Source organism: Globicephala melas, chromosome 14 (genome assembly GCF_963455315.2).
Source record: "Globicephala melas chromosome 14, mGloMel1.2, whole genome shotgun sequence".
Lineage (NCBI taxonomy): Eukaryota > Metazoa > Chordata > Mammalia > Artiodactyla > Delphinidae > Globicephala > Globicephala melas.
The window spans coordinates 7,486,866-7,775,223 of record NC_083327.1 but is presented as its reverse complement, the minus strand read 5'-3'; the positions used below and the strand labels follow the sequence as shown (position 1 = coordinate 7,775,223).

At 43.2% G+C, this 288,358-nt stretch overlaps 3 protein-coding genes across 7 annotated transcripts; 1 reads left to right on the top strand and 2 right to left on the bottom strand.

The window, feature by feature from the left end:
* The first annotated feature begins 47,634 nt into the window (after window positions 1-47,634).
* On the top strand, window positions 47,635-135,037 carry B3GAT2 (beta-1,3-glucuronyltransferase 2). Of its 2 annotated transcripts, XM_030859226.2 has the most exons (4): window positions 47,635-48,367; window positions 89,857-90,001; window positions 126,364-126,512; window positions 126,593-135,037. In XM_030859226.2, exons 1-4 carry the CDS (start codon window positions 47,771-47,773, stop codon window positions 126,677-126,679), a joined length of 978 nt encoding a protein of 325 aa, XP_030715086.1. In that variant the 5' UTR covers window positions 47,635-47,770; the 3' UTR covers window positions 126,680-135,037. The 2 variants fall into 2 exon arrangements, with proteins under 2 accessions (XP_030715086.1, XP_060139985.1); XM_060284002.1 differs by having other exon boundaries at window positions 47,770-48,367; window positions 126,364-135,037.
* Window positions 127,102-276,625, bottom strand: SMAP1 (small ArfGAP 1). 4 transcript variants are annotated; one of them, XM_030859221.2, is made up of 11 exons: window positions 276,298-276,623; window positions 227,941-228,074; window positions 210,286-210,371; window positions 199,095-199,170; window positions 191,240-191,320; window positions 186,787-186,867; window positions 151,465-151,555; window positions 137,568-137,695; window positions 131,711-131,882; window positions 130,504-130,811; window positions 127,102-128,086 (listed from the first exon to the last, which is right to left on the bottom strand). In XM_030859221.2, exons 1-11 carry the CDS (start codon window positions 276,413-276,415, stop codon window positions 127,943-127,945), a joined length of 1,419 nt encoding a protein of 472 aa, XP_030715081.1. In that variant the 5' UTR covers window positions 276,416-276,623; the 3' UTR covers window positions 127,102-127,942. The 4 variants fall into 4 exon arrangements, with proteins under 4 accessions (XP_030715081.1, XP_060139983.1, XP_030715082.1 ...); XM_060284000.1 differs by lacking the exon at window positions 276,298-276,623 and adding an exon at window positions 252,000-252,098; XM_030859222.3 differs by lacking the exon at window positions 191,240-191,320.
* LOC115854754 (large ribosomal subunit protein uL30-like) lies at window positions 271,323-272,499 on the bottom strand. The gene has a single exon (XM_030859228.2). The coding sequence runs from the start codon at window positions 272,488-272,490 to the stop codon at window positions 271,747-271,749; it is 744 nt and encodes a 247-aa protein (XP_030715088.1). The 5' UTR covers window positions 272,491-272,499; the 3' UTR covers window positions 271,323-271,746.
* Window positions 276,626-288,358: the final 11,733 nt, after the last annotated feature.

Sequence of the window (288,358 nt, the reverse complement as noted above, 5' to 3'; positions counted from 1 at the left end):
CTGTAGTTTTGTAGTATAGTCTGAAGTCTAGGAGGGTTATGCTTATGGCTTAATATTTAAAGAAGGTGTATAAATGTCAATCCCACCACCAGGCCATTAGTTTCATTCAGCTGAACACAGGTACTGTGTTACTCTCATTCATTTTTCTTTTCTTTCTTTCTTTTCTCCTGGCAATGCTTCAAGTTTAATCTTTCCCAAATTGGGTTAACTATTTTCCTTCAAAAATTGCTCTTTATCTTACAGCATCTTAACTCACACCAAGCCTTTCCGTGCAGGGTCCCTAGAACTGCCTTACACACCATTCCCAGCTCCTCCTCCTTCACCTTTTACATGCAGCACTGTCTCAGCTGTTCCCAGTTACAATGGATTCTGCCCCCCAGATCTTTCTCATCTGCTCCCGCCTTTGCATCCCGACTGCCATGGCCTTAGTGAAGGCCCTTACTGTCCATCCCCTGGACCACTGAAGCAACTTCCTAGTTGCTTTTCCTGCCTCAGTTTTCTCTTCAAATGGCAGACAATTTCCTTTGCAGGAAACAGATCTGATAATGCCACTTTCCTGAAAACCCTCTGATGGTTCCGTGCTGCTCATGGGACAGTGTCCAGACTCTGCACCCAGCGCCCAAGGGCCATCAGAGCTGCCCAGACTGCAGCTTGGGCCTCCTTCCTCCCCAACCCCCATATGCTCAGTGCCCTAGTGACCCCGAAGTGTTGACCACCCCCAGATGTGCCTTCTCGTACCATCTCTGCCTCAGATGTTCAGACCCCTCTCCACTGGCCAAACTCCCAACATTGATTGCACGTCCCAGCAGAGATGTCACAGCCTGAAGCTTTCCCTGCTTCTCCACCTCTTAAACAGTCGTCCCCAGAGAGACAGCAACTTGTCTTGTTAGAAGCAACTTGGGAAACTTGTTAGAAATGCAAATTCTCAGAATCCACCACAGACCTTCTGAAGCAGCACCTCTGGCCACGGGGCAAAATGATCTGTAGCTTAACAAGGTGATACAGATACATGTCCAAGTTTGAGAATCTGTCTAAAGCACTGCGTTCATGCCACGGGCTCACCTCACGCTGCATTATAATTACCTGTGGTTCTTCCTGCCCACTGCTCGGCAAGGAGGGCCTCGCATGCAGGGAAGCTCAACCTTATTTCCTCAGCGTCTGGAACACACAAGTCTATCAACCACTTCTGCAAATCAAATAAGAAATAAGCCATATTCTTGGCTTTTTACAGTCCTATCCATAACATCATTTTTTAAAAGACCACTATAATTTTTCTTCCTGCCACTGTTCAGCCTTCCCTCAATTGCCAGGTTCTCCATAGGTGTCAACTCTGGAGAGGTTGGTTGGGCAACAGCTCTTGTCCCCAGAGAACAGACTGTGAAATCCGTTTTATCAAGCCAGCCAGGCAGCCCCAGCACCAACTCCTTTTCCTTGGTGATGGAGCCAGGGAGCAAGCTTTTAGGAACCTGGCCTTTGTCCAAGGGCCTGAGGACCTGATAGTCATTCATCTGAACTTGGCCCAGGCTGGTTTTAAAGGACAATTGTCATGAGGAAACCTTACTGAAGGCTGGAATATTTCATGTCCTCAGTAAGGATAATCTCGTGAAAGACTGACATAGGAGAAAAACGAGACAGCTAAGCTGAATGTGTTTGGGTTTTGTTTCTCTGTTGAGACACATACCTCACACCATAATGCTATTTTAATATAACTCTGAAGTGTGTTTATACGAAATGAGAAAAACACTGAAAACTGTAGCGGCACCATGGTGTCTGTATCACCTGACCCAGAGTATTAAATACTAACAGATAAGAAAGGGCAGGGATTGTAACGTCTGTTCCCTAGAGGAGCATCTGGACTTGGGTAGGCACTTGATAAATATCTGTTGATTACTGATTTTTTTTTCCCTTGGTCCTAATAATTCCATTTTTAGTTAAGGAAGAGAACCCACATGTCATAAATAATGCAGTTTTCACATTCTTTTCATGTAAAGAGAATAAATGACCGGACCCCTTTTGAACTACAAAATGCAAATTCGTTTTGTGTTTTGTTTAGAATTCCTCAGCCTCTTCCAGCCATCACTCTGGAGATGCAGGATCCTCCATCTTTAATGATCTGCTGACCGAAGCCAGGGGCATAGATGCTAGTGGGCAACTTCCCAGCACGCTGGTTGTTAATAGTAACAGCAGATACACTGCTTCCTGGCTGGGAAATCAATAGTTCTTTGTTGATTAGTAACTGATTTCTCCACTGATCAAAACGCACAGATCAGTGCACTGCCCCACCTCCCCTTCCTTCCATGGAGCCAAACTGCAGCAGGGGTCCCTGCCATCCTACTCAGGTTTCATCCGGAGGATGACCGAGACCCTCCACAAGGATCAGGAGGGTCGGACCACACCCGGAATCCCGCTTCCAAATTTTAGAGCCAGGTATGTGTGCACTGCCCCCCACTTCCTGTCCACTAGATGGCGCCGCAGACCCGTGTTTGTAACAGTTCGCTGAGCTGGAAGAGTGAAAAATACGGTCAGGTGAAACGATGTGGAAGGCTTAAAACTTATGAAAGTCAATCCTTTCAACATTCTGGCCTTGCATGTGTCTTGGCAGGCCCTTAAATAAAAGGTCCATCCAAATGAATGGAAGTATACAACATGCCCATTTATTTATTACACCGGCAGCCTGGGCTTCCCGTGTCTTCAGAACGTACCTCCTGGCACCTCTGTGTATAAAATAAAGCAGCTGTTTACGCAGTGCATAACAATGAATGCGCTCCCTAAAGAGTATAATTTATGACACCGAATATGGAAGAGAAAGTCTGTGATCCCCTGAGATGCTGCTCAGTAAAACCAACGGGTTGTCAGACCTCACACTCATTAGCTGCACTTAGTATCCTAACACCCAGGAGAAAATTGGTAGGAACTTAGTCAGAGGTGAGCCTCTGTGTTTCCAGTCACCACCTTCCCCTTAGGACTGAAGATCAAATTCATGTTAGAATCCCGGTTATTCAAGGAAATCTTGGCATTTCTTTGGACTAGGAAAGAACTTCCCCTCTGGTTATTGGTACCCACATTTTGCTGGGGAACTAGGGAAGGTTAGCTGGTAAATGCGGCTTATTTGGAGAGCAATCTGAGTCCTCTTCTGTAAAAAGGCAAACTGTGTCGCTCTTTCGCATGCTTTCCCTTTGCAGCCCTGAGGCCCCCTCTCTGCAGTAACATAATCAAGCAGACTTGGCTGGGACGCAGCTACCAGCTTCCTGTCCACTGGACAGAATGGGGTTAACCTCGTTTGCAATTGACCACCCCCTTCTCACCGATTTTGAACTGTTTGGTGAACTCGCTTTGGGAAGGAGTATCAACAATTCAACATTAGCGGGCTGGCGTGTCACCCTGACAGATGGGAACAGCGGCAGGGCCATCGATTCCAGGGCAGGAGAGAAATCCCCTCTGCACCCCATCTGCGACCGTGGAATCAGTGGGAAGAGACGGTTCCAGCACAGTCGGGAAAGCCTGTCCCAATCCAGATGGCCGCCAAACAGGCACACGTGCCGGGATGTGGGCAGCCCAACGTGCACATTGACGCACCTGAGGGGAGATCTGAGGGCCGCCAGGGGCGTCCCCAAAAGCCCTGAGCCTGGACCACCCTCTGCCTCTGATCAGCTTCTCGTTGGCACCTGAGCAGTGACCAAGGGGGTAAAGGGGCGTGTGAGAGAGAGAGGAGAGATGGGAAAATTGTAGCGCTAAGTGGGAGACCCTGTCTGTTGTGGGCTTGTCATCCTCTCCCTGGTTTGTCCCTGCTTGGGGAGGCGAGGGACCAGCAGTGCCATCGGCCTGGCACGCCTCACCAGTGGCTGAAGGCCTCGGTCCAAAGATGGGCAGCGCAAATGTTGGGTGGCGAATATGGTTGAAATGAACCTGTCCCCGTGTTTGCTTTATGTTTCAGCCGTCTTTGAATTCACACAAATGAACAACTCCATAAAGGCTTTGATCATACCACCTAAGGTTTCTCTTCTTCATCCTCCAAAATAGTGTCTTTGAAAGTGATTAGAAACAGATAAGGGTGTGAATATATTTCTGTAAAGAAAAAAAAAAAAAAAGCTGTTGTTTGACCAAAGCGTTGTCCGTTTCTGGGCACCTGGAAACACTTTGGTTGGCTTCTCTAGGTGTCTTTGCTGGGTCCCTCTGAGTCCTCCCACCCCCTGCCCCGGTGCCTGGACTCCAGAAGCACATCTGTTTCCGTTCCTGCTGGTCTGTCCCGCAGCACCCTGTCAGTGGGCAGCATTGACAGGATGGTCCCACCTTGATTCCACACGTCTCTCAGGGCCCCCTCTCCAGTCTACCCCTCCCCCCGGCTCTCCCTGCTGATTTGGGAACCCCCTGCCCCCCTGCCCCCCGCAGCATAACTCCACTACCTGATGTCCTTTGTCTCAGTGAATGGTCCCTGGAGACTTTACAGGTGGCGCTCATGAAATTGCTAAAGATGTTAAAAACAAGTGCATCCATGTCTTGGAAGTGAGAACAAGAGGGTATAATGAGCGTTTAGCCGTTTCATTTCCTCTCAGCTAGAAACATTGCTTAGTCTCCCAAATGACATGACCAATCTTACTGATGATTTGCTCTGACAATAGACTTACTAAACAGTCTTCTGCTCAATCCTAATAACCCGTGTTTGCATCAAGTTTTTAAATTTGCAAAAACTCCTTGGTGTTAATCATTTAATTGTCGCAAAACCCTTTGATAACACATTGCTTCTTAAAATCACGAACACTGGGGTTCAGTGGAATTAGTGATTTAGCTAGAGTTTTGTGGCTGACCAATGGCAGGGCCAGGTCATTTGAGTCTAAATCCCGTTTTCTTTTTCCTGCCTCTGTCTTAATAATGGAATTCACTGGCTCACTATTGCCAAGTTAATTACCTGACTGTGTTGGAATAACATTGGAAATAAATTACAAAAATGTTGCAAAAATATTGTTTAACTCGCAAATCTATGGAGGTTCAACAGTGATAAAGTGGGGTCGTAGCAGAGTGGAAACAGCATGAGATTTAGGGTCTGACAAGCCTGCTCCAGTTCTCCCTACTACGTGCAAAGTGTTCAACATCCCTGGACCTGTTTCTTCATATGTAAAATGGAGATGATAATTCCTATTGAATACACTTATGAGGATTAGAACGTTTAACAAATTCCAAAGAACGCCTGTTAGATTTATTGGCATCTAATAAACGTCAGCTTTTATCAACAATTACGATTCATTCTGATTAACTTCAACATCATTATCATTGAACAAGAGAGGGATTTAATACATTTCCAGGATAATCTTGCGCTTGGGATGATGATTTTAGTAACTGTAGAGAACAGTAGAAAATTGGCCTTTCATCTTAATGGGTGGTAAAGATTGGCTGATAAGTTCTTACTAAAGAGGTAATGTTTTTCCATTCTCTGGATACTGAAGACTATTTTATTGTCTGTAAAAATAAGTTTGGCCATAGAAACAATTACTTCCAGAACTACGGAAACTCTGTCTGGAAGACACTGGGCAATGTGTTTTGTTAACCAGCTGCCAGGATACACCAAAGTCTGCGTCTGCTTTTCCCCTTGTCCCTGTCATTGTCAGTTACTTTGTATTATATCAGGATTTGGAAAACAGTTAATCAGGTTGGATTGCTAGGCAGCCTTGAGTCTGCCTTTGGTTTAATCACAAACACATGCTGCTGCATTCATCAGTTTTCCCTTTATGTAAGCTTCTTCATTATCGTGACACTTTACCATTGTCCATGGCAAATGTGTTTGCTGATTTCCATGTCAGAGAAAAGAAATGCGATACAAACAGAAGAATCCATGTGAAAGGGCAGCAAAAACAAAGGTGTGGAGTGCATTTAAAGATGTAACTTAGCAGAAAATCCAACTAGTCCAAATCCACGAAGTCTGTGTAAGAAGATGTGAGCTGTCAAGAGACGGTAACAGCAATGCTTGCATTCCAGCAGAGTAGAAGTATAATGAAAACATAAGGAAGCATTTCAAAAACGGGCTGAAAGCATTGATCGAAAAGCACCGCAACCACTGCATGGAGAAAAATAGATATCGTGCACTTAAGATATGTTAAGAAGGTAGATCTCATGTTGTGTTCTTACCACAAAAAAGGGGGAGACAAAAAAATTGGGGGAGGTGATGCCTATTTTTATTACCTTAATTATCGCCTGTGTGATGGTAATATGAGGTATACATATGTCCAAACTCACGAAATTATACACATGAATTATGTACAGCTTTTATATACCAATTACACCTCAATTAAGCTGGAGGAGAGGACGATATTTATTGAGAACACAAAAGAAGAGGATTGCATGGAGGCCCTGAAAGTAAGAAGACCACGGCAATATTCTTTTTTTAAGACCCATGGCCTCACTTTTTAAATTAAGGGCTATTTTATTTTTTTGTAAGTGACTTTAATGACAGCATCTTTGAGAGCATCTGTGTATGAACCAGGGAGACTCACCCTCGCTGACAGTTGCTGGACCACGGCCACCGCAGCTGGAAAAGGGAGAATGTGAAGGTTGCAATCCCATTGTTGGTGTGGCGTCTGCCCCTGGTGTTCCTGATGCTTTTCTGGGGCTCACCTTCTGTTTACAATGGGGAGTTTAGACTCTGAAAGTCCTTCCCAATCCGCCGTTCACAAATGTCTGCAGTGTCGGAGCACTGTCTATGAACTCATTGGTTATCTCTCAGGACGCCCATTCATGCTTCTGAAATAGGTCAGGGAGGCACAGTTTTCTCCATGCAGCCCATGGAGGAATCATCGCCAGAAGCCACCGCCCATCAGTTTGTGCTGGTGAACCCTGGCCCCCAGGGCCTGCTCACCGTAGGGGAGAGAGGAGGTGCTGCCGAAGCTCAAACAGGTTTGGAAGACCCTTTGGAAAAAAATTGAGAGACACACACACCTGTCTCGTTAAGGTCAAACGGTACACATAAAGGAGTGTGGGCTCACACATGTCTGTGTGTGTGCGTGTGATGTTACCAAAACACGTTGACCCCACCTTGATCTGTCACCACAGTCACAAGAAGTGACTTCCGGGGCTCTTGGAAGTATCCAAAATTCAAACCCATCTTTAAAGGTAAAATGTGACGTTCAAAGGGAAATGTATGCAGCAGGTGCTACGTGTCCATATATGGTTAATTTAAATAAATAGGAGACAGTTACAGATTCTCTCCTGCTCTCACTGCCGTATTTTGAGACGTCCCATTTTTAGATAGAAGAGAAGTAGACAGCTAGCGTTTGTGGCCACTGGTGCATGTTCACTGGGTCCTCGGAACTAGAGAGGTAGGCCTCATCACCACCGCTAATAACCAAGGAACCTGGGCTTCCCTGGTGGCGCAGTGGTTGAGAGTCCGCCTGCCGATGCAGGGGACACGGGTTCGTGCCCCGGTCCGGGAAGATCCCACGTGCCGCGGAGCGGCTGGGCCCGTGAGCCATAGCCGCTGAGCCTGCGCGTCCGGAGCCTGTGCTCCGCAACGGGACGGGCCACAACAGTGAGAGGCCCGCGTACCGTAAAAAATAAAAATAAAATAACCAAGGAACCTGAGGCCTAGGCTGATACGGCGGCTTCGTGGTGAGTGGTGAAGCCAGAATAACTACCACTCCTTTGCCCTTGAAAACCAGTGTTCTTTGGACCACACTGCCACAGTTCTGAAGGGGACAAAGTTCATTTTGGAGGTATAAGGGTATTTTTAGTCATATATATTTATATATACACATATCTATTCTTTTTCAGCTTCTTTTCCCATATAGTTTATCACAAAATATTGAGTATAGATCCCTGTGCTACACAGCAGGTCCTTGTTGTTAATCTATTTTATATATAGTAGTGTGTATATGTTAATCCCAAACTCCTAATTTATCCCTCCCCCCGCTTTCCCCTTTGGTAACCATAAGTTTGTTTTCTATGTCTGTGGGTTTATTTCTGTTATATATATAAGTTCATTTGTAGCATTATTTTTTAGATTCTACATATAAGTGATATATGATATTTGTCTTTCTCTATCTGGCTTACTTCACTTAGTATGGTAATCCCTAGGTCCATCCACATTGCTAAAAGTGGCATTATTTCATTCTGTTTTATGACTGAGTAATATTCCATGGGGTGTGTGTGTGTGTGTATGTGTGTGTGTGTGTGTGTGTGTGTATAAATATATGTAATAAATATTGTAAATAGTGCTGCAATGAACATTGGGGTGCATGTATCTTTTCGCATTATGATTTCCTCCAGATATAGGCCTGTGAGTGGGATTGCTGGGTCATATGGTAGTTCTATTTGTAGTTTTTTAAGGAACCTCCATACTGTTCTCCATAGTGGCTGTATCAATTTACATTCCCACCAACAGTGCAAGAGGGTTCCCTTTTCTCCACACCCTCTCCAGCATTTACTGTTTGTAGACTTTCTGATGATGGCCATTCTGACCGGTGTGAGGTGATACCTCATTGTGGTTTCAATTTGCATTTCTCTAATAATTAGCAACGTTGAGCATCTTCTCACGTGCCTTTTGGCCATCTGTATGTCTTCTTTGGATGGAGGTATAGGTTCTGATACTATATACTTTTGAAATGACTTAAATTCCTTTATAATCATACCTTATATTTCAGAGATGTCATTTTATGGGGACTTTGGTGTATATAGAGCTCAATGGCATTTCTTTTCACAGCCGTACTTTCTTGGTTTCCATTTATCTTATGTGGCTTATACAGTGTTATTTATATCCTTTCATCTGAATTAGCTAACAGGAAAACCCAAAACAATTCTTAGTGATCTAAGTGATGTCTGTCATAAAAAACGCAAGCTGTCAAAAACCATGCCCTAATCTGAGCAGATCCCACTAACTTCACTACTTCTCTACCTTCTGAGTTGCCACAATACATTCATCCTATTAGGTTTTCCCCAGTGGGTGAAGAAAAAAGGAGAACTTTTTTTTTTTTTTTGCCATTATCAACGTTTCATTACGTAAAAGGAAAATGTCAAACAGATTGGGTAGGGTAGTCTCTTTTATAAAAGGAAGTAGGGCACACAGTTTATCAGGCAGAACAGAGAACTTTAACAAAGGTGGGGGATTTGCAGAACAAAGAATGCATTCTGATTAAACACAGGCTCTTCACCAGCTCACCTCAAGTCTGTCATTAACCCCCATGAAAGCCTTTCAAATGACACACCTAGAAATGAGTGAAAAGAAACATTCTCGAAAGATGACATCCATTTTTTAAATCAAGGCAAATGTTTAGATTAATTAATTTAAATATTAAATTGTGCCTGGCATCAATCAACATTTTTGTTTGTTTGTTTGTTTGTTTTTCCAGTGTTTACTTACTTGATTTAATGTCTATGCACGACGTGGACATTGTAACACCTTTTGGAGGGAAGCTGTGAAAAAAAAATGTGGCATGGTTGGAAATGATTTGCTGCAAACACAGACATACTCAGAGGTAGTTAGCTATAGAATTTACAGAATGTTAAGGCATACTTTCCTGCATATTTTCTTCTTCATTAAACATTCTTTTCAGAGACCTGACCTTGGGTGTAGTAAACCTATATTTTCCATAATGGCAGGAAACAATAGTACCCCTAGAGTAAGTGTACCATTTATCTTGGAAAATACATAAATCCCGTGTATTTATTATCATTAGGAATGTTATGTTTGGATAACGAACATTTTAGGGAAACGAAGGTTATAGCTGAGGTGATAAGACTTAAGGAGACACACAGCACATACAGGCAAACTCACTTTAGAAAGAAGTCTGCCCACCTATCCAGAGAAAACTCTAATTCGAAAAGATACGTGCACCCCAATGTTCATACTAGTACTATTTACAACAGCCAAAACCTGGAAGCAACCTAAATGTCCATCGACAGATGAATGGATAAAGAAGATGTGGTACACACACACACGCACACACACACACACACACACACACACACACACAGAGGAATATTACTCAGCCATAAAAAAGAATGAAATAATGCCATTTGCAGCAACATGGATAGACCTAGAGATTGTCATACTAAGTGAAGTAAGTCAGACAGAGAAAGACAAATATCATGTGATATCACTTATATGTGGAATCTAAAATATGATACAAATGAACTTATTTACAAAACAGAATTAGACCAACAGACATAGAAAACAAACTTATGATTACCAAAGGGAAATGGTGGGATAAATTAGGAGCTTGGGATTAACATATTCATGCTACAATATATAAAATAGATAAACAACAAGGACCTACTATATAGCACAGGGAACTATACTCAATATCTTGTAATAACCTATATGGGAAAAGAATATGAAAAAGAATATATATGTATAACTGAATCACGTTGCTGTACACCTGAAACTAACACAACATTGTGAACCAACTCTACTTCAATAAAAATTTTTTTAAAAAGAGAAAGAAAGCAATTATGACCAGACCGTCAACCTCAATTAAGAGGAAATAAGTTTATGTTTTAAGTATGAATGATGTAGTAAAAAGTTATGAGACATTCAAAAATAAATAAGAAATAAAGAGGTCTGCCCAACACATATGCACGTCTCTGCTTTGGGAAACTTTGCTTGACGTTATAGACTTTGGTCTCCACGTATAGCGTTTGGTTCTCAGGGATGACCTTCCGTGCTGTATTATATTATTCTTAGCTTTCTGCATACTAGGATGTTTTGCCGTCTTAAAGAACGCCTGTGGCTGGGGAGAGTCCACGTCCTGTCTCCCGGCCCATCATCCCAATATTCCTCTGCCTCCAGAATGCCAGGCCAGGTACCAGGCAACCAGACACACCCCAATAACCGAAAGCCACCTAAAGTATTCAGCCTAGCCAGTCCTAAACTGTTTTTCCTGCCCCGCCTTGCCTTTCCCGAGCAAACCCCAATACATGGCTCCCAGGCCTAAATGCCCGCCCCCCATCATCCGTCTCCTGACCACCCCGGTGTATCTGCCACGCGGCTGCACATGTGAGCCTCCTGCCTCTAGGACCTGAGCATATAATCACCTTGGTTTTCCTGAATTCTCTTCCGTCTCCTCCTGTGGCTGCACCGACTGACCATCTCATTAAAAATCACAAGACAACTGCTGATAGAGGATGTACGTAAATTTCCCTAAGTGACCGTATTTATATAGTTGGAGATGCCGTTCTTCTCTCTGTCACAATGGTTGCCGTCCCTCAGGATGCTGACCCCCCAGGTCTCCCTCATGTGCCCACACCCACGAGATCTCACACTCACACAACAGACACATCACCTGCCTTTTTCTCTCTCTCTCCCTCATTCCTTCTAATTCCCTGCCTTCTGAACCCTAGAAAGTACTGAAGACGACTAGAGGAACCAAACATTCAAGTTTGCTAAATCGAGTCTCATGTAAGGTAGCGCAAAGTGTGTCCCAAGGCAGCTTCCACTCCACCCTACAGAATGTCCTCCCAACTCAGTCCCTTCCCTCTTTCTTTGCAGTGTGTAGGGATGTGGGGATTCATTCAGAGGGTCAGGTACCTAACCACCAGACAGAGATGACTTCTTACCTGCATCCAGTGATTGAGTTGAAATGTCCTTCTTTATTGGAGACTAACTGTCCTCGTCAGGATCTAATTATCCTGTATATTGGCAAACAAGTGTCCTTTTTTTTTAATCCTCTTTTGGACAACTTTAATGTATTGTTTCTACTAAAAATACATGATTTGCTTAATTTAAAAATTCCCAAGCAGTATTCTACTGAGTTTTCACAGACAAATTGAGTATGGGAGAGCCATCCCAAGGTTTTCATTCCACTTTAGGAAGGCGTGATCTCATCCCCAGTGGTACTGCCAACAGCCCCAAAGGTGTGAACAATAAGATCTCAGTCAAAATGATTAATTAATCAGGTAAAGTGACCTCAACAAGAAGTCTTTAATTAAATATCTGTGTTTCTTTGTGAGGGTGTGGTGAGGGGGGCTTGGTTTGCTATCAGTCACTGTGAGGAAAAAGAAATGAATGGCTGACAACCAAACAGAGAGATGAAATTTAAGGGTTTTTTTAGGTCACCTTACAACGTGTCCTGGGGTCACACAAATTCAGCCTCATCTCTTAAAATGTAAACATCTCCGATTATGGCCCAATTCAAATGGGTGTTCACAGTGACACCCCTGGCCATTGTGAGAGCCTTAGTCACCTAAGAAAAAATCAATTATGTTCAGTACTTTCCGCTGACTAGGGTCAAAGAGCAGCACGGTAACTTCAAGAAGCTTCTTAGCAATAGTTGAACCATAACCATCTTCTGATTCATTCTGACTTGACCATGGGGTGCACTTGACCAGAATTACCTCTTTATCAAATAAGGATCAAAGTCTTATCATAGGTTTATTCCCTCTTGAAAATATTTTCATACGGTTCTCAAATGTCAATTCTATTATATGCGCGCTTTCTGAAGTTTGTTTATGTGTAGCCTACCTTGTAGCAGAAAAGACCTGATTGCTTATAAAATTCGAGTAATACAACCAAGTAAAATGCATTCAAAATAGGTGTGAAAACACGAGGCATAGATATAATAAAAGCAGGAAAGTTAAACTGGGACCAGGAGTGAGGTAGACACAAAAATTTGGGCTATAAAGCCCTTCACATTTGTGAGTATAAATTATAATTTTGTCTTTAAGCCTTTAGCAGCCAAGCTTTTGCTCTAGAATTCTTCAATTTCACAGAAAACCAAATAGAGCTATTGTGTTCAAGGTAGTAAGCACCCATTAACCTTAGTTAAAAACCAGCCTCTGAGATTCCAACAGGAAAATTAAACAGGCCAACAACTTTCTAATAAACTTTGTAGATCATAAAATGCCAGAAGCATACTGTGAGGGGCTGGGGGCGAGGAGTGGGAGTGGGGCAGTTTTACAGAAGCGACTCGTGTCTCCAGAATTCAGGCTGTGTCTGTCCATAAAGACACGAGTCTTAGCAAATCAGACAGCAAAGGAGAGAGGCACCAGAACCTGACTTTGCTCACTAGGCACCCATCACCCTTCCCCTGTCACTGCGAAATACTCTCATTGAGAAATTGTATCTTGTCTGTTTTTCATGCAATCTAAAAAGAGCCTCAAGGGGAAAAACCTAACCAGTGGAAACTTAACTAGTACAAAGTAAAAAATAATAATAAGGCCCATGTATGGCAATCAGCTTCGTTAATTTTTCCTTAGAATACCATGACTATTGAGATAGGAATAGTCATTCCAAAATTAATGAGTCCCATTCATATTACTTGGAATATCATAAATGTTGAGGTTTCCTCCCTGATAAGAAGAGTCAGGCTCTGGAGGCCAGGGCGGCGCCCTGGTGTGGCTACCAGAAGGCGCTTCCTAGGAGAAAGACAGGTGGATCCTGGCAGACAGTCTGAAGCCCCGTTCTGACCCTAAATGGGGCAAGGCAGGGAGGCAGTGGCAAAGCCTGGAGTCAACCAAGCCAGAGACAGAGGGGAGGGGAGGGGCGGATGAAGTCCTGGCAGGTGGGAGAGTGCTGTCCACACAGCAGTCTCTCTGCTCCTCAAGGCCACTGCTATTGACCAAACGGGAGCACTTAGAAGGAGCAAACAAGTGTGAGTGTCAAGAGGCTCCACGTGCCATCTCTCACCACACACACACACACACACACACACACACGTCCATCCAGACAGAGTGGGCTCACAGATGATAATGTTTCCAAACCAAACGTGGGTCCACTTGCCCACAAACACAGTAGAGCCAATCTGCTGACACCGGGTCGTGGTGAAGGAAAGTGCAGTGCTTACTGCAGATGCCAAGCAAGGAGTCCAGGTAGCTCGTGCTCAAAACGGCCTGAATTCCCCAATGGCTTTCAGGAAAGGGTTTTAAAAACAGGGTGAGGGGGGCTTCCCTGGTGGCGCAGTGGTTGAGAGTATGCCTGCCGCTGCAGGGGACACGGGTTCGTACCCCGGGCTGGGAAGATCCCACATACCATGGAGCGGCTGGGCCCATAAGCCATGGTCGCTGAGCCGGCATATCCACAGCCTGTGCTCCACAACGGGAGAGGCCACAACAGTGAGAGGCCCGCATACTGCAAAAAAATAAAATAAAAATAAAAAAATGAAAAACAGAGTGAGGGAGGGGGTGTGGGGTGTGTGATCAGCTCGTGGACATTCTTCTGATTGGCTGGTGGGGAGGTCATTGGGAGTCAGCATCCTCAACCTTCTGGTTCCAACCAGTCTGGGGTCTACGTGCTTGTGGGCAGCATGCAGTTTACTTCTCCCCCTGGTTGGGGCTTCAACATCTTCAAAACATCTCAAGGACAAGGCTCAGAATATTATCTACAGTGCTGGAGGAGAAACTAAAGGTCCTTGACTTTGTTTAATGGCTAAACTATTATTATTTTGTCTTACTTGACTGTCTTCCCTCCTTTCTGCATTTTCTCACTTCTCTGATTAAATTTACCCTTTGGAACTCAGGAAAGACCTAGGAGGCTAAAGTTTTCTACAGACAAGAGGCGGGCGGAGGACATGGGGGTGGGTCTGTCCCAGGAAGGCCCCACAGGATCCTGCTCGGTTACCATAATAGCTATCATCTCATGAAAGTTTGGTGTTACACACTTTTCCGTCAACGTCATGGCGCACAAACCTCGGTTTATAATGCAGTCAACATTTTCGACCACCTTCCAGGTGCAGAGCCGTGGCCCCAGTGCTCTGGGGCCAGGGGTGACAAAAATGCACAAACATGGTACTTCCTCTCCCTGCCCAGAACTCACTGAAGGCCTGGAGCTGGGAGGAGGCTGTGGGGAAATGACAAACACATAGAAAGTGCTGGGCAGGACAGGCTGGCGCACACTGTCACCAAAGGGCAGCCAGGAGGAGAGGTCGCCACACAGAGGAAGCAGAAAAGACCCTTCAGTTGTCCATATGGGATCCAGGCATTGAACTTGGGTTAGGACTCCAACAGGTGGGCATTTCAAGGCAGCAGAAGCAACCTCAACAAGGCAGGAAAGTGAATGAAAAGTACGTGGAGAGAACAGGGACTTAATGTGTCCTGGTGGTCATTACACAGTCATGTGGTTGTTGGTTTGTTTTTCTGTGGTTTTTTTGTGGGGTTTTTTGCGGTACACGGGCCTCTCACTGTTGTGGCCTCTCTCGTTGTGGAGCACAGGCTCAGGACGCGCAGGCTCAGCGGCCATGGCCCACGGGCCCAGCCACTCCACGGCATGTGGGATCTTCCCGGACCAGGGCACGAACCCGTGTCCCCTGCATCGGCAGGCAGGCTCTCAACCACTGCCCCACCAGGGAAGCCCGTGATTGCTGTTTTAATTTTATTTGTAAAAGACTTATTCAATTGTCTTGCAACTTACCCCAAAAGATCAATAACACCTTATGTAATTAATTCTAATTCTTATGCTAAGGCCAGGAAAGACTCAGTGTTTCACATATAAATTTTCATGGTTCTTGAGAACACTAACTTGCTTATTTTGCAGCATTCTGCTTCTGTAAATTTCTAGATACGCTGAGGAATGTCCATGAGAAACAATCACAAAGATGTCAAATTAATCCCTCTTACAGAAAAACCACAGCTTCCCAATTTAGGTGTGGCCAAATTGGCAACTGCCGTCCCTGTTATGGTCAATTTTGCATTTAATAGTTACAGTGGCTACCTCTCATGAAATAATCAATTTACATACAGAGGAGTGAACTGGTTTTGCAGCCCAGAAGTAGTGCCGTAAGCAAATGAAGCAGAATGAAACTTGATTAAAACAAAACTGATATGGTAGGTGACATAGTTAATAAAACTCATGGCTCTTCGTAGATAAGGAATTCCTAATAGAGGTGCATCAAATAAAATGTTAATTGTGCCACCAGAGAATTATACAATATCTCATCTTTAGTGGAAAAGATAGGAAGACTACATAATTGCCTCATTGAAAAATTAACTCGTCTTATCTTCTTATAAAAAGTAATGCCAAGAAACTTAATAAATTCTGAGCCTACCTTTTCAGAAAAAAAGTGTATTTTATTTTTAAGTGGTGCGATACACAGCATTTTAAGTAGATGAAATAAGTATCACAGAACCATTTGAGATTCATATTTCCAAACGGCAGAACAATTAGGAAATGAATTCACTATTTAACATACTTTTCCAGTGCGATGAATCAAAACCATTCCACTGTAGGGATCAAAAAAATTGACTTGCAAAGTTCAATTACTCTCCTGGGCTTCCCTTCTAGGTCAACGTAAGTTAAGGTGAAAGCTTAGATAGCAGAGAGTGGTTGTTGGGATTTGATTCCTGAATTTCATGCTCTTATTTTCCAGTTAATTTGGTACTTAGAAATATTTTTCCTGGAGGTCCATTTTAGTTCATTTATATCTTAGTTTTCCCCCAAAATTATTCGCAGTGATTTAGAAAGATACATAAAATGTTGCAAGATAAAAGTTGAGGAGGATGAAGCAAAAGTAAAATAAGGAGAGGAAAGCAGTGTGAAAACAAATTCATATTTTATGGTAAGACAAGAAATATTTAAACATCAAAATTCCTTCTCTGCCCTTTGGGCTCCTCTCTCCCCACACTGTGTATCGTGTATCTCCATTAAGCATCGGCAGGAATACCTGCTCAGCCATAAAGAACAGCATCAAAAAGACAACTCCTTAAAAGATAACATTCCTTCTTGTTTTTTTGTTTTTTGCGGCACGCGGGCCTCTCACTGTTGTGGCCTCTCCCGTTGTGGAGCACAGGCTCTGGACGCGCAGGCTCAGCGGTCATGGCTCACGGGCCCAGCCGCTCCGCGGCATGTGGGATCCTCCCGGACCGGGGCACGAACTCGTGTCCTCTGCATCGTCAGGCGGACTCTCAACCACTGCGCCACCGGGGAAGCCCAACATTCCTTCTTGATCTTGTAAGGGACCACAGTGATGCTTAGATCTGGATTGTGTAAACTGTCAATAATATGTCATTTAATTTACAGCCCTCTGTCTCAAAAAACTTGTATAACTGCCTTGACTTCTAACGGGTGGAACAGTTCTCAGAGCTTTCTGAGAGGCTATTCCCAGGTTATAATCCTGAATTTGGCTCAAATAAAATTTTCCGTTTCTTTCTTAGATCGACTGATAAGTTTGTCATCAACAGCAGTGTGAAGCCAAAGTGAGGGAGTGTGTATGATGCAGGCATGAGATTCTGGCCACAGATTTGCCTCTAGGGTTTCTAAGTCGTTACTATAGAGAGTGGACCACGTGTCAGAGTCCTGTGGCCAATCATGCTTTCCAGAAACGTACTCAGCAGCGTTTCCCATCCCCTCTGCTTCTCTGGAACCTTGTTCCCAGTCAAGAGGTGAGCTCTATCCCCCTCCCCTTGAGCCTGGGGAATGACTCTGTAGCTGCCCCAGCACGTGGAAGACAACAGAAGTGATGCCACATGGCGTCCGTGACTAGACCGTTAAAGATGATACAGCCCCTCCCAGCTCTCTCTCGCTTTCTCTCTCCGGGGATGCTCTCACACTTGGGACCCAGCCACCACGTGTCAGGAATCCCAGGCCACAGGGAGAAGCCACATACAAGGGTTCCAGCCATCATCAGAAGGATGAGCTCACAGACGATTCCAACCCCCAGCTGAGACCCCAGACACGGTGAGCAGAGACAAGACACCCTACTGTTTGCCCTGGTGGGATTCCTGGCCCACAGACTTCCTGAGCATAATAAATGATCACTTTACACCACTCAGTTTGAGGGTAATTTATGATGTGGCCATAGCCACTGCCATGGTCCTTTAGAGGAAAACAACTCTGGAGAAGCTCAACCATTCCCAGCTCTGAGACCAGAGTCAAATTTCCGTTCTGGGTCTTCACTGAGAGAGCATCGGGAGGCGAGGAACGAGGTTCTCAGTGATATTCGGACGGCAAACATGGGCATGGTTTCCTGGGTCTCACCTCATAATAATTCTCTGATTATTAGGCTGATTGCATCAGAGTAAAGGGCGGTGCTACAAAAGCAACTACAGGAAGGCAGCATCAATGCGGTTCACATCTATAGCTCTCTTGTGGCTTGACCTGCTGTAGAGATAGGTCACGACGGGGAAAGTGTGCACTCAGACATGACTCAAAGACGCTAGTAGCAGAGGGGCGCAGGGCTTAGCACAGAGGGTTGGAGAAGCTGGAGGCCAGGGGGGGTCGGATACAAGTGGAATAGCAAGGAACCTTTATTTCCTACTCTTCGTTACTGTTTGAAAATTTTACCCTAGTCATGTCCTTACTTTTAAAAAATTTTAAGTTAATGAGGCTTTGGGTCTCATATGAGAAATTTATAGTCTTCTAAATTTGTCTCTCTTTTTTTTTTTTTACTTGTTTTAACAAGCCTCCCTAATATATTTTGCCCTTGTCATGTTCTCTCCCAAATACAGATATTTGGGGATGTATATCTTCTTATTTTTATGCGTTTGTCCTACTCACAGGCAACTCACCAGTGTAGTTGACCTATATTGCTTCTATAGTGCTACATTAATTACCACTAGCCCTTCGTTACTGAATTTTGAGAGCTGGCATCTGTGTGATGACCAAGGCATAATCAGGGCATTGTGGATTCTGACTGAATTCCCTGGTGTTCTAATTAGTCAGAATCTCAATCTCTGATGCAGCTTCCCAAACCAGCACTTCCAGTGACATGACGTTGAGTTCAATTTTAAATGGCACTTAGAGTGTTTATTTGTTTTAACTAGCTGGCAGTGGCTAGTTGCAGAGATCTAAAGATTAATAACAGGGTCTCTCCCCGCAAGACTCTGTCCTCGTGTATATTTTATAATGTGTGCACTCATGTGACTGAGATAGAAGCGTGTCTGGATGAGATCCACCCCGCCCAGGCAGTGCCTCAGAGGTGGCCAGCTTCCTTTATGGGATGTGTGAACTCCACATCCATCTGGCCATCCACCGTAAACATCCTTTCTCTCAGGAGAACTGTTGATTCATGGAAAGCTTGAAGTTATATCCCTTGAGAAGTTACCTGAAATGCAGTATCTCTATGTTGTGGTTAAGTTCAGAGACGGAACTGGGGTGGGTTTGACATCTTTGGGAGATTGGGACGGGCTGGGATGGGTTGCCGACCGTGTGACCTGCCGCTCCAAACGCTGCCACGCTGAGTGTCACACCGTGACCCGGACTGGTCTTGGTAACTATGTCAGTAAAGGATTTAACCTTGTCCAGGGAGATGTTTGGCCTTTGCCCTTGGACCCTGGAGGTGATCTCTAAACCCTTGGAATATCCTGCCTGATGAAATTGTATTTGTTTACCCAGAGGCTTTGAGTCACATCCACAATGTGATGCAAGGGGTGAGGGGCTTTCAGTCAGTGGTATCAGCTTGACCTCCCAAGGGGCTGGAGGTTGAAGTCAGCCTTGTGGGTGACCACCCAGGTTTACACAATTGAGCCCCTGTAACGATTCTGGACACAAAGGCTTGGGTGAGCTTCCCTGGTTGGCAATTCTCCTGTGTGTGTCCTGCATCAATGCCAGGAAAGTGATGCTGTCCACCAGGAGAGGATAATGGGAAGCCCTGAATTTGGAACTTTCCAGACACTGCCGCATGGGCTTCTCCTCTGGCTGATTTTAACCTGTGTCCTTTAGATCTAATAGACCAGGACCGTAAGTCTAACAGCTTTTTGGTGAGTTCTGTGAGTCATTATTGTGAAGTATTGGCTCTAAGGGTGGCCTTGAATGCCCCCGACATTTGCAACTGGTGTGGCAACAGCAGGGAATCCTATATGCCTCCTGAACTGTATCACTGGCCCTGGGCAAACAACAAGGATTATCCAGGATCGCAGGGAAAATAAAGTAGGAGTGCACGTGTGAGCTGAAGAGTAGTTCCTCAGCCAGAGCTGCTGGGAATCCTGAGGCTGGGTGCGAGGGTTAAACAACCAGGCCAAACAGAAGGCATCAGACACAGCCCATCATGGGGAGGGTGTTGGGATAGGACCCACATATCTACTGGGAGAAAAATGCCCAAGTTGGAGACTTGGTCTAATCTGAAAGGGTCTTCAGGTGCTGTACCCTTCAGTAGGAAGCCGCAGGGCTGGAAAAACCCAGACTCACATGTCTCCCAGAATCCTAATACCTTCCCTAGACGTGCCAAGGTCCAGGGGTTAGACATGCCTTTCCTTAATACCCTAGTCTTCTGAGAAGGTTTGGGGAGGCCCAGTCTAGATACTAATTAGTTAAGAAAACCACCCAGCTTAGGCGGAACTGAGTTAGTTATTCAGATTTAACACTTGCTCAAGTCAATTTCTCATGAGGGAACCACATACCAAGACCATCTATTATGGCTCTGCTGTTGAAGGAAGTGACCAGCGTGGAATCAGGCCACCATGAGAATGAGGCCCAGAGGCAAGAACACTGTTGTAACCCCTGAGCTGGCCCCTCACCATATCTGCCCAGGTCCGGAATCAGTTGGTCATCGAGGTCAGAGCAGAGTCTGTGCGTGGAAGTGTGACCTCTCCTCTGCCCATGTGACCTTGCATTCTGGCTCACGACATCATGGACACAATTTGTCCAAACCTCAGTGACTTTAGGTACCAGAGACCAGGGGTTCTAAGATACACAATCGAGATGACTTTTAGGAACCACCACAGTCCCCTAAGGACAAAACCCGTGCATCTAGGGATTTACACCTGCGGGTCTCCTGAGGCTCCTTGCAGGCATTTGGGGAAGCTGCTGAGTGTGGTTGGAAGTCCACAGAGCAAGGCCTCCTGCATCTGTGGTCCCTGGACCAGCAGCCTCAGCATCACTCAGGAACTAGTTAGACACGCATACTCCCAGGCTCCCCCCAGACCTGCTGAATCAGGGACTCTGGAGGTGGAGGCAAGCCACCCGCATTTTAGCAAGCCCTCCAGCTGGCTGGTTCTGATGCACACTCAAATCTGAGCACCATTGCCAGGGAGAGAATGGGAGGGTCACTGCCAGAGCTGGGGGAGAGGGATGGTGTGCGGCTTCACCTCTGTTGCCCCGTCTGTATTGAGCCCACTGACCATTGAAGTCTACTTCAAAAGTGAAGGAAAGTGTAACAGAGTAGGAGGAAGGGAAAATTTTAAATAAGACAATAAAAAGAGGGGGTAAATTTAACAGAGAATAAACAAGGAATCAAGGGCAAAGAGAAGGAAGGAAAACAGAAAAGGAGCAAACATTTTAAAAAGGAAGTAAAAGAAAGATGCAGGGAATTCCCTGGCGGTCCAGTGGTTAGGACTCATCACTTTCACTGCCAAGGACCCTTGTTTGATCCCTGGTCAGGAAACTAGGATCCCACAAGCCCCGCAGCATGGCCCCCCAATAAAAGAAAAAAAAAAAAGACGTTGCAGGAAGCATGACCTGGAGAGATACAGTCAAGTTAAACGAAGCACCAGAGCTAGAGCTTCAGATCACGTTCAGGATTCAGGCAGGGCTGTACCCAGCCGCTCCGCCACTCCCCAGTTAAATGACCGCTCAAGGCCTCAGTTTCCTTATCTGTAAAATGGGTAGTGTTGCTGTGAGGATTCGGTGGCATAAGACATGTTTAAAGTGCTTAGCACGGTGACTGATACGTAATAACTACCTAATCAATACTGGTTCTTTTTGTTAGAAATCAAAAGCTATCACTAAAACAATGGCACCCCTAAACCGTGGTAAACTCTGCGGTATAGAAAGGTATATTTGTAAGGAAACAAGTAAAAAGCAGCAGGGAGAGAGGAAAGGGAAAGACAAGGAGAAAAGAGAGGAAACAATTAGTCCCAGTTGAGACACACGCCTGAGACCCTCACGAAGCGCTGGGTGGGGCTGGCATCTTGGCCTCCACCTCCTGCTGCCAGGCTGGGTCCAGGCTCTTTTCTGAGCGCCTCAGGGGAGCTGGTCACACCCTTCAACTGCATGTTGCCTCCTGGCTTGTTCTGGAAGGGGAACCTCGTCTACACCTGCTCCGGCCTGGGCCACAGCTTTTGGTCCAGCCCACCCTGGGTGAGCGGTTCTGATCTGATTGGTCTGAGACCCAAACCTCGCAGGACCCTGCACCACAGAGGCACCCTTAGGCTCTGCGCTCCCCTCCCTCCTGATTCACTGCCTGTCCCCAGAGGGAACCCAGGTGGCCGGGCAGCCAGGCTGGGCAGGGAAGCCCTCTCCTTACTCTCTCTTGGGTGTGCGGCTGTGGGGGAAGGGACCAGGTTTTCCTTGGAATACAGCCGGCTTGTCTCCTTTCTCCCTGCCTGCCCGTCAGCTGTGCCTATGCTGAAGGTCCCCAGGTTTACATGCATGGGGTGAGGGTCCCTTTTCAAAACTCCCAACCCGGCTGTATATTAGAGCTCAGCTCTGGAGTATCAGTGGTTGCCCAAGTATCAGTACTCGAGTGTTTTCATTCTGCTGTTCTTGTGTGTATTGTTCCCTTGGGAATCACTAAGGTAGGTGGGAGTCAAGCTGCTTGGGGTCGTTTGTCTATTCCTTTGGCTGCACTGCACAGCATGTGGGATCTTAATTCCCCGACCAGGGATGGAACCCATGGCCCCTGCAGTGGAAGCGCAGAGCCCTGACCACTGGACTGCCAGGGAAGTCCCGGGGTCCCTTGTCTTAACACAGACAGAACTTCACCCTTAAGCCTAACGACAGAGACTGGCCCCTTTTAAGGGGGAGGCGGGAGGGGGAGCCCTGTCAAGGAAGGTCCCATCCCCTTCAGTAAACAGGTCTGCAACAGTCCAGGAACTTTGGTCATTCGTGTGAGCGCTTAGACTTGAGGCTTTAATTGTTAATACTTACAGGGTGCAACTACGTAGTGGCTGAGTTCATTATTTCAGTGTTTCCAAATATTCGTTCATTCGACAGACGTGTATGGGCCACCTACAAAAACACATGGTAGGCATACTGACTGCCATCACAGTGCTGGGCTGTGAGGACAAGAAACCTGTCCCAGAGGGGCCTTTTCAAAGCTATTTGGGGCGGGTATAGCGTGGTGCACAGAGTCCTTGGGCAGGGGTGGTGGAGAGGGGAGGTTAACACGAGAAGAACACAAGAATTGAATTCCAGATTTTAGGAAGTATCTGGAAGTTCCGACCCACGGGCCAGAGCTGAGGACCTGATTTCCTTTCATCCAGCTCCAGGCAGGCTGGCAGCAGTCCTGTTTTGTGCCTGCACTGAGGGTACAGAAGGAAGCAGTGCCGTACAACCTGGACACCTGGCTCTGTGTGGACCCCAGGGATCCGTGTAGGTCCAGACTGTGACTCCATCCTCTCCCCCAGGTCTGTCCCTGTGCCCTTTCCACCTCCCCTTGTCTCTAGCCCAGCACCCGATAGCAACACGATGCAAGCCATCGATGTTTGTTTGTCTGTTGGTTCGTTTTTTATTGCAGTAGAGTTGATTTACAATGTTGTGTTAGTTTCAATGTTGTGAGTTCAGTGAACTCAACTCTCAATGAGTAGAGTTGATTTACAATGTTGTGTTAGGTGTACCGCAAAGCGATTCACTTGTGTGTGTGTATATATATATATATATATATATATATATATATGCTTTTTCAGATTCTTTTCCCATATAGGTTGTTACAAAATATTGAGTAGAGTTCCCTGTGCTATACAGTAGGCCCTTGATATTTACCTATTTTATATATAGTAGTATGTATCTATTGATCCCAGATTCTCAATGTATCCCCTCACCCCCTTTCCCCTTTGTAACCCTAAGTGTGTTTTCCATGTCTGTTGGTCTACTTCTGTTTTGTAAATAAGTTCATTTGTATCATTTTTTTAGATTCCACCTATAAGAGATATCACATGATATCTGTCTTTCTTTGTCTGACTTACTTCACTTAGCATGATCATCTCTAGGATTGGATGTATTTTAAATTTTCTAGTAGATTAAAATTTTTTAATTAAAATTTTTTCATTAAAAATTTCAGTAGATTAAAAAAGTAGAAAGGAAAAAGTAAAATTAATTTTAATAATACATTTTATTTACCCCAGTCCATCCAAAATATTATCACTTCAACTCATCATGAAGATTATAATTAATGAGATACTTTACATTCTGTTTTTTGCACTAAGACTTCGAATCCCTGTGTGCATTTTCCACTGACAGCAGGTCTCAGTTCAAAGGAGCCACATTTCAGGTGCTCGACGGCCATATGTGCTGGCCTGTGGCCACCTGCTGGACTGCACAACCTCGGCCCCGGCTCTCTCCAATTTTCTCCTTTCTTCCACCCCCAACTGTCTTGCTGCCATTTCTGCTTCTCTTGTATAACTTACAAGCATCTGTCCATAGTGTTAAACTTTCACAGAGACATCGTTCTTATTGCTTGCGTCAGAAACATGGGATTGCTCATTGCCATCACCATTTATACAGTGTGTTTTCAGACGTGTGCAAGTTTCACCTTCACAAGAGCCCCCAGAGCAGGCAGAGCTGGCTGGGCTTGCTTGTTCCTGTCTTGGTCCGTTTGAGCTGCTTAACAAAATTCTGTAAACTGGGTGGCTTACCAGCCACAGACACTTGTTTCTCCCAGTCGTGGAGGCTAGACATCTAAGGTCAAGTGCAGCACGGTCAGGATGTGGGGAGAGCCGTCTTCGGGGTTGTAAACACTTGGCTTCTCATTGTGTCCTCACGTGTTGTAGCGAACTCTTAACTCTTCATCCCCTGGTAAGGGCGTTAATCCCATCATAAGGGCTCTACCCCTATCACCTCATCCAAATCTAATCACGTCCCCAAAGCCTCTCCTCCAAATATCATCATGTTAGGGATTCGCTTCAACATACGACTTTGGAGGGGGACACAAACATTCAGTCCAATAGCATCCCTCCTGGTCAGTTTCTCTAAAAGTAGCAATAATAACACTAACTAACACACAGCACTTACCGGGCGCAAGCACTGTTTGAAGAACTCCATTATATCAGCAAACAACATGTTAAATGAATTTTTTTTATAGGTACCTCTTCTTTTATTTATTTATTTATTTTTGGCTGTGTTGGGTTTTCATTTCTGTGCGAGGGCTTTCTCTAGTTGTGGCAAGCGGGGGCCACTCTTCATCGCAGTGAGCGGGCCTCTCACTATCGCGGCCTCTCTCGTTGCGGAGCACAGGCTCCAGACGCGCAGGCTCCGTAGTTTTGGCTCACGGGCCCAGTTGCTCCACGGCATGTGGGATCCTCCCACACCAGGGCTCGAACCCGTGTCCCCTGCATTAGCAGGCAGACTCTCAACTACTGCGCCACCAGGGAAGCCCCGTTAAATGAATTTTTAAATTTATATTACTGGAGACTTTTTCCCTGACAGTCAAATGTCCTTGTTAAAAAGGAGAAAAAGAACTCCTTTTTAAAATCCAAGCTTGTATGCCACATTACATGAGTTACAGACAGTGTGTAAACACCCCTTCTCCTGTTGGCAGCAACAAAGAGAAAAGAGAGTATCAGTAAATCCTTAGGCCCCAAAGAGATTACCTTCTCTAAATATTGACCAGCATTTTTATAGTGTTGTACCAATAGCAACAGAATCCCACACATAGTTGAAGCTAATCCTCATGAAAACCTCCAGGTACTTCTTCTTGCTGTGAGTGACAAAATGGAAGAGGCCAAAACTGGGACCCTGATCCGTCGGACCTCAAACCCAGGTCTCTTTCTCCCACCAATGTGGGCTTTTGTGTAACAATGACCACTTGATTACTCATCTTTTTAAATGTGTGTAATCAGTCCTACCTAACTGTTGCTGACACTGCATATTCAGAGGCCAAAAGTGCACCCTCCATTATGACTATCATCCTCATTATTATAGCAGCAGCCGCGCTCACTAAACCGTTACTATGTTACTGTTCTAAGGGTTTGACACCTACCAACTCAATCACCAAGACTTTAAATCCTCAAATAACTTACATCTACAGATTTCCTATTATCCATTCAACTCTTATACATCTGTGGAGAACAGCTATAGAGGAAAGAGTGTTGGCTGTGGAATAAAAAAAAAAAAGAAATGGATTCAGTCTCTTACACTTACTGGCTGGATGACCTTTGAAAAGTTTCTCACTCTCTGTACTGACTTTGCAGGGTTGTTGTGTTGAAGTATGTTTAGTGCATTGAACAGAACCTGGTTTGTGACGGTCCCTACAGAGCATCCCTTAGTTTTAGAAGCAGTAGCGGGAGGCACGTGTTGGTGTCATATTCATCAGACAGGTAACATAGTGGTTGGGTATCCAGGATATGGACTTGCGTCTTCCTGTTCTGAGGCAGCTTTTTATCCCAGGTGCCAGGTGCCACCCTCTTGACAAGGTTGGCCTGGGTCTCCGGTAACTTCTAAGCACTGTAGCCACGAAAGCTGGCAGATAGCGTCCTCACACTCAGGTCTCTGTGCTTTATTACTGCCATACTGCCATTACTAAATAATCAAGTGCTACAGAGTGACAGCACCTTGACTGTGACAGCCCTGACACCTAGCTGCTCGGAGATTATATTAGAACGTGGACTTCATCTGGAACTTGAGGGCTTTTGTTTTTGCTTAGTTGAAGGGAGATCCTAAGCAATTATACCCTAGTTTGTAAATAATGATTGCACTGGCTTAATTGCATTCTATTTGAATAGAATTCCAAACACTTTTCTTGAAAAATCATGGACTCAACTTTGCAGCCCTGACGCTATTTCTGCTTCAGAATCAAGAGCTCTTAATGAGCTTCTTTTCTGACTAAATCTGGGTGGGTAAATTCTTAGACTGAGGCTATAAACTCCTGACAGGCAGAGGAATGAGGGCACAAGCTCCCTGTTCATTTTGTTTAAAGGTTTCATATTTCACTTAGAACCCTGAATACATGTGCAAACCAAATCATACTTAATTTGGCACTTAAGAAACAGAAACTAATAAATGTAGGCATTTCAGTTGTCCAACTGCAGACTCATAAATTAATTCTTGTGAAAATAGAACGAACTAATTCAAGCCAATGAGCCACCATATTTAGAAGAAATTACACTTAAAACACTGACAGTGTTCTATTATTTTAATTCTTATATTTTGGAGGCGGTATGCTCATATAACATGTTTTTAACCTACAAGAACAAGACTTACTTTGAGACAGACAGGAGATACTTTCTTATTTAAGAAGATACTGCAAATCCTCTTTCACCTTGTGCAATGTACTAAATGTTTGTGTCCCCCTGAAATTCATATGATGAAATCTAACCTCACAATGTGATGGTATTAAGAGGTGGGGTCTTTGGGAGGTAATTAGGTCATAAGAGTAGAGATCTCAAGAATGAGATTAGTTTAAACCTTAAAAGATCTCATCACAAGAAAAAAGTTGTAACTCTGTATGGTGATAAATGTCAACTAAACTTATTGTCGTGATCATTTCACAATATATACAAATATTGAATCATTATGTTATATATATGAAACTAATTTAATGTATATGTCAATTATACCTCAACTAAAAATAAGGGATTAGTACCCTTATAAAAGGGACCCCAGAGAGCTCTCCCACTCTCTTTCTGCCCTGTAAGGATACAATGAGAAATCAGAGGTCAGCAACCCAGAAGAGGGCTCTCACCAAACACCAAATCTTCTGGCACCTTGATCTTGGACTTCCCCGCCTCCAGAACTGTGACAAATAAATGTCTGTTGTTTAAGCCACCCAGTCCCTGCTACTTTGGTGTAGTAGCCTGAAGGGTGGCAGGATATGTCACCCCAAAATATACCACTTTGGCATAAGGATTATTTTGAGTTAAAGGCACTTGAAAGACAGCAGGTACAAGAAGGACCCTCTGTTCCTCCCACTTTCTTCCTAAAAGCAGGAGATAAAGCTCCCATGTGAAAGCTGTATTCCCTATACCAGGAGGCAGGAGACATTCTTATCACCAGAGATGAAGAGCTGAGGTCAGGGAAATTCTGTACAAACAGACCTTATTAAAATAACTCGTATCTTCATTTAGCCTCCCTATATATTTTAGTTGCTTTTCCACAATGCCTCTCTGTTCAACCTAGTATAAAAGCACAGGTTTTGCCACTTCTTTGAGATCATCATTTCCTTATGAGGGCTGCCATGTCACATACAACTTAAATATTAAGTAAGCTGGTCTGTTTTTCTCCTGTTAATCAGTCTTATGTCTATTTAATTCTCAGAGTCAGCCAGAGTCATTGCCTTAGGCTTTTCCTTCCTCACAGTTTCTGGACAATAAGGATGTGACCTTAAGAGGCTGGCATGCCCACTCCTGCTCTCTCCAGAGCTGGTGGAGGGGATCCTGGGAGAACTGACAAAGGCCAGCAGAAGGTAAAAATTCTTAACAAAATCAGCTCTCCTGAATCTCTAGCACTGGTCAAGAGGAAGGTAAAATTTTCTTCTTGTCCCTTCCTTTCCAAGTTCAAGTTGGCAGGAGAAAAACATTTGTAAAAAAAATTGGTTCTCCCTATCAATCTACCAATGGTGTTTTTCACAGAACTAGAACAAAAAATTTCACAATTTGTATGGAAACACAAAAGACCCCGAATAGCCAAAGCAATCTTGAAAAAGAAAAACGGAGCTGGAGGAATCAGGCTCCCAGACTTCAGACTATACTACAAAGCTACAGTAATAAAGACAGTATGGTACTGGCACAAAAACAGAAATTTAGATCAATGGAACAGGATAGAAAGCCCAGAGATAAACCCACGCAGATATGGTCGGTCACCTTATCTTTGATAAAGGAGGCAAGAATATACACTGCAGAAAAGACAACCTCTTCAATAAATGGTGCTGAGAAAACTGGACAGCTGCATATAAAACAATGAAATTAGAACACTCCCTAACACCATACACAAAAATAAACTCAAAATGGATAAGGCCAGACACTATCAAACTCTTAGAGGAAAACATAGGCAGAACACTCTATGACATAAATCACAGCAAGATCCTTTTTGACCCACCTCCTAGAGAAATGGAAATAAAAACAAAAATAAATAAATGGGACCTAATGAAACTTCAAAGGTTTTGCACAGCAAAGGAAACCATAAACAAGAGGAAAAGACAACCCTCAGAATGGGAGAAAATATTTGCCAATGAAGCAACTGACAAAGGATTAATCTCCAAAACATACAAGCAGCTTGTGCAGCTCAATATCCAAAAAACAAAAAACCTAATCCAAAAATGGGCAGAAGACCTAAATAGACATTTCTCCAAAGAAGATATACAGATTGCCAACAAACACATGAAAGGATGCACAATATCATTAATCATTAGAGAAATGCAAATCAAAACTACAATGAGGTATCACCTCACACCTCAGAATGGCCATCATCAAAAAATCTAGAAACAATAAATGCTGGAGAGTGTGTGGAGAAAAGGGAACCCTCTTCAACTGTTGGTGGGAATGTAAATTGATACAGCCACTATGGAGAACAGTATGGAGGTTCCTTAAAAAACTAAACATAGAACTACCATATGACCCAGCAATCCCACTCCTGGGCATATACCCTGAGAAAACCATAATTTGAAAAGAGTCATGTACCACAATGTTCATTGCAGCTCTATTTACAATAACCAGGACAAGGAAGCAACCTAAGTGTCCATCGACAGATGAATGGATAAAGAAGATGTGGCACATATACACAATGGAATATTACTCAACCATAAAAAGAAACAAAACTGAGTTATTTGCAGTGAGGTGGATGGATCTAGAGTCTGTCATAGAGAGTGAAGTAAGTCAGAAAGAGAAAAACAAATACCGTATGTTAACATATGTATATGGAATCTAAAAAAAGAATAAAGGTTCTGAAGAACTTAGGGGCAGGACAGCAATAAAGAAACAGATGTAGAGAATGGACTTGCAGACACGGGGAGAGGGAATGATAAGCTGGGATGAAGTGAGAGAGTAGCATGGACTTATATACACTACCAAATGTAAAACAGATAGTTGGTGGGAAGCAGCCACATAGCACAGGGAGATCAGCTCCGTGCTTTGTGACGACCTAGTGGGGTGGGATAGGGAGTGTGGGAGGAAGGCTCAAGAGGGAGGGGATATGGGGATATATGTATATGTATAGCTAATTCACTTTGTTGTACAGCAGAAAACTAACACAACATTGTAAAGAAATTATACTCCTATAAATATGCTAATAATAATAATAATAATAATTGGTTCTTTGTGTTGCAACTCTTGTGAGTTTGTTTTGGGTGCCCACCAATGATTGATCCTTTCCCTCCCAGGGATAGCCGTGCTTTCCTCTGTGTCTCGTTTTGTGTACCGAGAGCTTGGCTGACCTTCCACCTGCGGGGACGTGGGTGGAGGGGGGTGGGGGTGGGTTGGACCCGTGTCTACAGGCAGCCAGTCATCAGATTGGAGGCCCCCAGAATGGGGCGGGGCAGAATGTGGCTGCACCCCATTGGCGGCTATCATCCTACCAACATTTAAGAGTTTTCCGGGAGCCTTGCTTCAGTCTTTCTTTCCGCTGCCAGTGGGAGTAGCTCTGGATCTTGGGAGGCCTACAACTTTTGCATCCTCTTTGGGGACGGCTCTTGGGACCACAGTTAAGACATTAAAAGGCTTATTGGTTTTAAGCCATAAAAAGGCTTATTGGCTTAGAGTCTATTGAAATAGATATATCTTTCAAGATTTGGACTTTTATATCTAAAATGATTTTTTAGAGATCTGACATTCTAAACAAGTGTCCTATTGTTACCAATGGGAAGATCTGACTGAAAAGGAAAAAACGATAAGGCAATGATGAGGATCAACTCTTACAGAAATTAGTAAATTTTATGTTTCTCTGTTTATACCTAACTCATAGCTAAGGCTTAAAATGAAAACTACAAGATCTGTGTTTGTTGAAATTGAGTTGTTTGTCATGAGGTGGATGGACCTAGAGAGTGTCATACAGAGTGAAGTAAGTCAGAAAGAGAAAAACAAATACCGTATGCCAGCACATATATATGGAATCTAAAAAAAAAAAGGTTCTGATGAACCTAGGGGCAGGACAGGAATAAAGACGCAGATGTAGAGAATGGACTTGAGGACACGGGAAGGAGGAAGGGTAAGCTGGGACGAAGTAAGAGCGTGGCATGGACATATATACACTACCAAATGTAAAATAGATAGCTAGTGGGAAGCAGCCACATAGCACCTAGAGGGGTGGGATAGGGAGGGCGGGACGGAGACGCAAGGGGGAGGAGATATGGGGATATATGTATACATATAGCTGATTCACTTTGTTATACAGCATAAACTAACACACCATTGTAGAGCAATTATACTCCAATAAAGATGTTAACAAAAGAAATCAAGATCTGTGTTTGTGTCTCTATGTATGCATGTTGTGTATATGTCATCTTTTTCTTACCTCCAGATGATATTGCCAAGAAAAGTAACTTAAGATGATGAATAGCTTTGTTTAATGTCTCATGAAATTCTGATGATCAATTCAAACATACTTGTTAAAAACAAGTGAAATAAATGGATGTAAGTGGGATAAAATTTATAAGTAAACTTTCTCAATAATGATTATGTTTTATAAAATATGTCTGCTTAAAAGTAGTTTCCTAACCTTTTTTGGTTTCTTGAAACCTTAAAGTTATACTAACTTAAGTTAAATAATGGATATTCATTGAATATCTAGGTCCTTTCCAAATAACATAAAACACTGAAACACTAACTGCTAAACATAAGTTTATCTATTTTTGACATCTTAAGTTTTACAGAGACAAAGGATATTTGAGTTTACTAATACTCATGTTACTTTTTGTCATGTGGGAAAATTGCAGTATGAAAAAGAATGTACTTATAAATCATGAATTGGTATATTCATAAAATGTGTTAATTTGCTACAGAATGCTTGTATATGACAGGCAATCAATATATGTAAATGAAACTACTAGAAACCCGAAAGGTGAAGGGAAACAATTCCATATGCAAAGTTTGAAAGGAAAGTAGGATGTATTTTTAATTTAAAAAAAGAAAAAATATATATGAGATATGAAGTATATGCTTTTATTATGGGAAAAGGAGACAAATTTTATCCTAAAATAAAATGTCTGGTTGTTCTAGTCATGAGCAATGAGAAATGGAAAAGAGAAGGACAAAACCTAAATGGATATAGGAAGTTGCAGAAGGTTTGTGGGGAAAAAACTTTTTTCTGTTGCAAGGTCCAAGATGACTAAGATGAAATGGATTTATTTATAAGAGCTTTCTAAATGAGCTCAATAATATACTGATGAAAAGCTAGTATCAATTTTCTCTCAGTTAAAATGACAAAGTTTCAGCTCCACTTGGTCGGGGATCAAGATGGTGGGGCAGGAAGACCTGAACTCACCTCATCCCATGGGCACAACAAAACTGCAAGTACATACAGAGCAACTGTCTGTGAGAGTGACCTGCACGCTAGCAGAAAGGATACGAGATGCGTAAGAGGAGTGGAGATGTGGTTTGTTGGGTCAGCAACCCACAGAGGGAGATAAAATCACAAGCATAGGGGTCTGCCCTGAGAGCGAGGGGTCTGAGTCCCACATCAGCCCCCCCAGCCTGGGACTCCTGACGTGGAGAATGAGCCGCAGAAAGCCAAGCTTTGAAAACAGGTAGGCTTATCTTGGGGGAGCAGGACGGCTGTAGGAAACAGAGACTTTGCTTTTAAAGGACACTTGCAAAATCTCACTCACTCCAAATCCCAGCACAGAGGCAGTAGTTTGACAGAAGCCTGGGTCACACCCACTTGCTGATCTTGGAGAACCCCCTGGAGAGGCAGGAGGCAAGTGGAACTCCCCCAGGGGAGTGAGATTCTGCCAGCAGCCACTGTGGGATCTCATTCTATCGCGATAACACCAGCGCTGGCTAGAGCCATTTTATTTATTTATTTGCATTTTTAATTGAAGTATAGTTGATTTACAATATCGTGTTACTTTCAGGTATATATAGCACAGTGATTCAGCTATATATATATATATATATATATATATACACATATATATGTTGAAACTAATGTGTTAGTTTCAGGTGTACAGCACCGTTTTATATATATATATATACACACACAGATAGAATATATTCTTTATACATATATATATCTACAGATAGAATATATTCTTTATATATATATATATATATATATATATATATGTTGAAACTAATGTGTTAGTTTCAGGTGTACAGCACCGTGATTTGGTTTTCTCTCCCTCTCTCTCTCTCTCTCTATATATATATATATATACAGATAGAATATATTCTTCATACATATATGTATATATATATATAAAGAATCTGAAAAGGAATATATATATATACATATATATATTCCTTTTCAGATTCTTTATATATATATATATAAAGATTATTACAAAATATTGAGTAGAGTTACCTGTGCTATACAGTAGGTCCTCGTTGCTTACATATTTTATATATAGTACTGTTTATATATTAATCCCAACCTCCTAATTTATCCCTCCCCCCTCTTTCCCCTTTGGTAAACATAAGTTTCTTTTTTTTTTTAACATCTTTATTAGAGTATAATTGCTTTACAATGGTGTGTCAGTTTGTGCTTTATAACAAAGTGAATCAGTTATACATATACATATGTCCCCCATATCTCTTCCCTCTTGCATCTCCCTCCCTCCCACACTCCCTATCCCACCCCTCTAGGTGGTCACAAACCACGTAGCTGATCTCCCTGTGCTGTGCGGCTGCTTCCCACTAGCTATCTATTTTACATTTGGTAGTGTATATAAGTCCATGCCACTCTCTCACTTTGTCCCAGCTTACCCTTCCCCCTCCCCATATCCTCAAGTCCATTCTCTAGCAGGTCTGCATCTTTATTCCCCTCTTGCCCTTAGGTTCTTCTGACCATTTTCTTTTCTTTTCTTTTCTTTTTTTTAGATTCCATATATATGTGTTAGCATACCGTATTAATATTTCTCTTTCTGACTTACTTCACTCTTTATGACAGTCTCTAGGTCCATCCACCTCACTACAAATAACTCAGTTTCATTCCACTTTAAGGCTGAGGAATATTTCATTGTATATATGTGCCACATCTCTATCCATTCATCCAATGATGGACACTTAGGTGGCTTCCATATCCTGGCTATTGTAAATAGAGCTGCAATGAACATTTTGGTACATTACTCTTTTTGAATTATGGTTTTCTCAGGGCTTATGCCCACTAGTGGGATTGCTGGGTCATATGGTAGTTCTATGTTTAGTTTTTTAAGGAACCTCCATACTGTTCTCCATAGTGGCTGTACCAATTTACATTCCCACCAACAGAGCAAGAGGGTTCCCTTTTCTCCACACCCTCTCCAGCATTTATTCTTTGTAGATTTTTTGATGATGGCCATTCTGACTGGTGTGAGGTGATATCTCATTGTAGTTTTGATTTGTATTTCTCTAATGATTAATGATGTTGAGCATTCTTTCATGTGTTTGTTGGCAATCTGTATACCTTCTTTGGAGAAATGTCTATTTAGGTCTTCTGCCCATTTTTGGATTGGGTTGTTTGTTTTATTGATATTGAGCTGCATGAGTTGCTTGTATGTTTTGGAGATTGTATGTTTTGTCAGTTGCTTCATTTGCAAATATTTTCTCCCATTCTGACAGTTGTCTTTTTGTCTTGTTTATGGTTTCCTTTGCTGTGCAAAAGGTTTTAAGCTTCATTAGGTCCCATTTATTTATTATTGTTTTTATTTCCATTTCTCTAGGAGGTGGGTCAAAAAGGATCTTGCTGTGATATATGTCATAGACTGTTCTGCCTAAGTTTTCCTCTAAGAGTTTGATAGTGTCTGGCCTTACATTTAGGTCTTTAATCAATTTTGAGTTTATTTTTGTGTATGGTGTTAGGGAGTGTTGTTATTTCATTCTTTTACATGCAGCTGTCCAGTTTTCTCAGCACCATTTATTGAAGAGGCTGTCTTTTCTCCACTGTATATTCTTGCCTCCTTTATCAAAGATAAGGCGACCATATGTTCATGGGTTTATCTCTGGGCTTTCTATCCTGTTCCATTGATCTATATTTCTGTTTTTGTGCCAGTACCATACTGTCTTGATTACTGTAGCTTTGTAGTATAGTCTGAAGTCTGGGAGAATGATTCCTCCAGCTCCGTTTTTCTTTTTCAAGATTGCTTTGGCTATTCGGGGTCTTTTGTATTTCCATACAAATTGTGAAATTTTTTGTTCTACTTCTGTGAAAAATGTCATTGGTAGTTTAATAGGGATTGCATTGAATCTGTAGATTGCTTTGGGTAGTAGAGTCATTTACACATTGTTGATTCTTCCAATCCAAGAACATGATATATATCTCCATCTATTTGTATCATCTTTAATTTCTTTCATCAGTGTCTTATAATTTTCTGCATACAGGTCTTTTTTCTCTTTAGGTAGGTTTATTCCTAGATATTTTATTCTTTTTGTTGCAATGGTAAATGGGAGTGTTTTCTTAATTTACTTTCAGAGTTTTCATCATTAGTGTATAGGAATGCAAGAGATTTCTGTACATTAATTTTGTATCCTGATGCTTTACCAAATTCATTGATTAGCTCTTGTAGTTTTCTGGTAGCATCTTTAGGATTCTCTATGTATAGTATCATGTCATTTGCGAACTGTGACAGCTTTACTTCTTCTTTTCCGATTTGGATTCCTTTTATTTCTTTTTCTTCTCCGATTGCTGTGGCTAAAACTTCCAAAACTATGTTGAATAATAGTGGTGAGAGTGGGCAACCTTATCTTATTCCTGATCTTAGTGGAAATGGTTTCAGTTTTTCACCATTGAGGGTGATGTTGGCTGTGGGTTTGTCATATATGGCCTTTATTATGTTGAGGTAAGTTCCCTCTATGCCTACTTTCTGGAGCGTTTTTATCATAAATGGGTGTTGAATTTTGTCAAAAGTTTTCTCTGCATCTATTGAGATGATCATATGGTTTTTCTCCTTCAATTTGTTAATATGGTGTATCACGTTGATTGATTTGCATATATTGAAGAATCCTTGCATTCCTGGAATAAACCCCACTTGATCATAATGTATGATCCTTTTAATGTGCTGTTGGATTCTGTTTGCTAGTATTTTGTTGAGGATTTTTGCATCTATGTTCATCAGTGATATTGGCCCGTAGTTTTCTTTCTTTGTGACATCTTTGTCTGGTTTTGGTATCAGAGTGATGGTGGCCTCGTAGAATGAGTTTGGGAGTGTTCCCCCCCTCTGCTATATTTTGGAAGAGTTTGAGAAGGATAGGTATTAGCTCTTCTCTAAATGTTTAATAGAATTCACCTGTGAAGCCATCTGGTCCTGGGCTTTTGTTTGTTGGAAGATTTTTAATCACAGTTTCAATTTCAGTGCTTGTGATTGGTCTGTTCATATTTTCTATTTCTTCCTGATTCAGTCTTGCCAGGTTGTGTATTTCTAAGAATGTGTCCATTTCTTCCATGTTGTCCATTTTATTGGCATAGAGTTGCTTGTAGTAATCTGTCATGATCTTTTGTATTTCTGCAGTTTCAGTTGTTACTTCTCCTTTTTTCATTTCTAATTCTATTGATTTGAATCTTCTCCCTTTTTTTCTTGATAAGTCTGGCTAATGGTTTATCAATTTTGTTTATCTTCTCCAAGAACCAGCTTTTAGTTTTATTAATCTTTGCTATTGTTTCCTTCATTTCTTTTTCATTTATTTCTGATCTGATCTTTATGATTTCTTTCCTTCTGCAATCTTTCCAACAGATTGGCCTGTTCCTATTTTCTATTTCTTTCTGATTCAATCTTGGGAGCTAGTACCTTTCTAAGAATTTGTCCATTTCTTCTAGCTTGTTCATTTTATTGGCATATAGTTGCTTGTAGTAGTCTCTTATGGTCCTTTGTATTTCTGTAGTATCAGTTATAACTTCTCATTTTTCATTTATAAAGGTTTATCAATTTTGTTTAACTTTTCAAAGAATCAGCTTTTAGTTTCATTGATCTTTTCTGTTATTTTCTTAGTCTCTATATCATTTATTTCTGCTCTGATCATTATGATTTCTTTCCTTCTACTAACTTTGGGCTTTGTTTGTCCTTCTTTCTCTAGTTCTTTTAGGTGTAATGTTAGTTTGTTTACTTGAGATTTTTTTGTGTTTCCTGAGGTAGCTTGTATCACTGTAAACTTCCCTTAGAACTGCTTTCTTGCATCCCATAGGTTTTGGATCGTTGTATTTTCATTTTAATTTGTCTCTAGGTATTTTTTACTTCCTCTTTGATTTCTTCAGTGAACGATTGGTTGTTTAGTAGCATATTGTTTAGGCTCCACTTGTCTATGTTTTTTGCAGTTTTTTTCTTATAGTTAATTTCTAGTCTCACAGCATTGTGATCGTAAAAGATAGTTGATATGATTTCAATTTTCTTAAATTTACTGAGGCTTGCTTTGTGGCCCAGCATGTGATCTATCCTGGAGAATGTTCCATGTGCACTTCCAAAGAATGTGTATTCTGCTGCTCTTGAATGGAACACTCTATAAATGTCAATTAAGTCCATCTGGTCGAATGTGTCATATAAGGCCTGTATTTCCTTATTGATTTATAAGGCCTGTATTTCCTTATTGATTTTCTGTCTGGATGATCTGCCCAGTGAGGTAAGTGGTGTGTTAAAGTGTCCCACTATTATTGTGTTACTGTCAATTTCTCCTTTTATGTCTGTTAACATTTGCCTTTTCTATTGAGGTGCTCCTGTGTTGGATGCATATATATTTACAATTGTTATATCTTCTTCTTGGTTTGCTCCCTTGATCATTATGTAGTGGTTTTGTCTCTTCTAACAGTCTTTATTTTAAAGTCTATTTTGTCTGATATGGGTATTGCTACTCCAGCTTTCTTTCGATTTCCATTTGCATGGAATACCTTTTTCCATCCCCTCACTTTCAGTCTGTGTGTGTCTCTACATCTGAAGTGAGCCTCTTGTAGACAGCATGTATACTTGTCTTGCTTTTGTATCCATTCAGCCAGTCTGTGTCTTTTGGGTAGAACATTTAGTCCATTTACTTTTAAGGTAATTATCAATAGGTGTGCTCTTAATGCCATTTTATTCATTGTTTTGGTTTTATTTTTGCAGGTCTTCCCACGCCCCCTCTTCTTCTTCTTTTGTTCTCTCCTCTTGTGATTTGATGACTGTCTTTAATATTATGTTTTGATTCCTTTTTCTTTTTTGTCTGTATATCTGATTATAGATTTTTTGTTTGCAGTTACCATGAGGCTTTTGTGTCACAATCTGTATATATAGTTGATTGTTTTAAGTTGCTGATCTCCTCATTTCAAATGTATTTTTAAAACCCTGCATTTGTACTCTCCTCCCTCATTATTACTGTTTTGATATCATATTTTACATATCATTGTTTTATGTATCCCTTAACTGCTTAATGTGGATACAGTTGCTTTTACAACTTTTGTCTTTTAACCTCCCTACTATCTTTGTGTGTGGATGATTTCTTACCTTTACTGTATGTTTGTCTTTACCAGTGAGCTTTTACATTTTTCAATTTTCTTGTCTCTAGTTTTGGCCTTTTCTTTTTCCTAGAGAAGTTCCTTTAACATTTGTTGTAAAGCTGGTTTGGTGGTGCTGGACTGTTTGAACTTTTCCTTGTCTGGAAATCTTTTGATTTCTCCATCAAATCTGAGGAGAGAGCCTTGCTAGGTAGAGCATTCTTGGCTGTAATTTTTTCCCTTTCATCACTTTAAATATATCATGCCTCTCCCTTCTGTCCTGCAGCATTTCTGCTAAAAAGTCAGCTGATATCCTTATGGGAGTTTCCTTGTGTGTTATTTGTTGCTTTTCCCTTGCTGCTTTTAATAGTCTATCTTTAATTTTTGTCATTTTGATTACAATGTGTCTTGTTGTGTTCCTCTGCAGGTTAATCCTGTGTGGAACTATCTGTGCTTCCTGGACTTGGGTGACTGTTTCCATTCCCAGGTTAGTGAAGTTTTCAGCTATTATCCCTTCAAATATTTTCTCAGGCCCTTTCTCTCTCTCTTCTCCTTCTGGGACCCCTATAACATGAATATTAGTGTACTTGATGGTGTCCCATTTCTTTTCATTCTGTTTCCTGTTCAGCAGCAGTGATTTCCACTAGTCTGTCTTCCAGCTCACTGATCCATTGGGTTATATATATATATATATATATATATATATATATATATATATATATACACATATATATGTGTGTGTGTATATATATGTATATATACACATATATACACACATTGGAGTATAATTGCTTTACAGTGTTGTGTTAGTTTCTGTTGTACAACAAAGTGAATCAGCTGTATGTATACATATATCTCCATATCTCCTCCCTCTTGCATCTCCCTCCCACCCTCCCTATCCCACCCCTCTAGGTGGTCACAAAGCTTCGAGCTGATCTCCCTGTGTTATGCAGCAGCTTCCTAGTAGCCATCCATTTTACATTTGGTAGTGTATATATGTCCATGCCACTCTCTCACTTCATCCCAGCTTCCCCTTCCCCCACTGTGTCCTCAAGTCCGTTCTCTACATCTGAGTCTTTATTCCTGCACTGCCACTAGGTTCATCAGTACCGTTTTTTAGATTGCATATATGTGCGTTAGCATACAGTATTTGTTTTTCTCTTTCTGACTTCATTCTGTATGACAGACTCTAGGTCCATCCACCTCATTACAAATAACTCAATTTCATTCCTTTTTATGGCTGAGTAATATTCCATTGTATATATGTGCCACATCTTCTTTATCCATTCATCTGTCAGTGGACAGTTAGGTTGCTTCCATATCCTGGCTATTGTAAATAGAGCTGCAATGAATATTGTGGTACATTTCTCTTTTTGAATTATGGTTTTCTCAGGGTAGTGGGATTGCTGGGTCATATGGTAGTTCTATTTTTAGTTTTCTAAGGAACCTGGTGCATTCTGACTCATTAAATTTACTGTTGATTCCTTCTGTATAGTTTTCATTTCAGTTATTGTATTCTTTATCTCTGTTTTGTTGTTCTTTATATTTTCTAATTCTTTGTTTAAAACTTCTAATTTCTTGCTCTGTGCAACCATTCTCTCCCAAGTTTTTTGATCATTTTTATGATCATTACTCTGAAATCTTTCTTGGGTAGGTTGCCTATCTTCACTTCATTTAGTTCTTTTTCTGGGGTTTTATCTTGTTCCTCATCTAGAACATATTCCTTAGCCACCTAATTTTGTCTAAATAACTATTTGTATGTTTATGTATGTGGGAGATTAGATTACGTTTGTCAACCTTGGGGAAGTTGCCCTCTGTAGGAGACATCCTACTCATCCCAGCAGTGCACTCCCCTCTCATCACCTGAGCTATATGCTCTAGGGGTTCCTCCTAAGAGGGCTGAATGGGTTCTTCTGTGTGGTGGGCTGACTATGTGGGTGACCTAGCAGGCTAGGTTGGCCCCTAGCCCAGTTGGTTGCCAGGCTCTGCCTTGTATAGATGCTGCTGCTTCGTGGGTCCTGGTCACGAACCTGCTGGCTGCAGAACCCTCGGAGCCCCTGGACTAGTGCGGGTTCACTGGTGGGCAGAGACAGGGTCCCAAAGACTCTGGAGCTGTTGCCCAACCACTGGTGGGTGAAGCCAGATACTGGGATTAGTGCTGGACTCCTGGCAGGCAGAGCTGGTTCCTGGAGTCTGACTTCAGGGCTCACAGATCCCAGAGCTCATTTCAGATCTTTGGGTGGAGGTGTGGGGGTTCCTAACACAGTTGAGTATGGGGTGTTGGGTGTCCCAAAGCATGCATTGACCTGCTATGGGGCAAGGCCAGAGCCCAGCTGGTCCCAGTGTAGGGTCTGGCCTGCTGTGGGAAGGCTGGCTCTGCAGACTGTGGAACTGTAATTTTCTTGTGTCGGTGTCTGCCTGTTTTGGGGTGAAGCTGGTCTAGAGATTTGTGCAGGTTTCCTGGTGGGAGAGGCTGGTGTCTGCCCACTGGTGGGTAGAGCTGGGTCCTGGCCCTCTGGGAAGCAGGGCCAAGTCTAGGGGCTGTGGGTTCAGGAAGTATTTAGGCATCTGAAGAGTGGGGCTGTGTCCCTGCCCAGATAGTTGTTTGGCCTGAGGCATCCCAGCACTGGAGCTTACAGGCTGTTAGGTGGGGTTAAGCCCTGGCAATAATGAGCCAAGATGACGGCTGCCAGCAGTAGTGTTCATGCAGTAGAATGTTCCCCAGTATGGCTCCCACCAGGGTCTGTGTCCCCAGGGTGAACTACAGCCACCCCCTGCCTCTCCAGGAGATTCTCCAAGACTAGCAGGTAGATCTCCAAGACTAGCAGGAGATTCTCCAAGACTAGCAGGTAGATCTGGCCCAGGCTCCTGTTGAATTACTGCTTTTGCCCTGGGTCTTGGTGCGTGTGAGATGTGTGTGGCACTTAAGAGTGAAGTCTAGGGGCTTCCCTGGTGGTGCAGTGGTTGAGAGTCTGCCTGCCGATGCAGGGGACGCGGGTTCGTGCCCTGGTACGGGAGGATCCCACATGCCGCGGAGCGGCTGGGCCCGTGAGCCATGGCTGCTGAGCCTGCGTGTCCGGAGCCTGTGCTCTGCAACGGGAGAGGCCACAGCAGTGAGAGGCCCGCATACAGAAAAAAAAAAAAAAAAAGAGTGAAGTCTATTTCCCCCAGGCCGGTGGGGCTTCCAAAACTAAGTTCTGCTGGCGGCTCCTCTTCCTGGCTCTGGACCCCTGGGCTGGGGAGCCCGACGGGAGGCTCACAATTCTCACTCCTGTGGGAGAAGCTCTGCAATATAATTATTCTCCAGTTTGTGGGTCACCCACCTGGGGGTATGGGACTTGATTATATTGTGAGTCCGCCCCCTCCTACCTGCCTCGTTGTGTTTCCTTCTTTCTGTATTTAGTTGTAGAAGATCTTTTCTGGTAGGTTCCATCCAGTCTCTTTCACTGATGGTTGTTCTACAGACAGTTGTGATTTTGCTGTGCTCCTGAGAGGAGGTGAGCTCAGGGTCTTTCTACTCCGCCGTCTCTGCCACTCTCCTGAGACTCCTTCTTAAAAGTTACAGCAAAGCAGACGTTAAAAGGGCCTATATGATAAATCACTATTCTTGTTGTACTTATGTAAATAATCAAGCCAATTTTCTTGAGAGTAGACTTGTTTTACAAACAAATTCATCTTCCTTCGATTATCTTTGGTAAAAATGGGGGTGACTGTCTGGGGAAAATTCTGCATCAGTGAAAGCTGTGACACACCCGCGTGGCTTTTGAACCGTGCCATGTTCACTGACTGGGCTTCTTCTCCTCTTCGTAATCTCGTTCCTGCCATTTTGTGCATTTCGTCAATAATTAATATTTCCAATTTTTCTCCCACCCTCTTGACCTAACGTCACTGAAAACTAAAGCTGCCCTTTTTCTGAATCCCAGCAAGCTGAAGTTGGACGACTTGATACAAAAAAGAAGAAACCAAGGAAATCACAACAGATCATGTATAGACAACCTTCATGCTGGCTGTAGGCCCCTCAGAAATTTTACCATGATACGTATCACCTGATGCCATCACCAGAGATAGTCAAATTACCAAAATATAAATAAATATAGATATAGATATAGATATAGAGATATAGATATTAGATTGCCACTACCTATCCTCAGTCTACCATCTAAAGATGCTTCAAGCCCAACCTCTAAAAATCTCGACTGACTGCCCTCTGGACTCAAAAATTCAGTTTATAGTTTGTTCTAATCATTAACCTTTTTCTTTTATTTCCATAGACATGCCCCTTATTAAATGACTGTTACTCGTACTATATTAAGGCCTAATTTAGATATCCCCACCTCACAATTTCCACCTACACCATTGCCTCCCGAAATAGGACATAACTGTTTAACTGACTAACCTAGTCTCTGGACCAAGAGACTGATTCCATGAGATATGGGATACTCTACCCACCCAGCTTCTGGGTCCAGCAGTCCCATCTTGGTAAACAAACAGTAGTACATAATCACTTATGTAGTTTAACCTTTAATTATGGAAAATTTGAAACATGTATAAATAGGTCCAATAATATTGGAACCGCCATGTGTAATATCCTGGCTTCAACAATTATCAACTCATGGCCAATCCTGTTTCATTGTATTTTGCATGTATAAATGACTTTACAGTGTTTAACATATTTTCACCTGCATTATTTCTTTTGATTCTCATGACAACTGTGAAAGGTAGATTACGTAGTTTTACGGAAAAATCCTATTTCTAACAAATTACCATTTTAACGTAAATGCCAATACTTAAGATAGCGAGGGGAAAAGATATAAAGGATGCTAATATGCCTTACGCATGTTTTATTGTTCTTTTGTGCATCCTAATTCATTAATAAAGAGAAAAGGAGGAACACTGGCATGTTTTATCTTCCGCTATTATTCAAACTAAATGAAATTACTTTTCAATAAAATTATTAGGATAAACTGCCAATTTCTAATTTTTGAGAAAACCACTTTTACTGAATAAACTTGATCCCAACCCATCCTACAAAAATAGTTTTACTGACAAACTACTGCTAATGTCACATTTTGTACATAACAGCTGCAAATGTCTACAATTTTAAGGAAGCATTAAAATTTAGAACAGTTCTAGGCCAAAGTTGATATTTGAAAAGGATCCAGATGCATGAAAATAAATTAACCAAATGAGCCATTTAATCTGTGGGTTGGATGTCATTTTTCTGACAGTGATCAATGAAATTGTCATGTATCCCTGGAATTTGGGACTATTCGAATTATTTATTTTGACATCATTCTTTCACATAATTGTATCTGATATTTTATCAGAAAATATTTATGTTCACACACAGGTGGGTATTGATGATCAATACCGTCCCCATTACATTAGTATTCCCACATGAGTTAGTTGATTCTTCTTACAACCTGATTTGCATTCCCATAACATTATACAAATATTTACAAATACCTAATTGTGTATAGCTTTTTTTCTTGATCTCCTTCTCACTTGACTAAGAATGTCAAGGAAGTTCCAAAATGCTCACGTGAAGGTTGATTTAGTCACACTAGCAGAACCCCAGGCTCAAATGTCACATGGGATCAGTTCTATACAGAGCACTAAACGGGCTGCAATCTTTTTGCTGCCGAAGTAACAGTTGCATATTACTCACCAAGGCAAAATGCAAACGTTTAGTGATTATGTTGTTTGTTAACTCCCCAGATGAGGTATTTTTTTTTAACCTCTGTTTATTTGAGAACAGCAGCTGAATGCTGAAACACAGTAGCCGATGCCAGCAATCCAAGGCTTCACTAGTACAGAAGAAGCAATGCTCACTTTGTTACACAAATAATTAGAGAGATTAGATGAAAATAAACACCAAGAGGATATACAGAAGCTCTGAAGTTAGGTAATCATTTTAATTACTCTAGTGACTTTCAACAACCTTCATTATCAGCTGCAGATCACGTTTAAATTGTTTCATGTAAGAAGATTGTAAACAGATATGGAAATGGACTACAGCTACCCGTGATTATGCTTCAGAAAAATGACACTTTCTTCATGCTTCCATGTAAAGAAGCTGTTTCCATTCTAGCACCTGATAATTCTCTCAAGATTTTTAAAGCATGATACATTTTTGCACTCGAAAGTGTTTTACCCTGGTTTGGGGCTTCAGATGGACATTCTTAATAATTTTTATAGCTTTATATCTTTGCTCAGATTTGATCATGAAAGATATGGGTCCACATTTCTGAGTCACTGAATGTAGAACAATGTGGCATATTCAGTTGTTTGAAACAAATGTCACTTGGAATCATGTCACCCTTATTGTGTGACAAGGGGTACCTTGTATTTGGGGAAAGTTGATTTCCTCTTTCTTCCGGTCCCTACCCCACCTCCGGAAGACTCTACCACACACCCCAACACCTTCTCCACAGGTGCGGGTCCTATTTCGAGGCATTGTCACGAGGATCACACAGATCCCCTGGGGTGAGACGTTCCTTTGAGGAAGTGTTAACCTGTGTTTAAATACCATCAGCTCCTCTGCAAAACACTTTACCTAACGTATCCTATTTAATCCTTACAAGATTTCGATGGAGTATGTTTTATCAAGTCCATTTTCCAGATGAGGAAACAGGCTTTGAAAAGCTCATTGACTTTCTAAAGTTGCCCAAGCAGCCCAGCTGGGGATCAAACCCCGTTCCACCTGACTCCAAGAAACGTGATGCTCCCAGCAGATGACTGGATGAGATGAACCTGGGTGCAAATGCTGACTAAGGGTAATAGAAAAGATGCACGGACCTCCTGGATGTGCGTGTGCTGGTGAAGTGTTGTGTTGTATGACGCCTGTGAATCCTGGGCAGCAGTCAAAATCCCAAAATAAATTCCAAAATTTGATTGATTTTGCTAAGTGTCTCACCCCTGAACAGTCCTGGTTGCTGGAAAAGAGGCAATTAGGGTATATGTTTTATGGTACACAGGGAATAACCAAGAGGTTCCTACTAACGAAGGTTAGTGACGCTTTTAAGAACAATTCTGTACCCACTCCGACTTCACTACAGGTAACACACAAGGTGTTTCTCTTCAACTACATTAAAAAAAATTCCAGCAGACCGAAAGAGACTTCAGTAACCTTTGCAGGGTGGGCAGGTGTGTGTGCTCTTTCCAGTATTTGAGAAAAGCCTCCACTGAATCCCCTCCCCCACCCTCGTCCGTCCGCCTCCCCCAGGATGCTGACCTTGAAAGCCCGGGGCCTGACCGGGACGCGTTTTCCCGAGGTTGTGCTATTTTCACAGGCCCGTTAAGCTATCCGCGAACATGGGAAGGGGTCCGATGGACTCATTGTGTCCTATGTCTTGGAGGCAGTGATCCGCCGATGTGAAGTATGAGCTGTAGGTGATACTGGGAAGTGGGAGAGAAGGTTAGCCCTTGCGAGGATGGCGGGCGGGGTTAGATCTATAAATTTCACTCTCAGGCTTCAGACTCTGGGCGGGAAGTTGGGGAAATTCACGGACGCGCCAGGGCCTGAGGACGGGTGGGAGCAACCACAGCATCCCGGGCCGGGCAGAACCAGATTCCGGGTCCTGAGAAAACCAGGAGCGGCAGAACCGCCGGATAGAGGGGCCTCCGCCCCAGGGCGCTCCCCGCGCGCACACTCGGAGCGCGATCGCAGGGATTTACTTGTGAACGAGCCTGAGGAAGACAGACAGCCAGGGGAAGACAGGCTCAGAAATTATTTATCATAGTCTGGGGGGACAGGCTTTCCTGCTGCTCTGCGTGCGAGCACCTCCCCGGGACGTGACTACGAAGCAAGGTCCTTCTTCTTTCATCCCCGTCCATCACAGACAGCCAGGGACTTAGCCAGTGGGTACGCTAGATAGAAAAAATCCAGACCAAGCGCCTACGTTTACTCGTGCCTTCCAGGCACTGTCATGGTTCCCACACGTCGCCGTGCGCTCCGTTTGGTTTCGAGCGCACCATGCTTACATCTGGGGGGGGCCGGCCCGCCCGGCGGGGCTGTGTCGGGAGAGGCTTCTGCAGGCCGCGCAGAGAAGCCACTGGCTAGACTCGGGGCATCCGCGTCCCGTTTCCTCTGGGCCAACGCCACCAGCCTCGGAGCTTCCTCATCCAGAAAACGAGGTGATTCCACTCCCCAGGCCTTCTCGAAAGGATCGTTGGGCGGGTCGAAAGGAATAATTCTGACGGCAGCCAACTGTGAGGAAATCGGAATCCAAATTAAGAAAGGAAAATAAGTTCCACGTCCTCGGCTGGAGTTTTAGGAATTTCCCCGCAATGATCTAACTGCAGTCAGGCGGCAAACGTTCGGATTGATTCTTTCTTCCGGGCTATCTCACAAGCCAAACACCCGTGTAGGGACCCCTCCGTCTCCCGGGGCTTCTGTTGAGCTCTGCCTTTGGGTGAAAGCGCTTTTTGTCGGCGCTGTGCCGTCCACTCCCAGCACACGAACCCCGCGGCCAGGCGCCAGAGAAGGCATCCTTCGCCCTCTCCCGTCTCCCCTCTCCTCTCACTCTCCACCCGAGGTCTCCCGAGTTTTCCGCACGTGCCTGGGTTTTCCTGGCTGGTCTCCAAAGACCCTGTAGCGTTTCAGACAGCTAAGAGCGCGTGGAGACGGGCGAGCGAGCATCCAGCCCCTGCCCGAGGCCGTGGCGCCCGGGGTGGGGGGGACCATCCTCTCGCTCCCCGCCGGCGGTGCAGCAGCAGCCTCCGGAGCCGGCTGGCCGGGCCCCCTCCCCGCCTCCCCCTCGCGGCCCCTCTCCGCCAGTAGCAGCGCTGCTGTCTCCCCACAGGAGCACTGGGAGGACGCTGGAGTCCGCAGCGCCCCCGCCCCTCGCTTTTTCTTTCTTTCCTGGCTTTGGGATCTTGCTGCCGGAGCCGGGAGCGGTTCTCCGAAGAGCAGAGCGGAGCGAGGCATCGGAGTGCAGGCTTCCGCTGCGGCGCGCGAGCAGAGCTGGGCGCACGGCATCCCCGGCGTCGCCCTCGGTCCTCGCCGCCGGGGCTGGGATGTGACGAAGGAGAGCCCTCGGCGCCTGCCCCCCGCCCTCGAAGGTGCCCCCGGCAGCGCATCGGGGGCCCGCGGCTGGAGTCCCTTTTCCCGCAGCGCCGCGGGACGGCTCCCAGGTCCCACTCTCCGGAAAGAGCGCGGTGGGATCGCCGCCTTCCCGGCGCTCGGCGTAACTCCGGGGCCGGCAGCGCGCGGCTGGACCGCGTCCCGCTTCCCGCCGACTCCCCGGAGTAGGGGCATCGCCGCCCGCCCTGCAGCCCGAGCTCCTCGGCACCTGCGCGGATCCCCCAGGCCCGGCTCCAACACCCCCGCAGCGCCCCGCTACCCACCCCGTGGAGAGCGCGCGGACCGCGGCTTCCTGAGCGCGGGCGCCGCCGCCGTCCAAACTGCGCACTGGGGTCCCCCGGCTCGCCCCGGTCCGGGGCGTCCGAGAGGCCGGGGGAGAGCGCACCATGAAGTCAGTGCTCTTCAGCCGCTTCTTCATCCTCCTGCCCTGGATGCTGATCGTCATCATCATGCTCGACGTGGACACGCGTAGGCCCGCGCCCCCGCTCACCCCGCGCCCCTACTTCTCGCCCTACGCCGGGGGCCGCGGGGGCGCCCGCCTCCCGCTCCGCCGGGGCGGCCCGGGGCGCGGCCGGGAGCAGCGCAACGAGTCGCGGCCGCCGCCGCCGCTGCCGCCCGAGCCGCCGCTGCCCACCATCTATGCCATCACGCCCACCTACAGCCGCCCGGTGCAGAAGGCCGAGCTGACACGCCTGGCTAACACGTTCCGCCAGGTGGCGCAGCTGCACTGGATCCTGGTGGAGGACGCGGCTGCGCGCAGCGAGCTGGTGAGCCGCTTCCTGGCGCGCGCTGGGCTGCCCAGCACGCACCTGCACGTGCCCACGCCGCGGCGCTACAAGCGGCCCGGGCTGCCGCGCGCCACCGAGCAGCGCAACGCCGGCTTGGCCTGGTTGCGCCAGAGGCACGGGCACCAGCGCGCGCAGCCCGGCGTGCTCTTCTTCGCCGACGACGACAACACCTACAGTCTCGAGCTCTTCCAGGAGGTAGCGGCCGGCGCGCCCCGCCGGGGGGGTGGGGCAGGCGGGCGGGAGGGGCCCCCGCGTGCCGGTTCTGACGCCGCTGCGCTGGGCAGTGCTCACCTACCCGGGCGCGCACTCGGGACTCCGGGCGCAGAGCTCCGCAGCCCCCCGCTGGCCCCGGGGGTGGAGGGGGTGGGAGGATCACTGTGACTCGGGGAGGGAGTCTGGCGGGGCCTTTGCTGCTCCCCCGCCCCAACACACACACACCGGCCCCACGATTGGGCCGAGGCGGTGGCGCAGGTGTGAGGCGCGGGGATGATTTCTAGGAGCTGGGCTCTGTCCGACCTGAGGATGGAGCTCCGTGGGGCCGGGCTGCGGGAGAGACCGGGGAGGGACCCAGCGCACTGGGGGCGGGCTCGGTGGTCTCCGAGGCCCTTCTGCGCACACAGGTGTGATTCTAAGTCTAGAACCATATCGGGAGGACGGTGGAGAAGGAAACTAAAAATCAGCCCAGAGACACATTTCTCTCGTACAGTCCGCTGGCACGGAAATGGTTACTAGAGAAAACCCTGACTTATAAGGGGTCCTCCTTCCATCTCTTCCCGCACCCCGCAAAGGCCCTTTCAGACTCTAAAGATGACCCCCTTTAAGAGGAAGCCCTCTGGTAACTGAGTCGAGACTGCCCTGCCCTGTGGTTCTGTCTTTCTGCAGTCCGAGGTATTAGCTGGACTGCCCGTTTCCTTTTCCTTACCCTTCTCTAGGACCCTCTTTGGACACTCTGGCACCGGACCATTTCATCCTGGTGCCCGCCATGAGGTCCTCGGCGCAGCCCGGCCTGCTGCTGCTGCGATGGCACAGTTTCCCTTGGAGGCTACAGGTGCACAAAGCCATCAGGCACCCGGTTAGAACAGGTGTTAGTTCTTGAGGCTGGTATATTGCCGCCTGAGTGTGTGCGCATGTGCGGGCGTTCTGCAAATGAGGCTGGATTGCGTAGTTTTTCACTTTTCTTGTTCCTCTTCCACAAATATAGCGGAAAAAAAATCTTGGGCTTTTTGATATATCGTGGGACTGTTGCCTTCCTCTCCCCCAAATTCCTGACATCCTGCCTCCGAGACGCCATCATCCCTCCTCTTCCGCCAAGTAAACTGGACAATCTGTACGGCTAGAAATCACAAACGTCCCATGCTTTCATCCAGATATCTCAGTTTGGCTTTCATAACCTCAGGACGGAGCTATTCTGTACCTCTCCAGCTTAATTTTTCTGCCTGTGTGGCTTTAAAAATCCATTTCTTAAGGGCAATTGCTACCTTCATTTCTTTTTTTTTTCTTTCCTTTTTTTTTGCGGTACGCGGGCCTTTCACTGTTGTGGCCTCTCCCGTTGCGGAGCACAGGCTCCGGACGCGCAGCCCCAGCGGCCATGGCTCACGGGCCCAGCCGCTCCGCGGCATGTGGGATCTTCCCGGACCGGGGCACGAACCCGTGTCCCCTGCATCGACAGGCGGACTCCCAACCACTGCGCCGCCAGGGAAGCCCGCTGCCTTCATTTCTATTCATCCTCTCCTGCTTCATGAATAAAAGGACCAGTCATTGCTCCCATCTTTTCTTTTCATGCTTTCGCGATGAAGGGCTTTCTTCACATGTTCCCTCCCCCCCGAAGAAATCAATAAGCTTGTCATCTATAGTATGGTCTTCATTATAACCAAGATTAGAGATATCATCTGATGTTTTAAGTTGGGTTCTTATTGTGATCCTGTTTGCGTACTCTTGCCCCCAAAAGACGTGGTTTGTATTCTGAAGCAAAGACCCTTACATTTCAGTACACCATCATTTTAAACCCCAAAGTCTTTTTTTAAAATAATATTTATTTATTGCTTATCATATTCTAGTAGGATCTTAGGTTTAGTTTTTTTTTTTAAACATCTTTATTGGAGTATAATTGCTTTACAGAGTGTGTTAGTTTCTGCTTTATAACAAAGTGAATCAGCTATACATATACATTATATCCCCATATCTCTTCCCTCCTGCGTCTCCCTCCCTCCCACCCTCATTATCCCCACCCCCCCTAGGTGGTCACAAAGCACCTAGCAGATCTCCCTGTGCTATGTGGCTGCTTCCCACTAGCTATCGTAAACCCCAAAGTCTTTTTTTTAATTTTTTTTTATTTTTAAACATCTTTATTGGAGTATAATTGCTTTACAATGGTATGTTAGTTTCAGCTTCACAACAAAATGAATCGGTTATATATATACATATGTTCCCATATCTCTTCCCGCTTGCGTCTCCCTCCCTCCCACCCTCCCTATCCCACCCCTCCAGGCGGTCACAAAGCACCGAGCTGATCTCCCTGTGCTATGCGGCTGCTTCCCACTAGCTATCTACCTTACATTTGGTAGTGTATATATGTCCATGCCTCTTTATCGCTTTGTCACCCAAAGTCTTTTTTCCTTCTTCTACAACTTGGAAGTTGCCCTACCTGTGAAAATGTGTGGTCTTATGTAAGCAAAATACTGAACATTATTATTAATTAACCTTTTAAGGGGATGGGCTATGAAGAGCCGTGAGTTTCAGTTTCTTCCAGCTTCTAGCCAGTTGGTGTGAGGTATTGGATTGAACTGGCACAGAGTTAGCACAGACGGGCAGAGAAACGGCTCAGAACACAGTCTTCCTTTGATGCTTCCCAAACTGAAAGGAAGGCTTGGTGGTGGTGGATATGAAGCAGCAGAAGAATGCAGTAGGGTTTTTTTTTATTGGTCCACGGGGGAGAAAAGAGAGAGAGAAGATAAAAGAAAGAGGCGAGGGTAAGGAGAAAAAAATAGCTTTGCCTGAGAGGAAACTATATAGGAAAGAAATGCAAAACTTTCAAGACACTAACGTTTTGTACAGTTGGAAGTAATGAAATATTCAAAATCAACTTAAGAGCATGTGCAACTGTTAATTAAGGAGCGGTGCCACATATACGAAATAAACAAGAGAAGGGATTTTTTAAAAAGCATAACATGCATGATACACTTAGAATTTAAGTTCTGTAGCTCCTGGAGGTTCCTCCCAGACAGGCATTTTGGGACTAATCCCCTTCTCACCCACCATCCCTCCCCCAGCACAGTGTTTTTGGACAAAGCAGGCATCTCTGTGTTCACCAGGCATCTATGTTGAGACATGAGGTCTTCTTTTACAGCACATTCTTTTCACGGCAAGCAGGATTGCACTCTCTAAAAAGTCAGATTAGTGGAGTTTATGCATCCTTAGTCTTGTGCATTAATGAGCTGGCCTACTCTCCACCAGTTCTGGGAATAATGATTCCATGCGGATTGCAGTCTAGACAGTGCTCTCTTGGAGAAAAGGTAGGACCAGTTAAAACATCTAAAAACTACAGCTCCTTGGGTGGGAGGGCAGGTGCTGATCAGGGATGCTGTAGGGCCAGGAGTACATCTAAGCCCTTTCTGTGGTGCACACACAAATTCATTTTTAAGTAATTCACAGTACCTTAGGAAAGAGTGTCCTGAGTTAACCTTCATCTTTTATTCACGGTGCCCCTCATTTCCACGGTTGATGTTAACACAGATAAGATAAAAGGAGGAAAATGAACCAGGTACAAATGAGCTCACTAAGCATTGGCTGCAAATGAAGGCAAGTAAAAGCTGAAAGGTCTCCAAATTAAATGAAAGGTGCAATAGGCTCCCTGTGTCCAATTATTCCTCCCTGGTAACTGGAATGGAGCCTTCTTCTCCCATCCAGCTAGCTAATTCTCAGGCTCCCCTTTCAACTGAGCTGTGCCACCAGGAAAGAAATATTTGCATCGAACAATCCTATGCTTAATAGCCAAATCATTTGCAAATGAAGCTGTGTGAATTGTAGCCGCAGAAGCTGGGCTGTCCATTGGAGAAGGAGGTGCCTGGAGTTTTCCACGTTGCCAGTAACTCAGCATGGCCTCTTCCTGTGGCCTTGATGGGGTTTGGCACCGTGGCTCCCGGGTAACCCTGCTGCCCGCCGCCTGCACACCCCATCGACATAGCTCTCCGGAAGCGCTGATTCGCAAAGGATGTACACGGCTTTCGTAAAAATGGCAGCCACAGACCTACGGGACTGTAGCTGGTCACGTTTTCAATAACGCTATTGATCAGGTTTGTGTCCTTTGCTGGAAAACCTTCCAAGCTCTCTCGAGTTCAAAGCAGCCGCCTTTCAGGTGAAGTTACTTTCACCTTGGGAAACCCGTTGAGTTGAGAGGTTAAAAAAGGGCACTTTCCAAGCAAGAAAATGAAACTTTTACAACTTTAAATTGAGCGAGGTGAGGCTGAAAGACAAGCTGACTCTGAAAACACCTTAGGGGCTCAGGAAAGGGCTCAGTTAATGAGACCGGCTTTGGAAGACGTTTCTGGCAAGCAGTGAACTAGAGAGGCCCTTTGTTGGATGCTGTGTTGGGTGCAGTGAAGCGGTTTGTGTGCCGGGAGTGGTGAGGGCGAGTTTGTCCTGCTCTTTTCTGATCATTTATACATATGTTCCTCCCTTTACATGCAGCTCACTGGAGCCCCTAATCCAAAGGATGTTCAGATTTACAGTGTTCGGCACTTTCCCCCTAAATAGTAGATTCTGGATGTATTTCCTGAAAGGAGACAGGAGATCTCCCTTTCCTTTTTCCCCTGACGCAGTTACTTGGTGTGGGATGTTTATCTTTTCAAAGTGAAGAAACCTCAAAGATTCTCTTAGGGGGTAGCATCCAACGACGATTTTACCTGAAATGCTCCCCTTGTGTTTTCTTTCTTCCCACCTAAAAGCATGTTAATAGCCACACCATAAGTCTGATCAAATGTGAGAATTGTGTAAACTGGATTTATAAAACTACGGGCAGCTTTCTTAGGCTATCAGTGTTAAATCTGTACGTTTTCTTTACTCCCGCTGGGTGGACAGTACTTGAGCTGTGGTTCCTTTTGGACAGGGTTCTCCTTGGACACCAGCAGTTTTCATTTGGATTTTGATATTTTAATGGGCCAGAAATAACTCTGGGTTTAAAAGGCCTTCTCTCTTCTGCCTCTTCCTATTGTCTTTTTCCCATTCTTCGTCCTCCAACCTACTTTTCACCGATTATTCTGTCTCATGAATAGACATGAAGGCACGTCCGGGCTGTTGTCGGCTACAATGAATGTATGTCTTTTAAGCATTTAGACTTTGTCTGAAGCTTCCTGGAAACTAGTGGGCGACTCCATTTTCTTCCATCTACCCCACTTGCCTCTGGATTGCAGGCTTGTAAATTTTCTTGTGTGAACAGTAGTGGAATAGTAATTGCTTTTAAGGCATGCTACGGAAGCAGAATAGAAGAACTGAAGTCGACGGCCTTATTTATTAACTATTCCAGGTGCTACTCAAGTAGTGGGGGTTTTTTGGTACAGAATTCAATAATCTTCAGAGATATCTATTCAGACCTCTTGGACTCTGATGAAATATTTGCTTGGTCTGCATAAATTAAGATAACATTATTTATCTTTGATTTGCAGTGCTGTTGAAGCATGCCATTTAAGTTTTGCGTAGTTATCAAATTCTCCCCTGAAACACAAATAAAATCGTCATACCAATCCCTAGGTAGGTAGGTAGGCCGCTAAGTAGGCAGGTTTAGATTTCCAGTTCATAGAAATAAACTAAGATAATCCATTGTTCGTACCAGGTCATTTTTGGGGACAACTTTAAATAAATGTGTGAGATACCCTTTACCATGGATACAAGCAAAATGAGCACTTACTGTGGGCCACGAACCATATTTAGGGTTTTACGTGTATTAGTTCATTTGATCCTCACATCAGCCCCTGAGGTAGGCTCTAGTATGGCCCCCATTCTCCACCGTCCTAATGCTAATGTTTAGGCATGAACACAGTTCTCTGGTGAGTGCAGGGACTTTTAAAAATACAGCCTGGATCTAATATAGTCGTTACCCGGATCGCTGAAATCAGCGTCCCCCGTTTACAGAAGAGCTGAAGTAGCAGGAAGTGGCTTACAAGGTCATGGAGCTGTTCCGAGACAGGATGGGGGGCCCAGTGCCCCGGTTCTGGAGCCTGCCCTCTGACGCCCTGCAACCCATCCCACTAACGTGTATAGTCAGGTGGGCGCGTGTCGTCGTGACGAGTAAAGCGTCCGATCACCGGAGTCCTCTGATACCATTCTAGCTTCTGCCGTACTAGAACTCGGTCTGTCTTCTTTTCTAAGCATTTATATTAATTAACTTGTTTGTATTGAGATCTAGTTGATTTACAATGTTGTGTTCATCTCAGGTGTGCAGCAAAGTGATGCAGTTTTAGATATGGGTCTGTCTTCTGGGCTGTTGTCAACTTCTCATGTTCTCTCTTGACCTTTTCTTCCTGATGTCATTGGATCTTATGGAAATTTTGCCTCCTCCCTGTCTCACCAAGAGACCGTTTGATTTTTAGATTATTTTTTCAAGTCAGGTGAAAACTGCCAAGTTAGTGCGTAACCTGTAGTCTTATATGTTCTTGAACTGTATATTCCTGGGAACAGGTAAGAATTAATTTCTGCAAGAAGATGACACATTAATTTTTTTTTCCTCAGTTGATATGTGTACATCAGCAACGGTATCTGCTGGGCGTGTACCCTGTCAGGGCAGACAGATTGAAGGGAAGAATAATTTTCAGGATAGAATGATGATGGGGGGTGATGCTGGATTGTTCCAGGTGGGCTCAGTGGTTTACCATCAGGACAGAGGAGCGGGGCTGGGGACCTCAGCCAGTCTGAGCTGCAGCTGGTGTGGGTGACACACCCCTGCCAGTTGCTTCCTCCCATGGGCGCTGGGGCAGCCCCCCGCCCACCCCTGGAGCACAAGATGAGCTTGTAGGAACCTTTGAGGTGGTCATTATACTGACCACTGCTGGCCCGCACTCACAGATTCACCAGACGACTCCCTTGTGGGTAGGAGGTTTGTTAATGGTCTGATTCTTCTGGTACTAGAAATTTCCCTGGATTAAAAACAAAATTAGTAAATCCTGAGCTGAGTCTTTTTGCATCCTAGGAAAACCTTGAGGATGGCTGTTCTTTACCAAAAGTCAGATTATTTGGTCTTTTTCCCCAAATAACTAAAAACTCAGTTGTTTTTGCCCCCCCCATCTCCTCCATCAGTGGAAAGAGAACTTTAGACAGTATGTGAGTTACGTGCAGGATCTAAGACCGTCGTTCCTGCCGCCCAAATGGTAGGCATTTGTCAATTGTCTCTTCATCTCTGTAATGAAAGCTGCATGTGCTAAATGCTGAATGTTCGCCATTAACTGGGTTTTCCCTGATCTAAGTGTATTCTAGCAGTAATAGGGTATCACTGTGCCAGATTCCTTGTGCCTACTTGGGCTTAATTAAACATGACCATGTTCAGAAGATATTTGAACGTAATGAATTGGTATCCTCCTCCACTTAACAGATGTTAATTGAGCACCTACTATGTGCCGGGCACTGTGTTAGTTACTGCAAGGCGGAACACCGCTGTGAACGCAGAGCGTCCCCGCCCTCTCAGATTGAGCATCTGGACCACATCTGCACACTAAGATCAGTGCCTGTTGAGAGAAATGCAGGTGCCTGGGTGGGTAAAGCAGAGGCCCTGATGGAGCTGTGAGTTGTAGGAGGGAGTGACATGTGAGCTGACACCTAAAGGAGGAGGGCTGGGTGGGGCATGGGGCAGGGAGGAAAGAGCCCTCCAGGCAGAGAAAGCCATGCTCGCCAACAGTCTGTGAATTTGGAAAGTGTGGACACAGCAGTGTGAGGGACATGCCTTTACTTTTTTACATCTGCTTTTCAGATGCCCCATCAGGCAAAGCTTTGACCTTTACGTTCTTAATTAGAACTTGGATTAGGTGGGTAGTAAATTAATAGAAAAAATGTAGATATATATATTTGTCCATCTAGTTGTACCAAGGAATTGTTAATGTAGACAGTTGTGATTCATTGTGGCAGCTAATGTCACTTTATGTAACGGAGTGCAGCATGTGTGTTGCAGTTCACTGTCTCTCCTGCTAGAATATAAACTCTGTGAGGGTAGGAATTTTCTTCTGTTCACTGCTGTGTCTCTAGTGTCTGGCATTTAGTAAATGCTCACTCAAAACTGAGTGGATTGTAGGAAGCTTTGGAGCTGAGGGACTCTGTTCCCTCCCGAAGGAGGCTGTTCCTGGAAAGGGGCCCCCGCACAGGGACTGTCAGTCAGATCATAGCCTTGAAGTCTGTGTGTGGGGCTAGGGTTACACTGAGCCCTTTAAGTAGTAACTGGAAGAAAAATTGGCCCCTGCTCTGACTCTGAGAGCTTTCAGTGCTGAGGAGAGGGGGAGAGAGACCCGTGAACATTAGTGTGTAGCCAGGCGTCCCTGTGGATGCCTTGAGGGCGAGGGGAGGGGTGTGGAGCCCGCGGGGGGTGTGCCCACTTCCCACGTATGAGGCTGGAGGCTGGTGGGGGGCTCGAGTGGGAGCTTGGGGGTTAAACAGCCCCACGTTCAAGTCCAGCTTCACCGCCCAGAGGTCGTGGGACATAGGCGAGGGTTGCCTGCCCTACTACGATGGCCCCCAGTACTGAACAGAGGTGCCTTATAAACATTGTTTTAACATCTTTATTGGGGTATAATTGCTTTACAATGGTGTGTTAGTTTCTGCTTTATAACAAAGTGAATCAGTTATACATGTGTTCCCATATCCCCTCCCTCTTGTGTCTCCCTCCCTCCCACCCTCCCTATCCCACCCCTCTAGGTGGTCACAAAGCACCGAGCTGATCTCCCTGTGCTATGTGGCTGCTTCCCACTAGCTATCTGTTTTACGTTTGGTAGTGTATATATGTCCATGCCTCTCTCACACTTTGTCCCAGCTTACCCTTCCCCCTCCCCATATCCTCCAGTCCATTCTCTAGTAGGTCTGTGTCTCCATTCCCGTCTTACCCCTAGGTTCTTCATGACCTTTTTTTCCCCTTAGATTCCATATATATGTGTTAGCATACGGTATTTGTCTTTCTCCTTCTGACTTACTTCACTCTGTATGACAGACTCTAGGTCCAACCACCTCACTACAAATAACTCAACTTCGTTTCTTTTTATGGCTGAGTAATATTCCATTGTATATATGTGCCACATCTTCTTTATCCATTCATCCAATGATGGGCACTTAGGGTGCTTCCATAAACGTTCTTTTCCCCTGCTTCCCTGCGGTGGCTGCCCAGGTGACGGGTCTCCCGCAGAGCTGCGCTGTCCCACTTGGGTAACTGCCTCTGAGTCCTCTGCTCCTGAAATCTGGACGGAGTTTCTGGAGGCCTGGAGGGGAGGAGGGTCTGAAGTGCTTGATTTTCCCAAGTTAGTCTATATCCGGGGGAACTGGGAAATTGGGGATCTGAATTACACCGCTGGGTTAGGGCGGTGATTAGTGAGACAGGAGTTAAAGAGGGCTTGTCGATAAAGGGTCCTGGAGGAGGTGAGATGGGAGAGAGTAGAAAGCAGCTTAAGGAGGTTTTAGGCTGGGAGGATGTAGAAGGATGTCCTCCTGCGGGTCAGGAGGTGTGGGGCTGGCTGGGGAGTGTGTGCAAGGTCGCAGGTTGGCGTGCCTGGGTCTCAGAGCAGGGCATACACGCAACTTCCTGCAGCTCCTGGGCGTGCGTGTTAGTTACGGTTGGGGCCCCAGCCTCTGGCGTGGACCTAGGGTGTTTTACATGATAGGTTTTTTCTGCCATGAATGGACGAATCAAAGAGGCAACATGTTACAAAGGAGGGCGCAGCTTAATAGGAATGAAATGAATCCACTTTTCAGGCACATGATTAGAAGCAATAGCTTGATTTTTTAAGGGTCGTCTGCTGGGTGGGAAGGTTAGCTGTATCGGGCTCCCCAGCACCTGTTGACAGAGGAAGCAGGGAGGATCGACTGGGCAGGCTTTCCCTGTGCCCAGGCCCCTCCAGCCTTGGCTGGAACACTGAGGGGCATCCGCCGCCTGGCACTTACGGGGAGGTTCACCCCGAGCTGCTTTCTGGTTTTTCAAATGTTGCTTAAATTTTCATAAATAAAAACATTTTATAGCCCATTTCCTGCCATCCTGGGGAAGACGTAGCCGTTGGAGTGGGGGCTGCGTGCGTGCGTGTGGCCCCATCTGTCCGTCCGCAGGTCCCTGGGCACCTTCTGGGCTGTATGGGTGCCGATGGCTCTCTCCTCTCCCTGTTCTTTCTTCACAGAGTCTGCGCCATGCAGGTTAGTCTCTGACCAGAAGTGTGATCACACCCAGGGGTCTTTGATATTTTCTGTTCATATAACTCCTAAAAGAATTCGGTAAAATTACATGCCCTCTAGGGTATTTTCAAATTGATGTCTACATTTTAAAAATCATTTAAAATAGCTGCAAAGCACGTGATTTCCAGTGTATTATAGTGAATCACTCTGTTGTACATCTGAAACTAATATAATATTGCAAATCAACTATACTTCAATAAAAAAAGGTCTCTGTAGGTTTGGGTTAACAATATAATTAGGAGGTGTAAACAAGTCATCAAAACAACATAAATGTTACAGAGTTGTAGAATTAAGTATAAAAGCTGCATTTCTTGGAACTTGATTTCTTACTGAAATAGATGAAGCATGTTGTTGCTGTTGATACATACTTTGTATCGTTGTTGAGTGTTACTTATTACTAGAAGGAGGTGGGGTTTAGCAGAAGTTTGGTTGCCATTGGGTCACCCTTGTTTGGATGAAGAAGTAAATAAGGTGGAAAGCATTTTCTTCTAGCAGAGTTCTTCACGTTTTGGAACCCTCAAGTTCTAAGCCGAAAGTCATGTGTTGATCTCTTAGCAAAAATGATTTTAATAATCTGTGGATGACATTCATTCAATTTTGTTGAAAAAAATCATGTCGAAACCTCCTGTCTTCTAAAAGGACTTATTACCCATTCATTAGAGAGGTTAGTTTTCTTGATAAGACAGCAGTATTTCTAACTGCCTTTGGTCCTGGGGCACATTTAATATGGTCCAGGATGGATATGAAGCTGGAGCAGGCCAACTGGGACAAGGATGGATGAAAGGCAGGACCTGCCCCTCCATCCAAGGAGCAGATTTAGGGGAGCGTATGCAGGGTGGCCCAGGGGTTGAGAACGTGTCCCCTTAAAGGTATCTGCGCTCACATGGTCCAGGAGAGTCTTCGTAGATGCCCGAGGCCCAGGCACCCCCAGCCTGAAAACTGCTGTTTTGGTAGAAGGAGCATTAAGTTAGGAACTGGAAACTGTGGGCTCCAGGCCCGGCCGAGCCAAAGCCCTCGTGACCGCAGGGGTGTTGACCCTTTGCTGTGTGCTAGGCCCCATGTTAGGCGCTGAGATGTTTAATTCTCCTCATGTGTCTAAGGCGGGAACCAGGGTGTCCTTTTTACAAATGAAGAGAAGCCCTACTATTCAGCTTCCCCACGGGCCTGGGGGTGACGTGTACAGTTGTAGGGACTCCGTGAGGGGATACATGTGTCACGTGGGTCAGAAGGGCAGCTTCCCCACCCACCTGGACATCCACTGTGCCGGGGGTCTGGCCCCAGGAGCTGGGGAGAGGCTGCAGAAGACACGATGCCCCAGCGCCCCCTGCTGCCGTGCCTGCACAGCCCCAGCAGTCGGCCGAAGGGTCCACGTGTGGACACGTTATCATCTAGATAAACTCCACGTTGCAAGACTAAAATGCGTGTCCTTCTTAAAGGTCAAGTGACAGTTTGGGGATATTTTTGTAACTTTGAAAAGTTCCTCCACTGCATCTGTTCACGCTGGCGAAAGTGCTCGAGGCGTCCTTGGGAAGTGTCTCTGCCAGGGGAGCTGCAGCCTCGCTTTGCAGAGAAGCTCGGGCTCCCACTTTGCGGAGAGCTGGGGCTTGGGGCTCTTGCTAATTGCCTTTGATCCCTGCTGGGCATACTCAAAAGACAGGTTTTATGCTCTTTACCTGTTCTGGTCTTGCCTTTGCCCTCTGTTTAGGGATTTTAAAAAGATTTAAAAACAGAAACATAATAAGAACCTGCTGTATGACACAGGGAACTCTACTCAACACTCTGACATGGCCTGTATGGAAACAGAATCTAAAAAAGAGTGGATATATGTACATGTATAACTGGTTCACTTTGCTGTACACCTGAAACTAGCACAACACTGTACATCAACAATACTCCAAGAAAAATTCATTTTAAATAATTTTTTTAAAACCCCCAAAGCGTTAATATAAAGTCGTGTTGACAGTGCTTGTGGTGTCTGTGGGTGATGATTTGTGGTTTAACGGCACTCCAGAGTTTCCTCTGAAAACCAGTTGATGGTCCTGTAGATTAAAATATAGGCATTCATTTGGTTGCTCTTGGAAATCCGGTGACATTTAAAAGCAAACGCCTATTCTCTGTTTCTTGTTATGTCTCTCTTCCCTCCTTGGCAAGGGCCGTGGGGCAGAAACAAAAGTTGAGTATGCGTTTTAGAATTTTTATTATGATAAAATATGTGTAACGTGAAGTTTACCATTTTAACCATTTTTAAGTGTGCAGATCCGTGGCGTTTGAGTACATCCCCTCTGTTGTGCAGTCATCACCTCTGTCCATCTCCAGAACTTTTTCGTCATCCAAACTGAAACTCTGTACCCTTTAAACAATAACTCCCCAATGGCCCTCCCTTCCAGCCCCTCATAACCTATAATCTACTTTCTGTCTCTATGAATTGGGCTATCCCAGGTACCTCCTATGCGGTAGAATCATGCAATATCTGTCCCTTGGGGTCTGGCTTATTTTACTTTATGTAATGTCTTCAAAGTTGATCCACATCGTAGCACGTATCAAAATTCCATTCCTTTTTAAGGTTGAAAACTATTCCGTTGTATGTACGGACGATATTTTGTTTATCCATTCAACCACCAACGGATGCCGGGTTGTTTCCACCTTTCGGTTGTTGGGAATGCATCTTTGAACGTTGGTATACAAATATGTGTTTGAGTGTCTGCTTTCAGTGCTTTTATGTGTACATATTCAGAAGTGGAAAATATGGTAATTCTGCGTCTAAATTTTTGAGGAACTGCCATACTGTTTTTCCAACTGTTGTTTATTTTTTGTAATAGACAACCTAAGGGATGTGAGGTGATATCTCATGGTTTTGATTTATATTTCCCTAGTGATTAGTGATGCTGACCATTTTTTTCTTGCGCTTGTACTATTTGTATATCTTTTCTGAAGAAATGTCTATGCGTGTCCTTTGCCCATTTTGGAATTAGGTTTGTTTGTTTTTGTTGAGCTTTAGGAGTTCTTTATATATTCTGGATATTAGTCCTATATCAGATATGTGATTTGCAAATATGTTCTCCCATTCTGAGAGGTGCTTTTTTATTCTGTTGATAGTGTCCTGAAGTTTTAAATTTTGATGGAGTTCAGCTTATCTATTTTTTTCTTTTGTTGCCTGTGCTTTTGGTATCATGACCAAAAAAATTGTTGCCAAATTCAATGTCATGAAGCCTTCCCCCTGTGTTTTCTTCTAATAGGTTGCAAAATTTTAGCTCTTTTGATTAGGTAATTAATGTTGATTCATTTGGAGTTAATTTTTGTACAAAATATTACATGGTATCTTTTGCATGTGGATATCTAGTTTTTCCCAGCCCCATTTGTTGAAAGGACTGTCCTTTCCCCATTGAATGGTATTGGCACCCTTGCTAAAAGTCATTTGACCGTATATATGTGACCGTTTATTTCTAAGCCCTTTATTCTACTCCACTAGTCGATATGTCTGTCTTTATGCCAGTTCCATACTGTTTCGGTTACTGTTGATTTCAAGTAAGTTTTAAAATCAGGAAGTATGGGTCCTTCAGCTTTCTTTTTCAAGATTTTTTGGACTATTTGGGGTCTCCTACGATTCCATTTGATTGTAGGATGGATTCTTCTATTTCTGCAAAAACCACCGGAGTTTAGAGGGGGATTGCATTAAATGTGCACATTGCTTTGGGTAGTATTGGTATCTTGACAATATTAAGTCTGTGAGTCCATGAACATGAGACATCATTCCAGTTATTTATGCCTTCTCTAATTTCTTGCAGCAGTGTTTTATAGTTTTCAGTGTACAAATATTTTGCTTCCTTGGTTAGGATTCTTCTTCTTTTTTTTTTTTTTTACATCTTTATTGGAGTATCATTGCTTTACAATGGTGTGTTAGTTTCTGCTTTATAACAAAGTGAATCAGTTATACATATACATATGTTCCCATATCTCTTCCCTCTTGCAAATCCCTCCCTCCCACCCTCCCTATCCCACCCCTCTAGGTGGTCACAAACCACCTAGCTGATCTCCCTGTGCTATGCGGCTGCTTCCCACTAGCTATCTGTTTTACGTTTGGAAGTGTATATATGTCCATGCCTCTCTCTCACTTTGTCACAGCTTACCCTTCCCCCTCCCCATATCCTCAAGTCCATACTCCAGTAGTTCTGTGTCTTTATTCCTGTCTTACCCCTAGGCTCTTCATGACATTTTTTTTTCTTAAATTCCATATATATGTGTTAGCATACGGTATTTGTCTTTCTCTTTCTGACTTACTTCACTCTGTGTTACAGACTCTAGGTCCATCCACCTCATTACAGATACCTCAATTTCGTTTCTTTTTATGGCTGAGTAATATTCCGTTGTAGATATGTGCCACATTTTCTTTATCCATTCATCTGATGATGGTCACTTAGGTTGTTCCCATCTCCGGGCTATTGTAAATAGAGCTGCAGTGAACATTTTGGTACATGACTCTTTTTGAATTATGGTTTTCTCAGGGTATATGTCCAGTAGTGGGATTGCTGTGTCATATGGTAGTTCTATTTGTAGTTTTTTAAGGAACCTCCATACTGTTCTCCATAGTGGCTGTACCAATTCACATTCCCACCAGCAGTGCAAGAATGTTCCCTTCTCTCCACACCCTCTCCAGCATTTATTGTTTCTAGATTTTTAGATAATGGCCATTCTGACTGGTATGAGGTGATATCTCGTAGTTTTGATTTGCATTTCTCTAATGATTAATGATGTTGAGCATTCTTTCACGTGTTTGCCGGCAGTCTGTATATCTTCTTTGGAGAAATGTCTATTTAGGTCTTCTGCCCATTTTTGGATTGGGTTGTTTGTTTTTTTGTTATTGAGCTGCATGAGTTGCTTATAAATTTTGGAGATTAATCCTTTGTCAGTTGCTTCATTTGCAAATATTTTCTCCCATTCTGAGGGTTGTCTTTTGGTCTTGTTTATAGTTTCCTTTACTGTGCAAAAGCTTTGAAGTTTCATTAGGTCCCATTTGTTTCTTTTTATTTTAGTTTCCATTTCTCTAGGAGGTGGGTCAAAAAGGATCTTGCTGTGATTTATGTCATAGACTGTTCTGCCTGTGTTTTCCTCTAAGAGTTTGATAGTGTCTGGCCTTACATTTAGGTCTTTAATCCATTTTGAGCTTATTTTTGTGTATGGTGTTAGGGAGTGATCTAATCTCATACTTTTACATGTAGCTGTCCAGTTTTCCCAGCACCACATATTGAAGTACTGTCCTTTCTCCACTGTACATTCCTGCCTCCTTTATCAAAGATAAGGTGACCATATGTGCGTGGGTTTATCTCTGGGCTTTCTATCCTGTTCCATTGATCTATATTTCTGTTTTTGTGCCAGTACCATACTGTCTTGATTACTGTAGCTTTGTAGTATAGTCTGAAGTCAGGGAGCCTGATTCCTCCAACTCCGTTTTTCGTTCTCAAGATTCCTTTGGCTACTCGGGGTCTTTTGTGTTTCCATACAAATTGTGAAATTTTTTGTTCTAGTTCTGTGAAAAATGCCATTGGTAGTTTAATAGGGATTGCATTGAATCTGTAGATTGCTTTGGGTAGTAGAGTCATTTTCACAATGTTGATTCTTCCAATCCAAGAACATGGTATATCTCTCCATCTTTTTTTTTTTTTTTTTTTTTTTTGCGGTACACAGGCCTCTCACTGTTGTGGCCTCTCCCATTGCAGAGCACAGGCTCCGGACGAGCAGTCTCAGTGGCCATGGCTCACGGGCCCAGCCGCTCCGCGGCATGTGGGCTCCTCCCAGACCGGGGCACGAACCCACATCCCCTGCATCGGCAGGCGGACTCTCAACCACTGCGCCACCAGGGAAGCCCTCTCTCCATCTATTTGTATCATCTTTAATTTCTTTCATCAGTGTCTTATAATTTTCTGCATACAGGTCTTTTGTCTCCTTAGGTAGGTTTATTCCTAGATATTTTATTCTTTTTGTTTCCATGGTAAATGGGAGTGTTTTCTTGATTTCACTTTCAGATTTTTCATCATTAGTGTATACAAATGCCAGAGATTTCTGTGCATTAATTTTGTATCCTGCTACTTTACCAAATTCATTGATTAACTCTAGTAGATTTCTGGTAGCATCTTTAGGATTCTCTATGTATAGTATTATGTCATCTGCAAACAGTGACAGCTTTACTTCTTCTTTTCCGATTTGGATTCCTTTTATTTCCTTTTCTTCTCTGATTGCTGGGGCTAAAACTTCCAAAACTATGTTGAATAAGAGTAGTGAGAGTGGGCAACCTTGTCTTGTTCCTGATCTTAGTGGAAATGGTTTCAGTTTTTCACCATTAAGGACAATGTTGGCTGTGGGTTTGTCATATATGGCCTTTATTATGTTGAGGAAAGTTCCCTTTATGCCTACTTTCTGCAGGGTTTTTATCATAAATGGGTATTGAATTTTGTCAAAAGCTTTCTCTGCATCTATTGAGATGATCATATGGTTTTTCTCCTTCAATTTGTTAATATGGTGTATCACGTTGATTGATTTGCATATATTGAAGAATCCTTGCATTCCTGGAATAAACCCCACTTGATCATGGTGTATGATCCTTTTAATGTGCTGTTGGATTCTGTTTGCTAGTATTTTGTTGAGGATTTTTGCGTCTATGTTCATCAGTGATATTGGCCTGTAGTTTTCTTTCTTTGTAACATCCTTGTCTGGTTTTGGTGTCAGGGTGATAGTGGCCTCGGAGAATGAGTTTGCGAGTGTTCCTCCCTGTGCTGTATTTTGGAAGAGTTTGAGAAGGGTAGGTGTTAGCTCTCCTCTAAATGGTTGATAGAATTCACCTGTGAAGCCATCTGGTCCTGGGCTTTTGTTTGTTGGAAGATTTTTAATCACAGTTTCAATTTCAGTCCTTGTGATTGGTCTGTTCATATTTTCTATTTCTTCCTGGTTCAGGCTTGGCAGGTTGTGCATTTCTAAGAATGTGTTCATTTTTTCCAGGTTGTCCATTTTATTGGCATAGAGTTGCTTGTAGTAATCTCTGATGATCTTTTGTATTTCTGCAGTTTCAGTTGTTACTTCTCGTTTTTCATTTCTAATTCTATTGATTTGAGTCTTCTCTCTTTTTTTCTTGAGGAGTCTGGCTAATGGTTTATCAATTTTGTTTATCTTCTCAAAGAACCAGCTTTTAGTTTTATTGATCTTTGCTATCATTTCCTTCATTTCTTTTTCATTTATTTCTGATCTGATTTTTATGATTTCTTTCCTTCTGCTAACTTTGGGATTTTTTAGTTCTTCTTTCTCTAATTGCTTTAGGTGCAAGGTTAGGTTGTTTATTCGAGATGTTTCCTGTTTCTTAAGTTAGGATTGTATTGCTATAAAATTCCCTCTTAGAACTGCTTTTACTGCATCCCATAGGTTTTGGGTCATCATGTCTACATTGTCATTTGTGTCTAGTTATTTTTTAATTTCCTCTTTGATTTCTTCAGTGATCACTTCGTTATTAAGTAGTGTATTGTTTAGCTTCCGTGTGTTTGTATTTTTTACAGATCTTTTCCTATAATTGATATCTAGTCTCATAGCATTGTGGTCAGAAAAGATACTTGATACAATTTCAATTTTCTTAAATTTACGAAGGCTTGATTTGTGACCCAAGATATGATCTATCCTGGAGCATGTTGCATGAGCACTTGAGAAAAATGTGTATTCTGTTGTTTTTGGATGGAATGTCCTATAAATATCAATTAAGTCCATCTTGTTTGATGTATCCTTTAGAGCTTGTGTTTCCTTATTTATTTTCATTTTGGATGATCTGTCCATTGGCGAAAGTGGGGTGTTAAAGTCCCCTACTATGAATGTGTTACTGTCGATTTCCCCTTTTATGGCTGTTAGTATTTGCTTTATGTATCGAGGTGCTCCTATGTCGGGTGCATAAATATTTACAATTGTTATATCTTCTTCTTGGATCGATCCCTTGATCATTATGTAGTGTCCTTCTTTGTCTCTTCTAATAGTCTTTATTTTAAAGTCTATTTTGTTTGATATGAGAATTGCTACTCCAGATTTCTTTTGGCTTCCATTTGCATGGAATATCTTTTTCCATCCTCTTACTTTCACTCTGTATGTGTCTCTAGGTCTGAAGTGGGTCTCTTATAGACAGCATATATAAGGGTCTTGTTTTTGTATCTATTCAGCCAATCTGTGTCTTTTGGTGGGAGCATTTAGTCCATTTACATTTAAGGTAATTATCGATATGTATGTTCCTGTTCCCATTTTCTTAATTGTTTTGGGTTCGTTATTGTAGGTCTTTCCCTTCTCTTGTGTTTCTTGCCTAGAGAAGTTCCTTTAGCATTTGTTGTAAAGCTGGTTTGGTGGTGCTGAACTCTCTCAGCTTTTGCTTGTCTCTAAAGGTTTTAATTTCTCCATCAAATCTGAATGAGATCCTTGCTGGGTAGAGTAATCTTGGTTGCAGGTTTTTCTCCTTCATCACTTTAAATATGTCCTGCCACTCCCTTCTGGTTTAAAGAGTTTCTGCTGAAAGATCAGCTGTTAACCTTATGGGGATTCCCTTGTGTGTTATTTGTTGTTTTTCTCTTGCTGCTTTTAATATGTTTTCTTTGTATTTAATTTTTGACAGTTTGATTAATATGTGTCTTGGTGTATTTGTCCTTGGATTTACCCTATATAGAACTCTCTGTGCTTCCTGGACTTGATTAACTATTTCCTTTCCCATATTAGGGAAGTTTTCAACTATAATCTCTTCAAATATTTTCTCAGTCCCTTTCTTTTTCTCTTCTTCTTCCGGAACCCCTGTAATTCGAATGTTGGTGTGTTTAATGTTGTCCCAGAGGTCTCTGAGACCCTCCTCAGTTCTTTTCATTCTTTTTTCTTTATTCTGCTCTGCAGTAGTTATTTCCACTATTTTATCTCCCAGGTCACTTATCCGTTCTTCTGCCTCAGTTATTCTGCTATTGATCCCATCTAGAGTATTTTTAATTTCATTTGTTGTGTTGTTCATTGTTGCTTGTTTCATCTTTAGTTCTTCTAGGTCCTTGTTAAATGTTTCTTGCATTTTGTCTATTCTATTTCCAAGATTTTGGATCATCTTTACTGTCATTATTCTGAATTCTTTTTCAGGTAGACTGCCTATTTCTTCTTCATTTGTTAGGTCTGGTGGGTTTTTATCTTGCTCCTTCATCTGCTGTGTGTTTTTCTGTCTTCTCATTTTGCTTATCTTACTGTGTTTGGGGTCTCCTTTTTGCAGGCTGCGGGTTCGTAGTTCCTGTTGTTTTTGGTGTCTGTCCCCAGTGGCTAAAGTTGGTTCAGTGCATTGTGTAGGCTTCCTGGTGGAGGGGACTAGTGCCTGTGTTCTGGTGGGTGGGGCTGGATCTTGTCTTTCTGGTTGGCAGGTCCACTTCTGGTGGTGTGTTTTGGGGTGTCTGTGGCCTTATTATGATTTTAGGCAGCCTCTCTGCTAATGGGTGGGGTTGTGTTCCTGTCTTGCTAGTTGTTTGGCATAGGATGTCCAGCACTGTAGCTTGCTGGTCGTTGAGTGAAGCTGGGTGCTGGCGTTGAGATGGAGATCTCTGGGAGATTTTCGCCATTTGATATTACATGGAGCTGGGAGGTCTCTTGTTGACCAGTGTCCTGAAGTTGGCTCTCCCACCTCAGAAGCACAGCACTGACTCCTGGCTGCAGCACCAAGAGCCTTTCATCCACACAGCTCAGAATAAAAGGGAGAAAAAGTAGAAAGAGAGAGAAAGAATGAAAGAAAGGAGTGAGTGAGTGAGGGAGGGAGGAAGGAAGGAAGGAGGGAAAGAAAGAAAGAAGATAAAATAAAGTAAGATAAAATAAAATAGTTATTAAAATAAAAAATAATTTTTAAGAAAAAAAAATTTTTTAAAGGAAAAAAACAGACGGATAGAACCCTAGGACAAATGGTGGAAGCAAAGCTATACAGACAAAATCTCACACAGAAGCATACACATACACACTCACAGAAAGAGGAAAAGGGGAAAAAATCATAGATCTTGCTCCCAAAGTCCCCCTCCTCAATTTGGGATGATTCATTGTCTATTCAGGTATTCCACAGCTGCAGGTACATCAAGTTGATTGTGGAGCTTTAATCCGCTGCTCCTGAGGCTGCTGGGAGAGATTTCCCTTTCTCTTCTTTGTTCTCACAGCTCCCGGGGTTCAACTTTGGATTTGACCCCGCTTCTGCGTGTAGGTCGCCGGAGGGCGTCTGTTCTTCGCTCAGACAGGGCGGGGTTAAAGGAGCCACCGATTCAGGGGGCTCTGGCTCACTCAGGCCAGGGGAGGGAGGGGCACGGGGTGCGGGGCGGGCCTGCTGCAGCAGAGGCTGGCGGGACGTTGCACCAGCCTGAGGCGCGCCGTGCATTCTCCCGGGGGAGTTGTCCCTGGATCCCGGGACCCTGGCAGTGGCGGGCTCCAGAGGCTCCCGGGAGGAGAGGTGTGGAGAGTGACCTGTGCTCGCACACAGGCTTCTTGGTGGCGGCAGCAGCAGCCTTAGCGTCTCTTGCCCGTCTCTGGGTTCCGCGCTGTTAGCCGCGGCTCACGCCCATCTCTGGAGCTCCTTTAAGCAGCGCTCTTAATCCCCTCTCCTCGCGCACCAGGAAACAAAGAGGGAAGAAAAAGTCTCTTGCCTCTTTGGCAGGTCCAGACTTTCACGCGGACTCCCTCCTGGCTAGCCGTGGTGTACTAACCCCCTGCAGGCTGTGCTCACGCCACCAACCCCAGTCCTCTCCCTGCGCTCCGACAGAAGCCCGAGCCTCAGCTCCCAGTCCTGCCCGCCCCGGCGGGTGAGCAGACAAGCCTCTCGGGCTGTGAGTACTGGTCAGCCCTGATCCTCTGTGCGGGAATCTCCCCGCTTTGCCCTCCGCACCCCTGTTGCTGTGCTCTTCTCCGTGGCTCCGAAGCTCCCCCCTCTGCCACCCGCAGTCTCCGCCTGCGAAGGGACTCCTAGTGTGTGGGAATCTTTCCTCCTTCACGGCTCCCTCCCACTGGTGCAGGTCCCGTCCCTATTCTTTTGTCTCTGTTTATTCTTTTTTCTTTTGCCCTACCCAGGTACGTGGGGAGTTTCTTGCCTTTTGGGAGGTCTGAGGTCTTCTGCCAGCGTTCAGTAGGTGTTCTGTAGGAGTTGTTCCACGTGTAGATGTATTTCTGGTGTATCTGTGGGGAGGAAGGTGATCTCCGTGTCTTACTCTTCCGCCATCTTCCCCTTGTCTCAGGATTATTCTTAATTATTTTGCTCTTTTTGATGTTACCTTTTAGGGGTTTTAATAAGTTAGTTTTGGTCTCTGTCCTATATCTGAAAAATATTATCATATGCTACTAATAGAACTAGAAAATCCAGGACTGAGGGAAACTTAAGGTGCACAGAGCAACATAAGTAGATCTTAAAATTATGGTACAGCATAGAAAAAATGGTTAAAAAAATCTATTCCACATGCTATTTTTTAATGTATATTTAAAATACAGCACACAAAGTATTACTCATTTCATGAGGACACACAAAAATAAAATAATTCAAGATTTTCTGAGTTGTGTTCTGTGGAACAGTGGTATCTGGTGAGACATTTCTAGGCATGATTTTAAACGACGTGATTCTTGTTCATATTCATATTCAGGGGTGACCTGAAACACGCATCAGAGATTAAACTTGTAAATCCTGAAACACAGAAGGAAGGGCTCCCTTTAGTCCAGGCCTGGATTTGTGGAATTTACTTGGTTCAGTTTTTCCTAGAAAATAGGTGTCTTTTGTTTTTTAAACATGTAGGAAAAGGGTTTCCCTGGTGACAGGTCCCAGTGTCTAAGCCAAGGTTGGTGAATCTCTGCCCCTGAGCAACGTGTGATGATGATGATGGTGACGGTGACAGCAGACACCAGTACAGCACGTATCTATGTACCAGAGTCATGAGAGCTTTACACTTTTAACTCATTTACTCTTACAAACAGCCCTATGAGATGTTGCTAAAATGTAATCATACCCACTTATATATATGGAAACAGACACAAAGAGCCCTACTCACGTGTCTGCTACCACACAGCTAATTAGTGGTGAAACTGAGATTTGAATGCTGAGGGCAGGGGGTCACAGCTCGAGCTTTTCACTTTGCTTTTTCTCTGTTGCCTGTCTCTAATTCACTTATTTTTTGTTTGTTTCGTTTTACCCTTTTATTTCCTCCCTTCATTTTTATTGTTTGGGGTTTTTTTGGTTTGTTTTTTTTTGCGGTACGCGGGCCTGTCACTGCTGTCACCTCTCCCGTTGCAGAGCACAGGCTCCGGACGTGCAGGCTCAGCAGCCATGGCTCACGGGCCCAGCCGCTCCGCGGCATGTGGGATCCTCCTGGACCGGGGCACGAACCTGTGTCCCCTGCATTGGCAGGCGGACTCTCAACCACTGCGCCACCAGGGAAGCCCACTTCCTTTATTTTTGATTTAATTTTTTTTCTTTTAAAAAATTTATTGAAATGAAAAGTTAGATCTTTAATTTTTCTATCTTCTTTTCTAATATAGGCATAAAACTATACAGTTCACTCCAAACACTGCATCCCACAAATTTTGACTCTGTGCTTTCATATTGTTCATTTCAAATATTTTCTAGTTTCTACTGATTTATTTTTCATACCTTTCTATAATTTTATTAAGTCATGCAAAGTATGTTACTTAATTTCTGAATACTTGGTTTTTTATTGTCTTTGGTTCTGGTTGCTAGTTCAATGCTTTGTGGTCTGAAAACATAGTCTAGTTTCACTCAATTGAAATTTATTGAGATTTGCTTTATATTCCAGCATATGGCTGTCTGGGGGGCCTGTTCCATGTGTGCCTCAGAAGAATGTGTATTCTGCTGTTGTTGAGCGTAGGGTTTTATAGATGTCAGTTCGTTGAATGCTGTTTAAATTCTCTGTATCCCTACTGATGTTTAGGGAGCTTTCTCTGTCAAGCACAAAGTGAACTGTGTTCAAATTTCTCACTATGATAGTGAATTTTTCTTTCTCCTTTTCAACTTACTTATTTTCTTCTGCATGTATTTTGAAGCTACGTTGTTTGGTGCACACACCTTTAGATTTGTTATTTTTTTCTTGATGAATTGATGCTTTCATCATTATGAAATGACCCTCATTATCTCTGGTAATCTCTTTGTCTTGAAAGCTACTTTATCTGATACTAATATAACCACGATAGCTTTCATATGCATGCTGTCTGCATGGTATTCCTTTTTCCATCCTTTAATTTCATCCTATCTCTGTTCTTTTAAAGTGTGTCTGTTGTAAATAGCATAATGTTGGTTCTTGCTTCTTTATCCATTTTGCTTTTCTGTTACTCTTCTCCCAAGTTAAAGACCTGACACACGTGCTACAAGTAATGAAGCCCGCGCTCCACAACAAGAGAAGCCCATGCTCTGCAACAAGAGAAGCCACCGCAATGAGAAGCCCGTGCACCGCAACGAAGAGTAGCCCCCCGCTCACCGCAACTAGAGAAAGCCCACTCGCAGCAACGAAGACCCTACGCAGCCAAAAATAAATAAATAAAATAAATAAATTTATTTTAAAAAGACCTAGCATGGGGCTTCCCTGGTGGCACAGTGGTTGAGAGTCCGCCTGCCGATGCAGGGGACACGGGTTCATGCCCCGGTCCTGGAAGATCCCACATGCCGCGGAGCGGCTGGGCCCGTGAGCCATGGCCGCTGAGCCTGCGCGTCCGGAGCCTGTGCTCCATAACGGGAGAGGCCACAACAGTGAGAGGCCCGCGTACCGCAAAAAAAAAAAAAAGACCTAGCAGTCCGTAAACGAAGCCTTATTTAAATAACCCCTGCTGTGACGCTTGTGTGAGTAAAGGGCCTCTGTATTTTGTTGTAAGCTGGACTTTCTAAATTAGGTTTCCTTTCAAGACTCACCTATATCTTTACTTTTAACCAAAGTAAAGATTGGTCATGTTAACCAATGACCTTTTACTGAGGCTACAAAGAGTTTAACTTACCGTTCTCGGGAATGTCCTATAGAATTCTTCCTTTTCGGTATTTTCTGGGAGTGCTTAATAACTTCTATAACCTTAGAGGCTTCGCTCCCTGTTCCTCTTTTATTCATTTATCACATGTTCTGAATATGTTTTCTACCAGGAGAACCTGAAAATTTTTTTCTCTTCCTTAGTTTTCAGGTACAGGCAGAGTTGATCTTACTTCCCAGTTCTAAGCTGCTCTCAGCATCGTCCCACTCACGTTTCCTCCCTTGTTCTATTTGTTTCCTTTTACCCTTATTTCAGGCATCTATTCTAATCCACATGCTGAGGATTGTTACATTTGTATGTGTCCTGTTGAAAACTATAGTGCTGTGTGTGCCGTATTTCAGATGTGTATAAGTGGCATTATGGACTATATTTTTTTCTTTTTTTCCCTGCTGTACCATGTTTTAAAAGATGTATTTTTATTGCAGTATGCATCTCTAATCCTCGGCTTCTGTGAAGCTTTTTTTTTTAATTGGAATTCTCATAAATGCTCTGTTTACTTGGGAAATTAGAGTTTGTCATGAGGTACTCTGCTGTATTGATCGTCATAGCACTCTAGTGCTTTATTAATTGGTGAAAAACTCCAGACCTGCTGCTAAGAGGCTAATTTAGTCAAAGACGCTACCAAGTGAAAAGTTCCCACTTTCTTGTGAACTCGGTGAACATTGCAGAGATGACCTGTACCTCCAGCCCTGGGACTAGCTCCCTGGGGCAGATGCCCCTGACACCTTGGCCTCCTCCAGTCCCGTTCACATCTCTGTTGGGAGCCTTAGGTCTGTCTTCATAAAAGCATACCATACTTTTCTCTGGTTCAACAGTTAAAGCTTTTATAACGCTGGACCAAAATAACAGCCCCAAATAGCTACATCTAGGGAGCTATTGTCAGGGAATGTCACTTTGGGCACGAGTGTGAAGAATCCTATATATTTTTTGAGACTTCTGGTCCAAGAACATGGGGAGTGTAAGAAACAGGAAACTTTTGGCTACAAGTTACAAACCCCAACTGAAACGACAAAAAGTTGGCTTAAACAATGAGCACGTACATAGTCTCCTTTTATTAGCAGAATAATTAATCGCTGGCCACCGCAGCAGCAAACCCGGACCTCTGAGAAGCTTGATACAGTAGAAGCTTATTGATGGTCCTGCAAAGTTCGCTGGGGGTTGGCGACTCTCCTGGGTCAAGTTGGTGATGCAGACACCCCAGTGCTTCCATCTGGTCACTGCACCGTCTGTAATACGGTGATCACCTGGTAAGAGAGGAGGGCTGGTGGATTGCACCAGTGGTTTGTAAGGACCAGAGTCAGTCACATGGCTCCATCCTAACTGCAAGGGATGCGAAGACATGGAGTCTTCCTGGGAGGCCAGGAGGAGGATCTGTAGTGAACAAGGAGCCACGTTCCCATATCAGGAAGCCCAGATGGAGAGCAGGGTTCAGGCCTGGCTGACCTAGTCCCATCTGTCTGCGTGTTGCCACCCTCAGAATGTCAGCTTTGTGTTTCCACTCTTTTCCTCCCAGTTACAAAATGGCTGCTGCAGTTCCAGCCATCATATCCAGACATGGCTACGTGCTGAGTTCCTTAGGAGTGGGGAAACCTTTCCCAGAAGCAGCCCAGCGCATTTCCTCTGACGACCAGAGCTGCCAACATTCAGCGTCATCACTGACAAGTCAGGATTTACCTCTGACCTTGAGAGAGGGCCACCCTCTCCTCGGTCATGTTTTGGGGAGGGGGTGGAGAAGGCTGGTCACCACTGAGCTAAACTGAAGCTCATCCAGTAAGGAAGAGGCGGGAGGCAGTGTCGAGCAGGCAGCCAGCAGTGTCCGCGGCAGGCAGTCTCTGCCTTCTTTCACATCATTTCCTACCCTTAGCGAGGGTTGTGATTTTCTGCATTTGGTTCTCGCACTGTGCTCAGTGAGTTTATGCCTAGCGTTTCCTACTTGTTCTTGCTACAATAATGCTATTTTCCACGGTATTTGCTGGTGTATAGGGAAGCTATCAGTTATCAGTCACCTCTGTTCAATTTTCTTGTATCTCTGTAAGTTTCCTTATATCCTTTTTGGAGTAACATTAGATGTTAATTAAATACTGGGAAAGAAACCCAGAGGTGTAAGGATCTTAAATGCAGCAGGGGACAGTGCTGAAGAGTAAGAAGCAGAGAATATTTTATTATACTCCACTTGTATGAGAAGACAGTTGTTTTTGTCGCCGCTGCTGTTTTTTCCGGGTTCCCTCCTGTATCTGTATTTCCCACCTTTGGCGGCGTCGAGATCCACAGAACTTTTGCTCTGCTGTGAAAATAGCCTCCTGGGTTCCCATACTCTTTATATGTCACGCCTTATTTAGTCTCCAAAGACAGTTTACATCTCATTGCCTGAGGGAAAAGTGGGATTGTCTTTTTCAGAACTTGCTCTAAGACACTGCTGTGTGTGACAGGGAGGTGTGATCTCTTTAATGTCCCAGAATATTATACCTGGTGCTGAAGCTGAATGATGAATAAACAACATCTTTTAAGAATATCTGAGTGTTTTAGGGACCTCCTTTCCCCACTGTTCTCTCTGGGAAGAATGGGAGATGGGTATAGTTAGTTTTCATACGGAGAAATTCAGAAACAGAAATGAGAGAATTTTAATTTCCTCACCTACTCATAGTACTGAGCAAACCAGAGCAGAGGCCTTTAGGGTCAGTACTCGTTTAGGGAAATGTATTGAACGCGGTCAAGGCCACAGCCTTAGGGAACTCTGCCACCTCCCATGCAGTGATTGATGGGAAGGGGTTGGGAAATCCAGTATATGCCCCCAGTGTCCCCGCCCTACACATACAGGCACAGACACACACAGCACTATAATTCTGAGACCGTAGTCGTTTCTTTAAAGCTTTTAAGTCAGAAGTATTCATTTATAACTTTTGTCGAAGTGTGGATTAGCTTCTTTGTATCTGAGTCTGTCTGTTACATGGAAGGTTGGTGGAGTAAGAGACCAGCCACCAGATGTGGGCTGGAGCTCCAGATGCCCGAACTGAGTCCTGTACAAGCTCCTTTATGGGCTGGACACACGGCCGCAGAGGGGAGTGAGGCGCTGTCTGCCATTAAATAACTCAGGACTCTTGAAACGTGGTGGGCAACGTGTGAGCCGAAGGAGCGGATTTTAAAGGGGGAAACTACTGAGAGTATTGAACTAATGGTAGCATGCTGATTTGTGGAAGTTTTCTGCAAACCTAACTAGACATTTGATTTTTTTCCCCCTTTTTTCAGTTATTATTGCCTTTTAAAAAAATGTTTATACAATTTTTAAAGGTTACACTCCATCTACAGTTATTCTAAAATATTGGCTATATTCCCCGTGTTGTATCCTTGTAGCCCATCTTACACCCAAGAGTTTGTACCTCCTCCCCCGCCCCCGTGTTTTCTCTTCCCTCTTTCCCTCTCCCCACTGGTAACCACTAGTTTGGTCTCTATACCTGTGAGTCTGCTTCTTTTTTGTTACACTCACTAGTTGGTTGTATTTCTTAGATTCCACGTATAAGTGATATCATGCAGTATTTGTCTTTCTCCGTCTGACTTATTTCACTTAGTGCAATGCCCTCCAGGTCCATCCGTGTTCCTGCAAATGGCAAAATTTTATTCTTTTTTTCTGGCTGAGTAGTATTCCGTTGTGTATATGTACCTCATCTTTATCCATTCATGTGCTGATGGCCACTGAGGATGCCGCCACCTCTTATACGTTTGATTTGATGTAAAGTTTTCCTTTTTGGTATCCAAATAAGTATTATCAGGGTTGCTGGCAATGAATTACGTTTATATTTTCAATAAACATCAAATCTTACTAAAGTGTATAGATCTATACAAGGAATAGTGGAATAAATGAAGCTTATTTCGATTTTTTTAGAAAGAACATATCTTAACCTTGTTGGCAGGAGAGGGGATGGGCGCATGTGGGTGGGGGGAACCTCCAAAGTAGAGGCCTTTTCTCACGTCCTGTCCGGCATCGTCACGATAGCATCATACCCTCAGGCGGGAATTCTTTTCTGCAACAGTGCCTACTCTCCTAGAAGCCTTGAGGAAAGTAGAAATTTAAATAGTCCTGGATTGGGCTGTGATAAGTCCACACTGACCAAAAAAATTGCATTTGACTGTTTGGTCTCCCTCACGGTCATCCGTTTGCTCATAAATATATTCAGGCCATACCTTTTCAGCAAGGACACCACAGAGATGCCGTTGTCATCCTCCTGCATCCAGTGACGTTGTAGGTCACCTCATGGATGGTGATGCCAGGCTTGGCCACTTGGTCGAGGGAGCGACCACCAAATCTCTCCATGGTAAAGGCACATTTTTCTTCTGTAATTGATGAGTAACCCATAGATTGATCTTCTGAGCCAGTGTGAGTATCTTCTTTCCCAACAACTTTTACCCAACAGTTCAAGCATCCGGGGATGATTCTTGCTTGCCGTACTTTGGGGACATCCAGTGGTGCTTTTCTCTTTGTGTCCTTCCTTCTGCACTTGTTAGCTGGCATTCTTCTTAAAGGACAGTTTCTCACACAGCCCACCCCCAACCTATAACCATAGATTTTAGGGTCCTTTTTACCCCTCAGGTTTTTTTTATCTGGCCGCACTGCGTGGCTTGCAGGATCTGAGCTCCCCGGCCGGGGATCGAACCTGTGCCCAGCAGTGAAAGCGCCGAGTCTTCACCACTGGACCTCCAGGGAATTCCCCTCCCCCTCAATGTGTTTTAATCTATCAATGTCATTCTTTCTGACGCTCAAATTGTTTACAGCTTGGCCAGCCATCTGGCCGACAGGCTTCTGTCTTTATTGTCTGTCTTTGAGCACTTCTTTGCTTCTTTGGTGCAAAACATTTTAAACTCATCCTTTCCCCACGCCGGACCTGGAATCGGCCACTTCTCCAAGGAGCCCTGCTTCCCTTTAGTGGAGGGTGGTATTTACAGACCAAGATTTCGGTGTTCGCTGTGTTTATTGCAACTGGGCTGTTAATATTTCTGAGCCCTGTAGTCATGAGTTTGTATTAAAACCTCCTAGCTACTTTGGAGCTTCCCTGGTGGCGCAGTGGTTGAGAGTCCGCCTGCCGATGCAGGGGACACGGGTTCGTGTCCCGGTCCGGGAAGATCCCACATGCTGCGGAGCGGCTGGGCCCCGTGAGCCATGGCCGCTGAGCCTGCGCGTCCGGAGCCTGTGCTCCGCAACGGGAGAGGCCACAACAGTGAGAGGCCCGCGTAACGCAAAAAAAAAAAAAAAAAAACCTCCTAGCTACTTTGTTTTTATTTTAAATCAGCTTCACTGTGGTGTAATTTACCGAGAATAAAATGTATTCATTTTAACTGTAGAGTTTGGCCCATGTTAGCCCCTCGCACGCTTGCATGCATCCCCTGACTTAGCTGTTTGCAGGCAGTTGTCACCACGTGTGGCTCTAATCTGCGTTCCGCTGGAGATGACTCTGCCTATTCTGGAGTTTTGTAGAAGAGAAAGAATACAATATGCAGCCTTTTCTCGGATTCCTTTCACTCAACATTGTGTTTTTGAGATCCATTCACGTTGTTATGCATATCAATAGTTCATTGCCTTTTATTGCTGACTAGTAATGCATTGTTTGGCTATATCACAGTTTATTTATCTCTTTACAAGCTGATGTGCATTTGGGCTTTTTCCAGCTCGTGGCTGTGATGAATTAAACTGTCATGAACATTTAGGTAAAGGTCTTTGTGTGGCCTGTGCTTTCATCTCTCTTGGGTGAATACTTAGAAATGCAATGACTGAGTCATGTGATCAGTATATTTGTTAAGCTTATAAGAAACTGCCCAGTTGTTTTCCAAAGCGGTTGTACCATTTTATACTTCCACCGGGAATGTGATTCCACATCTGCATTCACACTTGGTGTCGGCAGTCTTTTAATTGTTGCCATTGTAGGGGGTGTGTGATGGTATGTTATTGCGGCTTTGATTTCTGTAATGACTGAGGATAGAGAACATCTTTTCATGTGCTAAATGATCATTCATTTTTCTTTCATTAAATGTCTGTTCAAATCTTCGGCCAGTTTTTAAATTGTCCATAGAGGTTATGCCTTAGGCTTTTTTATTGAGCTGTAAGAGTCCTGTGTGTTCTCAGTACAAGCCTTCGGTCACGTATTGGGATATTTTCTCCCACTTGGTGACTTAGTTTAAAACTTTTTAAACAGTATCTTTTGGAGAGTAGAAAATTTTAATTTTGATTAAGTCCAATTTGTGAATTGTTTAGGGTTCATATTTTCAGGACATGTCTAAGGAATCTTTGCCTACCCTGAGACCACAAAGAGTTTCTTTTTATTTTAAATGTATTTGACTGAAGTATAGTTGATTTACAATGTTGTGTTAATTACTGCTGTACAGCAAAATGACTCAGTTATACATATATATATACTTTCTATTTTATATTCTTTTCCATTTTATGGTTTATCACAGGACATTGAATATAGTTCCCTGTGCTGTACAGTAGGACCTTGTTGTTTATCCAGTCTGTATATTATAGTTTGCATCTGATAATCCCAAACGTCCGGTCCATCCTTCCCCCACCCCTCCACAAAGAGTTTCTTTTATATTTTCTTCTACAAGTTCTATAACTTAAGCTTTTGTGTTGATGTCCATGATTCCATTTTGAGTTAATTTCTATGACTATTGTGAGATACAGGGAAGGAGGTTATTTCCCTTCCCCCGCCCCCCCCGACCATAGATGTCCTTTTGTTCCAGCACAATGTGTTAAAGACTATCCTTTCCCCCACTGAGTTTTCTTGGCATCTTAATAAAAAAAAAGAAATCAGCCAGGCATCGGTGGGAAGAATTATTTTTGAACTGTCGAATCTCTTCTGTTTACCGAAGTGTCTGTCTTTACATTGACACCACAGTGTCTTGATTACTGTAGCTGTACGATAGGCAGAGCCTGGCCAGCTCCTCCCAGACGTTCTGTACCAGGATTCACAGTCATGTGCCTTCAAGCAAGTGACATAATTGAGTGAAGCTGGCCAGGTGTGAGCAGTATTGCTTTTCTTGTATTAAAACTTAAAGGACTAAAACTTCAGCCTGATTTATTTTCATTTACTAAGGTTTTTAATTACGTCCCTTTCCCGTATATTTCTCATGGTTGTTATTATTTCTAACGGCATCTTCTGTACACATGCTTTGCATATTAAGTATACAGGAACAGGGCTTCCCTGGTGGCGCAGGGGTTGAGAGTCCGCCTGCCGATGCAGGGGACACGGGTTCGTGCCCTGGTCCGGGAAGATCCCACATGCCGCGGAGCGGCTGGGCGCGTGAGCCATGGCCGCTGAGCCTGCGCGTCCGGAGCCTGTGCTCCGCAACGGGAGAGGCCACAACAGTGAGAGGCCCATGTACCGCAAAAAAAAAAAATGTATATATACAGGAACAGTCCTTGCTCCCATCCATATAACAGTGCTCTAGACCTGTGTACTTGAATGCCGGGCCCATTCGGTCTGTTTTCCAGTTGCCCACTTTGGAGAGAGGACCATCCCCCATGACAGCACAGACTGGTAGACTCGGCTTTGGGGCTGCAATAGGGATGGGGGGGGGGGCTGGCACTGCCGGAAGGGACATAGCCCTTGATGCCATTGTCCCCATAAAGGAATCCAGCCCAGTGTACCACATCTTCAAAGAGGCCGGACATCTTTGGGTTTTAACACATCTCTGTTTAAAATGCAAAAACTTTTGCAGGCCAAACCAACCTTTCCTCTAGGGCCACGTATGGCCAAATGCTCCAGCTGTGACCTCTGGTCTGCACAGTAAATAAGGGCAGAGAAAGTGAGTGAAAACTTGACCCCAGGCTAGAGATTAAGTCTGCATCATACCTGACGGGGCTGGACAGAGAAGGAATAGTCACCTTAGGTGCTTTGAAAAGGGATTTTTTTAAATAATAAACTCTTGTTGTTGTTGTTTTGCATTGGGTCTTTGTTGCTGCGCGTGGGCTCTCTCTAGTTGCGGAGAGCGGGGGCTACTCTTCCTTGCGGTGCGCGGGCTTCTCACTGCGGTGGCTTCTCTTTTTGCAGAGCACAGGCTCTAAGTGTGCGGGCTTCAGTAGTTGCAGCACACAGGCTCAGTAGTTGCGGCGTGTGGGCCCTAGAGCGCCTGGGCTTCAGTAGTTGTGGCGTGCAGGCTCAGTAGTTGTGGCACACGGGCTTAGTTGCTCCACGGCACGTGGGATCTTCCCAGACCAGGGCTCGAACCCGTGTCCCCTGCATTGGCAGGCAGTTTCTTAACCACTGCGCCACCACGGAAGCCCCTCTATTTTTAATACAGTTTTAAATTTACAGAAGAACTGAGAAAATACTAGTTAGTTCCCGTACACCTCACACCCAGTTTCCACTGTTAACATTATACATTGATATTTATATGTTACATGCGTTATAATGAATGAATCAGTATTAGCTAAAGTCAGCTCTTTATTCACATGTCCTTAGTGTTGACTACCTGGTGTCCTTTTTTCTGTTCCGGGATCCTATTCTGGGCACCACGTTACGTTCAGTCGTCATGTCTCTATAGGCTCCTGTCTGGCTGTGACAGTTTCTCCGATTTTCCTTATTTTTGATGACCTTGGCAATCTGGAAGAGTCCTGGTCAGGTATATCGTAGCATGCCACGCTGTTGGAGTTTTTCTGAGGTTTTGCTCATGATTAGAATGTGGTTATGGGTTTAGGGGAAGAAAAGTGCCATTTTCATAGTATCAGGTCCAGGGTACGTACTGTCAGCCTTAGTTTACAGCTCACGTTGTTCCAGCTCTGGCCGCTGGCAGCTCTTTCAGTCGGCTGTGTTCTTCTCGCAGACCCTCGTCAATGTGGGTTTGTGTGAGGTCTTTGTTTATTTCACAAACCGCTCCTTACTTTCTGGCACTACAGGATGACTTAAGCTCATATTGTTCATTTTCCGTTTCTGTCGTAGCATCGGCCATTTCTCTAAGGAGCTCTGGTTCCTTTTATGAGAAAGAACCTAAAGCAACCATACCTCAATAAAAATTAATTTTAAGAAAAGGAAAGAACGAAAGGAAGGAAGGAAGGAAGGAAAGGGAAGGGAAGGGAAGGGGGGAAGGGAAGGAGGGAAGGGGAGAAGGGAAGGGAAGGAGGGAAGGGAAGAAAGGAAGGGAAGGAGGGAAGGGAAGGAGGGAAGGGGGAAGGGAAAGAGGGAAGGGGAGAAGGGAAGGGAAGGGGAGGGGAGGAGGGAAGGGGAGGGGAGGAGGGGAGGGGAGGGAAGAACCACACAGGTTAGAAAAGACCACAGAGGGAGAGTGCCATTTTCAGCACAGCACATCAAGGGTGCGTACTGTCGACATGACTTAAAACCGTGGGTCGTAACTTTGAGGCTCCTCCGCTGTAAAGTTTCTTCCATACTCTTGTCTCTAGAATGAAATGACTATGCAGCCCATACCCAAGGAGTGGGGAGTTAGCTCTACCTCCTTGGGTGGTATTTGGAATTCTTCTTGCATGGGAAGTTTGTGTATTCCCCATTGGCTTATTTATTCAAGCATTTGTGTATATACTTCAATCGTATTGGTGTTCGGTGTTTATTTTCTGCTTTAGTTTGTAATCTAATTTTGCTGCTTAAATTGTTCCAGCTTTGGCCATTTGGTAGGCTCCCGTGGGCCTCTTTGTATGCCCCCGTCAGTGTGTGTTTTTTGGTGTGTGTTTTTGAGTGCTTCCTTACTTTCTGGCTCTAAAGCTACCCCGGGATCATCTTGTATATTTTCTGCCCCACCTCTGGAGTCAACTGCTTCTCTGAGTACCTCTGGTTCCCTTTATTAGAGCCCAGTGTTAGGAACCGAGATCTGGGGCCGGGTGGGCTCGTTGCTGCTGGAGTGTCACCGCTTCGAGGCCCCCTCAGCTGACAGAGCAAGGGAATAGGTGTGTGTACTGACCAACGTGTGTATGCACACATACCTATGTGTATAACCGTCTCTATATCAAGCTAAACATGAGTTCATACTGATGTCTCCGACACTCATCCGTAACCACATGGGTCGTGCTAGCCTTCTCTATTGCTTATCTGTAAGTTCTCACTCCAGTGGTGAGAAACCTGGCTCCCAGAAGCCACTGTCCAGAATGGATCTGTTTTCATTAGCTCGCTCCTGTCCAGGGCCTGGAGCACTTGAGTTGCTTTCTTCCTGCAAAGTCTTTGTTCTTCCTCTCCGCAGTGGTCAGTGCTCCCCATGCTTTAGACTTAGCTCAGGGAAGCCTCAGCAGGTCCCAGATCAGGTCAGAGTCTCTGCAACACGCCTCAGGGTACCATCTGCTCCCTTTACAGCCCTTACCAGCATCGAATTTAAGTAGCTCGTCTTGCAGTTGGTTGCGTTACTGCTTTTTCTTTTCCGGAACGTTGGCTTCGTAGGCAAGGACCTTGTGTGAGTTGCTCAGGGGCTAGCACTGGACACACGTTAGGTATGTGACCAGTATTTAGTGAAAAGATACAAGAGGTATGGAAGAAACATGAGGCGTGGTCTTCTGGGTCTTCTACCCGATGACACAGGAGAAGGGTTGAGAATATAACATTAGGGACGTTTCTGCTTCTCGAATTCTTAGCTCCTTTAAGTAATTAGCTTCTGCCCCTCAGAAGTTCATGCTCTGGAAATGGTTGTGTATGGAAATCAAAAAAAAAAAAAATCCAGGGCCATGTACAGTTACATGAAGGACACTGTGTTGAGTGAATAGCCCTGAGCCAAGTAACAATTAGTTGAGGGAAATGGATGCTGAATCAGATGCAAGAGACAAAGCAGGCATGATGCTAATTTGCAGCCTTGTTTCACAGAAAATGTACGGGTGTGTTGGATCATATAAACGCAGCTAGCTTCTGTGTTGGAAAATGCCAGATGTTTATGCACAATAATATTGGAAAAGACCCTGGGCTCAGGTCCTCACTCTGTGCTCTTTCCTTTCTGTCTTTAGCTCACTGGATCCTGCCCCATTTAGGGTGACTTTTGTTGTTTTGGGTTTGGGGTGTTTTTCTGCCACTGAAATTATTAGTTTGAAAAGGAGGATACCAAACGTAAACTCCTTTATTGTAATGCTGCTTCTTGAAGTTGCCTATGGCATTTTATATTTCATAAGATCAAGGATTTTGTTCATTTCCCTTTGGAAAAAATAAAACAAGATTTCACCTACTGGCAGGTCTTAAAGGAAGCTAAAGGGCATTTGTTTAACTTTTTCTGTTTTACTCTAAGGACATTCTGATGATCACATACGTGTGATCTTCTGAAGCGTCCCAGTCCTGGAACACTGGCCGCTAGCCATCTCCCAGAGAGGGGCCAAAGCCATGCAGCTTAAAGCTGCAGGAAAAAACGTTGGCTAAAGAAACAGGAGCGGGTTGTTGGTAAGAGTCACCAGACCCAGGAGTGCACGGCAGTTCCCTGCCGCCCTGCTTTCCTGGAGAAGGTGCAGAAGAACCGGCACCACCTGCCCTGGGGGAGTTCAAAAGGCATGTGGCCTGGAGGAGCATGCAAATGTCCCACATGCATCTCGTGGTCCTTTTAGCCATTGGATCTGCCCGTGATTTGGGCTTGGGCTATCCACTTCACTGGGGGTCACGGCGGGAGGAGTAAGTGACAGAGTATGACTCTAGCGTGGAATAAATAGGAAGAGAATGCCTTTGGGGGCCGGAACTGGGCATAATATTGTCCTATCAATACGTGAACTGCTTCCTCTTCATCTTAACATCCAGTGCTTTACTCCTCAGTTTCAGACTGGAGCTCACACCGGGCACCGGAAGACGTGCCTGTGACGTAACTGCTATTTTGTGCTAAGCAAGTAACAGAGCTTCTAAATATGGAGACTATTTTAGTTATGGGAAAGTGCTTTTACTTTTAATAGGAACAGTCATTGTTACATTTCCCCCCCTCAGCAAAGGAGGAGGCTGCTTAGGAATCCTTAAAGAGCATAGGTGGAGAGAAAAGGACACACAACAAAGGATGGATCCCAGGGGTGCCGAGCAGAAGTTCTGTAAATAGCTGTGCTATTTTCCTTTGAAATGCCGGCGCACTCTGTGCAGTGTAGTGGTCGTGTGCTGAGGGGCTGTGTGTCTAACCCTGGAATGAAGGATTCCACACTGAATCTCGGAGCCGTGCACACACGTCAAGGGCATCTGGATGTTTCTGAAGTTGTAAACTATAGTCGTCCCTAGGTATCCACGGAATTGGTTCCAGGACCCGCTGTGGGTACCAAAATCCAAGTCCCATCGGATTTTGGTACCTGCCCGAGTCCCATCCCGGGCCCTCTGTATCCGCAGGTTCGGCATCTGCAGATCCAACAACCGCGGATAGTGTAAAGGATGTGGAACCTGCGGATGTGACGGGCTGCCTGTATTTAAATGACAGACTTTTAAAAATGTCGCATGCTTGGAAACGTAGTCCTGCCACATCACCTGCATTCAAATAGTCCTTGCATTTCCTCTAGCACCCGACCCTCTGAAAAAATAAAACATGGACAAATGTTCGCTCTGAGCTGCTCTCAGAAATGTGGAGCATGCTAAATAAAACCTACGTGTTCTAGCATGAAACTGGCACAGAAGTGTGAAGGTTCCTTCTTTGATTCGTCTCATTACCCGGAACCCTAGGCCATTCTGTAGTCTGTGGGGAAAATCCTACGTGTCTTTCACAGCCCTACTTAAGTGAAAAGCCAGGCGCCCAACACGTCTGGCCGTGTTCGCTTGTCCCGGTAGGAGCGCTCCCACAGTTCCGTGTGTTCTCCTCTGTAAGGGAATTTCTCTTTTCCTGTTTCCCCTTTCCTTCTGTTCTTTTCCTGTCTGTCCTCCTCTTGCCTGTGAGGTGCCCCTTCACAACACAGCATCCTGATTGCTTGCTACATACGGCTCAGGTCTCAGGTACCACATGGTGCTTACACACTTATCAAGAATGTTTTGGCACCTGCTGTATGCAGGTGCAACCTATGCATTCCCAGGAGGATACCCAGGTCTGAGACGAGGTCCGCTTACCGGCTTTTCAGATTTGAAAATTTAGTGCTCCAGGAAAAAGCAGTTTAGGAGCTAAAAAATCATAGGCATTTTAAGGAAATATCAAAAAAAGGACACAGCACTATTTTCAGTACCTTGTTAGATACAAGGCCATTCTGTCACTGTAAGAAAAACACGTACTAGATTTAACTTGATTTCTCAGTATGTTTGGCATATTTGAGATATCAAATTAAAAAAATGGAAATTTTTCATTTTCTGCAGTGTGTGAGGGAACAGGGGTGGAGTGAGTTGAGGAGAGGGCCGTATTTTTGGGAAATTTTTAATAAAATTTCTGGCTTTTTTCCCACCTATGGCAAAGATCTAGGACACAAAAGCATTAAATGTTAATACTGATTCAAAATTAAATCTCCAAAACCTTGCTGAGAGAAATGAAAGGTCTAAATTACTGGAGAGAGAGAGACCATGTTCATGGATTCGAAGACTCCGTATTGCTACGTTGTCGGTTCTCAGTGAATTGATATATAGATTTGACGCAGTCCTGATCAAAATTTGTCAGAATTTACAGACTGACTCTGAAACTCGTATGGAAATAGTCAGAACAACTCTGCTGAAGAAGAACAGAGACGGGGAACCCACACCACCTGGTCACGGCGGTTGTCATAAAACCACAGTACATCAAGACAGTGTGGTAGTAGCATTAGATCGCCAAGCGGACCAATGGGTCAGGGAGAACGTCCAGAAGGAAACTCACACGTAGGTGGCCACTGACTTTTGACAAGAGTACAAAGGCTGTTCTGTAGTTCTGCGACAATTAGATACAGTTCGAACAATTGGATATCCACATGCAAAAAAAGAAAAAGGAGAAGAATTTCAGTCCCTCACATCACATACACAAAATTAACTCAAAATAGATCATAATTAAATATAAGACCTAAATCCATGATAACTTGTAGAAAGGAGGAGAAAACTGCGGGTTAGGCAACACTATCTCAGCTATGACACCAACAGCATTCTTCATGAAGGACAAATGCATGCACTGGACTTCGTCAACATTAAAACTGTCTGTCCTTCCAAAGATGAGCCATCTCTCCCAAGAGGGAGGAGATAGAGATATACATAGAGCTGATTCACTTCGTTGTACAGCAGAAATCAACACAACATTGTAAAGTAACTATACCCCAATTAAGAAAAGAAAGAAAAGAAGAGATGAGCCACAGACAAGGAGAAATTATTTATGTCACATATCTAAGAAAAGGACTTGTATGCAGACTATATAAATACCTCTCAAAACACAATAGGAAAGAAATAAGCAATTTTAAAAGTAGGCAAAAGATTGGAACAAATACTTCACCAAAGAAGCAATGCCATATGGCTTATAAGCACATGAAAAGATACTCAACATAATCAGTCATTAGAAAAATGCAAATTAAAACCACAGGGACATACTACTAATACCTATTAGAATGACTAAAATGGAACACCAAACACACCAAGTCTCGTTGAGGATGTGGAATGATTGGAACTGCTGGCGGGATTGTAAAACGGCGCAACCACTTTGGAAAGTAATTTGGCATTTTCTTAAAAAGTTAAATGTACACGTACCGTGTGATCTAGGCGTTCCACTCTTAGGTATTTATCCAAATATAATGAAGTCTGCAGAGACTCATACACCGATGTTCATAAGAGCTTCATCTGTAATATCCAGAGGCTTGAAAACACCCAAAAGTCCATCAACAGGTAAATTTAAAAAAACAAAACAAAACTGTGGCACACCCATACATCCACACGGTAGAATACTGCTCAGCAAGGTGAAGGATTGAGCTGTTGATACACATCGTAGCCTGGCTGAATCTCCATATCATTATTCTAAGTGAAAAGCCCAATTAAAAAAAAACAGTATATACCATATGCTTCCATTCATATAAAATTCTGTGGAGATCAGCGGTTGCCTGGGGTTAGGGGTTGTGGAGAGCGTAAAGAGGGATGGCTTTAAAAAACAGCACGAGGGGGCTTCCCTGGTGGCGCAGTGGTTGAGAGTCCGCCTGCCTATGCAGGGGACACGGGTTCGTGCCCCGGTCCGGGAAGATCCCACATGCTGCGGAGTGGCTGGGCCCGTGAGCCATGGCCGCTGAGCCTGCGTGTCCGGAGCCTGTGCTCCACAACGGGAGAGGCCACAGTGGTGAGAGGCCCGCGTACCACAAAAAAACAAACAAACAAACAAAAACAGTACAAGGAAACTTGGGGGTGATGGATATGTTTATTATCTTCATTTTGGCCATGTGTTCATGGCCACTTACATAGGCCAAAGTGTATCAAATTTTACTCTTCAAAACATGCATTTTATCCTTTCAGGGGTCCCTAAGCCTGCCCACATGCTTGGGGATTTACTGGGACCCCTAGCACCCAGCATGTATTGTGCTTGTGGATAAGACGTGTCACCTGGACGCAGTAGGATCTGTAGGCACATCAGTGAGGGAAAGACATGAGGAAGGTCTGGAGGAATCCGTGTGCCACTTCCTGTGTCCTCTGCCCCCCATGAGGGACCGCAGAGCACACCTTCCCTCCAGCAGCAAAGCTGTAACTATGGAGGTACAGTGGTTATGCCCACTGAAACCCATTTCAGGTTCAGGGTTTTGACTGGGGGCTGGTCACATAGGCACCTCTGCCCACCAGTATCTCAGATGCCCAAAAAGAAAACGTGTTCAGTGGCGCAGGCGGGCAAAACAACCTTATCAGCGTAGGAATGCTTCAAAAGCCAGATTCCCAGGTGCCAGCCAAGGGCCAGCTTATAAGCAGGCTTTTCTGAAAGTCATAGTCTCAGGACTGTTAATTCTTTGCTGTAGTCAGTTATACCTCAGTAGCACTCTTTTTTTTCTTTCAGTAGCACTTTATTTAAAAAAAATTAAGTTAGTATGAACTAGCACAAGGCAGTGGTGATTAATTTACTGAAAAAGTGATAGACTATAAAAAAGTCACTTCAGGTTTGTGGAAGACCAATAGAATGGGATCTTCGTTACCTGGATTGCTTCATGCTCTAGAATCTGCTCTTTGGAGTGAAGTGGGATATTAATAAATAAGTAAAGTTGGGATATTTGCTAAATGGGAGCTTCGAGTTATATTTTCATTAATACAGTAGCATAACTTTTAATTTGAATTGTACTTGAAAATCTTTGCCAAGAATATAATTTTTCTTCCTTTCATTAAATAATTCCTTGATTGATAATCTCTATTTTAATCACTGGTTAACGGACCATGACCCAGTTCTATAGCAAATAAAAGGTCAAGCATTGGTGTTGAAATTATAACGATCCCAACAACGGGTCCGCCTGGTGCAGCGGTGTGGCACACCCAGCTGGGAGAGTAGGCCAGCCTGTGCTCTGATGGCCAAGCCAGGGGCCCCGGCATGGGTGTGTCCACCTGAGAAAGGGGCAGCTCTTTCTAGTTTGCAGAAAGGCGCCACATGGGCTGACTTGGCCCCAGCACGTGTCCCAGAAGGAGGTGGTGGTGACAGTGATGGTTTTCCCCCAAAGTGCTACCTGCCAGAGGCCAGCTTTGTTATCAACATGTCTTTGTTTGTTTTTGCTTTTTTATTTTCTAATTTGTATTGGAGTATAGTTGCTTTACAGTGTTGTGTATCAACATGTCTTTCCCCTTAAAGAAATCCAGGAGATAACTTCCAGTTGAGGGCTGTCTTTAAGAGCCTGTACCTGGAGAGGACCAGAGATTCCAGCAGCCCGTGCGGGCCTTTCCTCTCTAATTTGGCCTGATCGCCTTTGAAAGGCAGGCGAATTTAGGGGACAATTTTCTTTCTGTCTGGAGGGTGCCTGGTGTCTGTTCTGTATCTGGATCCCGTTATGAATGTCCCCAGACAAGATCTCTCTGTGTCTGTAACAGTAAAACAGAAATCAGAGACAGGCAACCCCTGTGGCTCCTCTGAGAGGAGTTGCTGCTGTTGCTGTGTAATAAGGCTGCCTAAGGGGCAGTCGGGAACTTGCACTTGCGGGGGGACCAAGCGTAGTTGAAGATCCAGCTTTGAGACAAATAGACAGTATTTGATGGTCACAGCTTCCGATGAGCGATGTTCAGACATGGACCCACTTGATTTCTCAGCCCTGAGCCCCTGGCTGAGTCCGTGACAGCACAGGGCAGTGGCACCAGGCAGCCACACGGCAGGGAACCGGGGAACAGTCTGCCCGCAGGAGGGTTCTGGTTCCGCTCGGAAACCTTCACCGTTCGGAGATCTCCACTCGCCCCGTTTCTTCTGTGGCTCACAGGTTCCTTCCCCCAAGGAAGCTTCAACGGCATCTCTTTCCCCTTTTGTAGATGCGGACGACGCGCAAGGTCTCCGTGTGGCCAGTGGGCCTGGTTGGCGGGCGGCGTTATGAACGTCCGTTGGTGGAAAACGGGAAGGTCGTCGGCTGGTACACCGGCTGGAGAGCAGACAGGCCCTTTGCCATCGATATGGCAGGTGAGCGCGTAGATCGCGGGGTTTGTTCCCGCCGGGTTGTTCCCGCCCCCACCCCCCACCCCCGTGTGTAACTGTACCGAAGGCAGGACGCTTTGAAAGACCGCTTTGCTTAAACCCTACGTTGTGTTATGTTCAGCAGATGAATGTTGAAACCTTCAGAGCAGGCTGGTTGGGTGATTCAAGGGGTGATTGATTCGGGGAGTGATTAGGAAACACTCATGCCATTCCATTTGTCACCTGTCCACGCAGCCATCCCTTCATCCAGGTGCTGGGCTGGGCGGCGGGGAGATGGGCAGTGAGAGACAGACCTGGCCCCGGCCTCACAGGGGTCTACAGCCTGTACCTGTCCATGCCTCACTCTGCAAGTCCGACTGGTTGTAATATATCCCATGCGTACTGATAAATTTAACAGTGATATGGTATAGGCAAGCTAACCATTTTGATGCTTGTTGATTGAGACATTGAGTCCTTATTGATACATTTAAGAGTGAAAATATAAAACTGGATTACTGGTTTTTCAAACAGGTACTAATGTTGAGTATAACTGTCTTTCAAAGTTTTTACTCTCTGACCAACCAACTAAATTGAATAAAACCTACTGTAGACCACAAATTCTAAAATGCTGCTTTATCATAAAGTGACTCATTCTCTGGGGGTTATATAACATGATGCCTGTGATAACTGTGGAACGATGCAGTTTGAAACATGAGGCTTTGGAGGCAAAAGAGAAAAAAAATCGCTAAAATCACTGATGTCTGTAACCTAGAATATGAAGGCAGAGAAGCTTCAAAATTGATCTCATCCATCTCAGCGCCGAAACAGAGCTCTGTCTGTCTGTCTGTCAGCCTGTGCTTGGCCGATCTTTTTGTGTGCTATTTCCCAGCTGTAGTCAGAATCACTGCTCAGAATTGTGATGCGATGGAGGCTGTGTTCTGACTGGCTTCATGAATTTTATTCTGAAAATACTATAAATTTGAGGGAGCGAGGTTATGAAGAGCGCTAGGAATAAAAGCTGCTGTGGAAAAGCGCTGGGGATGGCCGGCCTGCTGCCCTGCTTCATGGGAGAAGACAAACTAGGGTATTTTAACTCAACGTTTAACAGCGTTTCCTGAGGGCCAGCTTTGTGGGATTGTGTGTCATGGTCTCTGACCCAAGGGTGGTCCAGACCTCTGACCCTCCCCTGACCCCTCCCCCCTCCCAGGCCCCCTCCCTGCGTCCCGACCCCTCTGTCCCTCTTCCAACCCAAGCCTTATTCCTCGGTCCCCAGTTCTTGCAGCCGCGGAGCTGAGCTGGCATCTCAACCAAAGAATCTTCCTGAAGGCAGACAGACAGGCAGGTCAGCTGTATTTGGAAGGTGACGAGGATTATCAAAAGGGGCGTCGCCTCAATCAAGTCTGAAACGATAAGGCCGACCATAACATGTCTTGAAAATCAAGTTTTCTGCTGCTCAGAAGTGTTAAATTTGAGCAGAAATCTTGAGGAACATTAGGCAAAATCTCGCGCTTCTCTGGGACTTAGTTTCCTCATATAGAATGAGGCAGTAGCGTGAATGACCACTGAGGTCTTTGCTAACGAGTTCTCCCTTTCCCTGGCTTCCTATCTTGGGAAGCTCAAAGAAGAGTCCAGGTCCCTGGATTCTAAGTGAGGGTGTGGCTGCTGACGCAGCCGGCTGGCAGATGTTTGGTCCTTCTGGTCCCCAGGAGTTCAAGTCTCCCACATGGGTTCTCTGCCCATCACCCTTCAAGCTAACTTCAAGGTGAGGGTGACATAGATACGTCTTCCTGGATTTTGCTGTAAGAACTTTATGTAGATGATCAAGTATCCAGTAAACCCATCGAGTATTTTGCATTGTTCCCCCCAGAATTTGGATCCAAATAGATATATCTAAAATTCAAGAAGGGCACATGGGTTTTGTGAATTAGGCCTGACTGGTGACAAGATATTTCACACTCTGTCACTGCCAGAATCTCTGGGAAACTTCTCCATGACGTGACTGGTGTTTGGATTTTTAAAAGCACTTTAAGAGATTTTCAAAGCATAATATAAGACCTATTGTAAAATATGAATGATTTGCTTGTTTTTATTAATTATCCTTATTTTAAAATCGGAATAAAATTTCTGTCTCAAAGAAAACAACTTTTGAAACACTAAATTAGTTTCTTCACTTGTGAATTTGCTTTGCAAATTAGTTTTCAGTGAATTATTGATATTTTTGGAAACCTTTAAGTGAGAGGGATTTGGTTGATGAGATAAAGCTCTGACTTTGAGCCGTTTGTTCTCATTCTAAAACTTGCAATTTTATAGCTTTGTTTAGATTCCATATGATTCATTTACTCTTAGTGGGAAGAGAGAACAGGGCTTTTGGATGTTCATGTACAAATGGTACTTCCCACCTCATTTTCAAGAGACACACACAGACACACAAACACTCACAATCTCTAGAGAGTAGAAAGCTGGAAGCCCGCTTCCCTGCTGTACCCAGGAAAGCCTGAGGATCACGGCTTTAAAAGTCGTTCTGATGGATGAGTGAGGGACTGCGTTGGAGCCTGCGTCTCGCTTGGACTGCCACAAACTGATTAAAAAACATGAAACTGACAGCCTTATGGGGACCTAGCTCTGCCCTCCAGTGGGCAAGCACCAGCCTGGAGGCCCACACGGAATGTGCAGCCAACCATGTGAGAATGCTACCCTGCCCTCCAGCAGGCCTGCACCCCTGCGAGAGGAACGGCCTCACAGCCAGCCAGGCCAGGGCCCAGGCCCGCTACCATCACACCCACAGTCGCCATCCCGGCCACAGCAGAAGGATGCGTGCAGCCCACAGAGGGGGCACCCCTAAAGCATGTAGCTCTGGAGATGAGAGGGGAAGGGGCTGCTGGGCTTCATAGGACATCTTCTGCACGAGGCCACATCCCCAAGATTGGGAAATGTAACTGACCCACCTCACACATAGAGCAAACAAAATTGGGCCAAATGAGGAGACAGAGGAATATGTTCCAAATGAAGGAATATGTTCCAAATGAAGGAACAAGATTTGGAATATGTTCCAAATCTCAGAAAAAGAACTAAACAAAGTGGAGATAAGCAATTTACCTGATAAAAAGTTCAAGGTGATAATTATAAACATGCTGACCAAACTTAGGAGAAGAATGAATGAACATGGTGAGAATTTCAACAATGAGCTAGAAAATATAAGTAAGAATGAAACAGAATTTAAGAATACATAACTGACATAAAAAATACACTAGGAGGAATCCAACAGTAGATTAGATGATATAGAGGAACAGGTCAGTGATCTGGAAGACAGAGTAGTGGAAATCAACCGAGCTGAATAGAGAAAAGGAAAAAGAATTTTAAAAATTAGGATAGGGCTTCCCTGGTGGTGCAGTGGTTGAGAGTCCGCCTGCCGATGCAGGGGACACGGGTTCGTGCCCCGGTCCGGGAAGACCCCACATGCCGCGGAGCGGCTGTGCCCGTGAGCCATGGCCACTGAGCCTGCACGTCCGGAGCCTGTGCTCCGCAATGGGAGAGGCCACAACAGTGAGAGGCCCGCGTACCACAAAAAAAAACCCCACAAAAAACAAACAAACAAACAAACAAAATTAGGATAGTTTAAGAGATCTCTGGAACAACATCAAGTGTACTAACATTTTCATTATAGGGGTCCCAGAAGGAGAAGAGAGAGAGAAAGGGGCAGATAACTTATTTGGACAAAAAGATAGCTGAAAACTTTCCTAACCTGGGGAAGGAAACAGATATCCAAGTCCAGGAATCACAGAGAGTCCCAAAAGAGGTGAACCCAATGAGGTCCACACCAAGACACCTTATAATTAAAATGGCAATTATTAAAGAGAGAATCTTAAAAGCAGCAAAAGCAACTAGTTACATGCAAGGGAATAAGACAATCAGCTGTCTTTTTAGAAGAAACTTTGATGGCCAGTAGGGAGTAGCAGTACATATGCAAAGTGATGAAAGGAAAAAACCTCCAGCCAGGAATACTCTACCTGGCAAGGTTATCATTCAGATTTGAAAAGATGGAGTTTTAAAGGTAGGCAAAAGCTAAAGGAGTTCAGCACTACTAACTAGATTTACAGGATATGTTAAAGGGACTTCTTTAAACAGAAAAGAAAAGACCACAGCTAGAAATATGAAAATTATGGAAGGAAAAATCTCCCTGGTAAAAGCAAACATGGTAAATGTAGTAGGTCAGCCACTTATAAAGCTAGTAGGAAGGTCAAAAGACAAAAGTATAGAATCATCTGTATCTGCCAAAGTAGTTAAGAAATACACAAACAAAAAGATGTGAAATAATTACACTAAATGTAAATGGACTACATGCTCCAATCAAAGGACACAGAGGAGCCAAATGGGTAAAAAACAAGACCCATATATATGCTACCTACAAGAAATTCACTTCAGATCTAGAGACACATGAAGACTGAATGTGAGGGGACGGAAAAGGTATTTCATGTAAATGGAAATGAAAAGCAGGGATAGCAATGCTTACATCAGATGGAAGACTTTAAAACAAAGAAGTAACAAGAGACAAAGAAGAATATTATAGATATTGATAAAGGGATCAATCCAACAAGAATTGATGAATCCAACAACAATTGTAAATATGTATGCACCCATTATAAGTACCTAAATACATGAAGCAGATATTAACAAACATGAAGGGAGAAAAATGATAGTAATGTTAGTAGAAACTTTAATGCCCTATTTACATCAGTGGGCAGATCATCTAGACAGAAAATCAATAATGAAAAATGGCTTTAAATGACACATTAAAGCAGATAGAATTAATAGATATATAGAGAACATTTCATTCAAGAACAGCAAAATACACATTTTTTTCAAGTGCACATGGAACATTCTCCAGGATAGATAACATGACAGCTACAAAACAAGTCTCAGTAAATGTAATAAAATTGAAATCATATCAAGCATCTTTTCTGACCACACACTATGAGACTAGAAATCAAGTACAGGAAAAAAATGCAAGAAACACAAACATGTGGAAACTAAACAACATGCTACTAAGCAACCAATGGGTCTTGAAGAAATCACAGAGGAAATCAAAAAATACCTGGAGACAAATGAAAATGGAAACATAAAGTACCAAAATCTATGGGACACAACAAAAGCAGTTCTAAGAGGGAAGATTATAGGGATACAGTCCACCTCAGGAAACAAGAAAAAGCCCACATAAACAATCTAACATTTCACCTAAAGGAACTAGAAAAAGAACAAACAAAACCAAAAGTTAGTTGAAGAAATCATAAAGATCAGGGTAGAAATAAATGAAAAAGAGACTAGGAAAAAAATATAGAGAAGATCAATGAAACTAAGAATGGTATTTTGAAAAGATAAAAAAATTGATAAAGCTTTAGCCAGACCCATCAAGAAAAAAAGAGGCGGCCCAAATAAATAAAATCATAACTGAAAAAGGAGACCTTACAATGAGCACCACAGAAATACAAAGGGTTATAAAACATTACTACAAAAAATTATGTGCCAATAAAATGGACAACCTAGAAGAAACGGATAAATTCCTAAAAATGTACAATCTCTCAAGACTGAATCAGGAGGACATAGAAAATATAGCGGACAAATTCCCACTAATAAACTTGAATTAGTAAGTTAAAAACTCCCAACAAGCAAAAGTCCATGACCAAACAGCTTCATAGGTGAATTCTACCAAAAATTTAAAGAGGAGTTAATACCTATTCTTCTCACACTATTCAAAAATTATAAGAGGAAGGAATGCTTCCAAACTTGTTCTGTGAGACCAGCATCATTCTGATACCAGATAAAGACACCACCGACACGAGAAAGAGAGGAAGGAAGGAAGGAAGGAAGGAAAGAAGGGAGGGAGGGAGGAAGGAAGGAAGGGGAAAGAAATTTACAGGCCGATATTACTGGTGGACATAGATGCAGAAATATCAACAAAATATCAGCAAACTGAATTCAACAATATATTAAAATGATCACACTCCATGATCAAATGGGATTTTTCCCAGTGATGCAAGGATGGTTCAATAGCCACAAATCAATCAATGTGATACACCACATTAACAAACTGAAGAATAAAAATCACATCATCTCAATAGATGCAGAAAAAGCTTTTGACAAAATTCAACATTCACTTATGATAAAAACTCTCAGCAAAGTTGGTAATGAGGGAATGTACCTCGATATAATAAAGGCCACATACAACAAAAGCACAGCCATAATACTCAACGGTGAAAAGCTTAAAGCATTTCCTCTAAGATCAGGAGTAAGACAACAATGGCCATACTCATCAACATAGTATTGGAAGTCCTAGCCACAGCAGTTAGACAAGAAAAAGAAATAAAGGGAATCCAAACTGGAAAGGGAGAAGTAAAACTGTCACTGTTTGCAGATGACATGATACTATATATAGAAAATCCTAAAGATGCCATCAAAAATGAAATCTTGCCTTTGTGACAACATGTATGGATATAGAGGTTATAAGCCTGAGTAAAATAAGCTAGAGATAGTCATACCGTATGACCTCACTTATATGTGGAATCTAAACAAAACAGAACGAAATGAAAACATCCTAATAGATACAAAGAACATACAGGTAGTTGCCAGAAGGGAGGAGGTGGGAGGTGGGCAAAACAGGTGAAGGGGATTAAGAGGTTCTCTAGTTATAAAATGAATAAGCCATGGGGATATAATATACAGCATAAGGACTATTGTCAGTAATATTGTAATTACTTTGAGGACAGATGATTATTAGGTTTATCGTGGTGATCATTTCACAGGTTATGCAGATATCAAATCATTACGTAGTATGCCTGAAACTAACATAAGACTATCCATCAACTATAGTTCAATAAAAAAAGAAAATATTTCTTAAACAAAAAGATAAATAAAATCATACATATTCCTTTAAAAAAAAAAAGAAAGAAACGTGAACTTAAAGAGCCCACGCATAGCATTTCCACAGCTGTCTTGCTCTGAGGGGTTGAACATACGTTCAGCAGAAGCCCCTCGGGGTCTGTCCTGTTTGTATTTCTGTGAAGCCACAGCCTAGCCTCCACCAGAATCCTATTTGCATATCGGGCATCGGAACTGGAATGTTTCATGTCGTTTGTGGAGCTTGACTCCGTGTCTGTCTTTATTTTGCCACACTGAACACCACAGATGTGAGTTTTGCTCTGAGATGAGAAAACCTGGTCCTGAAGTTTTCTTGTACGCACAGTGGTAGTGGCAGAAGTCATGATTATCCCTCTTGCATGGGGACATAATTTTTAAAATTCTAATGATTCCTACTGAAGCAAGAACTAAGATACTCACCCACAGGATAGAAAGTCCGCATCGGAGGCAGCCCTTGCCCTGGCTGTGGCGTGCAGTTGGCTTCAGCAGTTGGTCAGTGGCCACCCCACTCTGCCAAGCCAGTGAGCCCTGGGACTGTCTACACTGGCCTGTGCCTCAGACTTTAATTCCAGCACCCCAGGCATCTGGCCACTGGCTAGTTCTCAGTGCCTGAAAGCAAGACAGTGCACACAAAGTTTTGTTTTTGTTTTTTTTGTTTTTTTTTTTTTTGCGGTACGCGGGCCTCTCACTGTTGAGGCCTCTCCCGTTGAGGAGCACAGGCTCCGGACGCGCAGGTTCAGCGGCCATGGCTCACGGGTTCAACCGCTCCACGGCATGTGGGATCTTCCCGGACCGGGGCACGAACCCGCGTCCCCTGCATCGGCAGGTGGACTCTCAACCACTGCGCCACCAGGGAAGCCCCACACAAAGTTTTTAGTTTTAGTTTTTAGGGAGTTGCTTTCAAGTGAAAGAGTCACTTTGGCTGCTTCCAGTGAGGTGTCAATAAGGACCATTGCTCAAAAGCTTAATCCTCAGCCTCACTTGGAGGTGTAGATTTGATAAAATTCGGAACTTACAGCTGAGATACTTATTTTGAGTTTTCAACATTTGCATGCGCCGTATTCTTAGCTCTGGGGCCGTGGCAGGCAGGGCACTGTGCTCCCTACGTGAAGGACGTACTGTTTCCAGTTGAGTCCCTGGCACACTGCAGGGACTTTATTCTGGTAAAAATCCAACCGGGTGTGCTACAGTTCAACTCTGGCCCTAACCACCCAGAGGTAGCCTAGACCCCACAAGTTAGAGGGTGTGGTCCCCTTCCTTCAGACACCAGCTCCGCTTCGGGTGTCCCCAGGCCATCTGCACTTCCGATGAATGGGCTATAAATGTGATGTTTTCCTCTCAGGTTTGATCATTTAATAGAGGGACTCACAGAACTCAGGATAGCCTTCAACTTGTTATTTTAAAAGATACAAATTAGCATCAGCTGGTGCAGCAACACACAGGGTGAGGTCTGGGAGAGAAGGAAGAGCTTCTGTGCCTTTTCCTCCTGGAATCAGGATGCATCACCCTCCCAGCACATTCGTGTGTTCAGAACCCAGGAAGCTCCACCAGATTCTCGTGTTCAGAGTTTTTATGGGGGTTTCGTCCCGTAGGCGTGATTGAGCCACGTGCTTGGATTCAGTCCCTCCCCAGAGATTGGGATGGTGCAGGCCTCCAACCCTTTAACCACGCAGCTGGTCCTTCGGGTACCCAGCCCCATCCTGAAGCCATGGAGGGTCCACCTCGAGCCACCTCATTAGCATAGCAGAGTCACCCCTGTCACTCAGGAAGTTTTAAGGGTTTTACAAGCTCCTTGCCAAGAACCTGGCACGAAAACCACACACATTTTTTTATTACCAGGCTCAGTAAAGGATCACTTTGATGTCATAAAGAAGAGTGCCCCCATCTCCACATTACTAGCACTCTCACCCTCAAAAGCAAAGGGTGAGTTAAGGGGTGTCCTGGGGTCACTTCGTCATGGCTGATGAGACATGACTATACAGCGATAAAACTATTTCTCACGTGCAGCTTACAGAACGGAGCAAGGGTCTTGGTGTCCTGTGGTTGGCGTGTTGCAGCCCTGGGGATGGAGTGGCTCCCACGAGGGGTGGGGGGGAGGGGGGGAGGGATGCACTCCCACGGGGAGACCGGGGGTGGCCTCAGAGTGCGTCCTGGGAGCAGCCACGGAGTGGGGCCGCAGGGGGAGGAGCCCCGGAAGGGGGCGGGGCCCAACAGGAAGGAGTGGGGGGAGGGGTGACCACAGTCCCTGGAGAAGAGGTGGAGAGTCGTGAATTCGGCTGTCAGGCGTCTCGTGTCTCGGATGTGGACAAGCTGGTGAGAGGGGAGAGTGCCGGACGGCTGGGAGACTGTTCCCTGGAAGGGGGGACATGGGAGGACAAAGGCCCGGCAGCAAGGGGAGTGAAAGTTCAGCAGGGTCGTCCGAGGAACGTCAGGTTTCCAACAGAGCAGAGAGGGTGGGCAGTTTGATCCGTGAGAGGCCGGAGGGGTGCCGTTTTTGAGGCAAAAGAGGTAAGTGTTGAAAGTCCCAAAGGAGAGGAAACAAGGAGGACTCGGGACTTTAGATGGACGCGTTCACCTGGGCAGATCCTCCCCTTCCTCCACGTGAGGGGCCAAGTTGGATGAGGAAACAAGACCCAGGAAGGTGAAGGACTGTGCGCTGGGGGCCGGACGTCTGCAGGGTCCACGGAGCAGAGGTGACAAGACACTGAGTTCCCCGGAGGCTGCTGGGCAGAGGGCCGTCAGGGGTGCAGGGCCTGCTCCACCCAGCGCGCGCCCAGCAGAGGGAACGGGGCGACAGTGCATGACCGGCTCCCCACGAGGCACAAGATGAGGTGCAGGTGGATGCTTTGGGTTTACATCTAAGGGGCGCCTTCCACGCGGGCCAGGGCGGGGCAGCGGGGTGGGAGTGGAGGACCGCGAGCCCATGGCTCTAAAGAGAGGGAGCTGGGGTTGGGCTGTGAGGCCCGACTGGGGGGGGGGCGGTGGAGACCTCTGCCCTCATCTCTGTGGCCTTGGGGAGTCTGGAATGTTCTGAGTAGGGCCTGGACCGTGGCAGAGGGGGGCCTGGAGGCCGCTGGGATCCAGGGGCAGGATGTTGAGGCCGAGGTGAGGGAGCGGAAGGCCAAGGCAGCTCTTATGGGACAGCTGTCGGGGACTTAGAAATTGTAACGAGCCATTTCAGATTCTGCTCACAAGTCAGCAGAAATTGAGGTCTTTTTAACACTTGAGTGGTATGGGGACAGCAGATATAGTCCCTTTAAGTTGGGGTCGATTTAATTGGTGTGATCTGTTGTGTTACCTTTGAGTTGTAACTTAGGAGCAGAAGATATGGTCATCTTGGGTAATTAGAATATTCTGTTGACCAGAAGAGTAGTTGTTTTGAAATAGAAAACTGCATATTAGGGGGGAAAAAGGTCACATCCCTGGACTAAAGTTTGTGGGTGTGCTGTCCTGCAGGCCTGCAGATGCAGGGGAGACCCAGCCCTGCCCGGGCTTCCTGGGGCCACACTGCTCCCCACTGCCCCCCACCTCCCAGGTCCCTCTTTCAGCGGAGGCTTTGCCGGCACCCAGATGAAGATGGCCCCCTAGCCAGTCATTCACTCCTGGAAACTTCTGCTCTTCTGCCCCACAGTGCTTTCCGCACCGGGGGTACCTCTGTAACTGTGCCTCTTGACCACAACCTCTGCAGGGGCAGAAGCCTCCGTGTCCCGGCCTCTGCTCCGTCCTCAGTTTGGGGTCCTGTGTGCCCTGCCCCAGCCTGCAGTGGGCGAGGAACTGCCCTGCACCAGGGTCTCTGCCCCACCACCAGCTTAGCAGGCAGACCCTTTATTTTAAAAAGTGATTATAAGTGATGACTGTTCCCCTGATGAGGGCCGAGGAATGACAGGAGGACCACTGAAGCTCTCTCGGGGGGCTTGGTGGAGGGAATCGTCGTGCAGGGCCTTCTTTCTCTTGGCACTTGTTGACAAGGACATTAGCCCGGGTTAATTTACTTGGTATAGATGATGCAATAATAAACGTTGGCCCAGCCCAGATCAGGTGATGATCAAAGCCAAATGAGCTTAGCCAAAACTGACAAAGTTCGACCTTGCTCTGTGAATATAAGCACGAAATATATAAGCAAGAAAATGGGGAGAGTGACCTTCTTGCCACTTGGGAGCCATTTGTAATTTGTGTGCGGTTTTTAGCGCGTCACTCAATGTTCTCAGTAGAGTGACTTGGTGGGTCCCATGGTACCTTTCAGTGCAGGATCTGGAGACCGAGGCGGGACTCTGCCCCTAGGTCAGTGCAGTGTGGCTCTCCCTGCAGCGCCTGGTCCTGACAGCAGGCAGAACCACAGGAATGGTGGCGGAGGTTACGGCAGCCGGAAGCCTGGCGCCCTTTTCTTATCCATCCCCAGAGGGAGATGTGTATCCTGGAGACTTGCAGGCATTCGCTGACTGCGGCGGCTTGTTCAGTGCTGTCCACAGGCAGCATGACCGTGCCGGGTAGAGGTGGGCGTGCGGGGTAAGGGGCATCTGTGTGCCCGTAATCAGGGTCCTTTCCTGGGGTAGCTGCGGACGGGGCAGCCGTGCTGGGGCTGGACGAGGGTGAGGGGTTGCAGGGGGGAAGGATGCCGGCGCCCCATCTCACTTCAAACAGAGCACATTGTAACTTCCTTCAAAATCTCAGCGGAATAAGACCTAGTTCCTGTAGGACTTTTGAAAACCACAAGGTTTCCCTGATGGCAGCGTAGTCGGCGGACTCGGTAATTACTGTTTACTGAGGCTTCACCCGGCGGCAGGCGTCCTCAGGCGCTCTCGGTGCTTTGCTTATCGAACCCTCACTCCACGCGGCTCGCGTCATTATCCTTGTTTAAATATAAGGAAATGGAGGCCCAGACAGGCCGAGTAACTTTTCCGAGGCCGCTCAGTGATTAAACGGTAGAACCGGGGTTCAGACTCAGGTCCGGAGATGGCCCTGCCACCCGGCTTTGAATCCCATCCCACCCACTTACAGCCAAGGGACTGGACCCTCGATCTGAGCAGCTGTCCTCTGCCTCCTCAGGTCAGAGTCCGTGGGGTTCTTCACAGAATGAGACAGCACACACGGAGCACAGGCTACAACACTGTAGACACCCGCCGACCGGGATGTCTGGTGGCCAAGAAGCAGGATGCGCTTAGCGCCGTGGGTGTGGGACCGCTCCGCTCATGGTGGGGTCGCATCTGTGCGGGCGGGGCGCTGACTCTGACTCCGGAGCCCCCCTTGGGCACAGCAGGCTGTACTTCTTGGTTTCCTCACCTGTGGATTAGGGATCAGACCGGCTGCCCTGAGGGCTGTGGTGAGGCAGAAAGGAGAAGAGATACCTGCGAAGTTCCTGCTGTTCCGTGAAGGTTTGAATCTGCACTCGCGCGTCTGTTTCAGATCCGCCTGGAAGGTTAATACTGAAGACCATGCGGACTCCTTGCTCAGGGCTCTTCGTGAGCTTTTCTCCCCTGGCTGGTGGACCTGCCTTCGTTTTCATTCCGCGAATTGGCTCAGCGTGCAGGACGGCATGTGGAGATAAACACTGGCCCTAACTTTAGAGAAAATATCCCCCAGAGAGAGAAAAACAAGCCTAGAAAGATCATTTAAGAATTTAGGGGCTTCCCTGGTGGCGCTGTGGTTGAGAGTTCGCCTGCCGATGCAGGGGACACGGGTTCGTGCCCCGGTCCGGGAGGATCCCACATGCCATGGAGCGGCTGGGCCCGTGAGCCATGGCCGCTGAGCCTGCGCGTCCGGAGCCTGTGCTCCGCAACGGGAGAGGCCACAACGGTGAGAGGCCCGCGTACCGCAAAAAAAAAAAAAAAAAAAAAAAAAAAAAGAATTTAGAAACAGATAGGTACTCATTTTTGTAATTCCCCAGCTGAAAAACTAAACAAACAAAAAGCAGTTGAGCTTTCAAAAGAAAATGCCATTTGTAGCATGTATGATAGATTTGCAAGGTGTTGGGTGTGGCCTCTGTCCCCCCCCCCCCCCCCCCCCCCCCCGCTGCGAAGAGGGAGCGTTGTTCTCTGCGATGGCTCCAGGGGAAGGTTTACAAGATGATTCTCACGTTTTCTAATCAGGTCACAGCGGGGGCGCGGGAATGTCCTTTCTACCACTGTGACCTTCCTGAGAGCATCCGTAGATGTGATTTTCACATGGAATCTGTTAGAGGCAGTCTGTTGGTGCAAATGATGAGAATTAAGGACTGTTGCTCTGCCCTGCTAACCTGGGGCTGCTTCTGAGACTGGCTTCAGAGGGTAAAGTCAGCTAGGTTCTCCCTCCACCCCAGACCCTCTGCCCTCAGCCCACCTTATCTCAAATCCACCGAGCTTCGCCCTAAGCTGGTACCACCCTGCAGCCCGGAATACAGATCGTCTCTGTCTTCTCACGTTTGCCTGGCTAGCTTCTTGTCACCCCTCAAGACCCGTTCGTGGCGTCAGCATCACTTTCTCTGGGAAGTTTTTCCTGATTTTCCCTCCAGCGTAGAGGTGCATCCCGCATGCTCCCCCAGCCCTGCACTTAGGCGCTCCTCCTCAGGGTGGCGCTCGCGTGGGACTCCTGCTGCACCGCCCCCTCCGCCAGAGGAGGGGGCACGGGTCTCCCCCTGCCTCTCCAGGCCTGGCATCGTCCCTGACGTTGTAGCTGGAATAATGTCTGCTGAATTCATGTTTACTTGTCTTCCTTTTCTAGTTTAAGGATTATCAAAATTCCAAGTTTTACAAGCTTCTTGTTCCTCTGAGACCACATTGCCCTTATCTCTTGTGATTTTCTTTTTAAGGGGAGGATAATTAGCTATATTCCAGACAGCTCCCTAAACAGGGTCTCCTTCAGTGGTTCTCAGCCTGGCTACACCTCAGAATGACCCAGGGAGCTTTGAAAAAATACCGAAACCTGGGCTCCATTGCTGATCCATTAAACCATCACCACTGGATGTAGGCCTGGTGTTGGGGAGTGTGTATATTTATTTTAAGTCTTGAGGGGATTATAAAGTGCAGCCAGAGACCAGAACGGCTGGTGTAGGTGGTCAGAAGCTGCATGTTCCCTCCTCTGGTTCATTCTAGTCCATTCTGTAGGCTGGATCCCTTCCATGCTAATCTCGGATGGCCTCAGCCTGCAGCAGCTTGAAGCAGGGTTTCGGTTCCCGGCCAGAGATTGAGGTCAGGCCACGGCAGTGAGAGCACCGAATCCCAGCCACTAGACCAGTGGCCAGGGACAAGGCCCTGGCCCTACGGCTTTGCAGAAGAGAATTCCCACAAAGATGGAAACTGGTGAAACAGGTAAAGTGTTTATTAGGAGGAAAAAGAATACAGTACGTGTGGGTAGACACACGGGCGGACTCAGAGAGAGAGTCACACCCTCATGGCAGTTTGAATCACTTTTGTGGGGCATTTCTTCTGGGTTTCCTTTGGCCAATCATCTTGCTTTGCCTGGTTCTGAATCTGTATTTGGTTTATCTCAGGGTCCTCCCATGTGTGCATGAGCATCTTTTAGCCAAGACGGATTCTAGCGAAGAGGCCTATGGGTAGGTTGACATCATTTACTGTGGGGTGGCACCGCCTCCCTTTTGACCTTCGAGGAGCCTTTCTGCACGTGTGTAGCTGGGCAGATCTCCTGACTTCAAGAATGAGGAATGTGTGGTCTTTTATCTCTTACCTGGGCAGGGCCCAGCCTCTCCTATTACTCTCCTGTTATCTTCATCGTGGAGTATCGGTCCACAGGGGACAAACTCCAGCTTCTCAGCCTGGGGCCCATCTATCTCCTGCCTCAGTGCCACCCCTTGAGTCGGTCTGGGGGTTTGAGCTAGGATAGCACCATGCTATGAAAGGTTTGAGAATGCTTAATAAAATGATTTCCATAGAAGACACTTCCGTTGGTCAAGCAAGTTTAGACGTGAGCACAGAGAGTAGTTTTTAAAATCATAACAACTGAGAAGCATCACTAACAATATAAAGACTGCCTGTATTTACTGGGAATGCAAGTTTAATCTATTTTTTAACTGTGGTAAAATATACATAAAACTTACCATTTTAACCATGTTTAAGTATACAGAGGCATCAAGTACATTCACACTGTTGTGACGTGTTCACCACTGTCTATCTCTAGAACTTCTTCTCACAAACCAAAACTCTGTACCTATTTGTCGACTGAAAAAAAAGCACACCCTAAAAGTTGAGAGTTATATTTTATTTGAGGACATTACTGAGGACCATAGCCCAGGAATTGGCCTCTCAGATGGCTCTGAGGGACTGTCCCAAAGAGGTAAAGGAGGAGCCAGGAGATATAGGCATTTTTGCTGGAAAACAAAAAAGTAGTCGAACATCAAAAGATTACTGCTAATCACAAAAAACACAATGCAAGTTAATGGATTTTGTGCTTTTCTATGTATGGGAAGATGCAAGAGTCTGGGCTCCCTGAAATTATTCCCTTTAATATTTATGCATCTTAACTATCTAGGGCCAGTATCCTGTCTTTCTCCACCCTGAATTTCGTCAGGGTATGTGTCAGGGCAACCGTAGTGGCTGATGGCTTCATGGCTGCAACATTTGTTGTTTACTGATTTGGCAGGTGACGTGTTTTTTTTTTTTGTCCACACACTAAACAGTAACTTCCCACTCACTCCTCCAAGTCCCTGGTAAGCACTGTTCTACCTTCTTATCACTGTGAATTGGACAATTCTATGTTCCTCATATGAGTGGACTTATACAATGTTTGTCCTTTGTTGAGCCGATAGAACTACCTTCCCCTCTACAGAGCCTTCGATGTTAGTATGCCTCAGTTCTTTGCCACCAACCTACTAGGAAATCATTCGTGCATATTTTTAGTATTCAGTTAATTAAACCCCCTGAATTTATCTTTTATTCTGTGGATCAAGTTTTCCATCCTTGTTCAGCATCCTGATTGTTTCCTCGGAAGATTTAGTTTTCTATGATGGTTTATTGTTTCCAGAGTAGAGATTTAAATGAATTGCTTATAGATTAAATAAAGAACACTTCTTAGAAATAAAGAATTTTTCCCCCCACAAAAACAATGGCTGCTAAAAGGCTTTTGAGAAGCCTTTGGATGGTAATAAAGACAAAACAAAACAAAACAACAGTTTACCCTGAAGCAATCATACAGCTTCAGGCAGTATTCCGGAGCAGATTAACAGACCTATTTAACGGCCAGGCCACGCTTTTTCATTCCTATTCTGTGTTAGAGGAAAATCACCCTAAAGTATAATTGGAAGTAAGTGTGGAAAGCTATAGTTCTGTCTGCCCCTTAGGAAGCAGGAGATTAGGAAGGAATCATTATCATGGTCATTACAGAGCACAGCCTGACATGTAAGCATTCACTCTTAGAACCATGAAAATCTGTAGCTGAACATTTGCATGAAACAGTGGCAATTTAGAAATGATAGTAAATAGATAAAGGACACATTCCTATTAGACAGCCCTTTTTTTTGCTTTCTGTATCTGATTTAAGTCTAGTGAAAATGATTCTTGAAGCACTACTGTTAACATATTTGTTTTTTTCAGTTGAATTGTTAGCAGATGCTAAGACTGGAAGGAATAAGATTATGCAAAAATGTACTTAAGTATCATTTTCCATTTTTTAATAGAGATATGATTGACATATGACATTATATTATTGTCAGGTGTACAACATAATGATTTGTATTTATATATATTACAAAGTGACCACCAGAATGAGTCTAGTTAACTTCCATCACCACACATAGCTACAAATTTATTTTCTTCTTGTGATGAGAACTTTTAAGATTAAGGTGGTACTCTCTTAGCAACTTTCAAATATATAATAGAGTATTATTACCTATAGTCATCATGCTGTACGTTACCTCATCAGGGCTTATTTTGTAACTGGAAGTTTATACTTTTTTTTTTTTTTTGGTACGTGGGCCTCTCACTGTTGTGGCCTCTCCCGTTGCGGAGCACAGGCTCCGGACGCGCAGGCTCAGTGGCCATGGATCATGGGCCCAGCTGCATGTGGGATCTTCCTGGACCGGGGCACGAACCCGTGTCCCCTGCATCGGCAGGCGGACTCTCAACCACTGCGCCACCAGGGAAGCCTGGAAGTTTATACCTTTTGACCACCTTTACCCATTTAGCCACCTTCCATCCCCAACTTCTGAACCACAAATGTGTTCTCTGTTTCTATGCGTTTGATTTTGGGTTTTTTGTTTCTTGGGTTTTTTTTAGAATTCACATATATAAGAATCCTGAGATTATATAGTATTTGTCTTTCCCAGACTTGTTACACTAAGCGTAATGCCCTCAATGTCCATCCATGTTGTCGCAAAGAGCAAGTTTCCTTCTTTGTAGGGGTTGAATGATATTCCATTATGTGTATATACATACACCACATCTTACATCTTAACTGTTGTAAATAGTGCTGCTGTGAACATTGGGCTGCATGAATCTTTGTGAATTAATGTTTGCATTTTATCGTGATAAACACCCAGAAGCGGAATTGCTAGATTATATGTTAGTTCTATTTTTAAATTTTTGAGGAACCTTCATACCATTTTCCATACTGGCTGCACCAATTTACATTCCCAGCAGCAGTGCACAAGGGTTCCCTTTTCTCCACATTCTCATCAATACTTGTTATTTCTTGTCTTTTTGATAATAGACATTGTAACAGGTGTGAGGTGGTATCTCATTGTGGTTTCAATTTGCATTTCCCTGATGATTAGTGATATTGAACACCTATTCATGTACCTGTTGGCCATCTGTATGTATTCTTGGGAAAAATATCTATTCAGATCCTCTGCTCGTTTTAAAAATCAGATTGCTTTTTGCTTTCAGTTCTTTATATATTTTGGATATTAACCCTTTATAGGATATATGATTTGCCTTTTCATTTTGCTGATGGTTTCTTTTGCTGTGCAGAAGTTTATTAGTTTGATGTAGTCCCACTTGTTTATTTTTTCTTTTGTTGCCTTTGCTTTTGGTGTCAGATCTAAAATATCATTGCCAAGACTGATGTCAAGGAGCTTACCACGTATGTTTATGATCACTAGGAGTTTTATGGTTTCAGGCCTTATGTTCGAATCTTTAATCAATTTTGAGTTAATTTTTGTGTATGATGTAAGAGAATGTCCAGTTTCATTCTTTTGCCTGTGGCTGTCCATTTTGCTGGCACAATTTATTGAAGAGACTGTCCTCTTCTCATTGTATATTCTTGGCTCCTTTGTCGTAAATTAATTGACCATATATGTGTGGATTTATTTCGGCGCTCTCTGATCTTTTTCATTGATCTGTGTGTCTGTTTTTATGCCAATACCATACTGTTTTGATTACTATATCTTTGTAATATAGTTTGAAATCAGGGAGTGTAATGCCTCCTGCTTTGTTCTTCTTTCTCAAGATTGTTTTGGCTGTTTAGGGTCATGTGGTTTTATACAAATTTTAGGATTGTTGTTCTGTTTCTGAGAAAAATGACTTCGTAATTTTGATAGGGATTGTATTGACTCTATAGATTGCTTTGGGTAGAATGGAAATTTTAACAACGTTAACTCTTCTAATTCATAAGCATGAAATATCTTTCCATTTGTGTTGTTTTCAGTTTCTTTCATCAATGTCTTATAGTTTTCAGGGTATATTTTACCTTCTTGGTTAAGTTTCTTTTTTTTTTTTAATTGATGTATAGCCGACTTACAATGTTGTGTTAGTTTCGGGTGTACAGCAAAGTGATTATTATACATACATATATATCTATTATATTTTTTTAGATTCTTTTCCTTTATAGGCTATTAAAAAATATTGAGTATAGTTCCCTGTGCTATACAGTAGGTCCTTGTTGGTTGTCTATTTTGTATATAGTAGTGTGTATATGTTAATCCCAAACTCCTAATTTATCCCTCCCCACCCCCCACTTTCTTTGTTAAGTTTCTTCCTCGGTATTTTATTCTCTTTGATGCAATTGTAAATGGGATTGTTTTCTTAATTTCTACTTCTGATAGTTTGTCATTAGTATATAGAAATGCAACAGATTTCTGTGGATTGATTTTGTATCCTGCAATTTATTGAATTTTTTTATTCTAACAATTTTTTGGTGGTGTCTTTAGGGTTTTCTATCTGTAATACCATGTCATCTGCAAATAGTGACAGTTTTACTTCTTCCTTTACAATTTGCATGCCTTTTATTTCTTTTTCTTGCCTGATTGCTCTGGCTAGGACTTCCAATGCTATATTGAATAAAAGTGGCAGCCTTGTCTTGTTCCTGATCTTAGAGGAAAACTTTCAACTTTTCACCATTGAGTATGATATTAGTTGTGGGCTTGTCATATATAGCCTTTATTATGTTGATGTACATTCTGTCTATATATACTTTGTTGAGACTTTTTATCATAAATGGATGTTGAATTTTGTTAAAAAGCCTTTTCGGCATCTACTGTGATGATCACATGATTTTTGTCTTTCATTTTGTTAATGTGGTGGATCACACTGATTGATTTTCAGATACTGAACCATCCTTGCATCCTCAGAATAAATCCCACTAGATCATGGTGTATAATTCATTTAATGTATTGTTGAATTCAATTTGCTAATATTTTGTTGAGGATTTTTGCATCTATGTTCATCAGGGATATTGGCCTATAATTTTCATTTCTTATGGTATCCTTGTCTGGTTATGGTATCAGGGTAATATTGGCCTCAGAAAATAAGTTTGGAAGTGGTCCCTCTTCTATTGTTTTTGGAAGAGCTTGAGAAGGATTGGTATTAATTCTTTGGAAATGTTTTCTAGAAGTCACCAGTGAAACTCTCTGGTCCTGGACTTTTGTTTGTTGGGAGGTGTTTGATTACTGATTCAATCTTCTACTAGAAATTGGTCTGTTCATGTTTTCTATTTCTTCATGATTCAGTTGTAGTAGATTGTATGTTTTTAGGAATTTATCCATTTCTTCTAGGTTGTCCAATTTGTTGGTGTATATATTCACAGTAGTCTCTTATGATCCTTTGTATTTCTGTGTTATCAGTTGTAATATCTCCTCTTTCATTTCTGATTTTATTTGAGTCCTTTCTCTTTTTTTCCTTGGTGAGTCTAGCTATAAAGGTTTGTCAATTATGTTTATCTTTTCAAAAAACCAGGTCTTCGTTTCATTTTTTTTACGTCTCTGCTTCATTGATTTTTGCTTTGATCTTTGTTATTTCCTTCCATCTACTAATTTTTGGCTTTATCTGTACTTTTTCTATTCTCTTGAAGTATAAAGTTAGATTGTTTGAGATCTTTTTAATTTCTTGGTGTAGGTAATTATATCTATGAACTTCCCTCTTAGGACTTCTTCTGCTATATCTCATAAATTTTGGTATGTTGTATTTCCATTTTCATTTGTCTCAAGGTATTTTTTGATTCCTCAGCAGTTGTTCATTTTTAACCTTCATGCCCTATGTAACTGTAGCAGCTTCTTCCATGCTTATCCACATCAAAGGATTATAATGGGACTGGGGGTTTGTAAAAAGAAAGGCAGTGCCCTCATTGGTATTGGCAGAGTAAGGATCTTTGAAGAGCCTGTTCTATATAAAAGCAATGAGAATACTGCAAGAATTGTCAAAATCAACTTTTTCAGGACCATGGAAACTAACCCAAGGTGTACATCAATCTGGAGAGTGTTTATTCAAGAAAAATGGCTATTACCTTTGTAAAACAGTGAGTATTGCATTGTTTCAACTTTCCTTATTCCCAACCATTCTTCCCAGTTCCATGGTAGCCTTGACAATGAAGAGCCCCACAGTCATGGCGACAATCAACAGCTACCGACCCTAGCATTCACTGGGAGGAAAGAAAAAGGTTGGAACTCATTCACAGCTCTGCTCTAAGAAAATTACCATTATTTGACATAACAGTTCTCTAGAAAATTCCTTTCACAAAGCTTGTCTTTTTCTGACCTCACTCAGAGCTCACCCAGGGCAAACAGCCTTTTCTCTGGGGACATTTTTTCAAAGTCAAAAAACAAACACAAAAATCCCAAAAAACAAAACCAAAAAACCAAAATAAACAAAAAACAGAAATAAAAAAAATATTGTTTACCATCACAGCTCCATGAGGCAGTGATTATAGTTGTGGCAAACATTAAGCTGAGCAAAATATTTAAAAGAAAAAGTTGGGGGGATATTTTATTCCATAAGCGGCTTTGAAAAGCTCTGACATATTATTGGAATTCTAGAAGGCCATGTGTATGCTTAGGTCTGTGTGCATGTCCAGAGCTGTGCATGTGCTTAAGAAAAATGTTTCAAGGCCCTGAGTTCTCTCCAGCTGATCAAGCCTCTGTGCAAGTAGGAAGTGGTGAAGGTTAAGGCAGAGTTGTAAACTGCCTGGCTGAGTGTTGAACACAGGCCCAACAGGCACACAGAGCCCCTTGGCCAAGACTGAGAGCCTCTTTGGTTCCAGGAATTTAAAGAAACATATGTCCAATATTTAACTGACCTGTAAGCTGACTGAGCAGAGATTTCAGTGGCTACACATAGCAAATAACACAGACTTTACAGAGTTAGTTCAAGAAAGTCACAAACAGTAACAGTAACAACAAGCAACAACAACATAGAGCAACACCTGTAGTAGAGGGGTGAGAATATCTGATGTCCAGAGTTGCCACATTCTATTATGTAAAATGTTCAATTTTCAACAAGAAGTTACAAGACATGCCAAGAAACAAGCATGGCCAATACACAAGTAATAGAAGGTGTCTCTGAGAAAGTCCAGACATTGGACTTACTAGACAAAGACTTTAAAGCAGCTGTTTTAGATATATCCAATCAACCAAAGGAAACCATGTCTAAATAACTAAAGGAAAATATGAGAATGCTGTCTCATCAAATAGGGGGTATAATGAAGTAAAAATTAAATTAATTAAATTTAAAAAATTAAAAAGAACACCAAGTAGAAATGCCAGAGTTGAAAAGTTCAATAACAGAGATGAAAAATTCCCTAGGAGGGTCAGAGAAGATTTGAGCAGACCAAAGAATCAGTGTATTCTAAAGATAGGTCAATTGGGATGATTGAAGAAGAGAAAAGAATGAAGAAAAATGAACACAGCCTCAGAGACCTATGGGTCAAGGGTACAAATATATGCATGCTACAAGTCTGAGAGAAAGAGAAGGAAAGGACTAGAAAGAACATGTGAAGAAAAAATGGTCTTCCCAAATTTGTATGAAAAGCATTAATATACACATCCAAGAACCTTAATGGACTCTAAGTAAGATAAACTCAAAGAGTGCATCATACATCATAATCAAACTATCGAAAGACAATGCTGAAGAGAATCCTGACAGCAGCAAAAGTGAAGTGACCTATCATGTGTAAAGGATCTTCAATAAAGATTAACAGCTGATTTCTCATGGGAACCATGGAAGCCAGAAGGCAGGTTTGACATATTCAAAATACTGGAGGGAGAATTCTATATCTAGCAAAATTATCCCTCAAAATTGAAGGAGAAATTAAGATATTCCCAACATACAAATGCCATGAAAATTCACTGCTAGCAAAGATGACCTACAAGGAATACTAAAGGGAGTCTTTTAGGCCAAAATGAAAGGACATTAGACAGTAACTCTAATCCACATGAACAAATAAAAGAACCAGTAAAAGTTACTCTATCTATAAATTCAAAAGACAGTATAATTTTTACCTGTAACTTTTTTTTCTTTCTCTGATTTAAAAGGAAACTGCATAAAATGATAATTAGAAATCTGGGTTGAGAGACACACAATGTTTATGGATGTAATTTGTATGACAACAGCACAAAGGAGGAGGGGTAGATATGGTAGATAGCAAAATTGTATACTAGGAAATACCTATTTAATGCAGCAGAAGATGGTAATGGAGAAATAGAGGAATGAAAATATATTAGACACATAGAAAACAAATCGTCAACTGGAAGATGTAAATCTTAATTTATCAGTAATTACATTACACGTGAATGGATTAACCAATCCAATCAAAAAGCAGATGGACAGATGTGTAGAAAAATATGATCCAGCTATATCCTATATACAAGGCAAACATTTTAGATTAAAAGACACAAGTAGGTTGAAAGCAAAGGAATGGAAGAAGACATTTAAACAGAAACCAAAAAGAAAAAAAAAAAACAGTTGGAGTGGCTATATGAATACCAGAAAAGATAGACTTTAAGACAAAAGTTGTTACCAAACACTAAAAAGGTTGTTTTATAATGATAAAAGTGTCAATAGGGACTCCCCTGGTGGTTCAGTGGTTAAGAATCTGCCTGCCAATGCAGGGGACACAGGTTTGACCCCTGGTCCAGGAAGATCCCACATCCCGCAGAGCAACTAAGCCTGTGCACCACAACTACTGAGCCTACACTCTAGAGCCTGAGACCCACAACTACTGAGCCCATGTGCCACAACTACTAAAGCCCCCATACGTAGAGCCCTTGCTCCACAATAAGAGAAGCCACCGCAATGAGAAGCCTGTGCGCCGCAACGAAGAGTAGCCCCCACTTGCCGCAACTAGACAAAGCCCACATGCAGCAACAAAGATCCAACACAGCCTTTAAAAAAAAAAAAGGGTCAATCTATCAAGAAGATAAAACAATTATAAATGTGCACACATTTTAAAACAGAGACCCAAAATACATAAAGCTAAAACAACAGAACTGAAGGGAGAAATAGACATTCAAAGATAATAGTTGTAAACATCAACATTCCACTTTCAGTAACAGAACAACTAGATAGAAGGTCAACTGGGATAGAAGACTTGAAAAGCACTATAAACTTACTAGACCTAAGACATCTATAGAACACTTCACCCAACAACAGCAGATTACACATTCTTTTCAAATGCACAATTGAACATTCTCTAGGAGAGACCATAAAATAAGTATTATGTTAAGCCATAAAACAAGTCTTAATAAATTTAAAATAATTGAAAGTGTTCAAAGTATGTTCTTGGGCCACACTGGAGTGAAGTCAGAAATCAATACCAGAAAGGAGTCTGTGGAATTCCCAAGTATGTGGAAATTAAACAGCATACTCCTAAATACCAAGAAATCACAAGGGAAATTGGAAAATACTTTGAGATGAATGAAAATGTAAACAAACATACTAAAACCTATGGAGTGCTTACAGGAAAATTTATAGCTCCAAATGCCTCTATTAAAAAGAAGAAAGATCTCAAACAAATTACCTAATCATTTACCATAAGAAACTAGAGACAGAAGAGCAAACTAAACCCCAAATAAGCAGCAGGAAGGAAATAAAATTAGAGAAAAAATAACTGATATAGAGAATAGAAGAACAAGTGAGCATATCAACGAAACCAAAAGTTTGTTCCTTAAAAGCATCAACAAAATTAACAAATCTTTAGTTAGACTGCCCAAGAAATAGAAGAGAAGCCTCATATTAATACAAGATTCAGGGATGAAAACAGGAACAGACTTTTGTTTTTTATTATGAGAAAACCATGAAAAATTGTATGCAAACAAATTAGATAACCTTGAAGACATGGACAAGTTCATCAAAAGGCTATTAAAGCTGACTCAAAATGAAATAGAAAATCTGAATAAGCCTATAAGAAATACACTGAATTGGTAATCAAAACTTCACACAGAGAAAAGCCCAGTTCTAGATGGCTTCACTGGTAAATTCTACCAAACATTTAAAGAGGATTTAAGAAAATTCCTTTACAAACACTTCCAAAAAGATAGAAGGGCAGGAACACATTTGAAGTCATTCTATGAGGCCAGTGTTACCCTGATTCAAAAACCAGGCAGCACAAAGGAAAAAACCTATAGACTAATATCCCTTATGAATATGGATGCAAAATTCCTAAACAAAGTACTAGTAAAGTTAATCCAGCAACATATAAAAAAGAATTGTACACCATGACCAGATGGAATTTATCCCTGGAGTGTAAGGTTAGTTCACATACAAAAGTCAATAAATTTAATATGTCAGTAGAATAAAGCACAAAAGCCACATAAATCAATAGATGCAGAAAAATCATCTGACAAAATTCAACATTCTTTCATTATCATAACACTAGAAGAGGGCTTCCCTGGTGGCGCAGTGGTTGAGAGTCCGCCTGCCGATGCAGGGGACATGGGTTCGTGCCCCAGTCCGGGAAGATCCCACATGCCACGGAGCGGCTGGGCCCGTGAGCCATGGGCACTGAGCCTGCGCGTCCGGAGCCTGTGCTCCGCAACGGGAGAGGCCACAACAGTGAGAGGTCCGCGTACCGCAAAAACAAACAAACAAACAAAAAAACACTAAAAGATCAATACTGGGGAATGGAAAGGAACTTTCTCAACTTGATAAACAGCATCTACGAGAAACCCACAGCTAACATCATACTTAAGAGTTGAAAACTTAAAGTTTTTTCCCCTCAAATGAAGAATAGGACAAGGATGACCCCTCTTGACACTTGTATATTCTCCATTTTACTATAAATTACAGGGAAATTAAGTGAAAAAAATTAATACAAGGCATCTGAGTTAGAAAGGAAGATCATTTACACAGTAAAATGGTCTCTTACATGGTAAATCCTCAGAAATACACACATGTGCATGCATACACACACACACAACCAATAGTGCTATAAATGAATTTATCAAGTTTGCAGGATGCAAGATCAATATATGTACATCAGTTTTATTTCTGTACATCAGCAATGAACAATCTGAAAATGAAATTTAAAAACAATTTCATTCACAACAGTGTCATAAATAATAAAATAGTAATAAATTTAATAGAGAAAGTATTAGACTTGTACACTGGAAACTGTAAAACATTACTGAGAGAAATTAATGAAGAACAAAATAAGCGGAGAGACACATTACGTTCATGGATTAGAAGACTTAACGTTATGGGGAAGATTTATTAATATTACCAAAATGGCAATGTTCCCCAAATTTATCTACAGATTCAATGCAATTCCTATCAAAATTCTGGCTGCCCTATTTGCAGCCAAATTTACATGGTGATCTTAAAATTCATATGGGAAAGCAAGGGATTCAATGGCCAAAATGATCTTGAAAAAGAACAAAGTTGGAAGACTTACACTTCCTGATTTGAAAACTTACTATAAAGCTGAAGTAACAGACAGTGTGGTACTGCATAAAGATAAGCATATGAATCAATGGAATAGAATTGATTGTCCAGAAAGAAACCCTTCATTTATGGTCAAGGGTTTTTGCCATGGGTGCCAAGACCATTCAGTAGAGAAAGAATAGTCTTTACCAAAAATGGTGCCCAGAGTTATACCGAAAGCCACTTAATTCATATCCTTTAAAAAAGGCATTTTTCAATAGATGAATTATATCTCAATAAAGGAGGGTGGGGAAGATTCTCACACACACACATGCCCACATGGCACTCCAAAAGGCAGTGTATGCTTTGCTGGGAAGAGAGATGACAGGAGAGTCGACCACAGAAAAAATTAGAGAAGAGAGGAGAGGAGGTGTTGGACACATACCTTTCTCCAACAAGTTCCCCAAGACTATTGTGTGTATACATTTTAATTGGGAACTTGGAATCTTTTCTTCTTCTTGTTTAAAGTGGAGAGAGAGAGAGACTTTTGAAAGTACTTGATACTTACTGGCAACAGCAGAAGTGTGTCAGCCGCCCAGTGTTCTAGTACAACTAGTCAGAGTGACTGTTCAAGTAAAAAAGCCATTAGTATCTTTCTTGTGACCAGACAATAAAGGAATTGTTGCCAAAAACTACCTTTTGGGAAACGGAAATAGTTTTTATCTGTAAGAACCTTGCTGAAATTAGATTATGTGTAGTTAGAAAAGAGAGCATGTGCTAGTGAGACAAGTATATGCAGGGGAGACTAAGTTGATACACAGTAGAAGGAAATGATAAGCACCACTGATGCTGTTAACGTGGCTGAATGGGGAAGAAGAGGTTTACTGGACTTTGCTTTTTCCTTTCCAATTTGTTTGCCTTTTCTTTCTTTCTTTACTTTTTATGCCTTATTGCAAAGGCTAGGACCTCCAGTACATTGTTGAATAAAGGTTGAGAGCAGACATCCTGCTTCATTCAATCTTCAGTGGTTTAATTAACACCCAATATTTCACCATTAAGTATACTGTTGGCAGTAGGTTTTTTGTAGATGCACTTTATCAAGTTGAGGAAGTTCACTTCTATTCTTAGTTTGCTGAGAGGCTTTTCTTTTTTTTTATTTTTAATTAATTAATTAATTTATTTATTTTTGGCTGTGTTGGGTCTTCAGTTCTGCCCACGGGCTTTCTCTAGTTGCGGCGAGTGGGGGCTACTCTTTGTTGTGGTGCGCAGGCTTCTCATTGCGATGGCTTCTCTTGTGGAGCACGGGCTCTAGGCGCCTGGGCTTCAGTAGTTGTGGCGCACAGGCTCAGTAGTTGTGGCTCGCGGGCTCTAGAGCGCAGGCTCAGTAGTTGTGGCGCGTGGGCTTAGTTGCTCTGCGGCATGTGGGATCTTCCGGGACCAGGGATCAAACCCGTGTCCCCTGCATTGGCAGGCGGATTCTTTAACACTGCACCACCAGAGAAGACCTGAGAGGCTTTCCTAAAATCATGTTTAGATGTTAGATTTTGTCAAGTGCATTTTCTTCACCTATTGAGATAATCAGGTGTGGGGTTTTTTCTTTCTTTTTTAAAAGCCTCTTAATTTGGTGAATTACATTGATTGATTCTGAAAGGTTAAGCCAACACTGCAGTCACGAAATGAGCCTCACTTGGTCATGATTTGTTGTCTTTTTAATTTTTGGATTCAATTTGTTAGAACTTTAAGAATTTTTCTGTTCATGCGGGTTGCTGGTCTGTAGTTTTCTTGTAATGTTTCTGTTTGCTTTTGGCATCAGGGCACTACTGGCCTCAGAGAATTTGAAAGGTATTCCTACCTTTTCTGTACTCTGGAAAAGTTAGATTCTTTCTTACTTAAACATTTGTTAGAAATCACCAATGAAGCTCTCTAGGCCTGGAAGGTCTTTTTTTACCTTTGTTTTTTGTTTGTTTTGGTGGGAAGATTTTAACTATAAACTTAATTTCTTTCATTGATCCAGGGCTATTCAGATTATCTAATTTTCATGAGCGAGCTTGATGGCCTGTATCTTTAAGGAATTTGTCCATTTTTCTCTAAGGTATGAAATTTATTTCCATCAAGTTGTTCATAATATGCTTTTATTATCATTTTAATGTTTGTAGAATCTGTATTGATACTCCTCTTTCATTCCTGGTAATCTGTGTTTTCTCTTTTCCTGATAAGTAAAAGTAGATATCAATCAGTTTTATTCACTTCCCCCCCCCCCACAAAGGACACAGTTCTGATTTCACTGATTTCTCTATTGTTTTCTACTTCTATTTCAGGTTGTATTTATCAGTACCTTTTTTCTATTCACTTTCGGCTTGTATTTACTCTTCTTTTTCTAGTGTACAAAGGTGAGTGATTAGTTCATTGAGCTGAGACCTTTCTTCTTACCTAATAGAAGTGTTTAGTGCTTGATGTCAGCATCATGGCAGCATGAGATGCTCCCTTTGTCTCTCCCTTCAATCTACAAGGTTTCCTCTGACCAACGTGCCAGGATGCCAGCGATCTCCACACATCTGTACATCTAAAGGTGGGTGGCCTGGAGCAGACGGCCAAGGCAGAGCCTGTGATCCTGACCCTGGGGGCGTGGCAGGTGAGCCTGCAGCCCCAGAGAACCCGGTAGCAGCAGGGGAGGCTGTGCATACGAATCCAGATTCCTGGTGCAGCAGGGCCCTTGGCCACAGGAAACCAGGCAGCAGTGGCAGCAGGACCTGTGACCCTGACCCCCGCCATGGAGGCACGTGTGACTCCCCCACCTGCAGCAGGAGCAGCCCAACAACCCCTTATGTGGCAGAGGCACCCACAGCCCCAGCTGCCCCACCACCCGCTATCTCCCCTCACGGCTGTAGAGCCCCTGACCCCAGCAACTCTGGACAAAGTGCAGGCACCCACCATCCCAGGGCCCCAAGCTGTGATGCCAGTGACAGCAGTGATACTGGCAACAGCAAGGCGCCAGCAACCCCAGAGACAGAGGCAGCAACAGCAAGGGCACCAGGTGACACCTCTGGCAGGGGCTGTGGAGGGGGTAAAGTGCTGACTCTCAAATATAGCCAGAGGCAGCCTAAGTAAGAGAAACCAAAAATTTGTGCTGTAGCGCCGTTTACTGAAAAACAAAAGAAAAGCCTCTAATTTCTATCCTGTTGAATTGTTAGAATCAAGTTTTTTAAAGCTGTACCTAAAGAAAGGTGTTTGCTACTTTAAATGCACCAGCAAAGGAACAAGTCGTCAAGTACCGTAAAAGAACTGTGGTAACTCAGCATCACAAAAAGAAAACGACAAATCTCCAGAAACCAAATTTAAAGTCACGGAATACTGCCATCTAACTGATAGAGAATTCAAAACAGCTGTCATGAGCTGTCATGTCAGTGAGTGGCAAGAAAACTCAGAAAGGCAGTTTACTGAGCTCAGGAATAAAATGAACGAACAGAAGGAATAATTTACCAAAGAGATTGAAACTTAAAAAAGAACAAAACAAAAATTCTGGAGCTGAAGAACCCAATAAAGGAGATGAAGAGAACACATTAGAAGGCAATGGAAACAGAGCAGATCAGATGGAAGAGAGAATTAACAAGCTCGCAGACAGAAAAATAGAAATGATACAGGTGGAAGAGGACAGACAACTAAATCTAAAAAGAAGAAGAAATTCTACCAAAATTTTGAAGAATATTTAATACCTATGCTTCTCAAATTCTTCCCAAAAAACTTGAAGAGGAAGGAATGCTTCATAACTTAATAATAATGAAGCCAACATTACCCTGATACCAAACCAGACAAGGAAACACACAAAAAAGAAAATTACAGGCCTGTATCTCTGATGAACATAGATGCAAAAATCCTCAACAAAATATTAGCAAACTGAATACAATACATTAAAAGGATCATACATCATGATCAAGTGGGATTTATTCCAGGGATGCAAGGATGGTTCAACATCTGCAAATCAATCAACGTGATACACCACATTAACAAAATGAAAAATAAAATATGATCACCTCAATAGATGCAGAAAAAGCATTTGACAAAATTCAACACCCATTCATGGAAAAAACTCAATAAAATGGGTACAGAAGGAACATATATCAACATAATAAAGGCTATACATTACAAACCCACAGCTAACATCACATTCAACCATGAAAAACTGAAAGCTATCACTCTAAGATCAAGACAAGATAAGGATGCCCACTCTCACCACTCTTATTAGTATTGGAAGTCCTGGCCAGAGCAGTCAAGAGAAATATACAAAAGGCATGCAAATTGGAAAGGAAGAAGTAAAACGGTCACTATTTACAGATGACATATTATACATAAAAACCCTAAGGTCTCCACCAAAAAACAGTAATAAATGAATACAGTAAAGCTGCAGGGTACAAAATTAGTGTACAGAAATCTGTTGTGTTTCCATACACTAACAGTGAATTATCAGGAAGAGAAATTAAGAAATGCCATTTATAATTTTAACAAAAAGAATAAAATACCTAGGAATAAATTTAACCAAGGAGGTGAAAGACCTGTATACTGAAAACTATAAGACATTGATGAAAGAAATCGAAGAAGATGCAAAGAAGTGGAGTTAATCCATGCTCATGGATTGGAAAAATTAACATTGTTAAAATGTCCATATCACCTAGTGCAGTCTATTCAATGCAATCCCTATCAAAATCCCAATGACATTTTTCACAGAAATAGAACTAAAAATTCTAAAATTTATATGGATATACAAAAGACCCCGAATAGCCAAAAAAAAAAAAAAAATAGTGATTAAAAAAAAGAATGGAGCTGGAGGTATCACACTCCCTGATTTCAAATTATTATACTACAAAGCTATAGTAATCCAAACAACATAGTATTGGCAGAAAAACAGACACACAGATAAATGGCACAGAAATGAGACCCCAGAAATAACCCCACATGTATAAGGACAGTTAATATATGACAAAGGAGCAAAGAACATGCAATGGAGAAAGGATAGTCTCTTCAATAAATGGTGTTGGGAAAACTAGACAGTCACATGCAAAAGAATGAAACTAGACCATTATCTTACATCATACACAAAATTAACCCAAAATGGATTAAAGACTTGAATGTAAGATCTGAAACTACAAAACTTTTAGGTGAAACCATAGGCAGTATATTTTTTCATCAACCTCAGCAATATCTTACTGGATGTGTGTCCTCAGGCAAGGGAAACAAAAGCACAAATAAACAATAGGGACTACATCAAACTAGAAAGCTTCTGCACAGTGAAGGAAACTATCAACAAAACCAAAAGACTACCCACCAAATGGGAGATGCTATTTGTAAATCATACATCTGATAAGGCACTAATATCCAAAATATATAAAGAACTCATACAACTCAAGAACAAAAAACCAAACATCCTGAATACTTTTCCAGAGTAGACATACAGATGGCCAACAGGCACATGAAAAGATGTTCAACGTCACTAATTATTAGGGAAATGCAAATCAAATCCACAGTGAGATATCACCTCACGTCCATTAGAATGGCTACCATCAAAAGGGCAAGAAAAACAAGTGATGGAGAGGATGTGGAGAAAGGGGAACCCTCCTCCACTATTGGTGGGAATGTAAATTGGTGCAGCCACTATGGAAAATGGTATGGAGATTCCTAAAAAAATTTTAAGAATAATTAATTTTCTAGCTATTCTACTTCTGAACATTTATCCAAGGAATATGAAAACCCTAATTTGAAAAGGTACGTGCACCCTTATGTTCATTGCAGCATTACTTACAATAGGCAAGATACAGGAGTAGCCTAAGTGCCCCTCAGTGGAGGAATGGATAAAGAAGATGTGGTGTGTATATACAGTGGACTCAGACGTAAGAAAAACAAACAAAAAAAGACGAAATCCTGCCATTTGTGAAAACATGGGATGGACCTTGAGGGCTATTACGCTAGGTGAAATAAGTCAGAGAAAGACAAATATGGTATGACTTCATTCATGTGTGGGATCTAAAAACAAACAAATGAACCAAACCAAACCAAACCAACACACAGATATATAGAACAGAGTAGTGGTTACCAGAGGGGAAAGTAGGTAGAGGGAAGGCCAAATGGGTAGAGAGGGTCAGCTTTTGGTGATGAGCACACTGTAATGTTGTACACATGAAATTTATATAATTTTTTTAGTGATTCAGTTATATATTTATATATTCTTCTCTACATTCTCTTCCATTATAGGTTATTACAAGCTACCGAGTATAGTTCCCTGTGCTGTACAGCAGTTCCTTGTTTATCTATTTTATATCTACTGCATGTGTGTATATCTTAATCCCAAACTCCTAATTTATCCCTCCCCTCCCCTCCCCTTCGGTAACCGTAAGTTTGTTTTCTATGTCTGTGAGTCTATTTCTGTTTTGTAAGTAAGTTCATTTGTATCATTTTTTAGATTCCACATACAAGTGGTATCATATGGTTATTTGTCCTTGTCTGACTTACTTCACTCAATATGATAATCTCCAAGTCCATCCATGTTGCTGCAAATGGCATTATTTCATTCTTTTTTATGGCTGGGTAGTATCCCATTGTGTATGTATACCACATCTTCTTATCCATTCATCTGTTGATGGGCACTTGGGTTGCGTCCATGTCTGGGCTATTGTAAATGGTGCTGCTGTGAACATTGAGAGGCGTGTATCTTTTCAAATTATAGTTTTTTCCAGATATATGCCCAGGAGTGGGATTGCTGAGTTTTCATTATGGGATTGTAATTTCCTGCTTCTTTGCACATCTGGTCATTTTTGTATCTCAGGCATTAAAAATTTTATGTTGCTAGGTTCTAGGGAAAAAAATGTGTCTAGTTCCTTATATTTCATTGTATATGTATATATGAAATGTGTAACATACATTTATTCTACATATATACACACACATATACATGTGGGTGTGTATATAATTATATGTTTGCATGTTATGTATTTGTTTATTTACTTTTAGCTTTTTTCTGGGCTATAATTAAGTTACTTAGAAACATTTTGATCCTTTCCTGGCTTACTTTTAAGTGTTGGGCAAACCAGCTAAGCCTTCATTTTCGGGCTAGTTTGGCCTCACAGTGGACCAGTGGCCGTGCGAGCACTCTTCCGAGCATCCCAGCTGTCGCCCGTTGTGCCCTGGCCATGGGGCACGTGGCCTGTCCCAGCCCTGAGTGGCCTCTAGGGATTGATCCATTCACCTGTTTCCTTCCAGTGGCTCCTTTCTTGAACTCAGGGAGTCTCACCAGCATCTACTGACCAGACTCAGTGGGACTTGAGGCAAGCCCTCTGCAGACAGTCGCATCCTCTGCTCTCAGGGTGACGCCCCCTGAATTCCAGCTGTCTTAGCCTCCCTGAGTTCTCCATTCTGTTTCCTCAGCTCAAGGAGATGGCAGAGCTGTGTGTGTTCCCCTCCCAGGGGTGTAGCCTTCAGGCGGGAAGCTGGGGCAACTGTAGGGCTCACATTTGTCTCTTCTTTTCAGAGATCTCTGTCCTGTGTGCCTTTTCCCCAGTGCTAGAAACTATTTTTTCAAATGTTTTGTCTGGTTTTTAGCTATTTAAGACAGTAGGAAAAACCCCGTCCTTGTTGCTTTGGCCATCTTGTCCATAAGTAAGTGGAAATGGCCTGATGGACTTGGAGCTGCATCTGTTCATTGGTAAACATACACTGAGCAGGGCGGTCCTTCTGACTGGGAGGGACTGGGTCCCCACCACCCACCCTGTCCACTTGAAGAAGCCAGGAAATCCTGCTTTCACTGTGAATAACCAGTGTTCATTTGCACTTCTTTACACAACTGACCAGGAGAGAGACTCCTACTTCCACGATTGTTATAAAGCTCCTAGTATCCCAAAGGCTTCTGAGAACACCTTTAAAACTAAATTAACTTCACTGACAAAAGGGAAGGGTACATACGATACTTGAGGCGTAAGTGCTTGGAAATGAAGAAAACTCAAGGTACCTATCTTGGGTTGGAAGCAATGGTTTAGGAGCGAAAAACTCCTTGTCTGACTTTCAGAGGGAGGATTCTAACTCCCAGGTTCACAGCAGGTCAGACGGTTCCCCAGAAGGCAGCCCAGGGCTTGGCCTAGTTCTCGAGTGGTTCCCGGTGCTGCTATGACCTGCTTCCCTTGAAGAGCTCACTGAGCAGGGCCTGGTGAAGACAGTGGAGGGGGGGGAGGGGGAGGTGTCTGAATGCCGCCCCCCTTTTGTATTAAATAGAAAACCACTTTGCCGCGGTGGTGAGCCAGCTGCCCTCCAATTCTCTCCCCGGGCTGCCAGCCTGCACCCCATTCTCCAGTGGGACCAGGAAAGGGCCTTGCAGCAGAGCAGGGAGTAGTTTCACAGCTGGCTGTCAGCTCTGCCTGTCTATACGGTAGACTTTGCCATATAACTGCTTTAGGAGCTAGCAGGATATTCCTGAGCTACAGAAAGCAAGAAGACACTCTTAATCTGAATCCTTCAGTGGTCACGACGATGAATGTGTTAGCCTGAGGGAAAATGGGGAAAGTCAGATCCAAGTGGCTTCATATAATTTTCACAATGACTTCTGCGCAACTCGGATCCTGTTTTTTTTTTTATGAGAATGGGGAAATAAAATCAGTACCTTGAGGCCATGTGAGAAATATACCAGGAGCTTCAGTATGGTTAAAAAGGGCAGACTCTGAGCTAGGAAAAAAAAAGGATGAAGCTTACTTAAAGCACATGAAAACAACCCCAGAAATCTTTTCATCCTAAGATCTGAGTTGACCTAGTAGAAGTCACTTTTTTGTGTTAATTTGAACCTTTGACTTCCTGTTGGGGCCCGGGGCTGTTGAAGCCACATCCGAGGAAGGCTTCAGACTTGTTAGCCAAGTGGGGTGAAGCGCAGGTGGCCTGGAACTTTCCTGAGCCTCTTGCCGTCAACACTGTTCTCCAGCCATAGGCGGTGGCTAATCCACCTCCCCTCATGATAGTATTTACAATGGTATCGGCATTTATCTATCTTAGGGTCCTCTGAACAGAGCTTTGCAGTTAGTGAAGGCTTTCTGTTCACTAATTCCACATCAGACGTGAGGGGAGGGGGTGTCACGCCACCCTTGCGGGTGAGGAAACGGGGGAGTTTCAGAATCGAGAGAGGCTGAGTGACTTGGCCGGTTCTCAGCTGCAAGGACCCATGAGAAAACGGAGGTGCTAACTCCGAATTCTGCCGGGACGTGCTGCCCCGCCAGGATTGGTGGAGATCCCGGGCCAGGCCTCGGGACAACGCTCGCAGCACCTGTCTCCGTGTTCGGGCTCGCTCAGCACCTGCGGTACCCACCTGTGTCTGTAGGCAGCTTCGCGGTGCGTTCTCCCACGGGGGCGGCGGGGGCGGGAGCGCGGGTCTGCAGTCCCGCATCTGGAGAGCTTAAGAGGATGCTGGCTGTGCTCTGCTCACAGCTCCCCCGCGACTGACTGGAATCATTTGATACTAACTTTGCTAACTATGCGTTTGCATAAAGCGGCATAAATCAGCTCAGTTAATGTAGGGAAGGGCAAAAAGCTGCTAAGAAAACGTTCCTGGAGACTGATCCTCCTAACTCTGGAAGGGCGCCTGGCTTTACAGTGTCAGCTTAGTCGTGAAGAGCAGAGGTCGGGGTGCAGACTTTCACAACAATTAGGACGGCTGTGACAGCTGCTTCCAGAGATGGCTTGTGGAGCGCTTAATGGCTAAGCCTGTAACACAGTTTGTTAAACTACAGACTAAAGAGTAATGATTTTTCGTAACACCAAACCATTTAAGGAAATTGACACTCATCTGTTTCCTTGAAAAATGAACTACAAAAACCAAATTTGCCAAATGGCCTGATATCATCTCCTGTACTGATTTCCAGCCCCCCACGCCCCGCTCTTCAGATTGAATCAAATTGGAAATTTATACCAAATGACTATAGAGTATTCATTTCCCAGCTAACTGACCGGACTTGTATTCCTCCGTCTTCTAACCTCAGGGTCCATCAGAGCAGTGCTGGCTTTGGTAGGAACACATGGAGATGTCAGAGGACAGGCAGGAAAGCGGGGCGGCCTCCTCCCCGGGGACAGGCAGGGCGAGACTGTGTGCATTTCAGGTGTACTGAGTTCTAGTTACTCCCAGAGGCCAAACGTGCGGGGGCTGTGATGGCCTCTGCGCCGTGCACCCTTTGTCATCAACGGGCTACGTAGTGTCCAGAAGCCACCCCTCCACACACAGCCTCGATCAGGGCGGCAGACGTGCTCTATTGTAAAGGCGGGCTGTCCTTCTGAGACTGTGATGATGCAGGTAACACTCCTGCTCAACTCTGTGAACCAAGACTTGGCCCACGGTAGATACTGAAAAAAATGGGTTTTGATGTGACCAAGATTATATAGAAAAAAACAGAAGTACACCAGTATTTTACTTTAAAGACTTTTTTTTTTTTTTTAACTTTCACAAAGGATTTGCTGTAAGCCTTCAAGTCATCTTGTCCAACCCCAAAGCTGTATTTAAGCGTCGTGGGTCCCAGCCTGGGATGCAGGAATCTGACTTTCTAAAGCAGATCACGACCGTCGAAGAACTGGAACCGAAAGCAAGTAACTGCACCAAGGTATTCATTGCACTCGTGCCTCTTGACTTTGCTGTGTGTCCCTTGAGAGCGTGGCTACCCATCAGGTCTCCTCCCCGCAGGTCCTCGTGTGGCACACTCGGACAGAGAAGGTGAACCTAGCCAACGAGCCCAAGTACCACCTGGACACGGTGACGATCGAGGTGTGACAGAGCCGCAGCTGGTGCTCTGGCGGGCGTGCGGGGTAGGGCTGCGGGCACCCGGGGGCCGTTTCCTCTGCTCTCCTCCCGACGGGCACCTGCTTACAAGGTGGCTGTGTCCGGAAGCTGAGCACGGGTAGAGACAGCCGCTCTTGTCTCCGTTTGTTCTGCATGCTCCCTTACAAGCAACCCGGAGGGTCTCTGTACAGCACAGCTAATGGCACGCAGGCTAGTACCATTCCCAGAATCTTCTTACATACTTTTTTTTTCCCATTTGGCCTTATAATTAATTGGTAGAACTGAACAAAACAAACAGATGACAAGTGTTCTGTCAACAGCACATTCCCAATTTGTGACTCTGCAACGTGAAGTAACTTTTGTAAGACTGGCGGCAGTATACATCATAGGAAATAAAACCCACAAAAAAGGTCTATGGATTCATCTGTTTAATACAGGGATATGACATCTGTCAGTACTAGGCACCATAAAATGTAAACACAATTACTGTCATAAACCTGGATACGCCTTCAAGGGTTGAAGTGGCTTGTTTAGTTACCCTGTTTGCATCTAGTGCAGCGAAAGGTCTCGTGTTTGTTAGCGCTACGTGTACATAGGAAGAGATCCCAATTACAAGGGAGGCAGGTAAAATCTGACTTCTTCAAACATTCGTTAAACAACTAACTTCGTAGTAACATCCAGGTTTATCTTCCTTTCTCTAACCACGTTCCCGGTTAAGCACATCATAGCAACAGCACAGTGACGTGAATGATGACATAAAAGAATCTGGATACACTAGAAAACAGTGCTCAGTGATACATTGACATTCTATTTATATGATTAAACAAACATTTGATCATACAGTACCTTCCTACGGGATTACTGGCTAATCTGGGGGTGGGGTCATACTGTTAGAGGTATTACTAACAAACATGATAGCTACTTCCCTTATATGCAAACATGAGAGCTACAATTTCCTCGAGAGGGAAACTGATCATGCACGTTGACCGAGCAGCTTCCCAGATACGGTGTCTATGAAATCCTGGGAAATGTGAGCAAAAGCTGCCCTCGACATGAAATGGTTTCTCAGCCTGCTTTTCACCACAGCAAATTTAATCCATCAGTACAGACCAACACGGTCAATCAATCAGATAATGCTTAATATGAACAAATGGGGAGAAAAGAAAAAAATATTATGTACACGAATGAACAGGGGAACCCGGCTGCATCTCCGCAGGAATGTCAGGGGGGAGCGCGGTGGGCCGTGCTGCAGGGTCACTTCCACAGCTGCGTGCTGAGCGTCTGACCTGACGAGGCCCCCGACCACCCCGCTGCCCCCGCCGTGGTGCTGGGGGGCTGGCTGAAGCCTGCCGCGGGGCTTGCGCCGCCCAGGCTCAGGCCAGCCATCTGCTGGTTCACCTGTGAACACACAAAAGGCATCCTTCACTTTGCAGGCCTGGTTTCTTCAGCCACTGCTAGACATTTCTAATGGCCAGCCTATTTTAGTAGAAGTGGGCCTTTACTCGAAGTTGATTTACTCAGAGAGACACGGACACTTAATAGCAACTCTAAGTATTTTTCATCCATGTGAACAGCTGTCCGAGCCCTGGAGTAAAAGCAGCCGACCACACGATGCTTTCTCCACAGAAAGCAAATAGCTACCGTGTTCCCTTCTTGGTTGCTATTTCCTTCTGCTTTTCAACCCTGTCTATAAAGTGGTCTCAAGTCATTTTATATTTATTCATTTTCTGGACTCAATTTCTTGTCCCCCAAAGATTAACCACAACTGGAAAAAGTACCAAAGCAATCGCTGAATTCATATCTGGATGTGCCATGAGTCTGCTATTCGAACTTTCAACTATACTAGCAATACTTTCAACCATATACTTTCTAGGATATGCCTTCAACTATAGCTTAACTACTAAGGACTAAGGAAATGTCTGAAAGTAAACTACTCCAAAATTATGAACTGTATATGATGGCAATTGTTCTGTCTTTATTCAAGTCTTAAATAGCTCTGTATACTTTATAAATATTTAAAAAGGTCATAAAACATATTTTTCTTTTGCTATAGCCAACCATATAAACGCCTATTGTATGACAAAAGGTGTAAGATTACATGTACTTTCCTTCCAGACTGGAGTCCTAAAGGTGTAAGATTACATGTACTTTTCTTCCAGACTGGAGTCGTGTGTACATAAGCCTCCTAACCCTCCCCTGTGGTGCTCTCACTTCTAAGACTGATGGCAAGTGAAGGAAAGGCAAGATTTACTACTAAGTAGAGTGGATTCAAAATCTATGCTCAGGGCTTCCCTGGTGGCGCAGTGGTTGAGAGTCCGCCTGCCGATGCAGGGGACGTGGGTTCGTGCCCCGGTCCAGGAAGATCCCACATGCCACGGAGCGGCTGGGCCCGTGAGCCATGGCCGCTGAGCCTGCGCGTCCGGAGCCTGTGCTCCGCAACGGGAGAGGCCCCAACAGTGAGAGGCCCTCGTACCGCAAAAAAGAAAAAAAAAAAGATTAAAAAAAAAAAAATCTATGCTCAGGGTTGGATTGTATTAATAAAGTTCAACCGTCTGCAGTTCTTAGTTCTTCAAAAACCCTAATACTAACCACATCACTGATGAGGGAGGCACAGTGTCTGGAGGGGCAGGTCGCTTCTTCCTAGGTACTGAAGGATGTTTAGTACCTGTCATGGCCAGCAGACCCCACCAAGAGAGAGCTGAAGAAGAGCACCCCCTTCGGCGGGCCTGGAAGTAAGGTGGGGTAAGTCCTTACTGGTTCAGCAGGCACCCTAACCTGGGCTGGGTCTGCTTCAGCATTCCGGCTGCACAAAAGCTATTACTGACATTTGACACTTAACGATTTTTGAGATTCCCAGAGTGCACAGACCAATGTCATATAGATATTCCTTTAAATAGTGACAGTAAAAAATAACTTGGAACATTCATGGGATATATAGTGATTTTGCTAATAATGTCGGTTAGAAATTGCTATATACTATTCCCTGAATGCTGACGAGAACAGAAGTCAAGGGCATCAAAATACCAGAGGAACATCAAATAAGGAAGTGTACAAGGAAGAAGAGTGGGACCACGAACCTAGGTCTGAGGCCTCTGTCTGTGAAGCCAGAGGAAAGTCAGAATGGATTTGAAAGAGGTAATACTAAAATGTCATCGCCTGGCTCTAAACTAACTTAGGCAGAAATAGGATTTTGTAATATGAGGGGATGTAAGACACAAATATGGACTGGTTCATATCTTACGGGAATTCTTGAACTAGTGTATATTTTTTTTAAACATAAATGTGACTATAAGTAAGAAGAAAATACAACTTTAGAAACGTATTTGAACAAAAAGATTTTTTATAAATCCACGCACAGCCTAGATCTCTCAAAAACAGTGCTCTGAGAATATGAGGCTGGGTTGTTTTCTAATTTGTGAAAGTTACCAAGAGCCCCCAAAATTATTAGTGAAAATAGGTTGGTCTAGGTGGTCTATACAAACAACCCACCAGGGGGCTGGGTTTAAAGCTTGGTGCTAATTTCAAAAGATGCCCAAGATAATTTCTAGCTGTTAGAAACAAATGAGGGACATTCACCATTACAGCTGTGTTATAATCGGAAATGAAAAAATGCTTAACATTCTCTACAGAATATTCTAAATATAGGAACAATGACAGCTCATTTGTCTATTTGATTAAACAGTTTTTACCTTTTATAACATTATCCCTACTCAATTCTTTCTGCCAGATTGTTAGATTTAAAAACAAATAAAACCATTTAGAAAACAAGATCTGGTTTCTCTGATTTTGGAGAAATTGGAGAGAAAGGACCCTACCTGGGAGAGGTTCCATGGGGGCTGCTGAGCTGGCGGCAGGCCAAACTTACTCTGGGCTGCACCCACGTGTCCCACCATCCCTCCTGGGGGGCCGACCACACTCTGCGGAAGTGGCATCACCCCAGTCTGTGCGTTTCCCATGAAGCCGTTGGGCAGGGGCATGCCCACCATCACGCCCGCGCTCGGCCCCATCACGCTTCCCGCAAGGCCAGGAGCTGCAGGCACAGGCCCGCCCATGGACGGGAAGCCTTGAAATGCAGCCGGTGCTTGTGAGGGAAACGGTATATTTGTGGGTCCCATAAACACACCTGCAGCAGAAGAACCGAGCAGAGAAAACAAACGAAGAGAACAGGGTTACCGCATAGCGCTGCACTCGCCTCTGTCAGCACAGAAACAGGAGCCCGTCTTGCTGAACTACCCACGGCAAAGGCTTTCCTTCTGGTCTGGCTCCTGTTGCTCAGAGCAGCTCACACCTGCACCCTCAGGGCTGGTTACTTCCAGGAAGCAGACAAATCAGTTAGGAGCCTGAGCAAATTTAACTAGGGTAAATAAATCCTGTGCAACAGCTACATAAAACATCCATTGTGAAGACCAAACTATATAGCATGAGACTGTGTTTCTGCTGATTTGCACCACTGGTCTCTCACTACCAAGTAAACAAGTCAGAGTGGACTGTCGCTGGCTTTAATGGAAGCAGCTGAGACGTCATATAATTTCAGCTCTTATGTGAAATGCAGCCCATTATTTTAGAGGAAATGACAGATTAAAACTGTGTAAACATAAATCTTTACCGTGCTAGTATTTCCTTTTGATATATTAAAAAAAAAACCTCAAAGCTTTTTTTGATTTCATGTGATATTTCAGACTTACTGTTTACGTGCAGAAAGAATACCATACTGTACAGAGTTATAAACTTCAGGCAAATCAAATTTAAATAATTCTTCAAAGATAATCCCTGTCCTATAAGGCTTGTGAAACATTAAGTGACGTGCGACCAGCTTGTTAATCCTAAATGAATAAAGTTTTGTGCATTCTAATCCTAATGCTTCTTTCATTTCAGTTTTGTAGTTGTGTAAACCGCAACAACAAAAGCACTCACTACACAGAAAAAACAAGGAAGAAATGTAATTGACATTACATAAGCACAAAGAATACACTTCTAGTGATGTCACTGCAATTCACGGAAAGCAGATTTCAAATGCATTACCAGGAGCACTCTGCTGCTGGGTGGTCCCCGTGCCATACAGAGACAAGATGGAGTCTTTGGAGAGCTGTTTCTTGGCCACCTCTTCTGACTTAGTAGTTTGCTCAGTGAATAGATCCAGATCCCCAGATGTCACTGCAGACAGAGCGGCAACTGCTGGTACAGAGGACGTCCCCTGAGACAGATACCAAAACAAGCTGTCGAATTCTGCATAATAAAACACAGCTCATCCATTCCTTGAAATCCAAATGAAGTTATGAAATTAGAAACTAAACAACTGTAGAAGGTAACATGGTGACACTAAAGGGAATCGCTGACAAAGCCCATGCAAAACCTACATGCAGGATAGAGGAACATTTCCTATTTTGAATCTGTTAATGTAAAAGGAGTAGATAGAACCTCTCTGATGCTGAGTTCTGCCCACCACATCCTGACCACAGTGGCTTCAACAACAGGCATGTGGTGCCGCTTAAGGACCAGCATTCCTGGGAGATGTTCGCACATCTCCTGATTGTTCGCACAATCACTGCTGCCAAGAACTGGCATCCCTTGGAGTGAAGAACATTTCTACAACTACAGCAGACTGCAGGAGGGTCCTGCAATGGCTGATTTTGTCTTCTTTGGGGGGGAAAAAAAGTTTTGATTTTCAAAAGCAACATCATGATATTTTTATGAACCGAATCTAATCCGTTTTTACCGCAACATTAGAATGCTTCCAGTCTACCCAGATATGAGGTCCAGCAAAACTGCGACCACTGCACTCTCCCCTACACCTTGCATTCCGCTTGTAGACAGGGGTAAGAACACGAATACAAATGAGCATGTGGATATTGTAATACAAAACAAAAAATTTCACTTCATCTCCTGTATCTTGCACACAGATAGTATTACACAGTCACAACTGACACCTCACTTTAATGATCTCTGCGGTCACTAAATATTCAATCCCATTTGCGTATAGGGAATTGACTTAGATATGAAGAGTTTCAGAGAAGTCTATGAAGACTAGTAAAAACTGGATAAGAGTCTTCTCAAACTATAGAACGAGGTGAGCAGCAGGTAGAGTTCAATCATAGTGTACATGATTTGGCTTGAATTTTTAAAAAATCAAACATTTAATGCCTTGGCTAAAAAACCTTTCAATAAATTAGCCTCCAAGCATTATGCTCACAAACGAACTTAAGCAGAACAATATTTTGAATCTATTATGACATCAAGCAAGAATTTTAAGACAGGAAAAAAAGCCACATAATTTTGCAAAAGATCTGAAATGTGTAAGAAACCGGACATGATGGAATTCAAATACAACAGTAGGCTTGAATCAAATATATCTGACGTAGCAATGAAGCAGAAGGCAGAGGCCGAGAGCGTGGGCCCTGCAGCCAGCCTGCAGGCTCGCCCCAGTGCCCTCGGACCTGCCACTCCGCCTTCCCTCTGGGCCCAGGGAGGAGCTGCCTTACCGCCACGCCCCACGGCCACAAGGAGTGCTTGGCAGACACCAGCATTGGCTGTTAGTGTTGCTAGGTGACAAAGCAGCCACACCTCACTAAATGATCCTCCAGCACGTTTAGTTTCTGTTCAGTCTAAAAACCTGCTCAAAACCCTGGGGTCTGTTCCCTGAGGAGGACACAGACGTGTGAGAAAACCTGAAGTGCTTGGGAAAGCTACTATTATTCCACCTCAGGCTAGAGCAGCCCCGTGCTCCAGACGCGTGTGTTTCTTCCGATGAACGCCTGCCTCCACAGGGACACAGTCTAAGCACAGCCACGCCAGGCAGCATGGCTAGCAGGTGCTCGAACGGCCATTTACGGGGCGGGTGATGGGGGCGCCCCACGTGCCGGCAGGACCACTCCAAGGTAAAAGGAGAGCCACTGCTGCCGGTACGCGCGCACTTTCCGGAGGCCGCAGGATCCCCAGGCAAAGGCTCTCTGGCCGTCTGGGATCCGGGGCCAAACCGACGACAGGCCACAGCACCTGTGTGAGTCTAGATGCTGTGGGGATGTGGATATTATGGACAGAACAGGAAAGGGAGGGCTTCTACGTGTCACCCTGGGGGACACTGGAACGACACCCCTCAACCCCCAGTACACGCGTCCTCGCGGGTCAGCTGAGCGTTCCCAGCCCCTCAGGGAAGACTGCACAGCCAGACAGGAAAGCAGACGGTCACATCAATCCAGCTCACATTCACGTGAGGGGAAATCTCCAACCAGAATTTGCACCACACTCAGAAAATCAGGACTGAAAGAAGCAGGGGTCAGAGTAATTCCTAGTGGGGTCCAATTCAATTTCACAGCATAGAAAGTCACCAAATTAGTAAACTGTGTACAGTGTGTGTGTAAAATGTGTGCTTTAACCCACCTTCTCTCTCCCTCCCCCAATTTTCAAAGACATTATTTTGACAAAATGTCTGGATTAGAGTCTTTACATGTAGTTTGGAGGGAAGATAATTCTGTTCACCAAATTATTTTAGAGGGCTCCATAAAACTGACACCATTTTGGTCCAAAAACATTCAGAAAAAGAATGAGGTGTGATTTTGAAGACCTGCCCTGTCTCCTCTCAGGTACAGAGGCCCAGCACGAAGGCCAGGGCGGCCCTGGGGGCACGAGGAGGAGCTGCACGCACACTGAGGGGGGCTGAGGTCCGCACTGTCCGGCTCGCTGCTCTCCCTGCACAGAACCCACGGGGCCTCGGCTGGCCTGGGGTCTAACGCGCAAGCAGCTGCAGAGCGGTTCCCGCCCCGCAGTGGAGTCTAAGGAAGGCGGGCCGGCCGAACGGCCCGCTAGAACGCTAGACCAAAAGAAGCTGCTTTGCATGCTCGGACTGTCAAGTATCCCAAATACTTCTTTCCACACCCAAAATGTTAGCGTGAGACTTCTTCTTTTACTACCACACGCATACCCACGGCTGCACACATTCACAAGGTAATTAATGTTAACCGAAACGATAATAGCAATACTTAGTTCCTCTTTTTACGTGTTGGGGGAAGGAGGAGAAGAGGCAAAGCCATAAAATAAAGCTATCTTCTCTGAAAATAAACAGCGATGCTGCAGATGAAGCTCCACTTAAACTAATGATTCCTCAGAAATCTATCTGCTCAATTCCAGCGTTAATTATACAACGACTATCATAATGACAATAAATATATATAATAAAAATACATGTAATTCGTCTTCCTAATAAGACATTGGTTCTTTCTTATTAAAACTTTCCATCCAAACAATTCCCATTTGGCTCAGGTTTTCTAGAGACAGAGAAATATTTGACCTCAAAAATTATACTTTACTACAAAAAACTAGTTGCTTATTTGTAAATTTAAAACAGAATCTCGGGCTTCCCTGGTAGCGCAGTGGTTGGGAGTCCGCCTGCCGATGCAAGGGACACGGGTTCGTGCCCCGGTCCGGGAGGATCCCACGTGCCACGGAGCGGCTGGGCCTGTGCGCCATGGCCGCTGAGCCTGCGCGTCCGGAGTGTGTTCTCCACCGTGGGAGAGGCCACAACGGTGAGAGGCCCCCGTACCGCAAAAAAAACCCACAAACAAACAAAAAAAAACCCAAAACAGAATCTTAAGTTGTGGGCTTAAGAGTAACCTATGTCCCTGAAAGTTATATATTAATATCTCACCTTAAAGACAAATACTGCACGGTATCACTTATATGTGAAATCTTAAAAAAAGGCAAACCCATAGAAACAGAGCAGAATGGTGTTTGCCAAGGGCTGGGAGGCAGGTACACATTTTCAGTTATAAGATGTAAGATCTGAGGATCTAATGCATAACATGGTAGCTATAGTTGATTATACTGTATTGTATAAATGCAATTCAATGAGAGTAGATTTTAAGCATTCTCACACACAAAAAAGGTAAATTTGTGAGATAATATATGTTAATTAACTTGGTGGTAGGAATCTTCACAACGAATATATATATCAACACATTACGTTATACATTTTAAACATATAATTTTATTTTTCAATTATACCTCAATAAAGCTGAAAAAATATTTGAAATATTTAACAACAAAAAAAAGATGTGACCGACAAGGGATTAATCTCCAAAATATACAAACAGCTCATGCAGCTCAATATCAAAAAAACCAAACAACCCAATCCAAAAATGGGCAGAAGACCTAAATAGACATTTCTCCAAAGACATACAGATGGCTAAAAAGCACATGAAAAGATGCTCAACATCTCTAATTATTAGAGAAATGCAAATCAAAACTACAATGAGGTACCACCTCACACTGGTCAAAATGGCCATCATCATAAAAATCTACAAACAATAAATGCTGGAAAGGGTGTGGAGATAAGGGAACCCTCTTGCACTGTTGGTGGGAATGTAAATTGGTGCAGCCACTATGGAGAACAGTATGGAGGTTCCCTAAAAAACTAAAAATAGAACTACCATACGACCCAGCAATCCCACTACTGGGCATATACCCAGAGAAAACCGTAATTCAAAAAGACACATGTACCCCAATGTTCATAGCAGCACTTTTTACAATAGCCAGGACATGGAAGCAACCTAAACGTCCATCAACAGAGGTATGAATAAAGAAGATGTGGTACGTATATACAATGGAATATTACTCAGCCATAAAAAGAATGAAACAATGCCATTTGCAGCAACATGGATGGACCTAGGGATTATCATACTGAGTGAAGTCAGAGAAAGACAAATATGATATGATATCACTTGTATGTGGAATCTAAAATACGACACAGGGACTTCCCTGGCATTCCAGTGGTTAAGACTCCTCGCTTCCACTGCAGGGGGCGGGGGGCACGGGTTTGATCCCTGTAAGGTCCCACACATGCTGCGTGGTGTGGCAATCAATCAATCAATAAAATACGACACAAATGAACTTACTTACAAAACAGAAATAGACTCACAGACATAGAAAACAAAGTTATGGTTACCAAAGGGGAAAGGGGGGGAGGGATAAATCCGTTTGGGATTAACATATACACACTACTATATATAAAACAGTTAACCAACAAGGACCTACTATATAGTACAGGAAACTATACTCAATATTTTGTAATAACCTATAGGGGAAATGAATCTGAAAAAGAACATATATGTATAACAGAATCACTTTGCTGTACACCTGAACCTAACACAGCACTGTAAATCAACAAGACTTCAATTAAAAAAAAAAAGAATAAAGGCAAAAAAGAAATTCCATGTAAAGTTAAGAAGGCAAGTCAAAATTTCTTTACCACTGATACTTTTTAAAAATCTTTATCGTTAATATTACGTTCTAAATAATTTTTTAAAAAATCATTAAAATAAAAAAAGGCAGATTTTAAGGCTAAGAAATAACGTGTCTTCATAAAAAAGCATATGGGTACTGAGTTTGCTAGAATTTCTTGTTCTCAGTTTCCCTGCACCTGGAAGGAAACACTGTCCTGGGCTGGCCCGACAGAGCACAAGAAAAGAACTACGGGCTTCTAGTCCATGTTCACACGCCAAACAGTTCAAAACCCTCTGAAGTAAGTAACCTTGTGGATCGCAGGCAAGGCTGAAACAGTCCGAGTTTTCCCACTTTCTCATTTTAAACACTGTTTGCCTAGAGCAAGAGTTAGCAAACTTTAGACAGTGACTCTTAGGCTTTGTGGGTCATAGAATATCTGCAGCAACTACTCAACTTGCTTTTGCAGTGTGAAAGCGGCCACAGACAGCATGTAAGTAAACGGAGTGGCCGTCTCCAATCACACTTTATTTGCAAAAACAAGCTGCAGGCTTAGTTAGCCAACTCCTGGCCTGAAGATCTAGAGGCTTTCAAGTAAGAAACAATTCAAAATTGAAACTTTCCAAAAAGAAAATACACAGTGTAAAACCATACTCTTAACACATACCTGAGCTGGTGGCAGGACAGTTGCAGGTAAGGGATTAGAAATCATCGGTCCAAAGATGTCCAGATCATCGTTCAAGGCCTGTCCCGTGGCTGTGTTCCCATTAGTCACTGGCACCTCGGCAAGGCCGTCTGAAAAGAACGTAGATTCTTGTCTTAAAAGATTCTAGAATCTCTTAAATTACTTGAAACATGGCTTTATTCTAAAAATATATGGTTAAAAGTTCAAAAAGTTAACAACAAAATGTATGCCCTCCTTCTACCCCAGGATCTCTCCTCTCTCCCAAAGAAACCATTTCCAGTTTTGTTTGTTCTCAAAGAAATATTCTTTACCCACCAGTTTCTAAGTATATATGCAAACCCCTTTTTAACAAATGGTATTATACTATTGACATTATTCTGTGTCCTGATGCTTCCTTACATGTAAGGTACTGTTCTGAGTACTTTACATATATTAACTCATTTAATCCCATAACCTTATGAAACTGGCACTACTTTTTTTTTTTTTTTTTTGCAGTACACGGGCCTCTCCCGTTGCGGACACGCAGGCTCAGCGGCCATGGCTCACGGACCCAGCCGCTCCGCGGCATGTGGGATCTTCCCGGACCGGGGCACAAACCCGTGTCCCCTGCATCGGCAGGCGGACTCTCAGCCACTGCGCCACCAAGGAAGCCCTGGCACTACTTTCGTGGTCACTGGCTAAGCTGGGATACGATACCATGTTCCTACGAAGGCTACCTCTCCATAAATATGCATGTGTGTGTGTGCGCACACACGTGTGTGTGTGTGTGTGTGTGTGAGTGTTTCCAATATTACTTCATATCACGTTTACCTACCTTGGAAATAAATTTTAATGGTTTAAAATGTCTGGAATGTTAAATTTTAAAGTTACATAAGGAAAAAAACTGGACAGAAAGAAAACAAACATACACTATACACTGATTCCGTAGGAAGTATCCACAAAACACTGAAACAGACCCTTTCTGTACTCAAGCGCGGCCACCCTCAGTGTTGGGTGCACTGAGCCGCCGGGCAGCACCGACACCCCTGACGTCAGTCCAGAACTCACAAGTGTCGGGTGGGGGGCCGGGTGGGGGGCGGTGCAGAGAGCTTGCAAGCACGGGGTTTCAGGGAGCAGGACAGCTCACACGGCTCAGTTTTCCGTGGTCACGACCCAAGGAGCAGTTCAGAACATCACAATTCCAATCTCCGAGGACTTACATCCTAATCGAGCTCCCACTTTACAGCTTACAACCTCACTTGATCCCTCTGCTGAACCACACACTCCTCGAAGGCAAATGAGGCATCTTCTAAGACGCCTTCGACAAGGAGGGGGATGGACGTCTTGCACAGAGTAGATCCTTGGATACTGAACAGATTTAATGCAAGATCTACCTCGTACTAGGTATTTCTAACACAACCCACAGAAACTCACAGATTTCTTCTTTTTTTGAGGTGTAACTATAGAAATTAGTATCTTTTATTTCCCTGTTTAAGCTTCAGTGAAACAAATTATCATTAATTGCAATGAATAAATGGTCACAATAAAATATTCTTTACTACTTAATTTATAAAAGTGTGTGTGAAACCCATGAAAGGTTAGTTTGGAAGAAACCAACTGCAAATATTTTTCAATAATTTTCCATGATATCACATTATCAGAGCCATAAAAAAAATACACTCAGCACATATGTTTATGCGTTACACATGTTATATCTCTATAAGCACTACGGACAATTTAAAGGTGAAGCAATAAAACAATGTGTAGATTATTACTAATTTATAATATACAGAATTTTAAGCTAACACACAACCATGACATAAAAGAATTCAAATATGACTCATACATGAAAGTAATTTTTTCCGTTTCTAACTCATTCAAAGCGGCAACATTCATTCTGAAGTTAGACTTCTTTCAGGTGCTATTTTATGTTTTCCAGCCCATTCCACATTCCATTTACCTGATGTGTAGTACCTCAGGTAATATGAACCAGAAATAAAATATTTTAGAAGGACAGGGTATTCTAGATTAAAAACACAACTAAAGGAACATCTCTGTGCTATCCACAACTCAGTAAAGAAACTCAAATAACACTGCCATGTGAGTCAGTGGTGCTTGAACCCCTAAGCTACAGAGCTGAGGACAGGGGAGCAACCTCATCAAACAGACATGTTCATTCTATCACATGAACATGGAAGCACTTTATTAGCAGAAAATATGACTGTATTTCATGCAACTTAAACTCGCAAACAGAAGCACATGTCCTCCAAAATAAACGACAACCAAGAGGAACAAAAGTAAAAATGAGCATAAGTAACTATTTCCAGTTTTTCAGTTAAAACTTTTTGCTGTTTCAAGTAATAGCAAACACTAACAATTAGGATAAATTTATATTAAAAAAAACTTTAAACATGAGAAAATGCTATCATTAACTTATTATTATTACCACTATTATTATTTTTGGTGAATTGGGGAAAAAGGTATCAATCTATTTTTTGCCCCAGGACATGTCAATTGGCTTGTACAACATCAGTGAGCTCAGGATGCGCTGGGTGAGAACCAAGAGGCTCAGCGACTACAGGCAAATAATGTGTTTGCATTACTTTAGAAACTGAACATGTTTCAGAAATTTTAAGTCTGTTCAAAGTAGTACAGTCTTTTAAGTCTGTTCGAAGTCCTCCAGTCTTCTCCCCACACAGTCCCCTAATATGACGGATTGAAACTCCCATCAATTCTCCTTGTTACTAAAAAAGCTAAGCATTCACAGAATTGTCGAAGAACAAATCCTTAACTTACATGAAAACATCTCGCCCTTGCAAAATCAGTACACAAATTCCCAACGAGTTTTCCCACTGGATTTCAGTGTCTGCTAAGTTGACTTACTACATTTGGCTTGCTAAAACACATTCTCTACCAAGGACTGTTTCAATTTGTTTCAAAACTTGTATTTTTTATTTTCAGAATTTAAAAAGGACAGGGGAAGGCTAGTAATCATTACCATCACTATAAACATCACCTGCATCCTGGACTTTCTAAAAGAACGTTTCCATGTTATCATTTCTGTCTCCATGGAGGATGAGAAGTCATCTCCTTCCATCACCCCCAGTTACAGAAACCGGGGCACAGAGAGATTCAAGACTCAATGTCGCTTCCCTAGTGAAGCAGCAAAACTTGTACTAGAACGAAGTCTTCTGAGCCCTGGACCAGTGTGTGCTCCTTTCTTTAAGCCACATTACACAAAAGTCATGTAGTTACAGCTGTAGATAAAGAAATCACTTAAAAGTCTGAACATTAAAAACCAACCCTTACATAGTTAATAATTATTAGTACAAAGTTAGAGAAGCAGCGGCATCAACAGTTCAGAACCCACTCCGCGCCAGCCTGTCTCCACACACACACACACCACCGCCCCCATCCTCCGGCCAGGCCCGGCATCCTCAGGGTACAGTGAGGGGCCCGGCCGGTGCGGCCATGGAGGGGCACCTGGGCCGCACGGGCAGCCCCGTCACAACCACTGCAGCTCAACGCGGCCTCTCCATCAAGGGTTCACCAGCGGCACAGTCCTCGCTGATCAAACAGAAGCTCAGAGGCCACAAAAGCCATAGAATACCAAGATGTTAAAAGCAGTTTTTCAGATAAACATTTAAAAATTTAGAAAGAGTAAGTCTTATTCAAATTAAATGGTTTAAACAGTGTAAATGTTTACATTAGCACTGTAATGTAAGAAAAATAATTAAATCCACATGGGCTACATTTTGAGTGTACAGACACATGGGCACATGTGCACACACCCCCAGACCAGTGGAAACCTCCCCCTCCAGGGGTTGGGGAGCCCAGGGCCAGGCCACGCAGCGCCTCCAGGACGGGAGTGGCCGTCTGTACAGATAGCACATCAGGACCTGCACGCACAGCACCTCCCCGTGCGCACAGGCTCCTTGCTCGGCTGCAGGGACGGGGGGAGCAGGCCCCTTCATCAACATGCAGAAACAGTAGCCGGTGGACAGCAAACAGAATGGGAGCGCCAGAGTACAAGAACAGCCTGAGGCAAATGGCAGAAACTTAGCTGGAACACCACCAGAAAGAAGGATAATGAAGCACAAAGGACCCCTCAAAGAGGAAATGAGCAAACAAGAAATGAGGACAGTGCAGTGAAACAGGGAAGGAAGTTCCATTTTAAAGGCAAGGCATCAAGCCTACAATTAGCTGCCTGTGGGCAACTATTTTCTTTCTAGTTACCTTAAGATTTCAGACTAATGTTTGATCTGAAAACGAGTTGGTAGACGACTGTTTTATACTGCACACATACCAGAAATTCACAAGAAAAGCTTAAACGTTTTGAGCCAAAGAAAGAAAGTTGTTAAAAATCAGTGCTACATCTCACACGAACAGAAGGCCTGCCCAGCGTGCAGTTACTGGCCTACTTCACATCATCACACTGGTAGATGCTTAGAAAGAAGGTAGCATTTCAAATATCACAACGTCATGAAGGCCATTTCTATCATCTAGAAACCTTCCATGTAGCTGTCGATTCTATTAATCGTGGCTATACCAGAACTCCCCTGACAGCAAAAATCCAAATGAGTAAAGGTAAACAAAGTACTTAAAACAATATTTAGTGTCTTCTTCTTGGCCCATTCCAAATGCTTTTGAATGATACCATGTATAAACTAAAAGGAAATAAGAATAGAACAGTTTGGATTTTTAATAACCCACTATTAATACTAACATTTTTAAGTTCTGTTGCCAGGTACTCTGATCAAGCTCTATATAAAGTGTCTCAGTTTAATGCCCCCATCACCTCCAGAGATTCTGACACAATAAGACGAGGATTTCAACAGAAATATGGTGGTACAGCTGGAAAACTCAACTGCTATATCCTTTTGAGCAGCCTTTCCTGGTTCCCCCAAACAGAAGCAGTGCCCCTACCGCGTCCAAGGTTAAAACAGTTCCCGGGGCAGCTGCCCCACCTCCCGAGAAGAGGGCACAGAGGGTGGGGCTGGCCTCACCGCCCAGTCGGGGGCGCCGTCCTGGGCCCCAGCTCCCCGCTGAGCGCACGAGGCCCCGCCCCCGGCCCTGTGACCCCCGCGGCCCCGCCCCCGGGCCCCCCCAGCCTGCGCCCCACCCCCCCGCTGGCCAGGCAGCCTCCCAACTCCTCCCCCCAAATCCAGGGGCTGCAAAGCAGCAGCCTTCCCAGGTGCCTTTATATAAGTAATGTCATCTTTGGTTTTTGTCGGCGTGTGAACACACTGAGTGTGACGGGCACTCCCCACATGCTCACACTTGCACCACACTGACTGCCTAGGCCCTGTCCCCCCATCCTCTGTCAGAAAGAGGGTGCAGCTCTCTCCTCAATCAGCGTTGGCACCGAGCAAAAGCTCCACAAATACTGGTGAATTGAAATGCTTTCCAAACACAGATCACCAGAGGGTTTCTCGGGGACAGCAGAGCCGTGGGGAAAAACGACAGTCAGGGGGCGGGTGATCCTGCTTCTGTTGGGAGAAGAAGGGAAATAATGACACTCATTCTGAAAAGAACCAGTGGTCTGGTTACAAACCCCTCTTGGTCTCTGCCCTCTGCACTCCCCCACATCTGGCCCTCGCTGAGCCTTCCTCCCGGGAAGCCTCATCCTCTGAGTCCACGTTCTCCTGGAAGACCCTGCAGCCACTGCTGCCGGTACCCCTGCCGTCCCCCTTCCTGGTCTCACGGCCTCAGCGCCACACGACCCGCCACCTCGGTACCGCGACTGCATCCCAGCTGGAATCCCTACTCCAGGCCACCATGGCAGTGAGGCTGCAGTTCTCTCTCAATCAGAACCCTGTCCTCCAGCATCACTCTGTCCACAGCTGGGAGCATCGCTGCAGCCACAGCCACAGCCACACACACACACACACACACACACCACACACACATAACACACCATACACACATACCACACACACCACACACACATAACACACCACACACATACCACACACACACGCCACACCACACACACCATACACACATACCACACACACCACACACACATACCACACCACACACATACCACACACACACACACACCACACACATACCACACACACACACGACGGCCCAGGCCTGGGTCGGCCTCCTCCCTACTCCCCTCTCCACAGCTCTGCTCCAAGCGCCATCACAGCCCTGACCCGTCGGTCATGCGAAGCTGTCTGCTCAACAAGAAGCAGACGGGCTTTAAATCACAAGATACTCTACAAAGGGGAGGCGTGAGGAGCTCGTGTATCTGGGGGCTCGCTCGCCCTTCCCGGAGCCCACTCACGCTAAAGATGACCCCCAGGACACATGAGAGTTTGCCTGACGTCAGTTTGCACAGCATGAAAAATTCATCTGCTCCTCCTCTGACTAGCAGCAGCAAGAAAAGTAACCTCTGAGTGGAGGAAAATAAAATGCAAATTGTGAATCTTGGCACTGTGCCAGGTTTCACGCTGAATTTTCACAAACATCTCTCTTCCACAATCCCACTCTTCCCTGAGCAACAGTCCTCTGTCTTCTCATCTCCAGACTGCACGTGGATGCATCCCCACTTGTACTACTAGACACAAACGGAGCTGTGCTCTCCCGTATTTACCAGAGTCCCGTGAACTTGGCTGGTGCTCAGTAAATATTAATGAATTCATCCTTTACTTGAATGTCAGAGGCATTAGCTGGTCATAATCTATTTGCACAAATGATAAAAAATCTCAAAGAGCAGCATGAGATTTTGTGTATTACTAATCTAGCGTAAGGCAGAGAGGAACATGGTAAGTAGTGGAAGTTATGTTTTTCATTATTGTTCTTGACTGACCGTGAACACTCAGCCTTGAGCACACCCTGGCTGCAATGAAAGGTGCCGAGTCTAATTCTTCACCTGTAACTAGTGAGGCGTCATCCTGAGAAGGAGCGAATCTGAAGTGGAAACAGCACCGATCAAAGAAAGAAGCCTGCTTCCATGAGATGCAGTGATGCTCTCCTTAACGGCAAAACTCCTTCTTCTTAAAACTTTGTATGTTTTCATGTTACTCAAAGAGCCCTTTTCATTTTCTACTCAAGAAACCATTTAAAGCCTTTTCCTTAATAAAAATGTTACTTGGAATTCCTTTATATTAAAACACACACTTGCCTTATGAAATGAAATAAACTCCCACATGTGTTACCTTGTAAACTCAAGTCACAGACATTCATTTGAAGCATATTAAAATTTTCAAGCTTCAAACTGTTTTCAAAAGCTTAAAAAAAGATGGCTGAGAGTCAAGTGGAATTATTTATTTTTAATTTTTAGTTAACTTTTCTTACTGCTAAGTAGATGGCCTTTAGGCTTATCTACTGAAATGACTGAGTGGCCTTAACATTTGCTGTGAACCTCCTGCTCTGTTTACCCCTTCCTTTCCAAGCCCCTCCTGCCACAGGTCCCCGCAAGCTGGGGGACTTTGGGGCAGGGGGTGCCCTGTGGACGGGTACGACAGCGCTGAGAGGGGTCTGCAGTGCCGCCACCTCTCAGGGGACACACACACGGACCGAGAGTGTCTGAAGGTTTCGGAAGTAAACGTCGTAGAACTGATTGCTCTTTAAAAATTATATAAATATACAGCTTTCATATGTATATAAGATATATATCTCAAACACTTCTGTACCACTTTACAGCCTCAAGAGACAAGAACTCTGCAAGTATGAAGCCAGACTGTATAGGACAGGTCAGCTCTCTCTGCAGCCACCGCTCTCCCCGGCACCTCCCGCAGGAGCCCCGGGCACCCCCGCCCCCGACAAGTCCCCACAGAGACACGTGCTCCCCACTCTGTGCACAGTACTGTGCTGCCTATGTCACACTATCCATCGTTTACGCTCTGGCCAACAACCACGGACAGGCTCTTGCGTTCACTTCCTGGTGAAGACGCCAGAGCCCAGGGTACTGCCTCTAACTCCAGGGCTCCCCCGTGCCACGATGCTGCCAGCTGTCCCCTGGACAAATGGGCCTAACGTCTGTCTTATGTGACACAGTGTCAGCTGGCAGTCTCGGAATTTAATTTCCTATCAGAGCTCAACACAGTGTTAACAGTTAAGAACACGGGTCAGACTCTGTAATCTACCTATGGTGTGACTTTGGGCAACTTACTTAACCTCTCTGCGCCTCAGTTTCTTCATTTGTAAAATGAAAACAACGGTAGTTCACCGATTTCAGGGCTGTTGCAAAGATCCAACGAATAAATGTCTGTAAACACTCAAAACAGTGGCTGGCACTTGGCAGGCGCTATCTCAGTGTTTCTTAAAGTAACAAGATGACAATTTAATTACTACTTGAGTCAAACATCTTGCTGCGGTTCATCTACGAGCCGAGACTGGACTGTGAAGTCAGGGAGAACCGGGTTTGAACCCAGTTCTGTCGTCCAGAAGCCGCGCCTTGGAAGCCAACTTCTGTCAGCTTCAGTGTCCTTGTCTATTTAAAAAAAAAAAAAAAAAAAGTGGGGGGAAGAAGGAAAAGGGGCAAAGATGTGTGTGTGTACAGTATGCTCCCCGCTGAAGGGCCGTCGCAGGCTGACACGCACCTGGGCCAGGGGCTGCGCAGAGGCTTCCTGCCTGCAGAGCCGTCTCCACCGCAGAGGCCTCGCCCGCCCTGGAGAGAGGCCACGGGATGCAATTCTGGCCCGGCGGGTCCCTGAGAACTCTACTGGGGGACCTTCTGGGAGAAGTTTTCCCTCCTGAGAAAAGCAACTGCTGCACCGAAGTTTGGACGTGGTCCTGAGGCCGGGGGGCTGGGGCCTGAGCTTAGGGCCAGGGCTCCGAGGGGGACGGGACAGTGGGCAGGAAAGAGGAGCCCGGCTCCCGACCTCAACGCCCCCCGCGCCGCCCCCCAAACTGCTCGCCCGCTACGATTGTCAGACGCCACCCATCTCAGCCACGCTCAGACGCTCAGCCACCTGCAGTCACGAGGCGCCTCATCCACAGCCGTGTTCGTTCCTTCAACACCTGAGCGTCGCCTGCCTGCTTCCTGTGGCCAGCACGGTCCCCGGAGGCCCGTGAAGATGCCCTCCTGCTCTCGGCCCAGGTCTGGCTGGGCTGCGCCCTCGTCCCCGGGTTGCCGTGCTGGTTCTCCCACTGGCCCGCCTGTCGCCCTCGGCTGCCTCCCAGCCCGGACTCGGGGCCACGCGGGGAGCTGCCAGCAGCCGGGTCTCCCCCAGCGACACGGGCCCCCACCTGCCTGCTCTCCCTCCACAGGTGTGATCACACAGAACTACCACCAATTCCCGAGACCTCCTTTTTGAAAGGGTAATAACAGTCTATAATCGTTTGCGGACCATACTCTTGGCAGCAGAAAAAAATAAACATTTTTATTGGGTTTTAAGCCATAGCTGAAAAGCGTAACAGACTACAAAATTACTTCGGGCACTCACGCTAGATAGAGCGGCCCTTTTCCTCCCTCCCTGGAAAACAGGGGTGGCACACAACTACCCCAAGCCCCGGATCCGCCGAGTGTACAGCTCCGGGCCGCAGGCGGGTCCAGGGCTGGGCCGCGGCTGGCATTCTCTCAGTCCGCCCAGTCACTAGCTTGCTTCACTTGACAGCGTATGGCCTTTGAGAAACAGAAATCTCCCTGCAGGAGTTTTCTGCTTTAAAGGTAACTAGAGTGTTTTCTGTGGGTGTTTCATCCTTTAGTTTGTTTTCTGTCCAGAAAATCTTATAAAAACAAAAAAATTTAAGGAAAAAAAGTAATATATTCACCTCTCATTATATAAAACTGGAATACATATTACTAGATAATTAAGCTGGTTATTTACTAAAAACCACGTTTAACTAGCACTGTCAACCCACCTGAACTTGGCTACTGTGATAAGCTAATGCTTTTATTTCCTGAAACAGAGGCATGAAGCGAAGACTTTAAAACTTGCCCAAAGCTGTACTGTATGTTCCTTTGAGCTTTTCAATTAAGAAAAAACTGAGGAAGCCTCTATCTAAATACATCTCTATAGTTCAGTATGATTTTCATCACCAAGCTCACAGTCGATTCTCTGTGAGCTCTTTCGAGGTCCCCGAGTCACACACACACACACCCCGCCCCGTGCCCAATGGGCCTGCAGTCAAAGCCTCCTGAGCAGGGAGCAGGCGGCAGCGGTGCGCACACAGAACAGACACCCGCGGAGGGCTCCCCACCTCTGGGGAGACTGAGCTGAAGCCTGCAGTTTACGATGCTGCTCAAGCCTTCCACTGAGAGCCGGTGCTCACCCCTGAAGACTCTAATCTCAGATGGGATCTTCTAGAAAAAGAAAGAAAGAAAAAAGCCTGGGGGATTATCCTAACCAACTGCTAAGCAGTCTGTCAGTTTTCATCATGTGAGGACAGACAGGAGCATACAGTGTAGGGGCGTGGCGAGCACAGGCCCTGGAAGCCAGTTTCAATTCTCTTCTCACACAGCGGGGGACACATTCTAGGCAAGCAGGTCTGTGTCTGGAGCATCCAGGGCTTGTTCATTCTGGGCCTCAGTCGAGAGGGGCCCTAAGATCTTGGTTATTTCCAAGATCAAAGGGCAGGTAATAACCAAGTCGATGACCCCACTTCTGATACCAGACAGTAAAGCACTGAATAAATAGTATTTCTACAAGCTTCCAACGTGAGTTAACACCCAAAGGCGAAGTCACCCTTGCAGGTACGATCGAGCACATCCTCAAGTCCAGCAGAGCTCAGCCTCAGTCACCACCCACACACTCGTGTACGCTTCGTGCCCATCACAGGGCACAGCTGAGTAAGGCCTGCAAAGCTAAAAACCTTTGGCCCTTTTCAGAAAAGAATTTGCTGACCCTTGCTGCTAGAAAGTATACAGACAGCATTTTATATTTGACCTTGGGATGGGGAGTAGATCTGGAAAAGTGAGCCGAAGAAAACAGGTTAAAAAAAAGACTTGCCAAAAGGCCGTTTAAAGGGAAGTTCGAATTTCTAAAACATGATCTTGACTCTCACACTATAGGAGTCCACTGAACGTGATCCTGAGCGCACAGTAACCCTGGGATCCTGGCCCGCCATGGCTGTGTAACTGAACTAACCCTGTGGGAATTTTCTCTGTATTTTCTGCAAATGTTTTCAGTTTACGCCTGTTCTGGTCTCATTCACATGGGGATATGCCATCTTTTCTGCACGACCATAAATCAGACTGCCAGGCACCTGCCCCTCCTCCCCACTGTGTCTCACTTTACAGGGGAAAACCACAGCGCCAAGCTCACCTTGGGCAGCAGAAAAACAGTCTGCTGCTCAAGGGCGACAGCAACTATCGATCCAGTTTGGGAGTGCTGTTCTCTGAAAGTCTGGAAGTGCCTTTCAGGTTACTGAGAAGCAGCAGGAGGGAAGCGCTGCAATGTGCTCTGGGTAGGGCTCTCGGTCTCCTGCTGCTGACACTCCCTCAGCAAGACCCCCAATCCCTCTTTCTGACCCTAGCGCCCACCCTGCCACCTCTGGAGCTGTTCCAGCTCATGATCCAGAATCGCCCATCGCCCACAAAGCCCTCTCTACGCCCTTAATCTGCCGCTCCTTCCTGCCCTAAGCGGACCTCGGTTCTCCCCTAAGGACACGGGTTCCTGACGCTCTCCCCCATCTAAAAAGACAGCAGCCTTCCCGATCACAGGCCCGTGAGTGAGAGAAGCGGAACCGCTGCCAGCGCGGCTGACTCTCCCAGACACTGACACCAGAAGAGGGGTGCTGCCGTCCCCAAACCCTAAAACCCAGGGACTCTGAGACTGGGTGGTGGAAGGCAGGGACACGCGGACAGGAGCTCGACAAACGGAGATACCGTGTGACAGTGAACGGCTGGAAGGCAGAGACGCCCGCGCTGACCCAAGCACTGAGAGCGAGAGGAACAAGCGTTTGCCGAGGTCAGGGGTCGAGCTCCAGGCTCGCAACTACGCAGCAGCACCGCGCCAAGGGCTGGGCACCTGAGACCAGTTCCGCCACCTGTCCCCCGGGCCCCAGCCCGTGCGGCTCCTGGGGACCGCCTAGCAGGCCCGCCTGTCCCACAGGGTCACTCCCCAAGGGAAACACCCTACAACTTCCACCCAGCAGCAAACCCCACTGGCGCTCTCTCTCAAAGCAGGCCCAGAACTGGCTACTTCTCGCAGCTCCCGTGGCCACCACCCCCTTCCACCTGTCTCACCAGCCTGCAGCCTCGCCTTGCTACACTATTCTCAACAGGGTAGCCGTAAGGGCTCCTAAAAAACCCAAGTCGGATGAGGTACTTCTTTGCTTGAATCCTCCAATGCATTTCCAGGACACTCAGAGTAGCAGCCTTAGTCAGGTCCCAGGGTCACTCGCCAGCAGCCACGCCAGGGCCCTCCTCCTGGCCCTGCCCGCTCCCGGCGGGGATGCCCAGGGCCACTGCACCCGCCCTGGCCTCACCGCACACGGCCAGGGAGCCCCAGCCTCCTCAGGTCTTCCCTCCGACGGTAATCTCAGGGGGCCCCCAACACCCACCCCCTGAACCCTGCTTAAAATCACACCACTGCTTTCGTTCTCTCTTAGCTACAGCACTTAGCAAACATGACCATGACGTATCTTACTTAACTATCTCTTCACTGTTTCCCCAGACAGGGGTCAGGTACTTTCATCTGTCTTCCCTCACAGCTCTCTCCCCAGTGCCTACGACAGCGCCCAGACACACGGCAGACACTTCAGGAGGAGGTGCGAGGTCAGTGAGCGAGTCTGTAGGGTAAGGGCCAGGCCTGGCTCAGCTCTTATGTTTCTAAGTTATGGACCGATAACCAGGCACTCACGGCCGGGAAGGAAATGCTGCCGCCGAGACAAAGGCGCGTGGAGTCCTAGTAGGATCTTTCCGTACTGCGGCAGTAAGTCTTTTTTCTCATTTATAGCAAAGGAAATAAAATACAGAAATTATGAGAACTAGTATTCAACACAATTATATTTAGAGCCCCTGGACTAAGCCCTATTTTTATATTTCTGATAGACCACTTATTTTCACCACCACAGAAGATGTTTATCTGTAGGGGGTATATCTGCATGATACACCAGTTTCCTAAGTACGACAAAAACGTTCAGTTGTAATTCTTAAGACAGAAAACAATTTTCTCAATAGAACAAAGATCAATTTTTAGAAAAGCAGTGTATGAAGGTCGACTCTACCTTCCAACTATCTTTCACTGTTTTCCTGTTATTAATCTTTCCCTAAACTAAAAGAAATTTCTAAATTAATTACTGCTGAAGGCTCAGATATTACTAAAAATAACCATTTATCAAGCTATTTTAAAAGGAAGAGGAGAAAAATGTAAAAAGAGCTGACAGTATTTGTAGATAAGGACAGTACAAGCACTCCTTGAATGGAAGTCTGTTTACTCACCAGGCAACATCTATCTGTCGGCCATAAGAATAAATATGACATTAAAATGAGCACAGACATTCTTATTGTCATCAGACACATAAAGTGAATCTAGCCACTAGATCTAGGTATAAAGCATGTTGCTTCAGCTAACCAAAATTAAAGTGTCCTTTAAAATAGCACATGTTATAATAAGGCTACACCATAATTATTTTGCTAAGGGACCTCCCCTCCAACAAAACTAAATGAAGAGAAGGCGGGGTGGGGTGGGGGGAGAAAACATTTCAAATGCTGAGACGTCACAGTCCACCAAGCCTTTGAAGAGTACTTTGTTATCCTCTCTCCCCAAGGAACTCATTACTTGTATTTCCATGAAGGCACTGCTGACAGACACCAACTCCCTTATTAAAGATTTCCCTTTTGGTGGGAACTCAAAAAACTAATCATACCATTTTCAAATTCAATTAACAGGTATCTTTTGGCACACTGATGATAAAGCTATTATATTCGTTTCAAGTAAATGTTTCAATTGTTTTGTAACTCTAATTAATGATGACTTGTATTTTTTTTACTACTTACCGAGTCCTAACAGATCAACAGTGGGCTCTGCAGCTTTTTTAGGGCTGGTACTTTTTTTAGGCTCCAATTGCTGATCTTCTTTCTTCTGCAGCTTTAAAGTAAATAATCAGATTTATTATTTTTTTTCAAATAAACTGAACAAGACTTTTAAGCCCCAATTGGGCATAGTTTTGATAAAGTTAGTGTAATGTAGCCTATGAAGAAGCATAGTGTGATAAAGCTTACAGCATTCATTACCATAAACTTAAACACAATCATTGAACTTGAACTGATAAACCGGACACGAGGACCCCAAAACAGTGAATGTAGAAATTTAATCTTAATGCTTGTTCCTAAGCATTTAACTCCTTCACGTGAACATTCCACACTATTATAGTATTATAATAGTGTATTATACTTGCTCGCTGCTGCTGCCGGGCAGGCCCCGGGTCCTTGCGAGCAGAGCAGAGGCCACCGGCACTAATGGAACCTGATCTGATGTGCAGGCAGACCTCGTTTTACCGCTCTTCCCTTTACTGTGCTTCACAGATATCACGCTGCTTACAAACTGAAACTCTGTGGCGACCTGCGTGGAGCATTCTTCCAACAGCATTTGCTCACTTTGTGTTTCTGTGTCACATTTTGGCAATTCTCACAATATTTCAAACTTTTCGTATTTGCTACGGTGCTCTGTGATCAGTGATCTTTGATGTTACTCAGTAATTGTTATGGGGGAGCCACGAACCACACCCATATAAGACTGCAAACTTAATCAATAAACATTGTGTGTGTTCTGACTGCTCTACCCACCAGTGGTTCTCCATCTTCCTCCCTCTCCTTGGACCTCCCTAGTCCCTGAGACACAATACAGAAATTAGGCCAATTAGTAACCCTACAGGGGTCTCCAAGTGTTCAAGAAAAGGAACAGTCGCATGTCTCTCACTTTAAATCAAAAGCTAGAAATGATTAAGCTTAGCGAGGAAGCCACGTTAAAAGCCCAGACTGGCCACAAGTAGGCTTTCTGCACCAAACAGCCAAGTTGTGAATGCGGAACAAAAGTTCTTGAAGGAAGTTAAAATCCAATAGTCTTAGTGCTGATGTGGAGAAAGTTTCAATGGTCTGGAGAGAAGATCAAACCAGCCACAACATTCCCTTAAGCCAAAGCCTAATCCAGAGCAAGGCTCTAACTCCCTTTAACTCCCTAAAGGCTGAGAGAAATGAGGAAGCTGCAGAAGCAAAGTCTGAAGCCAGCAGAGGCTGGTCCATGAGGCTGAAGGAAAGGAGCCGTCTCCATAACAACGAAGTGCAAGGGGAAGCAGCACGTGCTGATGCAGAAGCTGCAGCAAGTTATCCAGAAGATCCGGCTGAGATAATTCGTGAGGGTGAACAGATTTTCAAGGTAGACGAAACAGCCTTCTATTGGAAGAAGATGCCATCTAGGACTTTCATAGCTGGAGAGGAGAAGTCACTGCCAGGCTGTGAAGCTTCAAAGGGCAGGCTGACTCTCCTGTTAGGAGCTAATGCAGCTGGCGACTTTAGGGGGAAGCCAATGCTCATCTACCGTTCCAAAAGTCCTAGGGCCCTTAAGAATCATCCTCAATCTGTGCTGCCTGTGCTCTCTAAATGGGACAGAAAGCCTGCATGACAGCACATCTGTTTACAACATGGTTTACTGAATGTTTTAAGCCATGTACTGCTCAGAAAACAAGGTTCCTTTCAAAATGTGACTGCTCGTTGACAATGCACCTGGTCACCCCAGAGCTTGGGTGGAGACGGACAACGAGATTCATGTTGTTTTCACGCCTGGTAATATAACGTCTATTCTGCCGCCCGCGGATCAAGGAGTCACTTTGACTTTCAAGTTTTATTCTTTAAGAAATACATTTTTTAAGGAGACAGCTGCTACAGACAGTGATTCCTCTGATGGATCTGAGCAAAGTCATTTGAAAACCGGGAAAGGATTCATCATTCTAGATGCCATTAAGAACATTCGTGATTCATGGGAAGAGGTCCAAACATCAACATTAACAGGAGTTTTGAAGAAGTTGATTCCAACCCTCATGGATGACTTGGAGGGGGGTTTAAGACTTCATGGAGGAAGGAACTGCAGATGTGGTGAAAACAGCATGAGAACTAAAATTAGAAGTGGAGCCTGAAGATGCATGGTGTTGGACAAAAGGTTCACTCAGTTTTTTCTGTAAGATGTCTCTAGTAGCACTTAGTTGTCTTTAACTTCATTCGAAACAATTTTGTTAGCTTGTATGTGACAGCTGTCATATCAGCGTGCTTTTAAAACAAAGACATCAAAGATGTCAAATTCTAAATTATGCTTTATTATTTCAAGAGAGGTAAAAATGCAAATGAAACACAATAAAAGATTTGTGCAGTGTATGGAGAAGGTGCTGTGACTGATCCAACGTGTCAAAACTGGTTTGCGAAGTTTCGTGCTGGAGATTGCTCGCTAGACGATGCTCCACGGTCGGGTAGACCAGTTGAAGTTGATAGCGATCAAATTGAGACATTAATTGAGAACAATCAACGTTATACCACGCAGGAGATAGCTGACATACTCAAAATATCCAAATCAAGCGCTGAAAATCATCTGCACCAGCTTGGTAATGTTCATCACTTTGACGTTTGGGTTCCATGTAAGTTAAGTGAAAAAAACCTTCGTGACTGTATTTCCGCATGCCATTCCCTACTGAAACGTAATGAAAATGTTCCGATTTTAAAACAAACTGTGACCGGAGATGAAAAGTGGACACTGCACGACAATGTGGAACGGAAGAGATCGTGGGGCAAGGGAAATGAACCACCACCAACCACATCAAAGGTCAGTCTTCATCCAAAGACGGTGATGCTGTGTATATGGTGGGATTGTAAAGGAGTCCTCTATTACGAGCTCCTTCCGGAAAACCAAACGATTAATTCCAACAAGTACTGCTCCCAATTAGACCAACTGAAAGCAGCACTCGACAAAAAGCACCCAGATTTAGTCAACAGAAAATGCAGTTTTCCATCATGATAACGCAGGACCGCATGTTGCTCTGATGACCAGGCAAAAGCTGTTCCAGCCTGGCTGGGAAGCTCTGATTCCACCGCGGTAGTCACCAGACATTGCACCTCTGGACTTCCAGTTATTTCGGTCTTTACAGAATTCTCTTAATGGAAAAAATTTCAATTCCCTGGAAGACTGTAAAAGGCACCTGGAACAGTCCTTTGCTCAAAAAGATAAAAAGTTTTGGGAAGATGGAATTAGGAAGTTGCCTGAAAAATGGCAGAAGGTAGTGGGAAAAAGAGGTGACTATACTGTTCAATAAAGTCTTGGTGAAAATGAAAAATGTGCCCTTTATTTTTACTTAAAAACCGAAGGCACTTTTTGGCCAACCCAATAACTAAATTGCTGCAGCCTCAGGATAAAACTCTCACAGATGAGGAGTTGCTTCTTACGGAGAAGCAAAGAAAAGTGTTTCTTGGGATGGAATCTACTCCTGGTGAGGATGCTGTGAAGATTGCTGGATGACAACAAAGGATTTAGAATATGACATGAACTTAGTTGATAAAGCAGCACAAGGGTCTGAGAGGAACAACTCCAATTTTGAAAAAATTCTACCGTGGGTAAAATGCTATCGAACAGCATCATATGCAACAGAGAAACCGTTCCTGAAAGGAAGCGTCAATCCACACGGCAAACATCATCACTGCCTCACTTTAAGAAACTGCTGCAGCCGCCCCACCTTCGGCAGCCAGCACCCTGATCTGCCAGCAGCCACCAGCACAGAGGCAGGACCCTCCACCTGCAAAAAGACTACGGCCTGCTGAAGGCCCAGATGATGGTTAGCTTTCTTTCGGCAATACAGTATTTTTAAATTGAGGTATGGCTGAGTAATATTCCACTGAATATGTAGCCCACCTCTCTTATGCCAAGAAAATAAAACATTCATTCATTTGCTCATTTATTTCTCAAACCACTCCCACAAGATCATTTCCTCAACTACCTAAAGAACTCATAGCTCAGCTGTTACATGAGTTCATTTTTTGTTAGCTGTACAAATGCATAAATTTCTAAGAACATATATATATATCTCCCCTTACTTGTTTCTGGTCACTTACTGTCTCCTGCTCAGAATCAGCTTTTTAACTAATTAGCCTACCAATCATTATAGATATCAATTCTTTTTTTGGGGGGGGCAGTATGCGGGGCTCTCACTGTTGTGGCCTCTCCCATTGCGGAGCACAGGCTCCGGACATGCAGGCTCAGCGGCCATGGCTCACAGGCCCAGCCACTCTGCGGCATGTGGGATCTTCCCGGACCGGGGCACGAACCCCTGTCCCCTGCATCAGCAGGTGGACTCTCAACCACTGTGCCACTAGGGAAGCCCTAGATATCAATTCTCTAGTAACCTTCTCAAATACACAATTATCAGCCTGTTACTATATAATTCTCAGAAGTTTAACATAATTCATTTTGCATTCTCTTACCTCCAACAGAGGTAAGACTTACCTTGCTTTTTAGCAAAATAATTTCAAAGAAAGCACAGTTTGTAGTAACAAAGTAAGCAATCTTTTCAACTGAATACTTAAACTGCTAGACCTTCCTTCCTTCCTTTTAATTCAGACACGAGTGACCCTTACAGCTGGCATCTCATAGGCTGTCCCACAAATCAAAATGGCAAAATAGTTGATCACTTTAAAAACTGTTTTGTAACCCTTCAACCTCAAATCCTGCTGAGGCAGCATCGTGAACACATCGGTGTGTGGCGGAGATCATTTTAGAGATCGTTCTGTAACTGCACAGTAATCCAAGTACTGCCTTATATGCATTGGTGAGAACTACAAAGACTGAATTCAGATGATACTCTTCTTTGCCCGTCAATGTGAACATAAGAAAGTAACCTCATTGTTTGTATTTTAAAACATATTAAAAAATTGAAGGACATGTACCACGGCACTAAACTACATAGGTAAGGCATCTTCCTGAAATTCTAGTCAGAATAATGCTTATAATAATACCTTTTAGAGTTAAATATCCATAAAAAGATTTTAATTTTCTATTCAATTTCTTTGAGTGACTTTCCAATAACTGAAATTTAATTCTCAGCCATATTTATAATTATTTTCATAGATCTTTGTGTAACATGACAGGAATAGCCTTCCTAGCCTTAGTTGAGTAATAATATCTAAAAATATAGAGCCAGGAAATTCAAAAAAATCTGTGTTTATATATTACCATTATGGAGGTTCAAAAAAACTCTAAAATAAAATCCTCTAAATCCGCCTGTGACAGTCTTTAAACACCCTGGATTTATCAAGAAAAGAGATGCGCCCTGAGTTCATCCTGGAAACCTTGTCTAATGGCTACTCTGAAGTCTACTTAGTTTCTACAGCTAAACATAGTTGTCACTCCCTATCTTTATGTATGTAAGAATATACACATATGGAACCAGGTTAATGTCAGAGAAGAACTACAAGTAGATTCCCACAATGTATTCCAGTTAAACACATTGTGTAATAAACAAACAGGTGTGTAACAGGTTATGCCTTCCTGAGCAAGCTCTTTTGAAATGAACACACCTGATTTCTACCAGACTTGCTTGTAACACAAGCAGTCCTATTTATCACATATTTTCAGGATATAAAAACAGTAAACCTCAAGCAAAAATATTAATACACAAACTATTAATTTGACCCTCTGCTCTATAGTGTACCAATTCCATTGTACTTTGCAAAGAATAAAGATAAAATTGAGATATTTGAAATACAGCTATCATATAAAGCCAAATTTTAGAAGACTTAAGAATGAAAATGCTATTGTCTTGTTAGGTTTTGGGGCAGACACAGAACACGGTGTCAGAACAGTAAGTCAAGACCTTGAGAGGCACATTTTCCCTCATGTAACTGTCACCCTTTTGATATTCAAGCAGTATGTACAGAATCATTCCACTTCAAATTCTCCTGCTACTGAAAACATCACATATGGAATTTGCCTTTTAATAAGTGAAGAATGCAGCCAGCTGTCAATGGGTAAAATTAGGCAATTTATAATTTATTAAACAAACTTTCCTAACAAGCAAGAACCCAGGTCTGCTTAGATAAAGCAATTTTATAAAGATGTAATTTCCTTAGATTCATACCGAGCAAATGTCTCATTCAAATTATTAAAACCTGTATTAGCAGAAACTTCACTGGCCAATCCTTTCGTAACTCATAAAACTACATCACAGAATGTAACTGAATCAAAAACACTTAGTTTCCAACTCCTACATTAACCAGCATTTCCTAAGCCTTTAAACAACAGAAATAACAGCTGAGCCTCTAGAATGTGATTCACTATTCTTCAGTTGACCAATTAACGTAAATAATAGTGTTAATATGTAAGACAACTTTTTAAAGTCTAGACGTAATTATTACAATTTTTCTTTAAAAACTGACTACATCATAAATTATGCCTTAACTAGTTTGTCTATAATCAGTTTCCTTTAACATTCATAGACTCATACAACTAGATGAGACAAACAATATTGTTTAATTCTCTCATTTTAAAGTTAAGGATATTAAAGTGATACAAAGGCAGGGAGGTCTGCAGGGAAGACAGGAAGGAGTCTAAAAGGTAGGAGCTAGTAAAGGCACCCTGGGAAGAAAACCGAGTGTGGAAAAGACGGCGGACCCACCTGCCTAATCTGGAGGTCTAGTGTCAGGAATAAAAGGTAAAGCTGAAAAAGTAAGCTGAGCCACGTTACACAAGGACCCAAACGGCCCACCAGAGCTAGGAATTGGACGAATTTTCAAGGCAGGTCGCAAAAACAAAGCTACTCCTCGCGGGGCAGTGCGCAGGAACAGCCCTGAGAAAGGAGATGACTACTGCCACTGCGGGGCAGGGTGTGCGGCCACGACACGAGCAGAGCAACGCCCAGGAAAATGAACACGAACCCGCCGCCCCATCACAGCCTGAAACCTGAAACATTCTCTAACAGCTACTCAACAACACACAGTTCCCAGAATACTACCTCGTCCGGGTGCCTTCTGAAATACTAATGGTGGGATTTCACCTTTACTACAGATTTTAGTAAAACTTTATGAATGACGAGTTACTCAAAGGTGTTGGGTTGTACATCATCATATATTCTACTCTAAAGTAGAAACAGAAGTCAGACTGTGTCATCCATGTTGTTCACCCATTGAAGCCGTTCAATGGCATATCAATAATTAATACAAATCACTGTCTTACGTTCCTAATATTTTTAAAAATTCCTTTACTGTAGATTTAAGAGGTTTGGGGAAAGAGCTGAGCTAAATACAGGTGTTCAAGTTGCTATCTTTTTTTTTGGCAGCACCACACAGCACGCGGGATCTTAGCTCCCCGTCCAGTGATCGAACCCGCGGCCCCTGCAGTGGAAGCATGGACGGCCAGGGAAGTCCCACATTCCTACTATATTTTGATAGTTATAATTACCATGTTTGTATGCGTGTGCTTTCACAACCAAATTATATACAACCTGAGAATTAATCTTGCACGCAACTCTTGGTTATTCCCCAAATCTTCCTGTTTTACTTATTTAGAATCTTGTTAAGGTTTCCCTTTTTCTTTTTAACCATTCTTTATAATATACATATGGATCTTTTCTCCATTAAACCTCTCATTACACTGGTTTTGAATTTAATATTCTTTCTTAAGTCGTATTTTTAGAGTTCGATTTCGAACTGTAATCTACATTTGATTTCCCCAGCCACATGGACATCTTTCAGTAAATGGCTCTCATGGTCTAGGGACACTACAACCCCAAACAGTATGTCCCTGGGCTGGAGAAGCAGCAAAGATTTATATAAATTTGAGAACACAAAGGAGCCTCAGATGACATTTACTCAACTCATTACATGGCGCGTGAAGCACCACTGGGACATGTCACATACAGGGCCACTCTGGGTAAGAAAATCCCCCGGCGTTATGGAATCACTGGACATGATGACACAGCACACTGTATATTCAGACAATCTGAAGATGAGAAAGTTTCCTCCTCAGGCAGCCTGTAACATCTACCCGCTTACCTAGTCTCTGGACACCGCCATGCAGCAGAGAAATGAGGAGTGAACAGATGGGGCACCAACTCCCAGCAGCCACAGCAGACCACGCGCTCACACCAGGCCCTCCGCCATCTAAAAGTCCCTGACGTTTTCTTCTGTGCTATCATATTCAGGGCAGTTGAGGTGCCGGTGCCTTTACTTCAGAATCTTACTGTTACCCAATTTGTCAGTATTTTGTATCTAAGAGTTTCCGAGGGACTAAATTCTATCGTGCAATGGCTTAACTAACCTTTGTTGCCTGGTCATCTGAAAATGCAAACAATATGACAATGATACGCTGAGTGAATAAAAACGCAGAAGAGAGCGAAGTCCAGGATTGAGCCCTGCGGAACGCAGCAAGCTCCCTCGACACTGACTTCACTTCTGCTCCCTGCACTTCTCCGGGCACAGCTGTCCATCCGGCATTCAGTCCACCCACAGCCTGCTCACCAGGCCCAGCTGCCTACCTCTGGACCAGAAGGAGATCTGGGAACCTAAGCTTAGTCTGACAGGAACTGTTCTTAGGGAAACCATGCAGGGACTAATGAATGTTGCTAACACTTTGAAAAAAAGACTAAGTCATTAGAAAGAAAATTCCATTTGAGTTCTGCATAGAATTCATGCCAAGACAATGATACAAGCATTCATGACCCACTTACATTTTCCTTCTGAAGATCTGGACATTTGCCTCTCTCTAAACTCCTGGGTCCTGACTTAGGGACAGCTTCTCAAAGAGTGGCCTACATGCTTCACACATCGGGCCTGCAAAGTTTCTCACCGCTCAGCACAAACATCGAGTGCCTACATGGGCAAGCTCCCTTAAAAGAATACTGTGCAGAATTTTTGTGAGGGTTAAAATAATATACAGAGTCCTTCTCACAGCGGCTGGCACATAACCGGTGCTTCCAAACCGGCAGCTGCTCGTGGTTGTGAGGGTGCCTTTCATAAATACGCGCCAGAAGTGTAAGCACTAGAGACACAAGGATGAGTTAGGACGTGGTTGCTAAGCTTAAGAGGCGTATATTCTGGTCAAGCAAACGGACACAAACATAATTCCAGTTCCGTGTGGAGCGGCGCAGTAATGGAGTAAAAGCTCAGAGGAGCAGCAGGCCGGGGCTCCGCACGCGTCTGAGAGGTGTCCTCTGAGACACATGGCCCTAGGGTGGCAAGGCGGCCGGACGCCCCAGTCTGCTCGGGACAACCCCACTCAGTGCTTGTGATTCCAACTTCCGGTTTCACTCTTAGGAGGACCCAGTTGCGAATACCCACCCCAATTTCTTACCCTTGTCTACACAGTAGTCTGGAGGTTTGCAGAGAAGGAAAAAGAAGGCAGTTTTTTTATAATTCACCACTTACTTGTTAGCAAAAGTATGAAAGAAAGAAAACAATTAAATGGGGCACCGCTGAGAGGGGGCCACTGCCTGCCCGTCACACACGCACATTCCCAGGACCTGGTGCTAAAGCGTTCGGCCGGCCTGCTTCTGGGTCGGGCTCTCCCTCACTGCGACCTGCTGAATGTCAGCCCTCGACACCAGGGTTTGGAAAGAAAGAAAGGAAGGGAGGGAGGGAGGGAGGGTGGGAGGGAGAGAGGGAGGGAGGGATGGAGAGAGGGAGAGAGGGAGAGAGGGAGGGTGGGAGGGAGGGAGGAAAGGAAAAACAGCCCAATTTTAAACCCAGTCTGTATGGGAAGCTTCAACAGGTCACTTGAGACCTCTGATAAGGGTCACTTCACAGGCATAGGCTGCACAGCCCCCAGAGCCCACAGAGGTTTAATACTCTGCAATTACATCTGGAAATTCTTCATTTTATCTTTGAACTTGACCTTGTAAATGCAAAGGGCCAAGGGAAGGTAAGCTGACGCTCCAGAGAAGCTGCGTGTGTCCCCTCGGTTGGTGCCTCGCTGCCCGCTTCATCCAGTGGACCAGGGCCCACGATGCTCCGTGAGCACAGACCCCGGTGCGGGACGAGGGCAAGAGGTACACTGCGAGGTGGGGCTGACGCCCTAGCGGGCCACGCCTTCTCTTCCCAACACACAAGGCAGCAGGGGCATGATCCTAAGGCCCAGGAAAGACCCAGAACACCTTCCTCGCCTAGTACTCAGCAGACCACTTACAGGGAAGACATGACAGCACGGGACTAAAAATAACTGTGTGCATGTGCAGCTGGGGCAGTTACGACCAGTAAGATACAAAGAGGCCACAAAGCAACCGCCATTTCTGAGGAGCTGGGAGCAAGAGCAGGTTCTGCGCGTGAGCCCTGCACACAGCGCCACCAGGGGTGGGCAGACCGCCTGAGCCCCCGCTCCTGCCCGCCCCTACCCTCGCCCCATTTAAGGGACCCGCTCGCCACCCCTCAGGGCACGAGCCAGGGCACCTGCTTCCTGGTTCTGCTCCCTGGGCTCCCAGTAAAGCCTTGCCTGAATCGCTCGTCTGGCTTCTTATCAATTTCTATTGATTAAAGAGTCCAAGGACCCACAATCCCTGGCCTAGGGAACCAGTGCCCACCGTTCCCGCCTAAGAGCAAAATTCATGGGCATGTACACGCTAAGAAACACAAATTGTGTAATTTAGATGATTCCACATCTATGTGCTCTTGTGTTTGCAATGAAGACTTTCACTGTAGAATATAAAAATGAGTAATAAAATTCATGTTAATGATGTTAATTTTTCTACCATTAAAAGCAAATCAACTTTGAGAGACAAGTGGAGAGACTGCAGAAGAACAAAAAGGCTTTATAGGGACTCCCTGGCGGTCCAGTGGTTAAGACTTCACCTTCCAATGCAGGGAATGCAGGTTCGATCCCTGGTCAGGGAGCTAAGATCCTACATGCCTCGTGGCCAAAAAACCAAAACATAAAACAGAGCAATATTGCAACAAATTCAATAAAGACTTTAAAAATGGTCCACATCAAAAAAAAAAAAAAAGAGCTTTATATTTTAGTACCTTTAATGGTACTTTTTTCTTGTTTTTGAACAAGGGGCCTCTAATTTTCAGTTTGCAGTGGCCCTGCAAATTATGTAGCTGGCCTTGTCCCTGGGCCTCAATTTTTGGTTAGTAAAAAAGGAATAATTGTCATATTGACCTTATGACTACTAAAACAATAACTAAGATAAATATACCCAGGCTAGTTTTTGGTCTAGCATGTGAGCAGCTGGAAAGTCATCACTCCATCCTAACAACAAGTAAAAAACTGAAAAATCAACTCTTCTTAGATCCATTAGAGAAGTAATGTCACGGGCAAACCACAGCCGCTCCCCAAGCCTTGCCCCAAACTGGAGAAGACAGGAGAATACAGAGAATTATAACTCACTAGAGCAGAAACCAACACCAGGGTAGTGCTGGGGCCCAGGACAGGCTACCCGAAAATACGCCTCAGTGACATATTGATTATTCTAAATCAAAGCTGCCTGAGGAAAAAAAAAAGATATTAATTGGGAAAAAAAATGATAGTTTCTTAAAAGATATTAAGAAAAAGCCCGAAACACTCTGACCCTCCTCTGTCCGCCTTAAGCGGGAAATAAATCTCCCACGTGGAGGCATCCTCCCTACACCAGGAGGAAAGAAAGGACTGTTATCACCATTTAGGCAATTCACGGCTAAGACAGCTGCATAAACAAACTTTGTTACTTGGGGAAGGGAAATAGCCAACTTCAGCACACCGTCCCCGCCCACCCAGGCCATCCTGTCCCACCTATGGTGGGGAAGGGCAGAGGCACTTGTAGAGCTCACAGCCCAGGGACACAGTCTCAGCAAAAGACAAGACCTAATCACAGGACTCCCGAACGCTGCCCCGCCCTCACACCCCACTGCCACGTTACTACAGGCTTATTTACTGGAGTTCCTTTGCCAGTACATTATGTTCAGCCTCAACAGAAAATTTCAAGGTGTACAGAAAGGCAAAAAACACAGTTTGAAGAGACAGAATGAGCATCAGAACCAGATTCCGATATAGCAGGGATGTGGGAATTATCAGACTGAATTGAAAAGAACTATGTTTAATATGCTAAGGGCTCTAATGGAAAAAGTAGACGGAATGCAAGAACAGACGGGTAACGTAAATAGACAAATGGAAATTTCAAGAAAGAATAAAACAATGGTACACATCAAAAACATGCAACAGAAATGAAGAATGCCTGTGATGGGCTCATCAGCAGACTGAACGTGGCTGAAGAACGGAAGAACATTAGAGGATGAATAAGTGAGGGTAATAAGATAAGTATTACAACAGTGCTTTGTAAACTGTAAAAATAAAAAAATATAAACGTTTGAGTTTTTTTTTTTCTTTGCGGTACGCAGGCCTCTCACTGTTGTGGCCTCTCCCGTTGCGGAGCACAGGCTCCAGACTCGCAGGCTCAGCGGCCATGGCTTGCGGGCCCCGCCGCTCCGCGGGGCATGTGGGATCTTCCCGGACCGGGGCACGAACCCGTGTCCCCTGCATCGGCAGGCGGACTCTCAACCACTGCGCCACCAGGGAAGCCCAACATTTGAGATTTTAATGTTACTATTATAACCTGACTCTTCCTACTCTCTTTCTTTACTAATATCTCGGAAGCTGGTAGTTTTACGTTTCATCGCACCGTAAGGTACTAGGAGAGAACACAGTGTTACCAAACACACTTGAGTGGTACCACGTGAACGTCAGCCTGCTTTATCAGATACCTTACACTATTTCAAGATTTCCTTCATAGCCAGGTTGGGAACTCTCTAGAAATTACAGCAATTTATGACTAAATCACAAGAAGCCTAGAGGTTTTCATCCTTTCATTGTCTGCCTTAAGGTGATGCATTAAGTCTACAGCGGAAACTGAAATTGAGCGTCAGAAACCACTCACTCAATTCTCAAACACAGAGGGTGTCTGTCTATTTAAAGTTCTTGGTTTTGATAAAGTAAAATATCTGTTAATAAAGTGAAAACACTGTTAGCAAAGAACAGAACTGATACTTTATAGTTACTTTATTTCAGAATGTTATTTATATATTATTAGGAGATAACATTATTTCATACTTCGTATGTCTAACTCATGTTACAAGTATTCTAGTAATTGGGTAAGAAATCCATCCAAAGATATAATTTAATGTTAGCACAACCAACACAACCCCAATTAACAACTGCCATTTATGCAGTAAACCCATGTTCTAATTTTTTTACTTTTATTAGTTAATGGCAGAATCTAAGAATCACCTTGATGTGTAAGGGTTTGGAGACTGTGCTCATTCAGACAAGGCACAGTGAGCTGAAATGCTGTCTTGCCACTACAGTCACTAAAAGCACTCTCGCCTCTCTACTACAAACTCCACTCCGATTGCCTCTCCCCTTCTGCTGCAACCCCCCGCCCATTACCGTCCAATCCAAGCTGGCCTATTTTCCTTCTCTCCTGATATCCTCTATCCTTGGCGCTTGCCTGTGGCTGCTTCAGAATATATGATGCTGTCTTTCAACACTTCACTTCCAGCTTTATATCTTCTTAAACCAGGGCAAAGGTAGGTAACCACAAGCTCCTGTCTCATGGTCTGCCGGAGAAATGTGGGCCCTCAGCTTAGGGAGGCTACGCGGGGAAGGATGTGAGAAAAAACTTTCATGGCTACCAAACAGAGTGTACAAGTTATCAGGTGTTTTACCAACAACCAATGAACAGACTACTGTGTATGAAAAACTACTGCTCCAGTTCCAAAGTCAGAGACAAAAACAAAAGCTGCAAAGTATTTCCTGCAGGTCTAGGTAATGGATAGAGAAGGCCGCCTGCATCGCTGGATGTGCACACTCACTGTGAGTTCCAGGTGCACTGTTCCCGATTAAAGACAGCTGCTCCCAACACCTTACACCTGGCAGAGCTTCTGGTCGGGAGCCGTGGGGCTTCACCCCGGCACCACTTACAGATGGTCTCATCGCACTCAGCTCGCAGCTGCTTATGCCCTTACCAGCTCTAACACAAATATCTCGTCTCTACAGAACTCCTGTGTGGGTGTGGGCACCGCTGGGCCTTCCCAAGGGCTAGTGCATACATTTCCATGCAGCCTACCAGCTACTGCACCAGAATCTCCAGAGCAGCAAAACACCTTTTTAAATGACAACGCCCATATATCAGATATTCTAAGATGTATCATTAAAAGACATAAATTAGCTTAGCTATCAGCACCATATTAACCAATCCTCTTAGAACTGCAAAGACTTATTGATAATTCATTTGCTAGGAACTTTTTGCGATAACAGCTACAGATACTACTTTTTAAAAATACCTTCTACAGTTTGGCTAAGTACTTTCCAGTATTATAAAGGTGGTTTTATCTTTTTTCCCTATTTAAAAAAAAACTTCCCTACGGTGGGTTATTAAAAGTATCAGTTGGAGAGAAAAGCACCCTGAACACTAAGCTGTTTATATACCCCCTGCAGGCTCAGTGGTTGTGTTACGTGTTTAACCACATGTGTCGCCTCTGTTCGTTCAACACTCACCCTGTCTAGTAAAGTGACCTGACAGTGAGCCGTCTGCATTACAGGCAAAGTCAACAGCCAGGAACTAAACTCTTCTCTGGTCTGAAGTTGCAATGACCCTTCCCTCAGTTCTCTCTACTCCCCTAAACTGTGTCAGCTTCACGTGCAACCTTCCCACCAGCACATCATAAAGAGGATCATTTCTGCCACCATCACTTTCCACAAAGAACGCTGACTCCACTGAGAGTCATTTTCGATAATTAAGCCAACACATACATGCTTGGCAGTGTCCAAGGCACTGACATTCTACAGTTTGCATTTTGGGGATGGGGGGAGGAGGTGCAGAGGGGAGAAACAGACAATAAAACAAACGACCTCAAATAAAACAGCAGACGGTGTTAAGTGCCATAGGGTAAGGTAAAAAAGGGCATCATAATCAAGAATGACTCAGGACTACTTTGAATTAGGCGTTCAGGGTAGCCCTCTGACTAAGGTGTTGTTTAAAGTAAAATCTGAATGACAGGAAGGCAGTGCCCATGTAAAGATCAGAAAAGCAACTAAATACACTTGACTAGACTGTAAGCTCTAAAGGGCAGGGATTTTTGTCTGATTTGTTCACTGTCGCCCCCAAGACCGCACCCCCGTGTCCATCACAGTGCAGGCACCCCTTATGCATCTGCTGAATGATTTGGGTGCATCTCTGGAATTGGGCAGGTGAGTGGCCCATCCAAAAATATTTATCAACTGTGATTTCTAATTACCATTTTAAACTTAAATTTTAACCATAAACACTGAGGTCTTTCTGACCCTAAAGTCCATATTCTTTTCAGGTACCATACTGCCATTATTTAGCAGAGATGGAATGCTGAATCACTCCAGGAACACTCGCATTAGAAGCTGTGGGCCTCAGATAGAAACAGCTCGCTACTCCCTGATGGGTTTTAACAGTTGTTTAAGTTAATCTACAGCAGACGTTCACAGGAAGACAGTAACTCCCTATCAGTGGCCTCCTTTTTAGAAAGACCTGCTCAACCACTGTGGGACCCTGGGTAAATCTCACTCTCTGAATCTTACGTTTCTCCTAGTGTGATGACTGCATGACGACTATGTCGGGTTTCTGTGAGAATTAATTAGCACACATAAGATGCTGCACGACGCAAAGCACTTAGTAGATGCTCAGTTAATCCCTTGACTACCCTCCTTTCTTTCTCCGCTTTTGGTTGTAACAGTAACACACTGAGGGGCAGTAGTTAAGAGCAAATACTCTGAAGGCAGGACGTTCAGACTCAAATCTCATCCTGGCTACTCAATAGCTGTGTGACCGTGAATAAATTACCAAAGCTGCCTCTCTCAGGTGCTCAGCAGTAAAGGAGGATAAGAATGGTGTCAAGCTCATGGAGCTGCTCTGAGGACTGTGAACTAACACACACTGAGGGCTCAGAACAAGGCTGGCAGAGTTAAGCCCTCAGGAAGCACGGACTCTTGATTGCCTGCAATGACCCATCAAACCTAACTGCTGACCCTTCCACCTTGGCTGCAACATTCTTAAGCACAGGCTTTAACTTAGTAAGTCTACCCTTCATCAGAGCACTTATTGAGGAAATATTTCTCTTATTTCCTATTTAAGGACACTTTTCATTTACTGTGAGGGACTGCAACGAATACATACTTACTGACCAGAGTTTTCCTTTCTTTCATTAAACAGGAAATGAACGCTTTGCACATAAATTGGATTTCTTCCCTTTTTATTGCCTCACTTGCAATAAAGCTTTAAATGATTGCAAAATCATTTGAGAAATTCCATGAAGAAAAGAAGATTGTTTCCAATCTACTCTAAGCCTGTAATAGAACCTGAAATATGATTTTCTGCCACCATCTATACACTCTTTATCATCCCAGTTACTTTAATAATGAGTAAGTATTAAAAAGCTACTACAACTTCGGCGGGTTCCTTTTTCCTTTAGGCTCAAGGGCATTTAACAAAATAAGGTTGCTGTCATCTTGCTATTGCTCCTGCCCCTCTGAAAGAAAGACAGACGGTTAGGAAGCCGGGAAGGACACAAGAGGACTGAGGGAAGTAGGTCTAAACAGACTCCACCTCAGCACCCTACCCCCACCGCCAAGACCAACCCCTGGATGCCAAGTCCTAAAAGGAATCCCTATTATAAAATTCCTCTATTGTTTTGTTTGCAAATACATTTGCACGTGGCAAAAGGGATAACGTGAAAACCACAGCAATGGGCTTTCATTGTAAGCAAGATTTGCAGGTACCCTCCCCATTTTTAATGTACTAGCATATTTAAAAATAGGATTTAGCGACGGGGGTAGTGAAAACAAGTGAGAAATGGGACGCAGGGAAGCACCGGCTGCCGGGCTCTTGAGGAGCCAGGTCACAGTGCAGCCGGGTCACCGCTGGCCGTCCAGTTGAGGGAGACACATCTTTTCAACTAAGAGCACAGTAAACTCAAACCCACAATCTGTTCTTGATTGGCTACCACTATTAGCAACTTTTTTCTATAAAATGACAGGTGCAGGGAGTAAACAACTTAAATCTGAGAAACTATGTTATATCTGGAGTGACACTGAGCATCCTCAGGGCCTGTACTGTAATAAAACATCCTTTTCCATTCAAAGGCACCAGGGCTCCCTAGTAAAATGGACACAGGTCCGGGGCAGGCAACGTAGAAGTTGAGCTTAAAACAATTACCATACCAAGTATCAAGGACATTGTCATACGACTACAGTTGTATCACAGATACAGGAGCCAATATGAAGAGGTTTTCCATCAAAGGATAATAACTGCAATGGATGGTTGCAAACATACTACACCTGTTTAAATCCATGAATATACAGTGAGACCCCCCCAAACCCTAACTGGACCCAACAAGAGGATGCTAACGAATCAACTTATTATTTTGAAAACTGGTCGATTAGGGAAAGAATCAAGCTGCCTCTCCTATATGAACTGCCATGTAACCCAAACTAGTAGAAATATTTCAACTACTAAAAAAGAAATAACAGAATTAGGAAATCACCATTTTGCAGGGCCTGACGACTTGCTAGAAACCGTACTGACAGAAAGAGAAAAACAAATACCATATGCTAACAATGCTAACACATATATATGGAATCTAAGAAACAAAAATGGTTCTGAAGAACCTAGGGGCAGGACAGGAATAAAGACGCAGACGCAGAGAATGGACTTGAGGGCACGGGGAGGGGGAAGGGTAAGCTGGGACGAAGTGAGAGAGTGGCATGGACTTATACACACTGCCAAACGTAAAATAGATAGCTAGCGGGAAGCAGCTGCATAGCACAGGGAGATCAGCTCCCGGCTCTGTGACCACCTACAGGGGTGGGATAGGGAGGGTGGGAGGGAGGGAGACGCAAGAGGGAGGAGATATGGGGATATATGTATAACTGATTCACTTTGTTACACAGCAGAAACTAACACACTACTGTAAAGCAATTATACTCCAATAAAGATGTTAAAAAAAAAAAAACAGGTACTGAGGTGAATGGGCTAATAGACAGAATAAGAAACACCAGACGTTATGTGCCTCTGACGGAGAAATAATAACACCACAGTCTACGTAAAATGAAACAATAAATCAAATGGAAATCCGAAGGACAAAGGGACAACAGGGAGGCCGATCAACAAAACTCAGACTGTGGGAGGGAGAAGACCCCCTCCCTCAACAAGTGAGTTATAGGAAAACAGAGGTGAGGGAGGGGCTGCTAGGCTAAGAGGCTTAAATGACAAGCCAACCCGATCTGTAGCTTGCCGCAAACTAACAAACTGGGGGAAAACTCATGACTCATGTAAGATAACCGGAACTATGAATCCTTTATAGGGTATTTGATGAGGAATAATGAATCGCTGTATTTTTTGTTTTAGTATACATGGATAATGGCCTTTTATTCTTTTTAAGAGACCCTGTCTTTTAGAGATATATAATGAAATATTTATGGATGAAATGACAATTTCTGGGACTTATTTCAAAATAGTAAGGGTAGAAATGAGGTACCACTTCACACTGGTCAGAATAGCCATCATTACAAAGTCTACAAACAATAAATGCTGGAGAGGGTGTGGAGAAAAGGGAACCCTCCTACACTGTTGGTGGGAAAGTAAACTGGTGCAGCCACTATGGAGAACAGTATGGAGGTTCCTCAAGAAACTAAAAATAGAGTTACAATATGATCCAGCAATCCCACTACTGGGCATATATCCAGACAAAACTATAATTCAAAAAGATACATGCACCCCTATGTTCATAGTAGCACTATTCACAATAGCCAAGACATGGAAGCAACCTAAACGTCCATTGACAGATGAATGGATAAAGGAGATGTGGTACATATATACAATGGAATATGACTCAGCCATTAAAAAAATGAAATAATGCCATTATAGCAACAAGGATGGACTTAGGGATTATCATATTAAGTAAGTCAGACAGAGAAAGACGAATATTATGTGATATCACTTACAGGTGGAATCTAAAATATGACACAAATAGAACAGACTCACAGACTAGAGAACAGACCTGTGGTTGCCAAGGGGAGGGGGGGTGGGGGAGGGGTGGAGTGGGAGTTTGGGGTGAGCAGATGCAAACTATTACACACAGGATGGCTAAACAACAAGGTCCTACTGTACAGCACAGGGAACTACATTCAATACCCCGAGATAAACTATAATGGAAAAGAATATGAAAAAGAATGTGTGTGTGTGTATATATATATATGTGCAACTGAGTCACTTTGCTGTACAGCGGAAACTAACACAACAATGTGAATCAACTCTACTTCAATAAAAAAAAAAAATTCCCCAAAATAATAAGGGTAGAAAGAGTAAAGGTATAGCTGACACAAGATTAGGTAGGTATGATTTGATAACTGTTGAAGCTGAGTAACAGGTGTGTATACATTTGACATTTTCCAAGTAAAGTTTCATAAGATGAAACTTTAAATATCTGGAATAAATTTACACTTACAGATAATGTACACTTTGAGAAACAAATCCCAAAGATTTATGATCTTGTAATAACGGCAATTTTATGCTTCAATGCCTATATAATTTATGCCTAAATTATAACAATTTACCCCGGCAATTTGTTTTTTCAGATTTTATAATGTAATTACAAACACTTTTGCTTCAAAGACAATTCTCAACATCCCTGGGTCTTCCAAAATGGGTTTCAAGGGAACACTTTACTCCCTTATGGATCTTACTGGCTTCTACTTGGTTTTCAGGGAACTCAAAGTAGCCAGGCAGCAAAAAATAAATATTCAATTCATGTGACCTCTCTTTACAAATCAACAAAGAGATGGAGTCAAAGAGGTTTTAAACTTCGTGAACAGCTAATCAACTATACTCCAATATAAAATAAAAATTAAAAAAAAACACTTTGTGAACAACTTTGAGAAATTAGAAATACAACCGTTACAAAGGGAATAATAAAAAAGAACAAAGAAGAAACAACGAACGCTCTCAGTAAGTCAAGCACCTAGACTGTTTGTCATTTAAAAGGTCATGAGCCACTGCAGTCACTGACCTTCAACCCCCTGAAAGGAGTTCAAGGTGGAGATCAGGAGTGAGGCCCTCTGTGCTCTGGGAAAAACGGCAGAACAGACCTTCATATAGTTAGATATTTTCTGGAGAAGATTGTATGAGCCCGATTCCTGCATCTGCTGGTATCTAGAAAAGCACTAACATCATCACTGGTGACGTCTGCTCCTCAGGACCAGCAGCCAGCCTCTGCCTCAGTGTGTGCTTGACTGCACGTGCCCCCTTCACTGACATCATATAGAATACCGCCCTTCCCCCCAGCTCCTGCGAGCGGTTCCTCAGAGCTACCCGAGAGGCTGTCTCCAGGGCTATAGTCCGCATTTTGCCCCAAATAATTCACAGCTCTCAGGTTGTGCGTTTTCTTCAGTCGACAATAACACCGTTAAGGACTAACATTGCTATTGTAGAGCTTGTCCTTAACATACAAACTCAGGCTGTTTCTCCAAGGCAAGATGCACTAACAGGCCCCCAAGCAAGCCATGGACCACCTGGCCAGAGAATCATAAACCAGACACCCTGACCCTCAAAACTGTGATTAAGCAAAATCACAAGATGACGGTCAATCCCAGCCTCTTTGTTCTTCCGCTTTAAAAACACCCCCAACTCAAAGTCCAAGCGGGAGCGGCCCTGAGGCTGGTCTCCCACGCCCTTGCTTGGCGCCTGCATGGACGCTTACTTTGTTGTGAGTGTGGCTTTCTGCACCTCAGGCCCCTGCTGATGGCTCTAGGGATCAGAAGATGAGCAGAAACCAAGTAGATTTTTCCCCAGATGTTTTCAAATCAGTGATGAAGAAAGGAGTGCTTCCCCTTCTATCAGTTCCACACATTTAAAGTTTACAACGCCACAGAAACAAGAACCTACGGTGTAGTAAGAAAAACAGGGACCCTGGACTAGTCTCCTCCACTCAGCAGTCACAGAAGTTTGGCTTCGGCAGGATGGGCGGTTGAGAAGCAGAGTAAACGCCACCTACCGCCTCTTCCCGCTGCCTTTCACCTCCATTAGAATCTGTGTGTTAACACACAACATGCGGGGCCACCGGATCTGCTGAGTCACAATAACTTGGGGTGGAAGGAGTCTCACAGTGTTGCAACTACTGCTTCGGAGGTCCTGTCACTAACACCCAGTTATTGGCTGGGGGGAGAGATGGAATTGGGAGGATCTGTTATACTCAATGCAATGTCTGTAAATCACCAATGTATCTGAAAGAGACATCTGCTAAAATTCCTTGAAAAATAAGTAAATGCATATTCATCATTAAAATCAAATGACTAGATCATTAAAGTCTTTACCAATGCTGTAAGTTTAAAGTCTACCTTTCAGGAGATAAAAATAGAGCTGGCATCATAATGTCTTTTTAGGCATTTGGCTAACGTAAAGGTGGTGGTGGGAATTACCAAACAGCACACCAATATATTGTATTGGTAAAGAACCTTACATGCACGTGAAACGATTCTGTATACATTCTAATATGAAGGCAGGAATTCTGGTTTTGTTTATTACTGTATCCCTGGTACTGTGTATACAGTGATTGCTTAATAAATATTTGTTGAATGACTCTGAGACAACAACCCGTTAGAGTCTGACAAGGCTATTCATTAAAAAGCCGAGTAAAATGCATTACAGCTAAACAGTCTGTCAATCGTTCTTCCTCAGGAAGCAGATGGCGACAACCTCCAGCCAGCAGTCTACGTCAGGCCCTCGCTGGACTGCCTGGACTACAGGTTACGGCCTCTCCTCCCATCAATACATCTCCTGCAACCAGGCACCATCCTACTAAACCATCGTTCAAATCAATGTACTTCCCTACTCAAAACCAGCGATCTAGCGTTTATCAGGAAACTTAGGTTCTCTCAGTATCATCTCTGCTGTCTTATCCCCCAGCACTGTGCTCCACTCTAACTAAACTGAACTAGGCATTACTGCCAAACTACGCTTCCCAACGTCAGCCACCTGCTCACGCCATCCCTCTGCCTACTGTGCTGTGCTCCTTCCTGACAGTCTTTCAAAGCTCACGCCAAGTGTAAGCACCTCCATGAAGACTTTCTTAATAACCCCGCGTGTTCTCTTTCACTTCTCTGAGCCTCCACCCTCTGTACCTCCCCAGCTGCCCTGTAACAGCCTTTGCTAAAGTGATTTTTCCTGTCATCCCCTTTCAATCACTTGGTCTTTCCGAATTTTAAGATTCTTGAGGGTAAGCTCTGTCTTCATTTTTAAGTTGCTTCCAACACTTTAGCTGCCTTGTACACTGCAGGCACCCTAACAGTAGCTACAATCAATCCATATATTTCCTCCCAGAAATCTTTCACCATACCTCTCCCCTGGATACAGAACGTCAGTAGCATTTAATCTACTAAAAGGCAACCAAACTGTCAGATCAACTCCCTCTTATGGTTACTTGTATCAGCCTTGCACTTACACCACACAGAATACCACAGGAGCTGGCACAGCAGCACCCACTGGTCCTAGAGCACACTTCACACAGTCGAGAGAGGAGGGCTGAGTCTGGGTGGGGGTGAAGAGGTCAGTCGGGGACTCAGGGAACTGCATTCAGGTGAACCGTGGCCACAGATGTAAGATACATGCACACGGGAGCTGTGCAGCCCGTGAAGCTCAAAGGAAAAGCATCCAGTGACGAAAGGCCTGGAGAGCCCTGGGCACAGAGGCTGCACCGTGGTCTCGCTAAGGCTCTTCATTCACTGCTTCCAGTGTCCGCACCAGACTCTAGGGATGTTCTCACCAGCTGGTCAGTGGTGAAACTTGTTCTCATGATCCACACATAAAACAATGCCTCAAGACTGCCTACCATGTCCACCAGAAAAGAGAGTGTCTGTCTATCTCTCCAGAGGCGCAGCTAAGAAGGTGAAACGCAGTGGTAATAACCCGGCCAGGCTGACTGCAGGAGGCCATGAGCCCAAACAAGAGAGGCCTGGGAGAGCCAGTGAGTGGCCCTCATCGGAAGGCAGCAAGGCAGAGAGAATCATAACCCCGGGGCCAGGGCTTCCTGTGCTCCGCACAGGTGGGTACTTTTTTTTTTTTAATAAATAAATGTATTCATTTATTTATTCATTTTTGGCTGCACTCAGTCTTTGTTGCTGCACGCGGGCTTTCTCTAGTTGCGGCGAGCTGGGGCTACTCCTTGTTGCGGTACGCAGGCTTCTCATTGTGGCGTCTTCCCTTGTTGCAGAGCACGGGCTATAGGTGCGCGGGTTCAGTAGTTGTGGCACACAGGCTCAGTAGTTGCGGCTCGTGGGCTCTAGAGCGCAGGCTCAGCAGTTGTGGTGCATGGGCTCAGTAGTTGTGGTTCGCGGACTCTAGAGCACAGGCTCAGTAGTTGTGGCACACAGGCTTAGCTGCTCTATGGCATGTGGGATCTTCCTGGATCAGGTCTCGAACCTGTGTCCCCTGCATTGGCAGGCGGATTCTCAACCACTGTGCCCCCAGGGAAGTCTCAGGTGGGTACTTTTTAAAAACAGAGCGGGGATGCCTCCACGTGAATGAAGAAGCACCCCAGCCTCTCATCACTGTGCATTTTTTACTTTCTGGTCAGATATTATTGCTTTTAAGTCAAATGCCACCTGTCAAATTAAGGGACAAAGAACATAAAGAAAATATCTTCAAGTTCAATAGGAAACAGGTTTTGAAACTTTTCTTGAAGTTTTTGTATGTTTAGAAAAAAAAATTTAATTTTTTTAAAAAAACAAGTAATTACTAGGGAAAGCATGTGTTAATATAGCCAGAGCCCTGTAAGTTTAGGACAAGTATAAGTCCTTCCCCAACATTTTTTTTTTGGCAGGGGCAGGAGGGGAAATAGGAAAATAAAAGGTAAAAAATGATACATCAGGTTTTTCTGTTTAGAGTTTTACGTAATGAAGAAAACATAACATTAAGCTTTAATCCTTCTGAGCAGTGTGTCACAGTGTGTAAATGGCTAGTGGCGAGAAGCAGCTCAGAGCACGAGATGCACTCATCTCATTAAACAGGTTACGCACAAATCTGTATAACGTAACCCTAGTTTATTTTCAGTTCATTATCGTTCTCACTGGTAAGGATGGCATAATAAACAGGAAGGTAAACTGCCCTTATCCACATCTGTTACATGGCAGGTGGTCACTGCTCGGGTGGACAGACAGACCCTTCCCTGGATCCTCTGGATGCCTGGACTCCTTCCCCACACCAACACAGGGAGCACACACAGCACCACACAGGGCCAATCAGTTATGCCTTGTTGTCAAAGTTTAAACGTCATATTTTAAAAAAATTTTTGAAACACCATGGTTACAAAAGAAAAGGTTGTAACTCAGATAAACAGAATATTCCTCTGAAAGGTAGCCAAAATAAATGCCGTAATTCGTGAGTCTGAATATGTATTCAAAAGAAAAACACGATAACATAATTTTTTTTTTTGCGATACGCGGGCCTCTCACTGCTGTGGCCTCTCCCGTTGTGGAGCACAGGCTCCGGACGCACAGGCTCAGCGGCCATGGCTCACGGGCCCAGCCGCTCCGCGGCATGTGGGATCTTCCCGGACCGGGGCACGAACCCGTGTCCCCTGCATCGGCAGGCGGACTCTCAACCACCGCGCCACCAGGGAAGCCCAACATGAAATTTTTATACCATAAAATTCATTAAAATTGGATTATAAAGGAAAAGCTGTATATATTTACAAAGTACCTTTAAAGTTTTATTTACTAACTTTTAAATTGTGGTAACAGCCATTTCTAAGCACAGAGTTCAGGGGCATTAAACATTCACACTGCTGGGCAACCACCAAAGCCTTCCATCTCCAGAACTCTTTCCATCTTGCACAACTGACACTCTGTACCCATGAAACAATTACTTTCCTTCCCCCCATCCCGCCCGTACCCTGGCAACCGCCATTCTACCTTCTATCTCGATGAATCTGACTATTCTGGGTACCTGCATGAGGTACCTAGAAGTAGAATCACACAGTATTTGTCCTTTCGTCTTTATTTCACTTAGTATAATGTCCTCAAGGATCATCCATGTTGTCACCTGTGTCAGAATTTCCTTCCTTTATAGGCTGAATAATATTCCATTGTACATACACACCACATTTTGTTTATCCATTTATCCACTAATGGACATTTAAGCTGTTTCTACATTTTGGCTATTATGAATAATGCTGCTATGAACACCGACATACAAATATCTGTTTGAGTCCTTGGTTTCAATTCTTTTGGGTATATACCCAGAAGTAGAACTGCTGGATCAAATGGTAACTCCATGTTTAGTTTTTTGAAGGATTACCAAACTGCTTTTCACAATGGCCACACTAGTTTACATTCCCACCAACAGGGCACAGGGTTCCAATTTCTGCACACCCTCACCGACACTTGTTATTTTCTGGGTTTTCTGACAGCAGTCATCCTAATGGGTGTAAGATATAAAGTACCCTTTTAAAAATCCTACAAAAGTTTTCATTTCTACTTATATATAAGAATGCCATAAAGTAAGCTAGAAATTTAGAAGATACAAAATCTTATTAATGTAGTCCATACACTAAAATTCATGGTAATACAAATATTGGATAAGAAAACACTCATTATATAATATTAAGTGAGGGATGAGGGAAGAAAATATTTTAAAAAATAGTCTACATAGAAAAAAAACTGAAAGTAAAATCTAAAAGGTTAAAGGTGATGAGACTCTGGATAGTAAGATGACAGGCCTTCGTTGACAGTTTTTTCTTGTATTTTCCATGGTTTGTATAATAAGGGGAAAATGGCTATAAAAAGAAATATGGCTGATATCATTACCACAATGATAAAGATTTAGGAGGAGCTAGACTTTGAAGGGCTCAGGTACTTTATTCTATAAGCAATTAGGGTCAGTTATCTGTTAATCTTTCCCAGTGTTCGGGCCCCCACCAAGTCCTGATGAAGCTGGAATTCTTTCTTTTCTGCACCCAGTTTTTCCGGCAAGGCAATGCTCTGAAATAAATGCAGTAATCCAGACAAATAACTGCAAGTACCACAAAAGTAATCTTCCAGAAGGGGAATAGCAACAAAGTTTATGGCTACAGGGCTAAATGCTATCTATGGCCCAAGACCATGTATCTAATCCGATTTTTATCCTAACACGCTGTTCTGTTTTTACCTCCAAAATGCAGATGATTCTCTCCTTTTCTTTTAATTTAAAAAAAAATTTTATACAATTTTCAAGGTTACTTTCCATTTACAATAATTATTACAAAATATTGGCTATATTCCCTAAGTTGCACAATACACCCTTGAGCCTACCTTACCACCAATAGTTTCTGCGTCCACTTCCCACCCCTGTATTGCCCCGCCCACTAGTTTGTTCTCTATATCCAAAATGCAGATGATTCTAATAAGATGGGAATTGGATGGAACGATGTCTGATTTTGAAGGATAAACTTGACTCTGAGTAACTTCTAATTAAGAAAACGCCCATTTCAGTTTCAAATGCGCTTATATTTTACCTCCCACTTAATGGCATTGTTATAAACTTTTTTTCATACGTATAACTATATTATTTCCTTTCAGCATCTGAGTAAATCTGCTGAGAAAAAGATTTGTGTCGATATCCGAAAGAGCCTTGATCTCAACAACAGGCAGGCTTTCATTCTTCCACTGAGATCAGTTTCATGGACCTGGAATGTGAATCAGCGATTCTGAAGCCAGGAGCAATTTTGCCCTCAGGGGACACGCAGCAACGTCTGAAGACATTTTTGATTGCCAAGACTGGCAGGATGACGCTAAACATCCTGCGAGACACAGACATGCCCCTGCCACGCTATTCCTAGCATTTAAAGTAATGCTCGGCACGTGGTGGGTACAAAAATGCCCGTTGAATTAACAGTTTTACATATGAGGAAACTGAGGTTCAGAGCGGTCAAGTACTTAGTAAACAGCAGAGAATGGAATTAAAGTCTTCTTACCAAGTCCAGGCTCTGCCAGCTTTATCGTCCAGTAGCTCGTTAGTATTTTTCAAAAGACTTTTTAAAAGTCCAGATCCTTTGACTCAGCGATTCCAGTTTTAAAAGCCCATCCTAATCAGTGATCACAGAGCTGTACACTGATTATTTGTACAGATTTTAAGAAGAATCTCTCTTTATTCAGAGGAAGATAAATTATGATACACCCATTCAGTGGAATGTTATTAAAGATAGAAAAGCATATGCATATTTATCAACAAGAAAGGATATTCAAGATATACTGTTATATGACAGAGGAGCAGAGTAGGTTACAAAATAATATGTGTAGGATGATCCCGTGTGGATACATATACTTCCACGGGAAACAATCTAGAAGGATGAACATCAAAACGTTAGCGAGGGCTTCCCTGGTGGCACAGTGGTTGAGAGTCCGCCTGCCAATGCAGGGGACACAGGTTCGAGCACTGGTCCCGGAGGATCCCACATGCCGTGGAACGACTGGACCCGTGCACCCCAACTGCTGAGCCTGTGCTCTGGAGCCCACGAGCCACAACTACTGAAGCCCGTGCGCCTACAGCCTGTGTTCCGCAACGGAGGGGCCATGCAGTGAGAAGCCCGTGCACCGCAAGGAGGAGTGGCCCCTGCTCACTGCAACTGGGGAAAGCCCGTGCGCAGCAACGAAGACCCAACGCAGCCAAAGATAAATAAACAAATTTATTTTTTAAAAAAAAGTTAGTGATAATTTTTCTAAGTCGTTAGATCTACGGTGATTTTTTTTCTTTCCTTATGCATGTTTTTTAACTTCTTAAAAGAGACATGGTTTGGGCGTTACGGGTTGTAGAAGCGAGATGCTACTAAAAAATCCACTAGGTCTCTATGTACTCAGTCTCCTGGTTAAAGAATGAAAAACTATAAATTTACTAGACAGGACATATGATTTCTTTTTACTTAGGAGCAGCACTGTGATCTTTTCTTTCTCAGAGAGAAAGGATTTACTTAAAAAAAGAAACCTAACAGCTAAAGAAAGAAAGCCGTCAACAGGAGCTAGCAATCTATGCCCTAATAAAACGTGGACCACAGAGAAGCAGGACCAAAATGCTTGCTAAGCCTAAAGCACAGTAACGTTAACTATATTACTTTTAATCTACAAAGAGTATTACCAAACTAATCTCCAGTGTCAGGTTTTTAGCTAGAAATGAAATGATTTGTGGAAAATACAAAGAATCTGCCAAACCCACTTACAAAAATGCTCTGTAAGACATCTGACCTGCCTATTCACCTAGACCATGTGTTTCCATGATTTCTACAAAAGCATTAATTACTGGAAATATCTTATTGTCAAATGCATACACGCATCACATGAAATGTTTATTTAGCCTAAATTACACCGAGAGCTTGGTGGCTGTTAAACAACATAACCTACCAATTCAGCATCTGGCAATGAGCCACTTAATTTCACTTTAATGGTTTACTAAGAACAATTTATTTGATTTACAACTGGTTGCTTACTTTTACATGGCTATATTGAAATTTCAAATTCAAGAGATTTGCAATTGTACCTTTTGCTTATACTGGAAGGTAGACCATTTATATTTATCAAGTAAAAATGTACTTTTTAAAGTTTTATTAACATAAAGGTTTGTTCAGAAAAGCAACTCTGCTGGTTGTTTTTGGTTTTTTCCCAACTAGTTAAAAACAATCACTATTTATCTATATCATCTTCTTAAAGATTTGAATACTTGTCATATATTGAGATCACTTTTCGATGACAGTGAGTATGATCCAAAGTGGGGGAGGTCTCCTTCCCACAGCATCACTGCTCCGCCACTTTCCCTCATGGAATTTTATATTTTACACTGATACACGTCGTGAATTGACTTGCTCTCATAAACTTCAAGAAGCTAGTGGCAAGTATCTACACAAAAAACACTTTAAAAATATTACAGTAAAAAAAATTACAACACGTAGTTAGGGAACCACATGCCATTCACAGAAATCTCTTTAAAGAATTCCACCAAGGCACATGTAAGAGACTGGTAAGAATACACACATGTGCACACAAGCATAGAAAGTTATACCACAAAAGGTTTAAGACAGTCATCCTTAGGTAGAGGGATTATGAAAAGTTACATATTTTTTTAATGTTTGGCCTGTTTGTATATTTTATTTTTTCCTACACAGAATATGTAATACTTAATAAATAAATAATAAAAGTTTCAATATTAGAAGAATTTTAACTCATAAAAATATTCCAAGACAGGTGCATAATTATGTCCTAATCTCTCATTATAATTATCTCAGAGAGATTTTAGGAAAGTCTATGAAAATATAAAATCATTACTTTGATAGAATAATCTAAATTATCCCGTTAATGCACCCATTACATATAAAACCAATGATGCAGTAACACCTGTACAGGCAGACACCTACACAGAAATACCTACTACCTTAAAGTAAGCCAGTTTTTCTGAATACACACACACACATACATGTTCTATGTAAATACAGAAGTAGCTTGCCTTAGGAAGAACTGAATACTCTTTTCCTAAATTATACTTTGTGTTTTAATAGGAAAACTAGCTGATTAAAATATAATAGCAACTAAGGTGAGTGAAAAACCAGTTTGAAACAATAAAGAGAATTCGTTGAATAAAAACCAACTCTGTGGAGTTGTAAAAGCCATCTTTAAGGATACAGTCAGATGATTTTAGTTATCTGTCCCTATATTCAGTAGGTGTAATAAGTAACTCTAAATTTAAAACTATTTATTACCATAAGGATCTCTAGAGATCATCTAAGCAAAGCTTGTCATTTAATATATGAGGAAAAAGCAGATCTGGGCAGTTAACTGACTTTGCCAAGAAGACAGTGAACACAGACCAAGGCTTGAACCTGGCTATCCTCCTGACCCTGCTTCTCCCACTGCGACCAGTGGGGGACAGTCCTCAGCAAACTTGACCGCCTGTTTTTGCAAATAAAATTTCATTGGAACACATTCATTTACTGCTTTTGTGCTACAAAGAAAGAGCTGAGTAGTTGTGAAAGACACCCAACGGCCTAAAATATTTACTCTGGTTCTTTACAGAAAAATGTTTGCTGACCCCTACATTAAAGGTTTCTTAGCTATAATTCTGAAGTTTCAGAACTTAAAACATAATAATATTGTAACAAACCGTATTGTAATAAATAGCAATAAAACCAGAACCACTACTGCAGTTATTACCTTAAATTACCTTAAAAGGGTTTAACTTCCCCATCCCCAAAACTATTTGTCCATTTTCCATGTTTTGATATGCACATCTTTAAGAAAAGAAAAACTGTAAAACTCAGAACCTCCCAAAGGAGAAATTAAGATCTGCTCATATAAACTGAAAGAGAACTCATGTACATTCCTTTAGTAGAGTACTTCTCATCTACATAAACATATTTATAGATCACTGGCTACTTGGGAGATAGCCTAGTAGATAAATCTAAACTAAGTGAATTAGAAATGTCAAACGTGTGACAGAATATTTTAGAAAAAGTCAAATTTATACACAATTTTCCAGCAGAATATCTAAAGCACAGCAGAGAGACATCTATTTAAGTGTCAAAAGCATCTGCCCTATTAATCACTTGATTCATTAAATTTTTAGGTTTTACCTTTCTCCTCTCAGAAAATAAAGTAAGCCTGGTTCCAGCTAACCCCACTGGCAACAGATGCTCACACAACACAAAACGTAAACCTTAGGGAGACCTAGGTACAAAATATAATTTAAGCAAAGTGGTAGACTGCTCAGGGAAAACAAGTGTATTTACAGAATGAAGAAGTCCCTACCGGACGCTTAACAAATCAGTAAAAATTATGAATTCACTAGTTAGGACAGTATGGGATGACGTTGTATATAAACACACTGCTCTTTTTTAGAGAGCTCTGGACTGTTCATTATAAAATGATGTAGAATGTACAAAAGGACTAAAAATTGCATCAAGAAAGGAAACTGAAGACATACATGTCAAATCAAAACACACATACACACAACGCGGGACTTAAATCAGAAGAAGACATGGGTTCAAACCCCTGAGTTGTCACCAACTGTTAGCACTGAGCAAGTCACTTTTCAGTGACTCAGAGTCCTTCTAGGGTTTAGTTAACTTTTTTTATAAAATAAGAGAGGTAAGGTTCCTCCCAACCCCCCAATTAACATACTTGTAATCATTTATTCACTCACTGCTGTGTGTCAAGAACCATACTAATGGCTTTAATTGCAAGTGGACTCAGAACAAGTGTCCTGGGAAAAAATAACACCTATCAAGCATCATTCTTTTAAACACATAAAGAGACACGAGATGGAGTTTAGCCTTTAAAAAAGAAATAAAATCTATTTTTCCAAACCAGACTCCATAAATTCTCTAACTAAACAATAACTGTAGTTTTTGTAAGGAATGAAGATAACACACACAGCTTTCCCTCTGACGTCAGGAATAAGACAAGGATGCCCTCGATCACTGATTCACAAACCAGAAATAAAAAGAGCAATAAAATTAACCACAGAGATAAGATATTTGCAAACCCGTAACTGGAAAAGGACTAGTTTCTTCTATATATGCGTGTAAGTGTGTGTGCAGATTGTTACAAATCAATAAGGAAAGGTAAGCCATCCAATTTAACAACAGGCAAGAGATCTGAGTCAGAACTCCAAAAGGGGGATTCCAAATGGGCAATAAACATATGACACGGGCACTGGGCCTCATTAGTAATATAAGAAATGGACATGTAAAATACAATGAGATATCCTTATATACCCATCAGACTGCAAATAGTAATACCTCTGACAATACCAAATGCTGTAAAGAATGTAGTGTGACCAGAATACATTTGGTATACACATTGGAAAATAGTTTGACGTTATGTAGTAAAGTTCAAGATACAGATACTTTGTGACCCAACAAGTCCACTCCTAAGTACATCCTAAAGAAATACATACTTAGGTGCATGTACAAAAGTGTTCAAAGCAGCACTATTTATAACAGCTAAAGCCTGGATATAATCCAAGTGTTTATCAACGATGGGATGCATAAAGTAAGGAACATATAAATAATGGAATACTACACAACAATTAACTGAGTAAACTGTATCTATACAGAACATGATTAACCCTTACAAAAACAATGTTGACTGAAAAAAGCAAAACACAAAAGAATATCTGTGGCATCATTTCATTTGTATGTTCAAAAAACAGAGAAAAACAGTATTTTCTAAGTAATATTTCTATTATTTAGAAACACAGAGAAGGTAAATCTATTTCTAAAATACAAGGAAATGATTATCTCTGGGAGAAGAGAAGTGATTTAATTGGGAAGAGCTGGGGAGGGCAGCTTCTGGGCAGCAGCCATGTTCTGTTTCCTGACTAGGTGGTGAATACATGGCTGTCACTTCACATGTAAGTGTACATGCACAAGTGTGCATGCAAGCTATACACCAGCCCAGCTCCTGGCAGATACCAGACAGCCAATAAAGCCAACTCTTACCTACTTACGAGAATGATATTCTGACTACTATTGCTAAGATTTTCACTGCTATTACTGCTAATTTCTCCTCTAGATTATACATGCCCCCTGAAAACATCAGGTCAGGGAGAACACAAAGAAAAACGCCTAATGTGAATGAAGTAAAGCTTGCTTGTTCTATTGTTCTTTCAGTCTCCCCACTGTTACGCTTGTAAATTTATCTTCCTCCTTACATAACCTACAATATCCTGACCACGAAATTCTGACAGGAACTAAAGCTTTTCCCTCTGGGTGGTTATTCCTTCCGCAAGGTTCCCACCATTGGCAACAGGAGTCCTGACCTCTGCAGGGCGAGCAAGAATAACAGATGAAGTGTGAACTGGGTTTATTTAAAGCCTAAGTACCGGACTTCCGTGGTGGTGCAGTGGATAAAGAATCCGCCTGCCAATGCAGGGAACATGAGTTCAATCCCTGGTCTAGGAAGATCCCACATGCAGCAGAGCAACTGAGTCCGTGTGCTGCAACTAAGGAGCCCACCTGCCACAACTAAGACCCGGTACAACCAAATAAATTTATTTAAAACAAAACAAAACAAAACACACAAAACCTAAGTACCAAAGGGAAATGGTAATGGAAAAGTGCTGGATTCCTCGCTGTTCACACGCCCTGAACTGCTCTTCTCAAGCTCCCAATCCAGAGACTGTTCCCAGGTAACCCTGGCGGCCCCTCTCCACAGCAGGCAACAGAAAGCAAGTGTTTACATGCAAGACCATGAAACACACATGGTCACTACATCAAATGCTCACTATATTTGGGTGGTAAACATTTTTTAAGAGAAAAAATAAATATATGATGTTTTAAAAGGGGTTAAATTTTACATCTTGCCAAGTACAACAATAAGGCATTATATAAACTCTGATACTTCCAACTTTTGGAAATAAAAGATAAAACCTACTAGTGATTTTTAAGTTCCTTTGTAATCCAATAGGAAATTGTAAGAGATTTCACTTACAGCTTCTTACTGATGCATGCTGAAGAGAAAGTTTCCAGAGCAGAATTAAAGCTATTTAAGTAATCAGGCTATAATTACCAACTTAATCACTCCTTTTAAAAAGTTTTATAATACTTAACATCTAAATTTAATTTGGTGAAAGGTAAGAATCTAATTCAGTAAACAATCGTTAAAACAATTAGTGATAGTCAAAAAAACTAACTTTAACTGAAAAGTACTTCAAAAAATATCTCAAAGAATTCCACTTAGCAAGTCTTCAGTATTTAACAAATTATTCAGAAATAAATTGCAGTTTATTGTTCTGCATGACCTTGGGATCAAAACATTAACAGGAATTATGAGATGGAAAACATCAACAAATCAATGTACATGTATTTATCCTAAACATCTGATACACACAAGAAACTGTCAGAAATACAAAGAAACCTAAGACTTATTAGTCCCCACCTGATTGATACCTAATCTCAGGAAACAGAACATAAACGTGGATGCATCTGTGTTAGACAAAGAAATTTATCTAACAATACAATTAAACAATAATATGAGGCAGGAAGTAATAAAGTCAAATGTAGGACAATGTCACCAGAACTTTGAGGAAGGGAGAAAGCCTATGAGGTTGGGGTGTTAGAGGGGCTGGATGGACGAGGAGGAACGAGTAAGCCTAGATAAGAGGTGCGGAGAGCAAAGGACATCCTTGGCCAGGCAGCTCAGTGCCCAGAGGGATGGCGAGTGTGCTCAGGGGGCAAGACGCAAGTCTGCCCGGTATGAAGGACGGGGGGCGACTGCTAGGAGGGGCGTCAAGGGGCAGATGGTGGACGTGTTTGGTTGCTACATAAAGGACTAAGGAGCCTTGGGATACTCAGCACATCGTAAATGCAGAAGGCATGTTTATAACTCTCTGAAGGTAGAGACTGTTCTAATCAACATGATGGGAAAAGAACCAGTAAATACTGGCTCGCACACTTTAAATGGATGCACTTTGTAGTATGTAACTGATGCCTCCATAAAGTTGATTATTAAAATTTCAACAGTTAAAATCAAGGATGCTCCCTTTACTGACAAGTCCCTTACTGTGCTTCCATTCTTGTACGAGGAAATGCGTTCAAGCCAAGCCACCATGACTATTTAACCAAGCGCTTGACAGAAATCTAATGGCCTCTCTACCTCTAGTAGGCCTGATCACGTCTATCCTGCTTATCACTGCAAAATAATCTTCCAGTAGAACCCTTCTGAATTAAATGCTGCCCACAGCCTTTCCTTCAAAAAAGAATCAATCTGGACCTTAAGGTCCCCTACAATTTGAGCTCAATCTACCATTCTGGTCTTATTTTTCACTACTTTCTATACACAGACATAGATCTTTCTTCAAACTCCACTACTCATTATTTTTTCTAAAACATACTTTGTCTATTTCCAGTTTCCATGTCCTCAACGTTCTCTCCACAGGATACACTCCTACCTCACACTTTAATCCTTCCTACCTACACTTCAAAACCCAGCTCAAGTGCTACCTTCAGCATGGAGTCTTTTCTGAAGGTCCCTGCAGGTATGTCTCCGCATCCTCTCAACTTTCGCTGAAGTCTGATCGTGCATGAAGCTAAAACCACCACTTCTTTATGTCAGGAATAATACTTGCCCTTGAGGAACTCACATGAATCTATACCCACACATATGTAGGCGATTACAAATCATACAGGACAAGCCAGACGGACATGCTTAGCACACAGTATTCATGCCACAAATACTTGTTGAAAGAATGATTATTTGCATATCATGAATATCCCAAAAGTCATTCATATATAACTATACAAATAAGGTCGTAATCTTTGTAGATTAAAAAAAAGAAGAAGAAATTTTACCTTTTCAGTTGTAAGAGGTTTTGCAGGCTTTTCTGGCTCCTTTTCTCTCTTTTTCTCTTCCTTTTTTTTTTCTTTTTCTTTCTAAAACATAGCCGAAAGTTTTGATAAGTTTACTTTTTAAAATATGTTAGCTCTTAACACATTTTTATTTTATTAGTTTGAGTCATCATTTGAAAAGGGTACAAATAAATATTCAATGATGACAACATCCAGTGATACTGAGATGTAAAAGTAAGCACAGCAAATTCATACTCTCATTGAGTATGTTGATAACACAATAAAGAACAACTTTTCTAAAAAAGAAATACAGAAGTGAGACAATTTAGAACTTCTTTGATATTTCAGAGTTTGTTTTAAAGAAATGAGACCTCTATTCAATAAATTCTCACTGCGTCTTTACATAAGGTCAGGTTTTCTAACAGCAACCATAAAGCTGAAATTTGAATACAAAGAAAAAGCAAACTAACTGATGGAACAGAATTCTTTATCACACAGATGAAGACCAATTACAACATGTAAACATGAGGAGAAAAGGGTAAAAACACTTTAATTTTTTAAAATAACACAAAACATTTTCAGTCTGTTACCACAGCGTTGTGATTTTTAAAAGTGCAAATACAATAATTTTCTCATGAAAAGAATGTTGGAGATAGTGCTTGGGGACCAGAGCCAGCTAACTAGTTGGCATATTTAATCCAACCCAGTCTAGATAAACTATAATGGTATTATAATGTTCACAATTTCCAAGAAGGTTGAAATAGGATATAATAATAAAAACTTAAGGTCCATAAAGATGCCAAAAAAAGGAAAATGAAGTAAAGATTAAACAAAGAGCATTCATAAGGCATGTAGAGGGAAAAGATGCCTAGAAACCTAGAACTGGGTGATACTGCAGCTGAGTGCTGACCTAGTTTCCTGGCAGCAAACATGAAAGATAAACTGGTGAACCTAGAAAAGGCAGAATAATAAACACATGAAACTTAGTCAAAATGCCTAGAGGTCGCATTTGCACCTGTGCCTTTAAAAGGGCGTCTGACACCACCTCTCTCAAGAGTAGAATTTTTGCTATTTGTAAATCAAGAAAGACAAAACCGGCAATTCCTAGGCCATAATGTAAGAGATATTATTAAAGGTCCTATGGGCCAGGCACTGTGATAAGCACCTTATTGTCTAACTTAATTTTTACAGTGATGTCTGGGGAAAAAGTCATTATTGTCATTTTACAAACGGAGAAACAAAATCTCAGGAAAGTAACACACAGAGCTAATCGTAGTAGGGCCGAGGGGCTGTGGGGCCCAGACTGTCAAGCGTCGGTGCTCCCTGCCGCCCAGCGGAGGGCTGCCGTCTATGCAGTTTTTCTTCCCCATGGGGACAGCTAACGCTTACTGGGCCCTTCCCATGTGCCAGACACCATATGACTCATTTAAATCCTCACAACAACCGTATGAGGTAAGCAGTATCACTGCCACTGTGTAAGTGAAGAATAAACAAGATGTGCAAAAATCCTTCATATATTGCAAAATGCTTTCCAGATATTAGTCAAGTTTAGGGAAGAAGGCAATGTGGCGGATCATTCTCACTACTATGCTAGGGATGAACGGTTCTGTAACTGCTCAGAGCTCTCAGTCATTTCTCAAGGAAGTCACCGTCATGAGATGGGGGAGAAGCCAGTCTTTCTAATCGCTATGATTGGTGGGCACATCTGAAATCACCAACAATAAAATAAATTAGTTAGCTATGTTTAACAGAGGGAGATGCTCTTGAACACTGGAATTTCAGCTGTCAAAATATGGCTGTAATCTACTGATGCCAGCAGCGGTTTTAGAACACAGGCTTTGAAGTAACGTTAAAAACATGGGCTCTAGGGCTTCCCTGGTGGCGCAGTGGTTGAGAGTCCGCCTGCCGATGCAAGGGACACAGGTTCGTGCCCCGGTCCGGGAAGATCCCACATGCCGCGGAGCGGCTGGGCCCGTGAGCCATGGCCGCTGAGCCTGCGCGTCCGGAGCCTGTGCTCCGCAACGGGAGAGGCCACAGTGGTGAGAGGCCCGTGTACCGCAAAAAAAAAAAAAAAAAAAAAAAAGCTGCTGAAAGACCAAAGAGTACTGTGAGAAGCTAAGTTGCTTTAAACTATTTTCTCATCAAGAATAAAACACAGTGGTGTTTGGTACTGTAAAACAGTAGTTCCTGAAACTTGGTTACTATATATCCAAATGATACAGTGAAACAGGAGACCTCCCGCAAAAGAAAACTGGAATGAATGTTCACGTCCTACAAGACGGAGAGAAGTACATCTTGGGTTCATTATAATCAAACTACACTTGAGTGATTTAATTAAAGATACGGTCTCTAAAATTTTTTATGCACTCTTATCTTAAAAAGTTGGGAGCACATATACTCTACCACATGTGCGTATGTATTTATAAAGCACATATAGCACTATATTATACACGTTACAAAACATACATAAAACTAGAAATTTTAAAAGGGTAAGAAAAAGAAAGCACGAAAAGACATTCTAGTGGACTCTCCTGTGGGGCTCCCCAGTGTCTAAATGCTATCAGGCACGATGATTAGTGCTCAGCTGGATCAGACCCCTGCTTTCTAGGACCTGGCGGCAGGCACCACACAGCACAGACACGGAAACTGAGGGCTTCCACCCTCTGGACCAGGTGTCGCTGCCATCCTTCCACCTCCTCGTGGCCACCTCCACCCTCCTGTGGTGCTTCTTCCCTGGGCCTGCCTGCTGACCTCTGACCCCTACAACACTCTGACCTCTAAAGCCTGTTCACCTCCAACCATGCCCTTCTTGCTCCAAACTGTCCGCCACTGTCCCGGGGACCTCCCCTTGCTCTGCTAACTCTTCAGTGCACCCAGCTTTCCACTCTCATGGCTCTCCCCGGGCTGCCGCCCCCTCCCCCCTTCTCCGACCCGGATCTCTCCTCTGGCCTATGGACCTGTGCATCCAAGCCCTGACCCGATACCCAGACGTCCCGCCGTCACCTCACACGCAACACACCCAGCGTTTAGTCCCGCCCTCCCTGCTCTCTCCTCATACCCGCTCAGCCCGGATCCCTTCTCACCAGGCAGCGCTGTCATCTACTGAGGTGCTCGGGCCCGAAGCCAGGAGCCATCCAGGCTCCCAAAGCGCCTCCCCAGCCCATTGATCACAAACCCCACAGGCTCAACCTTCTCGAGACCTCTGACAGCTGCGCTCGCCCTTTCACTCCCTCTGTCTCCACTTTAGCACCCCGCCCACCATTTATTCATGGACCAGCGCAACAGGTCCTCAAGCCTTTCCGCACCCATCCGCACGAAGTTGGCTCTCCGGAGACAGTGAAGCAGAGTGCTATGACCTGAAAATCCGATCTGGATACTCCTTCTGCCCCTGAAACTCATCAAAGTGCCAGGGCCTTCAGGACAAAGGCCAAACACGCCAGCAGGCTCACAGGAAGCCTCCTCTCCGCTTCTCTCCCCGGCCCACGCGTGTCCCAGCCATGCCCTTCTCCCCGCAAATCCCCAGTCATCCCGCCCTGCCCACGGGCTTTTCTCCACAAGATGCTTTCTCTGCTTGCACTGTGCCCTAGTCCTCACAGCTAATGTTTATGAAGAGTGTAAGACGCATCAGAAGGACGCCTGCTGCGCTCAGAGCAGCACCGTGAGCACACGGCAATCGCAGCACACGTTCTGCCGCGCTAGAAACCTCTGTAAAGTTCTCCGTTTTCCTCTGTTAGATGGAAGCTACTCCAGGGCAGGGAGACACACCTTGTTTACCTTTGTATCCCCCGTGTCAAGCACACCATTTATCAAGGAGGAGACACAGAAACACTGTGAGATGAAAGGATGTCTCAAACTAATTCCCTAAGGTCAGGATGAGAACAACAAAAAGATACACAGTCAAAAAAATTAAAAACCTTCAAATATTGGAAGGCATGACTTTACAAATCCATAATAGTAGTACCGTGCACCCTAACCACCCCTATCCCACACACACTCCAACAATCATCACTGATGATTCTACACTCCTACGTTTCATCTATGTGATGGATACTATTGTTTAAAAAAAGAAACTTGACATTAACTTTCTTCAAGTGCTTATAATAACAGAAAGAAAACATTTTTAACCAAAAACCTTCCAAATAAATCAAAGAATTCAAGAGCAACTACAGAAAAGCTCCTTTAAGCATAAGGTGGTAATGGAAACAACAAAAAACTAATTACTTATTAAATGCTGAGATATATCTACGGTAACAATAAATTAGTCATTCTGAAATTAAATGCAGATTAAAACCCTGTGATCCTACCTGTGGCATAGAAAAGTATTCTTGTTGTATTTAACATTTTTAACACTGGCGACCGTTCAAGACATAAACAACTATTACAGCATCCCAAACGATGGCACATTTACCACCGAGCGCTATGGAATGAGGCTATAGCTAAAACACTACTACCATACCTCCAATTTGTTCTTCTCAACAGCAGCTTGTAGAGAAGGAGAGGATACCAAAGGCTGAAGAGGAGCATCAGAGGAGGAAATCTGTGGAATGCAGATGGAAAGTCAGGAGAAAAAAACAAAAAGAAGACAATCAGAATTATAGGCACAGGAAAGAAACACACACTCGTGTATTTCAGAGATACAGAAGCACTCAGAGGTATGTTAAATGAAAATAATGCATCAAGAGAAAAGTCTTGCTTTCTAAATGCTTCCATGTGGAATTTCTATAAGTAAAAGTACTTACTACAGAAGAGTGTACGATTTAAAATGGATTTCACTATGACATAAATATAAAATGCACTCAGACAAGATCATCCCCCCGCAAAGTACGTGAAGAACAACTAAGCGTCACTGGTGGTTCCCTTTCCATCAGCACTACTGCCAAGGTGCTCATGCTCTGAAGCGAAGACACACCGTTCCAAGTGGCCGGAGAGCACGAGCGAGTTCTCGTTCTTACCGTAACTGCTTCAAGAATGGAAAATAACACAGAGCTGAAACAGTAAAAGTCAACTCAAGTTTTAATCAACTGTTTAAGAAAACAGAAAGAAGGATGGGAGAAAAAAGAGTGGATTAATGGAGCATAACAGCTGAGCAGCAGACAAGACTTATCGTGAAGCCACTCCTACACTTCCTTAAGCTCCGTGCACACACACACCATCACCAGGGCTGCCCTGGCTGAATTACCCCAAAGCACTATGAGACAGTTACATATGCAGCAAAGGCAATTTATACATGGAGACAATTTCGTCTAAAAGCCTTTTCACACATCTGCCTACCCAATTCCTACATGCGTGGTTCATCACTTTAAAGTAAGCGTTATCTTCCTGCCCTCTTCACTGCCAAAATATAACTGAAATACGTTTACAAAATACGTAGTAGATCTTTGGAGCCATAAAACTGACATCTCTATATTGCCCTACCATACCAACAGTGCCTACGAGGAATCTTTAAAAATAAAAGGTGCGATTATAGAAAGGTCATTATGATGTCAAAATAACAGTGTGAGATGACAAGTCCTCATTCGAATCTGCTTGTTACTGAGTTAGTTACAGCCGCAATTCTTGACTCACAACCCAAGCCCATAATCTTTAGGGGCGTTTTCCCCTGGCACACTGTTAGCTCTGCTAAAAGTATGCAAACTAGCCATTCAGTAACTACTGACTGAAATTACACGTAGAAGAAAATATTAAAAAAGACAAATTGTGCCTTAAAGCGCAGCTTCAAAGCTGGTTTATCCCACTGGACATTTACTTGCTAGAGCTATGTAGAAAACAAGAGATTAGAAAAAGCACATAAAATCACTTAAGATAATAACCTGTATCATAAAGACCATTTTTGCCCAAATTCATGTAAAAGCTGAACATAAAAATGTAAGAGAGGAATAGGGACACTTAATATGTCGAGTGTTACTAAGTCAACATGATTCCCTGTAAAAGTGCTTGTTCTCCTTTCCAGAGGATGATAAACTGATTTGGCCACTTTTAAAATTCAGAAGGAGCAACATAAGACTATTCAATAAATATCAGTCATTTAACAAAGCATTTTAATGCAAAAATAAAAAAGCATTAATACTAAGTTCCAGCTAGGAAAAAACAGAGATGCTTGTTCAGTAGGGTACACATCTGAAAAGTCAATGGACAAATCCACAGGTGAATGTGAACAGACTGGTATACCCATAAATCAAACTACTATCAGCCAATAAAAAAGGGATGGTCTAATAGTACACATGAAATCAGGGGTGAATTTCAGAAACATGCTGAAAGAACCCAGACATCAAAGAGTAAACAGGGTATGATACCATTCATATGAAGCTCCAGCAGAGACAGGTACAATCTACCGTGATAAAGAGCAGATCAGTGGCTACCTGGGCCAGGGGTGGGAGGCCAGGGGCACAAAGCGACCTTCTGGAGTGAAGGAAAGGGTCTACGTGCCAATCGACTGTGGTCGTGCTTACATAGAGTATTTATTTTCCGAAACTCATTGAACTATAACTTAAACTGTCTGCCTTGTATTGTATGTAAATTCTACCTCAGTAACATTGATTTTTTAAAAAGTCGATGAGCGGGGTAAGCCCCATCATGCGAGCAAGGAATGAAGAACTAGAGTCTACACGTCTTGCTTCAGCTGGAAGCGAGAGACACGACAGAACAGAGAGATGGGGGAGAAGCAAAAGGCAGGTGGGGGAGGAAAGAAAAAAACGCAGAGGCAAGAAAAACCAGGCGCTCATGTGTTCCTTCCAAATCTCTACAAGTGCTGCCCACCACCCCTGCACTGACCACCAGCAGGGACCCGCCGGCCTCCAGCGCCTGGATGAGCACTCCTCACGGGTCGCCTTGCCCAGGTCTTGCTCTTCTACAAACTGTGACGATAGCAGATGCAAAGGTGATCAGCACCTAGCCCTACTTAGGAGGCTTGAACAGTTCACACACATTATACAAGGCCAGAGTCTAAACCCCTTAACCAGACCACAGGTCCTCTGCCTGTCCCTGCCTTCCCTGACCTGCGACCAGGCATCTAGCCACACGCGACTCCTCTGGTGCCAGCGCTCCAGTCTCTGCCCCAGCCTCCAGGGGTCTCGGCTCCTGCTGCTTCCTCTGCTGGAAGCACCCATGCTCCCAGCGGGTCCCACCCGTCCTGACATGGCCTCCTCCAGGAAGTGTCCCTTCATCCTCCAGTCTCCTACAACGCTTCCCTCTGGCAGACATGATCATGTGATGTCCAGTACAGAGGCGATTCGTTATCGGTATTCTTCGTTCATCTGAAGTTCTCTGAGACAGACGTTGTTTCTCTTCTGTTCACCATCTCCAGCATGTGACATTCAACAGGTCTCAATAAATTTTTTTTAATTGACGAAAAGGAAACAGGAGGATGAGAGCATCTCAGAGGCACAAGCAAGAGGAGGCCCCATATCAGCAGTTCTCACTGTCCTCTGAAAGGGCACTGGCTTGCTCACGCACTTCTCTGAAATCTTATGTAAGTTATCTATTGGGGTGGCCAAAAGATTCGTTCAGTTTTTTCTCCAAGATGGCTCTAGTAGCACTTAGTTGTCTTTAACTTCATTCAAAACAATTTTGTTAGATTGTACTGTGACAGCTGTCACATCAGTGTGCATTTAAAAAAACATCAAAATTGGTGAACTTTTGCGTAACCATTTTAATACTGAAGATGGAAGAAAAAAAGCATCCTTTCGGCACATTATGCTTTATTATTTCAAGAAAGGTGAAAACGCAACTGAAACACAAAAAAAGATTTGTGCAGTGTATGGAGAAGGTGCTGTGACTGACTGAACATGTCAAAAAAGTGGTTTGTGAAATTTCATGCTGGAGATTTCTCGCTGGACGATGCTCCACGGTTGGGTGGACCAGTTGAAGTTGACAGCAATCAAATCGAGACATTAATTGAGAACAACCAACATTAAACCAAGCGGGAGACAGCCGACATACTCAAAATATCCAAATCAAGCGTCGAAAATCATCTGCACCAGCTTGGTTATGTTCATCGCTTTGATGCTTGGGTTCCACGTGTTAATGGAAGAAAACCTTCTTGATCATATTTCTGTGTGCCATTCCCTAATGAAACGTAATGAAAATGTTCCATTTTTAAAACATTGTGATGGGCGATAAAAAGTGGATACTGTACAATAATGTGGAACGGAAGAGAGCGTGGGGCAAGGGAAATGAACCACCAACAACCACATCAAAGGCCAGTCTTCATCCAAAGAAGGTGATGTTGTGTATATGGTGGGATTGGAAGGGAGTCCTCTATTATGAGCTCCTTCCGGAAAATCAAAAGGTTAATTCCAACGGCTCCGAATGAGACCAACTGAAAGCAGCACTCAATGAAAAGCGTCCAGAATTAGTCAACAGAAAACGCATAATCTTCCACCAGGATAACACAAGACCACGTCTCTTTGATGACCAGGCAAAAACTGTTACAGCTTGGCTAGGAAGTTCTGATTCATCCACTGTATTCACCAGACATTGAACCTTCGGATTTCCATTTATTTCAGTCTTTACAAAATCCTCTTAATAGAAAAAATCAATTCCCTGGAAGACTGTAAAAGGCATCTGGAACAGTTCTTTGCTCAAAAAAATAAAAAGTTTTGGGAAGATGGAATTATGAAGTTGCCTGAAAAATGGCAGAAGGTAGTGGAAAAGAAGGGTGAATACGTTGTTCAATAAAGTTCTTGGTGAAAATGAAAAATGTGTCTTTTATTTTTACTTAAAAACTGAAGGCACTTTTGGCCAACCCAATACACTCATTGTCAAATTCAGAATTTATTTTGTAACTAGATGATAATTCCATTTCACTGGATTCCAGTACTTTTATAGAGAGAGGGGACAAGACTTTGACCTTGAAAATGGCGCTGGCAAAGGCAATCGTCATGCTTTACTGTCCCTCTATTCCCCACCCTTCTCTCCCCCACCCCCAGCCATGAGAGAACACGAAGTGGGAACTCAGTAAAGATCTCCTTCGGGAATAGGAGCTAACGTCCTCCCTTCAATTATTCTTAAGACCAGAGGTTCTTCTCTAGGCCACCACCGAAGAAACTCCCAGAGTAATCCAAGTGTACAAACGCACCTACTGCAGAAGGAAAACTGACCTGGTAAAACAGGTTTCCAACTACCACGTTCCAGGATAAGGTGAAAAAGTATCAAGTATTCTAAAAATACCAGTACAATTAGTTGAAGGTGGTAAGGCAAAATGCTCATCTATCTTTTCAAGAAAAGATCACATTATTTTCTTGATGATTTTTTCTTCTTACTCTCTCACCCTTTTTGACAGAATAATGTTATATAATAAAAATCTGGTGCTTCAAAATGCTGAAAAATACCTTATGGATTAACTGTAAGCAATACATCACTTCAAACCCATTTTGGAAATTCTTGAATATATTTTCCAAGTGAAGATTTGATCACGGCAGTTCTCAAATGGGCTGTCTCATGACCTTTCAATACACTGTGAAGCTTTACTTTTTCAGGAGTTGAGAAATCATTTAAAAAATATAGTTTCCAAAGCAAATTACCTTCCATGGTATGTGTTAGGTACAAAAGCTGAAAATACATTTACTGAACTAAAGTCATACAAAAGAAACCATCGATTAAACGCATCAGTAGGAGAGTTAAAAGACTTTTTGACAAGCTTAACTCAGTAACCATAGCCACCAGATATGTAGAAGAAGCCTGAATTTTAATATGCTAACTTTAAAATCATTGGATAAGTCACTAAGAAATGCAGAATTCTGGAGAAATTTCAAATAGAAGTCCTATAAATGCCACATCAGTCGCCTGGCAGCCCATAATTTAAAAAGGGCTGACTGAAATGTGGCAGTATTAATCCGACAGAACTCAAGTCAGTGGGGCCAATGAGATACAGCCTCTGGGCAGCGTGTGAGCCCGGCGGTTTCTAGCCCCACCCGCCCCTGCGCTTGGGCCCCTTTGCTCCTGCCCCCCTCCCTCCCCGCCAGGCGCTCCTCCCAGGAGCTCCTATGTGTTAAGCGCTCCTGTGCCAGGCACACAACAGAAATGCAGCGGGCCCTACCTTATTTAACTCCCATAAGAATACTGTCAAAAGTGGATGCCGTGATCATCCCTATTCCACAGAAGAGGAAACTAAAACTGTAACAAGAAGAAGTAACAACAACAACAAAAGCCCAACTTGAAACTGCTATTTCAGGGTAATCTTAAATCACCACCTGATCATTCATCATCTAAGTTTCTCATCCCTATCAGGAAGGACATCTTAAAATTTATTGCAATTCACACTGTTAAAATTATTGCTCATTTATATTAATGAATTATATAATCACCAGTTAACTGTAAACAGAGCTTAATGAAATTACTAGTGCTAGCTCTTTTATTATAATACAGTACAGAAACATTGTTTCCACAATTTCTAAGTTGAAATAATGGATTTAATTTTACTTTTGTTGTGCTAAATACTAGTCTTTATACATATATAGATACACACATATAAAACAAAATAAGTGAAAGTTTTCCTGTTTTTAAACTTTTATATAATACTCAATTATATGGCAACTGATTGGAATAGTAATTTCATGTGAAATTCAGACTGGAGAATTAAAACCTTTGTGTGATGCAAACTCAAGCATGTACTCAAACTGCATTCAAGAGGTTACTTGTGAGGGATGAGAAGTGGCAGAGGAGGCAAGAAATATGTAAGATAAACTGAAACAAGAACAAGTGAGTGCTCATTTTAAAGCTACCAACTCCCAGCAACTATTAGCTGTTTTTCCAAGACAAAACTGAGCCAGTCAGGGGTAAGGATTAAATAGTTAGAGTTACCTATACATTTTCCTGGTGCAACAGATTTTCTTTTTGATGATTATAATAGCAAATGAATCACGTGAGGATGGAAGTATGTGGTGGGGGAAGCGAGGGGGTGGTGGGGAGGGAAAGAAGAGGCAGGCGGGGGAGAGGGGAGAAGAGGAAGAGCGAGGGGGGAGAGGGGAACAGAGAAAAGTTGCTGCTGGAAAAGGGCAAACAACATGGCAGAGCTCAACCTCATCTGCTCGATACCTGCTAGATCTCCTAAGAACTCACCTGATCAGTGTTGCCAGCTATGCTGCACCACTACTTACGGGGAGTGAGGGGCGGACAGACAGGACAATTTCTGTACTCAGTTTTTCAAATGTCCCCTATCACTCATTCATTAAGGAATACCAAGGAGGGCAGACTCATTCTGCGTCCCCGTGGCGGGAGAATTCTAAGGTGGCCACCAAAATTCCCACCCCTGGTTTACACACCCTGTATTTTAAAATGATTTCTTAGAATTTCATATAAAAATATATTACTTATGCTTTAAAGTTTGTCCTTTTTCCCCCACAATGCTGTAAGTAAACTTAATTTCATGGATGTGATAAGCATCACTCTCAATATTGTCAATTTTTACTGATTTTTCAAGAGATTTCCTCTCCTACACCCACTGTAAATGCAGCCTAAACTCTATCAAGGGTACCTTTGCTCCAAAATATACATTAATCATACTTTAAACATTGTTTTAGAAGATTTTTTTTAATGGTCAGAGACCATGTATTACAATATCCTTACTTTGTTAGTATTTGGTTGAATTTTTTAGTATACTGCTTCTCCATACGGACTGAAAAGGAAAACCAGCTTATATGCAAAATGAGAGGAAATTATTGTCTCTAAATTGCGTGACAGATGAATTAGCCACACAATTAACTGGCTTATAGCTTTATTATTAATCTAGGAATCAAAGACTTAAAAAATGACTACAGCCCTAAAGATAATTAGCCTTAAACAGCATTTAACTGGGATAGGAAAATTTAATCAGAAAGAAAAACTTAAAAAGGATCAGTGATATAACATATTTGGATCACTACAGTAAGGTCTCAACTATTACTTGATAATACTTGATAATAACCAATGAAAATGCCATGTTTTAATAAACTTATATCTGGACAGATCCACCAAAGCCCTTAAAAGAAGACAGATTTTCCTTTTTTGTTCATTTCCCGAATCTAGTAAAAACAATTATCTCTCCTCCATTTTTCAATTAGTGACTTTATCTTTTTGCAAATTTCAAAAAAATTAATTAAATGCCATTTAAGCAGTTATCAGACTCTTACATAGAATATGCTCCTTTCTGAATCAAGGGTCCTGCTTTGTGAAAGCTCATTAACATTATATGACAAAAACTTCCAATATTCAAATTTTTTAAGTATGTAACTAGCACATTTTCACAATAAATAAACAGAGCTGTATCATATGTTAAAAGTTCCACATCTACTCAACAAGCATCAATTGGCAATAGAGATGAAGATTTTACTTACATTTGTAATAGCTATAGCATTTTTATCGTAGTATTTCTTCTTTTCATATTTATCTCTGATGAAAAATTCCACTGCTCTGAAAACAGATAACTTAAGGAAAAGCATGAGTTCAGTGACATGTACACTCCCCTTTATTCATTCGTCTCCACAAAGCCTGGACTTTAAATTCAATTTTCCTACTCTCCGGGCTGTATTTTACTCACACACTATTTCTGCAACTAAATTCTGCAACCTACTTTTCTTTCTGCCAAAGAGTCTATCTCTTTCAGGAAATTTTCCCCACTCAACCCGATTCTAAAAAGAAAAGTAACCACATTTCTCAATTCCATCACGCTCCACAGCCCTCTACCCTGACTCAGCTCTAAATTCACTTCATGTTCATTTTGGATTCTCAGTGTAAGTAAAGAAACTAACGCCCATGCAGCAACCACAGCGCACCAGACACTGTGTGCTGTCCATAGTTTTTTTCTGTTTTTTTTTTTTTTTTTTTTGGCTGTGTTGGGTCTTCGTTGCTGCATGCGGGCTTTCTCTAGTTGCAGCAAGTGGGGGTTTCTCTTCATTGTGGAGAACGGGCTCTAGGTGCGTGGGCTTCAGTAGCTGTGGCACACGGGCTTAACTGCTCCACAGCATGTGGGATCTTCCCGGACCAGGGCTCAAACCCGTGTCCCCTGCATTGGCAGGTGGATTCTTAACCACTGTGCCCAGGGAAGTCCCTGTCCATAGTTTTTTCCTTTAATCCTTCCTCAACACAGTAATGTGCATATTATAATTTCCACATCATAGATGAAGAATCAGCAACTTGGAAAGACTAAACAATTGTGATTTCAATACTTATGTCCCTTCCACCATACATGGCTGCCTCTGATTGTATCAGAGAAGATTCTCTGTATATTAGAAAAACGGTGGCTATTTTTTTTCCTGCAAAGGTTCTAGATACGGAGAAGTCAAGAAGCTAAAACCAAGGTGAGAACTATTCAATTTTCTGAAGTTGGGGGGACCAGCCCTACCTGTTGATAGATGAGTCATTTCTAGTGGGATCCAATAGCCCTGAGTTATCTTACAGAGATGACTTCTCTTAGCAGTCCAACAACCATGTCTTTACCATATTCTACTAAAATGGAACTTCTTCCATCAGGGATTTGTAACTTTTTAATTTTTTAGTACCATGAACCTCTTTGATAGTCCAGTAAAGTCTGTGGAGATAGTGCTTTTAAATGCATAAAATAGTATAAATTGGGCACTGACTTAATAAAAACAAATAAAAGCCTTAAAAAAAGGGACTTCCCTGGTGGCGCAGTGGTTAAGAATCCGCCTGCCAATGCAGGGGGACACGGGTTCAAGCCCTGCTCCGGGAAGATCCCACATGCCACGGAGCAACTATGCCCGTGTGCCACAACTACTGAGCCTGTGCTCTAGAGCCCCTGAGCCACAACTACTGAGCCCACGTGCCACAAATACTGAAGCCAGCACGCCTAGAGCCCATGCTCCGCAACAAGAGAAGCCACCGCAATGAGAAGCCCACACACCACAACGAAGAGTAGCCCCCGCTCGCCACAACTAGAGAAAGCTCACGTATAGCAACGAAGACCCAACGCAGCCAAAATATAAATTAATTTTTTTAAAAAGAATGCACTTTAAAAAAAAACCTTAAAAAAATGCATAAAATAAAATACATAGAATTACAAAGGAAATGAATTACACTGAAATACAATCTCTCTGTGGATCCCCAGGTTAAGACATCCTGTTCAAAGAGAAGTTACCTGAAGCAGTAAAACAATATATTTTCAGTCAAAAGCTCCTTATTAGAAATTAATAAAAGCTCTTTAAATTGACAGTTGAGGCCATAGGTAATAGAAAGAGTTGACAGACAACTATACAGTGGGTATTAAAAGAAAGCACTCCAAGGGGGCCAGGGAGGGCAAGTAAGACAGAAAATCTAAACGTTCAATTTATTAAGTAAGCTGAATAATTGAAAGCCATTTTTATAAACTGAGTATGTGAAAGGTACTTTATCTCTTTTTGTCCTCGTAAACTATGAGGTAGGTGCCATTTTACAACTAAAACCAGGCACAGAAAGTTTAAGAAGTTCTCTGGGATTCTACAGTACAAGGAAGGGAGAGTTGTGATGATTCGAAACCAGAATGTCTGACTTCCACTTTTTTCAGAATGTTACTGGTCATCACAAGTTCATTTGTGAATCAGTCATTTATTTCTGCTAATGATAACAAATGCTTTCAAATCTAGAGAAGAAGGTCAAATGTGGAGAGTGCCTTTTATTTTCAAGGTAGCCTTGGAGACCCTTTCAAGTGAAAGGCCCCAGAGCTGTCAGAGGCTGATTATTTATTTAGATATGTGAACATTTTGGCAGCCAGTACCAAAAAATTACCAAAACACCCCAAGATTTTCATAAAATGCAAGAATGTTATTTATTCCAACTATTTCACATGTAAATAAGCTAAATGTTAAGTTCGCACATGACTGTAAATCCATGTTCAATATTACATTATTCTAGTTTTCTAACAGGAAAAAACGAAACAATCAAAAAGAGAGGCCCTTTGGATGAGGTGTGTGAATGTGGTGTATTGAGCAACTTTCACTGCAGAGACAACTATTTACCACCACAAAAGGGAAGAGAAAATAGAATTTACTTAGACTGATGTCATTTCCACTCTAGATGATAGGAAATATGTTTACTGTTTTTAAAAACTGTATACTATTTTAAAAACAGTAATTATATTTATTTCTAGATATAAATATTACATATAATATGCATATAGTTATTTCTTAACTAAGAAAATTTTGGAAATCTAAATTCTTTATTTTTTTAAATTTATTTATTTATATATTTTTGGCTGTGTTGGGTCTTCATTTCGGTACAAGGGCTTCCTCTGGTTGTGGCAAGTGAGGGCCACTCTTCATCACGGTGTGCAGGCCTCTCACTATCGCGGCCTCTCTTGTTGCGGAGCACAGGCTCCAGATGCGCAGGCTCAGTAGTTGTGGCTCACGGGCCTAGTTGCTCCGCAGCATGTGGGATCTTCCCGGACCAGGGCTCAAACCCGTGTCCCCTACATTGGCAGGTGGATTCTCAACCACTGTGCCAGCAGGGAAGCCCCTAAATTCTTAAAGTATAATTTTTATGTTTATATATCTGGGAGGTGAACAACACTGATATTTTTCCTCCTTAAAGATAGAAACAACAGTCTATTTTGGATATTGTTTAAAGTGTACTACATATTTTTTTAATATTTATTCATTTATTTTGGCTGCACTGGGTCTTAGTTGCAGCATGCAGGATCTTAGTTGTGGCATGTGGACTCTTAGTTGCGGCATGCACGTGGGATCCAGTTCCCGGACCAGAGATCGAACCCGGGTCCCCTGCATTGGGAGCACGGAGTCTTAGCCACTGGACCACCAGGGAAGTCCCTCAAGTGTAGTACATATTAAAGCCTGGAAAGATTTTAATACTCTCATTTATGAAATGTTTATGACAAAGGAAAGATTGTTGTTTATGACCAAAATTTAGTTTTAGGAAACTAATCATTAAGATTAAAAATAAAGTATATAAAATAATTTAACCACTGTAAAACTAAAATATTGAAAACTATGATGGTTTTATAAATATCGATTTGAAAAAGGCAAACATTTTAAGTATACAATCTTTTGTAGTGAAAAACAATACTAACATCTGATGAAATGATATGTTGTGTGAATTTTCAGAAATGACAGATATCCGTGAAATCTTAATTTATACTTAGTGTATTTTAAATAAATAATTCAAATATAGCTGAGTCTGGTTACTGTTTATGATATTAAAAAAGAAACCCTATCAGAAATTATCTAAGCAGTAAGTAATTTTAAAAACTTAATGTGAGATGAAAGCTGATCTGTTTTTCAAGGACATAAAAAAATTAAAGCATCAAGATAGGACGATGTACTAGGATATTCCTCATTATTAACATAAAACATTGCTTTTTAAAAAACAAAGCACACCACAAAGTGAACTTTTAAAACTCAGTGGAGTCACCTGAGAAGAACTGTGATTCAGGGCACATGCCACATCCTTGGATGCTCTCAGGCCCTACATGGCCTCTTAGGCCAAGAATGTATCACATGGTCCTCATGTATTTTTGTAAAACTTCCCAAAAGCAAGCCAATTCTTCACTGTTAATTCACCTAAAGAAACGCTGATTTATTCCCGGGGTCAGCAAACTTTTTCTTAAAGGGCCATATAGTAAATATTTTAGGTTCTGTGGGTCAGTTGGTCTATGCTGCAACTACTCACTTCTGCATTTGTAGCTCCAAAGTAGCCACAGAAAACTGATAAATGGATGGGTATGGATATGTTCTAATAAAACTTTATTTACAAAAACAGGAGTTGGCTCATGGGCCTGTAGTCGCTGATGCTTGAATTCTATTCCAACTCTAGTAGGCCAAGAACAGCCCAGTTGGATTTATAGAGGATCTCTGTGTCTGCAAACTGCCACTGTAGACAATGTAAGGGATTTTCAAGGGAAATTTGACAATAATTTTGCATTATATGCTGACTATAGCACTAATTCTCAAGGAAGATGGTCTCCAATGCATACCCTCATTTCTGGTACCAGTAGTGAAAATGACAATAATACTCCATATCTTACCAAGTTGTTGACGGTTTTGTGGATAATATAGATAAAGCCCTCAGCATAGTACCTAACAAACAGTAAGCATAAATGAAGTTAGCTTTTATTTTTGTATAACTTGGTGTCAGTTTCCTCACCTTTAAAATGGCGATAACACCAAGACTCACCTCGCAGGATTAAACACGCTAGTGTGTGGAAAGACCTAAGAGCAGTGGGGGACAGAGTGACTACTGTTTAACCCTCAGCTCTTATTATCAATCACCATGCTCTGACAGGCAGCTCTTTTAAACACAGGGCCCACAGCAGAGGGGGAAACAGAAAACTGCTGAGCCAAGGCTAAGATGGCGTGCCTATCATCAACTTTAAACAGATGAGCAAATGAGAAGCAGCAACAAAAGAACCAATAAATTTGAAGATCAGGGAATACTTATCTTCATTTTCCAGCATGCAGCTGCCATTTGAGACAAAATGACTTATTACTGACAGAGATCAATAATACAACTCCTCTCCCACAAAAAGAAATAGAACAGTAATATTTTCAGCAAATCAAGGTAAGGAATATACCAACGACAACGCAAGTTTAGGTGGCTGATTTGGGACTTAGTACACAAACAACGAAATACCCCAGAATACCCGCCACGCCTTTGGTCACAAAACACTCAGCACGGCACCCTTCACTGTCCCAATCCTCAAAACTAACAGACAGCAAGCACTACAGAAGTCCAGAAAAATGTTCACATCACTATGTGTTTTATCTTTTCACATGTATTTATTTGTATTTTAAGATTTTTCCTTTCTTTAAAGATGTCACTTAAAATACAAATTAATATCTATTCCCAAGAACAAAATGTTCCAGTTCCAGACACACAACACGGATAGCAGTAAAATTTTCAAAAGCTCCAAGGAGAATCACCGCTGATGAGCTCTGGTGCACACCAGAACTCATGGAACTGAGGTAATTAAAGTTATCAGATAAGACGAAAGATCCTAATGAAAATCTTTAATGTAAAGCTTTATCGCCTGTCATGCACTCGTACATGCCGCGTAGAATTAACCACAGGCCACATGAGAAATTACACTTTCACAGCAGCTTCTGCCTAACTTTTGTAAATTGCAAAGCTTTTAAAAAGTAACAAATCTTGTTAAGAATGCAGTGAGGTCCCATATTATGTGAGTTTTACTTGCCTCTAAGGATGAGACAACTATATTTAAATCAGTAAAAGTGCAGAGATGTTAGGCTTCTCAAAGAGCACTGAGCTTTAGAATGATTGATGAAATAAAGAAAAAAAGGGGACTGGTTTTACTAGTCTCCCTAATAATAGCTCCAAATCACAGTGTTTCATAATTAAAAGAAGGGATAAAAGTGACGTAGCTGTAATAACTAAGGTAAAAAACATTTTTAACACCTTTGTTGGAGTATAATTGCTTTACAATGTTGTGTTAAGTTTCTGTTGTATAACAAAGTGAATCAGCTATACGTATACATATATCCCCATATCTCCTCCCTCTTGCGTCTCCCTCCCACCCTCCCTATCCCACCCCTCTAGGTGGTCACAAAGCACTGAGCTGATCTCCCTGTGTTATGCGGCTGCTTCCCACTAGCTATCTGTTTTACATTTGGTAGTATATGTAAGTCCATGCCACTCTCTCACTTCGTCCCAGCTTACCATTCCCCCTCCCTGTGTCCTCAAGTCCATTCTCCACGTCTGCATCTTTATTCCTGTCCTGCCCCTAGGTTCTTCAGAACCATTTGTTTTTTTGGTAAAAAACATTTTTGAAGACTATAGTATTACATTAGATATAGAAGCTGGTCTCATGGTCCAAGAGATGTCATCTTATACTCTTATCATTAGTAGTCATCTATCTCAAATGTCTTTAGACAAAATCCCTCTTTAGTTTCTGACAACCTTAGATTATCTTTCTGTAAACAGCAAGAGGTCAACACCTCATATGAACATGACCATAATTTGCAAATGCTTTACAAGTAACATTTAGTTTGAAAAATCAAACACACATGCTTGAACTAACAGTAGCAAAGACACACATTATCTAAGAGCCTGACCTGAATCATACCAGGTACTCAAAAACTGACATTTTCACCTAGACCTTATGGTCTTAGCTGCAAAGAGTCCCAAACTATAAGCCTATCTATTTTTAAAAGCCACCCACCAGGACTCAAATGTGACAACACTGATTTTACTCAGACTATCATCATTAAGTATAATAATATCCAAGTGTCCTTACACACGAGGGAAAGTCTGGAGGCTTTGGGAAGTTTCTTAACAGCTCTTTGAGAACCCTACCCCCTTGCCTGCCAAGGATAAAAATATTATGCTCTATCTGAGCTGCTCTGAAAATTTAAAAAGCTAATGTACATAAAGTGCCAAACTCAGGGCTTGGCACACAGTGAACCCTCGCTGAGCAGGAAAGCTACTGCAGTTGTTTCCAAATGCCACACCCTCACTTTGTCAAAGGTCAAGGACTTACTGATGCCAGACACCAATCAATTCACTACAAAAATCTCATCTCTCCTGAAATGTTTAGATAAGGACCACACATTTAAGGACATGGCAAAAAACACCAGAAAAAAGAACTCACCATCTCACTAATCCTTTACTTCTATTAGGTTCACCATAAAACGGATAGTAATTACTTAACAGAATTCCTACGAATGTGTACCAAATGGTACACAGAAGAGGGCAGTGTAAGGGGACACAGAGGTCCTGTCCTCCCCTGAATACCTTCAGGGCTTTGTCAAAGCAACACGGCATCATGGGGATGAACTAAATAACTTGGAAGCCACATTCATCCACCAGATACCACATAAAGGACACTACCCCAAATCTCAAGAACCTCAAGTAATTTACCCTCTTAACGTTCAAGAGAAGTCCAAAAACCCAATTCAAACCAAACCAACCCCCAACACACACACACACACAACACACAAACTTCCAGACAAGGGAGATTCTTCAACTTGAGGGATTTTATACATTAACTCAGGCTTGGGGGTGAGAAGCAGAGAAAGGAATAACCTAATACAACCTGCAAGCAGTGCTAACAACCACCTGGGAACACAGTTTATTTGCTCTGTGGTATCTCCTTCCACCATGCTCTCTTCCTCAGGATTCTGCCCTATGCCCTCACTTTCCAGAGGAGAAGAAAAACAGCATTCCCAAGATTCTCAATAAAACCGCAAAAAAGAATACAGGACCAGGGACTTCTCTGGTGGTGCAGTGGCTAAGAATTTGCCTGCCAAGGCAGGGGACACTGGTTCGAGCCCGAGTCCTGGAAGATCCCACATGCCACAGAGCAACTCAGCCCGTGCGCCACAACTACTGAGCCTGTGCTCTACAGCCCGCAAGCCCCAACTACTGAGCCCGCGTGCCACAACTACTGAAGCCTGCACGCCTAGAGCCCGTGCTCCGCAACGAGAAGCCCCCGCAATGAGAAAAGTGCCCACGCACTGAAGCGGAAAGTAGCCCCCTCTCTCCGCAATGAGAAAGCCCGCGTGCAGCAACGAAGACCCGAGGCCAAAAATAAATAAATAAATATATTTATTTAAAAAAGAATACAGGACCACTGCCCTAGGTAAACACAACTTTAGCAAGCATTTTTCTATCACCTACGTGCTAAGTGACTCTCCTGTCTACACTGCATTTCCTGCTTTCTTTTAGCGTCCAGACTCGTTTCCAGCTTCTAGATGGGCATCTCCATGCATGTGTCCCACAGACACCTTATCCTGCCCAAAGTGATGGCTCACTGTCTTCAATCTGTAACCCTTACACCTTCATCTGGTACTGAATTCCTTCCCCGATGAAGCAGTTCACCTCACTCACAGAACCTTAGCCAAGCTAGGAAACTTGGGGTCCTTGCAGTGTCTTCCCTGGAAACAAAGGCAATCTTTTTCTTTTAAAAAAATTTTTTTTGCGGTACGCAGGCCTCTCACTGTTGTGGCCTCTCCCGTTGCGGAGCACAGGCTCCGGACGCGCAGGCTCAGCGGCCAGGGCTCACGGGCCCAGCCGCTCCGCGGCATGTGGGATCTTCCCAGACCGGGGCACGAACCCGCGTCCCCTGCATCGGCAGGCGGACTCTCAACCACTGCCCCACCAGGAAAGCCCAGGCAATCTTAACCTAATCCAACTGCCCCTGCCTTCCCAGTTCCCTTCCAGTCTCCCCAATTCCCTCCTGCCTGTTCCCAAGTCTCCCACGTAATTCATCTCTTCATCACTGCTCCCCTCAGGGCTGTACTAGTATTCTACATGCCCTCTGTGACTCCACGACCTCCTCCAACTCATCTTCCTTGTGGTAGAAGCTAATATTTCTAATGTTTCTCCTGCCTCAAAATTCTTCATGGCTTTTCAATCCTTTGGGCCAATGAAATGAGGTACTGCTCTATATGCTACCTATATGCTGCTCTATATGGTACTGAAAACCCTTCACAATCTGGAAAAATGAGCTTCATCTGCCACTGGCCCACGAAACTTAAATCTTGTCATATCAAAACTTTAAAATGTCAAGTGTCCTCACACCTTCATACTTCTGCTCACACAATTTTTTATGCCTGAAATGTACCACCCACTCCTACCCCAGGATCTTGCTATAATAAAAATAGCCTGGGATATCAGACTGCTAAATGTGTGGGAAGGAGGTGGAGGAAGCAGAAACAGAACAGGACAAATACTAACTTCTTGAGTATAACCCAAAAGGTTTCTATACAAATATGAAAAAATATATATATAATGGACTGCATCTCTGAGAAAAGATCAATTTTTTTCATTGTTTGGTCACACAAACTGTTTTAGTATACACATGGGTAGTACCTGTTCTTTTTTTGTTTTTTTTAAGCTACACATAATTTTTTTTTAAATATTTATTTACTTGACTGCGTCAGGTCTTAGTTGAGGCATGTGGGATCTTTCGTTGTGGTGCGTGGGCTCTGTTCTTCCTTGCAGCATGGGGGCTTCTATCAAGTTGTGGCACACGGGCTCAGTAGTTGTGGTGTGCGGGCTCTCTAGTTGTGGCGTGAGAGCTGCATAGTGCGCGGGCTCTCTAGTTGTGGTACACGGGCTCGGTAGTTGTGGCGCAAGCCTCTCTAGTTGTGGCGCACAGGCTCTCTAGTTGTGGAGCGTGGGCTCGGTAGTTGTGGCGCAAGGCTCTCGAGTTGTGGCATGCGGGCTTGGTAGTTGTGGCACGCGGGCCTAGTTGCCCCCCCCACCCCGGCACGTGGTATCCTGGTTCTCCGACCAGGGATCGAACCTGCGTCCCCTGCATTGGAAGGCAGATTCTTAACCACTGGATCACCAGGAGAGTCCAGTACACAACTGATCTTTAAGAAACTACATTATATTGCCAAAATCACAAAAATCACCTTTGGATAAAATCACATATACCTACAGTCAATTAGATAATCTTATTCTGATGAGCTTTTTCTCAAACTTCAATATGAGTTCGAGGAACCCTATAAAATCAAACGATTTCTCTTTAACATGTGAAAAAAAAAATCCTCACTAAAATGCCTGTGAGAAAATATTCCCCTCATTCATTAGGTCAGATGTGAAAGCAAAGAGAGCCATGCAGCCTGTGACCCACGGAAGGTCAGCAGTGACATGACCCCACATCCCTGCCACCATCCACGTCCACCAAGTATGGGATTTGTCTGTCAACTGCTTCACATAAACATAATTACCACATAAAGGTGATCAAAGGAAATTCCTCCAGGGACTTCCCTGGTGGTCCAGTGATTGAGAATCCGCCTTCCAATGCAGGGGACACGGGTTCAATCCCTGGTCGGGGAACTAAGATCCCACATGCTATGGGGCAACTAAGCCCATGCGCCACAACTAGAGAGCCCATGCGCTGCAACTACTGAGCCTGTGCACTCTAGAGCTCACACGCCAAAACTAGAGAGAAGTCCAAGTGCCGCAACGAAGACCCGATGCAGCCAAATAAATAAATAAATATTCAAAGGAAACTTCTCTGGAAATGATTTTTCAAAAAGTACTCAAGATGCTCACAAATCAAACCTCTAATAATAGTCTAAAGTAATAAACAACATATATGCTCCAATCAAGAGTTGGAGATCAATCAAGAGGAATCAGTTTGGGGCTTCCCTGATGGCACAGTGGTTGAGAGTCCGCCTGCCGATGCAGGGGACGCGGGTTCGTGCCCCGGTCCGGGAAGATCCCACATGCCGTGGAGCGGCTGGGCCCGTGAGCCATGGCCGCTGAGCCTGCGCGTCCGGAGCCTGTGCTCCGCAACAGGAGAGGCCACAACAGTGAGAGGCCCACATACCGCAAAAAAAAAAAAAAAAAAAAAAAAAAAGGAATCAGTTGTAATATTTTATACTTAATAATAATTACATAAAAATACTATATAGATCATGTATTACCAGATTCCTATTAAAAACTTACCATATACAAAGCATAGCTCAGGGCAAATCAATTTCTATTTTTCATGAACAACAGTATGATAAAGGTCACATCTTCCTAAATATTCAATACAAAGTTAAAATATGAACTATAAAAATGAGCTGATTCTTTTAAACCCCACAATAAAGAAATGTTAAAGGATACTGATCTGTCTGTGGTCTTCGAAAGTTCTCTGGAAGATTGGCTTCATATAGTAGTCTTGCTTTAGTATTTCCCATATCTTGCATGCACTATAATAAAAAAATCACATATTTTCATTACTCATATAAATATTAAAAAGTAATTCCTATACACACATACATACAAACACCAGACATTTATCATTTCCAATACATATTCTTTAGAAAAATAATTTAAATCACAACTATGAAATTAATTATTCAAGTTCAAAACAGAAGCATAGTTTTAATCCTTCACACGTCTTCAACATACGTGGATCTGCAGTTTTCGAATGTCTTTTTCTGTGACTACAATACCACCTTCATTTACACTCACTACTTCCTAAAAGTGGATTCCCTGGCAGTTCGTGGTATTACTATTGTTTTAAATGTACCACTTGAACAACACTGCCATTTCTAAGGCCAATAAGTCAAGATCAAATTTTCTTTGTTTTGAGCTTCAAAATACTCTGAGGTTTTCATGATTTACAACCAAGGCCACAATGGAGAGCAGTGAGGCAGAAATAGGGCTGCCCTAGAACACAACAGAAGTGGATTCACTTCTTTGGGGTTATTCATCTCTTTAAGATTCTGCCAAAAGCTATGGATCCTCCTCTCGCTACCAAAAAACTGTGCCTAATGGCCAAATTTTACATACAAGTTCAGGAGTTCACAGGACTCTCCCTAAAATCTATCAACCCCAAGAGTAAGAACAATTGCTAAGGAGGCATAAGATAATTAAACTGGTTGAAATGATTATTAACTTAAATTTCTGGATCACCTATGAGTAAGGACTAACCAAAGAGTACTTCCAGGATGTTCTATTACATTAGAAACTGAACTAACATTTACAAACAAAACATTACTCTATCACTATTTTACATCATTTTCAGGGAGCTTAAGTTCCTTAAAATGTTTTAACTGGTTGAAAGATCTGCTTTTAAAATTCCTTTTTCCCCTGATTTCCTAAACACACACCCCCCACCCCGTGTCCCTAAGAAGACAATCCAGGCTTAACAGATCACTAGATGTCATCCTTGGGTTGTAGCCCTCAAGGGGATACAGAACCACCTTCCTTCAGATAAAAAAATACAGTGACTTTTCTCCCAACTGAGAGTTCTAAGTTATGCAAGCTACTCATGTAAACCCATTTCTGGATACCTACACCACCCGACCTCAACATAAGAACTCTTTCAGGGTACACGAGATTTCTAAGTCATTCCTCTAGAGATAATGAGAAAGTGAAGTAATAAAGGGCTGGGAAACATTAAGGGATAGTAAGCTGAAAAACAAGAAAATGTTTTGCTATTTAGCTCTGGAGAGAAGAGAGTAGGCCAAGGGCTCCCCCGTGTCATGAGGCACAGTAGCATGGAGTCAGTCAGTGTGAGGAGGGCTACGGAACAATCCTCTGAGTGGGGAGAAGAGCGGAGAGACTTTCAGGACTGCTAACCCTTCCTGAAAAAAGGAAGACTGTTTTCCATCGCAAGCATTCAATGACGCCACATCTTTGTGCGGGGGCACGTGGGAATTCAGTAGTAGAGACGACCAACTCACGTCATCATAAAGGCATCAAATATTTGGAAAGAACGAGACCAAGAGAAAGTGTGCATAATATATGCAATGAAGCAAAAAGTAACTTAGATACAGCTCACAGAAACTACAAAAATAAGAAAACATGAAGTTTCTAACACACAAACAAGAGTACATAAAAATTTTAACAGAAATTTAGTAAGACTAAAAACAGTATCTGCTATACCTGCCATATCTCATTGATCCAAAGTTACATTTTTCTTCATATTATAACATTCATGAAGTAGAAATGCATCTTACAACTGATCGTGTCTTGTAAGTGATCATTTTTTTCTAATTAGTCCATAAAATGTAGTTGTTTCTTACAATCAGTGATATTATCTTATTTCAATAAATATGACTCTATACATTTTATATAAATATTCTCTTTAATATAGGTCATTAATATTTTATTTTGGCAAAATAAAAAATTAAGAACAAGGCATACATGTACATTGTACCAAATTATTTAATTTTGTTCTACAGATGCTATCCATCACAGTTAGACAGGAGGAAAAAAGGTATAAAATCTGAAAGGGAGAAGTGATGTGAAATTATGAGCCATTTCTACAGCAGACCACTGCCAAAAAGTGACCTGACGCAGGTGCTCGTGTGTGTGTGCGTGTCTCTGTTAGCTGGGACTGGGGGAAACAAGGATTCAATAACATCACGGATGTAGAGAGATCATTTTGTAAGGAGAAGGAAGACACTAGTAAGCTCAAATAATTTCTAAGTTTCTAAAAAGTAGAACAGAGTAGGGTGGAAGGAAAGTCTGCAATGAAAGGATTAGTGGAGATGAAACTGGTTCAGCCACTGGAGATGGTTAGAGTGAAGAGAAAAAAACAACAGGAGCTGGCATTCCTGGGAGGTGACAGGAGTGTGGTACAAACTACCTGTCCTCAGAGTGTCAAGACACTACAGGCAAGGGCCCTACAGAACACGTGAAAATTTTTTCTATTGGACTTAAGAGCAAATTCTGGTAATTGGCAGAAGAAAATAATGAAACAGCCTAACAGCTACAATAACAAGCATTAGCCTCAATATCTTATTAATATATATAAATAATATAGTATTATAAATTAGATGTATTATATATAATATATAAATTGCATATATATTATAATACATAAATTGCTTATATATATGCCATTTCAAAGTTTTTAAAATCCTGATTTAGGTATTATTACCCTAATTTGACAGGAAAGGAAACTGAAGCTGCAAGATGTTAAGTAACACGCCCAGGAGTCTCCATTAGAATTAAACTCGACAGAACCAACATCGGCCACTGGCAGTCTAGACACCTCAGGCTGCAGCCAATGGAACTAGGGACCATGTCACGCAGGGCTCATGAACACCAGGCTCTTTGCTTTAGCGGCTCAGTTTTCATTTTACAGATGAGGAAACAAGCACAAAGAGGTTCCCTGCTGGGTAATTCAAGGAATCAGTTACAGAGTTTTAAAAATATTTTAAAAGAGATATTTATTTACATAGTAAACTATACTTCATCTCAAAACTGATTTTTTAAAAACAAGGCAAGCATCCAGTGAGCAGAAATGTATTGATATTCTTGACAAACCATTGTAAGAATAGATGAAATACAAAGTCAACATTCATTTTTACTTTAAGAAAAAATATATTAATATATTGAAGAATAAGTGAAATGTGTACTCCGCAGTTATGATAAATGCCATTTAGGCAGGACATATTTAAAAATTGTTATTTACTATGCCTATTAAATTCAATCTGTCCTCCTTTTATACTTTATATGGTCCTAGAAAGATGAATTTTATATTGTATATAAATGAACGATCTTCATCCAAAACCACCACCATTATAACCGCAAAGCAAGGCTTCACCTGGAAATGGTATAATAGGACACACTTAAGAATCCCAAAGCCCACTATTAAAAGCACTTGTCCTCATAACCTGAGTGCTTTCAGTTTCTCCCCCACAATCCAGTACACAGAACAACAGTTGCCCAAAGCCTCACACATCACTTGAGATTCAATTTTTAAAAATACTGTTTGAATCAAAATGCTGAAAAGCCTCTATGGGCTAAACACATTGTCATCACAATCTAATGAAGATGAAGCATTTCTATTTCTGAAACTTTCTAAGTAGACAACATATCACCCAGTCCCAGTTTTTGCACTAAAAAACAATAAAACTGGGCTTCCCTGGTAGTGCAGCGGTTGAGAGTCCGCCTACCAATGCAGGGGACACGGGTTCGTGACCCGGTCTGGGAAGATCCCACATGCCGCGGAGCGGCTGGGCCCGTGAGCCATGGCTGCTGAGCCTGCGCGTCCGGAGCCTATGCTCCGCAACGGGAGAGGCCACAACAGTGAGAGGCCCGCATACCACAAAAAAAAAAAAAAACAAAGAAAACAATAAATCTTATATTCTAAAAGAGTTCTAAACTTTTTAACGTTTTACAGAGACTAAAGAGAACTGAGGTTGTCAATTTAAAGTTTTAATTGGCATTTAGTTATTGGATTGTGTAATTTAATAAACATACCCAAAAACTAAAAAAAAAAAAAAAGTGGGAATAGATTTTTAAAAGGCATAATCAATAAGCAAACAAATGTAATAAGAAATTTTATTTTTATGTAACACTACTGTGTATGTTTAAAAAAAAAAGGCATTGTTTTATGTCAATGGGGCATCTCCAGTGGAAAAACATGGTAATTAAGCAGCACACAAAAACAGTTTTACTGCAAAAAGGGCCATGAAATGAATGCAAAGATAAAAGGCAACAGGAACATACAGAAACAAAGTGTGCCCAAGTTTGTCATTGTCAATATCAGGAAATAATAAAAGACAAGATAAGTAACAGGCCACCAGAAGTTCCAACTCAATGATTCATTCTCCTGAGAATAAAATCTGTCACATTTTTTCTTTTCTTTAACCTTCCAAACTCCTGGGGTGTGGAATGTAACTACGTGAAGCCACTACTCCAGGGCAGGCTGCTCCTATTTGCCCTAGCCCGCACACCCAGCGCAGTCCAGCCCAGGGCCTGGGTCTGTGTTTAGGAGCCAGGCGCCTGGGCCTCCTCTCTCCTTCACCTTGTGCGCCCTCCCCTTTGCTCAGCACCTACCCCAAGTGTCCCTGGAGCGTCTCCTGTACTTTCTCTCTCTCAGCAACAACCATTTATGAGCAAACTGAAACCCACATTAATGGACTGTTTCAGGAAGCTATCTGCATAGTTTTCATAAATTTTTATGTGTATACTGACTTGCCCTTTGGGGTTTACTGGCTATTTTTAAAAATGGAATAAGTGGAAAAAAAGAATAACAGCTACAAAACAAAGGACTGAGATTACTAATTGCTTTGTTGCAAATGACTAGGTTACAATGTGGCAATTAGATCTTCTAAATTCCCAATGGCAAAAATGCAAAACATCAAAATAATCAATAGAATCTTACACATTAGCATGTCATGGAAATACGCTACAGGTCTATGCTAAATCTGGAGGAAAAAAAGGTAAAAAACTATGTAAATTAAAACACTTCTACCCATTTTCTGAGAAATAGACGGGGGTGGGAGAGAGAAGACTCTTACTCCCAGGTCAAAAGATTGTTGTGTAAGGATATGAAAATAGCTAAAAATGTGTATCACCTGTGTGTCTGTATATATGCATAAAACATCTCAGGAAGAATATACAAGAAACTGGAAACAGGCTTGTTCCCACAGAGGGACACTGGATGACTGAGGGACAAAAATGGGAGGGAGACCACCCATTTTACACCTTCTGTACCCTTTGATGTTTGTACCGTGTCCATATGTTTCCCACTCCCCAACACAATAAAAGAGTTAGAGGGGGGCTTCATTAATCCTACACTGTTCCTAAATAAAATACATCCAGAGGGAGCTTAGCCAGGGATCCAAGCAGCATGTGACTCAGAGCAAGGAGACCTCCTCTCACTAGGGCCCTCCACCTCCACTAAGAGAACAGGGTCTCCTGACAATCCGAGACGTTATGATCGAATAAAATTAATACATTTAACAAATCCCATCCAAGAATATCTCACAGTCAGAATACATTCAAAATATAAATATGGCATTTACATGCCAGGTGTTTTCCCAGTATCATTACCTTCATTACTGTTGCTGAAGATGACATCATTAAACTTTCAACTATTAGTTTTTGCTTCTTAAGATTTCCATGTATGTGGTTTTGTGCGGGAGAGGGAGCACCACTTGCTCTATTTTCTATTCATTAAAATTTGTAGAACACAAAGACTAACATTTCAAACTGCCTTAGCTGAACGTGCGTGCATGCGTGCGTGCGTGCGTGCGTGTGTGTGTGTGTGTGTGTGTGTGTATGTATATATTTTAAAACCTCATAATTAAACAGAGAAATTGTAGTCCCTGGCAATTCTTCACGTCAGTGACTCACCTCTACTACCACTTGAAATTTCCCAGAATAGTTCTCTATCTTCCTCTCAAAAGCCACCAGGATTTCTTGCATAGGAGCAAGCTTTTCAGGACTGGTTTCAAGATCTTTTGGGTTCCAGCTGCTGGAAAAGAAGGGCCACTGTTTTTGGTCTCAGGAGCTCTTTGGAAATATTTAATACAGAGTCCATTCCTTCAGTTTTCATGAAATTGCGTTTTAGGGGAGTTGATCTCTTTCTGTTTTAATTGTTGTTTTTAAGAACAAAGTAAGTAAACCACACGTATTTAAACATTAAAATTGTTAAATGATGATGTGGAATCAGAGGTACCAGTTTTCCTATTTTTCACAATTTCTAGATATTCTCAGATCTTGATTCATAAGTTGCAGCATTGGCTAAGTTGCTACAAATTCAGAGAATGAATTTTTTTTTAAGCAATAAAATTAAACATTGTTATGACAAAACTGGAAAAGTTTCACATTACAGTCTTCTGTCATCTCTACTTACTATGAAATCATACGATTTGAAGTCCAGGGATAAACCACTACTTTCGTCCTAGGTGCTTAAGGCCCAGCTCAGGAGTCATCTGGACTCTTGCCCCTTCTGTCAGAAGTCTTTGTGATTCTAACTTTAATATTTTTGTAGATTTATCCCGTTAATCAACCTCATTGCCACTACTTCAGCTGAAGATCTAGTCACCCACTGCCTAGGCCACTGCAGGAACAAGCCCCTCGGATTTATGTTCTTAAAAGGAACATAACGTTAGGTGTCGCTCTTCAACTGAGAACACGTTAAGAGCTCGTAGGCTGTCCCTCTCCCCATCCCCCATCCCTCACAGGATCAAGGCCAAACCAGCCCCTGCCTACAACTTCCACCTTCACCCCCTATGCACATACAACAACTGCACCCGATAACTACCTTACTTTCTCAAATATGACACGTTTTCTATCTTTCTGCCCAGAAGGCCCTCTGCACACTGCTGCATGCTTTTAGAAATTAATACATAAAGGTCACTGTCAAAAAGGTAATGAGACATTTAAAAGATATGTTTAGAACTTATGATATCACTAGACACTGAGGGTATTTTTTTTTTAAGGGAAAAAAAGGAGCCACTACTAAGTAACTTGCTGAAGATGGCCCGTCATTTAGCCAACAAAGCCTAACCCCAAGCCCAGGTCTACAGAGTCCCAGGCCAGCGCCCTGACCACACCTGCTATTCTCGATCATCTTACATTCACACAAAGCAGGAAGAGAAGCAACCTCGCCTCTAAAATACTGTGTGCAATGAAATTAACAATAATTGTTCCCACATGATCCACTCACACAGGTATTCTACATTCACTGCCACTCAACAACTTCCTACCCAGTAGAGCACTGCCTATGGGATAGAAGCCCTTATCTTCAAGTAGCTTGTGATTTCTTTGGTTACACTCAGTCCCACCTAGATAGTACGGAATTAATAGGGTTAATGAGTGACTTGAGCCAAGAACTATAGCCAGTCACTAGGAAAAGGGAACTCTAAAAAGCATTACTGATATTTTTAAAAGTGTAACCTCAAAAACAATAAAATCAAGAGAAAAATCACAATCGTGCACATTCAGATCCAAAATAAATGTGACCTTTCCCCCAGTGGATTGTTTAAAATGCAAACATCCTATTAAACTTCACAGATTAAATTTTGCTATAGACAGTATCACATTTCTTTCTTCACCTCACTCTGCACATCAGGTAATAGATAAACCCAGCACTGTGCTGCCACCTTACTCTGCTTCTTTGAGGACACATTTAACGATCCTGGCAAGGAGGTGGCATAAGTTGAATCTCAGTCAAATGGTTTGCAGGGCAGAAACTGAGACACAGATGTAGAGAACAAACGTACGGACACTAAGCGGGGAAAGCGGCAGGGTGGTGGTGTGCTGAACTGGGCGACTGTGATTGACATGTATACACTGATGTGTATACAACTGATGACTCATAAGAACCTGCTGTATAAATAAATAAATAAATAAAATTAAAAAATACAATGAGAATATGGGCCATTGCAGAAAATCTGTAAAATGGATACACAATTAAAAAAAAAAGTTAAATGTGTACATGAGGCCACAATTTGAGAAATTTCATCAGTTTGATGGAATTATAATGAGTCCTCCCACAAAATAAGAAAAAAGTTGTTTGACCAGGGGTCTCTTGAATAAGTGTATACCAAGAATTGTGAACTGAAAGTTTATTATGTGTCTGTTTATATAAAGCCCTATGGAAATTTATCTAAGGGTCAAAACCTTGAGAGGTTAAACAATGTTCTAACATATACAGGTCAAATGTGGTTAAATCATGGAGAGCTTCAAATTAGCTTTTTTAATGACAATTTTACTCTATTAAATATTATTTGTCATGGGAATGACAAATAATATTTATTATTTGTCATTATTATTATTACACTTCTGTAACAGCAGTGACAGTTTTATTATTACACTTCTGTAACAGCAGTGACAGTTTCTGAAGCTCTTACAAAAAAAAGAAAAAGAAGTACTAGATTAAAAACACCAAAACCCATGCACAATATTCACACTGAAATTTGGTGATGGAGGATCCCCACAAATCCCGAGATGCCATCAGGTAAGGACGAGGCATAATGACCACTAGACCTGCCTGCAGCTAATGAGGTGTCAGATGGATCTGAGAACAGAACACTAAGACAGTGGAGAAATACAAACTGGAAACTGCTGTGAACCAACGTGAAGAAAGCAGATGAAGCTGAAAGGGATTTTACCCACCCGAAGAGCAAGGAAGTGCAAGAAGCTGGGAATGGGGAGGCGCTCCCATGAGGAACCATCAGATCTCCCTTCCAGGACAGGGCCCTACACTGAGTAATTCAAAACGGAGCAGGACAGAAATAATGGAGATAAAGGACGAGAAGGTCCAGATAAAAGTGGGAGAAGGGAACAGAGCGATCATCTCAGAAAACAAGTGGTTTTACTTTTTAAACATCATGTGAAAACAACAGAAGAGAGAGGTCTGTGAGGTTAGAAAAGCTATCTTGAATATGAGTTCCTTTTAAAGGTAATGAAAAACCCATGTCATATAAAGATGATCAACGGAAAACAAATCAAGGTCAAGTCTCATTAAAGTTATCAGAAAAGAAGAATAAGACGTGGAACAATGTCTCTGACAGTGAAGCCACACGAGAACAAATACACCCAGGAAACAGATCAAAACGGTAGCCTACTAATTCTAAGCTAAAGCTAAAAGACATAAATACAAAATACGAAAGAATATGTAAAATGAGTTTAAGGACGTGGTGTTATGAAAGAACAACTAAATCAGAAATTAGAAACATGCAGAATTAAAACGAGAACTCAGGAAAAGAATTAGAAATAAAAGAAAAAAATATTTCAGAAATGAATATGAAATCAAATAGATGACCAGAACAAATAAACACAGCAAACAACGGTCTAAGAAAACTGGAGAAGCAAAAGAAGAAAAAAATTTTAATAAAAAAAAAAAAAGTAATGAAAAGGATCGAAGAGAAAGTGACAAATAATAGAGTCAGGCAATGAAGACCCAACAGGCAGGTAAGAGTCACTGAAAAAGGAAATTCAAACAAGGAAACACGATACTAAAAAACTAGTTTTTAAAAAGTCACTGAAACAAAAAATTTGAAACTACATATTGGAAGAGCATACCACATACAGGCATTTCCTGTCTAAAAGAAACCTCTTATATTTCAAGACTGAGACAGGTCAAACATAAAAGCACGAAAGAAGACAGATCATGCAAACATCAAGCAAAAGAGGGCTGCAGTGGCTCCAGACGACCGCATAACAGCCGCGACACATCTACACCACCGCTGGGAAACAGAAAGATAATGAGCCAGTTACAGTGTTTTACATGTGCTAGTAGCCTCATTTAAAAACACAGGTAAGATTACTGTTAATAATATGTTTTATTTAATGCATCTTTCTCCTCTGCAGAACTCCCAGGAAAACATAATACCTTATCTCACCTGCACCTGAAGACTTAAGACGGTGCCATAATGCCATTTTTTGCAAGGAACTGACAATTTAATTACTCACCAAGAGCTAACACCAGGCCCGGAGAAAGGATCAATGTGATACATCCTTGGATCCTGCTCCAAGTAAAACAAACCTGCACAACCGCATGATTCGAGGAAAATTTCAGTTCTGATCGCCTAACAACACTCTAGTTCCCAGTTTCCATTTTTTTAAAGACGGCAGAGGGAGCTCACAGGAGGCTGAACTTAACATCAACTACAAGTCGTTTCATTTCACAAAATTAATACGCTTCTAGAGAATAAAATTTATCATAACTCCATCCAAAACGTACTATGTCAGAAAGTGAAAGAGGAGAAAACTTCAGTGTATTCAGGCACTTTTATCCCCAACTCTTAAATCTTTTACACCCAAATTTTACCACTGAGGATGCACACAACATGACCACAACATAAAAAGTACCTGTCATTTTAGTTGCTTTTCTACCTACAGAGTAAAGTAACTATCAAGTCCCTTTTGCCTATCCTCCCTGATTTGGCCTGATCAGGAATTCAAGCTGAGGTGACAGAATACAGCAAAGCTTACTGAGGAAGATTAGCCAGAAATCCATGATGTTAGTAGCTTCCTTAGGAAAAACCCTTTTCTAAGAAAAATCAAAAGTTTAAATTAAGACAAGCAGGTCAACGCTATGACACATCTATTGCCAAATTAAACTAAAGGCTACACCAAGTTACCTTACAGTAGGTTTTTCCGGGAATGACAAGGTTATCATAGAAATCTATACCTATTTATTTAGCTAGTGATTTTCTCTTTATGAAAGAAAATATGAAGGGCAAAAAAGTTCGTCCAAAACATTTTTAGAACCCGTCTTTCAGACTTAACCCAATAATCTTGTCACATTCTTTTGAATTACCGAAGAGTTCAGAACATTTTTATCCTCTGGGGTGGAATTTGACTTTTGGAAAAAGTTGAATCACATCTCTAACTGTGATTCACCGTCTTTATTCTAACACAGATAATGAAAATGTATTTTGAACTGCTGTGGTAACCAAAGAGGACCGGGCATACAATCAAAGAATCTCAAGCATGGAAGAGACTTCAGTCGTCCAAACTTCTCCCCACCTGCCACCCAATGCCTGAAGCCCAGCTACACACCTCCAGGTGCTCGTCCAGCCTTGGCACAAACCACCCGGTGATGGTAAACTGACTACTCTCCAAGGCAATCAATTTCAGTTTGGGGCAGCTTGAAATGCTGAAAAGCACTGCCTTCTAGTACCTGCATATGTTACCTTGGAACTTCCACACACTAGCTTAAGTTAGACTCCCTATGGCTGCCGTATTTTTGGAATTTTACAAGTATATTGGAACATGCGGAGAAAAGGGGGGAAAATGGAAAGCAACAGAAACAACGAAAAAATTAAGAACTGATGGAATACAAAGGCACAGAAAAGAAAGCCAGTCTGGATAACCAGATGATTATTTAAATTTTCGATGTACCAAGCTACAGGTAAATAGACATCTACCAATCTTAATATTTACAAACATACACATTAATTACTATGACTGTGGGCAAGATTTTCCATAATGAAACACTGAAACAATTTCATAAATCCTTTTTTCCCGTTTCCATATGAAACAGCTAGAGGTTCTGTTTATACTGTTAAAGAGCAGCTGTTAATTCTGATATTCTGTTCTTTATTCTACGCAAATGCATCATGTTATCTAGCAAAAAAAAAAAAAAAAAATCCATGCCGGGTAACATCTATTCCTTTCTCTTAACTTCTATCATTGCATTAGCAGTCGGCTTTCTATGTTTTATGCAAAACATTTTTCACACAGCAACAAGGTTTTTAATTACTTCACAGAAGTTCTTCAATATACAAATATGAGTAGATAATGTAAAACCATGTTGAAATTCCAGTGCCTTGGAATCAACCTAACGGGGTAACTCCAGCCTTACCAAACACACTTGGGAAAATTACCAATTACTTCATGCCAAGGATATCCAAGGTTTCTTAAGGCATGATGAATCCATGAATACCAAAGTGTCGAACAGACAATCTAAAAGAAGAACTGAAACTCTATAGAAGTCACTACTGGAAAGAGAGGGAAAAATCATCTACACTGAAAAATACCGGCTGAACCCATGACAGTAACTGAGTTTTCCACATGGAGAAAGACAGAAGAGCAAAAAGGCTAGAGACAAAACTGTATCAAGTCTCCAGCAGGAGGGAAAAGCAGAAAAAGAAACAGGAAAAAAAAATACAGCGCCTAAATAATAAAACAAAACAAAAGATGAGGATAGTAACTTTAAAGAAAAAGCTTCAAGGAGGCAGCGATGAGTGTCAGGGAAGTAGGGAGTCCAAGGCGGAGGTGGGCGGAGAGCTGGGCGTGGCCACAGGAGTGACTGTGCTCTTTGTGAGCGCAAACTCATCAGAGTGACGGGAATAAAAATGAGCTAGCAGAGGCAAAAGTCAGGTAAAGAAATGAAATAGCAGGTAAAGACCTTACTCAAGAAATTCAGCTGCTAAAGGAAGGTAAGAGCTAGTGCCTGGTAAACGCTAACTGGTGAACAAGCAAACCAGCGAGTAAAGGAGCACAACAGAGTTGAGGGTTGTTTGTGGGGGTCAGAGGGTACAAGGCGAAACTTTTATGAAAGGCGGGAGTGAGGCAGCATGTTTCAAAGAGGAGGAAAGAGTTTAAACATGTCTCCAGGGGCTTCCCTGGTGGCGCAGTGGTTGAGAGTCCGCCTGCCGATGCAGGGGACACGGGTTCGTGCCCCGGTCCGGGAAGATCCCACATGCCGCAGAGCGGCTGGGCCCGTGAGCCACGGCCGCTGATCCTGCGCGTCCGGAGCCTGTGCTCCGCAACGGGAGAGGCCACAACAGTGAGAGGCCCACGTACTGCAAAAAAAAAAAAGATGTCCCCAAATGAACATAATTTTTTTAATTAGGTGGAAAAGCAGGAAGGAAGGCTGAGAATAAAAATAAAGGCAGGGAAACCAGCACCCACCACCTTCCTCCACCCTGCCCCTAGAACAAGAGAACAAATAGCTGGAAGTCAGATCGGAAACATTCAGAGGATGGGTGGACAGAAAATGAGAGGAGAGCTTCTGTTCTTCTGTTGTAACAGTAAACGATGATGTGAGGTGAGCTGGGTTCAAAGACCCCTCCCTCTAGTCCAAAGTGTAGTCCAAAGCTAAAGCACAAATGGTAAAGCTATAAAGACACGGAAGGGAAAATGCCTACAAAATGTTGAAGGCAAGTCCACTATGCCTAGGGAGACTGGATATATTTTATACATGAATACATTTTAGTTGTGTTATCTTGGTGTTTCCAAACAAATACCAAGTACCATATCAATAAATGACACTAGTAAGTAGTAAAACAAAGAGCATGTGAAAGACAATTACTAAAAGATTTATAGATACATAAAATATTAAAAGTGGTCCAAAAGTTATCAATTTAAACACCAAATATACGTAGTATACTTTCCACTATGGACAAAGTCTCACTAAGGTGTTTTATTGGACAACACAATTTACACGACTATCTACAAAGTGAGCTAAGAAACTTTACTCTTCATTGTTTTTAATCCCCATTTCTTTTTTTTAATTTACCTTTTTTATTGAAGTACAGCTGATTTACACTGTTGTGTCACTCAGCACAGCAAAGTGAGTGACTCAGTTATACATATATATATGTAATTTTTTTCATGTTCTTTTCCACTATGGTCTCTTGCAGGATATTGAATATAGTTCCCTGTGCTATGCAGTATGACCTTGTTGTTTACTGTATTCTTTATTTTAACTCACTCAATACAGACACTGGAAAATGAATAATAAAGAATTTTTAAATAATGGGGGAAAATGGTAATCAAGACGTGGAGTTGATGAACCAGTACAAAATTTAAAAGAAAAGCTATAGTATTTATAAAAGTATTGAAACATTGATCCTTTCCAAAAATTTGAGAAGTACCCAACAATAAACCCAAGATCAAAGACATTTAATCTATGAACCACTATTAAAAAACCTGTTTTATTAAAATTTAAGGTGAGTAACTCTATTTCCATTCTATCAAAATACAAATAAGTTTTGGTAGATAAATTATTTTCTTTTAAAAGTAAGCATACAGCAATACTAACACAGCTATAACATGACAGATGCCCTAAACACTGACTGCCGCACAAACATATAAATAACTGACATAAATATGATGTATGTATATATAATATCAGTTGATAAGAAGTCCTGAGGCAAAACTTAGTATGTTAACAAAAACCACTTTTATTCAACAGGGTGACGGGGCTCAGAGATTAGATGTTTCCACATTTACTTATAAAATACAGAAAATAAATAAATAAAACCAAAACGGAGTATCATCTCTGAAAATGAGAGACACGATCCCCATGACATGTCCAGGTGGTGGGGAAGACCCAGAGCAGAACTGACGACACGCAGTGAAAGCATTTCTCTTACTCTGTGAGCAAGTATCGCCCAAGCAGTTTCTATGCTAAATAAATTCTTACACCGTAAGGATATGGAACACTAAATCACACTGCGATCTTCACTTTCCCCAATCTGAACCTAGACTCAGAGTTAATAAGAACAGACTCCAAAAGACAAAAGTTCCAATGCACAGCAACCTAAGGGAACAGAAATCAGTGCAGCGGCTGCCCCTGGGGGGGTCCTGACTAGATATGGACACAAGGAACCTCTCCCTAGTGATGGACGCGCTCAGAGTATCTGTACCGGGATTCTGCTGACGCACACAGTCAGCTCTGCCCATGCGCGGCCCCGTGTCCAGGAACTCCATTTCAGGTAAAGGACTTGAGCGTCCACGGATTTCAGTGTCCGTGGGGGTCCTGGCACCAACCTCCCGAGGATACAGGTGGACGACTATAAAGACATCTGCCAAGGTACGTAAAACTCACTTTTATCTGGATTCTCTCTGTAATTATACCTCTTTTTTTTTCTTACGTAAATAAATAAATAATGCCAAGGGTGGATAGAATTGGATTGTAAGGAACACACCTACCACCACAGGAAATAGGATCTGCTTAAAGCTGAATAAGGAGTGACCTCGACAGACAATGGATGCCACTACCTCACCACCAATCTGTGAATGCCTTACCATCCAATACCACTAAACGTGAATTACTTCTCACAAATATTCTCAAAAAGTAATTCTTCTATACTCAGTAATACCACACAATGGGTCCATTTGTTTGTTTACTCAGTAGTACGTTTAGCAACCAGTTCATCACAGCGGATTCACTAGGGAAGCTTAAGATCAGAAAGATACTCAGAGCAGCAACAGCGAGGGTCTGCACAGTGAACAGATGGCCTAATCCTACTGGTAACTGACAAGTCGGCGTTACTGAGTGTTCAAGACGTGCCCGTCTAAAAAGAGCACAACACTGTAAATCAACTATACCTCAATAAAAAGCGTGCCAGGCACCGTTGTAAATGCTTTACCCGCGCTAACTTAGCTGGTCCTCACGGCCCCTGCAGGGGGACAGTTGCCACCCCACCTCGCAGACAAGGGCGCTCAGGCACCTGCGCTCGGGCGTCCTGTCAGCACCGCCCAGGCCTACCTGGCCATCTGGCTCCAGAGACAACTTTCTCAATCACTTTGCTCTGCGGCCTCTCTAGAACCAGCGGCCTTAAAACAACCCCTGTGCTCCGCAGTGTGGAGCCTGGGGTCTTGGCCAACCACTTCTTCCTCTTCACCGCACAGCAGTCCAGGGCCAGTTTCCGAAGAACAACTCTGGCTTTGCCTGCAAGCGCCGACAAGGCCCCCACAAGATCTGTCCGTGTGGTTAGGCTTCCCTGCTCTTCTTTAAAGTGAAACTTCATTGTCTCCTCAATTTGATTTTGCAGGAGTGCACCTACCTTTACCCTCCTCACCTGCAGGAGCAGCCCCACGGCTTACGGAGCCCACAGAGCATCCTCTGTGAGAAGTACTCATCAAAAATCTTGCATTCGAAAACAGTAATTCTTATCTGAAGAAGCTGACAGTTGGAACCATGCAAATGTGTTCAAATACCATTTCAAAGACTGTATGTTACTTAATAATTGCTTTCAAAATCCTTACACATTTAATAATATAGGATCTTACTTTGTACCTATAACCAATCCCACAGAAAACCAGTGAACTACAGCCCTCTGTTTGGGAAGTTATGCTCTAAACTATTAAAAAAGAACAGCTGCCTACTTCAAATAACCTGCTACTCAACTCCTTTCAGCAGCCTAATTGAGAAAAATAATATTTCTGGAGAATTTAATTGTCCAGGGATTTCACGTTTTCTCCTTAGTCTGAAATGAACCATTAAAAAGGCAATACACTGGGTCTTGAATGTTTTGTACCTCTAGAATCCATTACAAACACCAAGCTACATTTTCAAGCTACATGTTTTCTTAAAAACAACTTAAACAATGTCATGAAATCTGTCACCACAGTTACTACAGAGATGTTACTAAGAACACTGCTTCATATAAAATGTTCAAAAAGCTCTGCTTCCTTGATTAACAAGTAAAATTTCTCCTCAAGGATCTCGAAAATACACAAGGTTTCATATTTCCTTTTATGCTCTAGCCAGCAGAATGTTCAAAAACTAGTCTAAGACTAAACTAAGTAAATTATGCTTGACTTTATGGCCTGAAAAATCTCTGTTCTATTTTTTTTCCTTTGAGTATTTTTGAGGTTTAATTTTTTTTAATATTTAAATGTTTGCTACATCTGGAACTTACTTTGGCATAAATATGTCTTCAATATAGAAATTTTACTTCCTTTAACCAAGTCTATGTATCGTTTTTTAATGACCACACCGTCCCAGCATTCTATTCTATTCTTTCCACCCCACCCCACCCCACCCAACCCATGCCAATTTTTGTGTTACTTTTGTTCTTTTATGATTGTGAGGTTTGTGTGTGTATCACTGAAGTTCAACTACATATATCTGTATATTTAGGCTTCATGCTGACTAAAAGTAATTTGAAAAGGTCGTAAGAAAAAGTTATGTAATTTCACTGTGAACTATAAAATAAAACCAGTAGAAATAATCATTTTTACATTAGCAATTAACCTTAAGAACTAGCAAGTATGATTTTGAGGATTCAATACTGTCACACTGGAAAAAGGGCAAGCCCTTAAACTTACAAATTTCTCTCTAAAAAGCTAAACCGCTCGAAACAAGCCCAAATCAGTCACGAGAACATTTGCTAACTGGGCTGTCTTCCAACCCCTCGGCCCTATCTGCCTATGGAGAACACCCACCCCTGCACAAAAGGGAAGGCCTTCCAGTTAGCGCTCAGGAAGAGGTGGTCTGTTCTTTGTCTTTACCCAGGCGCCCTCTACTGACAGCAAAGCAAAACAGACTATGGAATTATACCTGCAAATTTCATCAGCACAAGGAAAATAAATTTATTTTTTAAATACTTCAAAATCAACATTTTAGGTAAAAATAGATTAAAAACTGACTTTACTATAGAACCAAGAAAAAATACACATCTGTGAACTGACAATTCAGATAACACTCGAATTTTGTATGTGGCATATCCATATTTCAATATACTACTTTTCAATGTTAATCCTTAGGTGCAAGAAGGATTAAAGATTATAAATCCATTTTAAATATTTTCAATAATTTCTCGGTAGGGAAATGTTTACCTGGATCTGTTCCGGTGTCCATTGGTCTAGGTTGACTGACTTGACCCTGGATATATGAACCCCAAGATTCCTATGGATGCCAGCACATCTGATGCAAATAAACACACCAATATTCCAGGAAGCCCATCGAGGACCTAATTACAGAGAAGAAACAGAGAAAAGCTAGTATTAAAAAATAAAATAGGGCTTCCCTGGTGGCGCAGTGGTTGGAAGTCCGGCTGCCGATGCAGGGGACGCGGGTTCGTGCCCCAGTCCGGGAAGATCCCACATGCCACGGAGCGGCTGGGCCCGTGAGCCATGGCCTCTGAGCCTGCGTGTCCGGAGCCTGTGCTCCGCAACGGGAGAGGCCACAACAGTGAGAGGCCTGCGTACTGCAAAAAATAAATAAATAAAATAAAATAAAATATAACAGCATATAAGCAGCATTCTGGTTCTTTATACAATCGTAATTAATGGAGGGTTACAGAATTCACACGTTCAAATTTTCAAATGGCACAGCAGCAGCTTGCTAAGAAGATGTGTGTCTTGGCTGTGCTGAAAGGTTATAAATCAACCTTCAAGAACCTTAATGAGTTTACTAATTTTCTTTTCCTAGCAGCTTCCCCCCAAATTTGTCTAAGAATTTAAAACTACTTTATGTGAACAGTTTACTCACTCACCATATTTGAACCAGGAGTAGTAATATCCCACAGTAAAAAGTCCTTCATTAAATGTGTAGGGTATTGCTTAAAAGATTACCAACAAGTAAAAATCAAAGAGGTTTTAAAAAATGAAACAGAAATTAGTAGGAAACAGACAACCTACCTAAACAGAAAAATGGACAAAAAGATACAAATGAGTAATTCAGAAGAAATGTACAGCCAATAAACACATAAAAACCCTCACTGGTAATTAGGAGGAAATGCCCTTGAAAACTACAACAACTTCCATTTTGCAATCAACACACTGGGGGGGGGGATTTTTTAATCCATTAATACTAATTGTAGGATGAGAAACAGCAAGGACTGCCTCAAGAAGCCTTGTATCAACATGAATAAATCTCAGATAGAACCCTGAGATTAAGAAAACTTATAGATGAACTAAGGTGTGTTATAAAATGTTAGCTCTTTGGATCATGGTCAAAAAACTCTGAAAAACACCGTAGGGAAACTCACCTAAGTATACAAGAATACAAGCCTTAGCTGTACTATTCTTCATATCTTTGAATGTATTATTTCTTGATAATTTTAAATGCTCTTATGATTATCTTCACATATTGCTTGTACAATTAAAGTAAAATGGAAAATAAAAGTACTATCTGGAAATTATATCAAATATTCAGAAGCTTATATATAACAGATTTCTATAAATCACTTGATTATGAAAAAAAATACAGTAAGAGGTATCAATAAAAACCAAGCTTTTTGGGGGCTTCCCTGGTGGCGCAGTGGTTCAGAATCTGCCTGCCAATGCAGGGGACACGTGTTTGAGCCCTGGTCTGGGAAGATCCCACATGCCACGGAGCAACTGGGCCTGTGAGCCACAATTACTGAGCCTGCGCGTCTGAAGCCTGTGCTCTGCAACAGAGGCCGTGATATTGAGAGGCCTGCGCACCGCGATGAAGAGTGGCCCCCGCTTGCTACAACTAGAGAAAGCCCATGCACAGAAACGAAGACCCAACACAGCCATAAATAAATAAATACATTCAAAAACAAAAAAAAAACAAGCTTCTTTAAAAATTCAGGTTTCTGTTTAAGTACATACTTTTTATCTAAAGGTGAGAGTGAATCTACAAAATACCACTGAGTTCAATAATTTCAACCCAGTAAAACTAAACACATTCCCCCAAAATTCCTTAGGAGGGAGGTTACGCATATACAATTTATGCCACAATATCCTGCTTTTAAATTTGAGAAGTGACACCTATAAGCTGACAAACATCTGGGACACGCTCTATTTAAATATGTTTGACTGTCGAAAGTGTCAAAATGAGTTAGTGGTCAACAGACCAGCACGGCCCATGTACTCGGCCACCTCTGAGCTGCATTAACTTACCCTGGACTAGTAACAAACTGAGCTACCAGGTTCCCATCTGTTAGATGGAGTTAGAATGGCTGCCCTCAGTACTTAGGTGAGACACGTATGGAAAACATTTTTGAAGTTTTAAAGCACTACTTAAGTGCAAGTTACTGTCATGTTAAGAAATTTCGATAATCAAAATACAATACCTTTCTTTCTCTAGAGAAGTTCCTACATTGGTCTGTAAAACAACTGTATCTCAACTTTCCCTCTCAGGCAGTGGGTCCAGAGCATGAGGAGAAAACAAAGATTTTCAACACACTCCAAGTGGGGCTTCACTGTTACTAAAATAGAATGATTCCCCTCAGAATAATCTGCTACAACCTCAGCCAAATACAAATGGAGGCGTTTCTATACAGCACGATTTTGCTGATGTGAAGGCTATGGCTGAATAAACTCGCATAATGGAATATGACTGTCCATGCAGGTAAAAAGCTATAGCACCCAATACAGTGGCGCATTTTTATAACAACGAAAGAAAGGGACTTTAATGTAAAAAACCTGGCACAAGAGTAACGCTAGCAAAAATTTTGAAATGGCTATATTACTATTGAGCAAAAGCTAGATATAATGAAATGTTAGATGATGTTTAGGTCTTACGAATTTAAGGCTATGAAAACCATTTTATTGATTCCTGCAAGGGAAAAAAAAAAACTTGTTATCACTTATGGGAAACTTTAGCCCCAATCGCTTTTTAGCAATTGAAATAATAATGTAATTTTGTCAATGTATCTTTCTTTGGAACATAACTATCATAACTGAACAATATAGTCAAGAACCCCTAAAAATAGACTTTTAAAAGCCTAACCGAAATTACAAATGGGTTATCCACTCTATAAAATTAGCCTTGTGAGCTTAACTAAAAAGCTGGCTTGATAAAATAGTAGTTGCTTAACATGGTAGTCATGCAGTTACAGGTATGAAATCCTCATTTTCTTTCACCAAACTACTCAATGAGTACTTACCAATTCTATGCCAAGTAAATGCTTTAAAAGACCATGGACACATGATAAAAAGCTAAGTTCCCAGACTCGGGAGGCCACACCAATATAAACAGGTATAACCATTTAAAAAACAATTTGGTGAAATGTAATCAAGTTCTAGATGAAAAAACCCTTCCACCAGACGATCTGTTCTCTCTCTCTCTCTCTCTCTCACATACACACACACACGTGCTGACACACATACATATATGTTTATCAATTTATAGTCATGATATGACACACCTATGTACACATATACATTCACACATACACAACACACCCTACAGCAGTATTTTAAACAGCAGGTCATAATTCATTAATTTAATCTCAACAAGTATTCACTTTTAAAAGGAAAAAAGATATGAGTGCATCACACAAAGGGTAAATATAACTTTGTTAAACTTTTTAAAAAAAATCAGTTGACATACATATATATATATACAGAAATCAGGTCACGTTATAAAGTGTTGTTTCTCTGGATCACAGTCAAATAAGACTGAAAACACTACAAACAAACTCATACATATATTCGGGACCTCCCTGGTGGCACAGCAGTTAAGAATCCGCCTGCCAATGCAGGGAACACGGGTTTCAGCCCTGGTCCGGGAAGATCCCACATGCCACGGAGCAACTAAGTCCATGCGCCACAACTCTAGAGCCCACAAGCCACACTACTGAGCCTGCGAGCCACAACTACTGAGTCTGTGTGCCACAACTACTGAGCCCACGCGCCGCAACTACTGAAGCCCTTATGCTCTGAGGCCCGCGTGCTGCTACTGAGCCCACGTGCTGCAACTATTGAAACTCACGCACCTAGAGCCTGTGCTCTGCAACAAGGGAAGCCACCACAATGAGAAGCCCACGCACCACATTGAAGAGTAGCCCCCGCTCGCCACAACTACAGAAAGCCCGTGCGCAGCAACAAAGACCCAACACAGCCAAAAATAAATAAAGTTATAAAAAAAAACTCATATATATATACTCAAGAAGCCATGTAACCAGAATATTTTTAGCAGCATGATTTCTAAAAAGATTGACAATACCTTAAAAACGTTCAACACTATGATTATCTCCATACATGGAATATTACACAACAGTGAAAATGAATAGGCTGCACACATCAACATGGTTGAACGTTACGTTTGTAATCAATTTTAGCACAATGTAAGATATATGTAAGGGGCAAGGAGGACCCAAGCTACGGAGACAAGTCTGCTGGAAGGCGTGCAGGTCTCACAGAGAGCTTGAAATGAAGTTTAAAGGCTGTCTAGGAGGCCCCTGGCACAGAATATACCAAAACACATCTTGGCAAAGGCTAAACAAGGTGAGGATGGTAGGGGAGTCTGGGAGAGCTGAAGGGCAGGGCATTAGAGTAACAGGAAACTTTCAGGAGCTGACAGCGGAGGCAGCACAGCGGAACACCTCACACAGCAACAAAGGGACAGGCCCAGACCCCGTGGCAAGGCCCGCTGTCCTCTTGCAAGTTCACCACAGCACTCCCACTCACACATGCCCTTTCCTGCCTTCCTGCCTCTGCACGTGTTGCCCCTCCGCTCTGAATGTTCTCTCCAGGCCGCGGCAGGCCGGGCTCACTCGGCCACACACTGCCTCCTCCAGGTGACTTCGGTGACCCTGCAGCTCCAGCTGCCTCCCCCAGCTACCTCTCCCAGCTACTCTCCATCGTTCACAAGACTTACAACAACTCCTCTGAAGTTCACCTAAAAATCTAAGGTGAACAAAAAGACAAATACAGAAAAACACAAATAGATAAACAGCTGGAGGGTTTAACTATTTTAGCAGCTAAGTCTCCCACTAAGAAAAAGAAAAGAACTGCACGGTCAGTTCTAGATCGGTGTCTCCCAGCACATGCACATCCCTGGGGATGTGATGAAAATGCAGATTCTAATCTGGTAGCCCTGGACGGTGCCTGAGACTCTGCAATCCTGACAAGCAACCCAAGATGCCCATGCTGCCATCACAGACCACATTTAGAATAGCAAGATTCCAGATTACTTTTTGTATAAAATGTCTCATAGATAAAATAGTCCATTTTCTGCTGACAGCATCTATCTTCATTTGCCTGTGTGGTTTCTGTCCTTTTCCTCTTCCCATTTTATGTTGTTTGTTACCTCAAATTATCCCTTTTTGTGTTATGATTTTGTTACCAAATTGAAGTAGCTATAGTTATTTTCACTGCTTTCTTTTCCTTTAGCCTTTATGCTGTAATTAAATGTTTAACAACCTATTCTGATACAGTCACAATTTTCTGATTCTATTTACCACCTTACTCAAAGTTTGTGTACTTTTGCCTTTTCATTTCAGGTAGAACATGTCTTGTAAGGCAGGTCTGGTGGTGATGAACTCCCTCAGCTTCTATTTGTCTGGCAGAGCCTTTATTTCCCCTTCATATCTGAAGGGGAACTTTACTTGGCAGAGTATTCTCAGCTGACAGTTCTTCTCTTTCGGTGTTCTCAAAATATCTCTCCCCTCTCTTGGCCTGTAGAGTTTCTGCTGAGAAATCTGCTGGTAGCCTAATGGGGGTTCCTTTACAGGTGACCATCCTTTTTTCCTGGCTGCTTTAAAATTCTTTCTTTGTCATTGACTTTTGATAGTTTTAATATAATGTGTCTTGGAAAAGGTCTTTTTGCATTGAGACAATTAGGGTTCTGTTAGCTTTCCGAGCTTGTATATCCAGTTCCCTCCCCAGGTTTGGGACGTTCTCTGCTATTATTTCTTTAAAAAAAATATATTTATTTATTTATTTGGCTGCGCCAGTTGCAGCACATGGGATTTTCGTTGCAGCATGCAGGATCTTTTAGTTGCGGCATACGAACTCTTAGTTGCAGCACGTGGGCTCTTAGTTGTGGCGTGTGGCATCTAGTTCCCTGACCAGGGATCGAACCTGGGTCCCCTGCACTGGGAGCGCGGAGTCTTAGCCACCAGACCACCAGGGAAGCCCCACAGCTATTATTTCTTTAAATAAGCTCTCTGCTCCCCTCACCCGCTCCTCTCCCTCTGGGACACCCATCACCCTAACATTGCCCTTCCTGAATGACTTGGACAGTACTCTCAGAATTTCTTCATTTTGTTTAGATCTTATTTCTCTGTCCTCTTCCACCTGTATCATTTCTATCTCTCTGTCTTCGAGTTTGCTAATTCTCTCTTCCATCTGCTCTGCTCTGTTTCCAGTGCCTTCTAATGTGTTCTTCATCTCCTTTATTGAGCTCTTCAGCTCCAGAATTTCTGTTTGGTTCTTTTTTTAGCGTTTCACTCTCTGCGGTAAAGTAATCCTTCTGTTCATTAACTGCCTTTCTGCCTTTTCTTATAGCTTGTTGAGTTTCTTCATGACAGCTATTCTGAATTCTCTATCAGTCAGACTGCAATATTCCACGACTTTAAGTTTGGTTTCTGGAGATCCGTCGTTTTCTTTTTGTGATGCTGTGTTACCATGGTTTTTCATGTCACTTGATGAGGTGTTCCTCTGCCAGTGCATCTGAAGTAGTGAACACCTCTCTTCTTTAAGTAAAGCTTTTCTCCAACTTGATTCTAATGATTCAACTGGTTGGTAATTAGAGGCCTTTCTTTTGTTTTCCAGAAGGTGGCGCTAGGGCCCCAGTGTTTGGTTTCTCTTACCTGCACTGCCTCTGATCACATAGGAGGCTCTGCACTTTCCACCCTCCACCACGCCCGTCAGAGGTGTCCCTGGTGCCCTCCGTGACGCTGCTCATGACTCCAGGGTCGCTGGTGCCCTCATGCTCCCGGTGCTGCTGTACTGGGCTGCCACCTACGGCACTGGGATGGCGGCATCCCCACCTTGTCCAGAGTCTCCTGGCTTGCAAGCTCTGCTGCCACAGGGGAGGGTTTAGGGGGCAGCCAGGGCCATGGGGTTGTCAGGTATGCACAGGCCGCCGAGTCAGGGGCGCCACCATGACTGGAGGACCAGGGCCGCAATCCCCCTCCACTGCTGCCCGGCTCCCTGTGACCATGGGCGCTGCTGCAGCCGAGTGGCCAGGCGTGTGCACGGCCTTCTCTGCTTCTACTGGGTTCTCTGGGGCTGCAGGCTCAGCCGCCACGGCTACGGGTCCGGGCTCGCAAGCACTGCCTCGGCTGTTCCCCAGTTCAGCCTCCTCTGTGTGTTCCAGTCCACTCGCCTTTACATGGACAGATGTGTGGAACCCCCCCGCATCTGGGGTGCTAGGCGGTGGACCTATGTTGAGTTATAGGCTTTTACTGGTTGTAGACGGAGCGGGGAAGACAAAGGGGGTGTCTCATGCTGCCACGATGCGGACCTCACCCTCCGACTCTAGATTATGCTTGACAAAGTCTTAATCTCAAGCACTCTGCATACTTCCTGATCTGCTTTCATTATTCTTATTGAGTGTGTGACTTAAGCTGTGAAAATTTATTTTAACAAACTAAGAATCAAATCTGCTGAGGAAAAGAAGTCAAAAGTTTATTGAGAATTCAAATATTGGGTAATATTAAATTATCCATATCACCATCTCACTAAACACAACACAAATAAGCTAGCACCAACTCAACTCATATGAGTCAGCTGATAATCTCAACCACACGAAAGCAAAGCTCCAGTAACAGAACAGAAGGTACTATCTGGCCTCACTGATGTTATGGCACCTTGATTCATATTCATCATCAGTGAATCCTCAAGGACCACTCACAATCCAAACACACCCTGTTCAAAGACTGATAAACGTGGCAACAGTAAGAATGGAAATGAACGAACGTGAGAATCACCAGGAAGAACTGACAAGACTTAGTGACACAGGGACAGGCAGAGGGCACAGACCCAGATGCCTGCAAGTTCTGCTTTAAAGCATAAAGGGATCTAAAGCATACAGGTCCTTGCAGAGTCACAAAGCTTTGCAGGAAATCTGTTGAATGCTTTAAATAACAGTGACGCATCGAGATGAAAATGTCCAGCAAGCAATCAGGAACAGAAGACTAAAGCTCAAACTGGAGGTGTAAAGCACTGCCTTCAAGAGGACACCTGCAGTCTCAAGAACAAAAAGAGCAAAAAAAGAAGAACGCTAAGTCCTATGGAGAAAATGAAGAGCAGTGCAAAACCAGAGAAGGCCCGAGTTAAAATTTAAAAAAAAGATGGTCAAAGTGTCAAAAATTTCAGAGAAGTCCAGAAGAATGGGGCTAGGACAGAACGTGTGGCTCTTCGTTTCTGTACGAGGGCTTTCTCTAGTTGTGGCAAGTGGGGGCCACTCTTCATCGCGGTGTGCGGGCCTCTCACTATGGGGGCCTCTCTTGTTGCGGAGCACAGGCTCCAGACGCGCAGGCTCAGCAGTTGTGGCTCACGGGCCTAGTTGCTCCGCAGCATGTGGGATCCTCCCAGACCAGGGCTCGAACCCGTGTCCTCTGCATTGGCAGGCAGATTCTCAACCACTGTGCCACCAGGGAAGCCCGGACAGAATGTGTGGATGTGTTAACTGAGAAGGCATACGTGACCTCATGGAGAGTAGGCAGGGAAAGAGGGACTGAATTCATTCATTCTGAATTCCATTACCAGGTGGAGGGGGGCAGGAATTTACCTAATCTGAATCCCATTACCCAATTAAACTCTTTCTCCATGTCAGTGTCCAACTCCAAACCTCTACCACATCTATAATCTTGATCCTTCATAAATCAACTTTATTTTGCACTACTCCAAATTACACACTCGGGGAGCCAACTGGTTAGTCAGAAATCAGAAGACTCATTGCTTTCCCTAGAATACAACTCAGTTATCCAGTCTTAAAACTTTCCTGCACACCATTTCCCTTGCCTAGGATGTTCTGCTTGTGACCACACAAATCCTACCTCATCTTCAAGGCCTAACCAGAGTCCCATATTCTCCAAAAAGCCTTTCCGTATGACTCCATACCTCCATTCCGCCTTCCTATAAATGTCTATAGCCCATGACAGCTTCTCTCACACAATACACAGCAAGTACCTGCTGTTTCTTCACTTGTACTTAGTCATGTCTACTAGAGTAAATGGTAAAGTTCTCACCAGGAAGGCTCTCCATGGCCTGCATCACCTAGCGTAAGGTCCAGATAAAGCAGCAGGCAGCGCAGTAAAAACTCTGCCAAGTCTGATGACTTGGTCAAATACACAAGTTCTTTAATACCTGAAGCAATCCATCTGTTTATTTAAAAATGGAAGCACAGGCAAAACCTATGAGGCACAAACTGTTCTTTTTAATATCCTTTTGCCATTCTTCCTTTTAATTAAAAAAAAAGCCCCCAAGTTTTAACTACAGACATGGCTGCCCAGACAGAGACTCCATTTCTCAGCTCCCCCTGCAGCAAAGTGTGGTCCCATGACCAAGTCCTGGCCAGTGGAATGTGAGCTGAAATGATGTGTGCTGACATTACCCATACTGGGCCTGTTCCCCTTGCCTCTTCCCCTTCCCCATGTGCTGAGAAGATGGGAAGAAGTGAACAACCTGCTACCTTGGATCCAGATATGCAAGCCTCATGGTGAAGAGGACAGAACTACTAGCTCATCTCCAGACTAATGTGAAGAAACAAACTTCTGTCCTGTTGAAGCCACAGTACTTGGGGGTCTTTCTGTTACAACAGCTAAGCCTGTAATCTACCTAATTCAATGTGCAGTATATTTGCATGTTGGCAGCAGTCACAAGAACGCACCAGAGATTTATTTCTTACTTCAGAGCCAGAATTGTAAGAAGAGGTGTTTACGAATAATAAAGCACATTTTCATCAAACCTTAGTTTTCTAGACTCAATTTAAATCACCAAATATGTACTAAGTGTCTAGTTTCACCAAAGTATTAAATGAAGGAAACAAAACACAGTTCCTGCCTTCAGGGAGCTTGCACTCTAATAAGTCATTCAGTGGTTACAGTGTAAGTGCAAAGGATGTGGAAACACAAGAGAGGAAAAGATGAATGTAGGGCGGGGATATTAGTACAGCCTTTGCAGAGACAGTGGCAATTCAGGTGGTCACTAAAACGTAAGTCCAGTTACAGCAGGTAAGGTCTGGACAAGGTATAAGGACAAGGTACATTCTACGTAAAATGCACAGTGGCCCTTCCACCTTGAAGAGCTTCAGCTGTGCTGTAATGCTGCAGTCAAAAAATACAATACCACAGCACCTGATTTCTGCTAAGTTTCTTTAATTAAATACTGATTTGATTTTTTTTTAGGTTGTGATATATATATGCACCTAAAATTTGTATAGTACAAGTGACTACTAGCTTTCAGATAGAGATTAAAGACAGTTTTGAAGCACAGAAAGTAGAAAGACTGAGGTTTCCTGAATGAGAAACCATTATATATCTAAATAATGTAAAAACATACTATATATCTAAAAAAAAGAACAGGCATTTTACTGAGAATTCATTATACTTTCCTTATAGATCTCATACCATTTGAGAAATAAGATGAAATCGTATGCTCTTCTGAGAAGAAACTTCTCAAGTTTCTGATTACCATGACAGACCAGCAAACAGAAAAGCTTCTTTGAATTTTTTATGAGGAACAAAGAACATATCACTAACTGCTAACGTAACTTCCTGTCAAGACTTAATCCTTCCATAAAGCCTTCTCCAATTCCCCTAAAACTTTTTACATAACATTTATCACAGTGATTTACAGTTAACTGTTTTAGCTGTCTTTTCTGTGACACAGTGATCTCTTTGAGCACAGAGACTTCATTTTATTGATCTTTGCATGCTCTGTACCCAGCACAACGTCTGGTATAAAACCGTAGGCAGTCTCTAGCTTACAAATGATACCTAAGACCTTGTACCACCGGAGTTACTGCTGCCAAAACATGCAGGAAAGTATTTTTAGAGGAAACTAACATCTTACTGAACATGCAAGACATTATTCATTGTATTTCTAGGAACCCTGCCTGATTTAATCCTAATAAACATATGAGGTAGATAATATTACCACACCATTTTTAGGACTGAGAAGTTTTGGGCCAAAACAAAGGAAAAATGCTAGAAAGCGGGACAGAGAGCTAAGAGTATGCCATGGGCAGATGCCAAACTGCACTTGTGAATACGCTGCATCTCCTACGATGATAATTCCATCCTTCCAAACAAAATTCCCTTCCACTCGATGACTGGTTTGAAATGCCAAGTCACTTATTGTTGAAGCTAGTAATACAGATTTAAAGATGCAAATAATCTCTTTATCTCTGTAGAAGTATCAATTCTTCCCACATTATTATAAGTTCATTTAATTCTTTCCTCATAATACCCAAGATTAGAGGCAGTAAGAACTGTATTTGGTCTGGTTTTATTTGTTGGAGAAGGAAATTGACAAGGATAGACAATTTTGACCAAGGGGAACAGAGGGGAGGAGGGCAAAATCACCTGGGACGGGAAAGGTAATCCACACGGCAGCACCCTATGAGTGGTGGCTGGGTTTCTAGGGAAAGGGAGACACACCAAGCAGTAAAGGGGTCCTGAAGAGGAGCCACCTACACCAAAACGCGGCCAGGACCAAGGCTGAGCCGAGGACGACGGCCTTTTTGTTTTGCTGCCACGAGGCGCTTCATTCCTCACCCAGGAGCACTGACTGCCTTTCAGGGCTCACAGTCGGCTAAGTTTCAGGCCAGGTCTGCTTAAGGACGACCAAGAGAGCCAGCAACAGCCCATAAGACATGTTTTCCACATGTAAACAGCTAAACCACTAATCTGCAAAAGAACCAGTGTGGAGGTAGGGGTGGGGGGGGCGCGAGCCTGCGGGTAAGCATGAGGGATCTTTCTGGAATGACAGGAATGTGCTAAATGTGCTAGCGGTGCCAGTTACAAAACTCTGCTAATACATGAAAAATCACTGAAGTATACACTTAAAAGAAGTGAATTTTAAAGCATGTAAATTATCATCTCAGTAAGGCTGCTTAAAAAAAAAACAACTTTATACGTGTCTTTAAATGTAGGAATGAAATATCATACATTCCTTTTACTACTTTTTCTTTAATTTACCAAAAAAGGAAGAATGGCAGCCAGTAGGGGAACCAGTAGGCTGAAGTTGAGAAGACGTTACAGGGTGATCTCAGGACGTAAGGTCTGGCAGATACACAGAAGCGTCGGCCAGGAAGACACGGACACAGATCATGTTAAAACGGTTTCATAATTAAACCCATAAGTTTAAACAGTAGTTCCATTAATACTATTTCAACAGCAGTTATTTTAAAGTGCCAAACAGCTTCTTCCAGCAAACATACTCAACAGAATGTGGAGTTCACTTTTTAAAAAAATTATTTCTATACAATTTTTAAAGGTTGCACTCCATTTACAGTTATTACAAAATATTGGCTATAATCCCCATGTTGTACACTACATCCTTGTAGCCCATCTTACACCCAATAGTTTGTACCTCCCCCTCCCCCTATCTTGCCCCTCCCCCTTTCCCTCTCCCCACTGGTAAACACCAATTTGTTCTCTATATCTGTGTCTTCATTCTTTTTTGTTTTATTCACTACTTTGTTGTATTTCTTAGATTCCACATATAAGTATTTGTCTTTGTCTGACTTACTTCACTAAGCGTAATACCCTCCAAGTCCATCCATGTTGCTGCAAATGGCACTATTTCATTCTTTTCTATGGCTGAGTAATATTCCATTGTATATATGTACCACACCTTCTTTATCCATTCATCTGTCAATGGACACTCAGGTTGCTTCCACATCTTGGCAAAGGTAAATAATGCTGCTATGAACACTGGGGTGCATGTATCCTTTCGAATTAGTGTTTTTGGTTTTTTTAGATACATACCCAAGGGTGGAATTGCTGGGTCATATGGTAGTTCTATTTTTAGTTTCTTGAGAAGCCTCCATACTGTTTTCCACTATGGCTGCACCAACTTATTGGGCTGGCCGAAAGTTTTGTTCATTTTTTTCCATAAGATGGCTCTAGTAGCACTTAGTTGTCTTTAACGTCATTTGAAACAATTCTGTTAGATTGTATAAGACAGCTTTCATATCAGCGTGCATTTAAAAAGACTTATCAAAATTGGTGAATTATTGTGGAACCATTTTAATATTGAAGATGGAAGAAAAAAGCAACATTTTCAGCATATTATGCTTTATTATTTCAAGAAAGGTAAAAACGCAACCAAAACACACAAAAAAATTTGTGCAGTGTATGGAAAAGGTGCTATGATGACTGAACGTGTCAAAAGTGGCCTGCGGGGGCTTCCCTGCTGGCGCAGTGGTTGAGAGTCCACCTGCCGACGCAGGGGACACGGGTTCGTGCCCCGGTCCAGGAGGATACCACATGCCACGGAGCAGCTAGGCCTGTGAGCCATGGCCGCTGAGCCTGCGCATCCGGAGCCTGTGCTCCGTAGCGGGAGAGGCCACGACAGTGAGAGGCCCGCGTACTGCAAAAAAAAAAAAAAATGTGGCCTGCAAAGTTTTATGCTGGAGATTTCTCGCTGGACGATGCTTCACGGTCGGGTAGACCAGTTGAAGTTGACAGCAATCAAATGGAGACATTAACTGAGAACAAGGAACGTTATACCACACGGGAGATAGCTGACATACTCAAAATATCCAAATCAAGCACTGAAAATCATTTGCACCAGCTTGGGTATATTAATCGCTTTGATGTTTGGGTTCCACGTAAGTTAAGCGTAAAAAACCTTCATGACCGTATTTCTGTGTCCAATTCTCTACTTAAACGTAATGAAAACGTTCCATTTTTAAAACAAACTGTGACAGGTGATGAAAAGTGGATACTGTACAACAATGTGGAACGGAAGAGATCATGGGGCAAGGGAAATGAACCACCACCAACCACATCAAAGGCCAGTCTTCATCCAAAGAAGGTGATGTTGTGTATATGGTGGAACTGGAAGGGAGTCCCCTATTATGAACTCCTTTCAGAAAACCAAATGATTAATTCCAACAAGTACTGATCCCAATTAGACCAACTGAAAGCAGCACTCGACAAAAAGCATCCAGAATTACTCAACAGAAAACGCATAATCTTCCATCAGGATAATGCAAGACTCCAAGTTTCTTTGATGACCAGGCAAAAACTGTTACAGCTTGGCTGGGAAGCTCTGATTCATCTGCCATAGTCACCGGACATTGCACCTTTGGACTTCCATTTATTTCAGTCTTTACAAAATTCTCTTAATGGAAAATTTTCAATTCCCTAGAAGACTATAAAAGGCACCTGGAACAGTTCTTTGCTCAAAAATTTAAAAAGTTTTGGGAAGATGGAATTACGAAGTTGTCTGAAAACTGACAGAAGGTAGTGGAAAATGGGTGAATATGTTGTTCAATACAATTCTTGGTGAAAATGAGAAATGTGTCTTTTATTTTTACTTAAAAACCGAAGGCACTTTTTGGCCAACCCAATACATTCCCGCCAACAGTGCACAAGGGTTCCCTTTTCTCCACATCCTCACCAACATTTGTGATTTGTGTTCTTTTTGATGATGGCCATTCTGACAGGTGTGAGGTGATACTTCATTGTGGTTTTGATTTGCACTTCTCTGCTGATTAGCGATGTTGAGCATCTTTTCATGTGTCTGCTGGCCATCTGCATTTCTTTTTTTTTTTATTATTAATCTACTTATTTAATTTTGGCTGTTTTGGGTCTTCGTTACTGCGCGCAGGCTTTCTCTAGTTGCAGCGAGCAGGGGCTACTCTTCATTGCAGTGCACGGGCTTCTCATTGCGGTGGCTTCTCTTGTGGAGCACAGGCTCTAGGCATGCAGGCTTCAGTAGTTGTGGCACATGGGCTCTAGGGTGCGCGGGCTTCAGCAGTTGTGGCTCGCGGACTCTAGAGCGCAGGCTCAGCGTAGCGCAAGGGCTTAGTTTCTCTACGGCATGTGGGATCTTCCCGGACCAAGGATCGAACCCATGTCCCCTTTGTTGGCAGGCAGATTCTTAACCACTGCACCAGGGAAGTCCCATCTGCATTTCCTCTTTAGAAGAATGTCTGTTCAGTTCTTCTGCCCATTTTCTAATTGGGTTGTTTGTTTTTCTAATGTGGAATTGTACGAATTGTTTACATATGTTGGATATTAACCCCTTATCAGTCATATCATTTGCAAATATCTTCTCCCTTTCAATAGATTGTCTTTTCTTTTTGTAGATGGTTTCCTTTGCTATGCAAAAGCTTTTAACTCTAATTAGGTCCCAATTGTTTATTTTTGCTTTTATTCCCTTTACTTTTTTAGGAGACAGATCTAAAACATATACTGCCATGATCTATGTCAAAGAGTGTTCTGCCTATGTTTTCCTTTTTAGTTTATTTTTTAAAACACTAAATATTTTAACATACAATATTTTACTAGGAAGGAAATAAAATGTTCTTTAAAATATCCTTTTTTGGGCTTCCCTGGTGGCGCAGTGGTTGAGAGTCCGCCTGCCGATGCAGGGGACACGGGTTTGTACCCCGGTCCGGGAAGATCCCACATGCCGCGGAGCGGCTGGGCCCATGAGCCATGGCCGCTGAGCCTGTGCGTCTGGAGCCTGTGCTCCGCAACGGGAGAGGCCACAACGGTGAGAGGCCCGCGTAGCGCAAAAAAAAAAAAAATTAAATTAAAAACTAACTAAATAAAATATCCTTTTTTAAAAAATCTGAAAGTAACATTTTGGTATGACCTACTTGTCTACGGTTGATCTACCTCATATTCACATTTTTCTGTAAAGTGGCATCAGTAATGCAACAACATGACAAGTAGGGATAACATCTGACAGTTTGTGCACAACTTTTCAAGATTCAAAAAGAGTCACTACAATGCTGATTACAAGACAGGTTCCACGTGCTATTTTAATCAATCATTTTCTGGAGGCTAGAATATGAAGCATTAATACAGGCCAAGTGAGTGTGAACACTCAAAAATGAGCTCACAGCAACTTTCTACCTTAGGTAGTTAATTTCTTCTCCTAAAATTTGTCTGAAACAGGACTGACATTAAATAGTTTAAAAGGGGGGGAGGGATTTTTGTTTTATTTTTTTCAGAAAAAAGAAATGACCTGGGCTTCCCTGGTGGAGCAATGGTTAAGAATCCGCCTACCAATGCAGGGGACACGGGTTCGAGCCCTGGTCCGGGAAGATCCCACATGCTGCTGAATAACTAAGCCCGTGTGCCGCAACTACTGAGCCTGCACTCTAGAGCCTGCGAGTCACAACTACTGAGCCCAAGTGCCACAACTACTGAAGCCCACACTCCTATAGCCCGTGCTCCGTGACAAGAGAAGCCAGCGCAATGAGAAGCCCGCGCACTGCAACAAAGAACAGCCCCCACTCGACACAACTAGAGAAAGCCCGTGCGCAGCAACGAAGACCCAACACAGCCAAAAATAAAATAACTTATAAATAAATAAATAGTTTAACATGGTCTGCCTGGTCCACGTGAAACCCTGAGGAAAGGCAAGTTCAAAACGTGCTATCAGTAAACATGATCTTCACTAAAAACAAGGAATTAGCTCACTAGTTTTAACTTAAAATAAAAATCCACTTGGGAAAAATACTTTTTTTTAGTACTACAAGACTTAATTTTTTTGTTTCTGCTGCCAGAATACATGTTGGTAGTTATAAGGAAGAGGGTGCAGGCATGAAAGAACAAAGTAAAGAAGCCAAAAGTGAGTTACTATTTTATAAAGTCAGGGAGTATACACAGCATAGTTGTGAAGAACAGATTTTTCAGACTGCAGGTAACAGCCCATTATGTGTTATATCTATTCTGGGTTAAACATAACAATACAGAACAGAACAGAGTGTGCGACATTACAGTAAGAGTCACTATCCACGAAACAGTTCTTTCAGTCATACGTACGTATGTACTGACTCACCATGTGAAATGTTTTTTTCTCAATGTGTCTCCAAGACAAAAGTTTGAGCCACTGCTGACTCCACCATTTTATTGTGTGAGTTTGGACCCCTCCCTAAGCTTTGGTTTCCCTATCTGTGAAATGGTGCTGAAAATAGAAAGCTGACAATAATGGTTGTGGAAAACATCAAATGAGATAATCTTCATGAAACACAGTATCTGACACAAAGTAAGCTCTTGAAAAGTATTAATTTTTCATTAATATATAACCCAATTAAGCATGCTAGGTATTACCCCTCTGAAGATTGGCTTGTTAAGATTTTTCATTTTAATTTTTAAGTAAGGTCACTTGGATCATATAAAGATAAAAACCAAAGCAATAAACCCCAACAGTAAATGTTTTCTTAAAGAAATCAAAATAAGATCCACCAACTTTGCCGTCAAAATCTTGATCTATCACCAGGCCAAGATCTGAACAGAATGGTAAGGTTTGGCGCCTCTGTTTCCCTTTGGGTGTTTCTAATTACACCATTATCCAAAACTTTTTAATTTTTTTCTCTCCCTAACCAAGCGTCACCACTCTTCCCCATTCAGGCCTTCATTCCTTGGTAAACATGCCAAACTGCCACACTTCACACAATCGTAGTGGACCTTAGGTTCATGAAGTAGTTACTCAGTGAAGGCAGCATAACAGCTCTTCTACAGAGAAAGACCGCGTCTGAACAGCCAAGACACTTAAACGGCTATGAACTACAGACAAATTATGTGACCCCTCTAAACGTCAGTTTCCAAAACTATCAAACAGGGCGACTTCATCTACACCTTTTAGGGTCCCTTGAAATTACAGCACCTAGCACAGAGGGAACTATACATGTCAAGTCTAGTCCCCTTTACTGACAAGGCCATCCTGTCACTCCTTAAACATTTCAAGTAATAGAGTGTTACCATCTTGCAGCCTACATGAACCACACTCAATTACATCTATCAGAAAATTCTCTCTTATACTAATATGAAAATGCCACGAGTTCAAAGGAGGAACAGATCAGGATAAGCTGAAGCAGCAGGACGCAGTTTCATTCAAAGGCAGCTTCTGGAATGCAGTGGGACCTGAAGTGGGCCAGGGGAGACGGATGAGGGTCAGATGAGCAGAGAAAACTTAGAAGGTTAATCGTTCATTCACTCATTCATTGACTCGCCGTCATCAAAAATGTGCTGAATGCTTATTATGTGCCAAGAACTTTCTAGATGGTGGGGATCCAGAAGGGAAATAGAACACATGAAAGTCCCTGCCCTCATGAGCTACGTGTTCCAGTGGAGCAAGAGAGAGACACAAACAAGCTGTAAAATGTTTAGGATCTCAGATTGTGATAAGGGCTATGGAGAAAAGAAAATTAAGTGGGTACGGAGAATAGCAAGTGCTTAGAAAAAAAGCTGGGATGCAATTTTAAATACAACGGTCAGGGAACACAACACTGATGAACTGGCATTTGAGCAGAGCCCCAAAGCAAGGAAACAGGCAGATATCTGGGGAAAGGGTTCCAGACGGAGAGAATAACAAGCACACAGACCCTGAGGTAATTCCAGTAGGATTAAAAACCACACACACACACACACACGTAGAGTGAAGGCACATAGCACCTCTGGTCAATAGCTTCTAACAAAACATGAAGGATAAGAGCATAAGTGAAAATACAGGCGGAAGACACTGCAAAGAGTCTGGACTCCCAAATTTGATTTTATCCTATTAGCAACAAGGACTCACTGAACAGTTATGAATGAACAGGCCAGTGAAATGAATGAAACCACAGCTTAAGAAAAAGCATAATGAATGCTCGATTATTCAGAGTTTACAATTATCTGTTAACTACACAGTAACAAAAAGTAACTTGCTTTTTCTTCACCTTCTTCAGATGCTGGCTCAATTAACACCAACTTTCAACATTAAGTGAAAAAATGAATTTAAATAATTAGCGTCTTTATATTTTTGACATATACATTTTATATATTAAAACTATGGCTTTAAAAAAAAGCCTTGATATGGGGAAAGCAGAAACTGTGGCTAACATGATATTCTGAATTAGCTACAAAGTTCAACTACTTTTTTGTCTTTCACGTTCACGAATAATGGAGATGGCTGATTAAGCCACTTCATGTCTTCGGCATCAGTAATAAATCAATGAAACACTGATAAATCACGACTTCAACAAACATCACTGTGGAACATACCAGTCTTGTTTGCATTTTTAGCGTGAGGACTCAGTGCAAAGACTAAGCCAAATTCTGTACCTGTTTGAGAACAGCAAGCTATAATTACATAAACAGATGTTTTCAATAGTACAAAAAAGAATGCGATGATCTCTGAAACATGAAATATGTAATAATATGCTGCAGACCATAATCAAATGTTTTGACTTGAAAAAACTCTGTGACATCAGTCAGCAAAGTAACATCAAATTTATATCTGAAGAGCTTATCATAAGAGACTTCCTCTACAAACAAAGTCAGCCTGTAGAGGACAGGGAGGACGGACTTGGTGGCTGGCCCCTGCTGCATCCAGCAAGTCGGCAGAGGCAGGCCTGGAACTGAAATGGGGCAGCAGGGCAGCAGCAGCATCAGTAGTCCTGCCACGTCCTCCTGTGTTGTGCCAGTGGCTCTAAGCATTACGTGAAAACAAATGTTCTGAGAAAATTCAATGTAACTATTCTCTCCAGGGAGCCTAGGGAAAGTTAAGGTTTCAGTAAAAAGAAACATTAGTTTTAAAATTAATTTTCTTTTTGTGCCCCTTTTCTACTAAAATATTATACTAAGTTCCAGGTTTCTAGCCAACATGAAGGAACAGACACTGAGTTTACCCTATTGACTTAAAAAACCTTAAAAACCAAACAAACTATGTAAGACAATATTCCTGAAGAGACTGGGAACGAAGAGACGGAAGAGGAAGCACTTCCTGCCTGGGGGAAGTCCTCGCCATGCACCGGGAAGATAAATCGAGGAGCAGCCCGGTGGTCTCCCTACAATGGAGCCAGGACCACAGAGATCAAATGGCTAGATTCCCTAAGGCAGAGTACAGGAGAGGAGGGAGGCACACAGAGAACGCCTGTTCTGTGAAAGATCACCTTCAGGTACACAACCAAGTACTACTAATCTGCAAGTATGAGGAACCCACAGAAGACAGGGAAAGTACCATCCAAAGCTCAAAACAGTCAAGGATCGTGTCTGTGCCCATCAGCCAGACCAGAGAACCTCATCACTCATGGAGCATCAGATGGGGAATTCAGAAGAATCTTGCCTATTAGCAGGGAAAACTAACTCTAGAGTAAATGCTGCTCTAGTTTCACCTAACAAAGCTTACAAGCAAGATCTGAAAGGGTCAGACTATTTCCAAATAACTGCATCAAAAGAAAAAAAACCCTCAAGCATATTTATAGAAACACAAAAAAATCCAGAACCAACAAGCAAAATTCACAATATCTAGCATCCAATAAAACATTACCAGGCATGCTAGAAGCGGGAAAATACTATCTATAGAGAGGAGAAAAGTCAATCAATTGAAACTGGCCCCAAAATAACATAAATGATAAGATTAGGAGACAAAGACATTATTATCACCTGTGACTTCCATTATGTCCAAGAAGTTACAGGAAAGACTGAACAAGGGCTTCCCTGGTGGCGCGGTGGTTGAGAATCTGCCTGCTAACGCAGGGGACACGGGTTCAAGCCCTGGTCTGGGAGGATCCCACATGCCGCAGAGCAACTAGGCCCGTGAGCCACAACTACTGAACCTGCGCGTCTGGAGCCTGTGCTCCGCAACAAGAGAGGCCCCCATAGTGAGAGGCCCACGCACCGCGATGAAGAGTGGCCCCCGCCTGCCGCAACTAGAGAAAGCCCTCGCACAGAAACGAAGACGCAACACAGCAAAAATAAATAAAAAAAGAAAGAAAGAAAAGACTGAACAAGTAGAGGCATGGAAAGGGATGGGGGGGAATGTATATATATGTATATATATGTGTGTGTGTGTATATATATATATGTGTGTATATGTATGTATTTGTGACTACTACAGATGCAAACTACAATGCCTGAGATAAAAAACACACTGGGGAGAATTAAGAGGAGATTAGACAACACATAAAAATATATTAAAGAGGACTTCCCTGGTGGTGCAGTGGTTAAGAATCCGCCTGCCAATGCAGGGGACACAGGTTCGAGCCCTGGTCCAGGAAGATCCCACATGCCGCAGAGCAACTAAGCCTGTGAGCCACGACTACTGAGCCCGCGCACCTAGAGCCCGTGCTCTGCAACAAGAGAAGCCACCGCAATGAGAAGCCCTTGCACCACAACAAAGCAACTACACTACTGGGCACTCACCAAATAAACGGAAACTTACACAAATGTACAGCATTATTTCTAACAGTCAAAAACTAGAAACAGCCCAGAGTTCCTTCAACGAGTGAATGATTATATAAACTGTAGGACATACATACCATAAGATTCCACTCCTTTTTTAAAAATTTTATTTGTTTATTTTTGGCTGCATTGGGTCTTCATTGCTGTGCTCAGGCTTTCTCTAGTTGCAGCAAGCGGGGGCTACTCTTCGTTGCGGTGCGTGGGCTTCTCATTGCGGTGGCTTCTCTTGTTGCAGAGCACGGGTTCTAGGCACGCGGGCTCAGGAGTTGTGGCTTGTGGACTCTAGAGCGCAGGCTCGGTAATTGTGGCACACGGGCTTAGTTACTCCGTGGCATGTGGGATCTTCCCGGACCAGGGCTCAAACCTGTGTCCCCTGCATTGGCAGGCAGACTCTTAACCACTGAGCCACCAAGGAAGTCCCAATTCTACTCCTTAATAAAACAGAAAACTATTAATACATGTAACAACCTGGGTGAATCTCCCAAGAATTACACTGAGCAAATAAAGCCAATCCCAAAGTATCAGACATTCCCATTCATATAACATTTTTTAAATGACAAAATTTTACAAGTGGAACCAAATGTAAAATAGACAGCTAGTGGGAAGCAGCCACATAACACAGGGAGATCAGCTCAGTGCTTTGTGACCACCTAGAGGGGTGGGATAGGGAGGGTGGGAGGGAGGGAGACGCAAGAGGGAGGAGATATGGTGATATATGTATATGTATAGCTGATTCACTTTGTTATAAAGCAGAAACTAACACACCATTGTAAAGCAATTATACTCCAAAAAAGATGTTTAAAAAAAAGGTACCTTCCTTTGTCAAAAAAAAATTAAAGCCATTTTTATAATCATTAAAGATTCATAACAGTTGAAATTAAAAAAAGAAAATTTTACAAATGGAAAACAGATTCGTGGTTGCCAGAAGCAGGGATGGGAGGGGGCACGGGGGATGGGAGGAAGGCGTGTGTGGCTATAAAAGAGCAACACGAGATCCTGGTGGTGCTGGAACTGTACAGAAAACATGCCCTCACGCACACACGAATGCAAGTAAAACTGCAGAAATCACTGTAAAATTGGAAATTGTATCAATGTCAATATCCTAGTTGTGATACTGTAGTTTTGTAAAATGTTGCCATTAGAGAAATCTGGGTAAAATGTATTCTTTTTAAACGATCAACATATATTAAGTATGATTCACAATGTCACAAAGTCTTAGTTTCTCTACATATGCTCTGATTTATATCTTTCATTCCATCCCAAACACACACCAAAAGGAGAAAGCAGCTATCACCTCAATTAAATGGCACAGAGAAAGATGGCCAATATTTTTAACTTTAACTTTAATCTTCAAAACAGAGAAAGAAAACACTAGAAATGCTCAATGCTCTACATTGAGAAAACTGTACCGTAATCATTTGGCAATAAAAGCAGTAAATTACAGGGCTTCCCTGGTGGCGCAGTGGTTGAGAGTCCGCCTGCGGATGCAGGGGACGCGGGTTCGTGCCCCAGTCCGGGAAGATCCCACATGCCCTGGAGGGCTGGTCCCATGAGCCATGGCCACTGAGCCTGCGCGTCCGGAGCCTGTGCTCCGCAACGGGAGAGGCCACAACAGTGAGAGGCCCGCGTACCGCAAAAAAAAAAAAAAAAAAATTGCAGTAAATTACATGGTACAAAAAAATCTTAATAAACTAAAATCCTACTAAACATATTCCCTCAGTTAAAACTGTTTTCATATGAAAAGGGTACATGCCAAAGAAAGAAATTCGTTGTAAATGTAAAAACAATGATTACTTCATGACAATGATAATCCTTGTTATTTAAAACTCAGAACAGCACTGTCAACTGAACTTTCTGAGATATGAAAACATTCTTTAATCTGCACTGTCCAACACAGTAGCTATTAGCCATTTGTGTGGCTTTCAGGCCTTGATATGTGGCTAGTGGGAGTAAGGAAGTGAATATTTAAGTTCGCTTAAACAGCATATGGCTAGTGGCCAACCACACTGGACAGAGCAGATCTAGAACTTACAGAAAAGTTCAGAAAAGAATACGAACACACACAATATAAAAATGATCATCAGTGTGGTAGAGACAGTCATATTTCTCACCCACAGCACTATCGGCCTCTGGGGAAGAACAATTCATCGTGCAGGATTTCCCTAAGAAGAATACAGTCCTTTCAAACAATAAAGGTTTTTTTCCCGCAAATTTGTTTTTTTGGCCACTCTTGATAATACAGGGTATTATTTCATTCAAACGAATGACTGAAGCTACAGAGTTAAGAGCAATAGTACATTTTGACCAGCAGAGGGCAGAGAGACGTCACAAACACCACACTTTATATGCCAATTTCAAATGTCTGAGAAGTCCAAATGTATTGAATCCAAAGACACTACTATATTCACTTACACAAAAGGGGACTGTACCTACTGAAGTAAAAGAGGAAATGTGCTAAAAGAAACGTATATTTTTCAAAAATAAACTAGCAGGTCTCCCCAGAAAAGTTTTGTCAATTTTATCAGTTTATTTAAGAGTTAACTGTAATTCCTTAAACAAAACAAAATAACCCTGGCAAATAAAATGTCAACCAAGCCTTAATTTCAAGGTCATTTACTTACATATTAACACTTTTCCATGGGTTGCAAAATAAATTCTAAACAATTTTCCTCACAGTGTAAAAGCTGTCAGAATCCGTAGGAAAATAAAGCATTCCATTCAAAAATAAACTAAACGCGGAAAACAAAACAAACAATGGCATCTGGCAAAGGTGCTAAGAAGCGGCCCAGGTGTGCATGAGGACCACCAGAGAGACGCCGGCACGCTGAGACCCACCCTGTCACTGCCGACTCCAGGGCGGCTGGGCTTCGCTCCATCACACTCCCGCAGAGAGCCGGAGAGGCTTCCCGTCCACCGGCCCAGGGCCCCTCGCAGCCCCGCCCTCCCCTCCGCACCACCCGAGGCCCGCCCCTCTCCCAAGGCTTCTCCCAGCAGCCCGAGCAGCCCCCAGCTCCCGGCGACTCCACCTCCCTCCCGCCTCCTCCCTGCGGCCCCGCCCCCGACCCCGCCCCCGCTTCTGCGATGCAAGGCCCTCGGCCGGGAACACCGGGGCAGGCCTCCGGGGCCAACGACCCCCGAGCCCCTCCCTAGCCTTCCGCCTGGCGCCTGGAACGGGAAAGGCCGGTGCACTCGGTGGACGCCCGAGCCGCTCCCAGCCCCTCCTCCCCAGAGTGACGGCCGCTCTCCTCCTCCAAGCCTGCTCCCCCCTTCTTTCCCCAGCTCCCCCTGCAAGGCTGGCCCTACTCGCTGTGCTTTCGGCCTGCCTGTCCTCTTAGAGCGAAGGCTCCTGCGGGGCAAGGCGGGGCAAGGCAGGGCAAGGAGGGCTTCTGTCCTACGCCTCTAGCTCCTGTCTGCTCTAAGGGACCAGCAGATAAAGGGGGGGAAAAAAAGAGAGAGAGAGAGAGAGGTAGCTGCCTTCTTTTCCTGAGCCTTCCATAAAGTACTCTAGAGTGGGAGCAATCTCAGGATTTGCTCAATTTCATTGTTTACCAGACAAAACATAATTCACAAATGCTTCCTTCAAAGTAGTAAAATAACTATGAGTGCTAAAAAACCAAAACAAAGACCTGACTAAATTATCAAACCCTTACTTTGTGCCAGGGCACCACTTCACAGCTCAGTTAACCCTCACAATCCTGTGACACAGGGATCACCGTTTTACATGTAGTGACACTGAGGCTTAAAAGTTTAAATACCACACTCCCACCACAAGGAAGGAAGGAGGAAGGGGAGGGGAAGAGGCGAGGAAGGGAGAGAGGGAGGGAGGGAGGAAAAGGGAAGGGGAGAGGAGGGGAGAAAAAAGAAAAGGAGCTCCAGAGGCAACAATGGGAGAGCTGATTTCAACACAGAGCTTCCGCCTTCAAAGCCCAAGCTTTGAGCTACTGAACTAGGATGCCTTTCAAGGGTAACAGCAGAGCAAAAGTTACGAAATATATAACTACATCATTTTTTATTATATTTACCTCCTTAAACTTGGGAAGAAAGAATAAATATGTAAATAAATTCAAAACATCTATAAAGACTCTATAAAACTAAGAAGATTCTTTAGAGAACTAACAAAATCTACAAATACAGCATTCCTGTGCCATTTTCCAAATGTTGATTTACTTTGGCAAAGAAGTTAAACTGTGGTAATCATTTAAGAGTCCGCTGGTCATCAGGGTGATATAAGATAAAAGGAGAAAATAAAATGAAGCTTAATTTTAAGAATCAATAATCTTTGTTTCACCTGACTGTCTTAAAGTTTAAGCCTTGTCAAACCTATTTCTCACTTTGTTCAGGTGATTATCATTCAGAAATTCAGCTTAAAAGTTCAGAGTTTGAGAAAGCATATTACAGTTTTCCTTTATTTTGTTTACTTTAATAAATATTCTAGTACTTTTTCTTTGCAAAATTTCTCTCTCAAGCAGAAAGGTATTCAGTATTTACAACTATCTCTTTTTTAAACTATTCTTGACACTATTTCATGAGATGACATGTGCTTTCAGTGAACACAGCAGACACCAACAAACAGCATTCCAAGTTTTAAAGCATGTTTGTATCACAGCTATTGCCAAATCTATGTTTAAATAAACGGGTAAGTAAATACTTAATATGTAATCATTCCTCATTCAATTTTTTTCTTAATATTCTGCCATTACACAGATACAGTTTGGTTAAGCACAAAAACCCAGAATTTACCTCCCTTCTCATTTTGTACAATGGCTGAATTTAAGGAGAATTTAAAAATTGAAAAGCTGAGCGATACCTTCTGTGAAGGTCAAGGGTAGTAACACATTCCAGTTGTCTGGAAGACCATCTGCTGCTTTGGCCTCACAAAGCAGAAAATGTGGTTCACTGCCACATCCTCTCACTGTCACAGCTTGGAGCAAGGCATTTAACCTATTAATTAGTTAATTAATCTCTAATAGGAGATCAGACCAGGTACCTGACAGGTCTCTTCTATCTCTAAACTTTTTACAATTTCATAGTTACAAAAAGAGTAGACTTTTCAGCGACTGAAAATCCGGCAAAGTGCTCGACTGTCACTTATTCACAGGCTGAGAGCATCTAGGGCAGGGGTCCCCAACCCCTGGGCCGCAGGCCATACCGGTCCGCAGCCTGTTAAGGAACCGGGCCGCAGAGCAGGAGGTGAGCGGCAGGCAGGCAAATGAAGCTTCACCTGCCGCTCCCCGGCGCTTCCCCCCCGCCGGCGCTCCCCCCCGGCGCTCCCCACCGTCGCTCGCAGTACGGCCTGAACCATTCCTCCCCTCTGCCCCCGGCCACCGGCAGTGGAAAAGCTGTCTTCCACGAAACCGGTCCCTGGTACCGAAAAGGTTGGGGACCGCTGATCTAGGGGTAAATGGTGTGGCTGGCACCAAACTCAGAGGAATGAATGTTCCTGGAATGACCCAACAACTGGTCATGAGAAAAATGTGAAAATGACAGCCATCCCCACCTCCAAATGAAGGAGCAAATCATAAAAGACTAGAAATGACCAATAGCGTATTAAAAATGTTCGATTTAAGAGTGTCAAAAAATGCAATATAAAAGTGTGACACCGCCTGCATCAACCCCATTTACTGAAACTTCTCAAGAACACGAATGCCCAGGGACAGGCTGGGGGCCCGCTGGCGGGCAGGCTTCCCCTGCAGCGCTCCCAGGGGCGCCTTCCACAGCCGAGATCTCTCTGGCAGCAGGGCTGTCTGCAGCCACAGGAGTTAGAAAGTAAGTACCAGTCCCTGAGGGAACAGATCAGTTTAAACTACTTTTGAATTATCGATACTCTTAAGACACTTACTATTAGCAAGTATTCTGTGCGGAGGACACCCTCAAACCTCCTTCAGCACCCCCCGCCGTCACTCTCGGCGAGACTTCACCTAGCTGACCCCTCACCCTGCAGACCCCCTCACTCTCGCTCCCCCCCGACCCTTCCACATCCGTCCCGACCTTCTTCTCCCGTCCAGAGCTAACCACGTCCATCCCGACCTTCTTCTCCCGTCCAGAGCTAACCACGTCCCGTCGGCAACTAGTCTTGTGTTCACGTGTTAACTATATACGCCACGCTTCCTTCTTGGAGAGCTTGCCCGCTCTTGGCCTTGGAGAAGGAACACCACCTGCTGTTCCTGCAGCCCCCCTTATGACCCAAAGAAAGAGACAACCGCCTGCAGGAAGCCAAAGGGCAGGTCAGACAGACTCAGGAGCTGCTGAGGCACAGGCAAACAAACGAGCAAGGCAGGCAAGTGGAGCCACGCCCCAGGGGCCCAGAGGTGCAGAGCCACAAAACTGGCTGCCCGGGGACCTTCTAGCTTCCCAGGTCAGGCTGTGGATGTTCTTCTGCTCACTCTGAAACCAGCTAAGACAGGGCCATGGGGACAATATTGATCTGTTCACACAACCGCCCAACCCCTCCCGATTTCTGGGGTGCCAGAGGACGGAAAGCTCAAAAAGCTCTACTTCTCAGATTCCTTTGTAGTTAGACTTCCAAACGAGAATTAGTTTCTACCAACTGGATGCAGTCATGCAGTACTTGAAAGCAAAAGTGAGGTAGAGACTATCTTCCTGCCTTTCTGGCTGTCTTTCTGCCTTTCAAGAAAACCAGAAGGTAGAATGTCTAGTCTCCAGCTGAGTCTTGGGTGAGAAGCAGCGGTTCTGACGGATGACGGGAACACCCCACATTCCACTAACGGCTTGTAAGGGTACCAGGGCAGCTGCAGCTTTCTAGTCCCAGGGTCACAGCTAACTTGGGGCTTTCTCACACTGAGCAGTCCAGGGACAGCCTTTGGGCTGGCGGTTCCCTGGCAGGTCAGCCCTTCTGTGATCTGGGACTGGCTCTTCCACCCCTCCTAGGCCTTTCACAAGCACCTAATTTCCTATAGTAAAGCATTTCTGCCAACACACCCGGAGTGTTCTGTTTTCAGAGCTGAAGCCCTACTAAAACAACCTCAACTTGTTTACATACGAAAAGAATATATGATTCTAGTATTCAAAACCAGTGGCTTGGGCTTCCCTGGTGGCGCAGTGGTTGAGAGTCCGCCTGCCGATGCAGGGGACACGGGTTCGTGCCCCGGTCCGGGAAGATCCCACATGCCGCGGAGTGGCTGGGCCCGTGAGCCATGGCGGCTGAGCCTGCGCGTCCGGAGCCTGTGCTCCGCAACGGGAGAGGCCACAACAGTGAGAGGCCCGCATACCGCAAAAAAAAAAAAAAAAAACAGTGGCTTTTATAAATCTGACTACACAAAGTTTTACATCAGCTAAAAAAGAAAAAGTTAGAAAAAGAAAAATATTAAGTGAGGTCTTATTTTCCAGAAAGAGAATCACCAAAGTCACAGAGACCCTCATCAAACACTTAATATACTGCATGAAATACTTCCAAGAACCACTGAGATAAATCAGCTTTTCAGATACTGCTTGTATCGTGGTTATTCAGTTTTCATAAATAACGTCTTAAACTGGCAGCACACGTCGTTCTCGTGCCGAACATGCTTCTCCCCCTCATCGGACATTTATTCATTCAACAAATATTTACCAAGCACGACAAAAATCCCTGACTTCCTACACCCTAGAAAGGGAGACAAATATTAAACAAAATTAAGTACACAATGAGTGAGGACCTAACCTAACCTAGAAGCGGAGGCCAGGCCATATGTACATCTGGAAGCACACTCCAGGCAGAGAGAACATCAAGTGTGAAGGCTCTGCGACAGAAGCCTGGTTAGTAAGTTCAGGGGCAGGGAGGGCGGTGTGGACTGCTCTAAGGGCTTTGGCTTTTCACTCTGACAGACAAAAATAATGGAGGGTTTCCGGTACAGCAATGACATGATCTGACTACCTAACCTGACTTTTTAAAGATCATTCTGGCAGCTGGGTTAGAACCGGCCACAGAGGCAAGAATAAAGCTGGGAGACCAATTGGGAGACTACTGCAGTTCACATGGGGAAAATTCCAAAGTTTGGGGGCTGAGCAAAAGGGCACAGTAAGATGGGGAAGACTGTCCAAGGAGCAGGCCTGGAGGAGGAAGATGAAGAATTAAGTTAAGCCATGTTAATTTCGAGCCGCTGGATGAACAACGCACGCAGTTGGATATATGAGTTTGGAGTTCTCGGATGACATCAAGTTTTTAGTCTGAAGATATGTATCAGGAAGTCATCCACTCACAGTCAATAATTAAAAGCAAGAGACTGTATGAGACTGGCAAGGAAGAGAATACAAACGGAAGCAAAGAGATTCAAGAACTGAGTCCTGTGGGGGGGGCAAGCCTCCCTCTTCTGATCAAACAAACAACAACGCTCAATGCTGATTTACTTAGGTTAACTCTAGTTCCTTTTCTATCCCCTACGATGGAAAGTCTTAAATACAGACAGCTCTGGGGTCAGGATTCATTAGCGCCTTATACAACGTCAATTTGTATGGCAATGAGCAGCCATGCCTTACGCACAAGAGGTGCTCAGAAAATACATGTGAAATGAATACTTTTTTTAATACATCTCTATTGGAGTATAATTGCGTCACAATACTGTGTTAGTTTCTGTTGTGCAACAAAGAGAACCAGCCATATGCATACATATATCCCCATATCCCCTCCCTCTTGCGTCTCCCTCCCACCCTCCCTATCCCACCCCTCTAGGTGGTCACAAAGCACTGAGTTGATCTCCCTGTGCTATGCGGCTGCTTCCCAATACTTCTTTAAGTAACCCCTGGATAAAATATAAGTTAGGGATCAGCATTAGAGGTTCTGGTGTATTTTCATGGTTTGTTGCCATTCATTGTGTTCTTAAAAAACAGGATAAGGAAGAAGAGAAATTAGTACCACACTCATCACTACATTTTCAAACACTTTCTTAACAGCTAGTCAGTACGCAAACAGCTCCATGATAATCCTTTTTCTGATCCAGCATCCTTAAATGAGTAGGGCCTACCATAAAGAGCCAACAGCTAATTTATTTACTCCCTAATCACTGTCTTTGTAATAATAGTTTATTCGAAGGGTTTTTTTTAACTTCTTTTGTTCTCTTGGTATGTTTACACAGACTCCCAGCATGTTCAGAATAGCTGATAGGATGTTGAAAAACAGTCATTCGGTATGAGATTACATAAATGTCCAGACACATACTGTCAGTCAAGACTAGATGACTAATGTAGTCTTCTAACTGAAGAGAAAAAAAATTGCACAGCAAAGTGAACTGAACATTTTTTAAGTCCAGAAGGGTCCTCCTTATTTGCTGATGGCTTGTTTGAGTTTATTCCTTAGGCACAAAAACTAGAAATTTTTCCTAACTTTTATTATCAAAATTTTTCAAATACAGAAATACATAAAGAATAGTATAGTGAACACCCACATACCCACTGCCCAGATTCAATAATTGTTAATATTTTGCCATCTTCATCTTTTGTGTGTGTTGAAGCTTCTTAAAGTAATTTCAGGCAAAAGACATCACCCCCCTAAATACTTCAGTATGAAGCTTTAAAAAATATGTTTTTTCCCCATAACCACAATTACCACACCTACCAAATTAACAGTAAGTTCTCAATGTCCTCTAATACTCAGTACATATTCTACTTCCCAAAAATATGCCTCCAAAAAATTTTTTTTGTAAAGGACTTTTTCAAAAAGTATAGTGCCTTTTAACTTTGAAGAGCCCCACTCCCAGCTTTTTCCTTACCACTGACTTGGTAAAGAGATGTTAAACCCAGGCTTAACATAAATAATAATTACAACCTCTACTTTAAGTATTTTCAGGGGACACATACATATATGAAATGTCTTCTGATCAGTATAATGCTCCTTACTTTGTGTGAATTCTAAAAGTAACTTGAAAATAAATATTCAAGGTGTACCATAAAGATTAAAGCTCAGCTGAGTGGTACTGGTCTAAAGATCTGCTACTCAGCTGTGGCGGATCAGTAAGTATTGTTTGGGACGATATTCTCCCTCTATAAAAACTTTTAGACTAAAGGAATTTAGTATAGATCTGATGTGAATAAATAAGCTTATTCAATCTGAACATATAGTAACTTTAGCCGTTACATACTAAGTAATATATACATGTGTTTTATACATTCGTTTAAACATATGAAAATATTTTTCCAGGTTTTTCCAATTACATTTATATCTCACGAGGTGTGGGCTGCAGACTATCACCATACTTCGAATACCTGATAACAGTTTCACTATGAAATTTAAGAACCTCAACGATTTTTTTGCCTTCTAGTATGCCTTGTAGCTTTTACCTGACGGCCGGACATGCCCTCCCGGGTAAAAGAAACTGCTGTAAATAGGCCTCAGCAATGTGGTGGTGAGGGGCTGACGAGTGGAGCGTGCTATAGCCCTGTGGCTAGGTTTCAGTTTGCCAGTGAGTCTCTGCCTCTGTACTGGGAACGTCACAAACCTCCGTTTCTTCCCCCACCCCCACCCCCGCCCCGCCCCCTTCCTTCTGGTGGACAGGACGGCTAGATTAGGCAGGAGTTGGGATTTCCCTTCTATCACTCGAAAGGCTAGAGCTGCCTGGAGTTAGGTACTTGCTTCCCGGGGTCAGTTAAGCTCTATTTAAATAGTTTCTCCCGAGGGCCTACCTTGCTAAAAGAACAGAATGCTGTGGTGCATTTCAAAATGGTTCCTTCTCCCCTCCTCCTGCCAGAAGCACTAGGAGCTTTTCTCCGGCATGCACTGCGCTGAGCCCCTTGAGGTTGAGCTCACAGACATATTTGGCCCTCCTGAGTACCCCCAGGGGGAGCCTCCAGCAATTCATCTATTGCAGTTTGCGTTTTCCCAGCTCAGTACTGGTTCCCAGAGTTGTGATGGAAGTTGTGATTCTCTGTATTCACCTGTCTCTGCAATCTGGGGGACAGCAGCTTGCCCTACGACCTCATTTTTCTGATAGACCTAAGAAGAGCTGTTGACTGTTCAGCCTGCTCAGCTTTTCCTTGTTGTTAGGACGCAGCGACACCTGAACCTCCTTCCAGTCTCGAAGCCACATCCAAATCCGGAAGTCCCCTCCACTATTTTTTGAAAACTAGAAAAACATTTTAGGTAAAAATCACTCACTGTTTCCTGTTGTTTACAGGCATACTTTAACAAATAAGTTAAAAACAATCAGAAGTGTAGCTGCCTAAATGTGGGACAAGAGATAAAAGCCCAATAAAGAAGGCAACCACCTGATAGCCTTGTCTTATCTACGGAAGTGAAACCGCTGTCTCCACTAAAAAATTCCAAATAACTAATTTTCAGTCAATAATGAGAGGGAAAACTGCTTCTGTACAATAGTTGAGCACAATTTCCACAGGGAAAAATTATTTATTTGAATGTGACAATACGGGGGAAGTAATAGCAGCAACAGACTTGTGACCTTTACATAAAAAATAATAATTTAATGGAAACAGAAGAGGAAACCACGTTACAAAGAAGAGAAAGTATCTGTATCAAATATTTCAATAGAATTTATCTTTTTCTTTTACTTCCTATAATAACCACATCAAAAAGTTAACCCTTCTGAAATAATCAATTACATCTATAAACATGTTAAATACAATTCAGAAAATTTTCACAACAATAAAACTTAGCCAAAATCAGGAGGAAGAAGCAATTTTCTTACATCTGAAACCTTGGACAATTCTCTTAAAAAGTAATTGGGAGGAAAAAGAAAGCAAAAAGTATTTTTTGCTTTATTTTTATAATTCAGCTATAAAGGGCACTTTAAAACTGTGCGTCTATGACAATCTCTTCAGCATTTATATCAATATGTTAACAAGATTGCCATGTCTTTTTAAATGTGTGTTGCAAAATGTCTCCCTCTGGCACCCAAGCTTTCATTCCCACATCTGAATTACTCTGAAATCCTTCCAGGTGGGAACAGAGAGCATCAGTACAGTTTTCTTACTGAATTATGAAATAAAATACGATGAAATGAGATACAATAAAACAAAATATGAAATAAAACAAATACAGATTGTCAACTTTCCTACCACTAGATTACAATCCCCCCCCAACACTCCTTCCCCTGGAAACCAGGAGCCCTTTAAGCCTCGCCTCAGGGGGCTCCAAGGAAGCTTAGCCCACCTTCCTTCCTCCTGCAGGTCCTAGGAAGGATCCAGCAGGTGGGCACAAGAAGTCGGCAGGAAGCAGACATGGAGATGCCGTGCTCCAGCAGGGCATCTGAAGTGGTTAAAGCAGTTTCTTAAAGTCCCTCATGGTCTACTCCAGCACACCAAGAAAAACATCTCACATGAGAAGCAGCACAATGGCCTGGAGGGTCTCGTCGGAGTTCAGTCAGAATCCTGGCACCAAAGCAACTCTGACCAAGTTAAAGTCTCAGGGTTCCCATCTCTAATGTGGGAATTCTTATGCCCTTGGGATTGCTGTGGAATCTCACAAAGTACTTATATGAAAGCAGGAAAAGACTCTGTTCATGGGAGAGAGAACTGACATGGCTAAGTGCTCTGGTCAAGCAGAGTAACAGCACAATTTTGCACCTCGAGAGAAGGTACCGTGTTTGATTCCTCTTTAAGTACCTAGTAAAATGGATGTGGTTGAAGTGTTCAGTGAAGTTGTACACAGGACTGCACCTGCTTTCTCTTTATCTTCAAAACTCACTCTGGCAGACAACAGATCTCTTAATCTCTTAAGAATTAAGAGATTTCAGGAACCTGACTTTAATTACACACATTTCAGTTTATCTCCAATCACACTCCTTTCTCTGCTGTTCAAAAAGCAAGGTTGTTTGTGGATTCACATCCAACATTTACTGACTACTTATATATATCAGACTCTGTATAAATGCTTCATATGCATTATATCATGCAAAAACCATCATGGATAATCCTATCAACTTATCAACATGTTTATTAAGATTATACAAGCTTAATATGAAAATGGTATACAGGAAACATCACCATCAAGGAGAAACAATTGAGGAATATCCACCTATGCCCCACTCACCATTAGGAACGTGATATTTAACTTTAAGTAGAACAGTTTAAAATGCAGAAATTTTCCCTCTTCTTTCCTTTAATGAAAGTCTAACTCTTCTAACATACTGAGATTTTAGTTTTCATAAGAATAACTATCCAGGGTTACAGACATAAAATCATACGCACTGTTCTTTGAGGGGGTGTAAAGCACAGTTAAAGCTGATTTTGGAATCTAACCACCTATGTAAGACGTGACTTCTTCACACTCTTAAGACTGGCAGGTACAGCTCCCTATTATCAAGGTCATGCCCCATGGTCTGCCATCAAATGTAATGCACAATTCTGTTCGGAGATATCTATTCAAATTTATGTCTTACTATCATGAGCCCTGATACTGGAGTGGAGTACGCTATCTCCACTGAGCCAAAAAATAGAATTTTACTCAACAGCAGCAAAGAATTATTAAGAAAAGCCATAAACTTAAGGAAAACCCCTCTGTGATTACAAACTCTAGATGCTGAAAGGGCATATTAATAGAGCAATAACTTATCTTTGCAGAGTACAACAGAAAGCCATTAAAATCAGGGAATCTATGACAGGGGAATTCCTTATATGTACAACCACATAACAAGTAAATTTTAATTTTTTTCAACAAATTTCAAGAAACTGCAGCAGACACACGACTAATAAAGACACAATCCAACTTAACTACCTTCTGGAGAAGGAAAAGATACATAGGCATAGACCTGCCTTCAAGTGCTTTACTAAGCTGGGAGGGAACCTAAGCAACTGAAGACTTCCAAGGGTCCCAGGTTGCTTATTATGATTTGAATTTCCTTCAAATAATGATTTCCAAGTCTTAGGAAGCGGGCCACTGGTCTCACAACAGATAAATTCCAACATCACAGAATGAAAACACCGTAGAGCTCCTCAGAGTTCACAGTACTAAGTGGCATTCTTTTGGTGAATATTATGGTGATCTTATCTATACACTGTATTTGCATTACATCCCTACAGATTATCATAGTGCCTAATAGAAAATCCTGCACCCTAGGGGCACCAAAAAACTGACATTCTAAAGGCGCCATAAGGAACTTCAGAGCCTTGTATGAATAACATGACTTCCCAAGAAAAAACAAAAGGTTAAACCAATAATTTCCAAACTATTTTTAAGTACTCATTAGTATTCTGATAGACTTGAAAATGGGGGGGAGGGGGAGGGGGGAGGGGGAGGGGGAGGGACACCAATCAAGGATCCTTTACCCTTTAAGCCAGGATCAAGAAGACTACTACTGGGCTTCCCTGGTGGCGCAGTGGTTGAGAGTCCGCGGTCCGGGAAGATCCCACATGCCGTGAGCCAAGGCCACGGAGCCTGTGCTCCGCAATGGGAGAAGCCACAACAGTGAGAGGCCCACGTACCGCAAAAAAAAGAAAGAGTACTACTTTTGCAAAATCTTTACTCAGACCATGGAAGAGGAAAATTACTTCAAGAGTGTATATGTTGTACAGACTTTTAAAGTAATTTAGAATCTGCTATATAATCTACAGCAATTGTTATACCGCCAAATGAATAAAACAACATACTGGTACAGCATTTTACTTTTGAAAAGTAAAATGAGCTACCCTCCCTCACCCCCAATCCCTGGCAACCCCTGATCTATTTTCTATAAGTTTTACCTTTCTAGAAGTCCATATAATTGGAATCATATATCATGGAGTCTTTTGTGTATGGATTCCTCACTAAGCATAGCGTTTTTAAGATCAATCCACATTACTGACTGTATCACTAGTTTGTTTCTTTATATTGCAAAGTATTATTTCATTGTATGGAGGTACCATAGTATGTTTATGCATTTATCAACTGATGGACATTTGGATTGTTTCCAGTGTTTGGCTATTATGAATTAAAGCTGCTATTAACATTCTAGTACAAATTTTTTCTTATTCTAAATAAGAGTCCTTATCAGATATAATATTTTCTGCAGTTCATGATTTTCTCTTTCATTTTAAAAATGTCCTTTTTTTTTAAGGGAATTCCTTTATTTTTATTATTTATTTATTTATTTATTTATTTTTGGCTGTGTTGGGTCTTTGTTTCTGTGCGAGGGCTTTCTCCAGTTGCGGCAAGCAGGGGCCACTCTTCATCGTGGTACGCAGGCCTCTCACTATCGCAGCCTCTCTCTCTTGTTGCGGAGCACAGGCTCCAGATGCGCAGGCTCAGCAGTTGTGGCTCACGGGCCTAGTCGCTCGGCGGCATGTGGGATCTTCCCAGACCAGGGCTCGAACCCGTGTCCCCTGCATTGGCAGGCAGATTCTCAACCACTGCGCCACCAGGGAAGCCCCTAACAGTGTCTTTTGAAAAGCAAAAGTTTTTAATTTTTATGAAGTTCATTTTCTCAATTCTATCTTTATGGATTGTGCTTTTGTATCCTATCCAAGAGATCTTTGCTTAACCCAAGATCTCAGCAACTTTTATTACTCCTTTCAAGTTAATTTTCAAGCACAGTATGAGTTAAAGGTCGAGGAGTATTCTGTAGTTGTATAAAAGATTATCCTCTCCCTACTGAATTTACCTTGGCAATTCTGTTAAAAATCAGCTGACCTTATATGTGACTCTATTTCTTGACTATTGTGTTCCATTGATCTATGTCTCTCCTTAGACCAATACCACTGTCTTGATTACAGTAGTTTTATATATTTTTTTTTTAATTTTATTTATTTATTTTTGGCTGTGTTGGGTCTTTGTTGCTGCGTGCGGGCTTTCCCTAGTTGCGGCGAGCGGGGGCAACTCTTCGTTGAGGTGTGCCGGCTTCTCACTGCAGTGGCTTCTCTTGTTGCGGAGCACGGGCTCTAGGTGCGCAGGCTTCAGTAGTTGTGGCGTGTGAGTTCAGTAGTTGTGGCTCACGGGCTCTAGAGCGCAGGCTCAGTAGTTGTGGCGCATGGGCTTAGTTGCTCCGTGGCATGTGGGATCTTCCCAGACCAGGGCTCGAACCCGTGTCCCCTGCATTGGCAGGCAGATTCTTACCAACTGTGCCACCACGGAAGCCCAGTAGCTTTATATTAATTGTTGAAGACAGGTTGTGTAAGAAACCCAATGTTCTTTCGCTTTTTCAAAATTGTTCAGATTTGGGGGTCTCCTTTGCATTTCATTATAAATTTTAGAATCAACTTATCAATTTCTACCAAAAAAGCCGTCTAAGATTTTTACTGGGATCATACTGAATCTACAGATTAATGTGGAGAGAACTAAAATCTTAAAAAGATTGTGTCTTCTAATCCATAAACATGGTACATCTCTCCATTTCTTTAGGTATTCTTTAATTTCTCTCAGCAATCTGTGGTAGTTTTCAGCATACAAGTCTTGCATATATTTTGTTAAATTTATCACTAAGTTTTCATATTTTTTTACAATTGCAAATGGTAAGTTTTATTTCAACTTACCAACTGTTTGTTGCTGGTATATAGAAATAGTTAATTTTTCTATAATCACCTTGATTCCTGCAACCTTGAAAACTCAAGTACTGGTTCTAATACCTTTTTTATAAATTTCTAAGGATTTTCTACATAAATGGTCATGTTGCAAAGAGTTCGTTAAATGACTCTTGTGTGCATATGAGAGTTTAAGAATAATTTCTGTGAGAATGGCTAATTTAAACTGTACTCACTTCACCACCCTATGCCCTCTTAAGTACATCCAGAGCAGTACCTATTATAAAAATCTAGGTTCAATATACAAGTTTATCACAAATTCACTTGTGGTAAGCAGAATAATGGCCCCAAAGATGTCCAATACCTGGATCTGTAAATATGTCACCTTCCACGGCAAAAGAAACTTTGCAGGAATAATTAAGGACACTGGTGTTCTCCTAAATTATCTAGGTAAAGTCATGCGATAGTGTTCTCCTGAATTATCTAGGTAAAGTCAATGTAATCACAGCAATGACAGAAGCAGAGAGGCAGAGAGAAAGGATCTGAAGATGACACCCTGAAGATGGAGGAAAGGCGTGAGGAGGCAAACATCTCAGGTGGCCTCTAGAAGCTGGAAAAGATAGGAAAACAGATTCTCCCCTACAAACTCCAGAAGAAACAGCTTTAATTTTAGCTCAGTAAGACTCATTCTGGACTCTAACCTCCAGAACTATAAGATGATAAATTTGTGTTGCTTTAAGTCACTAAGTTTGTGATAATTTCTAATATCAGCAACAGGAAATTAATATACCAGGAATGATCATTTCACTTCAATAAACATACTTCTGCTAGTTTTTTGGCACCGTGCACCATCACCACCCTACACTAAAAGCAACTTTCAAGAGTAGAAATGCATGAACTAAACAAAAATCTAGACCGTATTACTCAGCCAAAAAAAGAATGAAATATTGCCACTTGCAGCAACGTGGATGGACCTAGAGATTACACTTAGTGAAGTGAGTCAGACAAGGACAAATACATAACATCACTTATATGGGGAATCTGAAAAATAAAAAACACAAATTGGGAATTTCCTGGTGGTCCAGTGGTTAGGACTCGCGCTTTCAGTGCCGAGGACACAGTTTCAATCCCTGGTTGGGGAACTAAGATCCAACAAGCTGTGCGGTGCGGCCAAAAAATAAAATAATAACTAAACAATAAAAAGTAGCACAAATGAATCTATATCAGAAACAGACTCAGAAACACAGAAAACAAGCATATGGTCACTGAAGAGTGGGGGAGGGACAAGTTAGAATTATGGGATTAACAGATACAAACCACTTTATATAAAATGGATAAAAAACAAGGATTTACTGTATAGCACAAGAATTAAATTCAACACCTTGTAATAACCTATAATGGAAAATAATCTGAAAAAATATACATATGTATAACTGAATCACTCTGCTGTACACCTGAAACTGACACAATACTGTAAACCAACTATACTTCAATTTTTTAAGAAAAAGTCCAGACTAAACCACAATTTTTTTATAGATTTTCTTATATTGGAAGATAAAGCTATCCTAAATACGATCTGCTACACAATTTAAAAAATTCCTTTTATTTTCTTTTTAAATTTGAGTTCAAGATGATCATTGGTCCTTGAAATGCACTCTTTACAAAAGATCAACGGCAGACATCTGACGGTCTGTCATCAATCACTCTTAGAAGCAATCACTTGGATCTCTTATAAAACGAAGACCAAAAGCTGTTGGGGAGAGGAGGATGTCGAAGAGAATAGAAGATTACTAGAAAGCTTATAATTCTCTCCCCTCTGGACCCTCAGAGTCCTCACGTTTACCACTCAAAATACATGTGAACAAGAAATAGCACATATTTCCAACAGCACCTCATCTAAAGCTCTGTTTTAAGTAAAATATTTTCAAAAAAATCATTTCTATATGATACTATAGCTAAATGCCATTCAGAGTTAACAAAACTCCACCTAACACCTTAGGCAAAAAATACTGACATTGATAAATGTACACAAGTAATTGAAAATGTAATACACCTACAGGTTTTTTCTTTAAAATGATGAATGAAAGCATGTCTTGGCTTTAGTAATTGACTGGAAGAGGGGGTATTTCTTTGATTTTACTCTACTCCAAGAAAGCATTAACATGAAAACGTTCCACACAACAGGACCTCTCAACCAGTGAGGAATATTCCTGTTAGTTACATGATATGCCTTGAAATAATTAAAACTAATAACCAAGTAAATTTGCTCAGCAAGACCTAAGTCATTGGTGAAAAGTTTTTAAACAGTATAAAGGTTTGATCATGATCCAAAGTTCAATAAGACCCCAAACTATTTCATGCCCTCAATAATAATTATACACCCTCAATAATATAATTTTTTTAAATTAACAATAATAGTAAATACTGACATAGAAGTGACCACAGGTAGGGAATTCAGGAAATAACACAGACCATGAGGGAGATGAAATAAATCTTTGCAGTAAGGCTTAACAAGGACAGGTTCACCAAGCAAGTTAGAGGCAAAGCTTGTTAAGACTCACACCTGGCTTTACTAAACACTGTCCACATTTGCATACATTTGGCAATAATCTCTCTGAGAAATACCTTAAGTCAGCTTGAAGGTGGTAATCTCTTCCCCAAAATAACCTCTTCTATCAAGAATTTCAACTGCAAAAGCATATGTTTTCTTTCAAGCAGGGAACATGCAGTTAACAACATACACTCTGGAGCTAGATCTCCTGGGTTCAAAATCTTGACTCTAGAGTCCAGATTCCCACCTCTATCTCATCCCAGTAAAGTCGGAATTTCCCCTAACGCTCACACCTGCTCCTCTGGGCTGCACCCCCAGGCTGGGCTCTAGACCAAACTGAGATAAGCTGAGACGCCGACATGGTCTCTTAACATACTGGAGGAAAATACACACTATCAACTATGTTGGGAGGTTCCCAAGACCACCCTCAGGTTTGGTAATTCACTGAGAGGACTCACAAGACTCTACGTACAGTTGTATTCATGGCTGTGATTTATTACAGCAGAAGGCCACCAAGCATGCTGGCAAAAGGAAAAGGTACAAGGAGCGAAGTCGCGGAGAAATCGGGCACAGACGTGCAGGTGTCCCCTTCCAGTGGAGCTGCACTGAATATGCTTCTCAGCAATGAGTTCTCACAACAGGTGTGAAGTGTCACCAACCAGGGAAGCTCACTAGAGACTCCATGCCGAGGGATTTTGCCCAGGGGCTTGCCTACCACACATGCCATTTCCAGACTCCCAAAAGGAAGGCAGGTGTTCAGCATAAACCACACTATTTGTATGAAGAGTTTAGCCACAGTGACTGGCTTATCACTTAGGGTGGTGAGACCCTTCCCAAATCCAACCCCCCCCACCCCCCGGCCCGATGCCAGCCTTGCAATCAGTCCTGCTTCCAACAGACCAACAGATCCTTTAAAATGGACCTCACCTACCTGCTCTTTGATTCATTCCCAGCTCCTAGGAAAGTGCTTGAAATACATGGTAGCCACCAAAAAACTTTTAATGAAAAAATTCCTGGGGCTTCCCTGGCAGTCCAGTGATTAGGACTCCACGCTTCCACGGCAGGGGGCACGGGTTTGATCCTTGTTCGGGGAACTAAGACCCCACATGCTACACGGTGCAGCCAAAAAAAAAAAAAACTTCCTGGCTCTACCACTTCCGAGCTGTATGACCTTGGGAAAGTTACTTAAGTTCTGTGTGCCTCAGTTTCCTCACTTGTAAGACAGAATAATATTACCTACCTCAAAAGACTGTTTTGAGGATTTATTATACATGTTAATTAATACGTGTAAGATATATGATCACACCAGTACCTGGCAAGAAGGAAGCACTATATAATTTATTTGTATATATGTAATATTATTTGTTTTTATTTGAACTTCCAACCTTACAGTTTTACCTTCTCCAAGTCACAGTGAGTTCTCCCCATATTAAATTTTTAATGAACCTATAATCTACAAATAGATTCGTATTTAACTGATCATTGTTTCATATCTATTGAGATCCCTAACTACTTTGTGTGCCACATGCAAAACTTTTTAGCACGCTTGACAGAACCTGACATGATGCTTAATCTTTGCAGTGACCAGAAAATACTGACTTACCAACAAAATTTAAGTCTGTTAAATCAACTCTTTAAAGTGGTCAGAATGTAAGGCAGGCAACACTTTCGATAATAACTACAAATTAAACAAAATGGCCTCCAAGTTTCTTTGATCTTCTCCTATTGAGAAATGGAGAGAAAAATGAGTTGATCCTATCCAGGGAAAACACTAGCAGTAGCAGCAGGAGGAAAAGGCTTGAGTTTATAATGTGTCAATGTATAATTACAATATCAAATATCTGACTTTGCCTTGTAGAAAGCATGGGTTCAAGTCTGTACAGGTCAGTAAGGGCAATATACGTATCTTGTACAGCAAGAATTAAGGAGATGTAAATTTACTTAATTACTGAAATCAAGTAGTGAAAGAACATTTTAATCTTTAAAAAAGACAAAGAAGTAGTATTGGGAGGAGAAAAGCAGGGGACCACATGCAGCCAAAGTTATAAACTGATGAGTCAGAGAGACCCGTGGTTTCCATCGCAGCTCCAACACCAGAACTCTGCACATCATCAAGGAAAACCTCGGGATCCACAAAATTAAACGAACAGACCCGTAAGGCTGAAGTTTAGCATTCTGGGGGAACTTTTAGATTGTCAGGTCTCTTTAGATGAATTATAATCACAGACTTCTGTTTACATGAATTTATCCTACAAGCATCAACATCATCATAAACACCTCAAGGTGAACTTTACTTTTCAATAAGAATTACTTTTTTTTTTTTTTTTTTTGCGGTACGCGGGCCTCTCACTGTCGTGGCCTCTCCCGTTGCGGAGCACAGCCTCCGGACGCACAGGCTCAGCGGCCATGGCTCACGGGCCCAGCCGCTCCGCGGCATGTGGGATCTTCCCGGACCGGGGCACGAACCCGTGTCCCCTGCATCGGCAGGCAGACTCTCAACCACTGCGCCACCAGGGAAGCCCGAGAATTGCTTTAAAATAGGTTTATATAAGAACTCTTAAGTATCAAACACTTAATGAAAAATGTTCCCCGTCCTCAGCTACCCACAGTGGACTCTAGGACTGGGCCTCACAATCTCCATTTCACGTTTCTAATTTGTGAAGAGGCTAGAAAGCTAAAAGGCTCCCTTGAAGGCAAGGGACTGGATATCAATGAGGTCGGCCAGTGGTCTGCACGTGGAAGGCACAGCGCAACAGAGGCCATCTTTCTACAGTCAGGGCAACCGACAAAAACATCTAACAGATACTGGCTGCAGCAGCCTCAGTCCCGGTTCTCCGATCAGTTCGGGGGGAGAAGCAGCACGGCAGTGGTGGCAGGGGCAACAGCGTGTGCCCTTGAAACCAGAAGTCCAGTAGTGGCTCCCTGACTTTTGTTCCTCCAGCCCTTTCAACGATGCCGTGAGCGGCCTCTTAATAGAAATTATATGACAGCTACGGTGGTTCTGTTTCCTGCCCTATGGTCTGACTTACGGTACATTCACATTAAGAGAGTTCAGGTCCTCTTACACTCTTGCCGGGACCACTGTTACAACCAGGTGACTTGCCAGCCAACTCTCACCACTCCAGCTCTTCCTCTGACCTGCCACCACCAAAGCTGAGCATACTTAAAAACACTTTACCTAAAAAAGGGTTGTACGGAAACCTCTCATGTGGTTTTTTTTTTTTTTTTTTTTTTTGTGCGCTTCTTTCTAATTGTATTTCAAGTTCTTTCTAAAACAAGGCCCTTGGATACCCCAGGTTCAATATGCCCCTGGGCCTGGTCCACTGCTGTCTTGTATTCATATGTGGGTATTTGTTCGTTCACCAACATTAAATCCCAGGATAGGTGTGATAAAACAGGACTCCCTCCTCCATGGCACAAGTCCTTTGCTGGTTTGAGGTGGACGGCGGTCTTCGCAGAAAACACACAGGAACTTTTTCTTGGAACTGAAGTGGGATGAAAAGTGCCTGCCCTGAACATCACCATCTTTTCCCTGACCCTTCCCCTCCAGTTTCTGAAGATACAGCAGAAAATAATCTTGCTTGAAGATACTGGGTAACAATTCCATAAAACAAAAACACATGCTTCCAATGCACTGTGCTTTCAGATGTGCTGGGTTTAGTTCAGCTGCCGGATGAGCTGATTGATGCGTTCACCTCGATAGCCAGGTGAGCCCACTTCCTTGAGGAAGCCCACTCTATTCTTGGTAGCGTGACGGGCTACTGAGAGTTGGAAAGGGCGCAAGAATCCTGAGATCACCTGAAAATTCTTCCCCGGAAAGGCAATTTCGTGAATGAGGTCTTCCAAGCAAATGACACCAAACTTCCCCAGGTGCTCCTCAATCACCGTGTTGTCTGTCAAAGGGATGATTTTATTCTTGACCTTGGCTTGTCCACGTTTCAAGATGAGTTCCCGAACTGACTTCAAATTTGGAAATCCCCAGGTCACATAAGGTTCCACTATACGAAGCGTTTTTATGGTCCGAGGAGTTACTTGCATAAAGACACCACTGAAAATCTTACTCAGGCGAAGTCTTGCGATGGTCCTCTGCACCAGTAAACTCACCCCATTAATCCTTTCGATGCGTAAAACAAAGGCTAAGGAATGTTTATCTGGCACTTCCAAGCCATGAGGTTTCACTTCTAGTTGTCTGAGTCGCACCTTGTCACGTAGTTGCCGCCAGGAATCATGTAGGAACCATTCTAGTCGCTTAAACTTGATCTCTTTTCCTTTCCTCTGCTCCTTCCTTTGCAAAAGCGCCTGCTTTGCCTGGGTGGCTTTCAGGGCCTGATAAGCCTTCCTCTTTTTCAGGAGATTTTCTGGAACCAAAGGGATCTTTTTTCTTGGCTCTTCCTCCGCCATCTTTCCAACTCTTCTCATGTGGTTTTATATACCTGACTGTGCCCTTTAATTCCTTCTCCACCTGGTAGATGAAGTCCCACCCACGTTCAGAGCCAGATCAAAGGAGACTGCTTCTGGGAGTCTTTCCCAACGGGTTGGTCTTCATGCCCAAATGTGCGCTCACGTCCGCACACCTGCCGCCTGCCCTCAGCTCCGTGCTCATTCACATCCACTCTTTCAAATGGTATTTGCTGAGTCGCATGAACTACTATATGTCACCCACTGTGCCAAGGGCTGGGCCTACAAGGCAAAACAAGACAGACGAGGTCTCTTCCCTCTTAAGCTACAACCCAACCCCTCATTTCCCAATAACTACCCAAATAATGTTTAATTACAATTGTGGTAAGTGTAATAAAGGACTCAGGGTGCGTCTCACATGTATAAGCGGAAGCCTCGCCTAACCTGGGAAGATCAAGGAGAATCCTTTCCCTTAAAGAGACACTTAAGCAGAAACTGGAAGATAGGTAAACTGACCAGGTAAAAACTTGTTAGAGAGCTTCCTAGGCAGAAGAAACATCATGTGCAAAGGCCCTGACACAGCATTCTAGGAGTTGTGAAGACAACCAAGGCACAAAAGTCAGGGTGCAAGGAGAAGAGCAGCCCAAAGTGGCAAGGGCGGCACTCCTCACAACCACTATTCTAACACTGGGCACACTGGTTTGGAATTATTCATGCGCAAAAATGCAGCCCCTACTAAACAAGCTCCTTCAGGTCTTAGGAACATGTTCAGTCCTCTAATCCAATACAGCGCGCAGCAGTGTGTCCTCAAGTCAAGATGTCTGGAGTGAAGAAATGAGTGGGTGATCTGGGCCAAGAGCTTAACCTCTCCACACCAGGCAGTCTCTAGGGTTCAAACACCTTCTGCTTCTGACCCCCCAAAACTTAGACACATTTTCATGCCAACCCGTAAGTGCTCAGAATCAAGGCTAGCATTAACCACAAACGAAACTTTAAACGCTGAAAAGTAAACTTTTAAGTCGGCAAGGGTCTGGCTCCAAATCCTCACGGCTCCGTGAAGCGCTACCAACCGGCAAGCAACAGAACTGCTTTCAAACTCCCACGGAGCCCCAAACGAGGCCAGGGAGAGGAAGGGCAGTACCATCTACCTGTCCTATTCTCCAGTCTCTCAACAGATTTTCTAAGAGTAGGACCAAGAGCAGGAAACTGGCACCTATGCCATCCTTTTCTCCTTCCTTACCTCCCAAATACTATCAAAGCACACACTGGTAACTCAGTAAGAAAATTCCACAACCCAAATGACAGACTTCTGCTGGTTAGTAAAAGGCAACAAAATAGGGCGATCTCTAGCCCTAAACTTTAGCTCTGGTACAAAGAACTGTGGAGGAAGCATTCTTTTTAAGAAAGAAAATTGAATTAACTGGGAAGTGGCTTCAAAGTATATGAAAAGCTTGATATAGTTTATTAGGCAGTGAGGAGAACATCAATTCATATATACAATATGGAACTGCTTTACAATAACTAAGCTGTAAAATAAGACCTTTAGCATGTCTTTTAAAAGTACATATATGGGCTTCCCTGGTGGCACAGTGGTTGAGAGTCCGCCTGCCAATGCAGGGGACGTGGGTTCGTGCCCCGGTCCGGGAAGATCCCACATGCCGCAGAGCAGCTGGGCCCATGAGCCGTGGCCGCTGAGCCTGCGCGTCCAGAGCCTGTGCTCCACAGTGGGAGAGGCCACGACAGTGAGAGGCCCGCGTACCGCAAAAAAAAAAAAAAAAAAAAAACAATAGTACATATAATCAGAATTCCACTATCTACATGTACTGTGTCACCTGGCATACATAGTAATGGATCCAAAATCATGTAATAAGCCAAGAATTCCACTAAGAGAGCTCCCTAATGGAGCTGGATCACACCAAAGACTCAAAAACTCTACAAAATACATTTACTCATAGCAACTGCCCAATCATGTCATTTTTTTCAATTATGACAACTATGAAATCAAGTCTCATTCAACCAACAAGTAGTTTGAACCGTAATGTTTTCCCCTGAAGGATCAAGATAAAACAGTGAAATAATTTAGATCATTTTAAAACTATTCTAGATTTATCAGCAACAGGAAAAAGTGGTGACCTTTCTAAATCATGACTGTGGTGGTCACGCCTTTCACAGCACATCCTTGAGCACTTGGTACTACTCTCTTCTCTCCCGCCTTCTCCACTTCTCAAACACAAACAAACCCACAAACAGAAGACCAAACAAAACTAAATAAAAAAGACATCTATTCAATACATATCTGCTGACCTCTGTGGCAATCCAACTAGTGAGCAAAACTAACGCTCCCTATGCCTCCGGTCAGAAGAAGTAACGTTTTGGTCCTAATTTGAGAAGTACCTGATTCTCCTTCTCCCACCCCAAAAAGAATAAATGGAAATGTCAACATGTGGTAAATAATGGCTTTTTTTAAACCTATAAATTATTTTAGGAAGCATTAGTTAAAATCTGATTTTACAAAATACCTTTTGGCGGAAAGAAACTCGAACAAAAATTATTTTTGAATGATTTCTATACATAAAGGAAAGTAACTGCTGAAACTTATTCAACTTTTAATGAAGAGATGTAATGCTTACTAGCATCTCTATCTAACTATCCTACTTATTACACAAAATGCATACTATAAAACCTCAGCTCCTTCCTTTTTCGGACCTTTCGAAGGCCCATTTTCCAGGGTTTTACTAGTGCAGTGGTAAGTGAGCAACTGAGCCTCAGTACCGAACAGTATTCCCCGAAAACCACACACATAATCAATATCAGGTAAACAAATATTAGTGCAATAGTCAGGCGTTTCCAACTCATCACCTGAAAGGTAAATATAAGGTTGGTCCAATCGACCTACTAGGATATTGAAAAGTGCTCATCAAATGGTCCAGTTGCAGTCTGGCCACGGGACCTCCCAGTAGCCCAGGAGCTGTAGTAGAGGAACCTGCCGATGCTGTGTGGCTGTCTCATCAAACATTACCTGCCCACTGAGACGTGACTTGTTTGTACACTATCGAGGAAGAACAGGAAAGCTTCAGGAAAGGTCTAGGCCAAACAGTGCAGAAATCTTCAATGACGTTCCCAAAGGCTGACTGCTGCTCTGGAGAACCCCCGATCTATCACCAAACCAACCAAACCTACATATAAGCAAGATTTTACTGCCAAGCCGTAGGACAGGTTTGTTTTTAAAAAACTCTGAAACATTTTTCCCGTGAGATTACTTATAAGACATTAAATATACATCACATCTCCAAAGCCAAAACATACAGGCTAAAAATAGCGCCTCTATTTCAAAGGCTGAGGCAAAAGCCCTCCAACTGAACAAACTAAAATTAGGTTCTTCTCGTCTCTGCATCTTGAAACTGCACCTTTAACGTTTAAGGGGCATACAAACCAGTGTCCACATATATACTCCCCCCAGCTAGGTGGTCGGAGAGAATCGAATTAAAGGCTTCAGGAACAGAAGCCCAGCGTCCAAGAGACTCACATAATGAAATTCCTCCTGGTTCCGGCTAAAAGCCAGACTAGAACACACTACGGATGAATTCCGACCCTCATCGCCCGCCCAGGCTGCCGTACTCGGTGCGCTCCGACCACCGCACCGTCAGCCCTGCCCCGGGCGCCCAGCGCCGCAGCCCAAGCGCAGGACGCGGCCCGCCCGGCGGCCCCACCCGCGGAGGCACCTGCCCGGCCGCCCGCTCCGGCCGTGCCCGGGTCGCCGGGGCGTCGCTGAGGGGCCCCGACCCCGCCCCGAAGGCCACGTCGCGCTACCTTTAGCCTCGCAGTCGGCGCAGTACTTGTTGTCTTCCTCCCTCAGCAGCTTGGACAGGATGAGCTGGTGCTGCTCGTTCAGCTTCTGCGCCTTCTCCCGGCACGAGCGAGTCGCCATCGCGGCGGCGGGGCGGACGCGGGTGCGGGCCGCGCAGCTGGACACGCCGGGCGCCGCCGAGGCCGCGAGAACTCGGCCGTGAAGCGGCAGCGGCGGCTGGAACAGGAGGAGGGGCGGCAGCAGCGGCGACAGTGCCGACGTTAACCCGCCTCCTCACCCGGCCGGCTCCGCACCCACAGCCGAGCCGGCGAGGGGGAGGAGTCGGGGCCGAGGCTTCCGGGCGGCGCCGCCGGAAGGAAGGAACGGGCGCCGGCGCTCTGCGCATGCGCCGGGCCTCCCGGGAAACGGGCCAGACTGGCGCTTTCGTTCCGGCCCTGCGCCCACGTTGTTCCGGGAAGACGCAGCGCGCTGCCCGCGATGGGCTTCCCCGCTTTGCAGATACGGTTATCGCTGGGGGCCTCGGGTCCGACCCGCTAAAGGAAGACCTTTCCATGTGCTTCCTTGCCTCTGCTCTTGCGGCACGACATTGGAAAGGCAGAAATAATAAGTGATCGGGTGGATTCTTTCATGCATTCAACGTTTCTTCACGGGCACTTTGGAAACAGGCACCGGCCTAGAAGCTAGAGACCCGCATGGAATCAAATAGACAAAACCGCCTCTTACATTGTAGGGGATGTGACGTGTATTGAGGGCCAGCGTTGATTGATGATCATTCTGTGCCAATGTTAGACCTTCGCGGTCTCCTAGGAGTTTCGACTCGCCCAGGAAACAACAAGAGTCGGAAGCCGATGCAAAACGCAAGAGGTTTATTGAAGGCCGGTGCACCGGGGTTCCTTGGTCCTCACGCAGGAGGCCGAAGAAGGAACCCCCCCAGGGCGTGAACATGCATTTTTATAGGTCTCAATTTCCTGTTATGCAAAGTGTCGATTCAATTGTGATTTTTAATGATAGGTTCTTAGCTTCTGTTCGGACCAGAGAGGGAACCTGTCCCAGGCTTCCTGATTGGTTCTTTGACAGATACCTTTTTTACATTTTGTTTATTTCCCTCTTTCTCAGAAGGGGGCCGGACATCCTGGAAATTTACCCATTGTCTAAGAAGCCCCTATTGTCTGGAGAGTTCTTAACCATTAGCTGGAACAATGTCCCTCGAGTCCCACATTTCCCCCTTTTTCTTGTGACTATTGATTCCAATCATGGAATTTCAATCTTCTGTTCGTAAACTTTGGTACTGTTGTCTTAGCATTAGAACTTGTACAGTACTGATACGTTCTCTAATAAATGCTATCAAGCGATTTAGAATGCATGGTCCAAAAGTTAAAATCAACAATAAAATAAGAGGTCCCAACAGAGTAGAGATTAAGGTGGTAAACCAGGGGGATTTATCAAACCATGATTGAAACCATCCTTTTTCGTTTTCTCTCTCCCTTTGCCTTTTATCTAAGCGTTCCCTTAGTTTATCCATGGTTTTGGTAATGGTTCCTGAATGATCAATATAAAAGCAACATTCTTCTTTTAGAGCGGCGCATAATCCCCCTTCCTTAAGAAACAGCAAATCTAGGCCTCTTCTATTCTGCAACACCATTTCTAAAAGTGAGGTGAGTGATTCTTTTAGTTGAGTTATGGAACTTTCTAATGCTCGAAGGTCAATATCTACAGCCTGTCTTAAACTTGCATAATATTGGGGTTGTTGTATGAGGGCTGTGGTTCCCGTTCCTATCCCAGCAGTTATTCCTAGTCCTGGGAGGACGGCCAACGTGAGTGTTATAGGTTCTCTCTTCCTTCTTGTTTTTCCCTCGTATTCATCTAAGAAGGACGAATCTGAATGATAGATAAGTCTAGGAACTAATTGCACTAGCACACAAAAATCAGCTGAATTGTTGAGAACCTCTAGAGAGACACAAGGGGTTAGCCCCGTGTTACATGCCCATCATCCATCTTGGGGAGGTACAAGATATCCCGAGCCTGAAGGGAGGCTGAAATCATGACAAAGGTGTCGATGGGACTGGGGAGGTGTTCCTATACAAGTACCATTTCCAGAAACCGAAGACAGAGTTAATTTACTGTTCCCTTCCTGTTTCCATCGACAATGGTCCGGGGAGCTGACATTAGTATAATTAGAACTATATCCTATAGCATCATAATAAGGGGGAGGGGCAGCATAACAGAGCCAACATGATTTTGTAGCCTCCGGGTTCGTAGCATTAAGGACCGTAAAAGCTGCCTGCACCAAAGAAAGCATTCTATCCTGGGGGGTTCCGGACTTAATCGTTGTCTCTTTCAGCCCAGAGGTCCCGTTATTTTTAGGGGCTGGGGGTAACAGGGGGGGGCCAAGTACAGGGTTTGGGCCTATCGACACAGGAGCGGGAGTCTCAATTTTTAGCTTAAGGGTCATGAATATTCCCAAATCATATCCATTCTTGTAAAATCTAATGCCCCATGAATGGCCATTTACCCATTCTTTATCTCTTTTTCCAGGATTACTAAAGGAAATTTTGAGGGGGTGGCACCATCCTGAACATTCGGGGGCGACGGGTTGGGGACCCCTATAAGAAGTATGAGTATAGTTGGCTGTTACTGTAATAAAATCCCAAGTTGAGGTGGGTCTCCAATAAGTATCTCCTGTGGTTTCACATCCCCAGTTTTGGCAATAAAAATGTTCAGTTCCCCCACATTTATAATTCAGGGATCGGGGGCGATGGAACCCGGGGCATACACAGAAGGAGAGGGTTTTGGGCCAACTTCTTCGGACCTGGTTTTTACAACCCTCTCCGGAGTAATCAGCTTTAGTTAGAAGTTGGGACGGAGCATTATGCTGATCATAATAACTCTCTAGATCCCAATAGGGAGCTCCTATGGCCAGTTTACAGACATCAGGAAAAAGGTCTGGCCACCAGGTCCAGGGAGGGGCCGTATGGCTAATGGACCAGGTTATATCTCCAGTTTGAGAAATTACCTGCCAAGTTAGACGTTGGGGCAGGTGAGGGCTAAAATCCCTTACAGTCAGTAAAGGCAGTAAAACCAAAATTATAAGTCTTAGGTTCGTAGAAGCTTGAGTTTGAGCGGGTTGTCGGTTCTTTGGGCCTGCCATCCTGATGATGCCGCCGCTGGTGCAGCTTTCACGTGTGAAGCATGGATCCAGGCAGCGATGCCGTCCACTTTTATGGCCATTGGGGTGGTTAGGAGGACGGTGTATGGTCCTTTCCATCGAGGTTCCAACGTCTGGGTTCGATGCCGACGGACGTATACGGAGTCTCCGACTTGGAAAGGATGAGTTTCTCCCGGTGTTCCCGGTTGGTAGGCCTCGGCGAGTTGGGACCATATCTCCTTTTGGACCAGTTGGAGTCCCAATAGCCTAGCATACAAGTCAGTGTTATTTTGACAGTCTGGTTTTATTTCTTCTCCTAAGGTGAGAAGGGGAGGTGGGGCCCCGTATAGCACCTCAAAAGGAGTAAGATGGTACCGGGAAGGTGTATTCCTAACCCGGAACAGGGCTAAAGGAAGGAGCACCGTCCAATCTGTACCGCCAGTCTCCAAGGACAATTTGGTTAGGGTCTCTTTTAGAGTTCTATTCATTTTTTCTACCTGACCTGAACTCTGGGGTCTATATGCACAATGTAATTTCCAATCAGTCCCCAAATATCTGGCCACATCCTGACTTACCTGGGCGACGAAGGCTGGACCGTTGTCGGACCCTATTACCTTTGGCGCCCCAAATCGAGGAAAAATTTCTTCTAGGATCTTCTTGGCTACCACAGCAGCTGTTTCTTTCTTCGTTGGGAAGGCTTCTATCCATCCTGAAAAAGTGTCTACAAAAACTAGAAGGTATTTATTACCGTACCTTCCAGGACGTACTTTGGTAAAGTCCACCTCCCAGTAAGTTCCGGGGCGGTCTCCCCTTAGCCTTTTTCCAGTTTCAAGTTTTCCCTTGTGAGTATTTACCTGTTGACATGGAACACATTCCTGTACAATTTGTTCAGCTAATTTTGTCAATCCAGGGGTTCCGTACCTGGTTTTATGTAACAGGGATATCATTTTTTTAGTCCCCAGATGTGTCCATCTATGAATCTGTTGTAACATGGATTCTGCTTGCTGAGGGGACAAAGTTCCTTTGGTTGTGGTCGGGATGATTTCTTTGTCGCTGTCTGGTTTTTCAGGAACTTTATCTGACAGTCCTAAAATGACTTTTCCCGATGCCATTTCTCGGGCCACCTTGTCAGCCATGTTGTTACCCCTAGTTATTGGGGTATTGTCTTTCTGGTGTCCAGGGCAGTGAATGATGCTAACTTTAGTGGGAAGCATAAGTGCAACCAATAGAGCCACAATTTCGTCTTTGTTTTTAATTTCTCTGCCACTTGAGGTTAGCAACCCTCTCTGTTGGTAGATGGCACCGTGGATATGAGCGGTAGCAAATGCATATCTACTGTCCGTGTAGATGTTTACCTTTTTATTCTCTGCCATCTCCAATGCCCTTGTCATGGCAATTAATTCAGCTCGTTGGGCTGAGGTCCCTTGTGGTAGTGCAGCTGCCCAAATGACTTGTTTTCCATCTACCACGGCTGCCCCAGCCCGACGCTTACCTCCTTCCAGGAAACTGCTCCCATCAGTAAACCAAGTAAAATCAGCATCAGGAAGGGGTAGGTCCGTCAGATCTGGTCTACTACCGTGTGCTGCAGCCAACACTTCCTGACAATCATGGATGATGGTGGAGCCTTCTAAATCGGGATCAGGTAGCAAGGTAGCTGGATTGAGTCCTGTGGCTGGAGCAAACTTGATGCGATCTGAGTTTAGCAACAGGGTTTGGTAATGAGTCATCCTGGCATTAGTTAGCCACCTATCCGGTGGTTGACGGATTACATTCTCCAGGGCATGAGGAGCTGTTATCGTTAGATTTTGTCCTAAAGTTAGTTTGTCAGCATCTTTGACCAGAACGGCTACTGCAGCGATTATCTTTAAACAGGTGGGCCATCCTGATGCCACAGGGTCCAATTTTTTTGACAAATAAGCAACTGGGCGATTCCAGGGACCCATTTTCTGAGTCAATACTCCTTTTGCTATGCCCTTATTTTCGGCCACATATAAATGAAAAGGTTTGGTTACATCTGGCAGTCCTAGGGCTGGAGCTGAAAGTAAAGCTCGTTTGATTTGGTCAAAAGCCCGTTGTTCCTTATCGCCCCAAACGAAAGGAGTGCTGTTTTTGGTTAGGGGGTACAATGGGGCTGCCAGCTCGGCAAACCCTGGAATCCATAGTCTACAGAATCCGGCCGTCCCCAAAAATTCTCTAACCTGCCTGGCGTTTTTGGGAGCCGGAATTTGGGTTACCGTATCCTTTCTGCTCTCCGTGAGCCATCTTTGCCCCCCTTTTAACAGGTACCCCAGGTAACTGACCTGTTGTTGGCATATTTGTGCTTTCTTGGCTGAAGCTCTATATCCCAGGGTTCCGAGCTCTGTTAACAGTTTTTCAGTTCCCTTGATACAATCTTCCTGGGTTTCAGCAGCTAATAAGATGTCATCAACATATTGAAGTAGCGTTACCTGTGGATTTGATTCTCTATATAACGCTAAGTCCTGATGAAGAGCTTCATCGAAGATGGTAGGGGAGTTCTTAAATCCCTGAGGTAAACGAGTCCATGTCAGTTGGCCAGATATTCCTGATGCTGGGTCCTTCCATTCGAAGGCAAAGTAGGGCTGGCTGAGGGGAGAAAGTCTTAGACAGAAAAAAGCATCTTTAAGGTCCAAAACAGTATACCATGTATGTTGGGGTGGAAGAGTGCTTAAGAGATTATAAGGATTTGGTACTGTGGGGTGGAGGTCCGCCACTCGTTTATTTACCTCACGCAGGTCTTGCACTGGTCGGTAATCATTAGTTCCCGGTTTCTTAACTGGCAAAAGAGGGGTATTCCACGCGGATTGACATCTTACCAGAATGCCCAATTCCAGCAACCTCTGTATGTGAGGACGGATGCCATCTTTGGCTTCCTTACTTATGGGGTATTGACGAACCGTTATTGGGGTGGCAGTTGCCTTGAGTTCCACTAGTACTGGGGGCCGATTTTTAGCCATCCCCATACCAGCGGTTTCTGTCCAGGCTTGCGGGAACCGAGTTACCCAATCTGTGACATTAACCCGTAGAGATGAAGGTTTTTCATATAATTTATATTTATCTTCCAATCTCATAGTCAATATTTGGAGTAATCTTCCCTTACTGTCAGTTATGGTGGGACCTTCTGGTTGGAAGTGAATTTGAGCCCCCACTTTGGAGAGCAAGTCTCTTCCCAGCAAAGGATAGGGGCATTCCGGAATAATCAAAAATGAATGGGTTACTCGTCCAATCCCAAGATCTACTGTCCTTCGTGTGGTCCATGAATATTGTTTATTCCCAGTGGCTCCTTGTACCCATGACCTTTTAGCTGAGATAGGACCTTTTGAGTGGAGAAGGACGGAGTGCTGGGCTCCGGTATCTACCAAAAATTGAACAGGTTCCCCCTCCACTTTAAGAGTTACCCGGGGCTCGGGGAGAGGGTTCGAGCCCTGACTTTCCTAGTCTTCTTCTTCCAATGTTAAGATTTTGTTTCTGGTTGGCCTTCCTCCATTCTTTTTCTTAGGGCATTCTCTCGCCCAATGTCCTTTTTCTTTACAGTAGGCACATTGGTCCTTGTCTAATGGCCGCCTTCTGTCTGCCGTTCGCCCTTCCTACCTATTTCTATCCCCTATATTTCCTCCTCTGACTACAGTGGCCAGTATCTTACTTAAATTCCTCTCTTGTCTCTTATCTCGTCTTCTTTCACGGGCTTCCTGCTCTTTCTGCTTTCTTTCTTCCTTCTCTTTCTCTGTTTCTCTTTTGTTATATACTTTATCTGCCTCTTTTACTAACTCCTGAAGCGAAAATCCCTGCAAGCCACCTAGCCTCTGTAATTTCTTCCTAATATCAGGGGCCGCTTGATCAATGAAAGCCATTGCTACAGTAGCCCTATGTTCCTCCGAAGTTGGATCATAAGGGGTAAAGCGTCTAAAGGCTTCCATTAAACGTTCCAGGAACACAGTTGGCGATTCCTGGGGCCCCTGAGTTACTTCCCTTACCTTAGCCAAATTAGTGGGCCGTCTGGCCGCTCCATGGAGACCCGCCACCAGAGCCTGGCGATACATTTTCAGGCGCTCCCTACCTTCCGGGGCATTGAAATCCCAGTTTGGCCTGACGAGTGGGAAACCAGCATCAATCTCGTTAGGCAGCTGGGTAGGTTGCCCACTGGCGCCTAATACATTTTTTCTGGCTTCCAAAAGAACCCGTTGTCTCTCCTCAGTCGTTAGGAGAGTCTGAAGCAGCTGCTGACAATCATCCCATGTGGGCTGGTGGGAGAAAACAAGAGATTCTATTAAAGCGGTAAGGGCCTGTGGATTTTCAGAAAAAGTTGGGTTATGCATTTTCCAATTATAAAGATCTGCAGAGGAAAAGGGCCAATATTGGAGAGGTCTATTCCCTTTGCCATCGGGGGGGCCATATTTTCTAAGAGGTAGGGCAGTGGAGTCCGGGGAGATAGCCCTCCGGCTCCTAGTGCCCGCTGAGGGACCCCTTTCTTCTTTCATCATGGATGGTCCCCTTGGTGCCGAGGGCAGTGGAGCTGGGGGTCCTCTAGGTGGTAGGGGATTTGGGGCCGGAGGATAAGGGGGTGGGGAATCCAAAAGAAGTAAATCGGACTGCAGGTCAGGATAAATCGCCTTCGGTGGATCCGGGGCGTCGGGTAGCTTCTCCGTGTTGGGGTTTTTCTTTAGGGCTAATATCTCCGACGCTGCTGATGTGTGCGCGGACATACCTGTTGAGGAAACAAAGGGCCGGACCCACGGAGGTGGGGAGAGAATTAAATCTTCCCAGACCAAGACATATGGTACTTGGTCTGGATGTCCGTGGGGTCCTATATTGAATATCTTAGACTTCAGCAGCCTAATCTTGTCTAATAAAAAGGATCCTTCAGGGGGCCATCCTATCTGAAATGTTGGCCATTCAGAGGCACACAAAGTCTGCCACTTTCCTTTCTTTACCTCTACCGAAAAATTATGGGCTCTGGCCCGAACTTCGGTCCAATGGCTTAGGGTAAGGGAAAGAGGAGTCGTCATAGTTTGTCCCATTGTCGTCCGTCAAAGAAGAAGAATAGACCACAATACAGAAACAGTTAAAACTCCAAGAAACACATACACATATGGGCCGCCGCGAGCTCGCTTCAAAAACCGAAACCTCTTCAGATGGCAGTTATCACAAAGGGAACTGCCGAAACCGAGTGAAGGGGAGACAGAGTTTGCCTCTCCTTCCAGATGAGCCACCAGGGCGTCCCCTAGGGCTCATGGACGCCGCCTATTAGCACGTCTGCCTGGCCAGAGGTCCGATACAGATTCCATAATAAGCCGATTCTTACGGCTTTCCTCCGATAATGGCCCACAAAGAACAGGGGACAAACAGACAATCAAGCTCGAGCTTACCTGGTACCTCCAACTCCCGATGTTCTCGTGGTCCGGGGCGAGTGGAATCCCGGACGAGCCCCCAAATGTTAGACCTTCGCGGTCTCCTAGGAGTTTCGACTCGCCCAGGAAACAACAAGAGTCGGAAGCCGATGCAAAACGCAAGAGGTTTATTGAAGGCCGGTGCACCGGGGTTCCTTGGTCCTCACGCAGGAGGCCGAAGAAGGAACCCCCCCAGGGCGTGAACATGCATTTTTATAGGTCTCAATTTCCTGTTATGCAAAGTGTCGATTCAATTGTGATTTTTAATGATAGGTTCTTAGCTTCTGTTCGGACCAGAGAGGGAACCTGTCCCAGGCTTCCTGATTGGTTCTTTGACAGATACCTTTTTTACATTTTGTTTATTTCCCTCCTTCTCGGAAGGGGGCCGGACATCCTGGAAATCTACCCATTGTCTAAGAAGCCCCTATTGTCTGGAGAGTTCTTAACCATTAGCTGGAACAATGTCCCTCGAGTCCCACACCGCGAACTGTTAAGTCGTCTAATCCTTTTAACAGCCCTCTTGATAGTGTTTTCCTCGTGGTGCAGAGGAGGACCGTGAGGCCCGGAGGAGTGAGGGCACGTGGCCAGGTTACGAGCTGCTGCTTGCAGGAGCTGAGGTTCAGACCCAAAGCAGTAAGGCCTTCCTCCCACAAGGAGGGGAGGGAGCGTGGCCGTGGAACCAAGGGCCCTGGGCCGTGTCGCTTTAAGGAGAAGCTGGATCAACAGTGACCTTTAGTGCAAGAAGAAGAACACTAGGGAAAGAAGACACTCTTGATTGGAGCCCATAGCTGCCCAGTTCAGGCCCGTGGGATATGAACCCTGGGTGAGGGAGGGTGAATGTTTTGGCGTGTTGTGGCTTATTAGCAATTTCTAACATGGGGCTTATGGAATCAGAATAAACATGGGTCTTGCCTGTGGTGGGGCAGACGCTAAGAAAGGCCCTGGGCAGGAATCTGTGCGTTATAGGGCCAATTCCTAGCCCAGGCCCTGCAGAAAGGTGACACCACCTCCCCCCACCCCGCCCCAGTGCTCACCTAGCCCCATTTCTGGCACAGAAAAATGTTTGTGGAATTACATTGAATGGTGATGGCAGTGCGGATGCCGAGTAAATGAACAAATTACAGCTTAAACTGCATGGCTCTAACAAATAGGAACTAGGAGGACATCAGGGTGAGTGCCAATAAACAGAAAAACACTCATGTGGGAGGTGGAAGTTAGGAGCCATGTCTTGAAGGCTGGCTTGATTTAGAAGGGGGCCAGGGAGGGAGATTCTGTGCAAGACCAGCAGACGCAGAAACACGAAGACTTCAAGTAGCTTGGAAAACAGATGCGAGGACAGGGTGCTACTTAGGATAAGTGAGAGATGAGGCCGGCTAAGTCAAGTGCAGCAGGATTGAAGGAGGCTTACCACACCAGACAAAGCAATCTGGCCTCACAATAGAAAACCTATAGATTCTTCAACTAGGAGAGTAGCATGGAGGAAAAGGGGGGAGGGTGTTTTGGGAAAGTCAGTCCAGCAGTAACCAGTTAACAAACATTATTTTTTAGTGTCTTTTCCCCCAGAAAATTCCCCCACTGCAAGGATTCAGAAAAGAAAGAAGAAAAAAAAGACAGGCTTACCACCAAGAAATGATCTACATGATGGATTGAAGGGGTACAGAAATGTCTAATAGAAACATGATGCATGCCACATATGTACTTTCAAATATTCTAGTAGCCACTTTAAAGATAGAGGAACAGGTGACATTAACTTTAATAGTACATTTTATTTATTCCAGTGTATCCAAAATACTATCATTTCAACATGTGAGTAATTTAAAAAATTATTAGTGAGATATTTTTACATTCTCTTTTTCATATTGTCTTCAAAATCCAGTGTGTATTCTACACTTACAGCTCCTTTCAACTTGGACTAGCTGTACTTCAGGGGTTCAGTGGCCACATGTGGCTGGTGGCTATATGATTGAACAGCCCTGCTCTAGCCGGTGAGCCCAGAGGCATGAAAAATCTAACTTCAGGTTGATTGCCTTTTACAGATGTAGTAAGAAGAACAGAAAAGAAAAGAAGAGACTGGTACCAAAAACAACTTTGCGTTCACATATCAACATTTATTAAACAACTTTTATGCAGTTCTCTGACCATCAGATGCTTACAGTCTATCTAGGGTGAGAGACAAACATGTGAATAGAAGAATGAAGAGGCACATTGTAGTCTGCAGCAAATCTAAAGTGCCCTGGGAGCCAAAGGAGCAGAACAGCAGTGGAGGAATTGGAAGAATTGGGGAAGGCTTCGCCAAGTACTTTATGCTTAAACTTGGTTTTAACAGATATAGGAAGTTTTCAAGTGAATAGGCGTAGAGAGGAGGAAAGGGGACAGTTCGAAACAAAATATATATGTTAAGTGCACCGTCTGTGCTGGAAGCAGTGGGCCTGGGAGGGACAGGAACCTAGCATGTGAATGCACGAAACGAAACGAATCGAGGTGAAGATGGGCCAGGAGGTTAAGAGCTTTGTAGCCAAACAACATAGTTGGAATTTTTCCCTCTGGGCTTACAGAGCCTCCGGAAGCATTTACACTGAGACCTGACTAGCTTTGTTTTCTGTAACCACAGTGGCAAGCTAGAGAACGTGGATGGGGGAAAATGTTATCAGGACAACAGATTACAGACCGGGTTGCAAAAACAGTCCAAAGAAGATATGCTGAGCCTATTTTAAGTAGCATAGAGTTTGGGAGAGACAGAATAAAATGTTGCTTCAAAATTAGAAGCATCAAGATTTGGCGCCTGTTTGTAGGGGTCTAGAGGAAGCAGGTGAGAAAAACACTGAGGTTTCTAAGTCGGGAGACAGGTACACGGTAGTGCCGTTAAGCCAGCTCAAAATAGAAGGGATGGCACAGATTTGGGGTCGGAGGAGAAAAGTTATTTGCTTGAGGCTGTGTTCAGTTTAAGGTGTCCCTAGGTCTAATGGGACTCCGCATAGCTACTTCTAGAGCTCTGTCTAAAGAGAAGCTGGCGCTGGTCATTGGGTGTCATCTGCACTTAAATGGTAGTAGGAGCCATAGGGTAGATGAGATTCCTTGGGAGAAAGAGTGTAGACAAAAGAGTCCCGGGACTTCCCTTGTGGCGCAGTGTTTAAGAATCTACCTGCCAGGGTTTCCCTGGTGGTGCAGTGGTTGAGAGTCCGCCTGCCAATGCAGGGGACGTGGGTTCGAGCCCTGGCCCAGGAGGATCCCACATGCCGCGGAGCAACTAAGCCCATGTGCCACAACTGCTGAGCCTGCGCTCTGGAGCCCGTGAGCCACAACTACTGAGCCCGTGTGCCACAACTACTGAAGCCCGCACGCCTAGAGCCCGTGCTCCTCAACAGGGGAAGCCACTGCAATGAGAAGCCTGTGCACCACAACGAAGAGTGGCTCCCGCTCGCCGCAACTAGAGAAAGCCCGCGCGCAGCAACGAAGACCCAATGCAGCAAAAAATAAATAAATAAATAAATAAATAAATAAATAAAATTTATT

Excerpts from the sequence above, each read along its gene's own strand:
- B3GAT2 (XM_060284002.1), top strand. The coding sequence starts at position 47,771 with ATGAAGTCAGTGCTCTTCAGCCGCTTCTTCATCCTCCTGCCCTGGATG. Across the intron at positions 48,368-89,856 it reads GTCTCGAGCTCTTCCAGGAG|ATGCGGACGACGCGCAAGGT; the intron begins GTAGCGGCCGGC and ends CCCCTTTTGTAG. Across the intron at positions 90,002-126,363 it reads CTTTGCCATCGATATGGCAG|GATTTGCTGTAAGCCTTCAA; the intron begins GTGAGCGCGTAG and ends ACTTTCACAAAG.
- LOC115854754 (XM_030859228.2), bottom strand. The coding sequence starts at position 272,490 with ATGGCGGAGGAAGAGCCAAGAAAAAAGATCCCTTTGGTTCCAGAAAAT.
- SMAP1 (XM_030859221.2), bottom strand. The coding sequence starts at position 276,415 with ATGGCGACTCGCTCGTGCCGGGAGAAGGCGCAGAAGCTGAACGAGCAG. Across the intron at positions 210,372-227,940 it reads GGACACCGGAACAGATCCAG|TGCATGCAAGATATGGGAAA; the intron begins GTAAACATTTCC and ends TTTTTATTATAG. Across the intron at positions 131,883-137,567 it reads CTGTCCTGCCACCAGCTCAG|GGGACGTCCTCTGTACCAGC; the intron begins GTATGTGTTAAG and ends TATCTGTCTCAG.